Source organism: Hypomesus transpacificus, chromosome 23, assembly GCF_021917145.1.
Source record: "Hypomesus transpacificus isolate Combined female chromosome 23, fHypTra1, whole genome shotgun sequence".
In the NCBI taxonomy this organism is placed as follows: domain Eukaryota; kingdom Metazoa; phylum Chordata; class Actinopteri; order Osmeriformes; family Osmeridae; genus Hypomesus; species Hypomesus transpacificus.
In genome coordinates, this window is record NC_061082.1 from 8,700,600 (window position 1) to 8,988,957 (window position 288,358).

General features: G+C 41.8%; 5 protein-coding genes across 6 annotated transcripts; 3 read left to right on the plus strand and 2 right to left on the minus strand.

Annotated features, from left to right (window-relative positions):
- The first annotated feature begins 34,946 nt into the window (after positions 1 to 34,946).
- Positions 34,947 to 57,597, plus strand: LOC124485966. Its single transcript, XM_047047887.1, has 2 exons — positions 34,947 to 34,988; positions 55,787 to 57,597. Exon 2 carries the CDS (start codon positions 56,278 to 56,280, stop codon positions 57,325 to 57,327), a length of 1,050 nt encoding a protein of 349 aa, XP_046903843.1. The 5' UTR covers positions 34,947 to 34,988; positions 55,787 to 56,277; the 3' UTR covers positions 57,328 to 57,597.
- LOC124485965 lies at positions 51,222 to 53,727 on the minus strand. Its single transcript, XM_047047885.1, has 2 exons — positions 52,389 to 53,727; positions 51,222 to 52,286 (listed from the first exon to the last, which is right to left on the minus strand). The coding sequence occupies exon 1, from the start codon at positions 53,485 to 53,487 to the stop codon at positions 52,390 to 52,392; it is 1,098 nt and encodes a 365-aa protein (XP_046903841.1). The 5' UTR covers positions 53,488 to 53,727; the 3' UTR covers positions 51,222 to 52,286; position 52,389.
- Positions 57,598 to 63,948: 6,351 nt separating the features above from the next.
- chpfa (chondroitin polymerizing factor a) lies at positions 63,949 to 103,209 on the plus strand. Of its 2 annotated transcripts, XM_047046460.1 has the most exons (5): positions 63,949 to 64,425; positions 66,141 to 66,705; positions 98,450 to 98,632; positions 98,808 to 99,982; positions 101,240 to 103,209. In XM_047046460.1, exons 1-5 carry the CDS (start codon positions 64,139 to 64,141, stop codon positions 101,289 to 101,291), a joined length of 2,262 nt encoding a protein of 753 aa, XP_046902416.1. In that variant the 5' UTR covers positions 63,949 to 64,138; the 3' UTR covers positions 101,292 to 103,209. The 2 variants fall into 2 exon arrangements, with proteins under 2 accessions (XP_046902416.1, XP_046902415.1); XM_047046459.1 differs by lacking the exon at positions 101,240 to 103,209 and having other exon boundaries at positions 63,950 to 64,425; positions 98,808 to 100,192.
- Positions 103,210 to 104,110: 901 nt separating this feature from the next.
- Positions 104,111 to 233,497, minus strand: asic4a (acid-sensing (proton-gated) ion channel family member 4a). Its single transcript, XM_047047819.1, has 10 exons — positions 232,567 to 233,497; positions 117,128 to 117,272; positions 116,397 to 116,524; positions 113,743 to 113,896; positions 112,927 to 112,980; positions 110,334 to 110,487; positions 108,554 to 108,645; positions 108,028 to 108,107; positions 107,313 to 107,414; positions 104,111 to 106,832 (listed from the first exon to the last, which is right to left on the minus strand). Exons 1-10 carry the CDS (start codon positions 233,140 to 233,142, stop codon positions 106,710 to 106,712), a joined length of 1,608 nt encoding a protein of 535 aa, XP_046903775.1. The 5' UTR covers positions 233,143 to 233,497; the 3' UTR covers positions 104,111 to 106,709.
- A 40,680-nt stretch (positions 233,498 to 274,177) lies between these two features.
- LOC124485710 (piggyBac transposable element-derived protein 4-like) lies at positions 274,178 to 276,047 on the plus strand. The gene is made up of 2 exons (XM_047047465.1): positions 274,178 to 275,573; positions 275,758 to 276,047. Exons 1-2 carry the CDS (start codon positions 274,178 to 274,180, stop codon positions 276,045 to 276,047), a joined length of 1,686 nt encoding a protein of 561 aa, XP_046903421.1.
- Positions 276,048 to 288,358: the final 12,311 nt, after the last annotated feature.

Here is a 288,358-nt window from a genome sequence, read left to right on the forward strand (position 1 = left end):
CATCTGTCCAATCATCAGAAATGACATGGCAGATATTTTATTTCCTCACAAACACCAAGGGGACTGCCAGATAAATAAAAGGTAGGGAAGGTTAATTTCCTGTCCTGATTACTTCTGACTATCATTATGTGGCTTTTCTTTGCATTATATTTTATATCATGATCTAAGCCATACTGAGAGCACACCCATAGCATCTGTTGCAACAGGCTGAGTGGAACCAGATAATCTGCGTACATCAGATGATTGACAATAGATTCACCAACAAGACAGCCTGTATTTGTCTTATTCAGCTGGCTTGATAAGTCGTCCATATCCATATTAAACAAAAAGGGAAATCAAATTCCTCCTTGTCGAACTCCGTTACCAACATGGAAAGCAGCTGATACAACATTGTCCCATTTAACATGAAAAGTTTGATTTGCATACCAGAACACCAAAATCCTCACAAGAGGTTTAGGGAAACCTCTCGCTATTAGCTTCATAAACAGTTTTTCATGACAAATTCGATCGAAAGCTTTGTAAGCATCAATAAAGCATAAAAATACAGATGAATTAAGACTTGTGTACCTGAGACAATCTCCTTCAGAGCATAGATACAGAGATCAGTACCATGTTTTCTTTTAAAACCAAACTGATTTTCTGCAGTCAGAATATACATTTCCAATTTCAATCAAATAATTCTCTCAAACACTTTAGACAAGATACTGGCCAATGCAATGGGTCGATAGTTGTGTAGCCCGGGTGGTAAACATTTCTGTTGAAACAATCCTATTACATAAATATAAAAGTTTGAATACATAATACTTAAGTTCATAGTTTAATAAATAGACTTTAAGGTTTGAGAGTATGATTTTGATTTGATGAGAAATGCATATTGTTCATGTTTTACTGAATACAGCATTTGGAAATGTATATCTGTTGTTTAAAAAACGCATGTTAAAATGTACCGGTTACAAATATGAAGAGAGTAAGATGAATGTTTTGTGAATCTATGTTGTTGCTTTAATTTTGATTATGATGTTAAGCCAATCCGGTTTGAGGTCAAAGGGCAGGGTAACACGGGAAGTTGGGGTAGATGAGGTTGGAGTAGAAAAAGACAGAGCGAGCGGAGGAGTTGGAGGGAGAAGAAAATTGTAGCGTACGGTAAAATACCAAGAGTGAAGATTTTATATTATCATTAGTGGTGTTATGTTTATATTGTTGGGTGAATATCTCAACCAACAACAATAACCCAGAAAGAGGAGTTTGGCTGTTGGCGGTTTTGGATTAAGCACGGGCTTTGCCGCCAGACTAGCGACAGCGAGTGCCAGGTTGGAGCCGGTGGAGGTCGGGATTGTCGTCGTCCTCAGTCTTCTTCCTGAGTTGGTTCGTCTCGTAAATCCACGAGAGTATTTGGTCGGTCTCTCCTTCACCTGCTGCCGCCCTTCTGCCGCAGTGCGTGTGCTACCGCACTGCTGATCCGAGGTACCAGCTCCTTGTTATTTTGTGCCATCCTGGCGAAACAGCCATTTTGTTTACGGCTACAACGCACACGAGCTACACTCAGGCCTGCACCGTAGAACTGTACTGAATTAAGGTATTCGTGTAGTTAGCATTGCCGGCTAGTTTGTATTGTGTGTCCATGTGCATTACGATGTCATGTAAATGTTGAACCAATAACTGAAGAACTGATTTTTTGTCTGAAGTAAATCTTTCCTGTTTTTGTTTAACAGTTGGTTGTATTGTTTTTTTCATATGTTAAATTGGTTTAAGTTAGTAACAATTACTAACGAACTCAGGTTAGCCACCTCTCATTACAAATCCACCAAACTAGAGAGGCGCTACAGTTGTCTATGCTGTTCAGTTTACCAGCCTTATCTTTAACAACAGGCACTAACAGTACTGACATAATAGAGTTCGGTAGAACACCATGAACCATAATTCCAGTGAGACACATGGCTAGAAATGGACTGAGTCTATAACTGGCATTTTTTAGATGCTCTGCAGAAATGGAATCCATACCACAAGCTTTGTTGTTGTCTAGCATGTGGATGGCATCATAAATATCTACTGATCTAACTATCAAGTCTGCAGAGATACCTTTATATTGATTATCAATTCTCACTGTGTTACTTTGAACACAATTAAATAGTTTACTGTAGTGCTCATGCCATAGATCAGCAATCTTCTCTGGACAACTAACCCCTTTGATATCAGAAGGGAGGGGAGTTCTGTTATTATTTATGATCTTGACCTCCTTCCAGAAGTCAGTAAGATTGTTATTCTGCATCTTTCTGGCCAGCGAGTCTACTCTCATTGTGTTTTCATTTCTCTTAATGAAACGAGTGCATATTTAAATCTAGCATTTGTGAGGTTTTTGTTATCAAGCAGCACTCCCTGTCTGGGTCTGCCTGCCTCTGACCAGACTCTAAAGGCTTCTCTAGCAGCAGCATGTTGCTCAGACACAAACTCATTCCAGACAGGCCGTGCGTTAGGGACCTTACTCTTGTGATTAATAAAAGGTTCACTGGAAGCATAAAGACATTTGACAATATCATCATACATGGCACAGAGCTTTTCAGCATGATGTTTATCCTTGCAGTTCATATCCGTGCACATTAGGGCATCCCTAGAAAATGCAACATCACTATGTAAGCTGTCAGTTAATAGAGAATATCTGTGCCGAACCTCTTTGGTCAATTTTGACCAGTCCAGTTTTCTTGGGGGGCCAGCAACAAGGGTACAATCTCAACATTTAGCAGCATAGCAACTGGTATGTGATCAGTGGTGGCCAGCCCATAACACATCTCTATACTTTCCAGTGAGTCATGAGCATCGGCTGTGGTTACAATATGGTCTAGCCAGGAAGTTGTGTGCCACGTTTCACTTATATAGGTAAAACTTGTATCAGGCAATAACGCTTGATATAATTAATTTAGTTTCATTACAGAACTGCTGCAGATGTTGTGCGAATAAACGCTTATCTGACATTTCAGCATTAAAATCACCCATGACATAGACACAACATGAACTATTGTCCTCTATGAAGGACTGAATAAAAGCTAACCTGTTCTGAAATTCATCCTCATGGTCATAGGATTCATATGGTGTGTACACATTTACAATAGTAAATTTATTTTCATTGTGATTAAACTCCAACCCAATAGCCCAGTCAACGTTAAGCCACACCACCTTTACCGTTGGGTCATATTTTATGTTCCACAGTATAGCTACACCACCAGCTATCCTCCCACAAACCATTCTCATGCTGAGATTGGTAGTGGACTCTCCAGCACTATGAAACATCTTGTGTAGGGAGTTCAATTTGTCCAGATCTTGCTTGGCCATCCAGGTTTCTTGAAGGCAGACAATGTCACTCTCGTCCAGCAATGTGTCCACCACCAAACGTCTTGATCTATCAGCAGCAGTATGTCCTACTCGGAGGCCACGAGCGTTGTAGGATACAACCCGCATTAATGATCTACCACGGACCCATCAGGGCAGCTGGCCGGTGTGTCTGTCTCCCTGGTCTCTACATATAGGCCTACATTCATCCCAGCATCATGACTGAGCTGAAGCTCGGTACCCTGAGAGTGGGGGGTATGCTCTGGTCGAGCTTTTTTGAAAGTATAGACCAAGGGTAATTACCACACCACAACTGTCCCACCATTACCCATAGGTGGCGCTACATTCCACGCCCTAAAGCACAAAGGCTTTCTGGAATGGATAGGCTAACCAAGCCCCCTCCCTTCACTCCTTGGGTTGAAATAAAGGCCCTTGTGGATCTTGATGGTATTATATTTCAGATTTGGTATCCCATTGGTAATTCTGCAGCATAGATTTTTCTATACAGTTCCAATTTGTCAAGAATATACATTTTTCAATGGTTCGCAATGTTTGGAGGAATCCGCCATTACTGCTTGCAGTTATATTTATTATTATTATTCTTGTTCCATGGAAGTCAATGGCAGCCCCTAGAACCCTTCGACAACTTTTTGTGAAATTTGGCACACTCATTAAGGACAGTTGATTCTATACCTACACCAAGTTTCATGTCTCCCATTAGACCACTCCAGCGCCACCAACGGGTCAAAGTTGGACTTGTGTTTACACACGCAACTTTTGAACCGTATGACCGATTTTCAAAAATGAGGTACCATTGGATTCCCTGGATCAAGCCGAGTTCAATGCACCCCATGGCGTCAATTTCCGGTTATATAGATTTTCCGCTATTTCCGGTTTTATCAAAAACCTTTGAAAGCCTACTCCTCCTACAATTTTTGTCATATCTTTTTCAAAGTTACCAGAGATGATCTTCAGACCAAGCCTCACAAAAGTTATCGAAAAGAATTTTGATCCTCACAACCGTTTGTCCGTTACAGCCAATCAAATTCATCAGAAAAGCCGCCAAACAGGATGTGAAGTCATGTCTCAGCAAATCTTTGAGATATCAACACGAAACTTGGTATATCGATGGAAGACACTACAACATGTTACCGTGTGCAAAGGCAACTTCATATCTCCAAAAATGATTGATATAAAGCAAATTGAACTTATCGCTAACGCTAAAATAATGCTTTACACATCAGCCAGTCAAAAACTGATACTCTGATTCAATCACAAGTTCATATGAAGACTCTTGAGAATGTTTATAACACAAATCTGTGAAAAAGTTGACTGTAAGATCAAAGGTCGATTTTTGGTGAATATTTGAAACATGCTTGCTTGGCTAATTTCTAGACAAATTTCCAATGAATGTCTCCCCTCCTCCTGCCCGCGCGTGCTCCACATCCTCACACACTCAGCCTTAACTTACACACGCGCGGGCTTGGCAAGACGCACACGCAACATTTCAGGAGAGTGTGGGCTGACCAAGCCCCCACTCATTCCTTGGTTTCTAGCAAAGGCCTTGTGGATCTTGTAATCTTGGATCTCTTAACAAAAGCTGATCTTTTTAGTATTGCATTTCCGATTTTGTATGCAATGGTAAAAGGTTATACAAATCCTGAAACATTGATATATATATATAAGTATTTATATATATAAATCTTTATTTCAGACGCCAAGTTCCACATAAAATAACAGACATAGAGCTATAAAAAAGAGAGTAAAACAAAAACATAAAACATAGACAATACAGTGCATAAAAAGTATGAAGACTTTTGTGCCAATGTAGTCTTAAGTTCCAAGTAATCGATAGCAGCTCTTTAGAGGGTTGACCAGAGCCTCTACTATTCAGTTCTCAGACTTGTCCAGTCGACACATGAAACCATACATCAGTTGTGTCAGGAGTGCCTTACAGGTTGGTACGTGCTTAGACAGAAACAACTGACCAGCACTATGCCACCTAGGCACATTAAGTAGCAATCTAAAAGCATCATTGAAACCATACATCAGTTGTCTCAGGATTGCCTTACAGGTTGGTACGTGCTTAGACACAAACAACTGACTAGCACTATGCCACCTTGGCACATTAAGTAGCAATCTAAAAGCATCATTGTAGGCTACTTTCAGTATCTGTATACTCCTTTTCCTGTACATAGACCACAAATGAGCAGTGTACAATGGTGTTATGTAGGTTCTAAACAGGGAACATTTAACTGAATCTGAGCACATAGAAAACGTCCTTAATAACATACTGGCCTGAGAATATATTTTACAGCGCCGTTGATACATATCGTTGTCATCTGTCCAATCATCAGAAATGACATGGCCCAGATATTTTATTTCCTCACAAACACCAAGGGAACTGCCAGATAAATAAAAGGTATGGAAGGTTAATTTCCTGTCCTGATTACTTCTGACTATCATTATGTGGCTTTTCTTTGCATTATATTTTATATCATGATCTAAGCCATACTGAGAGCACACCCATAGCATCTGTTGCAACAGGCTGAGTGGAACCAGATCATTTGCGTACATCAGATGATTGACAATAGATTCACCAACAAGACAGCCTGTATTTGTCTTATTCAGCTGGCTTGATAAGTCGTCCATATCCATATTAAACAAAAAGGGAAATCAAATTCCTCCTTGTCGAACTCCGTTACCAACATGGAAAGGAGCTGATACAACATTGTCCCATTTAACATGAAAAGTTTGATTGGCATACCAGAACACCAAAATCCTCACAAGAGGTTTAGGGACACCTCTCGCTATTAGCTTCATAAACAGTTTTTCATGACAAATTCGATCGAAAGCTTTGTAAGCATCAATAAAGCATAAAAATACAGATGAATTAAGACTTGTGTACCTGAGACAATCTCCTTCAGAGCATAGATACAGAGATCAGTACCATGTTTTCTTTTAAAACCAAACTGATTTTCTGCAGTCAGAATATACATTTCCAATTTCAATCAAATAATTCTCTCAAACACTTTAGACAAGATACTGGCCAATGCAATGGGTCGATAGTTGTCTATGCTGTTCAGTTTACCAGCCTTATCTTTAACAACAGGCACTAACAGTACTGACATAATAGAGTTCGGTAGAACACCATGAACCATAATTCCAGTGAGACACATGGCTAGAAATGGACTGAGTCTATAACTGGCATTTTTTAGATGCTCTGCAGAAATGCAATCCATACCACAAGCTTTGTTGTTGTCTAGCATGTGGATGGCATCATAAATATCTACTGATCTAACTATCAAGTCTGCAGAGATACCTTTATATTCATTATCAATTCTCACTGTGTTACTTTTAACACAATTAAATAGTTGACTGTAGTGCTCATGCCATAGATCAGCAATCTTCTCTGGACAACTAACCCCTTTGATATCAGAAGGGAGGGGAGTTCTGTTATTATTTATGATCTTGACCTCCTTCCAGAAGTCAGTAAGATTGTTATTCTGCATCTTTCTGGCCAGCGAGTCTGCTCTCATTGTGTTTTCATTTCTCTTAATGAAACAAGTGCATATTTAAATCTAGCATTTGTGAGGTTTTTGTTATCAAGCAGCACTCCCTGTCTGGGTCTGCCTGCCTCTGACCAGACTCTAAAGGCTTCTCTAGCAGCAGCATGTTGCTCAGACACAAACTCATTCCAGACAGGCCGTGCGTTAGGGACCTTACTCTTGTGATTAATAAAAGGTTCACTGGAAGCATAAAGACATTTGACAATATCATCATACATGGCACAGAGCTTTTCAGCATGATGTTTATCCTTGCAGTTCATATCCGTGCACATTAGGGCATCCCTAGAAAATGCAACATCACTATGTAAGCTGTCAGTTAATAGAGAATATCTGTGCATAACCTCTTTGGTCAATTTTGACCAGTCCAGTTTTCTTGGGGGGCCAGCAACAAGGGTACACTCTCAACATTTAGCAGCATAGCAACTGGTATGTGATCAGTGGTGGCCAGCCCATAACACATCTCTATACTTTCCAGTGAGTCATGAGCATCGGCTGTGGTTACAATATGGTCTAGCCAGGAAGTTGTGTGCCACGTTTCACTTATATAGGTAAAACTTGTATCAGGCAATAACGCTTGATATAATTAATTTAGTTTCATTACAGAACTGCTGCAGATGTTGTGCGAATAAACGCTTATCTGACATGTCAGCATTAAAATCACCCATGACATAGACACAACATGAACTATTGTCCTCTATGAAGGACTGAATAAAAGCTAACCTGTTCTGAAATTCATCCTCATGGTCATAGGATTCATATGGTGTGTACACATTTACAATAGTACATTTATTTTCATTGTGATTAAACTCCAACCCAATAGCCCAGTCAACGTTAAGCCACACCACCTTTACCGTTGGGTCATATTTAATGTTCCACAGTATAGCTACACCACCAGCTATCCTCCCACAAACCATTCTCATGCTGAGATCGGTAGTGGACTCTCCAGCACCATGAAAGTTCTTGTGTAGGGAGTTCAATTTGTCCAGATCTTGCTTGGCCATCCAGGTTTCTTGAAGGCAGACAATGTCACTCTCGTCCAGCAATGTGTCCACCACCAAACGTCTTGATCTATCAGCAGCAGTATGTCCTACTCGGAGGCCACGAGCGTTGTAGGATACAACCCGCATTAATGATCTACCACGGACCCATCAGGGCAGCTGGCCGGTGTGTCTGTCTCCCTGGTCTCTACATATAGGCCTACATTCATCCCAGCATCATGACTGAGCTGAAGCTCGGTACCCTGAGAGCGGGGGGTATGCTCTGGTCGAGCTTTTTTGAAAGTATAGACCAAGGGTAATTACCAAACCACAACTGTCCCACCATTACCCATAGGTGGCGCTACATTCCACGCCCTAAAGCACAAAGGCTTTCTGGAATGGATAGGCTAACCAAGCCCCCTTTATTTCACTCCTTGGGTTGAAATAAAGGCCCTTGTGGATCTTGATGGTATTATATTTCAGATTTGGTATCCCATTGGTAATTCTGCAGCATAGATTTTTCTATACAGTTCCAATTTGTCAAGAATATACATTTTTCAATGGTTCGCAATGTTTGGAGGAATCCGCCATTACTGCTTGCAGTTATATTTATTATTATTCTTGTTCCATGGAAGTCAATGGCAGCCCCTAGAACACTTCGACAACTTTTTGTGAAATTTGGCACACTCATTAAGGACAGTTGATTCTATACCTACACCAAGTTTCATGTCTCCCATTAGACCACTCCAGCGCCACCAATGGGTCAAAGTTGGACTTGTGTTTACACACGCAACTTTTGAACCGTATGACCCATTTTCAAAAATGAGGTACCATTGGATTCCCTGGTTCAAGCCGAGTTCAACGCACCCCATGGCGTCAATTTCCGGTTATATAGATTTTCCGCTACTTCCGGTTTTATCAAAAACCTTTGAAAGCCTACTCCTCCTACAATTTTTGTCATATCTTCTTCAAAGTTACCAGAGATGATCTTCAGACCAAGCGTCACAAAAGTTATCGAAAAGAATTTTGATCCTCACAACCGTTTGTCCGGTACAGCCAATCAAATTCATCAGAAAAGCCGCCAAACAGGATGTGAAGTCCTGTCTCAGCAAATCTTTGAGATATCAACACGAAACTTGGTATATCGATGGAAGACACTACAACATGTTACCGTGTGCAAAGGCAACTTCATATCTCCAAAAATGATTGATATAAAGCAAATTGAACTTATCGCTAACGCTAAAATAATGCTTTACACATCAGCCAGTCAAAAACTGATACTCTGATTCAATCACAAGTTCATATGAAGACTCTTGAGAATGTTTATAACACAAATCTGTGAAAAAGTTGACTGTAAGATCAAAGGTCGATTTTTGGTGAATATTTGAAACATGCTTGCTTGGCTAATTTCTAGCCAAATTTCCAATGAATGTCTCCCCTCCTCCTGCCCGCGCGTGCTCCACATCCTCACACACTCAGCCTTAACTTACACACGCGCGGGCTTGGCAAGACGCACACGCAACATTTCAGGAGAGTGTGGGCTGACCAAGCCCCCACTCATTCCTTGGTTTCTAGCCAAGGCCTTGTGGATCTTGTAATCTTGGATCTCTTAACAAAAGCTGATCTTTTTAGTATTGCATTTCCGATTTTGTATGCAATGGTAAAAAGTTATACAAATCCTGAAACATTGATATATATATATGTATTTATATATATATAAATCTTTATTTCAGACGCCAAGTTCCACATAAAATAACAGACATAGAGCTATAAAAAAGAGAGTAAAACGAAAACATAAAACATAGATAATACAGTGCATAAAAAGTATGAAGACTTTTGTGCCAATGTAGTCTTAAGTTCCAAGTAATCGATAGCAGCTCTTTAGAGGGTTGACCAGGGCCTCTACTATTCAGTTCTCAGACTCGTCCAGTCGACACATGAAACCATACATCAGTTGTCTCAGGAGTGCCTTACAGGTTGGTACGTGCTTAGACAGAAACAACTGACCAGCACTATGCCACCTAGGCACATTAAGTAGCAATCTAAAAGCATCATTGAAACCATACATCAGTTGTCTCAGGATTGCCTTACAGGTTGGTACGTGCTTAGACACAAACAACTGACTAGCACTATGCCACCTTGGCACATTAAGTAGCAATCTAAAAGCATCATTGTAGGCTACTTTCAGTATCTGTATACTCCTTTACCTGTACATAGACCACAAATGAGCAGTGTACAATGGTGTTATGTAGGTTCTAAACAGGGAACATTTAACTGAATCTGAGCACATAGAAAACGTCCTTAATAACATACTGGCCTGAGAATATATTTGACAGCGCTGTTGATACATATCGTTGTCATCTGTCCAATCATCAGAAATGACATGGCAGATATTTTATTTCCTCACAAACACCAAGGGGACTGCCAGATAAATAAAAGGTAGGGAAGGTTAATTTCCTGTCCTGATTACTTCTGACTATCATTATGTGGCTTTTCTTTGCATTATATTTTATATCATGATCTAAGCCATACTGAGAGCACACCCATAGCATCTGTTGCAACAGGCTGAGTGGAACCAGATAATCTGCGTACATCAGATGATTGACAATAGATTCACCAACAAGACAGCCTGTATTTGTCTTATTCAGCTGGCTTGATAAGTCGTCCATATCCATATTAAACAAAAAGGGAAATCAAATTCCTCCTTGTCGAACTCCGTTACCAACATGGAAAGGAGCTGATACAACATTGTCCCATTTAACATGAAAAGTTTGATTGGCATACCAGAACACCAAAATCCTCACAAGAGGTTTAGGGAAACCTCTCGCTATTAGCTTCATAAACAGTTTTTCATGACAAATTCGATCGAAAGCTTTGTAAGCATCAATAAAGCATAAAAATACAGATGAATTAAGACTTGTGTACCTGAGACAATCTCCTTCAGAGCATAGATACAGAGATCAGTACCATGTTTTCTTTTAAAACCAAACTGATTTTCTGCAGTCAGAATATACATTTCCAATTTCAATCAAATAATTCTCTCAAACACTTTAGACAAGATACTGGCCAATGCAATGGGTCAATAGTTGTGTAGCCCGGGTGGTAAACATTTCTGTTGAAACAATCCTATTACATAAATATAAAAGTTTGAATACATAATACTTAAGTTCATAGTTTAATAAATAGACTTTAAGGTTTGAGAGTATGATTTTGATTTGATGAGAAATGCATATTGTTCATGTTTTACTGAATACAGCATTTGGAAATGTATATCTGTTGTTTAAAAAACGCATGTTAAAATGTACCGGTTACAAATATGAAGAGAGTAAGATGAATGTTTTGTGAATCTATGTTGTTGCTTTAATTTTGATTATGATGTTAAGCCAATCCGGTTTGAGGTCAAAGGGCAGGGTAACACGGGAAGTTGGGGTAGATGAGGTTGGAGTAGAAAAAGACAGAGCGAGCGGAGGAGTTGGAGGGAGAAGAAAATTGTAGCGTACGGTAAAATACCAAGAGTGAAGATTTTATATTATCATTAGTGGTGTTATGTTTATATTGTTGGGTGAATATCTCAACCAACAACAATAACCCAGAAAGAGGAGTTTGGCTGTTGGCGGTTTTGGATTAAGCACGGGCTTTGCCGCCAGACTAGCGACAGCGAGTGCCAGGTTGGAGCCGGTGGAGGTCGGGATTGTCGTCGTCCTCAGTCTTCTTCCTGAGTTGGTTCGTCTCGTAAATCCACGAGAGTATTTGGTCGGTCTCTCCTTCACCTGCTGCCGCCCTTCTGCCGCAGTGCGTGTGCTACCGCACTGCTGATCCGAGGTACCAGCTCCTTGTTATTTTGTGCCATCCTGGCGAAACAGCCATTTTGTTTACGGCTACAACGCACACGAGCTACACTCAGGCCTGCACCGTAGAACTGTACTGAATTAAGGTATTCGTGTAGTTAGCATTGCCGGCTAGTTTGTATTGTGTGTCCATGTGCATTACGATGTCATGTAAATGTTGAACCAATAACTGAAGAACTGATTTTTTGTCTGAAGTAAATCTTTCCTGTTTTTGTTTAACAGTTGGTTGTATTGTTTTTTTCATATGTTAAATTGGTTTAAGTTAGTAACAATTACTAACGAACTCAGGTTAGCCACCTCTCATTAAAAATCCACCAAACTAGAGAGGCGCTACAGTTGTCTATGCTGTTCAGTTTACCAGCCTTATCTTTAACAACAGGCACTAACAGTACTGACATAATAGAGTTCGGTAGAACACCATGAACCATAATTCCAGTGAGACACATGGCTAGAAATGGACTGAGTCTATAACTGGCATTTTTTAGATGCTCTGCAGAAATGGAATCCATACCACAAGCTTTGTTGTTGTCTAGCATGTGGATGGCATCATAAATATCTACTGATCTAACTATCAAGTCTGCAGAGATACCTTTATATTGATTATCAATTCTCACTGTGTTACTTTGAACACAATTAAATAGTTTACTGTAGTGCTCATGCCATAGATCAGCAATCTTCTCTGGACAACTAACCCCTTTGATATCAGAAGGGAGGGGAGTTCTGTTATTATTTATGATCTTGACCTCCTTCCAGAAGTCAGTAAGATTGTTATTCTGCATCTTTCTGGCCAGCGAGTCTGCTCTCATTGTGTTTTCATTTCTCTTAATGAAACGAGTGCATATTTAAATCTAGCATTTGTGAGGTTTTTGTTATCAAGCAGCACTCTCTGTCTGGGTCTGCCTGCCTCTGACCAGACTCTAAAGGCTTCTCTAGCAGCAGCATGTTGCTCAGACACAAACTCATTCCAGACAGGCCGTGCGTTAGGGACCTTACTCTTGTGATTAATAAAAGGTTCACTGGAAGCATAAAGACATTTGACAATATCATCATACATGGCACAGAGCTTTTCAGCATTATGTTTATCCTTGCAGTTCATATCCGAGAATTAGTTAATAGAGAATATCTGTGCCGAACCTCTTTGGTCAATTTTGACCAGTCCAGTTTTCTTGGGGGGCCAGCAACAAGGGTACACTCTCAACATTTAGCAGCATAGCAACTGGTATGTGATCAGTGGTGGCCAGCCCATAACACATCTCTATACTTTCCAGTGAGTCATGAGAATCGGCTGTGGTTACAATATGGTCTAGCCAGGAAGTTGTGTGCCACGTTTCACTTATATAGGTAAAACTTGTATCAGGCAATAACGCTTGATATAATTAATTTAGTTTCATTACAGAACTGCTGCAGATGTTGTGCGAATAAACACTTATCTGACATGTCAGCATTAAAATCACCCATGACATAGACACAACATGAACTATTGTCCTCTATGAAGGACTGAATAAAAGCTAACCTGTTCTGAAATTCATCCTCATGGTCATAGGATTCATATGGTGTGTACACATTTACAATAGTACATTTATTTTCATTGTGATTAAACTCCAACCCAATAGCCCAGTCAACGTTAAGCCACACCACCTTTACCGTTGGGTCATATTTTATGTTCCACAGTATAGCTACACCACCAGCTATCCTCCCACAAACCATTCTCATGCTGAGATCGGTAGTGGACTCTCCAGCACCATGAAAGTTCTTGTGTAGGGAGTTCAATTTGTCCAGATCTTGCTTGGTCATCCAGGTTTCTTGAAGGCAGACAATGTCACTCTCGTCCAGCAATGTGTCCACCACCAAACGTCTTGATCTATCAGCAGCAGTATGTCCTACTCGGAGGCCACGAGCGTTGTAGGATACAACCCGCATTAATGATCTACCACGGACCCATCAGGGCAGCTGGCCGGTGTGTCTGTCTCCCTGGTCTCTACATATAGGCCTACATTCATCCCAGCATCATGACTGAGCTGAAGCTCGGTACCCTGAGAGCGGGGGGTATTCTCTGGTCGAGCTTTTTTGAAAGTATAGACCAAGGGTAATTACCAAACCACAACTGTCCCACCATTACCCATATGTGGCGCTACATTCCACGCCCTAAAGCACAAAGGCTTTCTGGAATGGATAGGCTAACCAAGCCCCCTCCCTTCACTCCTTGAGTTGAAATAAAGGCCCTTGTGGATCCTGGTGGTATTATATTTCAGATTTGGTATCCCATTGGTAATTCTGCAGCATAGATTTTTCTATACAGTTCCAATTTGTCAAGAATATACATTTTTCAATGGTTCGCAATGTTTGGAGGAATCCGCCATTACTGCTTGCAGTTATATTTATTATTAGGATTCCTCCGTCAGGAGGAAACCTATTGTTATTGTTAGTTTTATTATTAGGATTCCTCCGTCAGGAGGAAACCTATTGTTATTGTTAGTTTTATTATTAGGATTCCTCCGTCAGGAGGAAACCTATTGTTATTGTTAGTTTTATTATTATTATTATTCTTGTTCCATGGAAGTCAAGGGCAGCCCCTAGAACCCTTCGACAACTTTTTGTGAAATTTGGCACACTCATTAAGGACAGTTGATTCTATACCTACACCAAGTTTCATGTCTCCCATTAGACCACTCCAGCGCCACCAACGGGTCAAAGTTGGACTTGTGTTTACACACGCAACTTTTGAACCGTATGACCCATTTTCGAAAATGAGGTACCATTGGATTCCCTGGATCAAGCCGAGTTCAACGCACCCCATGGCGTCAATTTCCGGTTATGTAGATTTTCCGCTATTTCCGGTTTTATCAAAAACCTTTGAAAGCCTACTCCTCCTACAATTTTTGTCATATCTTCTTCAAAGTTACCAGAGATGATCTTCAGACCAAGCCTCACAAAAGTTATCGAAAATAATTTTGATCCTCGCAACCGTTTGTCCGGTACAGCCAATCAAATTCATCAGAAAAGCCGCCAAACAGGATGTGAAGTCATGTCTCAGCAAATCTTTGAGATATCAACACGAAACTTGGTATATCGATGGAAGACACTACAACATGTTACCGTGTGCAAAGGCAACTTCATATCTCCAAAAATGATTGATATAAAGCAAATTGAACTTATCGCTAACGCTAAAATAATGCTTTACACATCAGCCAGTCAAAAACTGATACTCTGATTCAATCACAAGTTCATATGAAGACTCTTGAGAATGTTTATAACACAAATCTGTGAAAAAGTTGACTGTAAGATCAAAGGTCGATTTTTGGTGAATATTTGAAACATGCTTGCTTGGCTAATTTCTAGCCAAATTTCCAATGAATGTCTCCCCTCCTCCTGCCCGCGCGTGCTCCACATCCTCACACACTCAGCCTTAACTTACACACGCGCGGGCTTGGCAAGACGCACACGCAACATTTCAGGAGAGTGTGGGCTGACCAAGCCCCCACTCATTCCTTGGTTTCTAGCAAAGGCCTTGTGGATCTTGTAATCTTGGATCTCTTAACAAAAGCTGATCTTTTTAGTATTGCATTTCCGATTTTGTATGCAATGGTAAAAAGTTATACAAATCCTGAAACATTGATATATATATATATGTATTTATATATATATAAATCTTTATTTCAGACGCCAAGTTCCACATAAAATAACAGACATAGAGCTATAAAAAAGAGAGTAAAACGAAAACATAAAACATAGATAATACAGTGCATAAAAAGTATTAGGACTTTTGTGCCAATGTAGTCTTAAGTTCCAAGTAATCGATAGCAGCTCTTTAGAGGGTTGACCAGAGCCTCTACTATTCAGTTCTCAGACTTGTCCAGTCGACACATGAAACCATACATCAGTTGTCTCAGGAGTGCCTTACAGGTTGGTACGTGCTTAGACAGAAACAACTGACCAGCACTATGCCACCTAGGCACATTAAGTAGCAAGCTAAAAGCATCATTGAAACCATACATCAGTTGTCTCAGGATTGCCTTACAGGTTGGTACGTGCTTAGACACAAACAACTGACTAGCACTATGCCACCTTGGCACATTAAGTAGCAATCTAAAAGCACCATTGTAGGCTACTTTCAGTATCTGTATACTCCTTTACCTGTACATAGACCACAAATGAGCAGTGTACAATGGTGTTATGTAGGTTCTAAACAGGGAACATTTAACTGAATCTGAGCACATAGAAAACGTCCTTAATAACATACTGGCCTGAGAATATATTTGACAGCGCTGTTGATACATATCGTTGTCATCTGTCCAATCATCAGAAATGACATGGCAGATATTTTATTTCCTCAAAAACACCAAGGGGACTGCCAGATAAATAAAAGGTAGGGAAGGTTAATTTCCTGTCCTGATTACTTCTGACTATCATTATGTGGCTTTTCTTTGCATTATATTTTATATCATGATCTAAGCCATACTGAGAGCACACCCATAGCATCTGTTGCAACAGGCTGAGTGGAACCAGATAATCTGCGTACATCAGATGATTGACAATAGATTCACCAACAAGACAGCCTGTATTTGTCTTATTCAGCTGGCTTGATAAGTCGTTCATATCCATATTAAACAAAAAGGGAAATCAAATTCCTCCTTGTCGAACTCCGTTACCAACATGGAAAGCAGCTGATACAACATTGTCCCATTTAACATGAAAAGTTTGATTGGCATACCAGAACACCAAAATCCTCACAAGAGGTTTAGGGACACCTCTCGCTATTAGCTTCATAAACAGTTTTTCATGACAAATTCGATCGAAAGCTTTGTAAGCATCAATAAAGCATAAAAATACAGATGAATTAAGACTTGTGTACCTGAGACAATCTCCTTCAGAGCATAGATACAGAGATCAGTACCATGTTTTCTTTTAAAACCAAACTGATTTTCTGCAGTCAGAATATACATTTCCAATTTCAATCAAATAATTCTCTCAAACACTTTAGACAAGATACTGGCCAATGCAATGGGTCGATAGTTGTCTATGCTGTTCAGTTTACCAGCCTTATCTTTAACAACAGGCACTAACAGTACTGACATAATAGAGTTCGGTAGAACACCATGAACCATAATTCCAGTGAGACACATGGCTAGAAATGGACTGAGTCTATAACTGGCATTTTTTAGATGCTCTGCAGAAATGCAATCCATACCACAAGCTTTGTTGTTGTCTAGCATGTGGATGGCATCATAAATATCTACTGATCTAACTATCAAGTCTGCAGAGATACCTTTATATTCATTATCAATTTTCACTGTGTTACTTTTAACACAATTAAATAGTTTACTGTAGTGCTCATGCCATAGATCAGCAATCTTCTCTGGACAACTAACCCCTTTGATATCAGAAGGGAGGGGAGTTCTGTTATTATTTATGATCTTGACCTCCTTCCAGAAGTCAGTAAGATTGTTATTCTGCATCTTTCTGGCCAGCGAGTCTGCTCTCATTGTGTTTTCATTTCTCTTAATGAAACGAGTGCATATTTAAATCTAGCATTTGTGAGTTTTTGTTATCAAGCAGCACTCTCTGTCTGGGTCTGCCTGCCTCTGACCAGACTCTAAAGGCTTCTCTAGCAGCAGCATGTTGCTCAGACACAAACTCATTCCAGACAGGCCGTGCGTTAGGGACCTTACTCTTGTGATTAATAAAACCTTCACTGAAAGCATAAAGACATTTGACAATATCATCATACATGGCACAGAGCTTTTCAGCATGATGTTTATCCTTGCAGTTCATATCCGTGCACATTAGGGCATCCCTAGAAAATGCAACATCATTATGTAAGCCATTCTCATGCTGAGATCGGTAGTGGACTCTCCAGCACCATGAAACTTCTTGTGTAGGGAGTTCAATTTGTCCAGATCTTGCTTGGTCATCCAGGTTTCTTGAAGGCAGACAATGTCACTCTCGTCCAGCAATGTGTCCACCACCAAACGTCTTGATCTATCAGCAGCAGTATGTCCTACTCGGAGGCCACGAGCGTTGTAGGATACAACCCGCATTAATGATCTACCACGGACCCATCAGGGCAGCTGGCCGGTGTGTCTGTCTCCCTGGTCTCTACATATAGGCCTACATTCATCCCAGCATCATGACTGAGCTGAAGCTCGGTACCCTGAGAGCGGGGGGTATTCTCTGGTCGAGCTTTTTTGAAAGTATAGACCAAGGGTAATTACCAAACCACAACTGTCCCACCATTACCCATATGTGGCGCTACATTCCACGCCCTAAAGCACAAAGGCTTTCTGGAATGGATAGGCTAACCAAGCCCCCTCCCTTCACTCCTTGAGTTGAAATAAAGGCCCTTGTGGATCCTGGTGGTATTATATTTCAGATTTGGTATCCCATTGGTAATTCTGCAGCATAGATTTTTCTATACAGTTCCAATTTGTCAAGAATATACATTTTTCAATGGTTCGCAATGTTTGGAGGAATCCGCCATTACTGCTTGCAGTTATATTTATTATTATTCTTGTTCCATTGAAGTCAATGGCAGCCCCTAGAACCCTTCGACAACTTTTTGTGAAATTTGGCACACTCATTAAGGACAGTTGATTCTATACCTACACCAAGTTTCATGTCTCCCATTAGACCACTCCAGCGCCACCAACGGGTCAAAGTTGGACTTGTGTTTACACACGCAACTTTTGAACCGTATGACCCATTTTCAAAAATGAGGTACCATTGGATTCCCTGGATCAAGCCGAGTTCAACGCACCCCATGGCGTCAATTTCCGGTTATGTAGATTTTCCGCTATTTCCGGTTTTATCAAAAACCTTTGAAAGCCTACTCCTCCTACAATTGTTGTCATATCTTCTTCAAAGTTACCAGAGATGATCTTCAGACCAAGCCTCACAAAAGTTATCGAAAAGAATTTTGATCCTCACAACCGTTTGTCCGGTACAGCCAATCAAATTCATCAGAAAAGCCGCCAAACAGGATGTGAAGTCATGTCTCAGCAAATCTTTGAGATATCAACACGAAACTTGGTATATCGATGGAAGACACTACAACATGTTACCGTGTGCAAAGGCAACCTCATATCTCCAAAAATGATTGATATAAAGCAAATTGAACTTATCGCTAACGCTAAAATAATGCTTTACACATCAGCCAGTCAAAAACTGATACTCTGATTCAATCACAAGTTCATATGAAGACTCTTGAGAATGTTTATAACACAAATCTGTGAAAAGGTTGACTGTAAGATCAAAGGTCGATTTTTGGTGAATATTTGAAACATGCTTGCTTGGCTAATTTCTAGCCAAATTTCCAATGAATGTCTCCCCTCCTCCTGCCCGCGCGTGCTCCACATCCTCACACACTCAGCCTTAACTTACACACGCGCGGGCTTGGCAAGACGCACACGCAACATTTCAGGAGAGTGTGGGCTGACCAAGCCCCCACTCATTCCTTAGTTTCTAGCAAAGGCCTTGTGGATCTTGTAATCTTGGATCTCTTAACAAAAGCTGATCTTTTTGGTATTGCATTTCCGATTTTGTATGCAATGGTAAAAAGTTATGCAAATCCTGAAACATTAATATATATATATATATGTGTATTTATATATAGATAAATCTTTATTTCAGACGCCAAGTTCCACATAAAATAACAGACATAGAGCTATAAAAAAGAGAGTAAAACAAAAACATAAAACATAGATAATACAGAGCATAAAAAGTATGAAGACTTTTGTGCCAATGTAGTCTTAAGTTCCAAGTAATCGATAGCAGCTCTTTAGAGGGTTGACCAGAGCCTCTACTATTCAGTTCTCAGACTTGTCCAGTCGACACATGAAACCATACATCAGTTGTCTCAGGAGTGCCTTACAGGTTGGTACGTGCTTAGACAGAAACAACTGACCAGCACTATGCCACCTAGGCACATTAAGTAGCAATCTAAAAGCATAATTGAAACCATACATCAGTTGTCTCAGGATTGCCTTACAGGTTGGTACGCGCTTAGACACAAACAACTGACTAGCACTATGCCACCTTGGCACATTAAGTAGCAATCTAAAAGCATCATTGTAGGCTACTTTCAGTATCTGTATACTCCTTTTCCTGTACATAGACCACAAGTGAGCAGTGTACAATGGTGTTATGTAGGTTCTAAACAGGGAACATTTAACTGAATCTGAGCACATAGAAAACGTCCTTAATAACATACTGGCCTGAGAATATATTTGACAGCGCTGTTGATACATATCGTTGTCATCTTTCCAATCATCAGAAATGACATGGCCCAGATATTTTATTTCCTCACAAACACCAAGGGGACTGCCAGATAAATAAAAGGTAGGGAAGGTTAATTTCCTGTCCTGATTACTTTTGACTATCATTATGTGGCTTTTCTTTGCATTATATTTTATATCATGATCTAAGCCATACTGAGAGCACACCCATAGCATCTGTTGCAACAGGCTGAGTGGAACCAGATTATTTGCGTACATCAGATAATTGACAATAGATTCACCAACAAGACAGCCTGTATTTGTCTTATTCAGCTGGCTTGATAAGTCGTCCATATCCATATTAAACAAAAAGGGAAATCAAATTCCTCCTTGTCGAACTCCGTTACCAACATGGAAAGGAGCTGATACAACATTGTCCCATTTAACATGAAAAGTTTGATTGGCATACCAGAACACCAAAATCCTCACAAGAGGTTTAGGGACACCTCTCGCTATTAGCTTCATAAACAGTTTTTCATGACAAATTCGATCGAAAGCTTTGTAAGCATCAATAAAGCATAAAAATACAGATGAATTAAGACTTGTGTACCTGAGACAATCTCCTTCAGAGCATAGATACAGAGATCAGTACCATGTTTTCTTTTAAAACCAAACTGAATGTCTGCAGTCAGAATATACATTTCCAATTTCAATCAAATAATGCTCTCAAACACTTTAGACAAGATACTGGCCAATGCAATGGGTCGATAGTTGTCTATGCTGTTCAGTTTACCAGCCTTATCTTTAACAACAGGCACTAACAGTACTGACATAATAAAGTTCGGTAGAACACCATGAACCATAATTCCAGTGAGACACATGGCTAGAAATGGACTGAGTCTATAACTGGCATTTTTTAGATGCTCTGCAGAAATGCAATCCATACCACAAGCTTTGTTGTTGTCTAGCATGTGGATGGCATCATAAATATCTACTGATCTAACTATCAAGTCTGCAGAGATACCTTTATATTCATTATCAATTCTCACTGTGTTACTTTTAACACAATTAAATAGTTGACTGTAGTGCTCATGCCATAGATCAGCAATCTTCTCTGGACAACTAACCCCTTTGATATCAGAAGGGAGGGGACTTCTGTTATTATTTATGATCTTGACCTCCTTCCAGAAGTCAATAAGATTGTTATTCTGCATCTTTCTGGCCAGCGAGTCTGCTCTCATTGTGTTTTCATTTCTCTTAATGAAACGAGTGCATATTTAAATCTAGCATTTGTGAGGTTTTTGTTATCAAGGAGCACTCCCTGTCTGGGTCTGCCTGCCTCTGACCAGACTCTAAAGGCTTCTCTAGCAGCAGCATGTTGCTCAGACACAAACTCATTCCAGACAGGCCGTGCGTTAGGGACCTTACTCTTGTGATTAATAAAAGGTTCACTGGAAGCATAAAGACATTTGACAATATCATCATACATGGCACAGAGCTTTTCAGCATGATGTTTATCCTTGCAGTTCATATCCGTGCACATTAGGGCATCCCTAGAAAATGCAACATCACTATGTAAGCTGTCAGTTAATAGAGAATATCTGTGCATAACCTCTTTGGTCAATTTTGACCAGTCCAGTTTTCTTGGGGGGCCAGCAACAAGGGTACACTCTCAACATTTAGCAGCATAGCAACTGGTATGTGATCAGTGGTGGCCAGCCCATAACACATCTCTATACTTTCCAGTGAGTCATGAGCATCGGCTGTGGTTACAATATGGTCTAGCCAGGAAGTTGTGTGCCACGTTTCACTTACATAGGTAAAACTTGTATCAGGCAATAACGCTTGATATCATTAATTTAGTTTAATTACAGAACTGCTGCAGATGTTGTGCGAATAAACGCTTATCTGACATGTCAGCATTAAAATCACCCATGACATAGACACTACATGAACTATTGTCCTCTATGAAGGACTGAATAAAAGCTAACCTGTTCTGAAATTCATCCTCATGGTCATAGGATTCATATGGTGTGTACATATTTTACAATAGTAAATTTATTTTCATTGTGATTAAACTCCAACCCAATAGCCCAGTCAACGTTAAGCCACACCACCTTTACCGTTGGGTCATATTTTATGTTCCACAGTATAGCTATACCACCAGCTATCCTCCCACAAACCATTCTCATGCTGAGATCGGTAGTGGACTCTCCAGCACCATGAAAGTTCTTGTGTAGGGAGTTCAATTTGTCCAGATCTTGCTTGGCCATCCAGGTTTCTTGAAGGCAGACAATGTCACTCTCGTCCAGCAATGTGTCCACCACCAAACGTCTTGATCTATCAGCAGCAGTATGTCCTACTCGGAGGCCACGAGCGTTGTAGGATACAACCCGCATTAATGATCTACCACGGACCCATCAGGGCAGCTGGCCGGTGTGTCTGTCTCCCTGGTCTCTACATATAGGCCTACATTCATCCCAGCATCATGACTGAGCTGAAGCTCGGTACCCTGAGAGCGGGGGGTGTGCTCTGGTCGAGCTTTTTTGAAAGTATAGACCAAGGGTAATTACCACACCACAACTGTCCCACCATTACCCATAGGTGGCGCTACATTCCACGCCTTAAAGCACAAAGGCTTTCTGGAATGGATAGGCTAACCAAGCCCCCTCCCTTCACTCCTTGGGTTGAAATAAAGGCCCTTGTGGATCTTGATGGTATTATATTTCAGATTTGGTATCCCATTGGTAATTCTGCAGCATAGATTTTTCTATACAATTCCAATTTGTCAAGAATATACATTTTTCAATGGTTCGCAATGTTTGGAGGAATCCGCCATTACTGCTTGCAGTTATATTTATTATTATTCTTGTTCCATGGAAGTCAATGGCAGCCCCTAGAACCCTTCGACAACTTTTTGTGAAATTTGGCACACTCATTAAGGACAGTTGATTCTATACCTACACCAAGTTTCATGTCTCCCATTAGACCACTCCAGCGCCACCAACGGGTCAAAGTTGGACTTGTGTTTACACACGCAACTTTTGAACCGTATAACCCATTTTCAAAAATGAGGTACCATTGGATTCCCTGGATCAAGCCGAGTTCAACGCACCCCATGGCGTCAATTTCCGGTTATGTAGATTTTCCGCTATTTCCGGTTTTATCAAAAACCTTTGAAAGCCTACTCCTCCTACAATTTTTGTCATATCTTCTTCAAAGTTACCAGAGATGATCTTCAGACCAAGCCTCACAAAAGTTATCGAAAATAATTTTGATCCTCACAACCGTTTGTCCGGTACAGCCAATCAAATTCATCAGAAAAGCCGCCAAACAGGATGTGAAGTCATGTCTCAGCAAATCTTTGAGATATCAACACGAAACTTGGTATATCGATGGAAGACACTACAACATGTTACCGTGTGCAAATGCAACTTCATATCTCCAAAAATGATTGATATAAAGCGAATTGAACTTATCGCTAACGCTAAAATAATGCTTTACACATCAGCCAGTCAAAAACTGATACTCTGATTCAATCACAAGTTCATATGAAGACTCTTGAGAATGTTTATAACACAAATCTGTGAAAAAGTTGACTGTAAGATCAAAGGTCGATTTTTGGTGAATATTTGAAACATGCTTGCTTGGCTAATTTCTAGCCAAATTTCCAATGAATGTCTCCCCTCCTCCTGCCCGCGCATGCTCCACATCCTCACACACTCAGCCTTAACTTACACACGCGCGGCTTGGCAAGACGCACACGCAACATTTCAGGAGAGTGTGGGCTGACCAAGCCCCCACTCATTCCTTGGTTTCTAGCAAAGGCCTTGTGGATCTTGTAATCTTGGATCTCTTAACAAAAGCTGATCTTTTTAGTATTGCATTTCCGATTTTGTATCCAATGGTAAAAAGTTATACAAATCCTGAAACATTGATATATATATATATGTATTTATATATATATAAATCTTTATTTCAGACGCCAAGTTCCACATAAAATAACAGACATAGAGCTATAAAAAAGAGAGTAAAACGAAAACATAAAACATAGATAATACAGTGCATAAAAAGTATGAAGACTTTTGTGCCAATGTAGTCTTAAGTTCCAAGTAATCGATAGTAGCTCTTTAGAGGGTTGACCAGAGCCTCTACTATTCAGTTCTCAGACTTGTCCAGTCGACACATGAAACCATACATCAGTTGTCTCAGGAGTGCCTTACAGGTTGGTACGTGCTTAGACAGAAACAACTGACCAGCACTATGCCACCTAGGCACATTAAGTAGCAATCTAAAAGCATCATTGAAACCATACATCAGTTGTCTCAGGATTGCCTTACAGGTTGGTACGTGCTTAGACACAAACAACTGACTAGCACTATGCCACCTTGGCACATTAAGTAGCAATCTAAAAGCATCATTGTAGGCTACTTTCAGTATCTGTATACTCCTTTACCTGTACATAGACCACAAATAAGCAGTGTACAATGGTGTTATGTAGGTTCTAAACAGGGAACATTTAACTGAATCTGAGCACATAGAAAAAGTCCTTAATAACATACTGGCCTGAGAATATATTTTACAGCGCTGTTGATACATATCGTTGTCATCTGTCCAATCATCAGAAATGACATGGCAGATATTTTATTTCCTCACAAACACCAAGGGGACTGCCAGATAAATAAAAGGTAGGGAAGGTTAATTTCCTGTCCTGATTACTTCTGACTATCATTATGTGGCTTTTCTTTGCATTATATTTTATATCATGATCTAAGCCATACTGAGAGCACACCCATAGCATCTGTTGCAACAGGCTGAGTGGAACCAGATAATCTGCGTACATCAGATGATTGACAATAGATTCACCAACAAGACAGCCTGTATTTGTCTTATTCAGCTGGCTTGATAAGTCGTCCATATCCATATTAAACAAAAAGGGAAATCAAATTCCTCCTTGTCAAACTTTGTTACCAACATGGAAATGAGCTGATACAACATTGTCCCATTTAACATGAAAAGTTTGATTGGCATACGAGAACACCAAAATCCTCACAAGAGGTTTAGGGACACCTCTCGCTATTAGCTTCATAAACAGTTTTTCATGACAAATTCGATCGAAAGCTTTGTAAGCATCAATAAAGCATAAAAATACAGATAAATTAAGACTTGTGTACCTGAGACAATCTCCTTCAGAGCATAGATACAGAGATCAGTACCATGTTTTCTTTTAAAACCAAACTGATTTTCTGCAGTCAGAATATACATTTCCAATTTCAATCAAATAATTCTCTCAAACACTTTAGACAAGATACTGGCCAATGCAATGGGTCGATAGTTGTCTATGCTGTTCAGTTTACCAGCCTTATCTTTAACAACAGGCACTAACAGTACTGACATAATAGAGTTCGGTAGAACACCATGAACCATAATTCCAGTGAGACACATGGCTAGAAATGGACTGAGTCTATAACTGGCATTTTTTAGATGCTCTGCAGAAATGCAATCCATACCACAAGCTTTGTTGTTGTCTAGCATGTGGATGGCATCATAAATATCTACTGATCTAACTATCAAGTCTGCAGAGATACCTTTATATTCATTATCAATTCTCACTGTGTTACTTTTAACACAATTAAATAGTTTACTGTAGTGCTCATGCCATAGATCAGCAATCTTCTCTGGACAACTAACCCCTTTGATATCAGAAGGGAGGGGAGTTCTGTTATTATTTATGATCTTGACCTCCTTCCAGAAGTCAGTAAGATTGTTATTCTGCATCTTTCTGGCCAGCGAGTCTGCTCTCATTGTGTTTTCATTTCTCTTAATGAAACAAGTGCATATTTAAATCTAGCATTTGTGAGGTTTTTGTTATCAAGCAGCACTCCCTGTCTGGGTCTGCCTGCCTCTGACCAGACTCTAAAGGCTTCTCTAGCAGCAGCATGTTGCTCAGACACAAACTCATGCCAGACAGGCCGTGCGTTAGGGACCTTACTCTTGTGATTAATAAAAGGTTCACTGGAAGCATAAAGACATTTGACAATATCATCATACATGGCACAGAGCTTTTCAGCATGATGTTTATCCTTGCAGTTCATATCCGTGCACATTAGGGCATGCCTACAAAATGCAACATCACTATGTAAGCTGTCAGTTAATAGAGAATATCTGTGCCGAACCTCTTTGGTCAATTTTGACCAGTCCAGTTTTCTTGGGGGGCCAGCAACAAGGGTACACTCTCAACATTTAGCAGCATAGCAACTGGTATGTGATCAGTGGTGGCCAGCCCATAACACATCTCTATACTTTCCAGTGAGTCATGAGCATCGGCTGTGGTTACAATATGGTCTAGCCAGGAAGTTGTGTGCCACGTTTCACTTATATAGGTAAAACTTGTATCAGGCAATAACGCTTGATATAATTAATTTAGTTTCATTACAGAACTGCTGCAGATGTTGTGCGAATAAACACTTATCTGACATGTCAGCATTAAAATCACCCATGACATAGACACAACATGAACTATTGTCCTCTATGAAGGACTGAATAAAAGCTAACCTGTTCTGAAATTCATCCTCATGGTCATAGGATTCATATGGTGTGTACACATTTACAATAGTACATTTATTTTCATTGTGATTAAACTCCAACCCAATAGCCCAGTCAACGTTAAGCCACACCACCTTTACCGTTGGGTCATATTTTATGTTCCACAGTATAGCTACACCACCAGCTATCCTCCCACAAACCATTCTCATGCTGAGATCGGTAGTGGACTCTCCAGCACCATGAAAGTTCTTGTGTAGGGAGTTCAATTTGTCCAGATCTTGCTTGGTCATCCAGGTTTCTTGAAGGCAGACAATGTCACTCTCGTCCAGCAATGTGTCCACCACCAAACGTCTTGATCTATCAGCAGCAGTATGTCCTACTCGGAGGCCACGAGCGTTGTAGGATACAACCCGCATTAATGATCTACCACGGACCCATCAGGGCAGCTGGCCGGTGTGTCTGTCTCCCTGGTCTCTACATATAGGCCTACATTCATCCCAGCATCATGACTGAGCTGAAGCTCGGTACCCTGAGAGCGGGGGGTATTCTCTGGTCGAGCTTTTTTGAAAGTATAGACCAAGGGTAATTACCAAACCACAACTGTCCCACCATTACCCATATGTGGCGCTACATTCCACGCCCTAAAGCACAAAGGCTTTCTGGAATGGATAGGCTAACCAAGCCCCCTCCCTTCACTCCTTGGGTTGAAATAAAGGCCCTTGTGGATCTTGATGGTATTATATTTCAGATTTGGTATCCCATTGGTAATTCTGCAGCATAGATTTTTCTATACAGTTCCAATTTGTCAAGAATATACATTTTTCAATGGTTCGCAATGTTTGGAGGAATCCGCCATTACTGCTTGCAGTTATATTTATTATTATTCTTGTTCCATGGAAGTCAATGGCAGCCCCTAGAACCCTTCGACAACTTTTTGTGAAATTTGGCACACTCATTAAGGACAGTTGATTCTATACCTACACCAAGTTTCATGTCTCCCATTAGACCACTCCAGCGCCACCAACGGGTCAAAGTTGGACTTGTGTTTACACACGCAACTTTTGAACCGTATGACCCATTTTCAAAAATGAGGTACCATTGGATTCCCTGGTTCAAGCCGAGTTCAACGCACCCCATGGCGTCAATTTCCGGTTATATGGATTTTCCGCTACTTCCGGTTTTATCAAAAACCTTTGAAAGCCTACTCCTCCTACAATTTTTGTCATATCTTCTTCAAAGTTACCAGAGATGATCTTCAGACCAAGCCTCACAAAAGTTATCGAAAATAATTTTGATCCTCACAACCATTTGTCCGTTACAACCAATCAAATTCATCAGAAAAGCCGCCAAACAGGATGTGAAGTCATGTCTCAGCAAATCTTTGAGATATCAACACGAAACTTGGTATATCGATGGAAGACACTACAACATGTTACCGTGTGCAAAGGCAACTTCATATCTCCAAAAATGATTGATATAAAGCAAATTGAACTTATCGATAACGCTAAAATAATGCTTTACACATCAGCCAGTCAAAAACTGATACTCTGATTCAATCACAAGTTCATATGAAGACTCTTGAGAATGTTTATAACACAAATCTGTGAAAAAGTTGACTGTAAGATCAAAGGTCGATTTTTGGTGAATATTTGAAACATGCTTGCTTGGCTAATTTCTAGCCAAATTTCCAATGAATGTCTCCCCTCCTCCTGCCCGCGCGTGCTCCACATCCTCACACACTCAGCCTTAACTTACACACGCGCGGGCTTGGCAAGACGCACACGCAACATTTCAGGAGAGTGTGGGCTGACCAAGCCCCCACTCATTCCTTGGTTTCTAGCCAAGGCCTTGTGGATCTTGTAATCTTGGATCTCTTAACAAAAGCTGATCTTTTTAGTATTGCATTTCCGATTTTGTATGCAATGGTAAAAAGTTATACAAATCCTGAAACATTGATATATATATATGTATTTATATATATATAAATCTTTATTTCAGACGCCAAGTTCCACATAAAATAACAGACATAGAGCTATAAAAAAGAGAGTAAAACGAAAACATAAAACATAGATAATACAGTGCATAAAAAGTATGAAGACTTTTGTGCCAATGTAGTCTTAAGTTCCAAGTAATCAATAGCAGCTCTTTAGAGGGTTGACCAGGGCCTCTACTATTCAGTTCTCAGACTTGTCCAGTCGACACATGAAACCATACATCAGTTGTCTCAGGAGTGCGTTACAGGTTGGTACGTGCTTAGACATAAACAACTGACCAGCATTATGCCACCTAGGCACATTAAGTAGCAATCTAAAAGCATCATTGAAACCATACATCAGTTGTCTCAGGATTGCCTTACAGGTTGGTACGTGCTTAGACACAAACAACTGACTAGCACTATGCCACCTTGGCACATTAAGTAGCAATCTAAAAGCATCATTGTAGGCTACTTTCAGTATCTGTATACTCCTTTACCTGTACATAGACCACAAATGAGCAGTGTACAATGGTGTTATGTAGGTTCTAAACAGGGAACATTTAACTGAATCTGAGCACATAGAAAACGTCCTTAATAACATACTGGCCTGAGAATATATTTGACAGCGCTGTTGATACATATCGTTGTCATCTGTCCAATCATCAGAAATGACATGGCAGATATTTTATTTCCTCACAAACACCAAGGGGACTGCCAGATAAATAAAAGGTAGGGAAGGTTAATTTCCTGTCCTGATTACTTCTGACTATCATTATGTGGCTTTTCTTTGCATTATATTTTATATCATGATCTAAGCCATACTGAGAGCACACCCATAGCATCTGTTGCAACAGGCTGAGTGGAACCAGATAATCTGCGTACATCAGATGATTGACAATAGATTCACCAACAAGACAGCCTGTATTTGTCTTATTCAGCTGGCTTGATAAGTCGTCCATATCCATATTAAACAAAAAGGGAAATCAAATTCCTCCTTGTCGAACTCCGTTACCAACATGGAAAGCAGCTGATACAACATTGTCCCATTTAACATGAAAAGTTTGATTGGCATACCAGAACACCAAAATCCTCACAAGAGGTTTAGGGACACCTCTCGCTATTAGCTTCATAAACAGTTTTTCATGACAAATTCGATCGAAAGCTTTGTAAGCATCAATAAAGCATAAAAATACAGATGAATTAAGACTTGTGTACCTGAGACAATCTCCTTCAGAGCATAGATACAGAGATCAGTACCATGTTTTCTTTTAAAACCAAACTGATTTTCTGCAGTCAGAATATACATTTCCAATTTCAATCAAATAATTCTCTCAAACACTTTAGACAAGATACTGGCCAATGCAATGGGTCGATAGTTGTCTATGCTGTTCAGTTTACCAGCATTATCTTTAACAACAGGCACTAACAGTACTGACATAATAGAGTTCGGTAGAACACCATGAACCATAATTCCAGTGAGACACATGGCTAGAAATGGACTGAGTCTATAACTGGCATTTTTTAGATGCTCTGCAGAAATGGAATCCATACCACAAGCTTTGTTGTTGTCTAGCATGTGGATGGCATCATAAATATCTACTGATCTAACTATCAAGTCTGCAGAGATACCTTTACATTGATTATCAATTCTCACTGTGTTACTTTGAACACAATTAAATAGTTTACTGTAGTGCTCATGCCATAGATCAGCAATCTTCTCTGGACAACTAACCCCTTTGATATCAGAAGGGAGGGGAGTTCTGTTATTATTTATGATCTTGACCTCCTTCCAGAAGTCAGTAAGATTGTTATTCTGCATCTTTCTGGCCAGCGAGTCTGCTCTCATTGTGTTTTCATTTCTCTTAATGAAACGAGTGCATATTTAAATCTAGCATTTGTGAGGTTTTTGTTATCAAGCAGCACTCTCTGTCTGGGTCTGCCTGCCTCTGACCAGACTCTAAAGGCTTCTCTAGCAGCAGCATGTTGCTCAGACACAAACTCATTCCAGACAGGCCGTGCGTTAGGGACCTTACTCTTGTGATTAATAAAAGGTTCACTGGAAGCATAAAGACATTTGACAATATCATCATACATGGCACAGAGCTTTTCAGCATTATGTTTATCCTTGCAGTTCATATCCGAGAATTAGTTAATAGAGAATATCTGTGCCGAACCTCTTTGGTCAATTTTGACCAGTCCAGTTTTCTTGGGGGGCCAGCAACAAGGGTACACTCTCAACATTTAGCAGCATAGCAACTGGTATGTGATCAGTGGTGGCCAGCCCATAACACATCTCTATACTTTCCAGTGAGTCATGAGAATCGGCTGTGGTTACAATATGGTCTAGCCAGGAAGTTGTGTGCCACGTTTCACTTATATAGGTAAAACTTGTATCAGGCAATAACGCTTGATATAATTAATTTAGTTTCATTACAGAACTGCTGCAGATGTTGTGCGAATAAACACTTATCTGACATGTCAGCATTAAAATCACCCATGACATAGACACAACATGAACTATTGTCCTCTATGAAGGACTGAATAAAAGCTAACCTGTTCTGAAATTCATCCTCATGGTCATAGGATTCATATGGTGTGTACACATTTACAATAGTACATTTATTTTCATTGTGATTAAACTCCAACCCAATAGCCCAGTCAACGTTAAGCCACACCACCTTTACCGTTGGGTCATATTTTATGTTCCACAGTATAGCTACACCACCAGCTATCCTCCCACAAACCATTCTCATGCTGAGATCGGTAGTGGACTCTCCAGCACCATGAAAGTTCTTGTGTAGGGAGTTCAATTTGTCCAGATCTTGCTTGGTCATCCAGGTTTCTTGAAGGCAGACAATGTCACTCTCGTCCAGCAATGTGTCCACCACCAAACGTCTTGATCTATCAGCAGCAGTATGTCCTACTCGGAGGCCACGAGCGTTGTAGGATACAACCCGCATTAATGATCTACCACGGACCCATCAGGGCAGCTGGCCGGTGTGTCTGTCTCCCTGGTCTCTACATATAGGCCTACATTCATCCCAGCATCATGACTGAGCTGAAGCTCGGTACCCTGAGAGCGGGGGGTATTCTCTGGTCGAGCTTTTTTGAAAGTATAGACCAAGGGTAATTGCCAAACCACAACTGTCCCACCATTACCCATATGTGGCGCTACATTCCACGCCCTAAAGCACAAAGGCTTTCTGGAATGGATAGGCTAACCAAGCCCCCTCCCTTCACTCCTTGAGTTGAAATAAAGGCCCTTGTGGATCCTGGTGGTATTATATTTCAGATTTGGTATCCCATTGGTAATTCTGCAGCATAGATTTTTCTATACAGTTCCAATTTGTCAAGAATATACATTTTTCAATGGTTCGCAATGTTTGGAGGAATCCGCCATTACTGCTTGCAGTTATATTTATTATTATTCTTGTTCCATGGAAGTCAATGGCAGCCCCTAGAACACTTTGACAACTTTTTGTGAAATTTGGCACACTCATTAAGGACAGTTGATTCTATACCTACACCAAGTTTCATGTCTCCCATAAGACCACTCCAGCGCCACCAACGGGTCAAAGTTGGACTTGTGTTTACACACGCAACTTTTGAACCGTATGACCCATTTTCAAAAATGAGGTACCATTGGATTCCCTGGTTCAAGCCGAGTTCAACGCACCCCATGGCGTCAATTTCCGGTTATATAGATTTTCCGCTACTTCCGGTTTTATCAAAAACCTTTGAAAGCCTACTCCTCCTACAATTTTTGTCATATCTTCTTCAAAGTTACCAGAGATGATCTTCAGACCAAGCGTCACAAAAGTTATCGAAAAGAATTTTGATCCTCACAACCCTTTGTCCGGTACAGCCAATCAAATTCATCAGAAAAGCCGCCAAACAGGATGTGAAGTCATGTCTCAGCAAATCTTTGAGATATCAACACGAAACTTGGTATATCGATGGAAGACACTACAACATGTTACCGTGTGCAAAGGCAACTTCATATCTCCAAAAATGATTGATATAAAGCAAATTGAACTTATCGCTAACGCTAAAATAATGCTTTACACATCAGCCAGTCAAAAACTGATACTCTGATTCAATCACAAGTTCATATGAAGACTCTTGAGAATGTTTATAACACAAATCTGTGAAAAAGTTGACTGTAAGATCAAAGGTCGATTTTTGGTGAATATTTGAAACATGCTTGCTTGGCTAATTTCTAGCCAAATTTCCAATGAATGTCTCCCCTCCTCCTGCCCGCGCGTGCTCCACATCCTCACACACTCAGCCTTAACTTACACACGCGCGGGCTTGGCAAGACGCACACGCAACATTTCAGGAGAGTGTGGGCTGACCAAGCCCCCACTCATTCCTTGGTTTCTAGCCAAGGCCTTGTGGATCTTGTAATCTTGGATCTCTTAACAAAAGCTGATCTTTTTAGTATTGCATTTCCGATTTTGTATGCAATGGTAAAAAGTTATACAAATCCTGAAACATTGATATATAAATGTATTTATATATATATAAATCTTTATTTCAGACGCCAAGTTCCACATAAAATAACAGACATAGAGCTATAAAAAAGAGAGTAAAACGAAAACATAAAACATAGATAATACAGTGCATAAAAAGTATGAAGACTTTTGTGCCAATGTAGTCTTAAGTTCCAAGTAATCGATAGCAGCTCTTTAGAGGGTTGACCAGGGCCTCTACTATTCAGTTCTCAGACTTGTCCAGTCGACACATGAAACCATACATCAGTTGTCTCAGGAGTGCCTTACAGGTTGGTACGTGCTTAGACAGAAACAACTGACCAGCACTATGCCACCTAGGCACATTAAGTAGCAATCTAAAAGCATCATTGAAACCATACATCAGTTGTCTCAGGATTGCCTTACAGGTTGGTACGTGCTTAGACACAAACAACTGACTAGCACTATGCCACCTTGGCACATTAAGTAGCAATCTAAAAGCATCATTGTAGGCTACTTTCAGTATCTGTATACTCCTTTACCTGTACATAGACCACAAATGAGCAGTGTACAATGGTGTTATGTAGGTTCTAAACAGGGAACATTTAACTGAATCTGAGCACATAGAAAACGTCCTTAATAACATACTGGCCTGAGAATATATTTGACAGCGCTGTTGATACATATCGTTGTCATCTGTCCAATCATCAGAAATGACATGGCAGATATTTTATTTCCTCACAAACACCAAGGGGACTGCCAGATAAATAAAAGGTAGGGAAGGTTAATTTCCTGTCCTGCTCACTTCTGACTATCATTATGTGGCTTTTCTTTGCATTATATTTTATATCATGATCTAAGCCATACTGAGAGCACACCCATAGCATCTGTTGCAACAGGCTGAGTGGAACCAGATAATCTGCGTACATCAGATGATTGACAATAGATTCACCAACAAGACAGCCTGTATTTGTCTTATTCAGCTGGCTTGATAAGTCGTCCATATCCATATTAAACAAAAAGGGAAATCAAATTCCTCCTTGTCGAACTCCGTTACCAACATGGATAGCAGCTGATACAACATTGTCCCATTTAACATGAAAAGTTTGATTGGCATACCAGAACACCAAAATCCTCACAAGAGGTTTAGGGACACCTCTCGCTATTAGCTTCATAAACAGTTTTTCATGACAAATTCGATCGAAGGCTTTGTAAGCATCAATAAAGCATAAAAATACAGATGAATTAAGACTTGTGTACCTGAGACAATCTCCTTCAGAGCATAGATACAGAGATCAGTACCATGTTTTCTTTTAAAACCAAACTGATTTTCTGCAGTCAGAATATACATTTCCAATTTCAATCAAATAATTCTCTCAAACACTTTAGACAAGATACTGGCCAATGCAATGGGTCGATAGTTGTGTAGCCCGGGTGGTAAACATTTCTGTTGAAACAATTTGATGAGAACTGCATATTGTTCATGTTTTACTGAATACAGCATTTGGAAATGTATATCTGTTGTTTAAAAAACGCATGTTAAAATGTACCGGTTACAAATATGAAGAGAGCAAGATGAATGTTTTGTGAATCTATGTTGTTGCTTTAATTTTGATTATGACGTTAAGCCAATCCGGTTTGAGGTCAAAGGGCAGGGTAACACGGGAAGTTGGGGTAGATGAGGTTGGAGTAGAAAAAGACAGAGCGAGCGGAGGAGTTGGAGGGAGAAGAAAATTGTAGCGTACGGTAAAATACCAAGAGTGAAGATTTTATATTATCATTAGTGGTGTTATGTTTATATTGTTGGGTGAATATCTCAACCAACAACAATAACCCAGAAAGAGGAGTTTGGCTGTTGGCGGTTTTGGATTAAGCACGGGCTTTGCCGCCAGACTAGCGACAGCGAGTGCCAGGTTGGAGCCGGTGGAGGTCGGGATTGTCGTCGTCCTCAGTCGTCTTCCTGAGTTGGTTCGTCTCGTAAATCCACGAGAGTATTTGGTCGGTCTCTCCTTCACCTGCTGCCGCCCTTCTGCCGCAGTGCGTGTGCTACCGCACTGCTGATCCGAGGTACCAGCTCCTTGTTATTTTGTGCCATCCTGGCGAAACAGCCATTTTGTTTACGGCTACAACGCACACGAGCTACACTCAGGCCTGCACCGTAGAACTGTACTGAATTAAGGTATTCGTGTAGTTAGCATTGCCGGCTAGTTTGTATTGTGTGTCCATGTGCATTACGATGTCATGTAAATGTTGAACCAATAACTGAAGAACTGATTTTTTGTCTGAAGTAAATCTTTCCTGTTTTTGTTTAACAGTTGGTTGTATTGTTTTTTTCATATGTTAAATTGGTTTAAGTTAGTAACAATTACTAACGAACTCAGGTTAGCCACCTCTCATTACAAATCCACCAAACTAGAGAGGCGCTACAGTTGTCTATGCTGTTCAGTTTACCAGCCTTATCTTTAACAACAGGCACTAACAGTACTGACATAATAGAGTTCGGTAGAACACCATGAACCATAATTCCAGTGAGACACATGGCTAGAAATGGACTGAGTCTATAACTGGCATTTTTTAGATGCTCTGCAGAAATGGAATCCATACCACAAGCTTTGTTGTTGTCTAGCATGTGGATGGCATCATAAATATCTACTGATCTAACTATCAAGTCTGCAGAGATACCTTTATATTGATTATCAATTCTCACTGTGTTACTTTGAACACAATTAAATAGTTTACTGTAGTGCTCATGCCATAGATCAGCAATCTTCTCTGGACAACTAACCCCTTTGATATCAGAAGGGAGGGGAGTTCTGTTATTATTTATGATCTTGACCTCCTTCCAGAAGTCAGTAAGATTGTTATTCTGCATCTTTCTGGCCAGCGAGTCTGCTCTCATTGTGTTTTCATTTCTCTTAATGAAACGAGTGCATATTTAAATCTAGCATTTGTGAGGTTTTTGTTATCAAGCAGCACTCTCTGTCTGGGTCTGCCTGCCTCTGACCAGACTCTAAAGGCTTCTCTAGCAGCAGCATGTTGCTCAGACACAAACTCATTCCAGACAGGCCGTGCGTTAGGGACCTTACTCTTGTGATTAATAAAAGGTTCACTGGAAGCATAAAGACATTTGACAATATCATCATACATGGCACAGAGCTTTTCAGCATTATGTTTATCCTTGCAGTTCATATCCGAGAATTAGTTAATAGAGAATATCTGTGCCGAACCTCTTTGGTCAATTTTGACCAGTCCAGTTTTTTTGGGGGGCCAGCAACAAGGGTACACTCTCAACATTTAGCAGCATAGCAACTGGTATGTGATCAGTGGTGGCCAGCCCATAACACATCTCTATACTTTCCAGTGAGTCATGAGCATCGGCTGTGGTTACAATATGGTCTAGCCAGGAAGTTGTGTGCCACGTTTCACTTATATAGGTAAAACTTGTATCAGGCAATAACGCTTTATATAATTAATTTAGTTTCATTACAGAACTGCTGCAGATGTTGTGCGAATAAACACTTATCTGACATGTCAGCATTAAAATCACCCATGACATAGACACAACATGAACTATTGTCCTCTATGAAGGACTGAATAAAAGCTAACCTGTTCTGAAATTCATCCTCATGGTCATAGGATTCATATGGTGTGTACACATTTACAATAGTAAATTTATTTTCATTGTGATTAAACTCCAACCCAATAGCCCAGTCAACGTTAAGCCACACCACCTTTACCGTTGGGTCATATTTTATGTTCCACAGTATAGCTACACCACCAGCTATCCTCCCACAAACCATTCTCATGCTGAGATCGGTAGTGGACTCTCCAGCACCATGAAAGTTCTTGTGTAGGGAGTTCAATTTGTCCAGATCTTGCTTGGTCATCCAGGTTTCTTGAAGGCAGACAATGTCACTCTCGTCCAGCAATGTGTCCACCACCAAACGTCTTGATCTATCAGCAGCAGTATGTCCTACTCGGAGGCCACGAGCGTTGTAGGATACAACCCGCATTAATGATCTACCACGGACCCATCAGGGCAGCTGGCCGGTGTGTCTGTCTCCCTGGTCTCTACATATAGGCCTACATTCATCCCAGCATCATGACTGAGCTGAAGCTCGGTACCCTGAGAGCGGGGGGTATTCTCTGGTCGAGCTTTTTTGAAAGTATAGACCAAGGGTAATTACCAAACCACAACTGTCCCACCATTACCCATATGTGGCGCTACATTCCACGCCCTAAAGCACAAAGGCTTTCTGGAATGGATAGGCTAACCAAGCCCCCTCCCTTCACTCCTTGAGTTGAAATAAAGGCCCTTGTGGATCCTGGTGGTATTATATTTCAGATTTGGTATCCCATTGGTAATTCTGCAGCATAGATTTTTCTATACAGTTCCAATTTGTCAAGAATATACATTTTTCAATGGTTCGCAATGTTTGGAGGAATCCGCCATTACTGCTTGCAGTTATATTTATTATTATTATTACACTTCTTCTGTCATTGGAGTCTATGGCAGCCCCTAGAACCGTATGGTAAAAAGTTGTGAAATTTGGCACACTCATTAAGCACAGTCCCTTCTTTATATTCACCAAGTTTTATGTCTCCCATTGAAGCACTCTAGCGCCACCAACTGGTCAAAGTTGGACTTGTGTTTACACACGTAACTTTTGAACCGTATGACCGATATTCAAAAATGAGGTACCATTGGATTCCCTGGATCGAGACGAGTTCAACGCACACCATGGCGTCAATTTCCGGTTATATAGATTTTCTGCCATTTTGAATTTTGTGAAAAAACGTTTTTTTGCTTCTCCTCCCTCAATTTTTGTCAAATCTTCCCCAGAATTGGCACACATCATCATCAGACCAACCCTCACAGAAGTTATCAAAGGATATTTGATTTTCAAAACCGTTTGTCCAGTACAGCCAATCAAAATTGGCAACAAAGCAACCAAACAGGAAGTTGGATCATATCTCGGCTAATCTTTAAGAAATCAACCCCAAACCTGGTGTGATGACTCGGAACCCTCTTCTGAGGCTGTCCAATGAATTTGGTGTCATGTCATTACTGGGCGTGGCCGCGGGAAGCAAAAATGTGTTTTGGCCAATAACTGTTGATTTGTTTGCCTTTATTAAGGGATTCCTTTGTTTCATGATATCTTGGGACGTCCCGTGTGTGACCCATCATCATTTGTGATAATAGCCGAATTGAAGCGGCCGCCATTTTGAATTCATTGAAAAATGTTTTTTCTCTACTCCTCCTACACATGTTGTCCAATCTTCACCAAATTTCGCAGTGATTATCTTCAGACCAAGCCTCACAAAGGCCATCACATGATTGTTTGATTTTCACAACCGTTTTGCCCGGTACAGGCAATCAAAATGTGCAATTAAGCCATCAAACAGGAAGTTGGGTCGTATCTCAGCAAATCTTTGATGGATTCACACCAAACTTGCTGCATGCACTCGGAACCCTGTTCTGAGGATTTCTAAAGTGTTTTATGGGTCATTTGACTGCTTGGCCACCACATCGCTGCTTGCAGCTATATTTGGTGGCCAAGCCGCGAAGCGGCGAAGCCACATAAGTGATTCTACCTTTTCTTATTATTATTATTATTACACTTCTTCTGTCATTGGAGTCTATGGCAGCCCCTAGAACCGTATGGTAAAAAGTTGTGAAATTTGGCACACTCATTAAGCACAGTCCCTTCTTTATATTCACCAAGTTTCATGTCTCCCATTGGAGCACTCTAGCGCCACCAACTGGTCAAAGTTGGACTTGTGTTTACACACGTAACTTTTGAACCGTATGACCGATATTCAAAAATGAGGTACCATTGGATTCCCTGGATCGAGACGAGTTCAACGCACACCATGGCGTCAATTTCCGGTTATATAGATTTTCTGCCATTTTGAATTTTGTGAAAAAACGTTTTTTTGCTTCTCCTCCCTCAATTTTTGTCAAATCTTCCCCAGAATTGGCACACATCATCATCAGACCAACCCTCACAGAAGTTATCAAAGGATATTTGATTTTCAAAACCGTTTGTCCAGTACAGCCAATCAAAATTGGCAACAAAGCAACCAAACAGGAAGTTGGATCATATCTCGGCTAATCTTTAAGAAATCAACCCCAAACCTGGTGTGATGACTCGGAACCCTCTTCTGAGGCTGTCCAATGAATTTGGTGTCATGTCATTACTGGGCGTGGCCGCGGGAAGCAAAAATGTGTTTTGGCCAATAACTGTTGATTTGTTTGCCTTTATTAAGGGATTCCTTTGTTTCATGATATCTTGGGACGTCCCGTGTGTGACCCATCATCATTTGTGATAATAGCCGAATTGAAGCGGCCGCCATTTTGAATTCATTGAAAAATGTTTTTTCTCTACTCCTCCTACACATGTTGTCCAATCTTCACCAAATTTCGCAGTGATTATCTTCAGACCAAGCCTCACAAAGGCCATCACATGATTGTTTGATTTTCACAACCGTTTTGCCCGGTACAGGCAATCAAAATGTGCAATTAAGCCATCAAACAGGAAGTTGGGTCGTATCTCAGCAAATCTTTGATGGATTCACACCAAACTTGCTGCATGCACTCGGAACCCTGTTCTGAGGATTTCTAAAGTGTTTTATGGGTCATTTGACTGCTTGGCCACCACATCGCTGCTTGCAGCTATATTTGGTGGCCAAGCCGCGAAGCGGCGAAGCCACATAAGTGATTCTACCTTTTCTTATTATTATTATTATTACACTTCTTCTGTCATTGGAGTCTATGGCAGCCCCTAGAACCGTATGGTAAAAAGTTGTGAAATTTGGCACACTCATTAAGCACAGTCCCTTCTTTATATTCACCAAGTTTCATGTCTCCCATTGGAGCACTCTAGCGCCACCAACTGGTCAAAGTTGGACTTGTGTTTACACACGTAACTTTTGAACCGTATGACCGATATTCAAAAATGAGGTACCATTGGATTCCCTGGATCGAGACGAGTTCAACGCACACCATGGCGTCAATTTCCGGTTATATAGATTTTCTGCCATTTTGAATTTTGTGAAAAAACGTTTTTTTGCTTCTCCTCCCTCAATTTTTGTCAAATCTTCCCCAGAATTGGCACACATCATCATCAGACCAACCCTCACAGAAGTTATCAAAGGATATTTGATTTTCAAAACCGTTTGTCCAGTACAGCCAATCAAAATTGGCAACAAAGCAACCAAACAGGAAGTTGGATCATATCTCGGCTAATCTTTAAGAAATCAACACCAAACTTGGTATGATGACTCGGAACCCTCTTCTGAGGCTGTCCAATGAATTTGGTGTCATGTCATTACTGGGCGTGGCCGCAGGAAGCAGAAATGTGTTTTGGCCAATAACTGTTGATTTGTTTGCCTTTATTAAGTGATTCCTTTGTCTCATGGTATCTTGGGACGTCCCATGTGTGACCCATCATCATTTGTGATAATAGCCGAATTGATGCGGCCGCCATTTTGAATTCATTGAAAAATGTTTTTTCTCTACTCCTCCTACACATGTTGTCCAATCTTCACCAAATTTCGCAGAGATTATCTTCAGACCAAGCCTCACAAAGGCCATCACATGATTGTTTGATTTTCACAACCGTTTGCCCGGTACAGGCAATCAAAATGTGCAATTAAGCCATCAAACAGGAAGTTGCGTCGTATCTCAGCAAATCTTTGATGGATTCACACCAAACTTGCTGCATGCACTCGGAACCCTGTTCTGAGGATTTCCAAAGTGTTTTATGGGTCATTTAACTGCTTGGCCACCTCATTGCTGCTTGCAGCTATATTTATTATTATTACGCTTCTTCTGTCATTGGAGTCTATGGCAGCCCCTAGAACCGTATGGTAAAAAGTTGAGAAATTTGGCACACTCATTAAGCACAGTCCCTTCTTTATATTCACCAAGTTTCATGTCTCCCATTGGAGCACTCTAGCGCCACCAACTGGTCAAAGTTGGACTTGTGTTTACACACGTAACTTTTGAACCGTATGACCGATTTTCAAAAATGAGGTACTGTTGGATTCCCTGGATCGAGATGAGTTCAACGCACACCATGGCGTCAATTTCCGGTTATATAGATTTTCAGCCATTTTGAATTTTGTGAAAAAACGTTTTTTTGCTTCTCCTCCCTCAATTTTTGTCAAATCTTCCCCAGAATTCGCACACATCATCATCAGACCAACCCTCACAGAAGTTATCAAAGGATTTTTGATTTTCAAAACCGTTTGTCCGGTACAGCCAATCAAAATTGGCAACAAAGCAACCAAACAGGAAGTTGGATCATATCTCAGCTAATCTTTAAGAAATCAACCCCAAACCTGGTGTGATGACTCGGAACCCTCTTTTGAGGCTGTCCAATGAATTTGGTGTCATGTCATTACTGGGCGTGGCCGCAGGAAGCAAAAATGTGTTTTGGCCAATAACTGTTGATTTGTTTGCCTTTATTAAGTGATTCCTTTGTTTCATGATATCTTGGGACGTCCCGTGTGTGACCCATCATCATTTGTGATAATAGCCGAATTGATGCGGCCGCCATTTTGAATTCATTGAAAAATGTTTTTTCTCTACTCCTCCTACACATGTTGTCCAATCTTCACCAAATTTCGCAGAGATTATCTTCAGACCAAGCCTCACCTCACAAAGGCCATCACATGATTGTTTGATTTTCACAACCGTTTGCCCGGTACAGGCAATCAAAATGTGCAATTAAGCCATCAAACAGGAAGTTGGGTCGTATCTCAGCAAATCTTTGATGGATTCACACCAAACTTGCTGCATGCACTCAAGACCCTGTTCTGAGGATTTCTTGTGTTTTATGGGTCATTTGACTGCTTGGCCACCTCATTGCTGCTTGCAGCTATATTTATTAGGATTCCTCCGTCAGGAGGAAACCTATTGTTATTGTTAGTTTTATTAGGATTCCTCCGTCAGGAGGAAACCTATTGTTATTGTTAGTTTTATTATTATTATTATTATTATTATTATTCTTGTTCCATGGAAGTCAATGGCAGCCCCTAGAACACTTCGACAACTTTTTGTGAAATTTGGCACACTCATTAAGGACAGTTGATTCTATACCTACACCAAGTTTCATGTCTCCCATTAGACCACTCCAGCGCCACCAACGGGTCAAAGTTGGACTTGTGTTTACACACGCAACTTTTGAACCGTATGACCCATTTTCAAAAATGAGGTACCATTGGATTCCCTGGTTCAAGCCGAGTTCAACGCACCCCATGGCGTCAATTTCCGGTTATATAGATTTTCCGCTACTTCCGGTTTTATCAAAAACCTTTGAAAGCCTACTCCTCCTACAATTTTTGTCTTTTTACCAAGCTTCACAATACCTTACAACCGTTTGTCCGGTACAGCCAATCAAATTCATCAGAAAAGCCGCCAAACAGGATGTGAAGTCATGTCTCAGCAAATCTTTGAGATATCAACACGAAACTTGGTATATCGATGGAAGACACTACAACATGTTACCGTGTGCAAAGGCAACTTCATATCTCCAAAAATGATTAATATAAAGCAAATTGAACTTATCGCTAACGCTAAAATACTGCTTTACACATCAGCCAGTCAAAAACTAATACTCTGATTCAATCACAAGTTCACATGAAGACTCTTGAGAATGTTTATAACACAAATCTGTGAAAAGGTTGACTGTAAGATCAAAGGTCGATTTTTGGTGAATATTTGAAACATGCTTGCTTGGCTAATTTCTAGACAAATTTCCAATGAATGTCTCCCCTCCTCCTGCCCGCGCGTGCTCCACATCCTCACACACTCAGCCTTAACTTACACACGCGCGGGCTTGGCAAGACGCACACGCAACATTTCAGGAGAGTGTGGGCTGACCAAGCCCCCACTCATTCCTTGGTTTCTAGCCAAGGCCTTGTGGATCTTGTAATCTTGGATCTCTTAACAAAAGCTGATCTTTTTAGTATTGCATTTCCGATTTTGTATGCAATGGTAAAAAGTTATACAAATCCTGAAACATTGATATATATATATGTATTTATATATATATATAAATCTTTATTTCAGACGCCAAGTTCCACATAAAATAACAGACATAGAGCTATAAAAAAGAGAGTAAAACGAAAACATAAAACATAGATAATACAGTGCATAAAAAGTATGAAGACTTTTGTGCCAATGTAGTCTTAAGTTCCAAGTAATCGATAGCAGCTCTTTAGAGGGTTGACCAGGGCCTCTACTATTCAGTTCTCAGACTTGTCCAGTCGACACATGAAACCATACATCAGTTGTCTCAGGAGTGCCTTACAGGTTGGTACGTGCTTAGACAGAAACAACTGACCAGCACTATGCCACCTAGGCACATTAAGTAGCAATCTAAAAGCATCATTGAAACCATACATCAGTTGTCTCAGGATTGCCTTACAGGTTGGTACGTGCTTAGACACAAACAACTGACTGGCACTATGCCACCTTGGCACATTAAGTAGCAATCTAAAAGCATCATTGTAGGCTACTTTCAGTATCTGTATACTCCTTTACCTGTACATAGACCACAAATGAGCAGTGTACAATGGTGTTATGTAGGTTCTAAACAGGGAACATTTAACTGAATCTGAGCACATAGAAAACGTCCTTAATAACATACTGGCCTGAGAATATATTTGACAGCGCTGTTGATACATATCGTTGTCATCTGTCCAATCATCAGAAATGACATGGCAGATATTTTATTTCCTCACAAACACCAAGGGGACTGCCAGATAAATAAAAGGTAGGGAAGGTTAATTTCCTGTCCTGATTACTTCTGACTATCATTATGTGACTTTTCGTTCCATTATATTTTATATCATGATCTAAGCCATACTGAGAGCACACCCATAGCATCTGTTGCAACAGGCTGAGTGGAACCAGATAATCTGCGTACATCAGATGATTGACAATAGATTCACCAACAAGACAGCCTGTATTTGTCTTATTCAGCTGGCTTGATAAGTCGTCCATATCCATATTAAACAAAAAGGGAAATCAAATTCCTCCTTGTCGAACTCCGTTACCAACATGGAAAGCAGCTGATACAACATTGTCCCATTTAACATGAAAAGTTTGATTGGCATACCAGAACACCAAAATCCTCACAAGAGGTTTAGGGACACCTCTCGCTATTAGCTTCATAAACAGTTTTTCATGACAAATTCGATCGAAAGCTTTGTAAGCATCAATAAAGCATAAAAATACAGATGAATTAAGACTTGTGTACCTGAGACAATCTCCTTCAGAGCATAGATACAGAGATCAGTACCATGTTTTCTTTTAAAACCAAACTGATTTTCTGCAGTCAGAATATACATTTCCAATTTCAATCAAATAATTCTCTCAAACACTTTAGACAAGATACTGGCCAATGCAATGGGTCGATAGTTGTCTATGCTGTTCAGTTTACCAGCCTTATCTTTAACAACAGGCACTAACAGTACTGACATAATAGAGTTCGGTAGAACACCATGAACCATAATTCCAGTGAGACACATGGCCAGAAATGGACTGAGTCTATAACTGGCATTTTTTTAGATGCTCTGCGGAAATGGAATCCATACCACAAGCTTTGTTGTTGTCTAGCATGTGGATGGCATCATAAATATCTACTGATCTAACTATCAAGTCTGCAGAGATACCTTTATATTGATTATCAATTCTCACTGTGTTACTTTGAACACAATTAAATAGTTTACTGTAGTGCTCATGCCATAGATCAGCAATCTTCTCTGGACAACTAACCCCTTTGATATCAGAAGGGAGGGGAGTTCTGTTATTATTTATGATCTTGACCTCCTTCCAGAAGTCAGTAAGATTGTTATTCTGCATCTTTCTGGCCAGCGAGTCTGCTCTCATTGTGTTTTCATTCTCTTAATGAAACGAGTGCCTATTTAAATCTAGCATTTGTGAGGTTTTTGTTATCAAGCAGCACTCTCTGTCTGGGTCTGCCTGCCTCTGACCAGACTCTAAAGGCTTCTCTAGCAGCAGCATGTTGCTCAGACACAAACTCATTCCAGACAGGCCGTGCGTTAGGGACCTTACTCTTGTGATTAATAAAACCTTCACTGAAAGCATAAAGACATTTGACAATATCATCATACATGGCACAGAGCTTTTCAGCATGATGTTTATCCTTGCAGTTCATATCCGTGCACATTAGGGCATCCCTAGAAAATGCAACATCACTATGTAAGCTGTCAGTTAATAGAGAATATCTGTGCATAACCTCTTTGGTCAATTTTGACCAGTCCAGTTTTCTTGGGGGGCCAGCAACAAGGGTACACTCTCAACATTTAGCAGCATAGCAACTGGTATGTGATCAGTGGTGGCCAGCCCATAACACATCTCTATACTTTCCAGTGAGTCATGAGCATCGGCTGTGGTTACAATATGGTCTAGCCAGGAAGTTGTGTGCCACGTTTCACTTATATAGGTAAAACTTGTATCAGGCAATAACGCTTGATATCATTAATTTAGTTTCATTACAGAACTGCTGCAGATGTTGTGCGAATAAACACTTATCTGACATGTCAGCATTAAAATCACCCATGACATAGACACAACATGAACTATTGTCCTCTATGAAGGACTGAATAAAAGCTAACCTGTTCTGAAATTCATCCTCATGGTCATAGGATTCATATGGTGTGTACACATTTACAATAGTACATTTATTTTCATTGTGATTAAACTCCAACCCAATAGCCCAGTCAACGTTAAGCCACACCACCTTTACCGTTGGGTCATATTTTATGTTCCACAGTATAGCTACACCACCAGCTATCCTCCCACAAACCATTCTCATGCTGAGATCGGTAGTGGACTCTCCAGCACCATGAAAGTTCTTGTGTAGGGAGTTCAATTTGTCCAGATCTTGCTTGGTCATCCAGGTTTCTTGAAGGCAGACAATGTCACTCTCGTCCAGCAATGTGTCCACCACCAAACGTCTTGATCTATCAGCAGCAGTATGTCCTACTCGGAGGCCACGAGCGTTGTAGGATACAACCCGCATTAATGATCTACCACGGACCCATCAGGGCAGCTGGCCGGTGTGTCTGTCTCCCTGGTCTCTACATATAGGCCTACATTCATCCCAGCATCATGACTGAGCTGAAGCTCGGTACCCTGAGAGCGGGGGGTATGCTCTGGTCGAGCTTTTTTGAAAGTATACACCAAGGGTAATTACCACACCACAACTGTCCCACCATTACCCATAGGTGGCGCTACATTCCACGCCCTAAAGCACAAAGGCTTTCTGGAATGGATAGGCTAACCAAGCCCCCTCCCTTCAATCCTTGGGTTGAAATAAAGGCCCTTGTGGATCTTGATGGTATTATATTTCAGATTTGGTATCCCATTGGTAATTCTGCAGCTTAGATTTTTCTATACAGTTCCAATTTGTCAAGAATATACATTTTTCAATGGTTCGCAATGTTTGGAGGAATCCGCCATTACTGCTTGGAGTTATATTTAGGATTCCTCCGTCAGGAGGAAACCTATTGTTATTGTTAGTTTTATTATTATTATTCTTGTTCCATGGAAGTCAATGGCAGCCCCTAGAACCCTTCGACAACTTTTTGTGAAATTTGGCACACTCATTAAGGACAGTTGATTCTATACCTACACCAAGTTTCATGTCTCCCATTAGACCACTCCAGCGCCACCAACGGGTCAAAGTTGGACTTGTGTTTACACACGCAACTTTTGAACCGTATGACCCATTTTCAAAAATGAGGTACAATTGGATTCCCTGGATCAAGCCGAGTTCAACGCACACCATGGCATTTCCAGTTGTATAGATTTTCTGCTATTCCCGGTTTTATTAAAAACCTTTGAAAGCCTACTCCTCCTACAATTCTTGTCGAATCTTCTTCAAAATTTCCACAGATGATCTTCAGACCAAGTCTCACAAAATTTTTTGAAGGATATTTGATTTTCAAAACCGTTTGTCCGGTACAGCCAATCAAATTCTGCAGAAAAGCCGCCAAACAGGAAGTGAAGCCATATCTCAGCAGTTCTTTGAGGCAGTGACACCAAATTTGGTATGCCTACTCGGAACCTTATTCTGAGTATGTCCTCAAAAAATTGTGTCATGTGAGTAAAAGGGGGCGTGGCCGGAAGCATAAGCGTGTTTTGGCTAATAACCGTTGAAGTGTTCACCTTAATAAAGTAATTTCTTTGTCTGTTGATGTCTTGTGAGATATCAAGCTTGACCATCGATAATATTTCATAACAACCGAATTGACGCGGCCGCCATTTTGGATTTCATGGAAAAGTGTAAAAACCTTTACACGCCCCAAATTTTGTGCAATGTTTACTAAATTTGGTACAGATGATCTTCAGACCAAGTTTCACAAAGGTGTCAGATGGATTTTCCATTTTCAAAACCTTTTGTTCGGTAGAGACAATCAAAGGCGGCGGCGAAACCGCAAAAGACACGTGAGAGCGTAACTCAGCAACCATTTGTGCGATTGTCACCAAACTTGGGTTCCATCGCTCCCATGAGGAGTAGAGGAGGCCTGTGCTGTTATACCAGAAAAAAATCACTTCGAACACTCAGTTCTCTTGAACGCAAACAGATACTTCAACCAAACTTGGTGTGTTAAAGGAGTGCAACAGGTTGTTGTGACTTAATTGTTGCAAAAGTGCTATGGAGGCCATGTCCTGCTATGGACTGCTTGGCCCCTCCATTGCTGCTTGCAGCTATATTTATTATTATTATTATACATCTTCTTCTGCCATGGGAGTCTATGGCAGCCCCTTAAACCAAATGGTCAGAAGTTGTGAATTTTGGCACACTATTTGGGACCAGTCCCCTCATCAATTTCACCAACTTTCATGTCTCCCATTCCAACCATCTAGCGCCAACAATGGGTCAAAGTTGAAGGTGTGTTAACACATGTTACTTTTGAACCATATGCCCCATTGTACAAAATGAGGTATCGTTGGATTCCCTGGATCAAGACGAGTTCAACGCACTCTATGACATCATATCCAGTTCATAGATTCTCCGCCATTTTGAAAGTAAAGAAAAAGCGTTTTTTCGCTACTCCTCCTACAATTCTTGTCGAATCTTCTTCATAATCGCCACAGATGATCTTCAGATCAAGCCTCACAGAAATTATCCCCTGGAGCTTTAATTTTCGCAACCGTTTGTTAGTTACAGCCACATCAAATTTATGTGGCTGAATTGATGTGGCCGCCATTTTGAATATAACGTTTTTTCGCTACCTCTCCTATAAGGTTTGTCCAATATTCACCAAATTTGGCACAGATCATCTTCAGACCAAGCCACACAAAAGACATCACATGTTTTTTTGATTTTCTACACTTTTTGACTGGAACAGCCAATCAAAGTCATCAGCCAATCAAAGTTGTCAACCAAGCCACCATAAAAGAAGTGAGGTCATATCTCAGCACCTCTTTACTGCATTGACAACAACTATGGTATAGGGACGAGGGACCCTGTTCCAAAGAAGTCCAAAATAGGTCATGCTATTTCACCTCTAGGTGGCGCTGCAATAGGCAAATATTTGGCACCATTTATCTTCAGACCAAGCCTCACAAAAGACATCACATAGCGTTTTGATTTCTGCAACCGTTTGTTAGTTACAGCCAATCAAATTGAGCAACTGATCCGGAAAAAGGGAAGTGAGGTAATATCTTAGCCAAGCTTTGATGCATTTACTCCAAACTTGGTGTATGGACTCAAGGCCCTTTTATTAAGAGGTTTGAGACAGGTAGTGTAATTTGACCTCTAGGGGGCATTACAATAGGTAGGATTGTGTTTTGACCAATAACTGTTGATTTGTTTGGCGTATTTAAGTCATTCCTATGTCTCGTGATATCTTAGGAGATCCCGCGTCTGATGCATGTTAACGCGTGATACCAGACGAATTGATGAGGCCGCCATTTTGAATGAATGAATAAAACTTTTTTCCTTACTTCTACACAATGTATCCAATATTCACCAGATTTGGCACAGATTATCTTCAGACCACAATCACCTTGCCATGTAAAAATATGACTGAATTACAGCTGTTTAAACTTTGGCCAAATCTGACCATGCGTGCCACAGGAGTAACGGCTTCCTTTTTGTATTCAGTAACTGTACACAGCAATTCCCAGCGCTGACAATGGCTCACTGGGATAAGACGGGCTCCGTTGAAGTGCAAGGTCGTAGGTTTGAATCCAGCCAAAGTCTCAGGCATGTCATGATACTGGTTTATGTGTTTAGTGAAGCCAGGTATGCGACGGTAGCTGTCGAGCAGTATAATCATAATGGCCACGATAATGTTTAATTCTCAGGGGATTTATACTCATGAAGAGTCCGATTTATTGTGCTTTGTAGATATAGTGAATCTACATCTAGCCAGTGCATCGGATTTCTTGCATCATAACTTCTGAACAGATTTGTCATAAATCACAAGATTGGTCTCTTCTGATTCTACGTGGCATACCAAGTCGAAATATATCACATTGTCCCGTGTCCACCATTTTGGGCGTCGGCCATTTGGAATTTTCATAAAAACATACTTTTTTGAACTCCTCGTTCGCCGTTGCTCCTATTTTCATGGACATGTAATTGAATAATTTTCAGATTACTATCACCTTGATTTGTCAAAATATGACTGAAATACAGCTTTTTATACTTGGGTCAAATCTGACAACGCTTCCCACAGGAAAAACGGCTTACTTTTTTTTGGACAGTAACTGAACACAGTAATTCCTAGCACTGAGAATAGCTCACTGGAATAAGACGGGTTCAGACGTTGACTCTGAAGTGCAAGGTCATAGGTTCGAATCCAGCCACAGTCATCACGTATATCATGATACTTGTTTATCTGTTTAGTGAAGCCAGGTATGCCACAGTAGCTGTCTAACAGTATAATCATAATGGTAATGATAATGTTTCAATCTCAGGGGATCTATACTCAAGAAGAGTCAGATTTATTGTGCTTTACAGATATGTGTCCTCTAACCTCTACGGGGGCGATCCCATGTCTGACACATGTTAACTTGTGATAACAGCCAAATTGATGCCGCCATTTTGAATTAACTAATAAAACGTTTTTGTCCTACTCCTGCTACAAAATGTATCAAATATTCACCAACTCTAACACAGATTATCTTCAGACCACAATCACATTAACATATCAAAATAGGACTGAATTACAGCTGTTTAAACTTGGGACAAGTCTGACAACCGCTTGCCACAGGAAAAATTCCGTATATTTTTACGCAGTCACTGAAATATGATTTCCAGCACTGAGAATAGCTCACTAGGATAAATTGGTGTCCTGTCAACATCAGAGGTTCAAATCCAGCCAAAGCTGACAGGCTTGTCATGTCTCTGATTCTCTATTTAGCGAGACTATAAGCCACTGCAAAGAAAGCCGGGTAAACCGCAATCACTAGATCGAAAGTCGAAAGTTTCTTCTGGGTCATCTGACCTGCTTGGCCACCACATTGCTGCTTGCAGCTATATTGTATTATAAATTCTTTATTGCCAAGCTGCCTGTCTTGCTCTGGCAGCGGTGGCGGTGTTTGACTTAGCCATGAAAATATGCTTATTGTCTTCGTAGAGAATCATTATAATAGTTTGCTCAGATGGCGAGAATATCACCGCTCTCTCTTTCGTCTTCTCCGCCATCATACGGTTTTGGTGATCGACCTTTCCTGCCTTTTGAAGTAGGACCTGCTCGTGCACTTGCCCTGATAAGTTTAGCCTGATTGAAATTAACCACATGATTTGGATGCGGATCAGCCATCCACAAACCGATATTTGCGGTTCAGTTACCTCGCTAATGTTAACGGGCTAAAGGGACAATTGATTAACTTAGCTTCAACCCTTACGACAAACGAGCCCCAGGGGGCTGTTGCACAAAAGTAGAATAAAGAAATCCAGGCTAACTGAAAAAGCGCAGCTGGACTTAGTGTGATCCGCTCATCACGGCTTATTCGGTTGCACGTTTGCCAAACCAGGATGAGAAGGTGAAGCTATGTCAATCCAGATGTACATAGTTGGGATAAGTGCACCTTCACGGATTTCTTAAATAGACCATGGTATTGATCACAGATTGACTGATGCAGAAATAGAGAAGACGCGTGCAGCATATTTTTCACCCGATATAAGCAGCAACTAATTACGGAAATTGAAGCATAGTGAAGCATATAAAATGTAGGGGAGAGTGGGGGCAAAAGTAACACGGGACGAAAGTAACAAAGCGATTTTCTCAGAGCCCTGACTTCTAGGGTGACCGGATCCCAATTCACCAGATGTGGGACAAAGACAACGTTTGTGTGGGACAATGTGGGACAATGTGGGACAATGTGAGATATCAATGCATCGAGGCAGTCTAAAATAAAATTAAATTTAAATAAACATTTCTATTCTTCCCCTTTGCTATAACGTTACTATGATTTGCCATTTGGTTGATTCAGGAGCACATAACAGCCTGCAAACAAAAAAGTAACACATGTATTTAAATGCAACTTTCCCAATGGAGTTTTCATGCTGTTTCACAGTGCCCCTCAAGTTAACACTCCTGACTGTGTACAATCAAACAGAAAGACAAGGCTACAATTGTTCTTTCAAATATTGTCCTTTAATGTGCCTTTTCTCCAACAACAGAGAGCAACAACAACACAACCACATTTAAGTGTTTGCTCTAGTGAAACAATAAACTGAAGTACATACATTCAAGTAGAACATACACTGGATACATGGAGCACATAGGCTGATTATCTGAACATAACAAAACTTAATCAGTTCAGAATCACATAGAGATAAACTACACAAAATAAATGCATTTGAAAATGCTCTGCAGTTACTGGACCAAGTAATGCTACAAAAACGCACAAATTGGTATAGGCACTACATAAAATAATAAATAAAACCTGAAGTGCAAATCAATACTGGTCAGGAGGTAACACAAACTTAAATAAAATAATGTTTTCATTTTTCAATAAAGTGTTTGCTCTAGAAAAAAATAAACTGAAGCACATACAGTATTCAAGTAGAACATGGAGCACATAGGCTGATTATCTGAACATAACTAAACTCACTCAGCTCAGAATCACATAGAGATAAACTACACAAAATAAATGTTCTACTTGAATACTGTATGTGCTTGAGTATATTTAACTAGAGCAAACACTTTAATGAAATATGTTTAGTTAATCATAGAAAAATACACAATTAATGCTATTCCAGCACCAAGGAGAGCACCTGGCTGAATTTTGTTTTCAGTTCTCTACATCACAGCAACAACTGCAGGCCCACACAGACGATGCACTCTCAGCACCACGGAAAGCACCTGCCAGCAAAACACAAGAATAGAGCATTGTTTTAAAATCTAGCACCACACTGGCTCAGTGCTCACAATATTCTAAATTTATATAGACAATGTTTATCTTACCTTAGATGATCTTCTTGGCTTTATACTTCTTGCTTGAGCTTGCAGCTTCTAATAAGGCTTTCTGCTTAAGTGCATAACTGTAGAATTCCTTACAACTGTATTCAAAGTTGGTCTTGACTTGAATTTCACTCTTGATGAGCTCCACAGAGCAACGGTTCCTCTGGTCGGTCCAGGCTGCAGTCATCAGGGAAAACACTCTCTCTACAGATGCGTTGGTTATTGGGATGCTGAAGACAAAGGAGGCAACTGCAGTCAGGTTTGGTGTCTTCGTGCTTTTGAGAAAGGTCGACCACTTCTCCACAACAGGAGCTCTTCTCTGCACAATTTCCGGCTGGCGTGGCAGAGTCACACAGTACTCCTCGTAGAGTTCGTCCATGTCCAGTTTCCCCCCTATATGTAGGGCCTCCACGGCATCACTGAGCTGGGTGAATGTAAAGCTGTTCTTCAGTGACAAGCAGGCAACTTTCTTCTGATAGTTGGTGTCGTTGAAGTCATACCATTTTTCCAGGTAGTTGAGTGCTGTCTGGTAGAAGTTGGACATATCCTCTTTGATTGATGCTGCCTTTTGGTCCGGAAACTGTTGGACAATCGCACTGGTCTCCATTCCAAAGAAGGAATCGATCTGTCGCTGATTGAGCTTGGTCTTGAGGGTCTGCATGATGTCATAGAGCTCACAGATGGTCCCATCCTGTCCCTCCAACAGCAGCACAACGTCATGGAACACCTTGAGTATGTTGTTGAGGAAAGCCAGGTAGGCCTGCAGCTCAATGGGATGCCCCTCACCATCCTGATCTGATTTTAAGAGCTTCCACAGTACTTTTGGGCACTCACACTCTCCCAGCGACAAGAAGTAGCTCTTGATAGCTGCCCAGCTGTTATGTAGCCTCTGGACAGCAGGCCACAGACTTAACCACCTTGTTGGTACATGTCGCCGTACAGCATGATAGTCTTCCTCCACAAAGGCGAACACTGCTTTTAATTCCTCTGTGCGCTTTGCTGAGACTGAAAAGTGGCTGAATATTTTGTTGACTACAGATTCAATGTCAATGTTCAGCATGTCTCCAGCATGCTTTGCACAGTTGTGCACTATGTGGGCCATACAGTTTGCCTTGATGATGCCACTATTTTCTGCCTTTAGCTTTTGGTAAACCGAGTTGTTTTTCCCATAGTTCACACTAGCATTGTCTGCAGTGTAAGATAAAAATCATTTCCAGTTGCAGACCATTTTCCTCTAACTTGCTCTTTATCTGGTGGTGTATGGCAGCAGCTGACTCTTGGCTATCTTCATAAAAGTCCAGTATCTTAGTTTTCAAACCCAGCTCTGGTGTCCAATATCGTAACGACAGTGGGAAGAGTTTTGTAGTGCCATGATTAGATGCATCTGAAGCCACTGAAAAAAATGGCGTGTGGACTTTTCTATCACTTGGGAGCTCTTGAACCACTGGCATTTTTAATTCTCTCAAACAACTCTCTACAGAGGCAGGTGCAAGCACATCTGTTACTATGGATGCTGCCTTTGTACGACCACATGACATTTTCTTTGCAATCTCAGAGTCTGGAAACATGGTAGATGCTAGCTTATTACCACAGTCTTCTGACCTGTATGATAGTGAGTGTTTTACAGTGTGGTAAACACTAGTTAGTTCAGCTGCAGTTACCTTGTTGGCGTTTGACTCTTGTTTGGGTTTTAGCAGGAACGTATCCATAGACTGGCAAGACTCTTTTTGAGCAACACGTTTTTTATGTGCCTCGCACTGTTTGTGTCGTATTCACCTCCGTGTGAAATGGAAAATTGACTTGAGCAAATTTCACACGACACTTTGCTAGAATCACTAGGCACTGGTTTCACCCAGGGATAGATAGTTTCCCAGTCTTTGTTAAAACTGCACTTCCAGTTCCTCTTCTTACCCGTGAGTGTCGTGTTTTCCTCCATGTCTGCTGCTTGCCGTTCTGACCTGATTTCTATTGTTTCGATTGGCGCGCTTAACTTCTTCCGCGTCATAGGTCCGCGTCCCAGACATGATGAAATAGCAAATAGCCATAGCCCATCTATGAAATAGCCTAGCCGAGTCTAGGCGCCCTCTGATGACAGCCCTCACGGCTGTCTACACACACAAACAACTGTTTGATAAAACACGCATTTCAAAATTTGGAGTCTGACTATCGGTAAGAATGCGGGATAACGTCTCAATTTGCGGGACGGGTGAAAAATGATAGAAATGCGGGACTGTCCCGCACAAAGCGGGACATCTGGTCACCCTACTGACTTCATTTGCATTTGAAACTATGGAGTCAGATGGAAACAGAGGAGTCAGATGGCTGAGCGGTGAGAGCGTCGGGCAAGTAATCAGAAGGTTGCCGGATCGATTCCCCGCCGTCCCAAAATGACGTTGTGTCCTTGGGCAAGGCACTTCGCCCTACTTGCCTCGGGGGGAATGTCCCTGTACTTACTGTAAGTCGTTCTGGATAAGAGCGTCTGCTAAATGACTAAATGTAAATGTAACTATGACAGTACGTTCAGCACGCGACCATTGACGAGTCGTCGTTTCCCGGGGCTAGGTGGAGAAATCGGTTTTTGAGTGCTAAAAGTAAATTACAGAGGCTGCCCTTTTTTTCTATTGACAAGTTGTGTTTCCTGTTTCATGTGTCACAGTAATGATCAATCTACAGTTTATTTAGTGCTGTAACGCATCCTGAAGTTTGCCTTGTCAGATCTTTTCAGTATAAAAGTAAATCTGGTTTAAATGTTGGGAGTTCCACCCACTTGTTACTTTCGTCCCACCGCTAATGTGGTGAGTTTCTGATTGTGAAAATCATTTATTAAAACATTTATGTCATATTATACAAACAGAATATGCCAAGAGTGAGGGTCAGAAAGACAGACAGAGGTCTGATTCATCCAGATCTTTATGAGAGGGCGTTTCTGGACATATCTGTCAGGAAGATTAGTCTCAGGGCAGCTGCTAGGTCGCATGGTATATGCCATGTCACTTTGCTGAGATACTGCAGGAGAAGGGCAGTGACCAGTAGGGAGAAGACTAGACCACCAGGGTACAGATCACATTCAAAAGTCTTCTCTGAGGACCAAGAAAGGAAGCTGCAGGCGTATATTAAGAGGGCAGCTGATATTTATTTTGGCCTGTCTCCTAAAGAGGTAAGTGTAGGCTAGTAGCTCAGGTAAAAAAAACACTCAACATGCAGCTCTTACTAAAACTATTTTAAATACTTATCAAAATGTGAGATTTGTAGCTATATAGATTTTTCTTTTTTTAATCTTAATTATTTTTTTTCTGAAGCTGCTGCAACATGTAAACTGGATCAGTAAAGTCTAGTTAAATCTTAATCATGTAATAAATGTTTTCCCTCTGAACATTTTCTTTTGATTTTAACTGTTTTAGGTGCGGAAATGTGCCTATAAATTGGCCATCAGACGTGGATGCAAATACCCAAACGGATGGGATGACACCAAGATGGCGGGAAAAGACTGGCTCACCCACTTCCTTAAACGCAACACTACGTTGTCGATTCGCCGACCTCAAGCCACCAGCATGTCCCGTTCCACCAGCTTCAACAAAACAAATGTGTCTGCTTTTTTTAACAACCTGCAGACAGTTCTTGCCCGTCACCTTTTTGAAGCTAAGGACATTTGGAACATGGACGAAACGGGTACAACAAAGTGCCCTGTAAAATAATAGCCACCAAGGGGAAGCGCCAGGTCGGTGCAGTGACCTCTGGGGAGAGGGGGACATTGGTCACCACTGCCCTAGCTGTAAATGCACAAGGCAATAGTATTCCCCCGTACTTCATCTTTCCCAGGAAGAAGTTCCAGGACCACTTTGTGAGTCGTGGTCCCATCGGCTCTGCTGGTTCTGCAAATAGCTCAGGATGAATGCAGGATGTCAACTTTCTGGCCTTTCTCCAGCACTTTGCCAGACACACCCGTGTGAATCTGGAGTCAAAGGTACTGCTGCTCCTTGACAACCACTGGTCACACCTTTCTCTGGCAGCAATTGACTTTTGTCGGTCAAATGGCATAGTGTTACTATCTTTCCCACCCCACTGCTCACATCGTCTCCAGCCACTCAACAGGAGCGTCTTCGGTCCACTGAAGAGATATGTTAACACAGCAGCAGATCACTGGATGAGAACACACCCTGGAAAAACGTTGTCCATCTATGACGTTCCAGGCCTAGTGGCCACAGCTCTGCCACGAGCAGCGACACCAAGCAACGTAACACCAAGCAACGTAAGATCTGGCTTTGTGTGCACTGGCATCTGCCCCTACAACTCAGATATTTTTGATGAGCAAGACTTCTCACCTGCCTACGTCACCGACCGCCCTGTTCCTTCACTGGTACCATGTGGTCCTACACCACATTGCCACATACAACCACTCAGCCTGAGCCTGTTTGAGGGAGGGCTGCTGCCAGAGTATCCTGGTGGTTCAAAGTCTGCCATCCCTGACCAGTGTGACCACCCAGCTGTCTGTTCAGCTGTCCCACCTGAAGAAGAGGGAAGAGGTCTGCTTGCTGTCCCAGGAGGGACCGACAGGCACGCTAGTTCTGTCCAGACATTCATTCCTGAGAATGTACGTCCCTTTCCAAAGGCTGGTCCCAGAAAAGACACAAAACAAAGAGGCAAAAGGAGGTCAACAGTGATCCTCACAGACTCTCCGGTGAGGGCAGCTCTGGAGGAGGAGCAACAAAAAAGGGTCCAGAAGAAGCCGTCTGCACCAAAGAAAAGGCTCCTTGGTCGCGGAGGCACTGCACCCACAGTTTCCCAGGACAAGGATGAGGAATGTCTTGTGTGTGGGGAAACATTCAGTTCGTCTTTGCCTGGGGAAGTGTGGGTGAAGTGTCTCTTTTGCCAACTCTGGTCACATGAGGCATGCACTGAGGGTGCAGAGCATTATATCTGTCACAACTGTGACGATGAGTAGTCTTATGCCTTTTGTTATTTTCTTGTTTGTTTGTAGGCTACTGTTTATTTGTTAACGCCATTAACATTAGTCAGGTTTCTGCAGCGACTATTAAAATATGAATTATATGAAACATGTTTTATAAAATGTATTGACATGAAATAAATTAAATGAAAATAAATATTCTAACAATTCAAGTTTGTACTGTCGGGTTACTTTTGAAATATTTGATGAAACTGAAATTTAAATAAATGTAGGCATTAATATTTTGGCAAAAATAAAGGACAAAATATGTTTGCAGTTACATATTAACAAGGTCATAGTCAGAGTAACACAGAAAATCTAGTTTGTATTGTTGTGTTACTTTTGACCCACCCATGTGTTACTTTCGTCCCAACTGACGGGGTCAAAAGTAACAATGTGCCACTTGTGTTCAAAGCCAAATTATACTGAAGCCGTTCGACATTTGTTCAAAATACCACATGGTATTGATAGACCACACTTGTGAGTTATGGGCCCAAGCAAAAATATATCTATGTCTAAAACATTCTCTTTTAAAATTACGTTTTTCTGAAAAATTGTACTTTCGACCCCGCTCTCCCCTAAAAAAGGAAATACGGCTGCTGTTATTAGACAGAAAGAAAAGCCTGGCAGACAATCGCGAACCGACTGAAAGCGTAATGATTGAAAAATATCTACTTACTAAGAAAGTTGTACACTGTAATTGCTTTTAATATGCTTGTTTTTTGTATTGGTTGTATTGCTGTATCTGTGTTTATGTGCTAAATGTGCTGGTTTTACTGAAAGTGTCTTTGAGTAGCCTACCATGTAAAGCACTATGTAAATAAAATGTATTATTATTTATCCCGCTTTGCCTTAAAAGTGAGCAGAAGGAATTAATTTTCCTTGGGAAATTTCCCCTAAAGACGAGGCCTAATTTCAAACCCTTATTCACAATGTAAGAATATGTTTTACAACCATACACAAATCTCTATAAGAGGTGTCTGATTCTAAATGTATTTCTACAATTAATGTTCATACAGAACAAACATGACTGGATAAAAAAGATCCTGGTAACAAGTCAAGATAAAATATAAAAACATTTAGCAGGCTGGTAAGTGCCTTAACAGTTTGTAAATGGTGTGTAGAAATTACTTACAAGATGCCTGCTACAGTCTGGTGGCAGGAGAGTAACTGTGTCGCTGGACACACAAGGCCTGCAAGTACCTTGTATGAAGAGGGCAGTTTTTGCAGGTGGTCAGTAGCTGTCCCACCTTGAATCCCTTCCATCACAGGCCTTCCTTGGTTTAAAACACAGTTACTCTCCTGCCACCAACAAAGATCCAGTGAGTATTATTCATTAAAAGCACATGGCTTGGTACATCCTGTCAACACAAATTATATTCAATATGGCAGGGGGAAGGAACTTCTGCAGTATAGGAAGGGGCTTCTGCAGCTGATGATGAGGAGACTGTGTCACTGTACTCCAGAAGGCCTGAGGTATCATGTAAATCGTATGGAAATGCATATTTAGCCCATAATGGATGAGAAGTCATTTCAGATCAGTTTATTCTTTGCTCCAGAAGGGCAATTTGTATCACATGAGAATATACAACTCAAACCACACAACAATTTATACAATAAAATTCAGTTATGTAGCACTCATAATATATATTTGTAACAGGATCCAGACGCAGTAGGCTACAGCCTGACAGCCAGCCTGGCAACATGGTAAGTATGGGCTTAAGGAAATCTAAATCATGCAATATTCCTGCTGTGCTAATCAATGGGTGGTTTATAGAATTCACAAACTGTCAGATGTCTCTACTCAACATCTGAAAAAGCTAATTGAGCTGGCAGATGCACAGATTGCTGTCAGTAAAAGTCTCTAGGGTCTAGACCTTGGTACTGATATCAAGAAGAAAACACTGAGGAAACTGTATCTGGAGATAAAGAAACTAGAAGAATACGTGACTTCAATCCACACTTAAGCATATCTGTAAAACAATGTATTAACCTCTCATGTCTGAAAGCACTCCTCAATATCAATGCTTCTTCATCCAAAACTTAGTTCAGAAATGGGCATGCCATGGTGCAGTAAGAAACACAGGTGAATGGGACTTTATACACTGCTCAAAAAAATAAAGGGAACACTAACACATCCTAAATCTGAATGAATGAAATAATTTCATTAAATAGGCTACTTTTTTCGTTACATAGTTGAATGTGCTGACAACAAAATCACACAAAAATGATCAATTATCAATGGAATCAAAGAAAAAGTATTTTATTAGATTATTTTATTTATTCAGATCTAGGATGTGTTAATTTAGTCTTCCCTTTATTTTTTTGAGCAGTGTAGGCTATTTCGCCTTCATTACTGACTTCATTGAAATCACAGTTGCAACTTCATCAACCATTTCTAAACGACTGCAATAGTAGAGTTTAAATTAAACTTGTGACAGCAATAGTGACAAGTATAAAAAATAAATAAGATAACATTCAGAAGATAGCGGAATAACTGTTAAAAACGTTTATTTCGGATATGAGTGGCAGCTGATTTAACACGAGACTCCAGAATTAATCTTAGCCTGGCTGTTAGCCTGCTCGGGAGCAGGCTAGCTGCAAATAATAAATCTCCATGGTTACTTGGCTGGGTTTAATTCAACCTGCTTTCGTTCAACCAACTCAAAGCTAAATTCATCCAGAATAACTTGAATATCCCGACTTAATCCCTTATCCTGGTTTCGTGCAATAGCCCTCTGGAAAACCCTAACCATCTCAATTCATTCTCCGTCCTTGCGTCCTTGCAAGACCATTCTCGCAAGGAGGCTTGCCAGAACGTTCTTCAAAAGAATGTACTTGCATTCTCAGCGTTCTTCGGATTGATAAACAGCCACACAGTTAATATAACTAGAGTAAGCTACTTTTGTCTTCTAAGATGGCGTCCCCATTCATTTCTATGAAAAGTGCTGAGTGGCGCAGTGAGGCAAGCGAGAGCGCGAGACCGGGCGCGGCCATATTTCCACTTCCGTGTCTTCCGGTCTAGCTTTAAACATACCCCCTTTCCACCAAAGTGAACCGGGAGCTAGTTCGGAGCTGGTGCTAGAGCCAGTTCGGAGCTGGCTCAAGAACGGAGCTTACTAAGAACCGGTTTGCTTTTCCACGGGCGAGAGCCACCACAGAGCCACGTCATTACGTCACTGTATACGTCTCATATTTTTTACGTCTTATATTTTGTTTGTTCAACTCGCCATTTGTATAGACCAATTATCACCCTACGTCACACAACTGTCAAGCAGTCTCAACTGCTTATGACGAACTTCTCCCCGGTCTATTACACTTGGAGTGTCGATCAGGTCATCATACATCTCTGGCCACTGGATTGCAGGGCTTGATATTAACTTTTTGAGGCTCTTGGCCTTTGGACAAATACATTTACGTTTCACTTGTCTATGCACAAAATTCACTTGACCCCGATACCCTTAAATAGCCTGACCAAGTGATCGGCCAAAACTAGCCTGGCTAACGGAGGTCGCTTTCTCAGGCAAATGACTAATTACCTCGTTGGGTACCTCGTCGGGACTACCTCGTTATGATCAGTGACCTATGCTCTTTTTGTAAAGCTCTCTCTTGGAAGTCGCTTTGGATAAAAGCGTCTGCTAAATGCATAAATGTAAATGTAATTAAACAGGCTTGGTAAAGAAATCCGAGATGCTGGCTATCTTCATCAGGCTCGTATCTACATTAGGCAGTCCTCCCTGACGTTTCTGGTGTAAAATGTAGTGAATCACAACATTGTGCACACTGCCAGTGAGCGAGTCTGACTGAGGCAAACAGTGTCATGTGTCACGTCAAAACAGTGTAATGGCGACGCAGTCTCACTCAGATTGCCAGTTTGAACAAATCAGAAAAACAATCGGAGCAGCTGGCTAAAAGCAGAATTCCCATATCTCTTGAAAGCTGTCCTTCTCGACTTTTAAAATGTAAAATTTACTGTAAAACTGTAAAATTAAGAACTTTGTGACATGACGAAGACATGGTTGCCGCTCGACTATGCGGTCTGTACCGGGCGACATTCTCACTCAAATTTCAAGACTTTCGTGACCCAAATCAAAATTCTGATGCGACAGATCAATGGGTAATCGCTTTCTCTCTTACAGGCTGTCCTCGACCTTTTTGATCTTTTTAAATCTAACTATTTGTATTATCCGTGTGGTCCTTTTACCATTTAAAATGCTATCCTTTCCCGGTTTTCTGCAACCACGTTGCGCGCGCATCCCAAATGTTTACAAACAAAAAATTGGTCTATAGCATGCTTTATTTACCCATTACAAGTGGAACAGCATTTGTTGATTTCTTAATCTGGGTCTGAAATATGTTGTGCTTTTGGCCGTGTTCAGACCTAGGCGTCTGTTTCAGGCAGATAGAGATAACAAGGATGTTTTTTCCAAGTAGCTACAAAAGAAATTGCTGTTTTTTTTTTATTGCCATAACAACCGTGAGCTAAGATAATCTATTTGAAAGAACTGGAGAAAGGCAGGTGCTAGATACAGGATACGTTAGCATTGCTAGTAACTGTTACCAGTAACACCCAGACTGTAGGCATGTAAACTAGTTTAGCTTGCTAACGCAAGAGCATAGGTAGAATGTGTGATAATTTAGCCTAGTTTATTGGCAATGGGGCTAACGTTGATTCATGTTCCTGACTGTGTTTCATTCAAATAAATAACCTGTGTAATGAAAATCTACAATTCACGATGCATGTTTGTCCAGATCTTTGTCATGTTATTTTTCAGCAAGATATCTAGAGCTAGCTAACTGAAGCCGAGTAGAATCACAATATGGTTTGGTTGCTAAACTGTAGCCTAACGTTTTACCCACCTAAATCAATCCAGTTTGCTTCAACAACAGAAGTGGAAACAAGTAATGTTATCATTTCAAATGATATGTAGTCAATCTGTTGAAAACAGTGTTGTGTAGACACAATAGATTTATTTGCGCGTTTTTATTTCAAGTCTCCACCTTCGGTGTTTCAGTGAGTTCTGCTGTTGGCCGTGTTGCGTTTTTGCTCCCCAGCTTCACTCGTTGAAAACCAACCAATCAGCACGTAGATTATCTAAATATTAATGAGCATACCATAACAGGAGAAAAGCTAGTGTTTTTTCCCGGGAACATTTCAGAGGATCTATCAGGGGGCATAGAACAGCACCCGGGCCATTTTCAACCCAACCAATGTTACATACCCTATTCGGAGACCTTAAGGAACAGTGTGAAATACCCCCCAAAAAACAGTCAATTGCCCCTTTAATGTCCAGCCCCTCAGTATGTGTATAACAATTATGGTTGTAATAGTTGTGGTAAATGCACCAGAATGCGGGAAATTGCATCTACATCTTTTTTTTTATCGGGGGGAGAAACCCCCAGACCCCCCGGCAAAATGTGTGTCCCCACTTTCAAAATGCTGCTGACGCCCATGCCAACGCATAACTCAATCCAGCTATACTAATTATAAACAACATGGGTGTTCAAAGAACCAAATTAGCCAGATCATGATTAGCAAGATTATGTCATCTTGGATGTGTCATTTGATCTCGGATGAAATAAGCGATGTACAGAGAACGGGCCCCTGTTCTTTACTTGGCTAGCCTACTACATTGGCCTACATTGTTATGTCCCATTTAAAACACTGGGAATCAAAATGTGGTCATCTTGAAAAGTTTGTATCTGGATCAGGGTGATCCAATCCAATGTTGCGTTGAAAAACTAGTACAATGTAAAATGGATTACCTGATTCTGGATAGCAAAATATGGATTTCAAAATCCAGATAATAATGATCCAGATTTGTTTTTTGTTTTTTACAACTGGCCCATGGTAGTCATCGCATCCTGTTGTTTTATGGTTACACATTTTTGATTGAACCAATAGCGCCTCTTAGTGGACTAGATTCTGATGCGACAGATCAATGGGTAATCGCTTTCTCTCTTACAGGCTGTCCTCGACCTTTTTGATCTTTTTAAATCTAATCTAAATCTCAATACTGCACTTTGTCCCCTCAATACCCTGCAATTTATCATGTAGCCTACGCATGCTCCACAGTTATGTTGGAGGTAAAGGTAGAGATTGAAAATATAGCACTATATATTTGAAACACCTGTTTTGGGTCGTAGTTGAGTATTATGACGATGGGGGCTTATTTTCAACGTCATCGATAAGACATCGATGCAAAACAGGGATGTTTTGTGTGCTATGTAGGTATATGATTGTGCTATATGTATATAAATTATTGGTGAACGTGTCATTGGTGAAGTTGTGTACATAGCTACTGAGATAACACAACTACCCGTCTTGGGGTCGTAAGGGTCTTTTCTTCAATCCCCTTTCAATTCCTTTTTCTATCCGTAGAATTTAGCCTGTCATAATACTCATTTCATAACTGATTCAGCATATTGATTATGACCGGTCAAAGATCATGATAAATGCGGAATTTCCAATTCATTAAGGTCACGTTCTAATTAGTATTAGTATTATTGGATGGAGCTGCATGCTAAATAATTATTGGTTGTGTGTGAGTTCCAGAACGAGTAGCAGGATCTTTGACTCGCGCTGCGCACTGCTGCAATGTAGGCGTAATCTATTTTTGACGTCCATTTCGTTTGGGCGGAGCTAGTTAGAGAGACTACTGACACGTAAGAATCTTGCATTAATTTTAAGGAAGAAGCAACATCTTTTAAGTTTATTTACGTATCTGGCTTGATGTATTGGCCGTAAGACATCCATACCTTTGGTCAGTTGTAGGCGACTCAGGACTGACAACAACCGACCAGTAAAATGAGATTTTCAATGTTTATATCTCTGTTGAGGCCCATCGGCCCAGTCATCGTCGGTATCTCTTTGGGATTTACCTTGAGTTTACTGAGTGTGAATTGGGTAGAAGAATCTTGCGTTCTCGATGGTAAATCAAGTGGTGAACATTTATCCCAAGATGGTAATCTTAAAGGTGCCAGAAAACCGAACTCGATCTCTACGGCCAACGATTGGGAACACGAGGAAGACTTCGAGCCAAGAATTGTTCCATATAAACCAGTTCAACAAAGCCAACCAAAGAAACTTTTTAGGTAAACATGCACCTACATGGGCAAGGCTATTGAATCGTAATGCGAAATTTCCTTTTCTTTTAATTAGGCATAGCCAAATAACCTTTTTATCGCTACTGATTTTTTAACTGTGTTCAGATCATCTTGTTACATATGAAACATTGTTTTTGGCCAGCAATGTTTTTCAAAACCACACGAGACCCCACGAGGGTGCCTTCAGTCCAGCACCAAGCTCAAGGCTCCTAGGCCAATGGACCATAGCACAAACACAATAATAAATCAACTATGATTTGATAGTTTAAATGTGACTGGCACCAACTTGTATCCCTCAGCAGCAGGGCCAGTTATCAGAATCAGAAGGGATTTTATTCGCCATGAATGTTTGCACAAACAAGGAATTTACTTTGGCAGGGAGGTGCATACATTAAACAAATAGGAATATTTAAACTTAAATATGTGGACTAACTATACAATTGACAACCAGGCCTACAATACATTGTTACAATTTATCTTCTTGTGTAGTCCCTTTTTTTTCTTGGCTTATGTTACAATTGTTTATATTTAATATGGTGGTGGAATGTGAAGTCCTCTGAAATGGCAACACTGTCAGGCTTAACTGGATTGCTAAAATGCCTTGGATAAGTTAAACATTTCTCCTCTAAGGCTACATGAATAGAAACAGCATCCCCAAGGAATGCCATACATTATTTGCTCTATTTGTACATACTTCATAGTTTTAACCCTGGAAATCAAAGGCTAGTCTTTTCCTAATACATTTCTGAAGCTTCCTAAGTAGGTCTATGTCTTGACATGATGACCTGCATGTCTTTACTGCAACTTGTGTAGACATGTTTTGAATAGTGGTGCCTGGTTAAGTAGAAAAAATGGCAGACGTTTGCTACAGTCCTTTACTTACAGGCAACCACATTCTTCTTTTTGTTAGTATTTTCAAACGTGTGTCATTACAGTGTTAATGCCCAATGGTTTATCTACACTTCAATCTTGTCAGCCTGGTCTGCAAAATGCAACTATCTGAGGTCAGTGTAGTTGTTTGGTTGATGTCAGGGGGTATTTTCAAGTCGGTCTATATTTGGATATGTACTGGAGGCAGTTTTAAGGAACTTGGCCCCTGCTTTCGCCCAATAAGTTTATTAAAATACCTGAACAGACAGGCATATAAAGAAATTTACAGGGTAACTACTATGTTTTCCCACTCACCTTGTCACTTTGATGGGTATCACCGTTGGCTCAGACACAGCTTTATACTGAGCTACGGAGTCAGATGGCTGAGCGGTGAGGGAGTCGGGCTAGTAATCAGAAGGTTGCTGGATCGATTCCCCGTCGTGCCAAAATGATGTTGTGTCCTTGGGCAAGGCACTTCACCCTACTTACCTCGGGGGGAATGTCCCTGTACTTGCTGTAAGTCGCTCTGGATAAGAGCGTCTGCTAAATGACTAAATGTAAATACTGCTGGGCCCTTTTCAGGCTTGAGACTAACCCCTAAATCCTGGACACGGCCCAAGGACAGATTTAAAAGACTACTGCGTACTCTTAATCATATCCCAGAAGGACACTCTTGTAGACAAAACCTCCACAGGCCAGTGAATAGAATTAACATATTAATGTATTAACCAGGTGTTGACCTATGTTTAAATAACCTACTGTGTGTTGCTTGTTTCTTAGTTTGCACTTTCTTAGTTTGTGTAAAAATAGTTAGTACTATGTGTGTGTTCCAGGGCCAAGTACATTAGCACAGAGCTGGGTATCCGCGAGCGTCTGTTCGTCGGGGTCTTGACATCCAAGAACACCATCAACACCCTGGGTGTGGCTGTAAACCGCACCATTAGCCACCACCTGGACACAGTGGTCTTCTTTACGGGCACACGCAACCGCAAAGTTCCCCATGGAATGTTCGTTGTCACCCACGGTGACGAGAGGCTTATATGGAACATGTTCCAGACCATCAAGTACATCCTAGAGCACTACATCAACGAGTACGACTGGTTCTACCTTGTCCAGGACGACACCTACACTGAGGCAGACCGGGTCAAAGCCCTGGTGGGGCACCTGAGCATGGACCGGGAGCTATACATGGGGAGCCCAGAAGAGTTCATCGGCGGGGAGATGGAGGGGAGGTATTGCTATGGGGGGTTTGGATACCTCCTCTCCCGAACCCTGTTGCTCCGGCTCAAGCCCTTCCTGGAGAACTGTCGTAACGACATCCAGAGCTCCAGGCCTGACGAGTGGCTAGGGAGATGCCTCATTGACTACGCCAACACCAACTGTGTTGATGAACACGAGGTAGGTGGACATCTCATCTGCTATCACCATCGTTTTTCCTTTTGTTTGAAGTATGCAGCCACCCAGACTTAATCATACTGACAAGAAAGGAAACAGATTTAAAAAAAGATGTTTTAAGATATAATGTGACAGGTTTCTGCAGGGACCTTAACTGTCAGAGGAAAGAAGAGCTGCCACAGCAGAGAGCTATCTCTACTTCAGGAACCCATCCGAGGACAGACAGCCAGACAGCTGGCTAGCTCCACAGAGAAAGTGGTGCTTAAACACTTTCAGAGATTACAAGTACACTGATGCAAAATTGCGGTGCAACATGTAAGCCTGTCGCTCAAAATCCTATAGTTACCGTTAGTAAGAGATTGTGTATTAATTTGCCTATGCAAGACCTGTGCTCATGCTTGGTTGGAGTATGACTGACATGCAGTAGTACCTCCTTTACGCATAGATATTTGACATATTTTTGTTATTCTAATGTCCACCACAATACATCTATTAAAAGCCCATGTGGTTTTTAATACAGTTTGGAGCATTAGGTGTGCCTCTGGACTACATGTGGTTTAATTTACTGTCTCGTCCCCCCAGGCAGCAGGATACCATCTTGTTAAACACAGTTCTGTGCTCATCTTAGCGATCCAGGTTAGGGGGTTAGAAGGCTTGAAAGCTAGGAAGCTAGAAAAGCTAGAGGGCTAGGTATCTAGAGGTCTAAAGGTTAGGAGGCTTGGGTGTTAGGAGGCACAGAGGGTAAGGAAGCTAGGGGACAAGGCCAGTATACAAGGAGGTGAAGAAAATTCATGCTGAGCTCCATGCATGGAGATGGGGGTAAAAATCAAAAGCCAAGTCAAGCCCAACTTTATCTGTAACACTCATTAGGACACATAACCACACATTCCCAGACAGTAGGGCACAGATGGTGCCGATAACATGTCAGTGGCGTTCAGGACAGAAAGGGTGCACTTTTGAAGAGCAGTAATAAGATGCTAAGCTGTTGGGGAAACACTCCTAGTCTGTGGGTGACCTCTGTGGCCATTGGAGCAGCGATTTAATTCTTAGTTCTTTTAAAAGCTTGATAAGATTGGATTCACTTTCGCCCCCACCAGACCCTGGCCAAGCTGCTTAACCCCTTCACTCCCTCGATACTAAATGGTTCTGTCTTTAAAGATCCTGTAAAGTGGAATTGAAAATTAGTTATAAGTTAATCACACCACAGAAAAATGTGTTGTTTACTACCCATCCAAATTCTAATGAGAAAAAAAACACAGACAAGTATGTTAAAGTAGGCTTTGAAATCGTGAAAAAATCAGCAGTCTTCTCTGTTTGAGACTGGGGCGGTGTGTCACCTGAAGGAGCCCCCTCAAATCCGCCCCCTCAAATGTATTGAATTTTGCAACAACAGCAACACTATCCAAATCAATTGCAGATATCAGAACAGCCATACCTGCAGTCTCTGAGTGTTTTATGTGTTAATTATTTGTATTTGCATCGTACCAGCTGAGTAACAGAATGCTACCATCTGTGATGTGACGTTGATCGGTCGCTGTGATGTAGATCAGTCGGGTTTTTGCCCCGCCTATACAAAACCTGAGCTGACAACGGAAGAGAAACTGTTCAACGGTCTAACTCACATTTCAGTGCGACAAAGTTTACGCGCTTTGCACATGCTTTCAGGAACTAATTTCACACGTATATAATGTACTGCAAATCATGTAATTTTCTTTACAGGATCTTTAAGTGGGATCTTATTGCACTTTTCTTTTAAGGCGGCCGCCTAAGCAACACACGCTTGCCGCCTTAACTACGTTGTCCAGTGTTTTTTATTTTTTATAGCCATATCTGCCGTTGTCCTGTTTTCTCCCTTCCATTCCAAACCGTGACCAACGCCAGTCTCCCTTCTCTGCAGAACACATTAGTCTATCGCACAAACAAGCCTCCCCCCCCCCCCCCCCCCGATCATTGGGTCGCGAACCAGACTTTGAAAAACACTGCTTTAGACCCTATCACACAAGTATTTGTGTGTGCAAAATGCAAAGCATGCACAACAATTCTGTGTAAAAGGAAAATATAGTTTGCATGCCCGTACAATAATTTACTCATCATGCATGCAGAATAATGGAGCCTTATCCTATTGGATCAGTGTGTAATTATGGGAATCCAAGCATCTACTGAGATAATTTTGACTATAGTATTCTAGTTTATGGGCTCCAGACTAACTTTTTTCTACTAGGAGCACTGTAGCCCCTAACTGAAAATGTAAGGGGCACAAGCAGAACATTTAGGGACGCACACCTTAAAGTGGTCATATACTGATTTTATAGGGTATTTCACACTGTTCCTTAAGGTCTCCGAATAGACCAATTATCACCTACGTCACATGATGTCAAGCAGGCTCAACTGCGCATGTCGGTGGCAAAAGACAAACTTCTCCTGGGTATATACACTTGGAGTGTCGATCAGGTAGCTAATTATATATCTCTGGCCACTGGATTGCAGGGCCATTACATTAACTTTTTGAGGCACTTGTCCTTTGGACAAGTACATTTACGTTTCACTTGTCCATGCACAAAAGTCACTTGTCCCCAAAGACCTTTAAACAGCCTGACCGAGTGAAACGGGCAAAACTAGCCTGGCTAACGGATGTCGCTTTCTCAGGCAAATGACGTATGAAACAGGCTAGGTTAAAGAAATGCTGGCTATCTTCAGCAGGCTCGTATCTACAAAAGGGAGTCTTCCCTGACTTTTTTGGTGTAGAATGGAGTGAAATACAACATTGTGAATACACTGCCAGTGAGCGACCAGAGTCTGACTCTGAGGCTAACGTGAAAACAGTGTAACGGGGGACGCAGTCTCACTCAGATTGCCAGTTTTACACAAATCCCAAAAATAATTGGACCAGCTGGCTAAAAGCATAATTCCCAAATCTCTTGAAAGCTACCCTGCTCGACTTTTTTGATGTACACTTTTTTGATGTACAATTGACCAAACTGTAAAATTATGAACTTTGTGACATGACGCCACAAGGCTGCCGCCTAAGACTATGCGGTCTACCGGGCAACATTTTCACTCAAATGTCAAGACTTTCGTGACCCAAATCAAAATTCTGATGTGACAGATCAATGGGGAATCGCTTTCTCTCTTAAAGGCTGTCCTCCTCGACCTTTTTGGTCTTTTTAAATTGAACTATTTGTATTATCCATGTAATCCTCTAGCAGTTATAAAGGCTATCTTTTCCCGGTTTTCTGCCACCATGTTGCGTGCGCATCCCGAATGTTTACAAACAAAAAATTGGTCTAAAGAGTATGTAACATTGGTTGGCCAGAACTTGGCCCGGGTGCTGTTCTATGCGCCCTAATGCAACCCTGTGAAATAGCCCTAGAATGAAAACAGTTTTTATAATCCCTTTTATGGTATGCTCATGAATATTTAGATGAGATTCGCGCTGATTGGTTGGTTTACAACGAGCAAAGCTGCAGAGAAAAGACGCAACATAGCTAAACATGCATCGTGAATTGTATATTTACATGACAACACAGGTTATTTATTCGAATGAAACAGTCAGGAAAATGAAATAATGTTAGCCCCATTGCCAATAAACAGCAAATGTTTACTCCTCGACAGGTCTGCAAACGCCTTTGTAAACCAGGATTTGTTAAAACGTTTGTTAACCGAGACCGTAGGTCAAGGTTTACAAACAAATCGTTTCAAGAAATCAAGGCGACAAAGCGTTTGCTGACCTGTCGAAGCGTAAACGTTTCTTATATACTACAACAATACGTGGGAAGATCCCAACCAAACACGTCAAATCTGGAACAGATGCCATGTTGTCAGAGCAATCAGCTGCACTTGCACTGGTGACGTCACTACATCTCCAAGGCAACATATTAACAACTGTGGATAACAAAAATACTTTATTTTGTGAACAGAACAACTCTCTGGTTGGTTAAAAACGTTTATTTACCTCTGCGAACATTCGGGAGGTCAATAAACGGATTTATTAACTTTTGAGAACGTTTTCTGGACCAATAGGAACAGCGTATTGGTCCAATTATTACACTAGTATAGAAAAAACTAAATTATCACACATTCTCAAAACAGTGGACCAGTGAGGATATTGAGGATCTGCGGGCGTGCTTGGACTGTACTGACTGGGATATGTTCACGACTGCTTCCAACAGTCTGGATGACCTCACAGAGACTGTGACGTCGTACATCAGCATATGTGAGGACTGCTGTATTCCAACATGCACCAGGGTGAATTTCAACAACAACAAGCCCTGGTTCTCCGCAAAGCTCAGAAAGTTGTGGCTGGAGAAGGAGGAAGCTTTCAGGAGTGGGGAGGTTCAAGGATTCAAAGTACAGGGTTAGCAAAGCGGTGAGAGAGGCTAAACGACTGTACTCAGAGAGACTAAAACAACGGTTCCCTGCTAACGACTCTGCTTCTGTCTGGAGAGGGCTCAGGCAGATTACCAACTACAAGGTAGGGGGTAGGGGCAAAAATGGCTGAGCGGTTAGGGAATTGGGCTAGTAATCCAAAGGTTGCTGGTTCAATTCCCAGCTGTGCCACAAATGACGTTGTGTCCTTGGGCAAGGCACTTCACCCTACTTGTCTCGGGGAGAATGTCCCTGTACTTACTGTAAATCACTCTGGATAATAGCGTCTGCTAAAATGACTACATGTAAATGTAACTACAATCCCAGAGCCCCTCCACACCACTAACGACTCCCGCCTGGCCAACGACCTGAACGAGTTCTACTGCAGATTTGAATAGAGATTTGCTGACCAGCTGTCTCTGGTGTTCACCAACATCTTCAACACTTCCCTGGAGACATGACATGTGCCAGCCTGTCTCAAGTCCTCCATCATCATCCCTGTGCCCAAAAAGCCAAGGCCAACAGGACTAAATGACTACAGATCCGTCGCCCTGACCTCTGTGGTAATGAAGTCTTTTGAGCGCCTGCTGCTGGCCCACCTCAAATCCATCACAGACTCCCTCCTGGACCCTAGGGCTGGGCGATATGGGTAAATAAATTCGATAACGATAATTAAATGATAGACCATAGATCTGTAGTAGTAGCCAAATAAGTCTCCTTCTCAACTTTTTCCCTACGCTCGGCATAAGGTTTAGGCAGAGCGGTGTGAGAGAAATGTTTGCGGCCAGGGAGCACGCACCTGGGGTCAAGTAACTTCGCTTTTTAAAACCTTGCTTTTTATAAATAGCCTACTTATCAATACCTTGGCGCAAACTCACACTTTCTTTATGTTCCAACGAGTGTTCCAACGATTTACGGACTTAGCAAGCGGTTGCCTTGAAGATGTTGACAACATGGCGTCTGCTCCAGATTCGTCGTGTTTGTTTGGGGATTTTCCTAACTGTTGTTATATTATATAAAAAAACAAATATGGACTTTCGACAGATCTACCAACACCTTTGTAAGCAGAGATTTGTTAAAACGCTTGTTAACCGAGACAGTAGGTGGAGGTCAACAAGAAGTCCATATTTGCAGTTTGTCGTATTACCAGACTTGGCCACCACCTGTTTGTTAACTACACTAATTTGCACAGAACTTTGCTCTGTTCTTTGTCGGATTTCAAAAAGCCAAACAGCTTCCAAATAACTGAAGACAAACCCTTTTATCAATAATTTCTTACGCTACAGCACCTGGACTCCCCAGCATCCTACGCCAGGATCCTGTTTGTGGACTTCAGCTCTGCCTTCAACACCATCATCCCGACATCGTGCCCGACTCTATCTGCAGGTGGATCACATACTTCCTGTCTGACAGGAAGCAGTGCGTTAAGCTGGGAACACAAGTCTCTGACTCCCAGTCCATCAGCACAATATCTCCTCAGGGCTGCATCCTTTCCCCTCTTCTCTTCTCCCTGTACACCAACAGCAGCATCTCCAGTCATCCACCCTCATTGGGCTTATCTCTGGTGGGGATGAGTCTGACTATAGGTGGGAAGCTGACAACCTGGTGACCTGGTGCAGCCAGAACAACTTAGATGCTCTTAAGACAGTGGAGATGTTGTGGACTTTAAAAAGAACACAGCCCCACTCACCCCCACCACCCTGTGCGACTCCCCAGTCAACACTGTGGAGTCCTTCCACTTCCTGGGTACTATCCTCTCCCAGGACCTCAAGTGGGAACTGAACATCAGCTCACTCATCAAGAAAGCACAACAGGAGATGAACTTCCTGTGGCAGTTGAAGAAATTCAATCTGCCAAGGACAATGAAGGTGCACTTCTACACAGCCATCGAGTCCATCCTCAACTCCTCCATCACCACCTGGTACGCTGCTGCCTCTGCCAAGGACAAGTGCAGACTGCAGCGTATCATTCGTACTAGTGAGAAGGTGATTGGCTGCAATCTGCCTTTCCTCGAGGACCTGCACACCTCGAGGACCCTGAGGCTTGCGAGGAAGATTGTGGCCGACGACTCCCACCCTACACACACTCTGTTTCACTCACTCCCCTCTGGCAGAAGGTTGCGGTCCATCAGGTCCAACACCACACACCACAAAAACAGTTTCTTCCCATCCGCTGTTGGCCTCTCCAACAAGGCCAAGAGCTCGCACTGACTTAATTCACAGTCTGCTCAATGACACCTTAGCACATTGCAATTGCACTATATTACATTATTTGTATCTATTGCACTATTTGTATCTCTTCTACTATTTGTTATTTTATATTTTATTAATTATATGGCTACTTTATATTTAAACATTTTTTGTGCAGTCCCTGACAAAAGTCTTGTCACTTATCCATTTTGTAGAAACAACTATTTATAACCTGACTTTTAATTAATCAATTGGTTTTAGAAATGGCTCATATGAAAGCTAAAACCCTCCCAAATTATGTTTAATATACTAAAATACATTTGCTTCACTGAAAGATTTATAATTTAATGAACAAAGAAAGGTCAGATTTTGGCAAGACAAAAGTCTTGTCGCCTTGTCATATGATGCACCCAATCCTAGATTACAGCCTCACCTGTGATCAATAATTGATCAATCAATTAGTGGGTGTGTATAAAAAGAACCCCAGCACAACAGACCTTCACTTGAGGTGACCAGGCCTGTGTCAACCAGGACAGTTTGTAGAATTCTGTCTCGAAATGGTCTCCATGGTCAAATCAGTGCCCAGAAACCAGCACTAAACAAAAGGCAATTAAAAAAACGTGCCAGCCCAGTCACCAGACATGAACATCATTGAGCATGTCTGGGGTAAATGAAAGAGGAAGCATGGAAGACGCAACCAAAGAATCTTGATGAACTCTGGGAGGCATGTAAGACTGCTTTCTTTGCTATTCCTGATGACTTCATCAATAAATTGTATGAATCACTGTCGAACCGCATGGATGCAGTCCTTCAAGCTCATGGAAGTCATACAAGATACTAAATATGGATCTCAAAGCACCACTACTTCATTCACATATGTTATGCAACATATTTTTGTATTTGAAGTAAATTATTTCTTTAATTTTCACATTACTTTCTGTAGGCGACAAAACTTTTGTCTTGCCAATTTCTGACCTTTCTGTGTTCATTAAATGATCAATATTTCTTCAGTGAAGCAAATTTATTTTAGTATATTTAACATAATTTGGGGGGGGTTTAGCTTTCATATGAGCCATTTCTAAAACCAATTGATTAATTAAAAGTCAGGTTATAAATAGTTGTTTCTACAAAATGGATAAGTGACAAGACTTTTGTCAGGGACTGTATTAGGTAGACTTGTACTTTTAGTATAGTTAAACCACATATTTAAGTTTTAGGATTCCTATATGTTTAATGGATGGACCTTCCTGTCAAAGTAAATTCCTTGTCTGTGCAAACTTTCATGGCGAATAAAACCCATTCTGATTCTACCTATGCTAGATATAGGATATGTTGGCATTGCTACTAACTGTTAGCGACTAAATCATACTTCCAGCTTGCGGTTGTGATGAGCATACGGTCGGATGTGTATGTAAATGCTGGGGCGTGACAAAGGTACAGACCAGAGCCAAATAAGGTGGAGCAACTTGGTGGCTTTTTGGAAACTGCCCGTTTTGCAGTGGCAGTTTTAAATTGTGAGATTTGCATAGGAAAGAGGTGGAACGTCGTGTTATGTATGGAACGCTGTGTATGGAACACCGTCTTAGTCAAAATTAAATAAGTAAATAGATAAATACTAGGGATGTCAAGCAATTACAATATTGAATCACATTATTTCATATAGTTAATCGCGATTAAGTTTACATTTATCCAAAGCGACTTTCAAGAGAGAGTTTTACAAAAGTGCATAGGTCACTGATCATAACAACGATAGCCCCAATCATTGCGGGTAGCCAAACATGAAGCATACATTGTGAAACCAAAAAAGTCCCAAAGGGAAGAATAATAAGATAATGTAGTTAGACAAGTTACAATTACACAGCAAAAACCTCAAAAGTGCAAGAGTGTACCTGTGGAAAAAGCAAGCAACAATAATACATTTCACAGCAAGTACAATAATTTTAAGACAGTTACAACAAACCAACAAGAGCAACAAGTCTCTCAATAAGAGTCTCAATTGTGATCCTGGGGGAAACTAACATCCGGTCTAGCCAATCATTCACAAGTGCCGTTGTACTCCCGTTGTACTCCCGGAACAAGTGCGTATTGAGCCTTTTCTTGAAGGTGGGGAGACACTCAGTATCCTTGATGGAGGTGGGGAGTTGATTCCACCATGCGGGGGCCAGACAGGAGAAGAGCTTGTGTTGGGACCGGGCACTCTTGAGCAGTGGGATCACCAGATGGTTGTCAGAAGAAGACCGTAGGTGGCAGATGGGGGTGTAAGGCTGGAGGAGAGACTTGATGTTGTCGGGTGCAGTCCCGTTCACAAATGCGTCCGGCAGGGATTCCAAAATCATCTGGGATTTTGCCTCGTCGTATATTTGTGTTTCTCTGGGTCTTACACAAACTAGTTATTACGCCCTTACAAGTTTTGGAAATGGTATCTCCCTTACGTTCCACCTTCTTGTGCGATATGACTGTAGAGAGGACTGTCATTGGTCGACCGCCTTCTCACTGTTGCCAGATGCACAATAATTATCCTCCAAATACAACAATTTTGAGCCTTTGGTAAGATACTTCGTAATTTCCAATATGGCAACACTGAGCACTTTGCTGACTCCACTAGTTGCATTGTTTACAACAGCATGACATCTGCAACCATGTCCAAACGTAAATGTAATTTCACGGACGAACAAAAAAAAAAACATGTTTTCGCCTAGGCCGTTATCCTTCGGAAGCTGAGTGCATGACATGCAGAGCAGGCACTTATCAGTATTGCTTCAATATATGGACAAGACACAAAATACATGAAACAACCACTGAAAGCCACAGAAGCACTGGACTAAATGCCACAAAAAAAGGTTTTACATTTGCACTTTGCAATTTTGTTAAGGTTCAATAAATAAATGATCATGTAAGGTATTTTATTAGGATTCCTCCGTCAGGAGGAAACCTATTATTATTGGTGGTCTTATTATTGGGGTGTGCTTGCCTTCGGAGAGCACAAACCGTTGTTATCTCACATATATATTATTAATATTATAATTATTTCTTTTTGCCCCCTAAAACTTTGTTAATATTTGTACTACATAGACAACTTCGGTGTCAAACATTTCGTTTTGGTAGGAATTGAGTTGCTTGTATTGGGATTTACGTTCCGTTGCACGGTTTAAGTAGAAATTGCGTTTTTGTGGCGAAAAGTGAAGCTAACGGTGGCTAACTTGCTAGCCACAGTCACTGACGCCACTAACGTCACCAACGTCACGAAAACTCGCGTGACTATCTCTAGCAGAACATTAGTTTAGCAGCTCGTTAACTTCTGGGAGATGGCTAGGCTAACTGCTTTACTGCAAGGCAGCTGCAGAAATGCCACAAGCAAAGAGGCCTGGGTGATAACTATTTTCTCATTTTACTTCGTGATATGACACACAATTGTAATGTGTATTGTACAATACAATCTACTTTCGGAAACAGTAGTCTACTATTTCACTGAAGCATTAATGCTAATTAGAATCATGACATTAGCCTCTGTTGCCCGGGCAACACATACTACAGCGGTCTATGATGCATCTGTTTTCAATCGTTAAAATAAACATTCCTCACAAATACATTTTCGTTGTAGGATTTATTATGACATTAGATTACAAGTGAACGATTTGTGGGTGACATTATCATTACTTGTGGTTTCAAACCAGTGTAGCTGACTGCATTGCTGTAGCCTATTCTAGTAGCTAACAAAAACATCTCCACAGCTGTTTACAGTACTAGGAAGTCAAACGGCGGCACATGTTCGGCACTACTGTACCCTTACTTAAATAAAAAGTATTTCAATAGGTGAAACTATCTGACTAGTGACTACTAACCTGAACTCCATTGCCACAGCCTAAACTTTGTCAATCTGTTCATGAAAATAATTCATTTCAGCCTACAACGGAAGAAATGTTCAATCGAATTCAACCAACGCAATCGCTACCAAGACAGTCTGTAGTAGTAGTAGCCTACAATTTACCGGGCCAGCTTCTCTACACAGCAGGGCTATATAGCATTTGCCTTGTTACTGACAATGATCGCTACCACTGCCATTTTTGTGAATGAGTGATTTCCCCCTAAATAAATGTCAATCTTATTTACGTTTTTGGGGGCATATTTTCAGTTAGCCTATGGTAGCCTATTTGAATCGCGATTCCATCTGAGATAGCTACTGCTGGTAACGTTGTTGTTAAAATAGGCTTCAAAGGGGGTTCTTTTTTAATGAATGAATGCAATACGAGTAAGCTAAATGCCTGAAAATATCACGAGAAGGGCAAAACTTACAATGACGTTTAAGTCATAGAGATTAGATCCATTTTTACACCGGTCTGCCAAATGTATTCGTTTTGATTCAACTATGAGGTTGCTGATCACTATTCCCTCTTGCAGGGGAAGTAACAACTTTGTTGCACGAGCATTCTTTGTTAGCTACAAACTTCTGCTGGGCGTCTAGCATATGGTCTAGCTCAGAGCCATAGAATTTTTTTTTTCTATGGCTCTGGTCTAGCTGGCTATTTGTTACTAAGTAACAACTTTGTTGCAGGAGCATTCTTTGTGCATTGCGAGCTAACAGTGTAGGCTTCTTCGCTATGAATGATGATGTTGCTATAAATAATGATGTAAACCGAGACCAATAAGCCCTTAAAGAAAATGTTAGGTGAAAGAAACAAAAGAGGTTTGAGGTTACTCTGAAAATTATGAATAAAATAGGCCAATGTAATAATAAAACTGCTAAATCCTTCTCTAACTAGGCTCCTCTATCTTGCATAATGAAACAAAACGTTTTTTAAGTAATCAATAAGCCTGTGCTTGCCCTCATTACTCAAATGATGCTGATCAGGGTGGTAAAATTACAAAATAGGACACAAGTGTCTCAGAAATAATATAGAGCTATTTGTCTTCTAGGCCAACCAATGAGAATATTGTGAATAAAAACAACACAGACACAGGCGGCAAATGAACAGGCAGATGTTAGCCTTGCATTGTTTGAAAAGCGGGAAGCCAGCTAGAGGCAGATGTTAGATGTTGGATCATATCACACAACCACAACCAAAGTCGTCCCCACGTCTGGATCGTTGGCAGCTCGTTGGCACACTGGCTTGAGCAACACGCGGAGGAAGTCGGACTGTACCCCGACCTTGCACTGGAGTGCCATATTGAATGGGTAGGGGTGAGGGGCATGAGGTGGGCAGACCTTGTGCCTAAGCTCCGTGAGAAGCGTGGCATGCTTGTCAGCCCGGACATGATGGTGCTCCACGTCGGGGGAAACGACCTCAGCCAAGTGACTGGGCTACACCTGACGAGGCGGATGAAGCGAGACCTGGGGGCCATCATGGAGATGTTCCCAAACACTCTGCTGGTGTTTTCGGATATCCTGGAACGCTGCGTCTGGAGGTATCAGATGAGCACCAGCGCTTCTGGTATTGACAGGGCAAGACGTCGAGTCAACGCAGCGGTGTCTAGCTTCCTTGCCAACCGTGGGATGGGGAGCATTCAACACCCCCAAATACGACACGGTTTCGTGTGGATGTACCGACCCGACGGTGTCCACCTTGATCACGTTGGAAACAATGTGTTCTTGGGAAACATCCAAGACGGTCTCCGACGACTCCTGTGCTAGCCACAGCACACACAACAACGACTCTTTTAAGAGCCACCCAAAATGTAAAAAAATTAACAATTAGACCGTTCAAAGTGCCATTGTAATTTTACAACCATGGGGTCTTACAGGGTTAAATGGTACCATCTTTACATATTTGAAGTGTGTCATAAAAAGCGGTGTCACATAGGCTACATTGTGAGCTCAGCTCACGGTGTCCTACTCTATATAGCGAGCAACTCCACATTCATACGTGTCTTGCTTTAAAATAACAGAAAACATTAATATATTGACGTTGATACATTAAGATGCTTTTATGAATCAATATGTCCTACCACTTGAGAAACACTGTCCTACACATAATTAGACAAATGCAATATTAGACGTCCCATGGCCTACAACCTCATGACCAGGTGCAACAGGTGCCTCGAAAGGATTAAGGAGTTGAAGAAGCAGATGCTGTGTGTTCCTCTTGTTGGGCAACCAACAAGTTGTTTATATCTGATTACAATTTACTAAGTTACCTACTGAGCGCTACATCTTCATGAGCTACATTTGGCCTCCTTCTCTTCCAACCAACTAGTATCACCTCTCCTCCATCTGAGTGATACATGTAATTCTTACAAAATTATTATCACGGGAACACAATGGTCAGAACTGCATTCATACACTTAAATGCTTTTTTAAATATGTAAACACCAGGAGACTATGGGCAGCTGGGGCAGCCGCTAGCACACCCTCACAATTTCCCCAGAAATTGAATGCTCTCTAGTTGGGGTGTGCTTGCCTCGGCGAGCACAAACCATTGTTATCTCACATATATATTTATTATTCTTTTTTTAATTTTTGCCCCCCTAAGGCTCAGTCAATATTTGGACTACATAGACAATGTCGATGTCAAAAGGTTCGTCTTTGTCTCGATTGCGTTGCTTGTATTTGGATTTACATTCCGTTGCACAGTTTAGGAGGTTACAACGTTTTTGTGGCAACAAAGTGCCTTTAGTCGACAAAGGGTAATCTGTGCTAGCTACGTCACCACGTCAACAGACTTCAGCAACGACGCATGGCTACAACGTGATAGAGACGTTCTAGCACGCAAATTGGAGCTTGGATTACGAGTGAAAAATCCCACCCCAAAAAAATCCCAACCATTTGGCTTTGTTGAGAAAGCGATTTCGAGTGGAACTGCCATCTCGGATTTTTGATTTAGGTTGTTAAAGTTTTTGTATATTGAGCGAGTGCGGGTCGCCCGTGAGACCGACTAGTCTTTTAGGCGGCAGCCATGCTAGAGAACGTCATAGTAGTATTTTCGTAGCTAATTTTGTAGTTCAATTTTACACAAAAAAACTGAAAGAGGGAAATGTTATGACGATATGACTATTGTGAAGACATCCAGGTGGTGAGATTTTAATGTAGGTTGCTGTAAACACTTTGATTTGTTTGCTACGTGAGAGCCCCGTCAGCCTCCATTGACGATTGCGGCAGCAACAACAGTGTCGTCGACAACAGTGTTGTCGATCTGCGTCTGATGAGTCTTTTCTTAATTTCGTACCAGGGTCAATTCTACATCCAAATGGAGAGCAGTGTTTTAAAGATATGGCAATTGTGAAGACGGCCAGCGGGTCAGCATATTTTAGTTATTTGTGTAAAACTTGTGTGTAGTAGTAGACTACAGTCATGGGCCTCGCCGCAATGTAACTTTGTGGGGTCCCCCCAAAAAAGTTGTATGGACCCCTCCACATTTGCAATGAAAATATTAGTGCATGACTGTCTACTAGTCCAGCGATCTTTCCATTGCTTCACAATCAAATCCGTTCCACTTTATCAGTAGGGAGAATACCAATAGCAATAGAATTCCACTCCATGTTTTCTAGAAAAACAGCAACACGCACATAGATTCAACTCCCATACTCTGATCGACGCATCGCGCTTGTAGCTAGCACCTCAGACATGACTGTTCCACAGACGAGATGGACATAAGGAGGGTTTTTTCGAGGAAGAGGAAAGTAAGTCAAAGTTGCCCAGTTTTCCATTCAGTGGCCAAAGCACCCTTATGAGACATTCTCTGACTATAATAGCATTAGTTAAGTCACAAAGATCCTTCTGCAAACATTATGATTATTGCTAGCTAGATAAGCAAGCTTTTTACCTACATCTAGCACTAGGCAATACCATACTTTATTTACCCATTACAAGTGGAACAGCATTTGTTGATTTCTTAATCTGGGTCTGAAATATGTCGTGTTTTTGGCCGTGTTCAGACCTAGGCGTCTGTTTCAGGCAGAAAGAGATGACAAGGATGTTTTTTCCAAGTAGCTACAAAATAAATTGCTGGTGTTTTTTTTATTTCCATAACAACCGTGAGCTAATCTGGAGTTAACCTTAGCTAACATGCTAGTTTGTCTAGTTTGTCTAACATTGTCTTCCAATTTAAATAAGGTTGCTCAACTTGTAATTTTGGCAATTCGCAGAATTGTATTGCTACATGTTAGTCTGTAACATGAAGGCAAAACTGATTCAACCATTAAAACCATCCCAGCTAACACATTTACGTTGCCCTGACGTTGTCGCAACGTCACGCGATGACCAAACATACGTTGCCGCAACGTCTTTGGCGACGTTGCGGGACCGTGCATCTGTGGGGCGCCAGTAGGTTGCCGCAACGTAATCTTGTGACGTTGCCAGTCCGTAACCGCGATGTCGTGGCAACGTTAATTTTCCGACGTTGCCAGTCCGTAACCGCGACGTCGTGGCAACGTTATTTTCCGATGTTGCCAGTCTGTAACCGCAACCTCCTAGCAACGTAATTTTCTGACGTTGCCAGTCCGTAACCGCGACGGCATCGCAACGTTATTTTCCGACGTTGCCAGTCGGTAACCGCAACCTCCTAGCAACGTTGTTTTGGGACGTTGCCAATCCGTAACCGCGACGTCGTGGCAACGTTATTTTCCGACGTTGCCAGTCGGTAACCGCGACCTCCTAGCAACGTTGTTTTGTGAGGTTGCCAGTCCGTAACCGCGACCTCCTAGCAACGTAATTTTGTGACGTTGCTAGCCCGTAACTGCGACGTCAACAATTTACTTAATTATGAAGTAACCTATATTTCATATGCAGACCTCATTTGCCCAGAAGGCTACTTGTTTTGGTATAATAGATAGCCAACGTTAGGAGGAATATGTTTGTGTGATGTGTAGCCTGACTCAAGCTAAATCATAAATGAGGCAGCATTTCAGAATCAGAAAGTGTTTTAATCGCCATGAAAGTTTGCACAGACAAGGAATTTACTTTGGCAGGAAGGTATATACATTCATCATATAGGAATCCTAAATATGTGGTCTACCTATACTAAAGGGGAGTCAGATGGCTGATCGGTTAGGGAATCAGGCTATTAAATCAGAAGGTTGCCAAATGATGTGTCCTTGGGCAAGGCACTTCACCTTACTTTCCTCCAGGGAATATCCCTGTACTTACTGTAAATAAGAGCGTATGCTAAAATGACAATGCACAAAGTATGCATGTAACATTTACAATCAAAACTAAAATGGCCAAAATATATACATACGTGATAAAAAGTGCCACTGCAAAACAAACACTGCAAAACAAACACTGCAAAGAAAAAAACACTGCAAAACAAACACTGCAAAACAAAAGTGCCAAACAAACAAAGTGCAAAAAATGAATTAAAATCTTCTTCCAGTCCCTGCTACGAGTCCTGTCTGTTGGCCCTGACAAGGAAGCACAAAATAAGTTAGTGTTCGATTAACATAATCGCACGTGTGAAAAGGGGCTATACAAGTCTTAAAAAAATCACATCTAAAATAATATACATCATCAATTAAAATATTATGTGATTGTAGATTTGTGTCATAGCCATGTGAAAGATTGGATATGGAAGTTGCAAACATGATTCATTCACCTGGCTGGTTTTGAATGGGCTGCCGGGGTGTGTTTGAGTGTTTCCTCTAGGCGGAGCTCCACAGCTTTCTCTCCCAGTCCCGTCTTCTACTTCATCACAGCTTCTGGAATTAGAAGTCATGAACTTATTGTCAGCACCAATGTGAATGTTGAATGCGTGTAAGCCATAGTTTGTGGGATCTCCAAACACTTACCGCTCTCCTTCGCAACTCCAGCACCTTAAGGCGCTCCTCAAGGTCTTGAAGTTCAGCCTGTGTTTGGGCCACCTGTAGGTCCATCACTGGCACCTCTTCAGTGTGTCTGCCCTGTGGTCGCCTGAACAGGAGAGCCTCTCGCTGGTTCTCTTCCAATGTCTCCATCTTCCGGAGCATAACCTGTAATGTGTCTGTAATTAAAGACAAGTAAAACAAGTTTACAAGAGTTTGCATGATTGGCATACACTGTGGTTCTTCTAGATTAGCTGTAACATTGATGTACATAACAAATGTTACCTTGATTGGTCTTTGCCCAAGATGGTACAGCTGAATGGGGTATACAAAGCATTAGTAAGACAACATTTGTTGTTTTGACAAATATGTTTCCCCCCACGATCAGAACAACTTAAGTATGCCTTACAATTAGGTATGCCTTACGATGGCAATGGTATGAGTATTTTTTTGAGTGTCTTATATTTGCACTTGCCTGGCTGCCAGCTGTTTTCCGGGGCGCCCTATGGGTTCTCCTCCACCAGACCAGAGTTGACACCTAGAGGTATGGCATCTGGTGATGCAAACGTTTTAAGTCATACTTTTGCTTCAAAGCATAGCCTTTAAGGTTGCCATGGCTCATACAATTATTGTCACTGTTATAAACGGTCATTCATTACTTTACCATAATTTCCAAGGGACACAGTACTTGTGATGGTGGTCGGATCACCTGTACAGAAATGAAAGTGGAATGTAGTTTACGTACATAGTAGCCTATTAGTATATTGATATTGAAGAAGCATCGCACATATGTGATCGTTCGAAAGCAGGGCCCCACAGCGTAGCGTCGCACATGTGTGATCCTGAACATTCCAACCAACTATTTTCCGATGGGCAGAAACTATATGATAAACACTACAGTATGGCTTCAAAATGTACAATTAGTAGGCTAACAAGTAACACTAGCAAGTAGTAGCATTGGTACGAGTATTATCTTAGGTTGCTAGGTAACGGAAGCTAATTAAAGCTACATAGCTTCCTTTTTGGAAAAATAACTCACGTACTCTGGTGAAAGTGTCTGAAATATTTAGAACTCACGCATCTAAAGGTTAAAACGAATAAACTTATCCAAAAACAAATGTCATGGACAAATTGGAAGAGTTAGTGACATGATACTTTTACAGACGCCATTGCTGTACATGCCATGACCGACTGTGAACGTGATCAGCCACGCGCTAGCGTCTTTGAAAATTCAGGGCTAGCTAGCTAAATAAACTATTTTGGGACAAGGTTTTCAACAGTTCTGAACGTTTATTTTCACTGATTCTTTTGAGGGTGATTTTTGAGACGCTAAACTTTGATAACATGTATGCATTTTCAGTATTTCAAAATAACTTTCTGGAGGGTTTAACCTAGCTAGCGAAATCCTAACGTAAACAATGTGAATCTGATATAACGCTATAAACAACTCAATTTCAAACCTATATGCCCCATCCAATTTCAAAAAATATGTTTATATATTTAAAACTATGTCTGTAAAGAAACTCACCTTTGAAGTAACTTATTTCCAGGTAAAATCCATTGTGTGAAAGACGGTAGGACCCCGGCAAAAACTGTTTAGGAAGCCCAGTTTCAGCTATGCGTTGAAATGGGCATGCGCAAAGTTGTTGCTTAGGGGCAGACTGAGGGGCAGGTTTGCTAAGGAAGAATTGTAATATTCTGTGATGACTTGTCTTTGAAAATGAAACTCTTAAGAGTCGCTTACCTTTTGGTCACATTTAACAATTTTGTATTACAAAACTATTGGAGCACAAATTTGCATTGTGTGTCATACAGCTTTGGTGTGCTATAGCCTACAAATAATGTTTGCTTAATCATGTTACTCATCACACATTGATTGCTTTTGTACATGTTTATAGTAAAGAATGAAAGACTAAATTATATTCCACATTCTGTCTTTTTTTAAATTAAAGCTATGTGTCTGCATATGAGAAAATTGATGACCAATGACCTGCTGGGGCTGAGCAGCACATGAATTACATGCATTGTCTACATTTATATATATAAACCACTATATTGCACTCAAGATCTGTTGTCCTGCGACAAAAATAAGGTAACCAGCCGACCAAGGGACGACGTCGCAGCAATGTTGTCCACGGGTCTAAAAATAAGGTAACCAGCCGACCAAGGTACAACGTCGCGGCAACGTTGTCCACGGGACCAAAATTAACGTAACCAGCCGACCAAGGTACAACGTCGCGGCAACGTTGTCCATGGGACCAAAAAATAACGTAACCAGCCGACCAAGGTACAACGTCGCGGCAACGTTGTCCATGGGACCAAAAAATAACGTAACCAGCCGACCAAGGTACGACGTCGCGGCAACGTTGTCCATGGGACCAAAAAATAACGTAACCAGCCGACCAAGGTACGACGTCGCGGCAACGTTGCCCACGGACTAAAAGATGACGTTACCAGCCGACCAAGGTACGACGTCGCGGCAACGTCGTCCATGGGACCAAAAAATAACGTAACCAGCCGACCAAGGTGCGACGTCGCGGCAACGTTGCCCACTGGTCTAAAAATAACGTAACCAGCGGACCTAGGTACGACGTCGCGGCAACGTTGCCCACTGGTCTAAAAATAACGTAACCAGCCGACCAAGGTGCGACGTCGTGGCAACGTTGCCCATGGGACCAACTGGCAACATTCCCTTTATAACGTTGCTACGATGTTGCCACGACGTTGCCAGAAGGTAACGTCGCGGGTTACCAACTGAGCACTTACTGGCAACGTTGCCGCAACGTCATGTGTTAGCTGGGATATATCCTCTGAAAGCTTATACCCTGTAGGATGTTATCTAATGAGACGAGACACGTCCATCTCTCCATATTAGTATGCTGCCCATGCATAATAAATTCGGTATTGGTAAATGGAGTAGGCTATATGGCTGATACTTTTTTGGGCTGTGCCATTTAGGGAAACTGATTCAACCACCTAAACCATGTATTTTCTGGAAGCTTACATCCTAAGGATGTGATCTGTGGAAAAGACTACAGGTTTGAACACAAATTTGATCATTTCTGAACTGTCCAGTCATGCTTTAGGGAGATGCTTTTTTTTAATGTAGCCTACATAATTATTAGGCTACTAAACCTATACCAATTCTGAATTTTATATGCTAATAACACGATTTACATCTCAGAAATCTTCATATAAAAAATCTACATTAAGCTTATTATTATCAATATGAAAGAATGCTCAATGCATCTCCATGTCTCCTGATATAGGTGGTAGAGATTGAGAGTGAGTCAGAGGCAGGGGCAACATGCAAGGTCAGTGGAGACAGCTCTGTTGCTGAGGTGAGTGCTGAAAGATGTCCCATTGCTTATTGGGAAGTTTAGTTTTCAAAATATTTTAATGTCCAGCCCCTCAGTATATGTATAACAACTATGGTAAATAGTTGTTGTAAATGCACCAGAATGCGGGAAATTGCATCTACATCTCAAAAAATTCAAGGGGAGAAACCCCCAGACCCCCCCGCATAATGTCTCCCCCCCACTCTCAAAATGCTGTTGACGCCCATGGCTACAGTACTGTCTTCAATGCCACAGCTATGGCTAAACTTTATTATGTCTTATTACACGGCTGTTCTTTAATGCTGTAGAATGCTCCATTCACTTGAATGGGGCTTCCCAACGTTCTGCCGTGAACAATTTTCTCATATTTGACCGTTGCTATGCACATTTGACCGCTTTAGAGGGAAGTGGCCTTTTTGCCTCGGATTCACGTCTTTCGTAGCACTCCGCAAGTAGTCCGGTAACTTCAACCCCAGCGTACTCTGTTGCTTAGCGACGTCAGCTGATTAGAAGCCTAAAGAATGTTCAAAGTCTATGAAGTTCAACGTCTTTGGTGAACTATTTCTCTGCTGATCAACAATACGAATGGTAACAAATACATTGTAAAAAGACACTCTGTGTTAAGTTATTTTTGTTGGCAAGTAGCCGTGTAATAAGCGGGATAATGCATAGAACGCCGGTCATTATTGGGAAAATAAGCCCCTTCAGGGGGCTTATTTCGGGGTGCTGTTTGCCCTGTCGGGGCTTATTTTCCAGATAATGACCGGCGTTCTATACATTATCCCTTACAAAAGAAACACTCATTTCCGGCGCTTTCAAACAATCAGTGAAGTGTGGATAGCAACGGCAGCTAGCTTGCCTCTAGCACACTGCTTTTGAATTAGCCATGTCCCCCTAAATTAATATCGAACTTATTTACGTTTCGGGGGGCTTATTTTCAGTTAACAGACGGTACTATTTGAATCGCAATTCCATATGAAATACTGCCAGTGACAACGTTGTTACAGTAGCTTGTTTCAAGGGGGGTTTCTTGTTTCAAAGGGTGTTCTTAATGAATTATGCAATATGAGTAGGCTAAATACTTGAAAATTTCACCAGAAGAGAAAACGGACCCACCTGCAACCGATGCAAGAAAGCACACCCTACAATTTCTCCAGAAATTGTACCCTCTCTAGTTTGTAATTCTTGTACCATGGGAGTCTATGGCAGCCCCTAGACCCCATCGACAACTTTTTGTGAAATTTGGCACACTCATTAAGGACAGTCCCTTTTATACTTACACCAAGTTTCATGTCTCCCATTAGACCACTCTAGCGCCACCAATGGGTCAAAGTTGGACTTGTGTTTACACACGCAACTTTTGAACCGTATGACCGATTTTCACAAATGAGGTACCATTGGATTCCCTGGATCAAGACGAGTTTAACACACCCTATGGCGTCAATTTCCGGTTGTATAGATTTTCCACCATTTCCGGTTTTATCAAAAACCTTTGAAAGCCTACTCCTCCTACAATTTTTTTCAAATCTTCTTCAAAATAACCAAAGATGATCTTCAGACCGAGCCTAACAAAAGTTATCGAAAATAATTTTGATCGTCACAACCGTTTGTCCGGTACAGCCAATAAAAATTGGCAAAAAAGCAACCAAACAGGAAATTGGATCAAATCTTATCAAATTTTTGAGATATCAACACCAAAGTTGGTATATCGGTGGAAGACATTACATCATGTTACAATGTGCAAAGGCAACTTCATATCTTCTATAATGATTGATATACAGCAAATCAAATGTATCGCTAATGCTAAAATTATGCTGTACACATCCGCCGGTCAAAAAGTGATACATTGATTCAATCACAAGTTCATAGACTCTTGAGAATGTTTAGTACTCAATCTGAAAAAAAAGTTGAATGTAAGATGAAAAGTAGATTTTTAATGAATATTTTAAATATACATGCTTGGCTCATTTCAGAACTTTTTGGCTAAATCCTCTCTCCCCTCCTCCAAATCCTCACACACTCAGCCTTCCCTTACACATGTGCGGGCTTGGCAAGACGCACACGCAACATTTCAGGAGAGTGTGGGCTGACCAAGCCCCCACTCCTTCCTTAGTCTCTAGGAAAGGCCTCGTGGATCTTGATGGTATTGCATTTCAGATTTTGTATGCAATGGTAAAAAGTTCTCCAAATCCTGAAACGTTGATAGTTAAGGCCAAGAGTTACAACCACACTTAAACAAAAGCCCATGTGGACATTGTTGGTATTGCATTTCCGATTTTGTATATATTGGTAAAAAGTTCTATAAATCCTGAAAAATTGATAGTATGGGCCAAGAGTAATGACCACACCACAAATGGCCCACCATTACCCATAGGTGGCGCTACGGCTATGCCCACATAGTCAATTTTCAGTTTTGTACTCAAATCTGAAAAAAAGTTGAATGTAAGATGAAAAGTAGATTTTTAGTGAATATTTTAAATATACATGCTTGGCTTATTTCTATAGCTTATTTGCCAAATCCGCTCTCCCTCTCCTCCTCAGCGCGCGCGCTCCAAATTCACACACACTCAGCCTTCCCTTCACACACGCGCGGGCTTGGCAAGACGCACATGCAACATTTCAGTAGAGTGTGGGCTGACCAAGCCCTCACTCATTCCTTGGTCTTTAGCAAAAGCCCATGTAGATCTTGTTGGTATTGCATTTCCGATTTTGTATGCAATGGTAAAAAGTTCTAAAAATCCTGAAACATTGATAGTATAGGCCAAGAGTAATTACCACACCACAACTGGCCCACCATTACCCATAGGTGGCGCTACATGCCACGCCCTAAGCACAAAGATACAAGGCTTTCGGGAATGGATAGGCCCACCAAGCTTGCTCCCTTCACTTCTTGGCTTGAAATAAAGAGCCTTGTGGATCTTGATGGTATTGCATTTCAGATTTGGTATCCTATTGGTAATTCTGCAGCATTGAGTTTTCTAAACAGTTACAATTTGTCAAGAATATACATTTTTCAATGGTTCGCAATGCTTTACACATCAGCCAGTCAAACAAGTTCATATGAAGACTCTTGAGAATGTTTAGTACACAAATCTGAGAAAAAGTTGACAGTAAGATGAAAGGTCGATTTTTTTGTGAATATTTGAAACATGCATCCTTGGCTAATTTCTAGGCAAATTTCCAATGAAATGTGTCCCCTGCTCCTCCCCGTGCGTGCTCCAAATTCTCACACACTCATTCTTCCCATGACACACGCACGGGCTTGGCAAGACGCACACTCAACATTTCAGGAGAGTGTGGGCTGACCAAGCCCCCACTCATTCCTTGAATGTCTGCATAGGCCCTTGAGGACCTTGGTGTCATTGCAGTTCCGATTTGGTATGCAATGGTAAAAAGGTCTCCAAATCTTGAAACATTGATAGTAAAGGCCAAGAGTAACAACCACACTTTAACCAAAGCCCATGTGGATCTTGTTGGTATTGCATTTCCGATTTTGTATGCAATGGTAAAAAGTTAAACAAATTCTGAAACATTGATAGTATAGGCCAAGAGTAATTACCACACCACAAATGGCCCACCATTACCCATAGGTGGCGTTACAGGCCACACCCTAAAGCACAAAGATACAAGACTTTCTGGAATGGATAGGCTAAACAAGCCCGCTCCCTTCACTTCTTGGCTTGAAATAAAGGCCCTTGTGGATCTTGATGGTATTGCATTTCAGATTTGGTATCCCATTGGTAATTCTGCAGCATAGATTTTTCTATACAGTTACAATTTGTCAAGAATATACATTTTTCAATGGTTCGCAGTGTTTGGAGGAATCCGCCATTACTGCTTGCAGTTATATTTTTGTTGATATCTATACTGATATTGGCCGGGTTTCCCAGATTTGTTAAGAAGCTCTTAATGCTCAGAGCTTCCTAGAAGCGTTCTAAGAACGCTCTAGAACGCTCTTAGAACGTTCTTAAGAAGCTCTTAGCATTAAGAGCTTCTTAACAAATCTGGGAAACCCGGCCATTGACAGTTGAATGTCTTAGGAGCGAAAGGATGCCACATCTGTGATAGAAATAAAAGTTTTCAGCCTAGAGAGGACTTATTATAGACACCCCAAAAATCTAAGTGAAAAAATGATGTAGCAGGCTAGTCCATTTTGCCAAAATTCAATTTCTGCAACTCTAAATGCTTCTCAATATCTTGTGTATCCCCCACGTGCTTGTATGCATGCTTGACAACGTTGCGGCATGCTCCTAATGAGACGACGGATGGTGTCTTGTGGGATGTCCTCCCAGATCTGTCAAAGGGCATCAGTGAGCTCCTGTAAAGTCTGATGAGCAATCTGGCAGCGTCTGATGGACCAAAACATAATGTCCCAGAGGTGTTCTATCGGGTTTAGGTCAGGTGATCATGAGGGACATCTAATTGTATTGATTCCTTCATCCTCCAGGTACTGCCTGCATACTCTTGCTACATGAGGCCGGGCATTGTCGTGCATCAGGAGGAACCCAGGACCTACTGCACCAGCATAGGGTCTGACCATGGGTCCAAGGATTTCATCCCGATACCTAATGGCAGTCAGACTGCCGTTCTCTAGCCTGTAGAGGCCTGTGCGTCCCTCCATGGATATGCCTCCCCAGACCATCACTGACCCACCACTAGGGGTGGAACGGTACACTGAAGTCAAGGTTCGGTTCGTACCGCGGTTCAGACATCACGGTTCGGTACGAGTTCGGTACAATGGGGGGAAAAGCAAAACAAAAATGTTGTTGGTTAGTGGTAGCTGATTTAAACTGTTGTATTCTTCTTTTTTTGTTAATCCTATTTTTATTGCTTTCCTACAGGTACACCTGCACTTAGAGATTAATGTTGTGTAATTTTAACTTGTTTAACTACATGCTCTTATGGTTTCTTCCCTTTAGCACTATTTTTTGGTTGTTCACAATATGTACTTCTTGTTTTTTGACTACCCGCAATGCTGTGGGGCTATCTTGTTGTTATTATCAGTGACCTATGCACTTTGTGAAGCTCTCTCTTGGAAGTCGCTTTGGATAAAAGCGTCTGCTAAATGAATAAATGTAAATGTAAATGTAAAAATGCAGAAGCAGGGCTCCAGACTAACTACTGTACATGCAAGTCTTAGCTAAATGTATGATGCGCTTGTCGATCAGTCCTCCTACACCACGACACAATAGGCTACTAGCTGAGCAACAGCGCAAACACAGGCAGGGATACAGTAGCAGCAACGCCGGCCCTGGTCCCTTACATATACAACAAAACACAGACGTTGATGGAGCGCGAGTTGTCAGCTGCACCCTCCTTTTCACTAACGACTGATGGTTGGACTTCTCGTGCTACCGAAAGCTACCTCACGGTGACTGCTCATTTTATTGACTGAGTGGGAAATGAAAGCGTCAGTTCTACAAACACGGCCCCTGTATGAGCAGCACACAAGCACTCACCTAGCTGAGAAGCTACAGAAGGTTGTGGCAGAGTAGAAACTAGAGAGGCCTGGAAATTTGGAATTTATTGGGTGTGTACAACATCAGCACACGTTAGCAACAACTCATAGATACTACGCTCTGGATAAAAGCGTCTGCTAGACTAAATGCACGTTGTAGTAAGACAGCAAAATCAGCGAGCCCTCAGCATTAGTACCGCAGCTAAAAGTCTAGGAAAGTTTAGGCTATTTTTCGCTATACTTGTAATACAAAAATCATAAAAGCCATTGAAGATAGCCTAAGACCTGCACCGCAGACTTGTCCCCTCTGGTTGTGGGGAATTGGATGTGGTCTGGGATGTGGCAAAGTAATGCAGTTGTGACAGCCTGCACAGATCTTGACACTGGGGCCTTGGAGAGCCCATGTCCATCTCCAATGATTCCATGTTGAAGACATGGGGTATTCATTACTTATGTGTTTGTCATTTGTCACAATGTCATTTGTGGCCAATATGTGAGAATTATGAGATTGCAAACATGGTCTTGGAAAGCTGTTGGCCTATGCAAGATTGCAGATATGGTCAGCACTAGAAAATAAGACAGTAAATATGTTGGACTGAGATGCTTGTATTTGTACATTGAATTGTTTAGGCTGCTAGCTGGGACATGCCATGTGTGATACCATTTATAGGCATGGTTTTTAACCTTGTAGTTCAATCAAGTAGTAAATATAGCACTCTATATATATATATATATATATATATATATATATATATATATATATATATTTGCCTATGGAAAGTGGAGTACCATGAAGTTAAAAACCAAGGCACAAGTAATTTGAGAAATAGTTGTTTTATGGGAGTTTGTTCTCCCCGCTCCTGCTCACATGGATCTATAAGGTGAAACACATGTAGGATTGGACAGGCAACACTGAATATATGATACAATACACAATTCAGCCTTTACTTAATTTAAATAAGCATTGTATGCTTAGGCTATAAGGTAACCTAAATTTGACACTACCTTTTTGAATGGGCAGAAGAATAGGCACAGAAATGGAGGGCCTTGTGAACTTCATTTCTTCAAACAAGAGCTTCCTCACCTCAATTTGGAGACAAGCCCACTTAAATTCCAAGACCTCCTATTGGTATTTAGCATCCTGTGTTGCTGATTGCAGGGTCCTAACACCGGTGTAAAACTCAGATGCAGCATAGTTTGCACGTTCACCTTATTGTCTTTGCCTTCATGTAGCATCATACAATTGTAGTCGGTGAATCGAAAGGCCAGAGACACTTGGTGTTCGTCCCTGGCTTGGGAACCACAATTCACCTTAGGTTAGATTCTCAGGGAGATAATTGACTCGTTAATATCTGACTCCAATTTTAAGACACGTGCACAAGTGCGTTACCTGTAACCTCGAGCGCTAAACAGTTAATGACATGAAACTCTGACGTAGGTAAAAATCGTCTGCTTGATCAGAGCACCAACCCTAAAGTATGCGTGTTCACTAAACAGTCGTTTATCTCTACTATAATATAGATTTAACCATAGTCGACCTAGTAGGATATGTAATCGATCACTCAGAGGCCCCGGTAAATTCCTTCGGAGCGTGGAGATCCACTGTAAGTGACTCAGAGGCCTTAAGTTAAAACCTACTCAAAAGTCTATGTTTATAATCAGTTAGCCGCATCAACCAGACTAGATCTAAGTTTTCACCGCCGTAGCCTGATAGATAAGTTTCAAAGAGAACAAGTAACGTCAAAATGCACAATAATAGTTTATTATCTAAATAGTAAGATAATCAATACAATGATAATGAAATATCATCAAATACAAAACATACCTTCAGAGCAATGGTTAACAAAGGTATGTCACAATGAAGACTAGGCGCCTAACGCACCGGAGCTGTATCGTAAACAAAACTCGAAGTGTTTGGTAAAACTTCTTCCTATATACACCCAAACCTGACTAAAATGGGGACACCGGTCACATGATTGAAAAGTTGTCTAACGCATACAAATTCAAATTGGATCATTAATCAAGGATGCAGTAGACCAAGTGGTGCCCTTGCAAGACAAGGGAATATGTTAAACACATGTTGGTCTGCTGTAAGCACAAACTCTGTAAACCCTGTACATGTACATGTTACAGTATTACAATTATTACTAGCATGTAATACATAAAATAAGAAACAAAAGCACATCAAACATGACATTAAAAGCTGTTTAGAACCTTATTTTCAAGAACACAACTTTTAATGATAATTTCAGAGTCTTCCTCTGTCCGCCTTCCTCTTCAACTGTTGAGACCACCTCTCCAGAGGTGTGTCATTAAGGTGTGATTTGTCATTTTAGCATTCATGCAAATCAACAACTGTCCCAGACGAGTGTCTGGGTGAACAGTGACAAAGGGGCTGCCAAAACGGCCCTACACAATGTACATTGAAAAGTATTCAAATAAGTAGCCTATAGTAAATGTGAAGTTTTCTGTCGCTACAGAAAACTTCACATTTATTATAGGCTACTTATTTGATACACAATACACATTTTTTGTGTACCGTAATTTGTCAAATATTTTGGTTAAAGTTGCGTCAGAAGAATCACATTTCAGTACAATGGACAGCGTCTTGTTAAGTGCAACTTAAGAGACACGTACGATGGTTATCCTTACGAGCATGTTCGGTAAACGCAAGCAAGAAATAACGATGGATCGTTATTTTGATCGTAGAGAACCCTCGTAACAGCTACGATCCATCGTTAACGGGAAACGCAGCCCAGATCATTATCAGAGAAGAGCAATTTCATTCATGCAATACCCTGATAAAAAACTGTTCCTTAAATTTTTTGGAGCAGTGTATTTAAGACTTTGTGGTCAATGTCTATGTTCTGTAGAGCACTTATCCGCCCAGTGATTGTCTTCTTTGTTAGGCTTAACGACGGTTGCTAGCTTTGTTTGCTAACATTACCTGGCACTAATCACACATGAACACAATGCTCAATAAGTCTCAAACTATTTAAGACTTCAATGTCTATGTTCTGTAGAGCACTTATCCGCCCAAGTACTTCTACAAAATCCCCAATGTGTGCCAAAATGATATCCCCAGACAAGCCATGCTGATAAATTTGATCTACTAAGGCCAGCATGCCATCTCTAACACCACTTTATGACTTCCATATTCTCTTGAATCTAGGTCTCCCTGTCTGCCTTCAATCTTGTACAGCTGCTTTGGTCTGAAGATAACCACGCCCCTCTCGTTTGCATGTTGGATTGGAAATATATGCAGCACATAAATAATTGTGGTGTTTGGAAATAAAAGTCTCAAAAATGAATAAATGTGGCATTCGGAAATAAAAGTCCCATGAAATAAATAAATGTTGTCTTTACAAAAACATCATTTTGAAATAAGTAAATGTATTTATTTATTGATGTAGGTAAATGGATTCAGCTATATAATTATATGATGCTATATTTATATATTTATTGCCATCTTTTTTAATTTCAGAATTTATTTCATAGCCATATTTATTTATTTAATCTTGACTAACACAGCGTTCCATATCAATGGACTTCGAGGTTCACTGTATGTCCATTTTACCCACAGAACTGTCGTTATTCAGCTATGACAAGGTAAACTCGGTTTTGCATTCAATGACCCCTTTAAATTGACCTGGAACTAGGGTTGGGTATTGTTTCAATTTAATCAATTCCGATTCTGTTTTTTTTTCTTCTGGTTCACCTTAACCCTAATCTACGTTTACATTTATTCATTTAGCAGACGCTTTTATCCAAAGCGACTTCCAAGAGAGAGCTTTACAAAGTGCATAAGTCAATGATCATAAACAACGAGAGAGCCCAAATAATATTGCGGGTAGCCAAAACATGAAGCATACATTGTGAAAAGCAAATAAGTGCCAATGGGAAGAACCAGAAGAGCATGTAGTTAAACAAATTACAATTAAACAACATGATTGTCAAAAGTGTGAGTGTACCTGGAGGGAAGCAAGCAACAATAATATAATTCACAGCGAGCACAAGTACTTCAATCAGTTACAGCTAACCAACAAGTGCAACAATTCCCTCAATAAGTGTCATTGTGTTCCTGGAGGAAATAAACGAACATCTGATCCAACAAATTTAAGTACCGTTGTACTCACATACTCTATCATAGAAAAACTGGTCACCAGGGCCCAATTGTCCAAAAAGTTTAATCTGGATCAGAATTTTGAAATCCCATCTTTTGCTATCCAGGATCAAGTAATCAATCTTACTTTTGTGCAGTTTTTTTAAAGCGATTTGTTCGCTTTGTGATTTGTTCCTCTGCCAGAAGAATCTGTACTTCTGCTCTTTCATATAAATAAATGTATATGCACTACATGATACAAATACATTTTATTTGACCAATTTAAAGTTTTATTACATTTTGATCCTGAAATCCACCTTGAATCCACCCTTCTGCTGGGATCAGAATGATCTTGATTTTTTTGATCAAAGGTATCACAGTCCTACTAAAAAGTTTTTAACAACACATATTAAAGGTTTGATCCAGATCAAAACCAAGACTGGATTACGTGATTTCATCCAATTTCAGAATCCTTATTTTTATTTTGAACAACCCATTTTTAAGATTTGATCCAATCCGATCAGATCACTTCTGAACAACTGGCCCCAGAAAATTGTCTGTGGCAATGCTCTAATCCTCAACATCCATCCATTAATTTCTATTGGCTATATTTCGCCACAAAATAGCTTATCTGTGAGCTGTCTGACGAATTAGTCTGAGCAATTTTTGCCTTTTTTGTGCCCCTCACATTTTAATTTCATTTTGGTTGGGCGATCATTTGATGTAGAGGCAGTAAGATAGAAACTTTATGGCTTTATATTTGAACTGTAAAGTCAACCAATCAGCCTGTAGCCATGTGAAAGGCTCAACCGGGGGAGTTAGGAACCGAAATTAGGAATAGAAATGTGCGCGTCTTATCGAATCCACGGTTCTTGGAAATTTGGAACCGGTTCTAAAATGGAACCGGTTCTTGATACATAAGGCCAAATCCCAATTCTCTGCCTTACCCCTAGCCATTAGTTTTGCGCGTTCACGTGAGAGTAAGGGCTGTCCCAATACTCGTTTTGATCAAGGGGTATATTCGTTTTGATCAAGGGGTAGGGTTAAGGGCTAGGGGTACATACCCCTTAAAACCAAGTGTTTTTGGGAGCTTACTTGAAACCAAGGGGTATGTGAAGACTGCGCCACCGGCAACGATGGCGGCCAGATCATCCAGAGAGTCCGATAAATGTAATATTTTTGTCTTAAATAACTGATTTAAAACTTGTTTTGTGCTTTACACAGTCCTGTACATATATATTTGCAACCATGGTCTTAATTGAAACGTTTTAATTGAAATCGCTAGTTTGACAACAGTCCCGCATTTCTCTCACTAGCCTTGAATGGACTCCATGCATGTCTACAGTTTTAACTAAACTCCATTCGCATTGAATTTAGTTTGATATCAGTGCATAACACTACTTGCATTGGAGACATCGATACATGCTAGATGACCTAACCGTAACCAAGTGGCGTCCCATTTCATAGGGGTATCTAACCCCTCAGACTCAGTTTCAAGGGCTAGGGGTAAACTAAGGGATAGGGGTAAGAGGTAGGGGTCAGACAGAGTGTTGGGATTCGGCCCTAACCCTCCCTGCAATGCAATTGTCCCCCATTTTAAATGTATTACTGATCATTTGCTTTTTTATTTTAGTTCGCTGTAGGGTTGTGCGATATGACCAAAATCTCATATCCTGATATAGATCTTTTCATATCCCGATAAGACACATAGCACAATATGGCAAATGTTCTTAAAGTTCAATTAATAAATAGTTATTTAAAATGACTACATGGAGAGGCCAATATTTTATTTAAAAAAATTATTAGACAAATAAAAAGAACTTACTCATATTTGATTTCAAATGTTTAAGTCAAAGAATTGCAACCATTTTGGTCGCATATGCTCCTGAAATGTTATCTGTGCAACCTCAAAATAGATTTGGGAGAGTAGCAGACTACTTCTAGGCTTCATAATTCACTGGACAGGTTTAAGTGGACACTGCACCTTTGAAGGGCGCAGTGAGGTGTGGGCTACGTTGTGGGTAGCTAGCTACGTTTTCTGTTAAAGTATTGTCTTTGTTGGCCTGCTTGAATAAACGACACACAAAGCTGTCTGTGTGCCAAAAGGGAAAAGTTTGCCGACCTTCCGTTTTTCCTACTCCTTACAGAAGCATGTGTGCGAGTGCAAATAACTATTGTGGTGCGTCATGTTTTAATTTCTCTACAAAATGCTTGCTAATTGCACAGTAGTATGTGCCTGCTGTGAGCTCATACAGTGACCGGTCCACCGTTCTATACAATGTTACATAACCAATTAAACTTAATCTTCAGACAAAATGCAACCATTTGGTCGCAGTCTAGAGACCTCGCTCATAATTGTTTTTGGCACTCATGTACAGTGGTTTAAATCGTCTCACATATCCATCAGTAACACCAAGTCTGTGTTCTGTTCCATGTGAAATGTGTTGGGTCTCTAAGGTCAGAGAAAACAATACCTTTTAAGAAAGTCATGTTTTGACATTTTACCTGTGTGTTTTCTCCCACTGCATGTTTACGACTGGCCAACATTCCGTTGTTTTGATTTCAGGGTCTGCAGTATGACCATTACAAACTGGGCAAGAATGCTGATCCAAGTACAGAGGAGAACGTGCAGTTCAAGAATGCCTTAACCGTTCACCCAGTGTCTGACCCGGAGCAGATGTACCGGCTGCACAGACACTTCACTAAGATAGAACTTCGGAGGACTTACGACGAGATCACCAAGCTGCAGGTAAACCATGCCCTTAAAGCCCTCTCTTTGCTATCATTAGGTCTTCACAGATTCAGCTGAAGATTATTTTGACTAGCTCAAAGAGTCTGAGTGTGTTGTATTGTGTCATCACTATTCCAGGACATTCATAGACCATTCTGTCCATGTATTGTAAAATGTCTTCCTGTCTCCACAGGCCGAGATCAAGAATGTCAGTAAGGTTGCATTCGATGGAAACCGGAGTTCCCAGTGGCCAGTGGGGATCAGCCCTCCCTTTGAGCCCAAGTCTCGGTTTGAGGTTCTCAGGTGGGACTACTTTACAGAGGAGCAGATCTACTCCTGCATCGACGGTTCCCCCAAGTGCGAGCTGCGTGGGGTTGACCGCCTAGATGTGGCGGATGTCATTGATGTGGCAATGGGGGAGCTGAACAAGAAGTACAAGCCGGTCCTCCATCTGAAGAAGCAGCATCTCGTCAATGGCTACAGGCGCTTCGATCCGACCCGAGGAATGGAGTACACTCTGGACCTGCAGCTGGAGGTGGTCAACCAGAAAGGCCGTAGCAGATCCATCACCAAAAGGGTCCATCTGGTGCGTCCCCTGAGCCGTATTGAAATCATCCCCATGCCCTATGTCACGGAGGCCACTAGGATCCACATCATCTTACCTTTGAACCTTCAGGACCAAAACGACGTCAACCATTTCTTGGAAGTGTTTGCCTCGAATGCCTTCGAGACCAGCGAAAACACCATCCTAACGTTCTTGTTTATCTATGACCCACTAGAGGCCCAACAGGTCAACCAGAACGACATATTTGCAGGCGTGAAGGCCCAGATCAATGCCTATGAACACAAGTACCCCACGGTGAAGATCCCATGGATCAGTGTGAAGACGGAAACCCCTTCCCAGATCAAGTTCATGGACATAATCTCCAAGAAGCACCCATTGGACACTCTGTTCTTCATCGCGAACGTCAACACCAATGTCAATGCTGAGTTCCTCAACCGTTGCCGAATGAACTCCATCAACAACTGGCAGGTGTTCTTCCCCATTCACTTCCAGGACTACAACCCGGACCTGGCCTACCACAACATGCAGCCCCCAGCCACCATTGACCTGGTGAAGGACGCAGGCCTCTTCGACCGCAGCTCCTTTGAGGAAGCCTGCTTCTACAACTCTGACTACATGACAACGCGGACACACATGGCCGCCGATGTGCAGGAGAACGAGGAGATCCTGGAAACCCTGGATATCTATGACATGTTCGTCAAGTACTCAGTCCTGCACGTGTTCAGGGCGGTGGAACCCGCCTTGCACCAGCAGTACCGATACCAGGCCTGCAACCCGAGGCTCAGTGAAGACATCTACCACAGGTGTGTCCAAAGCAACCTGGTCAGCATGGGGTCACGCTCACAACTTGCCATGCTGTTGTTTGAACAAGAGCAAGGGAATAGCACTTGAGCCTATCCCTGAAACTCTTAATAAACTCCCAAGTGTACATGTGTGATAGGGGTGGAACGGTACATGTATTCGTACCGAACCGTACGGTACGGGCGTCACGGTTCGGCTCGGCTCGTGAAATTGCACGGAGAATACACGGTATAAAAATTTATAAAACTTGCGTGCAAATTAATTAATGTAATGCGGAACTACTGTAAGATATTTGTGTTCTTTAGGGACAATCTGTAGCCCCGCCTTAGCTCTGAAACTGATTGGTGCCGCCACCTGTGTAGCGAGCTGTGCCTGAGTGAGTCAGAGATAGCTAGCAGCAGCAGCACTAAAGACATAGCCTATGCAACGCTAGTGCGTAATATGAATGTTCGTAGTGTAAGTATAGCGAAAAATAGACTAAACTTTCCTAGACTTTTAGCTGCGGTACTAATGCTGAGGGCTCGCTGATATTGCGGTCTTACTAGAACGTGCATTTAGTCTAGCAGACGCTTTTATCCAGAGCGTAGTATCTATGAGTTGTTGCTAACGTGTGCTGATGTTGTACACACCCAATAAATTCCAAATTTCCAGGCCTCTCTAGTTTCTACTCTGCCACAACCTTCTGTAGCTTCTCAGCTAGGTGAGTAATTGTGTGCTACTCATACAGGGACCGTGTTTGTAGAACTGACGCTTTCATTTCCCACTCAGTCAATAAAATGAGCAGTCACCGTGAGGTAGCTTTCGGTAGCACGAGAAGTCCAACCATCAGTCGTTAGTGAAAAGGAGGGTGCAGCTGACAACTCGCGCTCCATCAACGTCGGTGTTTTGTTGTATATGTAAGGGACCAGGGCCGGCGTTGCTGCTACTGTATCCCTGCCTGTGTTTGCGCTGTTGCTCAGCTAGTAGCCTATTGTGTCGTGGTGTAGGAGGACTGATCGACAAGCGCATCATACATTTAGCTAAGACTTGCATGTACAGTAGTTAGTCTGGAGCCCTGCTTCTGCATTTTTGTTTTGCTTTTCCCCCCATAGTACCGAACTCGTACCGAACCGTGATGTCTGAACCGCGGTACGAACCGAACTGTGACTTCAGTGTACCGTTCCACCCCTAATGTGTGAGTGTATATGTGCAAATTAAAGTGTGTATACAATCAGATGCAGTACATTCCTAAAGAAAGCTTTTTTGCTAAATGTTTACAGGGCAAATGTGCTGTCCATATCAGAGAGATGTTGGAACCAAATGTGTGGATGATTCCACATTATCAAGCGAGGAGCATAAGCTTTGTCATGACAGGTCACCTTTGACATGGTTGTTTTACACTACAAAGATTCCTTACGGGTATGGCTTTAAGATTTACAGCTTTCGATACTTGCCTGTTTGCATTTAAGTCATCTCTGACCATAGCACATTTCTGTAGATGTGCCTTCAATATGATCCCTCTGCCACTCCTTCATATTGTTAGTTATATTGTCATAATTAAACATTTCATAATTGATACATATGTCAATAGTTGCACAGAACATTAAAAGTTAAAACACATGTTATCATATTTTCCCTTACATTTCCCACACTATATGCAGTTTTACTTTTCAATCAGACATTATTTAACATCAAACCCTTTTTTATTATGCAGTAAGAGATCAATCATATTTTGAAATGGTACTATGTTGGTAACATGTTGTTATTTTAGCACTGACATGTTTAAGAGATTATTATATTATACGAAAAGTTGTTACCATAGCAATGTCCAGATATGATCTTCATGCTTTGAAAGACTTAGAATAGACTGTCTGGACAAGTCTTGTATGTCGCAGAAGGTCAAGTTTGTTGTGGTAATCGAGCACATGGATGTGGTCATGGATATTCTACCAGTATAGTCCTAGTGATGAAGCAAAAGACAGGACTTTTTGACGATAAACCATAATAAATATTTATTTAAATAAATATTTGAACATGGTTGAAATTTAGTATGTAGGCTAGTTTAGTAATGTATACTTGACATGAATGTTACCTGTCCAGAACAACCAAAGGAATAGGATATTCCTAATGTCCTATGTCATAAATGTCTTTGCCATGGCCACTTTTCATCCAATTTACATTTTAACCCATAAAATGTTAACATATGTTACATAGAATGGGTTGTGGGCACGTATGTCTAAATGTATTCCATGCAACCAACAGCTCTGCATTCTTTCAGTGTTGTCCAGACAGATGCCTTCAGGGAAGTGGATGTAGCTGGTAATAGATGTTTTAAGCAAGTATGTGCAATATTGTATAGATGATGATGATTGATGATGATGGTGAAATCGGATGATTGTCCAATTGAGGACGGCTAATTTCAAAATGTGCTGCAAGTATAGTAACATGATAAATATTTATCAAATTATTACAAAAGCAGTGTACTCTGTCACTCCACGCTGACTGTGACATGGCCTACATTAAAACTTAACTCGCAATGACAGTTTTGTTTTGTGTTAATTGATACACTTGAATACACTGTAAATGTATTTGATTTAAACAATATTGTATTTTTTTGAGAAAAACACTAAATACTTTTAATCTTTCATGAAATTAATGCAAATATAAAATATATAAGCCTATATTTGTGTGTAATTGCATACAGATTTCTGTATGTTTATGTTCATAATTTCACTAAAACCGAATGAGATTACATTACGCAAATGTAATGCAGAAACTCAAATAGATTGCCACAGTATTCCCAGTGTGTATGTAGAATATATATCTATATATGTTTCTAAGTGTACTACGCTCTGGATTTTACTTTTGTCTGTTGAGTTTGACGGGTAGTATTTTACTACCAGTAGAATTCCAATATGGGATTCATTTATGAATCATCCATTTGAAATGTGCCGCGTATCACAATGCATTTCCAATTATTGTGTTAATGATGACCATTACTCGTCGACCTTGACAGTTCGTAAGTTAAATGTGTATCTTTCTTTTTTAAAGCAGCCAAACTAAGACTGTACAGGCTGAATAGGTCCTGTTTCTTGTATCAACGAGAAACATTTACTGGTTCCTTTTGTGCTTCAAAAGTTATTAGGCATGAAGAGTAACATGTATAATCTTTAACATACATATAAATTATAAATGAAACATTTACTGTGACTTAACTGTAAATATAAAATAAACCAAATTTAATTATGAACATGTCTTGATTTTCTTCTGTATTGTTTGATGTTGAGGCAGGAGTAAGTGGCTATATGTAGCGTTCTGTGAAGTTGACGACACTGTCCTTTAGGTGTCACCAAATGAGCTCTTTCATCCACAGTGCCCTTACCAGTGTGGTTAAATCGTCAACCCTCTGGACTGGCTGGACAATAGTTAAGAAAGGCAAAATGTCCCTAATTCTTATGAGTTTCTTCTAAATATTATACTAGTCAATTCTAACAAGATTTGGTTGAGAGCAGTACCGTTGGTGAATGCCTTTAACAGAGTCAGAGGTATTTTGGACTTGAGAGGGAAATTGCCTTGAGTAATTATAGTATTTTAAGGACCTAAACACACCTCCCTGAGGTATGCTGTAAAACCACCTAACTATACGGCAGTGGGTTGTAAATGGTATGTAATTTTTTTGTGCTCCATTTTGCACACAATCCAGGACTTTCTCCACTCACAAGGGCACAATGTCAGCACAAGAAGTCATCAGAAAAAAGAAAAGCTCAGAGGACTGACATTTAATGTCTTAAAAATGTATCCCTCAACATTGAATGTATTATAATAGTTAGTGCTGTTGGCTACTTTGGGTCAGTTCGTCAGTCAGTGTAAACCATTGACAACTGACTAGTTTTTAGGAATTCTTTCTCTCATTCAATCTAGTTTTTCAATGTATCCCAATGACTGAATGTACTCGAATGTGAATCTAAGTGTTGTATGAACAGCAATTTCTGATATGAGTGCACAACATAAATCCTCATATCCTTCGATCTGCTGAAATCCATGTTAAAGGACATGAAGGAGATTGTCTGGAGATTAAAACTCTACACAGGAGATAATATAGGAGGCATTTAATTTTACTAATCTAAACTTCAATATTTATTGTACTTACCATTACATTTATAAAATGTGTTCTAACAGAGGAAACTCACAATTTCAGACTTCTGTACAAAATACCAAAACACATAGGCGTTCCTTAGTAACTGAATGAACTATCCAATTTCCACATGTCATACAGCTGTTTCTTTGAATTTCGTGGATTCATTCCTGGTTTGAAAAATGTCAGCAGTCAGGAGGTCATCCCTTGCTGTCTTTATGTGGAACATTCATTGGAAATGAGACAAATTAGCAATACACAAATAGACCTCATAGACTGATTAACGTACATGTTGTGAATATACAGTATGCTAACAGGATCACAGAAGATTTAAAAATTGATTTGAACTGGTATAATTTGGTGGAACGAAAGAGAAAAAAGGAGGAGAATCAGATTCAGACTGATTGAAAGATATTTTGAAATATGTGTCGGTTACAGCTTGTTAAGAGGGGAAATCCCAGTCTAGTCAGCAGCTTCACCACTTTGTCACATAGTGCTGTGTGCACATGTACATGCTACAAAGTACAACGTTTCCTTAACGATTATTATGAGGAGAATCATCCTTATCCATTCTAGATATTTTATCTTCAGACAACTGTCAAAGCATTACATTGACACAGGGCTTTCACAGTTGCACAGCACTGCCTATGAATGTGTCAGAAGATAGTATTATTGATGACAGAAGGGAAGATTGCTATGCACAACCAGTGCAGCTTGCCATCAGGGACTGTGATTGGGAACCTTTGAAAATGTCATAGTGACACATGATTGTGAATATTAAATAGTGATGTAAGGTTTAGATTGCTGACATGGAGGGGAGGTCCTCTCAAAGGCTAATGGATGTAGAATTTCATTTGTGAACTTGGTGGTCTAACAAATCTATATTCAGACTGCGGACCCAGTTCATCTGCAAGGTCGTTATCAACCAAAGAAATGGGATGAAACACAAAAATATTCAGAGAAAATTAGGTTCAAAAGTTTGATTATTACGTAACTGTATGCTACTACTACTACTACTACTACTGTGAGGCATCATCAGTTAATCACTTTGTGGACTTCCCTCCACATGGTCTAGGTCCTGGACCCCCACTGTGGATTGTCAGAAAAAGAGCCGTCAAAGTGATGGGTCTTTCAACAAAGCTCAGCATCTCTCTTCGGAGAGTTGACAGCTGTTTGGCTCCTGGCTCAGAAACCGCCATCACAACCTCAGCAAGAACAGGGGGCATAAATATTAATTATAGAAGTCACTTAACTTCCTCACTTTCAGTTTGGAAAGGACTCTCTTTTGGGCTTTGTCTTATAAGAAAGCACGTCTTTTTACAAGGACACTGTCCAGTGTGCTCACCAATGTGTGCTAGAGTGCACACTCACAAAATCATGTACCTATCTCTGATCTGTCACCTTTCCTTACTTAGTTTTTCCTTTCTGTGCCTGCTTACGATCACAGTGGGCTGAACAGTATTCTACCTAGGATGGTTTGTATTGAACTGTGAAAGACTTGAAGAATGCTTAAGTAATGTCATTACATTTTTGAGGGGCATATTTCAAGTAGCATTCTGTTACTTGCTTTAGCTTGGGTCCAAAGAAAAAATCGAAATAGTTTTTTTATAGTATCAGCATCTTTTTTTGTTTCATTTGGGGTTTTGAGTCGATCCAGGTGAATAAAAATAAAACTAAAAAAACACTTAATATGCATTATGCCTATACATATTGGTCAGAGAAAAAGTCTGCTTCTTCCTCATTAATTCATTGACAAGTAGTTGTCAGTGTTTTATATCCTACAACCATCTCTTCCAAAAAAAAAAATATATACCAAATAAGAATCACAGAGGGTTATACGTATATATATATATACATACATACATATTAGCTCAACAAAGTCATCAATTGTTAAAAACAGTACTTTCTCTCTGCTGTGAGAGGTATGTACAGACATAATGTCCCTACCCCCTTCACAACACTTCTGTCCCTGTTAGGATATAGTAGCTAATCGTGATATTGGTCATTTGAAACATGGTCTTTCAGGTTACAGGACATTTCCTCTGTTTAAAGCACCTAATGCATTGGTCAGATGGTGAAATGGTGTTGTGTATTACTCTGGTCTCTCATCTTGTACACAGTATAGAGGGGTCCTTATCGTATTTCCTTAATACATACATAATTACAATGATAGAAATGTTCTTTATGGGATAGTGTGTTAAGAGAGAGAGACAGAGAAATCATTTGAGGGCGGTGTGGGTGGGAAACAATTACGAGAAGTGATCAATGAAATTATTCATATAAACCAGTTTAAGATAACATGCAGTCCTCTTATTTTTCCCATGTGGTGACCTCATACCAAAACGATCAGCCTAGAATTCACAGTCGCTGGCTCAGAGCGTGAGGGGTGAAAAATAGGTGCGGTCCTCCTACTGAACTGCAATATTGGTGCCTATTCTGTGCCTACATACGAATAGTCTGTAAGCAGCACAGGCTGAGTGTTCGACTTTGGCTGTAGCTTTCACTGGTGACAGCAAAAAGGGGTCAAACTGGGATCAGAAGGGTCTGCTATTGTGAACCGTCGTAGCACAGAAGGCACCCCATCTTTTGTTGTCATCAGAGTCAGACGGTCTGTTTTAGCAGGCAAAATCTTCAAACACCCCATGGCGACCATGGTGGGCGTGGTGGTTCGGTAGGATGGTGTTGGCGTAGGCCCCTTCCGGATGATTCCTTGTCAATGATGACATGTCGCTGGATTCCTGTTGGCCCAAAAATGTATATAATAATTTGTTTTGCAGGCATTTTTCATCCAAAGCAACATATAAATAGATAACGGATTATAAAGGACTTCAAGTGCAAAGATCTACCAGTACTTCAGTGGTTAGAGCCAAGGAACGATCTGGATTTCTACCAGGCAAGTGCAACAATGCAATGACATTTACAGTATAGCAAGACGAACAATCAGACAGTCTATACTTGGCTCAATAAACCTAAACCTGGTGTGCTTTATAGCTAAAGACTGCTCTGTAATCCTGTTCAATAACAGAAACTGTGATCTGGCCCACTACAGATTTTCAAATCTTGGGATCAAATAAGTGCAGTATTATTGCTATGAGTATGTTGACAAACCCTCTGAAATCTCAACCAACTAATTTCCCTTCATCTTTATCTCTTGGCATAGATAACAACATACATGTATTGCACACTCTGACCTGTGTTCTACCTGCTATCAGCCTCACCTTGGGCTTCTCCAGGCCCACCGTTGCCATGGCGCTGGTCTGCTGCTGGTTGCTGTCTTCCTTCCGAGGCCTCAGTAGACGCTGCAGCCTGTGCTTTATTACCTGGGGTAACATGAAATGCCAGTCATGTTAATGCAATATGTGTGCACGGTGAATGTGTAAGAGTGTGTGTGTGAATGCAGGTGAACGTGTGTGTGTGGAAGGGAGCAGGGTGACAGAGAACAAGTTAGAGGCTGACTCCATCATAACAGAAGCTAACGTGTCTGCAGAGTTCCGGGGAGGATTTCCATATAATTTGCCTAGTACACGCAAGCCGTGCCCCTCAAACTTTACAGGTTTGTATCACACTTTAAGGTGGAGATGGAAGACCTGAGATGGAAAGAAGCTGAACCGTAAGAGACTCAAATTGCCACTCATAGTGATGCTTACAGGGAGTTCACAATGTAAAAACAAAATGCTGAAACACTTGTTACTAGGATCAAAAGAATTAATTGAATTGCTTGACGTATTTCCACATAGTTAAATAATTCCTACAGATGAATGGGCTCCGGTGGTAGAAAATGCAAGTGGAAATATTTGGTTTAAATTGGGTGGTTCATGTTCATTCCAATGGTTCATTCCAGTCTAAATGTGTTACCTATAAAATAGTTTTTTTTGTACAGCATTTTATATTTGGGCCTTTATGTTTGGGACACATAGTAGAATAACAGTGCACCTCATATATGTAGTCCAATATTTCTATGATGGTCAGGATACTGGCTCCGATGAACAAGCCCATCTGGCCACCAATATCACCTGTAAATAAGTCACAATGTCAGGACCCTTTCATGCAGAAGGGGGTCAACATCCTCCCACTCGGTTCATTCAAAGCTCATAAACCATTGTCTAGACAATTTTCATTGTTTATTGTGTTAAAAAACAAAAGATCGGTTTGAACTGATATGAGTCCATTGTAAAAATAGAAAGGAGGAGGAGAAAGGTGTGCAGCTTCAGACAATCCAAAGACAGTTAAATGTTTCATGTGTTAACTGTTTTAATTGTTGTGGCCCTGCACGTTTCAACAAATAAATACATTATGTTATCTGGTCATTATCTGGAAATTTCGCTCAGACCAAAAGAACCTGTCGCATACACAGCTTTCCAATTATTAAACCTTATCTCCAACAACATGAAACACAAATTATTACTCTCAAATAAGGAGAGAATTTAAAAGAGTAAATGGCCATGGGAAAAAAACTCACCCAGCAAACCAGCCACGTCGTAGGCTTTCTTTTGTTCAATCGTTTCATAGTTGAGAGCTTCAAAGAAAATATCCAAAACAAGGAAGTTGTCTCTGGAAACATTTTGAAAAGTAAGAAAGAAGGTTCATAAAAGACAGAAGAATGTATTGGTCTGCGTCTTAACCATAGACTGTAAAAACAATGGACGGTACTACAGCTCTGAAAACTGAAGCCCAAAAATCTAAATCGCTCCCAAATCTAAACGTACGTCCAAAAAAAATTCTCCCAAAGATGGTTTCTGTCATTTTAGGTCACGCTGATGTCTGTTCAGGTGCTAATTTTTCTGATCAGTTTGTTTTTAGTTAAAAAGGGGTTATTGTGTGCTTGTAAAATTTCGACCGATCCGGGGATCTCAGCTAGGATTGAGGCCTGCCTCGCAGACATCTCCGCCTAGATGACCAAGCACCACCTCCATCCGAACCTCGCCAAAACAGAACTTCTCATCATCCTGGCCAAACCCTCAATTCCCACGACCTTTCAATCACCCTGGGATCTGCGACGGTGACCCCTTCATCCTCTACCAGAAACCTTGGGGTTACCATGGATGACGAGCTCTCCCTCACGGCCCAAATTGCTGCGGTCTTCCGGTCGTGTAGATTCACCCTCTACAACATCCGGAAGATCAGGAGATACCTGTCTGAGGAATCCACCCAGCTGCTTATCCAAGCACTTGTCCTCTCAAGTTGGACTACTGCAACTCGCTGCTCACCGGTCTCCGAGCATGCGCATCCCTGTCGCTCCTACGTTACCCCGCTCCTCATCTCCCTCCACTGGCTACCCATCACGGCCCGCTTCAGATTCAAGACCCTGGTACTGACCGTCCGAGCAGTGAACGGGACGGCACCCGACTACATCAAGTCTCTCCTGCAGCCTTACACCCCCACCCGCCACCTACAGTCTTCTTCAGACAACCGCCTGGTGGTCCCACCGCTCAAGACCGCCTGGTCCCAACACAAGCTCTTCTCCTGCCTAGCCCCCCAGTGGTGGAATCAACTCCCCACCTCAATCAGAGACACAGACTGTCTCTCCATCTTCAAGAGAAGGCTCAAGACGCACTTGTTCCGGGAGTACAACGGTACTTAGGAATGGTTTGCTGAACCCAATGCTAGTTTCAAGGATCACAATGACTCTTACTCAGAGACTTGTTGCTCTTGTTAGCATGGACGGATTAAGAAACCATGGGCCCCTGGGCCTGGATCTCTTGGAAGTTGCTTTGGATAAAAGCGTTTGCCAAATGATTAAATGTAAATGTTGTAATTGGTCAGACGAGTGTATGGGTGGGACCTTGATACCGCGGCTCCACCACCCAATCACTATTGTGCAGACTCTGGCTCCAAATGACATCACCAGCGCAAGATGGCAGCACCCCTATCCGGGATATTTTGGCTTCATTTTCGTACAGTGGGAGGAAGTGGAGACGCGTTGTCCATTCTTTTTACAGTCAATGGACATACGACTGATTCACTTACATGCCTGGATACCATCATAGAGAACAACTAATGATTACAGTTTCTCCCCTATACCACAAAGCACATATTGTAAAATGTCATTTAAATGTCTGCCATAAATAACCAGAGTAGCACTTTCATGTTAAATTAAATTAATTAAAACAAATCAAGTTAAGTTACATTGTCAGATTACAGGGTGTTTTCGTGTTAGCGGCACATACATGGGAACAGTGGTTCCTGAGGCAGTCATCTCCCCTCAGCTTCACAGAGCTGCCGGGCAGACAACATCCTACCTAATGTAGTCCTGGGACTTGTCGTACTTCCTGGAGAGGTAACGAGCGGATCCCTTGCTGGGGATCTTGACCATGGACAGTTCCTTGCCGTAGCGGGTCAGGTTACAGGGAGTCTCACAGAAGCAGGTGTCTCCTGTGCTCTTCTGGAGCAATGCTGGAATACAAGTGCCCAACAGAGAGCCAGGTCTGGGTCAATGAGCCTGGTTGAATGGACCAGTGTAGCGTCAGGGTTATGGGGTTAGATTAGTTTCATAATTCAAACAAACAAACGCAACACGATTCAAACAAACTTAACACGATCCAAACAAACGTAACACGATTCATATAAACATAACACGATTCAAACAAACAAACGTAACACGATTCAAACAAACGTAACACGATTCACAAATGTATTTCGTGATTCACGAATGTAACGCGATTCACAAATAAATGACCCTATTACATTCGTTTGCAACCTGACAAACACAAGTTACAAATCCCTGCATTTGTTGCTGTGAATCCCTGCATTCGTTGCTGTGAATCCCTGCATTCGTTGGTGTGGATTTTTGGAACTTTCCTGACGCGCTTAGATTCACAAATGCATTTTTTCTAAAAGATATCCTCTGCAGCCTATCAGATCGTCTCTTCCAATTTTAGCCAATCACATTAACGTGTCTATGTGGACTTCAACAACCTGCCATAATGACGGACATCGTCTCCTTCAGATCACGAGCAATGTCGTCTGGTAGCATGTAGGTGAAATATTGCTTGTTAATCTTATTAAACCGATGATCATACGTGATTGAATATTGCTGAGAATGGCAGGATTCATGTTTAGTCATTTTCCGTGTTTCCTAGGCTAACGCAGAGCCCGTCTACCCATATTAGACATTCTCCGGTGATTGGCTAAAATTGGAAGAGACGATCTGATAGGCTGCAGAGGATATCTTTTAGAAAAAATGCATTTGTGAATCTAAGCGCGTCAGGAAAGTTCCAAAATCCACACCAACGAATGCAGGGATTCACACCAACGAATGCAGGGATTTGTAACTTGTGTTTGTCAGGTTGCAAACAAATGTAATAGGGTCATTTATTTGTGAATCGCGTTACATTTGTGAATCACGAAATACATTTGTGAATTGTGTTATGTTTGTTTGAATCGTGTTACGTTTGTTTGTTTGAATCGTGTTATGTTTGTATGAATCGTGTTACGTTTGTTTGGATCGTGTTAAGTTTGTTTGAATCGTGTTGGGTTTGTTTGTTAGAATTATGAAACAAATCTAACTCCATACAGGGTAAGGTACAAGAACTATATACTCAGGTGATTACAAAACAGCTGAACAATGTGAGGTCCCTGTTTTCCTTGGTGCTGGTCCCACATCTGTACTGCAGGTGTTTGGTTATGATTGTATCCCTCAATAGGCTTTGTGTATATTTCTTACTCAGACAGATAGTACAGTTAAACATTTGAGTAGTTTTAACCGTTTAAGGTTAATGTTCCTCACCATACTTCATGGGAAATTACAATCACTTTTCTGTACCTGACATGCATAAATGTTACAGACTGTCAATACAGCACATGCATAAAAATATTCAGGAATTCAGGAATGCCAAATACATTAAAACAGACCACAATAGATTACTTCAAATCGTCCCTCTTTTCAATACAACCCAGAACAAATAGAAAACTGATAACAGCAATTTAAATGCGGTGAGTTGTGTTTTATAAGTCTTATAATGAGGTTATATGTATGCAGGACCAGCATAGCATCTATTTTCGGACAGAAGGATGAAAGAATTTACCTATATAATATAAATATATAAATTATCTTTTAAGTTATTACCTTTCACAAGGAGTGAATGTATTCATATTATTTGAGTAGAGGAGTGCGGCAGATATAAATATAGACCATTCATGTAAGATATAACTCACATTTAGCTCACCCACCCATTAAATGGGGTCGGATTCCATTGAAGAGAGAGATAATTACGTTTCTGGCTTATTTGGCTTGGAGATCATAATTGTACTGATACATCTCCCATCACCTAATAAACCCTATCTTTTTTACTGCCGTCATAATGTCTTTGAAACACGCCACCTCCACATACTGATAACGACTGTGGGTGAGTGAGGGAAAGGAAACGAATAGAGGGACAGAGACAGAGAGAAGGGAGGGGAGATACAATAAGGGGGAGGAAGGGAAGAATGGGAGAGGGAGTTGGCTGAGAGAGGTAGAGAAAAGTCAGGGAGAGAGGAGAGAAGGTGAGGGAGAGAAAGGAGGCAGAGAGGAGGATGGGGATAGAAGGGATGACAGAAATGGAGGTGAGGCAGGAGCTGTAGGATTCAGGCCAGTGACAGAACAGCAATGTCCGGAGAAGACAAAAGAGACTGCAGTGAGTGGCCCTGGCATTTGTGTCAAATTAACCTTCAGTAAAACATCAATAAGGACGCTATTACATTACAAAAATCTCTTCCTGCAATCTCCAATTCAAAACATCGAACCCCCAAATGACTTAATTATGTAACAAAATAACATGCACACACACAGAAAACGTTACTGATCACAGGGCATCTGCAACAATGAGCGGAACATAAACAAACATGTCTTACCTAGCGCTTTGTCAACACACTTTATTTTACTGGGAGTGCAGATATCGGCGTTTCCTGCAGAGGAAAAACTGAAAATGAGTCAGATCAATCACATCCATAATGATAGCCTCCCTGCATCTCTGATGACACAGAGACGTCCCATTGAGAACAGCACTAATTTCCTCTGATCATTTGTCTCCTGATGAAAGTCAGGGGTTGGAGGGCGTAGAGAGGTGGGGGGAGATGAGTGTCTTCTACACCACCTCGGCCATGTTGGATGTCTAGTCCTGATTGCACAGCAGTGCGAAATGCAACAGCCCCACCCCAAAGGCACATTTAGAAAGCTTTTAAAATCCAATCAGGGTTCACCTCCTTACCCAACCAACACTGAGAGGGAGCTCCCAATGACAAGAACTCATCAGAAACGCAATTAATTGTGGGAAATATGGGAACATTTTTGTCAGTTGCTCAAGGAGCCCTCAGAGTTAATGTTTTGGGAGCATTCTTCTTTTCAATTTGCATTAGGAGAGGTGAATTTGCGAATATTATATCCAGGGTTCAGAGGAACAGAGGTTCCATTACGATGATGTGTGTGTACTTTTTGATTGTGTGTGTGTGTGTGTGCAAAGCTGTGTCTACAGCCTTTCAGCTGGATCACAATAAGGGAGGCGAAGGAGTCAACATTCAATCCACTTATGTACCAGAACAAACAACACTTTAAGACGTATGTTTCTTTATGCTATTTAGAGGTAGAACAATGAAGAGAGAGAGAAATAAGTGAGACAGAAAAAGAGAGGCAGAGAGAGAGAAAGAGAGACAGAAAAAAAACCTCCATACCAGGCATGTGCACCATCCTGCAGTTGCACTCGCGGACCACCTCGCTAGTCTCACAAAGCAGGCGACAGGCACTGATGCTGTATGTGTCGTAGCCCTGGATCACCTGCTCACTGGTGGAACGGCAATTTCCCCAGGGCTGGGGCAGGTAGGTCAACTGAGCACAGAGACATTGATTAGAGCCTTGGGTTAGGGCCCGATGCAGGGGCACTGAGGACAGGGGGATGGCTGGTGTGGTGAGGATGATAGGGGGTGGAGGGGTGAGGAGGGGAGGTTGGAGAGGTAAAGAGGAGAGGGGGTGGAGGGGTGAAGAGAGGAAGGGTTGCAGAGGTGAGGAGGGGGGCTGAAGAAATTAGATGGGAAAAAAGGTGAAAAGGTAAAAAGGGGATGGAGGTGAAGAGGACAGGAGGGGAGGGACTGGAGGGGTGATGAGGGGAAGGATGTGGAAAAGTGATGAGGGGATGGAGGTGAAGGGGTGAGGAGGGGGAAAGGGTGGAGAGGAGGGATGTACAAAGGTGAAGAGGGGAGTGTAGTTGGGTTATCAGAGGGTGGGAGTTAGATAAGAAGAGGGCTGGAGGTGAGGCAAATAGAGGGGATGGCTAGGCATGAGTTACAGTTGCGCCCCCATATATTTTTCATAGGGGTGGCCAGATGGGGCAAGCGAAAATCTTGGGGTGGCACACCAAAATCAAAACACATAACAATGATTTAGAAAAGCGTCTGCCTCAAAAACGCCTAGACAAAAAGCGCATATGGTATTTAACAGGGCTGTACTGACGTACCATAGCAAACAATGGAGTTTTAAGTGCAATGTTTAAAGGGGTCATTCAGTAAGTTTCCATGATGTTATCAATTCGAATTTAGCTTTATTCAGACAATGCTATTTTTGGGGGCAACTGCTATTATTAAGGGGATTCAGGTGGCTGAGCGGGTAGAGCATCGGGCTAGTAATCTGAAGGTTGCCAGTTCGATTCCCGGTGGGTATACATGATGTTGTGTCCTTGGGCAAGGCACTTCACCCTACTTGCCTCGGGGAGAATGTCCCTATACTTACTGTAAGTCGCTCTGGATAAGAGCGTCTGCTTAATGACTAAATGTAAATGTAATGTATTATCCTGATATATTTTATTAGCAGTAAATAAAGCGAATCATTGGCCGAAAGCATGTCATATCCCAGTATGATACGTGGCGCTGTTTTTATTACAACTAGTGGTGATACAGCCATTTCCGCCTGACCTCTTCACCACTCAGATATAGTGCAAAAAAACGTTACACTTTATTACGTTTCTAACTAGCTTTCATCCTAAATTGAATTCCTTGCAAGTTAGGGGGAAGGTCTACACGTTTCTCAAAGACAAAGGGCCAGCTAGCAAGTGTCAGCCATGTCAGTAAAGTAAGGGTTACCAAGTGGGACCCAGGTTAGCCTTAAGTTTTATGATTGTACCTTGTTTTCATCATCGGGGGGAGGGCGGCGGGATCTCAAGTATGCGCAAAGATACAGAGTCCAGTTCATAGCCCAATTCAACGTTTACAAGCAAGCGATGTCCGAATTATCAACCGACTCATCTCGGGGTGTCAATTGGATCGTAGTCGGACCGCACTTATTTGAACAAAGATGTTTACAAGAAAGGAATAATTGTATTTCAGTACAAGAAAGGGATAATTGTATTTCAGTCCAGTAATTCGAATACATGTAACCACGGTGATTGACTGGGTTTTTGGGGTATTTCACACTGTTCCTTACGGTCTCTGAATAGGGTATGTAACATTGGTTGGGCTGAAAATGGCCTGGGTGGTGTTCTATGCCCCCTGATGCATCCTGTAAAATAGCCCTAGAATTAAACGCTGGGTTTTCTCCTTTTATCGTATGCTAATGAATATATAGATGAGCTGCGCGCTGATTGGTTGGTTTACAACGAGCGAAGCTGCGGAGCAAAGACTCAACACGGCCAACAGCACTCACTGAAACATTGGAGGTGGAGACTTGAAATAAAAACGTAAAAATAAATCTATTGTGTCTACACAAAACTGTTTTCAACAGGTTGACTAGATATCATTTGAAATTACAACGTTAGTTGTTTCCATTTCTGTTTTCGAAGCAAAGAGGATCGACTTCGATGGGTAACGTTAGCACTACAGCTTAGCAAACATGAAAGAAACTATCGTTATTCAACTCAGCTTCAGTTAGCTCTTAGCCTGGCTGCCAGTCCAACTTAGCCCCGCCCACAAAAACATTTGGTTGGGAAGTTGGGTCTGGGGAAGCTCGGTTGGGGAAAAACTATGTCCTAACAGGAGCTGTTCGGACCAATGAAATTGTCAGGGCGGGCTTTATACGATGATGGACATATGATCAACAGTTACGTAATCAACCATGTCACCAAAGAGCGCTTGGGCTGAATTAGTTTTCAACATACAACACATTACGTTGTTCTGATTGGTTGTAGGTCTATCCAATTGAGCGAAGAGGCATTTGTTTTACGAGTTTGGTTGAAACACTGACAATATGCGACTCGCCCCCCTTGACGGCGCTACTGATGAGTTAAAGGGAGGGGAGGGCTAGGGGAGAAGTAAAGAGAGAGGAAGGGCTGGGTGAGGTGAAAGAAGGCTGGGGTTGATTAGAAGGGAAGGGATTGTTGAGGAGAAGGGTGGTTACCTACCCTCTGCTCCTGACATGAAACAAAGGTCTGGAACCCTGGGGAGACTCCAAAGCCCAACTGGTGGATGTAGGGAGGCTCATCCTGACTGTGGATTTGTACTCGGATCCCAGCCTCCAGCGAAGTCTCGTCTGAGAGCAACACACAGAGGGATCAGAGGAGGGGGGGGGGGAGGCGGGGTGAGAGAGTGAGAGATCAGAGGAAGATAGAGGAAGACCCAGAGAGATAGAGTAAGAGAGAGAGAGAAAGCGTAAAGGAGGGAAAGATAGAGGGAGAGAGTGGAAGAAAGAGTAAGGGAGGGAAATATAGAAGGAGAGAGAGGAAGAAAGAGAGAGAGAGAAGGGGAGATAGCAGGAATGAGATAGAGGGGATGAGAGATGGACAGAGCATGGAGGGCAGTCAGACATCCTCTCCAGATGGATGCTTATTGTAATTTCTGTTTCAGTCATTTTCTATTAAGCTGGCTTTGACCATCACATCTGACAAAACCATGCTTCCTTTAAATCAAAATTCTGATATGTTTTTCACAGACAGACAGAGAGAGAGAGAGAGAGAGAGAGAGAGAGAGAGAGAGAGAGAGAGAGAGAGAAAAAAAGAGATAGAGATAGAGAGAAGGGGGGGGAGCATGCATGTTGTTGACTGATTGAAGACATCTTCCATTCCACAGGACATTTTCTTCAATACAGGTTTAAGTGTGATCTACCGATTTATTTATGTATCCATATGTGTCGTACTTGTTTCTCTCCAGATGGGTAGATACTCATCTTGTTGTATATCCAGCATGATCTCCAGCCCGTTCCCCATTCCGCCCTGCTTGGTTTTCTTAGACGTTGTTTTGTTCCCATTGAAAGTGTAGCATTTTCCATATCTGGTGTATACCTTGAGGAGAAACGATTCTCTATCAGAGATGTCACAATAAACATGATCGCATCCATCACATTGCTGATGCACAGGGATATGAACCAGAGGGTAAGTAAGTCAGTAAATAAGTAAGATTTTATTTATATAGCACATTTCATACAAGAATTGCAGCTCAAGGTGCTTTACATAAAATCAACAAAAACAATAATACAAGTGATAAAAGTAATAGATCTAAAACATATAACAAATCCGTCTTAGATCCGAGCTGCCACTTGCAGTTTCCACACATATAACAACCCAGACAAGCCGCACTCTATCTGCGGTCTCTCGAATCAGTCTTAGATCCGAGCTGCACTTGCAGTTTCCATACATATACCAAACCAGACTAGCCGCACTCTATCTGCGGTCTCTTGAATCCGTCTTAGATCTGAGCTGCCACTTGCAGTTTCCATACATATACCAAACCAGACTAGCCGCACTCTATCTGCGGTCTCTTGAATCTGTCTTAAATCCGAGCTGCTTAGTGCAGTTTCCAAAACATATAACACAACAAAACACACTCTCAACAAACCACAAGTCGCAGTCTTTGCGGTCTCTCGATACAGTCTTTGTGGTTTCCCAATAAAATAAAATAAAAAACAAAAATCAAGTAAAATAATAATAAAAACTACAACAAACAAACAAAATGAACACGCTATAATAATAATACAAATAAAAGAAGAATATAACTCAACAAAATACAATCTGCAGTCTTTGCGGGAATCTCGCGGTATCTCAAGCCACAGTCTTGTGGTTTCCCAATATAAATAAAATGTAACTCAACAAAATAAATAAAATGTAACACATAAGCAATAGTGCAACCCAAAAGACAAGCCGCAATCTTTGCGGGAATCCAAAGCAAATCAATAAAACGATAATATAACTATTAAAAGTTGTACAACCCTTCTGAGATAAAATTAGTTAAATGCTTTGGTAAAAAGGTAGGTTTTATGCTGTCTTTTAAAAATGTCTGCGTGTTTGCTTCCCTAATATTTATGGGTAATTTGTTCCATAGTTTTGGGGCGTAATTGACAAAGGCTGCATCACCAATCTTCTTATGACTGCTTCTGGTGACCTCTAATAGGCTTGCATTTGATGATCACAGTGTTCTAGCTGTTGTGTAGTTTATAAGAGAGTTAGCCATATAGCTAGGTCCTTGTCCATGTAGAGCTTTGTATGTGAGGAAAAGGACCTTAGAGTCAATTCTGAAGGTAACAGGGAGCCAGTGTAAAGTAGCTAGGACAGGACTAATGTGTTCTCTCCTTTTAGTTTTGGTTAATAATCTAGCTGCAGAATTTTGAATGAGCTGTAGTCTTTCAGTGGTTTTCTTGGGAACACCAGCGAAAAGTGCAAGACCAGCGATAAGTCCGTTACAGTAGTCCAGCCGGCTGGATATAAAAGTAGGAATTAACTTCTCTGAATCATTTTGGTTTATGAATGGTTGTACCTTCGCTATATTCCTCAGGTGAAAGAAAGCAGTTTTGGTCACTTTATTAATGTGAGAGTTGAAATTCAAGTCTGAGTCCAGGATTACACCGAAACTTGTCACCTCTGGTTTAAGCCAGGGGGCTCCAAGATTATCAGTAGTATAAACAAGATGTCATGTCTATTTGAGTAGTAGTATAAACCAGATGGTGTCTATTTGAATTTGGGACTACCTCGTTGTTTTGATCAGTGACCTATGCTCTTTTGTAAAGCTCTCTCTTGGAAGTTGCTTTGGATAAAAGCTTCTGCTAAATGCATAAATGTAAATTTAGTAAGCATCTCTCTTTTGGATTTCGGGCCACATACTGTAGTAGGACTTCAGTTTTGTCTGCATTTAATTTAAGAAAGTTATCATTCATCCATATGTTTATTGCCGACAGGCAGCTGGTAATGGAATTGATGGCCGTTGCATCGTTGGGTTCAGTGGATATATATAGTTGTGTGTCATGCGCATAGATATGGAAATTCATGTTGTTCTCTGATTATGTCGCCGAGTGGTAACATATAAAGATAAAAAAGTAATGGACCTAGGCAGCTTCCTTGAGCAACCCCGTAGCAGTTCTCACATTTCTTGGATCTAGGGTCTCCTAAACTAACATAAAACTTCCTTCCTGTGATATATGATTTCATCCAGTTCAGTAGACTATCCGTGACCCCAATAAGCTTTTCCACTCTATTGATTAGGATGTCGTGATCAATGGTATCAAATGCTGCTCTGAGATCTAACAGGATAAGGATAGAGACTTTATTTGCATCAGAGTTTAGTCTGCGGTCGCTAATTATTTTGGTGAGAGCAGTTTCAGTACTGTGATATTTCCTGAAACCTGACTGCGAGACTTCCAAGATGTTATTTTCTTCAAGAAAATAATTTAATTGGACTAATACTATCTTTTCCAGTACTTTACTAATAAATGGAAGGTTTGATATAGGTCTGTAATTTGCAAGTATACTGTTATCTAGGGCTGCAACTAACGTTTATTTTAGTAATCGATTAATATGTCAATTCTTTTTTCGAATAATTGAATAATCGGAGAAAAAAACTAAAAAGCATACATTTCCAACCTTTTATTCAAAAACTGAACTGGCAGTGCAAATTCACAGTGTATAAAATCTTCAGAATGTGCACAAACGGGCACACCATTTTGAAAAAGTTCAAATGAGCGTGGATTAAATGCCATTTTCAGAGATGAACAATTTATTTGAGTTTGAATCATTTTTTGAAATTGATAACGTGATGTAACAAGACGTGTTAATAATGTAATAAATAAAAGCTCGAGAAGTGTGTCTAAAATATACTTTATTGAACATTTGCCTTTGAAAGGGGCATATTCATAGAACCATATAGGCTACAAGACGTTACCATCAGATGTAAGTGGGGGTGAAACATAGTCACTGAGGACCTTCATTGTCCCACAAAAGAAGTCTGGCACGATCAAAAAAAGAATAATGGGTGTGTTTAACAAAAGCTTCTGAAGGCAAGACTAATATTATTTAAATATATGTCATCTCCTATTGTGGTTAACAGTTACAGTATTAATCTTCGTCTTTGCTCCAGATAGACATGTCAACAATCTATGCTCGCGCTTAACATATTATATTTGCCATCATGTCATGAACGTTTTTACGAAAAATCCAATCAGTTTTAAAATAACGGGAATAAACTATATTAACAACATTTCATGTATGTGTGAAAACGATGTGCTGAACTTGCCACAACAAGGCAGGCAACTTAAGCCATTTCTCCCTATGCTCATTCAATATAAGTCTATGGCTCATTCAGCTCAATGTAAATCGGCTATCGGCCAATGTGAACTTTGGTGCTCGTGCCGTTAGTATCCGCGAGAACATTTGCACTTTTATTGACGTAAGCAAATAAATGGGGTACTAGTTTACCCATTTCGGATTGGTCTCAAACTTAGCAAAAATCGGGAAAAATTATTCAATGAAAAAGCTAGTAGTATGAGCCAGGTTCGAGAATCGAACAAAAATTCTTGGGGGAGATAGTTTTGTAAATGTTGACTGGAGTTAATAGAATAAAAACGACCGGAAGAGTCGGAAACCTAACCGTAATGCAATACCACCTACATCCACCGGGGCAGTTGCTTCAAGCCGAGGGGCGAGGGTTGGGGGCTTGGTTGTACTCCGTTCAGTTGTTTACACCGAGTGCCTCCAATATGGCCGCGCATCCGGTACCACCCAGAACGTGACGTTGGTGAAAACCTTCTATAGCCCACACTTTTCTTACAGCAACGCATGCTGCGCCTTTGCCAATGTTTTCTGCATTGCCTATACATCGTAGGCTATATATACTGTATAAATATTTACCTGACGCAAAAAAAACTCAAGGCTATGCATGGAATCTGAAGCACAGTAAAAGTTTCAAGTAGCTTATTGACAATAAATGTATTGTCAATTTCTTCACGTCAAGACATAAGCAGGAATCGATATGACGTTTCCCACTCTCCCACAGTGAAACATAAAAAGCACAGGCAAACAGATAAGACAATACATTTCTTAAAACATAGCGTTACATATTCACATACAGCAGCATAAGCTCATAAAGCATAAAGCTTGCTGCGGCGTGTGATATTTGCAATGTACGGCCCGAGAAGGTCTTGCAAATAAATGAGTCCTTGTCGGCTGAATCGATATCGCTCAAACAAGAACTCATCCGTGTGAAATAAAGGATCTTGGCGATCGCGAAAAACTCATATTGGTATGGAAAGCTAATCGAACTAGAATATACAGTGCCCTCCAAAAGTATTGGAACAGTGAGGCCAATTCCTTTATTTTTGCTGTACACTGAAAACATTTGGGCTTGACATCAAATAATGAACGTGAGACCAGAGATCAAAATTTCAGCTTTTATTTCCAGGTATTTACATCAAGATCTGATGCACAACTAAGAAAATAGCACCTTTTGTTTAAATCCACCCATTTGTCATGTGAACAAAAGTATTGGAACAGATATACTTAAAATATATTTCAGTGAATAAGACTTAATATTTAGTTGCAAATCCTTTGCTTTCAATAACTGCAGCAAGTCTGTGACCCATTGACGTCACCAAACTTTTGCATTCTTCCTTTGTGATGCTTTCCCAGGCTTTCACTGCAGCCTCTTTCAATTGTTGTTTGTTTTGTGGTGTTCCTCCCTTCAGTCTCCTCTTAAGCAGATAAAAAGCATGCTCTATAGGGTTTAAGTCTGGAGATTGACTTGGCCAGTCTAATACCTTCCATTTCTTGTCCCTGATGAACTCCTTTGTTGTTTTGGCAGTGTGTTTTGGGTCGTTATCTTGCTGCATGATGAAGGCTTTGCCAATCAGTTTGGTTGCATCTTTCCTTAAATTGCCAGACAAAATGTTTCTGTAGACTTCCAAGTTCATTTTGCTGCTGCCATCATGTGTTACATCATCAATGAAGATTAATGAGCCCGTCCCAGAAGAAGCCATGCAAGCCCAAGCCATGCCATTACCTCCACCGTGTTTCACAGATGAGCTTGTGTGTTTGGGATCATGAGCAGTTCCTTTCCTTCTCCAAACTTTAGCCTTTCCATCACCTTGGTAAAAGTTAATCTTTGTCTCATCAGTCCATAAAACTTTGTCCCAGAATTTTTGAGGTTCATCTCTGTACTTTTTGGCAAATTCCAGCCTGGCCTTGCTATTCTTCTTGCTAATGAGTGGTCTGCATCTTCTGGTGTAGCCCTTGTACTTTTGTTCATGACGTGTTCTGCGATCAGTAGATAGTGATACCTTCACTCCAGCACTCTGGAGGTTGTTGCTGATCTCACCAACAGGTTTTAGGGTCTTTCTTTACAGCTCTCACAATGTTTCTGTCATCAATGTTTTCACATCTGAATACAGTCTGTATAGGCAAAACCTATCCTACCCAATCTGAACCTGAGCATAGACATTCAGTGGTATTTATTGATAATGTATGTAATAGGGCACACCTGGGCAACAAAACACACCTGTCAGTCACATGTTCCAATACTTTTGCTCACATGACAAATGGATGGGTTCGAACAAAAGGTGATATTTTCTAAGTTGTGCATCAGATCCAGATGTAAATACCTGGAAATAAAAGCTGAAACGTTGATCTCTGGTCTCACATTAATCGTTTGATGTCAAGCCCAAATGTTTTCAGTGTACAGCAAAAATAAAGGAATTGGCCTCACTGTTCCAACACTTTTGGAGGGCACTGTATCTCCTTGGTCAGCTGGGTCTCTCAAAAAGGGAGCTGCCAATTATTTTCCGGCGGTGTGGCAAGCTTATCTAGCTACACTTACGTTAGCCTGCTCAGGAGCAGGTTAGTGCTAATTGATATGTTATAGGCCTATGGTGATTTATCGAAAGTTGCTTCCACAAACCAAAAAGAGGGGCGTTTTTTATCTTAGCCTGAAAATTAGCTCGCTAAACCGCTTAGCGAGCTACGACGAATACCCCCCTGGTGATTGGATGTTTTGCACATATTAAATCATCAAAATGCATAACCACTTTACCTGATGTCCCACATTACCTGGGGACTGTTCCATAAAGGCCGCTCAAATAAATTGGACTAAAGTCCCAAAACAGACTTGAATTAGCTTAACAAGTCAAGCGGGGCTAAAGCGGTTCCATAAAGGCCAATTTCAGCTCACGCACTCCTACTAATTCAAGTCAGATTTAAGTAGTCAAGCTAATTGCGCGAGAGGTAGCCTAAAACATGGATCATACAATCCAACACGGCAAAAGAAATCCACACGGCCACGTGACTTCTTGCAAAAGAACGTTCTCTTTAAAGGGGCGTTTTACTGGGTTTTTGGGGTATTTCACACTGTTCTTTAAGGTCTCCGAATAGGGTATGTAACGTTGGTTGGGTTGAAAATAGCCCGGGTGCTGTTCTATGCCCCCTGATAGATCCTCTGAAATGTTCCCAGGAAAAAAACACTAGCTTTTCTCCTTTTATGGTATGCTCATTAATATTTAGATAATCTGCTTGCTGATTGGTTGGTTTTCAACGAGTGAAGCCGGGGAGCAAAAACGCAACACGGCCAACAGCAGAACTCACTGAAACACCGAAGGTGGAGACTTGAAATGAAAACGTGCAAATAAATCTATTGTGTCTACACAACACTGTTTTCAACAGATTGACTACATATCATTTGAAATGATAACATTACTTGTTTCCACTTCTGTTGTTGAAGCAAACTGGATTGACTTAGGTGGGTAGAACGTTAGGTTACAGTTTAGCAACCAAACCATATAGTGATTCTACTCGGCTTCAGTTGGCTAGCTCTAGAAATCTTGCTGAAAAATAACATGACAAAGATCTGGACAAACATGCATCGTAAATTGCAGATTTACATTACACAGGTTATTTATTTGAATGAAACACAGTCAGGAACATGAATCAACGTTAGCCCCATTGCCAATAAACTAGGCTAAATTATCACACATTCTACCTATGCTCTTGCGTTAGCAAGCTAAACTTGTTTACATGCCTACAGTTACTAGCAATACTAACGTATCCTGTATCTAGCACCTTCCTTGCTCCAGTTCTTTCAAATAGATTATCTAGACAGGCGTTAGCAATAGGCCAGACTGCTCTTCGTTTTCTGGCTATTTCTTCGGAAGCTTCCCTTCTAATGCCGACTAGAGCCAGTCTAGCTAGAGTCATTTGATGTGTGTAGAAACGTATTTAGCATTCTTCCTGGTATGCTATATACAGGAAACGTTAGCATTGCTAATAACTGTTAGCACATCATCATACTGTCCTTATAGCTTGCGGTTGCAATGAGCATACGGTTGGAACAGCACCTCTTTCCAGGTTCAGCTTCCTAGCAAATCCTACTTGAAATTGTCCAAGGTTGTCAAAACTGTCTTGGGTGAAATGTTTAGAGCAAATGAATGATTGAGTGTCGAACTTCGCCGGGATCTTCTCATAGACAACAGCAGCCATGCCTGTTGAATGTTTGGCTCCTTGGGAAGACTGTAAGTGTTAGCCTTCCCTGTACAGCCTGGAACACGGCATTTACGACCGTGGTCCATAATCAATATCCTTGTTATAATTCAAAACGTTCTTCTTTGTAATTCCTTATAAGTAGCCTACACAGAGCAGCGCGCAGCTAAACTAGTATCGGAGATAGACGCTACCTCTGGCTGGTCTAGATGTAAATTCTGGGGCGTGACAAAGATACAGACCAGAGCCAATAAGAGGGCGATCACCGGTCCTACGTAGGACCGGTGGCTTTGTTGAAAAGCTAGCGTTTTACAGCCAAATGTTTTCTTTTTGAGATTTGAATAGGAAAGAGGTGTCAATAGACTTTGATATTCACGGTATGTTCAGTTTACCCTCCGAACTGTCGTTTTTCAACAATGACAAGGTAAAATCGGTTTTGCAGTCAATCGCCCCTTTAATAGACGTTTGGTTTTCTAGGTTGAACATATAAAACACAGGTCGCATTTCGACACTGATGTGAAATTGAAGGCAGTGTGAATTTCGTGGCATTTCGTTTGAATATAAAGTTGACAGTAAGCTTTGGTAAGTATGCATTATGGAAGATTTCGGTTATCAAAATAACTAAGCTTTCTTTGCCTGGCGAGAACAACGACGGAGCTGTTCATGTTAACAGTTTATTTCATCTGATACAATGCGTTGGAAATCATACTCATATCACTGCGCCACTGAGCACTTTTCATAGAAATGAATGGGGACGCCATCTTGGAAGACAAAAGTAGCTTACTCTAGTTATATTAACTCTGTGGAGGAACCCCACAAAACAAACAACTGAAAGAGGCTGCAGTGAAAGCCTGGGAAAGCATCACAAAGGAAGAATGGAAGCCAAAACAAAGTGCTAACCCTATTTTTTGGAGCAGGTTCATGTAATAGTCTAATAGCTAATGTAATGTTGCACATATTTTCGTCCCATTTCCCCTAAAGAAATAAAGTTAGGCTACTTAAAGACACCTTACACTCAAAGTATGTTCTAAATTGCAGTAACCCATTTAATCCCAAATTTTTTCCAGACATAAAAATATCAAAATCATGTGTCATTAGTAACCCTTTGAAACAATTAATCATTATTTTTGTTTTTTTTCAAGGAAAAGTAGGTGTAAAAGTATGTTTCATGGTCGGTCACAATTGTGACCGATGGGATAGTGTGTTGTATATTGATGTAACATATTCCTCCTCGAATGTTTGGCTCCTTGGGAAGACTGTGAGTGTTAGCCTTCCCTGTACAGCCTGGACCACAGCATTTAGGACTGTGGGCCATTTTCAATATCCTTGTTATAATTACATTACATTTACATTTACATTACATTTATGCATTTAGCAGACGCTTTTATCCAAAGCGACTTCCAAGAGAGCTTTACAAAAGAGCATAGGTCACTGATCATAACAACGAGGTAGTCCCAAACATTGCAAGCAGCCAAAACATGAAGCATACATTGTGAAAAAACTAAACAAGTGCCAAAAGGGAAGACCTATAAGAGCATGCAGTTATACAAGTTTACAAATTAAAACAACATGAACCACAAAAAGTGCAGGACTGTACCTGTGAAGAACAATCAATAGTAAAATATTGCAGAGTACAAGACTTAACTTCGTTATAACTAACCTACAAGAGCAACAAGCCACTCAATAAGAGTCATTGTGATCCTGGAGGAAACTAACAACAGGTCTAGCCAAGCATTCCTAAGTGCCGTTGTACTCCCGGAACAAGTGCGTCTTGAGCCTTTTCTTGAAGGTGGGGAGACAGTCGGTGTCCCTGATGGAGGTGGGGAGCTGGTTCCACCATTGGGGGGCCAGGCAGGAGAAGAGCTTGTGTTGGGACCTGGCAGTCTTGAGCGGTGGGACCACCAGGCGGTTGTCTGAGGAAGACCGTAGGTGACGGGTGGGGGTGTAAGGTTGCAGGAGAGACTTGATGTAGTCGGGTGCAGTCCCGTTCACCGCTCGGAAGGTCAGTACCAGGGTGTTGAATCTGATACGGGCGTAATTCAAAACGTTCTTCTTTGTAATTCCTTATAAGTAGCCTACACAGAGCAGCGCGCAGCTAAACTAGTACCGGAGATATTCGCTACCTCGGGCTGGTCTGGATGTAAATTTTGGGGCGTGACAAAGATACAGACCAGATCCAAAAAGGGCGGTCCCCCATCCTACGTCACACCGGTGGCTTTGTTGAAAAGCTAGCGTTTTACAGCCAAATTTTTTCTTTCTGAGATTTGCATAGGAAAGAGGTGTCAATGGACTTTGATATTCACTGTATGTTCATTTTACCCACCGAACTGTCGTTATTCAACTATGACAAGTTAAATCGGTTTTGCATACAATCGCCCCTTTAAGCTTTGTACTATGTCAGCTCCCTCATCCACGGCTTCATCAAAATGAAACGACATGCCATGATTGATGTGAACGAAAGGCAATGTAGTTCGAGGTCCTTTTTTAGATCTTTACTTCGTTGATAAAAAAACAGACACCCTCTAAACACGTGTACATTTACTTTATTGACATTGTTTTAAATAAATAGCCTACTATTAATCAATACATTACCCAGTAGCCTAACTTTATAACATGGTTGTTGTGTCGGGAAAATGGAGGATATAGATGTAGCTTATGGATTTAGGTTAGTTTTGCAATTGTAGACCACTGTTAACAACTAGGCCTATATAGCCATAATAATTATACTCTGATAATTTAGATTGAGATAGGCCTATGCATGATGTCTAAACATTTGAAATCAATAATTAGGCTATATCCCCATACGTTTAACGTGGCGTGTATCAAATCATTGTTCATCATCGTTTATCGCAGACGACTTCTCCTCCTTCTTTGAGAAAAAAGTCGCCGACATTAGCAGACGGTTCCCTAAACCCACCTTTCCTACCCTCTCACCCTCCACGACTGACCCAACTAAATGTCTAAACTCTTTCTCTCCTCTTTCCGATGCAGAGATCTCTGACCTCATTCTCTCTCATCGCCCCACCTCCTGTCCCCTTGATCCTATCCCCTCCCCTCTCTTTCAAACCATCTCCCCCACCATCATAACTTTTCTTCTCCATGTCCTAAACTCCTCCCTTACCTCCGGCACCTTTCCCTCTGCCTTCAAACAGGCCAAAGTTACCCCTCTACTCAAAAAACCCTCCCTTAACCCTTCCGTCCTCCAGAACTACAGACTGGTATCACTGCTACCCTTCTTCTCAAAAACAATTGAAGGTGCTGTATCTAACCAACTGTCTAACTTTCTCTCTCAGAACAACCTGCTTGACCCCAACCAATCGGGCTTTAAGACTGGCCACTCCACAGAGACTGCCCTTCTTTCAGTCACCACTGCCCTCCAGTCTGCCAGAGCGGCTTCTAGGTCATCCGCCATCATTCTGCTGGACCTTTCTGCAGCGTTTGACCCGGTTAACCACCAGATCCTGCTCTCCAGACTTTCTGAGATGGGCATCACTGGCACTGCACTCCAGTGGATCTCATCCTACCTGTCGGGAAGATCCTACCAGGGAGGATCTCCTGGGGAGGCAAACTGTCAGGCCCTCGCCAGCTCTCCACTGGTGTCCCACAGGGCTCCGTCCTTGGCCCCCTCCTCTTCTCTCTGTACACCACCTCACTTGGACCAATCATCACCCCCCATGGCTTCTCCTACCACTGCTACGCTGACGACACGCAGCTGTACCTGTCGTTCCCCCCGACTGATCCGGGGATCTCAGCTAGGATTGAGGCCTGCCTCGCAGACATCTCTGCCTGGATGACCGAGCACCACCTCCAGCTGAACCTCGCCAAAACAGAACTTCTCATCATCCCGGCTAAACCCTCCATCTCCCATAATCTGTCAATCACCCTGGGATCTGCGACGGTGACCCCTTCATCCTCTGCCAGGAACCTTGGGGTTACCATGGATGACGAGCTCTCCCTCACGGCCCACATTGCCGCAGTCTCCCGGTCTTGTAGATTCACCCTCTACAACATCAGGAAGATCAGGAGATACCTGTCTGAGCACTCCACCCAGCTGCTAGTCCAAGCAATGGTCCTCTCCAAGTTGGACTACTGCAACTCGCTGCTCGCTGGTCTCCCAGCATGTGCAACCCGCCCTCTTCAGAGGATTCAGAACGCAGCGGCCCGCCTGGTCTACAATCTACCCAGACGCTCCCATAATACCCCGCTCCTCATCTCTCTCCACTGGCTACCCATCAAAGCCCGTATCAGATTCAAGACCCTGGTACTGACCTTCTGAGCAGTGAACGGGACTGCACCCGACTACATCAAGTCTCTCCTGCAACCTTACACCCCCACCCGTCACCTACGGTCTTCCTCAGACAACCGCCTGGTGGTCCCACCGCTCAAGACTGCCAGGTCCCAACACAAGCTCTTTTCCTGCCTGGCCCCCCAATGGTGGAACCAGCTCCCCACCTCCATCAGGGACACCAACTGTCTCCCCACCTTCAAGAAAAGGCTCAAGACGCACTTGTTCCGGGAGTACAACGGCACTTAGGAATGCTTGGCTAGACCTGTTGTTAGTTTCCTCCAGGATCACAATGACTCTTATCGAGTGATTTGTTGCTCTTGTAGGTTAGTTACAACGAAGTTAAGTCTTGTACTCGCTGTGAAATATTTTAATATTGATTGTTCTTCCACAAGTACAGTCCTGCACTTTTTTGTGGTTCATGTTGTTTTAATTTGTAAACTTGTATAACTGCATGCTCTTATGGGTCTTCCCTTTTGGCACTTGTTTAGTTTTTTCACAATGTATGCTTCATGTTTTGGCTGCTTGCAATGTTTGGGACTACCTCGTTGTTATGATCAGTGACCTATGCTCTTTTGTAAAGCTCTCTCTTGGAAGTCGCTTTGGATAAAAGCGTCTGCTAAATGCATAAATGTAAATGTGTAAATGTTTAATGCATTAGGCAAAATGTTTAGCCTATGTAGTCTATTTAAGTTGATTTTCTACCAATGTTCAACATATTGAACTGATGAGCATAAGAAAATGAAAATATACGTGGTAAATCATCGTTTTCCCGTTGGGTCAGTGTTACAGGAAGGTCTGGTTAAGCACCAAGTCACGCTATGCCTGACAGTTAGCCTGACACTGACCAGACTAGTTTCGCAGCCTAAGTTGCCATAGTAGCTGAGTTCGAACTACATTGAGCTAGCTTCATGGAACCGAATGAACTAGAAATGAGTCCGACTAACTGACATAAGTCTGGCTTATTCAATAAACTGGCTTTATGGAACAGGCCTCTTAACTCACCCTATCTTCTTTTATTTTCGCTGGAAATGCGCCGACACAACTTCCCAAAGTTTTGTGTGTCTGCGCCAAACATTTCAGCCACTACTGTTTCCTCAACTTGAGCCAATACAAAGCTGGCCTTGCTGAAATTAAATTCTGGATCATTACTAACTCTCCTTGGTTAAGCTACAAACCTTGGACAAGTAAGTTAACTAACGCTATATCATTTTGTTGCTTCACTGTATATGGTTACCCTTACAAAAAAGAAGTATACTTCAAGTTTATTTTGTAAGTATACTTAGTATAAAAAGTATACTATTATCATGTTACTTAAAGTATACTAGCAATGTACTTATTGATATACTTTTTTTGTACTAAGTAAACTGAATTGGCCCACTTTTTAGGTCATTTAGTACACTTTAAAGTACACTTATAGTGTATTTCAAGGTTTACTTTTGAATTCTGCAAAGTAGCCTGTGTAGTGCACTTTCAGTTCATTAAGTATACTTCCTCAAGTACTTCAAAGTATACTTTGGAATACTCTAAAGTAGCCTGTGTAGTGAACTTTCAGTTCATCAAGTATACTTCCTAAAGTACTTCAAAGTATACTTTAAAAATTATCTAAAGTAACCTGTGTAGTGCACTTTCATTTCATGAAGTATACTTCCTAAAGAGCCTCAAAGTATACTTTGCAATACTTTCAAGTGCACTTTCAATTAATGTAAGTACTTCAAGAGGTAAACATAATAAATTAAATATTACTATGACTTACTAATAAATAAAAATATTTAGGGGCCCCTCAGACGAAAGCCACACACTGCAAAGACGACAGCATTTGAGAATCCACCTCTCCTATGAAACGTAACAGTCATTTAACTCATGGTTACAATGGTAAACCAGCACAACAATGACAATTACCACGCAACAAAACACTACATTCTAAGCAGACACATTTAAAAACGAAATTCATGAAGTTACATTTGTATTTCGAACAAACGGCAAACTTATCAGCACATTTTTACACTATTTACCGCCTTGCATCATGGGAATTGACTAGCCAATGAGCCACACAAGCCCCCACCCCTCGCCCCTCGGCTTGAAGCAACGGCCTCGGTGGATGTAGGTGGTATTGCATTACGGTTAGGTTTCCGACTCTTCCGGTCGTTTTTATTCTATTAACTCCAGTCAACATTTACAAAACTATCTCCCCCAATCATTTTGGTTGGATTCTCGAACCTGGCTCATACTACTAGCTTTTTAATAGAATAATTTTTCCCGATTTTTGCTAAGTTTGAGACCAATCCGAAATGGGTAAACTAGCACCCCATTTATTTGCTTACGTCAATAAAAGTTGCCTGCAAATGTGCTGGCGGATACTAACAGGGCACGAGCACAAAAGTTCACATTGGCCGATAGCCGATTTACATTGAGCTGAATGAGCCATAGACTTATATTGAATGAGCACAGGGAGAAATGGCTTGAGTTGCCTGCCTTGTTGTAGCAAGTTTAGCAAATCGTTGTCACACATACATGAAATGTTGTTAAAATAGTTTATTCCCGTTATTTTAAAACGTATTGGATTTTTCGTAAAAACTTTCATGACATGATGGCAAATATATTATGTTAAGCGCAAACATAAATTGTTGACATGTCTATCTGGAGCAAAGACGAAGTTGAATACTTTAACTGTTAACCACAATAGGAAATTATATATATTTAAATAATATTAGTCTTGCCTTCAGAAGCTTGTGTTAAACACACCCATTATTATTTTTTTGATTGTGCCAGACTGCTTTTGTGGGATATTGAAGGTCCTCAGTGACTATGTTTCACCCCCACTTACATCTGATGGTAACGTCTTGTAGCCTATATGGTTCTATGAATATGCCCCTTTCAAAGGCAAATGTTCAATGAAGTATATTTTAGACACACTTCTCGAGCTTTTATTTATTACATTATTAACATGTCTTTTTAGATCACGTTATATCCATTAATAGACGTTTGGTTTTCTAGGTTGAACATATAAAACACAGGCCACATTTCTACACTGATAAATTGAAGGCAGTGTGAATTTGTGGCATTTTGTTTGAATATAAAGTTGACAGTAAGCTATGGTAAGTCTGCATTATGGAAGATTTCGGTTACCTAAATAACTATTAAGCTTTCTTTGCCTGGCGAGAACAACAACGGAGCTGTTCATGTTAACAGTTTATTTCATCCGATACAATGCATTGGAAATCATACTCATATCACGAAGAAAAAAAGCAACATATGTGATGAGTTCCATCTAGAATAGCCCTATATTTAGCCCTATAGCCTATTTCTAAAAAAACAAGTAGAAGGAATACTATACAGTGACAGAATACATTTCCGTTAAGTTTGCATCATGTCTCTGATTCTTATTGGACTTTCTGCCCATAGATTCTGCCTTAGCTCACACGCTCGGAACCATGTACATCTATGCTCGCGACTGGTTGTCGCAAAGTATGACGTGTACAGCAAGTTGCAAGCGTGCCCGAGGTCTCGGAGCTAGGGAAAAAAAGAGCCACTGTTTAAAGCTAGACCGGAAGACACGGAAGTGGAAATATGGCCGCGCCCTGTCTCGCGCTCTCGCTTGCCTCACTGCGCCACTGAGCACTTTTCATAGAAATGAATGGGGACGCCATCTTGGAAGACAATTGTATCTTACTCTAGTTATATTAACTCTATGGAGCCACACTATCTTTATTATTTCACGTCGTTTTTTCGTTCTTCAGTCAGTTTGACAGAATAACCTTCAAATTCTAAAGTAGCTTTTTTAAAAAAAATTTTATTAACACTCCAATTGATAATATATATAAGAGTATAAGAGTATAGGGCTTCAGAATCTTTTGGCAGTAATAAAGGTTACAGCTTCAGTAACAAAAAAAGATTCAAGGTGCAATGCATAATAGATTTTCATAGACATGAATAATTAGAATGAGATGGATCTAAAAAATGTAACCTGTAATGTACTTTAAAATTATTTTGACTGCTTTTGCTGTATAATAATAGAAAACGTACATCATACTCCAGAAGAAATGTATACCATTTTCTGTTTCTAAGCATACTGCTTAAAAGTATATCAAAAGGGAACTATTTTCAAAGCATACTTAAAATTATATCAAAAGTGACCTATTTTCTAAGCATTCTCCTTAAAAGTAAATCAAAAGTGAACTATTTTCAAAGCACACTTCTTAAAAGTATATTAAAAGTGAACAATTGTCTAAGTATACTTCTTAAAAGTATATAAAAAGTGAACTAAAAGTGTACTATCCATATTTTAGTATACATATAGCAGTGGGGAACCGTCAGGACCCTCTAGGCCCTCAGAGAGGGCCTAATATATTCTAAAAATATATATTTTAAAAGTAATCTGTTATAATGTTGTGTTGTTAATCCATAATTTTACAATGCTTCTGAAATAAACCCTTCAATCCTGCCCTATTCAGTTTATGTTGTAATGGGAAGAGTAAAATGAAAAAATCTTGTTTGGTCACCCTATCAGAATTTTGCTGCCTCCGTTGTTGGGAGGAAAATGCTATGCAGCTAGCTCTGTGATTGGTGGTCCAGCTATGAATTTTACAGGGCCGCTTGATAGAAATTCAATGAAAGACTAATTTACATTGACAGTCAAATTGACCAATCATATCTTCCCTCTAAATGGGTGGGCCTTGTTATCGCTAACTTTATGACAAGTTCCGCCCGCTGTGGGAATGGGGAAACATATGGGAGAACCCATAGAGTTAATATAACTAGAGTAAGCTACTTTTGTCTTCCAAGATGGCGTCCCCATTAATTTCTATGAAAAGTGCTCAGTGGCGCAGTGAGGCAAACGAGAGCGCGAAACTGGACGCGGCCATCTTTCCACTTCCGTGTCTTCCTGTCTAGCTTTAAACAGTGGCTCTTTTTTTCCCTAGCTCCGAGAGCTCATGTAAATCGGCTATCGGCCAATGTGAACTTTTGTGCTCGTGCCCTGTTAGTATCCGTGAGCACATTTGCAGGCAACTTTCATTGACTAAGCAAATAAATGGGTTGCTAGTTTACCCATTTCGGATTGGTTTCAAACTTAGTAACTAATAAACTAGCTAGCCTGTTCGTTCACTTCACAAGTGAAGCTGCGAGTAACGTTCCCGCTAGTGAGGTGGACATAGTTTCACATTTATTATGCGCCGTTTTCTAGGTTAACTTTTAATGAGAAGTTGGAGTTAATCGGCAAAGGAAGACCTACACCAGAACGTAATTTTGTGCAGAAAACCAAAGACTTTGAGAGCCTATATGTTATAGTGTTATGCAGAATGACCGGTCAATCTGTAGGCTAACTATATGTACCAACCCAACGTCATTATGCACAATTACCTTATGCACAATTACCGTGAATAGTGCCTTAAGGGCTGGCTCAAATAATGCTTATGACCAACACAATTTCATGTAGGACTTAATGTTGTGTTGTGTTTTTTCCCCACGAGTAAATTAGGTCAGAGGGCCATGGTTTAAGAGTCACGGTTCGCTAATGACTTATGGTATACTTTAATGTACTTCTTTTTTGTAAGGGTACCTAAGTTTGCTACCCTTAGAATGTAGCTGTAACATTAGCTCTGCAGCTAACAGCTGTGTTACTTTTGCTAATGTAAAGATAGATGGCATCAAGTGTGTGTGTGTGTGTGAACGCCAGTGTTGTACACTTCTTTGTTATTTGGATAACCGTTATGCTGTTGGTGTTATGGCGCACACGATATCCGCCTTCCCCTCATTGAAATTATTATGAGTGTGCACCTCTGCAAACCAGGGTGACCAGATGAGAATGGGCAAATTCGAGGCATCTTACAGCAACGAGACTACGAGCCAGCTGAGTTACTGTAGCTAATGTAAAGATGGCATCAAGTGTGTGTGTGTGAATACAAACAATGTAACGCAAATGTTGTACACTTCTTTGTTATTTGGATAACCGTTCTGCTGTTGGTGTTATGGCACGCGATATCCGCCTTTCTCCTCATTGAAATGACTGAGTGTGCACCTCTGCAAACCAGGGTGATCAGATAAGAATGGCTAAATTCGAGGCATCTTACAGCAACGGGGTCTACGAGCCATTGCGATACATCCGTTGTAAACATTAGCGCATGTTGCTGCCCCTCTCCTCCTAATAGACCAATTATTTGTTTGTAAACATTCGGGATGCGCGCGCAACGTGGTTGCAGAAAACCGGGAAAGGATAGCATTTTAAATGGCAAAAGGACCACACGGATAATACAAATAGTTAGATTTAAAAAGACCAAAAAGGTCGAGGAGGACAGCCTTTAAGAGAGAAAGCGATTACCCATTGATCTGTCGCATAAGAATTTTGATCTGGGTCACGAAAGTCTTGAAATTTGAGTGAGAATGACGCCCGGTACAGACCACATAGTCGAGCGGCAACTATCTCTTCACGTAATCTCACAAAGTTCATAATTTTACAGTTTTACAGTAAATTTTACATCTAAAAAGTTGAGCAAGGCAGCTTTCAAGAGATATGCGAATTCTGCTTTAAGCCAACGGGTCCAATTATTTTTCTGATTTGTTTAAACTGGCAATCTGAGTGAGACTGCGTCCCCGTTACACTGTTTTGACCTTAGCCTCAGTCAGACTCGCTCACTGGCAGTGTGCACAATGTTGTATTTCACTCCATTATACACCAGAAACGTCAGGGAGGACTGCCTAATGTAGATACAAGCCTGATGAAGATAGCCAGCATCTGGGATTTCTTTAACCGAAGCCTGTTTCATTTGTCATTTACCTGAGAAAGAGACCTCTGTTAGCCAGGCTAGTTTTGCCCGATCGCTTGGTGAGATACAGTTGAGCCTGCTTGACAGTTGTGTGACGTAGGGTGATAATTGATCTATTAGCATTTAAAGCTACAGACACAGAAACAGCGCGTTTTGAGGAAAGCTCATTGTGGGACTGCTCGTAGTGGCTGTAATTATGCACCAAGGCTGAATTTCGGGAAAAATACTTCAGATACAGTCATAGGGAACCACTAAGGCCTATATAAAAGCATTCAAAAACAGCATATTATGTGACCTTTAAAATATGAAAGAAAAAAATTATGAAAAAGCTTTCTTTATTTTTTTTGTAAAATGTTTTTGGGGGGCTAATGAAACTTTTGGGGGGGCTCCGGCGTGATAATTGCGCGACACAACGAATCGATAATGAAATTTGTTGCCAACGCTTTTAATAATCGATTTTAATCGATTTAATCCATTAATTGTTGCAGCCCTACTGTTATCCAATTTGGGTTTCTTTAATAGGGCCTTTACAACAGCTGTTTTGAAGCGTCTGGGAAGATGCCAGTTCTAAGGGATGTGTTTATAATCTCTAGCACCGGACCTGAGACACCATCAAACACAGTTTAACATGTGCTGTCATGGCATCTCCAATCAAGATAGTAGCCATATGTGGTGTTGTGTTTGCATTTCTAACGTTTACCTTATCAGTAGCTGCGGAGCCAGTTCTTAGCTTAATGGGTTAGCAATGATAGGACCCTGTGCTAGACCAAGGTTAGCCACTGTGTCAGTGCCAGAAGTAGATTTTATAGTGCTAGCAGCGCTAGCTCCTCCAATTGCTAATGGGCTGAGGGTAGTCTTAGCATACCTTGGATCTTGATAATCCTGTGGTATTGTTGTCTGATTAGGCTTGATAAGAGGACAAACAGCGCCCCGGGTGGTCCGAGAGGGGCTTGGAGTGAAATGGGGGACTCCCGGTCGCAGCAGACGATGATGTGTTGGATTTGCATGTGTGTAGTACCTACCATCATGGTGTGTCGGCGATCTGGGCCCTTCATGTTTGTTAGCTGCGTGGCTAGCACTCCTGTGCCTCTCCGCCTTGGATTCCACACACAAGGGAGAGAGAGTTCCCAGTGGTTCGAATCTGTTTCTGAGTGGGATAGTAGGAGAGGTGATGCGGGAAGAGTCTCTGCATCGCTTTTTTAGCTTTTTGTCCTTAGTACCAGTCCCATCTCCGATGAAGGTAGAAGCAGCGCTAGGCCTCTTTGGTTTAGCGCCGAGAGGAGACCATGAGTCAACTGGTCCACTGGCCAGTGGAGAGAAAGCTGGTTCCAAGGGTGGCTCATTAGCCGGTAGCTTAGCCCCCGGGCAAGGTAGCATGGAATCTATAAAGTCTTCGGTCTCTCTGATATCTAAGAGGGTTCTGATTCTTAGCCCCAGTTCGACTATCCTCTGAGTAAGTTGTTTGCAGCCTGTGATCAGTCTGGGAGAGCAGCCCAAAATACTTCTGTTCTCCTTTGGCTTCAGTCCCTCAGGTTGTTCCTTTTTGTGGTTGTAGTCGATCCACTTTGCCCCTATCAGAAGTACTTTTTTTTGAGTAATATCATCAAAAACTATCCTAATTATTGAAACTTCAGAACATTTCAACATTTACACTAACTAGACAATCTGACTAAGGTCTTCTGCGCTCCCCTGTTACAGACATACCTGTATTGATTATTACAGTATCCAATTATGTTGGATACAGTTTGATCTTGGATGGTTGAGCCATAAGTTTACAAAAAAGTGGGACATGGACACCCACAAACTGAAATGTAGCCTCAGTGTTGAACAGAGTAATCCAACGTAGCCTATACGTGTTTTATGCAGAAAGTTTGCAAACAATTACGCAAGGCACTTCTGAACAAGTAACTATATTTGTACAGCCCATGAGAAGAGTGTTTTCAGAAGGCATGTAGCCTAATTTTTGTGTGTCTGGGTCTCATCTGCGCACAAACCTAAACAACACACTTGATTTGGTCAAAAAATTGCGAGTTCAGACAACTGCGGGATTACATGACAAGGTAAATCAGACGAAAAGGAACGAGAGGAACTACAGCGAAATATCAATAGAAGTTATGAGTAGGCCTACTTCAACAGCGGCTATAGGCTACTTTCAGTATTAATAACAAGCCACTTTTATCCTCGACATGGATTTGAGCCGTCAGATGGATAAATGAGACCCGCCTACGACACACACCATCATTAGCAGTCCGCAAGAGTTCTCTGATCTCTGTTGCTGTTACAGATATCAAAGCGACGGCGGCTGCGGAGTTCAACGGAGAGGGCTTAGCCTATGTTGTAATTTTCCATAGAGCAAAGTTGTTCTACACTCTTAGTAACTGTAATTCGGGCAGAACCCTATAATGTTTGAGACTTGCCCATGAACTTAGACATTTACACAAAGATGTATCCTATGTGGCTCATCAGTTAGGTGTTCAAATCTAATTGGACTTTATCACAGCATTTTTGACATTTTGTTTTAATCGTTTATTATATTACAAAGGCCTTCACGGGATCCCATATTCAATGTGTAAAGCCCCCAAGAAAACATAAAACCATCACAGGCTGGGGGTCTCAACAGAAAGAGGACTTCAGTGACAGTGGCCGTCACTTTAAAAGAGGGCGTCCGTGTGTATGGAACATATGTCGATAAGGCATTAGTCAGCTACTTGAAAGCCAAGTATACAATAATTCTTGGATTTAAGAACATAATGACAGTGGCACATCTTTTAAAATAGGTTTTAGGCATGACATTTACATTCAGGCCCAGATCAGTAGGACCTTGCAGGGCTCCAGACTAACTTTTTTTACTAGGAGCACAGTAGCCCCTGACTGAAAATTTTAGGAGCGCAAGCAGAAAATGTAGGGGCACACCTTATATTGACCTGCAATGCATTTATTAATGTAACTACAGAGGGTACAATTCAGTGGCAATTTTAGACCCTTTTTAGGAGTGCTCAAGCACCCCTAAATTTATTCTCAGCACCCCTAAAAATAATATATTTTAAATATATTGTTTATTATCATTTGATGCTGGTAGTTCATAAAGAACGGGACATCCTTAGTTCTTTCATTAAATATTTTGCATAATAATAAATAAATGTATTAATTGTTATCCAGTGAAATTAGAGATTTATATTAGCAAGGGGGTTTACGTTTAGCACTTTTGCAAGGCACTGTATTCATGTCCCCTAAAGGTCTGATCCTAGAATCGCCCCTGGGACAATTTCTGGGGAAATTGTGGGGTGTGCCTGTGTCGGTTGCAGATGGGTCCGTTTTTTTTACTGTCATTTTTACAACTGATATACAGCGACGCACCATATAAGCTTGAGTTTAAATACATTATTTAATGTGATATTACGTACTGTACATGCAAGTCTTAGCTAAATTACTTAAATGTATGATGCACTTTTCGATCAGTCCTCCGACACTACAACACAATACTTGCTGAGGATAACAGTGCAACAGCTCAAACAGGTAAGGATGGAGTAGCAACGCTAGTGCTAAAAAAGTATTTAGCTGCTAGGCTCCATGACGCCGGGTAAGAAGGGCTTGTGAAACTGCTCATCAAAAGAACGAAGGGGAACCCATTTGTCTGGCAGATTAAGACGTTCGTAGGAGCCTAGTGAAAAATAGCCTAAACTTTCCAAGACTTTTAGCTAGGTTTATAGGTACTTAGCGAAAAATTGCCTCAACTTTCCTAGACTTTTAGCTAAGGTACTAATGCAGAAGGAACACTGATATCGTTGTCATACTAAAACGTCCTATCTGTGTCGTTGCTAACATGTGCTGACATTGTGCACATTCGATTAATTCAAAATGTGTCGGTCACACATGCACGAGTGTTTGTAAAAATTGCTTGCATTGTCTAAAAAACTGGTCGCAAAATGGTCGCAGTCTGGAGCCCTGCCTTGTGAAACGGCCATCTCGGCCATTTTGAGACTTGACAGTAGAAAAACAACCCATCCATTATATATAGGTCTGACATTAAAGGCAAAGGGTCGAGAAATTGTACAATATTTTTGGCTGTATGCACATGAGGGTGTAAATAAGACATTTTCACCTCTGACCAAGAGGTTCGACAGTCATGTGAGGACAGAGGTATGTTGAGGAACCTCTCTGACTGATGTGTACTAATAGTAAGGGTTGGTTTAATCTCTTCACAGCTGACACTTTGAGGCTGAGGAGGTAAGCCGCACCTATCAATGACTTAGCCCAGTTCATTGACATACTTAAGCCTCTTCTGCCTCCTTTCTATCTGATGCTGAAGCCAAGATAAAGAGGGATTCAACTTTAGAAATGCAAAGGGAGAGAGAAAGAAGGAGAGAGATAAAGAGAGCAGCAGTGAGTCTCAGAGTTATGGCTCATGGGAACGCCAAGGTGTTCACAAACCATGTCCCCAGAGACAAAACCAAGTCTCCCATCATCTCACAAGGATATTGTTGGCAGAGCCTCAATTGATTCATTTCTTAGCTTCAGAGACACACTCTCTCTCTACCTCTATTCCTCCACTATTTTTGTATCTCTATCTCTGACTCTCTTACTCTCTCTCCCCTCCCTCATTCTTTCTCTCTCACTGTATCTAACTCTTTTTATTTCTACTTCTTTCTTCCTTTAAAAGTTAGCAAAGTGATCGTGTTTTTTTTCATTACATCTTGCACCAAATTCAGATAAAAGTGAGCTGGCTTTTTCTTTCCACAAGGAGCTTTTTCTTTCCCCAGGGAGGGACTTGAAACCAGGGTTGAGAAACAGAGCAGTATCATGGCACCGCAACAAAATAGCTTTATTGTGTTGGTACCTGTAACCTGCAGACCTATTCTCCCGTTGGTACAGATTTGCCCTCAATACAAAAAGTTATTTGCTGCATGATATTTGTTAAGATTCCAAGGCTCAAATTATCAACAGTTAAACTATCATTTGTGCAGCTGCACAGTAACATGCTCTCCATATTAACATGCAGCACTGGTCGGTGGCAGTAACTTTGCTTTGGAATTATGCCTAACTACCTCTCATTTCCATAAATCTCTCCTTTTATAGCACCAAACTTAATTGGGCTTAATGTCAAACCATTAACCGTCTTTTGGCAGTGTTCTTTCTTGTTTTCCTCCCGCTGCCGCAATTTTAAATACATTAGGTCCACCACTTGCTGGCTATAATTCGGCAGTCGTCATGTGATAAACCTTATACTCAGTCATGTGCCAGTTCCTCTGTGCTTTTTACTTTTGAATAACCCCACAATCTCTCGTGTTCCTACAGCACACATTCATTTGCAGCCATGTGCCTGTCACTGTCATGACATGCAGCATACACAAAGAAGAAACGGTTAGAAGTCATTTTTCCCCGATGGTAGCGTAACATTGTTGTTTGCTCTGATTGGCAGGTGAGAGCCATTAAGGCTGGTTCCTGCAAGTTGAGGACTGGATATTCCCGGATTTAATAGGATCATTACACCTGGCAGTACCACTGACAGAATGATCGAATATTTACATGAACGCGCCTACATGCAGGCTCATATTGTAAACCATCCGACATGTTTGAGGGACATACAATGCTGCCAATCCCTTACCTGTTAAAGCCTACTTTGATTTAAAATGGTACCACAAAAACAGAGGACTTGTATTGGCGTGTTCAAAACAACGCCATTGGCCCTGAAAACTTTTAACATTGCATTATGTAGGTCTAAAGGTGAACAGTGCACCTACTCTGGTGGGACAACAGTATAGGCTACACCGTTGATCCAGATAGACCAACAATGTTCCCAGTCTGGTACAACTCTATTTAACAGTTTATCAGGTATGGTTCCAGGTCACTGCGCAAAGTGCTCTCTCTGGCCAACAGCCACTTTCGTAACTTAATCCTCGAATAATCCTGTATCAAAGTATGTAGTTAGTATGAGACACATGAAAAATATTTAATTTGTCACAGGTCAATGCTTTTAAGATGTCAACATACCGGTGGGAAACCATTCTCCCTGTGAGACCTGACATTTTGTTAATTCTCTTCTTCCTTTAAACAAGGGGACAGCAGCTCCAGTGTGAAAAGAAAGTAGTCATGCAAGGTTTTGCACTATTAACCGCTATCTTCTATGAAGGCACTCTGCATATTACCTAGTTTTAATGCATCTGTCATTGCATTGCATCAAAAGACAGGCTTCAATTTATTTAATATAAATTCTCAACATCATTAAAAATCTAAGTGGGGGTCTCTCCTAAGTGACTTGCATCACTCTCATAGGGTTTGCAGTGGCTACAGTACTATAAGTCATACCTTGGCTCCCATGACAAATTGTCAACCACGTCTTACCAGCTGTAACAAAATTGGAGTTGGAGTTATAAAACCTAAAATAGGATGAATAAACCAACAGACTCGAGGCCGATGCAGTTCACTGCCTCACTAATTTAGTCGCTAATGACTGTAGAGCAATGACTAAACCCAAAGGAAAATTCTGTCCACATTTGCATAACCTCTTTTGATCAGTGTGGGTTAAATCAAGAACCTGTAACATATCAAGGAAACTGATTATGTGGATAATATTCTGCACTCATAAAAATTATTTGTCATCAGATCAAGAATGTAGGCTATTTTCGATTTTTCCTTTCCCACTGTAAAGGTCAGGACTGTGCACTGAACCTATAATAATGAATCAAACATTTAGTGGTGCAACATCTGTCATAGGATATCCGGCTACTGTAGACCAGCAATGGACTGGGAGTAAAAATAGGCCCGGACTTTGATCCAGACTGGCCCACCAGAACCGGCCACCGTCTACGCCACCACAGCTGCCCTGCCAATGCATGCACTTTCTTTGTTTGATGTGATGCTAGTTACGGACTTCCAGACTTGATGCTTCATGGACGTTAATTTGGAATAGACTAACCGGTCTGGGGGAAATGGGGGCCGGACGACCGTGTTGCTCAATCTTCTGACGACATTTTTATAAGTAATAAAAAAAAGTATAAGGCAAGCAGCCCAGAAGTGTCTTCATATTTGCGTTTTGCTGGGCATTTTTCCCTGCCATTTTCAGAGCGAACTTGACCCAAATTGTTTACTCAACAACAAGGTTTTCCCTCCCTCCAAGCTCAGCGTGGAGTTTTATGTTGGTCCACACCAAACACGTTTTGCTTGTCTATTTTAGATACAAAGTGAATGTATACAGACGCGAAAATTCACATCAGACGTGCATTTGCTTGGGATGAAAATATTGAACTCAACATGAACATTGAACACACATACATAAAAAAAACACAAACACAAAATTCGATATGAATGTAAGAGACTGGGCAAAGAGCCGCATGCGGCTCGGGTGCCGCGGGTTGGCCAGGCCTGACCTATGGGCTCTGTTGCAAACACCCAGGCCTAGGACCAGTGGCGTCACAAGACCCTTTTTACCAGGGCATGTGCCCCAGTGTAAATCTGCTGTGCCCCAGGAATTGATAATTACTGATTGATAATCCCAGAAAAATAAATGCAGTATCCCTATCAACACTGTCGGCACAGTCATAATTGAGGTAGGCTAAGAAAACATGACGAAACTAAAGAAAGTTTCGAAATAATAGGCCAACCGATCATCTTATTTTGACTCAAACATAATAACAGCAGGAGTCCAACGAATTTTGAATGAAGCTCAAAAAACGATTGTTGTCCCTACCATGTATGATATCAGTTACGTCCCTGAATTGTATGTATAATGACTATGGGCCTGTACCCCATAGAGCTTTATGTCTAGCAATGCACATGCCTAGGACATTTGTCCTCTTGGTTGTCTTGGTTGTCTTTCATCTACTGTTTAGATATTCTACTTTAATTATGTATCATTCTTATTCACGCACACCTTCTTTTCCTCACCTCTTAATCCTCCGGTTCTCTCTGAGTGCATTTTACATTTACATTTAGTCATTTAGCAGACGCTCTTATCCAGAGCGACTTACAATAAGTACAGGGACATTCCCCCGAGGCAAGTAGGGTGAAGTGCCTTGCCCAAGGACACAACATAATTTGGTGAGGCCGGGAATCAAACTGGTGACCTTTAGATTACTAGCCCAATTCCCTGACCGCTCAGCCACCTGACTCACGGCTGAGGGGTCGGTGATTTTCCCGACCCATGCTTAACCCATTTCTCCAGGCCGCTCTTATATGCAGTGTTCATCATAACCAAGAAAACTGTGCTGCTGTTTTTCTTTCTCCTGGAGCTCGGGGGAAACAGTGTTTGTTGGAGCTACGCCAGATGGAGGGAAGAACGTGATTTCCTCAGGGGCAGAACCGAGAGCATTATTGTCTGACAGAAATCATCAGTATACAGTCTTGTGTGTGAATGTGTGTCCTCCTTACATCTGAGCTCTATAACTGGCAGTTATCAAAACACCAAGAAACACCCACATGAACAAGTAAAGATAAGAGCCCAACATCCGTATTCCTGATTGGGTTTCCTGTATACATCCCTGTGGTGTGGAACATTGCTGTTTCTCCAGTGAGACACTGCAACACTTGCTTTTTTCACAAGGTGGTGCCACAAGAGCAACAGATGCGAGACTCAATTCAGTTTGGGGAATAGAACTATAAAACAATACTATGCTTACAAGCATGTAATATTTAAGAGCAAAAGGACCACAGTGTTCCATGGTTTATAAATCATTCAGCTGCGTGTGTTTAAACACAGGCAAGGATGACTGTTGTAGCGACTTGTTCAGTGTGGAAAAACACTATAGAACAAATGTTTTTCAAACATATGTATATAAAAAAATGCCCCTGCAGACCCAAATATGTATGTTTTGGTTCCTGCTCTCAACTAATATCATATCATTGACCAACCGTGGTCCTTCTTTGATTACTGAAGCTTTGTCAGTGTTGACCTCAAGTGTGAACAATAAGTGTTTAATTTGGGGTTGGACCAATACAACCACAAAACTAAATGACAGCATGCATTATTCCTCTTTGTGTTCACTGTTAAAATGATAACACACCGGAACAGTTCGAGTATGACTGACGTTCCCTGGATGAGAACATCAGTGGGATCACTATATCCCTACCGAAGCGATCCCTGTTAGCACATCAAATGAGAGAAGCGGGAAGACACCCGCGCCAGATCTTTGCCCAGCTATTAGGGCTGTGGCGCGTTGCCACCCTCACAGATGTTGGGCATGTGGAAACCGCAGTTGCCAAATGGGGATTAGTGGACAACGGAATGTCCTCCTGGATGCGACCAAACATCAAGGGTGAGACCAAGCTCAATAATGTCCCGAGTTGATGTCCTACTTAGAAGGTCACCCGGTCAACTATCGAAGTTTCGTAGAGTGGGCCTCCCCAGCTAATGGACTTTGTTTGCAAATGTTCTGGGCGAACAAGGATGCGTTTAACCAATGCTATTTTTGGTGTACTGCGTGAAACATCACAGGTAACAGAAGACTTGGGATGTTGACATGTGCTGCAATGACAACCCCCCTGTGGTGGTGTCTATGTAGCCACAGGTGACTTTTCCGCTGTCCGTCGAGGAACTTGCCTTCCGTGCTACGGGAAAACACATATGGGCTGGTTCATTTGCTCCAAGCCCTAACTGTCAATGTAGATCTGATCTCTCTGGCTGTTTCCCAATGGTGCTTTGTTTGTTTGTTTGTTGTTATTTACAGTGCAGCCTACCCCTCAGAGCTGTCTCTGTGTTGACCTCTGTTGATGAACAGTCACAGAGGTCAACAAGATCTTTAGGACAGTTGAAGTCAAGTTACCTGTCCAGTATGTGATACCTAATCAGGTCCTTTATAGCATGTTTGAATACACATAGTGTACTGTGTTACATACTGTGTTCATAGTGCTGATCCACATGTTGCATGTGGATCTGTTTCTCTGTCTTCTTAAAGTATATATTTATATCAAATGGAATCGGACTATATATATATACTACATTTTATGTACTTTATATGGTATCACATACAGTAGATACCAAGACCAGTCATGTCTCACCTTGTCTTCTCAGCAAGGTAACTGTGTGGCACACAAAGATGATCCAATGCACTCTTTACATGTCTGTCAGTGATGTGAGATGGAATATTGAGGTTTTGTATAATCAGATTTAATATTGGGATTTTCAAGGATTAATAGATTTTTGGACCGTAAATGGAGATGTCATTAGTCATCTAGGCTCTTTATTTTGATATGGGGCCATTTACCTTACTTGATTATTTCTCTTGTAAACCACAAGGTAATTCAGAAAAAGATGGAGAGAACACAGACAGAGAGAGGGAGAGAGGAAGAAATGGGAGGGAGATAAAGAGGGGGACATAGACAATAAAGGACACAATTCCGGTGAGAGGCATCTGTGATATATTTACGTTTCAGCCTAAGTCTAATACTAATATGAAACCAGTCGTGCAATGTGAACAGTGATTTCAAACATCTCATCTGAGAAGCAATTAAGTCAGAAAAAAGCGCTCAAATGGCTTATTCATTTGGGCAGATGTAAAATCATGCAGTAGGTTCACGAGAGATCAGATCCCAAAGCAATCCTCACACATATTGACACGAAGACATGAAGAATTCAGGACAAGTCAGACTTGTTCCAATCAAAATGATTTCCACTGAATGGAGATGCATGGAGACAGGGCCGGCCCAAGCCTTTATGGGGCCTTAAGCAGAATTGATTTGGGGGCCCCTCAGCGTCACCAATTATTTGTTTTTTTTTCGTAATCGTAACCTTATTTATTCGATTAAACTTCGATTTATTACACATTTTTAATTTGGTGCGCCGTTTATTTGAGGGCGGCGTTTATTTGAGGGTGACGTTTAATCTAAGAAATATGGTAATCTAGGCTGTCTGCGCTAGAATGCTAACGTGTTAGTTTGCTACATTAAATGTTCGTAAAGATAGTTTGAACAGTACGGTCTTCTAAGCAACAATCAAATGTCAATGTTAGTAAGACTAACTTGCTCTATCTCATCTGCTTTTTGTTAACGCTGACGCAAGGAATGCAAGAACAGCTGAATAAAACACCTAGACTACCTACTGTAGTCATGTAAACTAGTTTAGCATGCTAACGCAAGAGCACCTGCTTCTCTCCAGTTCTTTCAATAGATAATCTAGACAGGCGTTAGCAATAGGCTAGCTAGACTGCTATTAGTTTTCTGGCATTTTTTTCGTAAGCTTCCCTTCTAATGTCTATTCCCTTCTAGCTAGAGTCATTTGCTAAGTAAGGTAGCTAGCTATGTTTAGATATTTGAAACGCATAGCTACCAGTGGACGCCGAGTGCAACACAACAGAATGTTTATAAAAATGACATGCTGCTACTAGGTAATTCAGGACACACTGCTCCTACCATATTTTTGGGGCGGCGTTTATTACACAATGTTCATTTTTGGTGCGGCGTTTAATCGAGGGCAGCCTTTAATCGAAGAAACACGGTACATTATACTGTAATTTAATGTGCTCTTGGGGGCCCTCTGGTGGCCAGGGGGGCCCTAAGCAGCCGCTTAGTTCGCTTATGCCTTGGGCCGGCCCTGCATGGAGAGAAACTCCATGTTTCTCTGTTGAGTCTACAGCCCCCGTGTCTCACCCCCCTGCCTCGATCCCGTTTGTGGAATTCTAGTCTCAAGTGAAGAGAGAACATCCAGGAGCGAGTACAGGCCCAGTAATCCCAACATAAAGTATTCTGACTGGGACCCTGTCCACATGAGAGTGCCTCTAACAGTTTGAGCATGTATATAAGAGACTGCAGCTAAGTGACAGCTACTCTAACAGACAACAGCAGATCCTGGGATTCTGTACGAGGGGAAAACCTACCGTTCATGCCCTTCACACATTATCCAGCATGGTGACATGGGTAGTCATCCTAGCTTGATCTGCTAAGCTATGAAATGTCATGTGATGTAATAAAATACTTAGTTAACTAATTGAACTAATTGCTCTTGGTCCAGTCCACTAATACCAGTGATCAGTGTCCAAAGTTTTACAGTCGGCTTTCAACAAGGGGGAATGAAACACCTCCAAGTTATTGCATTTCTTCAAGGTGTCGGTGTGTGCATTGGGATGAAGAAATCAATGTCAGTGGATTCCCATAACGCCCCCATGCCAGCCACCAGGCCTCATGTGGGGACAGAAAGTCATACACTGAAGTCACCCAAGGGGAATAGCAAATATTGATATTCGAAGGGTCGTCTGTGTTGAGTCAGACTCCTTCTAAAAGCCTTGGTAAAGGATTACCCAAGCAGCCATGGACTTCCTCCGCCCGGGGAGGAGCACAAGCATCCTCCCGCCGACTGGTTTGAAGGGTCATTTTTAAACACAGTCAAGGATCAAAAAACATCCACAAGAGTAAGAGTTGTTTAAGAGAATCAATCAAACCCCCAGTCACATACACACACACTTTCATCCTGCTGTTATGTTGGTGCTGGAAATAAAGTTAGGTTTATCTCTAATCAAGCACTTGATACTTTGAGAGTATCATTGACAAAATATAGCTGCAAGCAGCAATGAAGGGGCCAGCAGCATTCGATATGGAAATTCAGTAGCTAAAAAAGCACGGCAAAACTTTTAATAAATATTATTCGCTTTAAAAAAATTGCAATATACTTTTCGGCAACGCGGTGGCGCTTCCCAGAATCTTTTGATTACCTTCACGGCGTTGCGCAAAAGATGTATACCGAGTTTTGAAACGATAAGCCGATGCGTTTGGTAAATATGTCATTTTGAGACAAAATGACATATTTTTTAGATTCAACGCTGCTAGATGTAGTAGTGTTGTATCTACAAAGCACAATAAATCTGCTTCTTCTTGACTACAAATCCCCTGACAATAAAACGTTATCGTTACCAAAATGATTATACTGCTAGACAGCTACTGTGGCGTATATGGCTTCGCTTAACAGAAAATCCGGTATCAAGACATGCTTGATGACTGTGGCTGGATTCGATCCTACAACCTCATGTTTCAAAGGAGCCCATCATATCCCTGTGAGCTATTCTCACTGCTGAGAGACGCTTTTTTCGGTTACTTTATTAAAAAAACTGAAGCCTTTTCTTCTGTGGCAAGCTTTGTCAGATTTGACCCAAGTATAAACAGCTGTAATTCAGTCATATTTTGACATATCAAGGTGATTGTGGTAGGAAGATGATTGGATGACATGCTCGCGATGACATAGGGTTCAGTCGAATTGTCTGCGTCTAAGGAATCCGACGATACCTCACTTAAGAAAAACGGTCTCATGGTTCAAAAGTAATGGGCATAAACACACCTCCAACTTTGACACCTTGGTGGCACTATAGTGCTTCAGGGATCGACATGAAAGTTGGCGACAATAATCAGAAGACCGTTCCAGTGTGCCAAATTTCAAAACTTCGCACCAATTGCTATGCATAATAATAATAAAACTAACAAAAACAATATAGCTGCAAGCAGCGATGCGGGTTCCTCCGCAAAATGGCAAAATATTATAAAAATGTACATTGTAGAAGGTCAAGAGTTGGACAACAAGAGAGCAAAACCACTTAATGTTTGGCCAACAACAAAAGGCTGAATGGGGATTTGAACTCATGAGCATAAGGTTACAAGTCAGTGTCTTTAGCCTCTCTGCTACACACCAATTGTTGAAATGTTTTGAATAGACAGGGGCGAGTATTAGCTTTTTATAGGATATTGAAAATCTTCTTGAGTTGCTCTCTTTCCAAAATCTCAGTCAATGCACATCTAACATTAGTCATGTGGGTAATGGGGCTGGGCTGGGCAGAGCTCATTTTTAGCTGCTTGTGAGAATAAATTGTGAGGGTACGGCAGCCGACTCTCTGGTCCGATTAAAATACACGACATGCATAATCAGGGTGACCAACAAGATTATATTAACTAACAAACGATAACATTACAAACATCTAACTGAACGAACACAACAACTGTAATCCCTCGCAAGGCTGTTGTAACCAAACTATTTTCCACAAGTCTTTGCGTTTTTGGACATGCCGCACTGCATGCTGGGTGCCCAAGGGTGCTGACGCTGATTATCTAGCTGTGCTCCGACTGCGTGATATGAGTATTAGTTTTTGGTCAGCTTTGGGACAAAGGTTAAGAAACGGTTGACGTTTCAAGGTGAAATTGCATGAAATTGCGCATGGTATTTCAGAATGATGTCTGCCTGTTTAACTAAACGAGTAATCAAACCGATTACTCGATAAGTCACCGATTCTCACCACCTGCGGCCTCCCCGTCAGGAAGTGGAAGATCCACTTGCAGAAGGAGGTGCTCAGTCCCAGGTCCACAAGCTTGGAGACCAGTCTGGAGGGGATGATGGTGTTGAATGCAGAGCTGTAGTCAATGAACAGCATCCTCACATATGTATTCCCCTTGTCCAGGTGGGAGAGAGCGGTGTGCATAGTTAGAGCGATGGCATCGTCTGTAGACCTGTTGGACCGGTATGCAAACTGCATAGGGTCCAGTGTGGGGGGCAGCGAGGAGCAGATGAATAATTTGACTAGCCGCTCAAAGCACTTCATGATGACAGAGGTCAGTGCTATTGGGCGATAGTCGTTCAGACATGTGACCTTGGTGTTCTTGGGCACAGGGATAATGGTGGTCCTCTTGAAGCAGGTGGGGAGTACAGACAGGTTAAGGGAGAGGTTGAAGATGTCACTGAAGACCCCTGCCAGCTGGTCAGCGCAGCCCCTGAGGGCCCTACCTGATATGCCGTCTGGGCCAGGTGCCTTGTGAGGGTTGATCTTCTTAAAGCACAGCCTCACCTCAGCTACAGTTAGTGTAGGCACACCACTGGCTTGGCCTTCAGGTAGCTCCACTGCAGGGGGGTCACTGTCTCTCTCAAAGCGAGCGTAGAAGGAGTTCAGCTCGTCTAGCAGTAGGACAGAAGACTGGGTCTCATTGTAGCCTCTCCCTTTGTAGTCTGTAATGGCTTTAAGTCCACTCCACATGCGCCTGGGGTCAGAGCCATTGTAGCTGGACTCCACCTTGGTCCTGTAAGCCCTTTTCACTGCTTTGATGGCCTTCAGAAGGTCTGGCCTTCCTGTACTCATCAGGGTCCCCAGAGTTAAAGGCGACAGTGCGGGCTCTAAGCTTGGCCCGGACCGCGGCATCAACCCAGGGCTTCTGATTTGGGAAAGACCGGACAACCTTCTTGGGGACAACGTCGTCAATGCAGTGCTGGATGTAGCTGGAGACAGTGTCTGAGTATTCATTAATGTCCCCATCAGCTGCCTCCCTGAACATTAGCCAGTCAGTGGTGTCAAAGCAGTCCTGGAGGGTCGTCACACACTCGTCACTCCATAGGTGAACTGACCTCTCAACCGGTCTGACCAATAGATAATCTGGTATCAAGACTTGCTTGATGACTCTGGCTGGATTCGATCCCACAACCTTGCGTTTCAAAGGAGGCCGTCTTATCCCAGTGAGCTATTTTCGCTGCTGGAAAATGGTGTGTTCGGTTACTAGATTTAAAAAAAGGTAGCCGTTTCTTCTGTGGTGAGCTTTGTCAGATTTGACCCAAGTATAAACAACTGTAAGTCAGTCATATTTTGATGTATCAAGGTTATTGTGGGAAGAAAATGCTTAGATGACATGCTCGTGTTGACATTTCCAAAGTTTCGTCTCCATATGGTAAACCGTCGCAGAGTCAAGGCCTCACGTCTGCTTTGGCGTGCTCTTTGTCGAAATTGTTTGCGCGTTATTCGTGAACGGTTTGATTTATCGATAAAATTCGAAAGATTTTTTGACGGCATGGTCTGAAGATGATCTTTTACGATTTTCATGAAAATTGGAGTAACCGCCTAGGAGGAGTTCGAAAAAGTTAGCTTTTCGTACAATACAAATGACGGAAGAACCATCATGACGACAATGACTTCACAGGGTTTAGTTGAATCGTCTGCATCCAAGGAATCCAATGATACCTCAATTAAGAAAAACGGTCTTACGGTTCAAAAGTTGTGGGTGTAGACGCACCTCCAACTTTGACGCCTCGGTGGCGCTACAGTGCTTCAGGGATCGACATGAAACTTGGTGACAATAATCAGGAGAACATTTCAAATCAATGTGCCAAATTTCAAAATTTCGCTCCAATCGGTTCTAGGGGCAGCTATAGACTCCTAGTCCTAAGTATAAATATAAATCCCCTGACAATGAAACTTTCTCGTTACTATTATGATTATGCTGCTAGACAGCTACTGTGGCATACCTGGCTTCGCTAAACCGATAATCCAGTGTCACAACATGCTTGATGACTGGCTGGATTCGATAATGCGACCTTGCATCTCAAAGGAGCACGTCTTATCCCAATGAGCTATTCTGGCTGCTGGGAAATGCTGTGTTTGGTTACTTTATTTAAAAAAAGGAAGCCGTTTCTCCCGTGGCGAGCTTTGTCAGATTTGACCCAAGAATAAACATCTGTAATTCAGTCATATTTTGACATATCAAGGTGATTGTGGTAGGAAGATGAGCTTCAGGGATCGACATGAAACTTGGTGACGATAATCAGGAGACCCTTCCCAATCAGGGTGCCAAAATTCAAAACTTTTCACCAATCGGTTCTATGGGCTGCTATAGACTCCTAAGTATAAAACTATAAATGTCCTGAGAAAGAAACGTTATCTTTACTATTATGATTATACTGCTAGACAGCTACTGTGGCATACCTGGCTTCGCTAAATACATAAGGCAGTGTCACGACATGCTATACGACTGTGGCTGGATTCGATCCTAGGACCTTATGTTTCACAGGAGCCCGTCTTATCCCAGTGAGCTATTCTCACTGCTGGGAAATGCTGTGTCGGTTACTTTATTAAAAAAAGCAACCGTTTCACCCGTGGCACACTTTGTCAGATTTGACCCAAGTATAAACAGCTGTAATTCAGTAATATTTTGATGTATCAAGGTGATTGTGGGAGGAAGATGTTTGACATGCTCGTGTTGACATTTCCAAAGTCTCGTCTCCATATGGTAAACCATCGCAGAGTCAAGGTCTCACGTCTGCTTTGGCGTGCTCTTTGTCAAAATTGTTTGCGCGTTATTCGTGAACGGTTTGACTTATCGATAACATTTGAAAGATTTTTTGACGGCATGGTCTGAAGATGATCTTTTACGATTTTCTTGAAAATCGGAGCAACCGCCTAGGAGGAGTTAGAAAAAGTTAGCTTTTCGTACAATACAAATGACGGAAAAACCATCATCATCAGCCCCTTGGTGGCGCTATAGAGCTTCAGGGATCGACATGAAACTTTGCTGACGATAATCAGGAGACCTTTACAAATCACTGTGCCAAATTTCAAAACTTCGCACCAATCGCTATGCATAATAATAATAATAAAACGGACAAAAACAGCTTCGCTGCTGCTTGGCCCCTAAATATTGCTGCAAGCAGCGATGCAGGTTCCTCCGCAAACTGGCAAAATGTTATTAAAAAAATTACATTGTAGAAGGTCAAGAGTTGGACAACAAGAGATTAAAACTACTTAATGTAGGAGCAACTACAATAGGCTGAATGGGGATTTGAAATCATGAGCATAAGGTTACAAGGCAGTCTCTATCCTCTCTGCTACAAACCAACAGTTGAGATTGTATGAATAGAAAGGGCAGAGTATTAGTTTTGGTCAGCTTTGGGACAAAGGTTAGGAAATGGTTGACATGACAGGTCAGCATCCCAGCCCATTGAGCTATTATCAGAGTTGAATAGTGTCATGTTCAGTAACTTTATAAAAAAGTAAGCTGTTTCTCCTGTGATTAGCGTTGTTAGATTCAGCCAACGTTGAAACTGCTCTAATTCAATCATATTTTGACAAACCAAGGTGAAATTGTTTGTGGTACTTCAGAATGATGTCATCCTATTGTACTAAAAATAAATGTTCCGGGAGTACAACGGCACTTAAGAATGCTTGGCTGGACTTGTAAGTTAGTTTCCTCCAGGATCACAATGACTCTTATTGAGTGACTTGTTGCTCTTTTAGGTTAGATATAACAAAGTTAAGTCTTGTACTCGCTGTGAAATATTTTACTGTTGATTGTTCTTCTACAGGTACAGTCCTGCACTTTTGTGGTTCATGTTGTTTAATTTGTAACTTGTATAACTGCATGCTGTTATGGGTCTTCCCTTTGGCACTTGTTTAGCTTTTCACAATGTATGCTTCATGTTTTGGCTACTTGCAATGTTTGGGACTATCACGTTGTTATGATCAGTGACCTATGCTCTTTTGTAAGCTCTCTCTTGGAAGTCGCTTTGGATAAAAGCGTCTGCTAAATGAATAAATGTAAATGTAATCAGATAATCAAAATGATGACAGGCCAAAAGATTATGGCTTGATTCCAACCTACGACCTTATACTTTACAGGTCACCATCCCAGCCCATTAAGCTATTCTCAGTGTGTCATGTTCAGTTACTGTATACAAAAGTAAACTGTTTCTCCTGTGGTAAGCGTTGTTAGATTCAGCCAAAGTTGAAACTGCTTGTACATTTCCTATAAAACTGGGACAACGGGATGACTGGGTTGCTGTTGTAAAGAATAACTTACTTATAGTTTTTTTTAAGGTTGTTTGGAGTGCCATAACTTGTCATGGAAGGGAATTTCAAATCATGCCTAGCATCAGTGGGGATGTGTCCTGGCTTAGGTTACTGAAATGAATTTGTGCAACAGACAAGGGATCCACCTGAACAATCAATTTACTTCATTAGAGATAACCATTAAAGTTATCTCTACCATGCATAGACTGCTGCGGTCTCCCGGTCGTGTAGATTCACCCTCTACAACATCCGGAAGATCAGGAGATACCTGTCTGAGCACTCCACCCAGCTGCTTGTCCAAGCACTTGTCCTCTCCAAGTTGGACTACTGCAACTCGCTGCTCGCCGGTCTCCCATCATGCGCAACCCGCCCTCTTCAGAGGATTCAGAACGCAGCGGCCCGTCTGGTCTACAATCTACCCAGACGCTCCCACGTTACCCCGCTCCTCATCTCCCTCCACTGGCTACCCATAACGGCCCGCATCAGATTCAAGACCCTGGTACTGACCTTCCGAGCAGTGAACGGGACTGCGCCCGACTACATCAAGTCTCTCCTGCAGCCTTACACCCCCACCCGCCACCTACGGTCTTCTTCAGACAACCGCCTGGTGGTCCCACCTCTCAAGACCGCCCGGTCCCAGCACAAGCTCTTCTCCTGCCTGGCACCCCAGTGGTGGAATCAACTCCCCACCTCCATCAGAGACACAGACTGTCTCTCCACCTTCAAGAGAAGGCTCAAGACACACTCCGGGAGTACAATGGTACTTAGGAATGGTTTGCTGAACCCAACGCTAGTTTCCTCAAGGTTCACAATGACTCTTGCTTAGACTGTTGCTCTTGTTGGTTAGTGGTAGCTGATTTAAACTGTTGTATTCTTTTTTAGTTAATCCTATTTTTATTGCTTTCCTACAGGTACACCTGCACTTAGAGATTAATGTTGTGTAATTTTTAACTTGTTTAACTACATGCTCTTATGGTTTCTTCCCTTTAGCACTATTTTTTGGTTGTTCACAATATGTACTTCTTGTTTTTGACTTCCCGCAATGCTGTGGGGCTATCTTGTTGTTATTATCAGTGACCTATGCACTTTGTGAAGCTCTCTCTTGGAAGTCGCTTTGGATAAAAGCGTCTGCTAAATGAATAAATGTAAATAGACTACAAGTACATCTAGTCATTTTAGCAGACACTCTTATCCAGAGCGACTTGCAGTAAGTACAGGGATATTCTCCCCGAGGCAAGTAAGATGAAGTGCCTTGCCCAAGGACACAACGTCATATTGCACGGGCGGGAATCGAACCAACAACCTCCTGATTATTAGCCCGACTCCCTAACGGCTCAGCCATCTGACCTCCAGTAGCTAGCTACTGTGGTGAACCTGGCTTGTTTTGAAGTGGTTTACACAGTCTTGCTAAACAGATGATTGGAGTGTTGTGATGGGCTCAAATAAACACGCCTTGCTATGTTTTACAACCGGAGGATTGATCGGAAGACTCGAAACCGTTTTGTCAGAATAAAAAATAAAATATTATGCCTGGTTTTGAACCTACAACCCTTTGCTTACCAGCAAAACATCTCAGCCAATTGAGCAATTCCCAGGCATGGAATACACAAAGTTCAATAACTGGATAATAAAGCTGTTTCTCCAATGGCGAGCATTTTCAGATTTGGTCCAAGTTCAAACAGCTGTAATTCAGTCATATTTTGACATATCAAGGTAAAACTTTGCATGGTACTTCAGAGGCATGTCACCTTAAAGCCTATTCAGGGCTCGCATATGCGACCAAAATTTGAACGGGTGCGACTAAAAATGTTCCTAGGTCGCACCGGTGCACCTAACCTCCTCGCATCCACTGCCTTTCCAGGAACCAAGCGTTTGTTTCTTCTTTGATGGAACCCATGGTTGGATTATATCGTGGTCTTAACTAATCAGAGACAGAGATGGGGCGGGTCTTTGCCTCTGATTGGCTGTGGTTCAGATATTCCTGTAGGCCTACACTGCTCCGTGCTGTGTGATTGAAATTACGACCTGAGCACCACAGAATCAGTTATGGCAGACCTGAACATTGTACGGCCCGCGGGCCACAACCGGCCCACACGCTGTCCCAATCTGGCCCGTGTGAGGTAAATCAAAAATTAAAAATAAATAAATGTGTTGAGAACTTGTAAATATGTAGTCCTGAAAGACTAGTGATCAGGCGATTTACATATGTGCGCTTGAGCAACCTCACCGACAGGAGAGTTAGCTGTTGGTTAGCCTTCGAAAATGAAAAACGAAAGGTTGATACAGAATGTAGAGTTTTTAACAAGACATGGACTTCTAAGTATATGTTTACTGAGGTCAAAGTCTTAGCTGTGTCCTTAGTTCGCTAAGGTCGCTGTGTTGAAGGATTATAATTTGAATCGGCACTAAGGGACTAAAGAAAATAACTAATGCGGACATAATAGGAACTTGACTGATTCAGTGGGGGCGGGCTGATGGTTTGCTAGTTAAATTGCATGATCATCACCTGTCAGCTGTCCTTCGCATATCCACCTCAGACTTTCAGCCAGATTTCGATGCACTTGTTCAAACCCACTGGATTCCTCTCACAGAACAAAATGAACTGAAAAAAAGTATTGCTTTTTGTATAAAGTTGATCAATTGCATATCGTTAACATGCTGCAAAACAACTTTTCAGTGTTTGTGAAGATTAACTATTTACAAATAAAATGAAACAATGATGTAATGATTATTTTTGTTTTACTGTTACTTCGATAGTCTTTTCCTAGTTGACCAACATGTAAAATATTTATATAACTATTTACAGAATATCCTTATTCTTCTGATAACCAGTAGCAGCTAATCAAAATATATACTTTACTGCTTTTTACAATGGGGGAAAATGAATAGTGAGCAGAATTAAATTCAAGTTATTGTTGATGCGGCCCTCCAACACATTTCAAGTTTCTCATGTGGCACCTTGTCAAAATTAATTGTCCACCCCTGAGTTATGGAGCTGGGCCATGGAGCTAACCCATGGAGCTAGGATTTTGATGGTAAGGAAGAGTGTGGCAAGCTGGTTTAGCCAAGGCCAAAGGGCAAGAGAACCAAATTACAGGTGTTGGCCATCTGAAGGGTATGCTACAGCAAGGGGGGGACCCGCTATAAGACTTTGAGCCATGAAATGTTAGGTCAGTAGCACTTTCTATTTTGAAATGTTTTATTTTGCTTGCAATGTTTTAGTTTGGCAGCTCAGTGAAGCACTTAAAATATTTATATTTTTATTGTGCTTCAAATAAAACCAATATTTACCTACACCTTATTCTTGTTTAAGATCATTTACATAATATGTATATGAATGTACATGCAGCGTGATAAAAAGGTGACCTTGAAATTGTGGCGACGCAAGGAAAAATGTGGGTGCACCTAAATGTTGTGCTGGTGCACCTAAATAAAAAATTTAGGCGCACCAGTGCAACCAAGGGAAAAAGTTAGTCTGGAGCCCTTCTATTAGGCTTGAACCATCCTTCAAAAATAAATTTTATTTAGTGACACAAACATATTGAGGCAATGTGGACATTTACATAAATACACCCCTTTCAGCCATTTTGTACTTGATTCAATTGCCTTAAGTAACATTTTGAAATACGTCAATGATACATATCTGTACCAAATTTCAAGTCAATAAGACCTTTGGTTCAAGAGCAGAGGAATTTAGAATGTTTCCAAAATTATCACTATACAGGAAAATCCATCATGGCGGACCTTATGGGTTCTTGAGGCTTTTTTGTTCCTCATGAAAAATGAGGCATGCACACCACGTTTCAGAAGAATTGGAGAAATAAGGTGGAAATGCCATCACTTTGAAAATTGGGCGACTTTTGGGCGTGGCCTGTGGCGCCCCCTATAGTCCAATGTGGCCCATATTTGGAGTGGGGGTACACACTCAGATGTAGTATCACTGTGCCAAATTAGAAAATTAGTTACCAATACCAAGTTGAGTTATTGTGGCCAAGGAGAATAATAATAATAATAAATATAACCGCAAGCAGTAATGGCGGATTCCTCCAAACACTGCGAACCATTGAAAAATGTATATTCTTGACAAATTGTAACTGTATAGAAAAATCTATGCTGCAGAATTACCAATGGGATACCAAATCTGAAATGCAATACCATCAAGATCCACAAGGCTCTTTATTTCAAGCCAAGAAGTGAAGGGAGCAAGCTTGGTTGGCCTATCCATTCCCGAAAGCCTTGTATCTTTGTGCTTTAGGGCATGGCCTGTAGCGCCACCTATGGGTAATGGTTGGCCAGTTGTGGTGTGGTAATTACTCTTGGCCTATACTATCAATGTTTCAGGATTTTTAGAACTTTTTACCATTGCATACAAAATCGGAAATGCAATACCAACAAGATCCACATGGGCTTTTGTTTAAGTGTGGTTGTTACTCTTGGCCTTTACTATCAATGTTTCAGGATTTGGAGAACTTTTTACCATTGCATACAAAATCTGAAATGTAATACCATCAAGATCCACATGGGCCTTTGCTAAAGACCAAGGAATGAGTGGGGGCTTGGTCAGCCCACACTCTCCTGAAATGTTGCGTGTGCGTCTTGCCAAGCCAGTGCGTGTGTGAAGGGAAGGCTGAGTGTGTGTGAATGTGGAGCGCGCACGCTGAGGAGGAGAGGGAGAGAGGATTTGGCAAATAAGCTATAGAAATTAGCCAAGCATGCATATTTAAAATATTCACAAAAAATCTACTTTTCATCTTACATTCAACTTTTTTTCAGATTTGAGTACAAAACTGAAAATTGATTATGTGGGCATAGCCGTAGCGCCACCTATGGGTAATGGTGGGCCATTTGTGGTGTGGTCATTACTCTTGGCCCATACTATCAATGTTTCAGGATTTTTAGAAGTTTTTACCATTATATACAAAATTGGAAATGCAATACCAACAAGATCCACATGGGCTTTTGTTTAAGTGTGGTTGTATCTCTTGGCCTTTACTATCAATGTTTCAGGATTTGGAGAACTTTTTACCATTGCATACAAAATCGGAAATGCAATCCCATCAAGATCCACAAGGCCTTTGCTAGAGACTAAGGCCGAATCCCAATACTCCCCCTTACCCCTTCCCCTTACCCCTTCCCCTTAATTTACCCCTAGCCCTTGGCCCTTGAAAGTAAGGGGTAAGGGCTACATAGCCCTAGGAAATGGGACGCCACTTGGTTACAGGTACGTCATCTAGCACGTATCAATATCTCCAAAGCAAGTAGTGTTATGCACTGATATTAAAAGAAATTCGCTGCTAATGGAGTTTACGTAGAACTGTAGACATGCTAGTCAAAGAAATGCGGGACTGTTATGCAATTCAGAACTGTAACATTAGCGTACCAAACTAGCGATTTTTAGAAACGTTTCAATTAGGAAAATGGTTGCAAATATATATGTTCATGACTGTATATAACACAAAACAAGACGTTCATAATTTTTTTATCAGTTAATTAAGCCGATAATATAACATTTATCGGACTCTCTGGATGATTTGGTCGCCATTGTTGCCGGTCGCTCAGTTTTCACATAGCCCTAGGTTTCAAGTAAGCTCCCAAACTTACTTGGTTTTAAGGGGTGTATAGCCCTTAGTCTTAGCCCTTCTTAGCCCCCTAGCTTCAAAAGAGTATTGGGACACCACTAGCTCTCACGGCAACGCGCAAAACTAAGGGGAAGGGTTAAGGGGGAGTATTGGGATTCGGCCTAAGGAATGAGTTTGGGCTTGGTCAGCCAACACTCTCCTGAAATGTTGCGTGTGCGTCTTGCCAAGCCCGCGCGTGTGTCAAGGGAAGGGTGAGTGTGTGACAATTTGGAGCGCGCGCGTTGAGGAAGAGTGGGAGAGAGGATTTGGCAAAAAAGCTCTAGAAATTAGCCAAGCATGTATATTTAAAATATTCACAAAAAATCTACTTTTCATCTTACATTCAACTTTTTTTCAGATTTGAGTACTAAACTGAAAATTGACAATGTGGGCATAGCCTTAGCGCCACCTATGGGTAATGGTGGGCCATTTGTGGTGTGGTCATTACTTTTGGTCTATACCAGGGGTGTCAAACATACGGCCCACGGGCCGGAACCGGCCCCCAAGGATGTTCGATCAGGCCCGCAGGACAATTTGAAAGTGGAAAAAATGCATAAAAGACATGGAATTAATATTTTTAATTCGCTGCAATTCATGGATTATCCGCTAAGGGGCGCACTCTTTCCATCAGAGTAGAAGACAAGCCGCATCACTGAGACAGACTGAAAACAGCAGACGGTATCAATGCGCCATCTGCTGCTTGTTACGACGTTGTTAATACCTTGGTCTCTACTAGGGATGGGCGAACGATGCCTTGTGAAGCTTTGGTGGTTTCTTCCGGATATTGCCGGCCCAAAGAGCCGAACTATCGGCGCTTTGAAAATGAACAGCGTCATCTAGCAGCCGTTTAAACTGGCTGAATGAGGCGTAGTGGTTGTCTCCGACGGTAGACTACCCTACGTTATTCAATATTTAATTAAGGCTACATGTGTTCATTTTGATCTGATATTAGTGCTCACACATTAAAATGTTGTGATACATCCGTAGGCCTTTAGAATTATGTCATTTTCTCACAGTAAAAGTTAAAGAATATCGTACGAGATTCACTGGACTGGGGCGCGAAGTTGGGATCCCAGATTCGCATTAACAATATGTAGTCGTACAACGCTTTAACCAACTACACCACCGAAGAGATCATTACTTGTTAAAGCGGTTGGACGGACTTTATACGATATGGTCTTTATATCAATTAAACTAGATAACACAGAAGAAAGACATGATATTTTGGTTATTTATAGCAGAGTATGGTATAATTTTAATGGTCCGGCCCACTTGACATCTCCCTAGGCCGTATGTGGCCCACGATGCGAAATGAGTTTGACACCCCTGGTCTATACTATCAATTTTCAGGATTTTTAGAACTTTTTACCATTGCATACAAAATCGGAAATGCAATACCATCAAGATCCACAAGGCCTTTGCTAGAGACTAAGGAAGGAGTGGGGGCTTGGTCAGCCCACACTCTTCTGAAATGTTGCGTGTGCGTCTTGCCAAGCCCGCGCGTGTGTAAGGGAAGGCTGAGTGTGTGAGGATTTAGAGCACGCGCGGGCAGGAGGAGGGGAGAGAGGATTTAGCCTAAAAGCTCTGAAATTAGCCAAGCATGTATATTTAAAATATTCATTAAAAATCTACTTTTCATCTTACATTCAACTTTTTTTCAGATTGAGTACTAAACATTCTCTAGAGTCTTCATATGAACTTGTGATTGAATCAATGTATCACTTTTTGACCGGCGGATGTGTACAGCATAATTTTAGCATTAGCGATACATTTGATTTGCTGTATATCAATCATTATTGGAGATATGAAGTTGCCTTTGCACATTGTAACATGATGTAATGTCTTCCACCGATATACCAACTTTGGTGTTGATATCTCAAAAATTTGATAAGATTTGATCCAATTTCCTGTTTTTTTGCTTTTTTGCCAATTTTAATTGGCTGTACCGGACAAACGGTTGTGACGATCAAAATTATTTTCGACAACTTTTGTTAGGCTTGGTCTGAAGATTATATTTGGTCATTTTGAAGAAGATTTGACAAAATTTGTAGGAGAAGTAGGCTTTCAAAGGTTTTTGATAAAACCGGAAATGGCGGGAAATCTATATAACCGGAAATTGACGCCGTAGGGTGTGTTAAACTCGTCTTGATCCAGGGAATCCAATTGTACCTCATTTGTGAAAATCGGTCATACGGTTCAAAAGTTGCGTGTGTAAACACAAGTCCAACTTTGAAAGAATTACAAATAATAAAACCACCAATAACAATAGGTTTCCTCCTGACGGAGGAATCCTAATAATACCAACAATTATGTCGCGTGTGGGGACTGAGGGGGAGGACGGGATGGAGAAACGCTAATGAGGGAATAGGCGCAGCTGCCGTCCTGTGCTAATTGATTCCTCAGCGGCGTGGGAATGCGGCCACGGAGAGTAGAAAAGGGCCGACATGTCGGCAAGAGAGAACGCAATACGGAGAGGAGACCGGACACCACCGGTCGAGCAGGTGCGACAGCGAAGGACGTTTGGGGCTACAAAAGACGTCGATCAGAGAGAGCCGGGACGGAAGACGTTCATTAACTGCTCTGCACGACCAGGACAACCGATGGGCAATGGATTACGAATTTGGGATAGACCGTTCGGACTTTTGAGTGGGTGAGCGCTGATAGCGGCCCGTAGACAGTAAGACTTTTATTTCGGTCGGGCCACTGCCGACCGAACGGACCGCCTATTTTTTGTTGTTTGTCTGCCAGCTAGCCTGCTTCAACCCTGGTCATTGCTAGCACGGTGTGGGCGAGCCACTTGCACTCGGGGCCAGCCCTGCATCCCTGACTTCAGACCCCGGAGTACCATAGACTTTGCTTTTCGTGCTCCCTGTGTTGGAGGTGTGGCTGGTTGATTTTAACGTGCGGTGTGCCACAAGTTGGGTGCCTTTACAAACAATTTGATGTGACGTGTTTTTATGTGCCGAGGACTTCACCCTTACAGTACAGACGGGGCAGGGAGGAGGGGGCTGCTTGGGCCTGGCTGGGCCGTTTCGGTGGGGAGTGCGCACAGCAGCAATGGACCGTGACAGTGGGGCAGTGCATTATGAAATTAAATAAAGTTTTGTATATGATAAACCCTCTTGTGTGTGCGTGCTTTGGGGATCTACATTGGTGCCGCCACAGTCATTCAGGACTATATTGGTAGTGGCGACAATTACAATAGGGATATTGTACCGGAGGAACCCTAAATAGGTGCCATAGCAGCTTTGCTGCTACTTAGCCCCTAATTAATGAGCAATGACTTGTGTTTTGTAAATGTAAGATTTTGTTTTAAGTGTGAAATTAGTCTTTTGGTTTGAGGCATACTGTCTCATTGCTCATTTGTATGACCTACTCAAAGTCACGGGCCTTGAAAATGGAAATCCCTCTTCATGCACGCTGTGTATCTGAATGATCCTCATAACAATCCATTTGATTAACTTTGAATGTTCAAAACACATTTTCCAAAGCAGAGAGAATGATGCAGCAACATGTCATAGAGGATACAGGTTTACTATCTGGTTCCACTAAATAAATAGCTAACTAGCTAGGTAGATATGGGACGTCTTCACAAACAGGACATCTTCACAAACATCTTCACTCTAGAACAGATCTGAAGTGGATCTTCAAAGAACACAAGAACCTTTCTGAACAACCAGCTTACTGTCTCACTGGTGCTGAAGAGCTTTTAAACTGAGGAACAGGATGAGGAGGGGCCTGTGAGATGTGATGAAATTCCTCTTTGATTTGCCAAAGAGCAAAATATCCAATTGTCTGGCCATCCTTTGTTGGACATTCCTATTTTAAAAATCAAAGAATGACAAAAAAATGATTTTGGTCAAACCTTTGTCTGCTTTCTCCCTTCTTTCTCCACATTTCATCATCCTGTGGGATTTTATTATAACACATAAATCGCTTTAATACTATTCTTTCTGACAGTAAAATTGCTATGATGTTGTACCTGGGAGATATAACCTTGACACTCAAAATATGCTTTATAAGGTTGACCCATGAACATAAATAAATATGAAACTTGACCCCATTTGATCCATAGTTTAATTAAAGACAGTCCATCCATAGTTTAATTAAAGACAGTCCCCATTTTGTAATTTGAAGTCTCCTTTATTAGAAAATGTAAAAAGTTGGCTCTCTTGGGATTCTACAACTGTGGCACAATATGTTTTTAATTTCCCCAGGGTCCAGGGCATGGCAACTATTTAACAACGGGAGCAAGGCTGCACTGCTCAATGCAACAAAAGGTAAAGCATGTTTCTCTCCTGTGTCCTTCATGAACTGTTTTCCTGATTTAGCTGACACTTGTAATAAAAATCGCTTTAATTTTACCATAATATAAACAAAGCAAAACACAGATGAGGTAATGAGGTCTTCTAAGAATCAATGAAGATCCTGAAGTTTACTAAGATGGTTCACTACTTCAACTGAATTGAAAATTATGTTTGCATAACATAACATTCCAAAACTGTCAAAAGTTGTATTAAAAGCATAAAAAGCAATTTAGCTGTTAGTAAGCTGTCAGTAACTTTGAGCTTGAGTAAAAGATCATTAGCCTTTTAATATAAAAATAATTGTTTGAATAACTATATGGTGAGAGTGGTACGTACCCTGATTACTCATTAATTTATTTGTGGTTTAACAAAGCAATCTTAAGGACGTGTATTCTTGTTCATCACCCTTGACTTTTGTTTGGAAGTTGACAGATACTGTCCTCTAATCCACCTGTAATTTACTGCATGTTCATTGTGATGACTCTTATCAATTGGCTCTCGAAGGACTGTGTAATCCTAGTGTATCTGGAAGGGCACTCTTTTATCCTTAAGGACTTTTGTTATGTTGGACCAACTGGCTACTGGGGTGTGGACCCAAATGCACGACTTCACTGAAGGTCAAGTTGACTGGTTTATTGAATTGAGGTGAAGGAGAGCGAAGGAGATCCGGTGGGGCAGGCAGGTGTGGCAGGCAGGCTGATGAACCGGAGGATGTGGTCTGTAGCAGGCAGAGAGGAAACAAGGTTTTAGGACGGACTAGATATAGTACCATGTACTGGGAGCCGATACTACCTTCTGGACGAAGCGTTGAACTGGCGATGAGTGACAGGAAAACTGGGGTTGAAATACTGTGGTGCTGATGAGGGGATGGGTTGCAGGTGTGTCAATTACACAGGAGGAATGGAGTATGGCATGAAACCTGGAGCCGGCACAGAAATCCAGAAAACAGAAATCCCGGCCCGGATTAGGCCGGGGACATAACAGTACCCCCCCCCCCCAACGGGCGCCCCCTGGCGCCCGGCGCCCCTCCAGCAGCTCCGGGATGGGCACGGCGAAAGTCCCGGATCAGGGCAGGGTCCAGGATCCGGGAACGAGGAACCCAGCAGCGTTCCTCAGGACCGTAGCCCTTCCAGTCCACCAGGTATTGAAAACCCCGGCCGCGGCGGCGCACATCCAGCAGCCGACGCACAGTGTAGACGGGATGACCGTCCACCATTCGGGGGGGTGGAGGGGCAGGGTCGGGAGGGCAGAGGACTGGAGGACACAGGTTTAAGATGGGAGACATGGAACACCGGGTGGACCCGGAGAGAGGAGGGGAGCTTCAGCCGGATAGCGCAGGGGTTGATGACAGACTCCACCTCAAAAGGACCCACGTATCGGGGTGCAAGCTTACGGGAGTCCACTTTGAGGGGCAGGTTCTTGGCCTGAAGCCAAACCTTTTGTCCAGGGGTGTATGTCGGAGCAGGGGAACGGCGACGATCGGCCAGGCGCTTGGATGAGGCAGAAGCGCGCAGGAGCGCAGACCAGGCCGAACTCCAAACTCGATGGCATCGGCGCATATGGTCCTGCACCGAGGGCACAGCGGCCTCGTTCTCCTGTGCAGGGAACAGGGGTGGTTGGTAGCCCAAAGAGCACATGAAGGGGGACATCCCCGAAGAGGCGTTGACCAGGGTGTTATGGGCATATTCCACCCATGGCAGGTAGGTGCTCCAGGTGGATGGCCTAGCAGAGGCAACGCTGCGGAGTGCTGCTTCCATCTCCTGGTTTACGCGCTCCGTTTGGCCATTGGTCTGGGGATGGAACCCCGAAGATAGGCTGACCGTTGCACCAACAGCCTTGCAAAAGGCCCTCCACACCTGGGACGTAAACTGGGGGCCTCGGTCAGACACGATGTCCAGAGGGATTCCATGGAGGCGGAAAACGTGACTGACCAGGAGATCAGAGGTCTCTCTGGACGACGGCAGCTTGGGTAGGGCAGCAAAGTGAGCGGCCTTGGAAAACCTGTCAACTATGGTGAGAACAGTGGTCATGCCATTGGATGGAGGAAGGCCGGTGACAAAATCAAGGGCAATGTGGGACCAAGGGCGGCTTGGTACCGGCAGCGGGCGCAGGTGTCCAGCTTGTGGATGAGAGGAGGTCTTGTTCCGTGCACAAGTGGTGCACGCTGAGACAAATGAACGGGTGTCAGACGTCATTGTGGGCCACCAGAAGTGCTGTCGGAGGAAGGCCAGGGTGCGGGTAATGCCTGGATGGCAGGTGAGGCGGGTGGAGTGGGCCCACTGGAGCACTTGAGTGCGAACGGAGTCGGGAACAAACAGACGGTTTTGGGGTCCCGTACCTGGGTCTGGCTGTTGCTGCTGTGCCTGGGTGACCAATGACTCAATCTCCCATGACACAGTGGCAAAAAGGCAGGTGGGAGGCAAGATGGGCTCAGGAGGGGAGTCCCTTTCGTCTGGAGCATGCAAGCGGGAGAGGGCATCCGGTTTAGTGTTGCGGGACCCCGGACGGTAGGTCAGGTGGAAATTGAATCTGCCAAAAAACAGGGCCCACCGAGCTTGGCGAGGGTTGAGGCGTTTTGCTGACTGAAGGTAGGAGAGGTTCTTGTGGTCTGTCCAAACTACAAAGGGCTGGTCAGAACCCTCCAGCCAGTGGCGCCACTCCTCCAACGCCAGCTTCATCGCCAGCAGCTCCTTGTTCCCGACATCGTAGATCTTCTCGGCGGATGTGAGCTTGCGGGAGAAGTAAGCACAGGGGTGCAGCTTCTGGTCTGGGGGGAATCGTTGTGACAGGATGGCTCCCACTCCAGTGTCTGAGGCATCAACCTCAACCACGAATTGTAGCGTGGGATCAGGCTGGGTGAGGATTGGGGTGGAAACGAATCGTCGCTTGAGCTCCTGGAAGGCGGCCTCTGCCTCCGGGGTCCACCTGAAGGGTGTGGATGTGGACGTGAGGGCTGCGAGTGGAGCAGCGACCTGGCTGTAGTTCCTGATGAAGCGGCGATAGAAATTGGCGAACCCCAGGAAGCGTTGGAGCTGCTTCAGGTTGCTCGGCGAAGGCCATTCTGTTACGGCCATCACCTTGGCTGTATCCATCTCCATCCGCCCCTTGGAAATTACATGGCCCAGGAAGGATATGGAGGATGCATGGAACTCACATTTCTCTTGTTTGACGAATAACCGGTTCTGGAGGAGGCGCTCAAGGACTTGACGGACATGTTGAGTATGTTCATTGAGGGACCGGGAGAAAATGAGGATGTCGTCGAGGTAGACAAAGACAAACCGGTTGAGCATATCACGGAGGACGTCATTTACCAGGGCCTGGAACACTGCAGGTGCATTGGAGAGTCCGAAGGGGACCACAAGGTATTCGAAGTGGCCCAGCGGAGTGTTGAAGGCTGTCTTCCACTCATCCCCCTCCCGGACGCGCACCAAATGGTAGGCGTTTCGCAGGTCCAACTTGGTGAAGATGGAGGCATCACGGAGGGGAACGAATGCAGAGCTGAGGAGTGGCAGGGGGTATGTATTCCGGGTGGTGATGGCGTTCAAGCCCCGGTAGTCCATGCAGGGTCGCAGCCCTCCATCCTTCTTCCCTACAAAGAAAAATCCCGCCCCCAGTGGGGAAGAGGACGGACGGATGAGGCCTGCTGCCAGCATATCCCGAACGTAAGATTCCATGGCCTCAGTTTCAGGATGGGAGAGGTTATAAAGACGCCCGCTAGGGAGGGGCGCGCCTGGGAGCAGATCGATGGCAAGGTCATATGGGCGGTGGGGTGGCAGGGACAGGGCATCTTGTTTACTGAATACTGGCGCAAGGTCGTGGTACTCCTGTGGTACTGTGGACATGTCTGGAGGAGCCACAGAGGTGGGGGAATCGGCAAAGTCCGGGGTGGCAGCCGACCCGAGACAGCGCTGGAAGCAGTGACTGCCCCAGGAAGTAATCTCCCCGGTAACCCAGTTGATGTGGGGATTGTGGAGCTGCAACCAGGGGTATCCCAGCACCAGAGGTGACAGTGGGCAGTCGATGACATGGAGTCGGATCGTTTCATGGTGGTTGCCAGCAAGGAGCTTGAGAGGTGCCGTCTGTTGCTCAATGTGGGCAATCCTTTGGCCGCTTAGCCCTCTGACTACCACAGGTGGACTGACGGGTTCACAGTCCAATCCCAGTTGCCTGGCCATCTCCCGGTCAATGAAGTTGCTGTCAGCTCCCGAGTCGATGAGGGCTTGGACCAACGTAGAGACTGTGCGCCATGTGAGTGTGACGCCAAGGGTTGAACGCGGAGGGGATGAGCAGGCTCGACCCGTCAGTACCTCCCCTACTACTGGCGGGCCCGTTCTTTTCCCGGGCGAGTAGGGCAGGTGGCCACCAGGTGTCCAGGTTGACCGCAGTACAGACAGGCACCCTCGGCTCTTCTGCGTGCCCGCTCCTCAGGAGTCAACCTTGCACGCCCGAGCTGCATGGGCTCAGGCTCGCTGTTCAGATGGGTACCAGGGGATGCCGGTGTTCGAGGTGGGGGTGACTGGGCGTCGAAGGGGGGACAAGGGACGTGGCTGGGAGCGAGGAACCCTTTCACGGCGGCGCTCACGGAGCCGGTTGTCCAACCGAATAGACAAAGAGATGAGCTGTTCCAGGTCGGTTGGTTCGTCCCGGGAGGCCAACTCATCCTTCATGGTCTCAGTCAGTCCCTGGTGGAAAACAGCCCGCAGCGCGGCATCGTTCCAGCCGCTCTCAGCCGAAAGTGTCCGTAACTCTATGGTGTAATCGGCCACACTACGGAGACCCTGACGGAGTGACGTGAGGCGCTTACCAGGATCCGGCCCCCCTTCAGGGTGATCAAACACTTTCAGCAGCTCTCCAGTGAAGGACCCATATGAGGAGCTCAGCGAGCCCCCGGTGGTCCAGACCGCGGTGGCCCAGGAAAGCGCCCTTCCAGACAGAGCACCGATCACATAGGCTATCCTTGCCCCGTCTGTGGGATAGGATGACGGTTGCTGTTCGAATACCAGGGAGCACTGAAGCAGGAATGGACGACAGCGTCCTGGCTCACCGGTGAAGCGCTCTGGGGCTGTGACATGGGGTTATCGGTTGTAAGGAGCAGCGACAGGCGGGGACTCTGCCGGAGGAGCAGGAGGGCCCTGGGGAGGCTGTAAGGACCCCAGGGCAGCCAGGACTTCAGCGAGGGTGCGGGAGAGGTTCTGCATGGTTTCCTCATGACGTGCCAGTACTGCACCTTGGTGGCCGATTGCCCTGCGAACAGGATCGACGTCCGAGCCGGCTGGGTCGCTCATGGCCAGTTCAAACTGTTATGTTGGACCAACTGGCTACTGGGGTGTGGACCCAAATGCACGACTTCACTGAAGGTCAAGTTGACTGGTTTATTGAATTGAGGTGAAGGAGAGCGAAGGAGATCCGGTGGGGCAGGCAGGTGTGGCAGGCAGGCTGATGAACCGGAGGATGTGGTCTGTAGCAGGCAGAGAGGAAACAAGGTTTTAGGACGGACTAGATATAGTACCATGTACTGGGAGCCGATACTACCTTCTGGACGAAGCGTTGAACTGGCGATGAGTGACAGGAAAACCGGGGTTGAAATACTGTGGTGCTGATGAGGGGATGGGTTGCAGGTGTGTCAATTACACAGGAGGAATGGAGTATGGCATGAAACCTGGAGCCGGCACAGAAATCCAGAAAACAGAAATCCCGGCCCGGATTAGGCCGGGGACATAACACTTTGACACGCTAACGTATCTGGAAGGGCAATCTTTTATCCTTAAGGATTTTTCACCCAATATAACATTTAGTTGAGTGGTGTTTTGGGACAGTTTGGTATTCCTGTCAGCAAAGAGGATAAACATCATTTCTGAGGTTTTAAGCCTCTTTCCCCCCTAACATTTGCCAGGAAAGGTGAAAATGAAAAACGTTTTAATGTTTTTGACTGCTGATATCCCATTGGATGACATCAAACTGACAGATAAAAAGCCATCTATTATTCTTTATTACCAAAGTATTTCAACATCACTGGAAAAATGTTGAAACTGCTCTCCATGGAGAAGAAACCATTCTCCTAGATTGAAATTCACGACAACCCACGGGTAGCAAAACATTAATTGAAAAAGGAGGGGAAAAAAATGCTTCAACCTGTCTCTGTCCCAAGATTCAATTGAGCCAACATCTGTACCTTGGGTTGTGCCAGAGCAATCTTGTGGGTCTTTTGCTCTTAAACCATCAATTATTCCCCTCTTCAAGCACACCTGGCAAGGTTTGGTCAGGTAACGAGGCGTAATGGATTTAGACCTGTATCTCCCTTCTTAATTTGCACAATTACAGCATGCACACCACAGGAGTAGGCTATCTTGGACACCATTGGTGTGGGATTCCATATTGAGAAAATAATAACAATCAATTACAATGCTATAATTACTTTAGCTGTGTGACGCAGTGTGTGTGGTCAGCGTTCACGTTAATATTATTCATTTCAATTTAAAGTGGGAAACCAAAATGTATGATTTTAAATATCTTAAATATATTTGTTCTCTGCACTCCAGTGAAATTTCCTCAGTTCTCTAATGGAATAATAATCGTCATTATTACAGAACATGTTGACTTTAATCCACTGCTGTGTGTGCTTCAGTGATCCTCTTAGAGGCACTTATTCTACATTAGAGTCGTTTCCGTTGGCATATTCCTGCCTGCTCCTCCCTCACATCAGTTTGGAGAGCTAACACTGTAGTTGTTGCTATTTCTAGAGCACCAGATAAATTAAGAAACATGATTGACGTAAAATCATTCACCAGTCCTTGAACTGTGTAGAAAAGGCTACAAGTTATGACTCGACTCACAACTTAGAGGAGGCTAGAGGGATTGGAGATTGCCACAGTGTAAAGTGTTGGCATGTTATTGAATCGAAAAAGTACAAAACCATCCTGTAGATCACATTAGAAATTTCTCATGCCCACCGATTAAAAACCAAGTCACGACCCTGTAATCATAAGTGCCATCCAAGTCAAATCCCAGTTGCTTGCATGTGTCTCTCTCTGTCAGACGGAAGCCAAATTCCCCCATCAATTGAGGCGAAGTGAGACACGATCCCTGACAACTTCTCACATCAGACAGGGGATTAGAGGCAGAAGGGTTTACGCTGGCCTTGCCAGAATCGAGGATAACATTTTTTGGATTCAGCAATTTAAACTAATTTCAAGGCTGGCTCTGCAACAATTTTCTGGATCAATGGTACGTCATAGCTCACTTGGTCACCAGGTCCCTTATCGCAGGTACCTACAGCAAAGAGGGCCTATGCTAATTACCCAGACTGAAGGGAATAATACTCAGAGGACAGACGTTTTCAAAATGGCGACTTTGGCCTCTTTCCTGGTGGCCAAAAACTAAAAAAGTCAAAATTCAGAAAATGTATTCTTGGGCTTTAAGTTTGTTTTTCTGATTTGTCCTTGTTTCTTTTTTGCTCTGTTCCATTCTCCCTCTGTGTCAGTTAAGTCTAACCTGTCACACCCATACTGGTCAAAATCTCAATTAAAACTCTAAATCTGAGGGGAAAAAACTAACTGTTTGAGTTAACTTTCAACTTTGAATAATATGCCTTGGATTAGACACATGGACAAGGCATTTGAACCGCACTGGGTCAGGAATGGATATTGACTAAAACTCCCTGAGGCAGTAGCAAAAAACGAATTATGTAAATACAAAACATTCCATTTTAGTCGGCTCATTCAAAATATAATTTCTGATTGCCATCCTATAGCCTTAAAATGAAATGCACATATTCAGGACAGAGACATTGGTGCAGAGTGGTTACAGCCCTGGACCTTAGGGTGTAAAATAAATAAATAAATACAAAACATTTCTGTAGTATGGCTTTGGGGTGGCACAGCTGCTGGCACCCTTTTTTCCCTTTGAATAGGAATAACTCAAAACGTTGGTACTGAACAAAGTTAAATCTGGTAAGATGTAAAGAAATAAACCAACAATGATGAATCTATTCATTGTGGATCACTCTGAGTTTCCCCCACTTTGTGCTGTTCCACCTCCATTTTGTGACAAGAGAAAGGAAGAGAGGAAACACCAAGCTAAATACTTTGAGCTCTGTTCACAGACATTGCAAAATAAACATTCCTCTCTCTTTCTCCTCCCTGCGACATTTTCAGCCATTTGTTCTTATGTTTCAATTACAAGAAGAAAGACAGACCAAGAAAGGGTTAAAAAGCAATTTCCTACATGACAACTGTACAAATGTACGGTGGCAAATGTTGGAGGAAAAAAAAGGGGGGGCTTTGGGTGTATATGGGGGGGGGGGGGGAGATAAGGGAGTGAATGAAGAAGTGGTGGTGGTGTTGGAGGAGGGAGTTTAATCCTGCTGTTTAATCTGTGGAGGTATGGTGGTGGGGGCCTTATCTCTCTCTCCTGCTGTTCGCAGCACTCTCCTCCAGCAACCCGTCTTGACTGTCTGAGATCACTCAGCACTGTGGCGGGGTGGCAGCAAGTAGGTGGCAGAGTCTGGGTGTTTGTGGTGTGTATGATGGGGGGGGGGTTACAGTCCAGTGACCATGGTGATAGATGCTTATCCTTAGACCTGCCCTAAACACACACACACACACCATTTCGCTGTCAGTGCCACTGCTGGCATGCAGTATTGTAGGGAGCAGGGAGAGTTACTGATGCTATTGGCCACCCTGTGGATGTGAGCATCTTCCACACTCCCACTTTGTTTAAAGGTGGGGTACACAGGCGTAGATTTAGGAGCAGACAGTAGGGACATGTCCCTACCAGTTTCAAGAGATTACTGAAACGTTACCACCAATACTAACCAGCAGAGCAGAGGTAGAGTTAACATTATACAGTGGTAATAAAAACAAAATCTATGTTCAAACCAAACGTACATGTATGTCCTTCGGTGGGGATGATGATGCTAAACTGTGCCAGAAAAGACCACCGTAGGACACTGAAGCCCCAATGACCTGGTTCAGATGTTCAGGTCAAAAGGGCAAACAGCGTTCTTCAAAACAACAGCTGTCAACAAACCACCTGACACAGAGGTAAACAGCTCACTGGAACTTAATACACATCAATTCCCAGCAAGCTGCAAGGATTGCCTGTTCATCTGGAATGCACACTGGGTCGTGCAGTTCTCTCGATGACTCTGATTAGTCGATGGATGTGAAATATGATGGAGGGGGGGCTTGCTGTGTGTGGTGTGGCAGACCCAACTCATCGTTCATTAAGAATATTCTAGTCTGAGATGTGCACCAGTGATTCACTAAGAAAAGACCTTGCACTGTCGACCGGACAGTGGATTATCGACCTGGCACCAGACAAAATGACGAAATGATTTCAGAAACCTTCTTTTGTGGATGTCTCTCATTTGACCTTCTGATCAGCATTCACCCTGGCCTCAGATCGAAAAGGGCTCTCTTTTGAATATATATATTTTTTTTAAGTGTCACCTACATGTCTTCCGCATAATATGAGCGTGTCTGGCTGCCTTGGTGTGAAATGGACTGACTTCACTTAGCAGGTGTCAACACAGCAGGGGGTGCAGTCAATAAGTGTCAAACAAAAGGTCAACATCTAAATGCTTCTCTCTGGACAGTATGTTTTGAAAGTACTCTGTAGGCCTTGACAATGGGATTTTACAAAGACATCTGTTGCAGATAATGGAATTCAGTAGTTAAACTAACTTTAAACTATAGTTTCCATTGATGTAAAAATAACTCTTCAGTGTTTCAGTGTGTTGTACAAATGTTAATAATTACTCTTTGAATTCCGTACACCACTAATATAAGATTGTACACACAAATAAAACAATATCTAGTAATTCTACATGACACAAGACAGGGTTGAGCTGTCTTTCAGTCTTCTAAATCAAAGAGGAAAAATGTGTTTTCGATGGTTGAGTTTGTTAGCTCTTTGTCAGCAGAGCAGTGAAGACACCAGGTAGGAGCACAGTTTCTCCCTCTTCCAAAGAATGACTTCACCCTTCAGCCTAATTAAATATAGCTGGAAACCAGTCTGTTCAAACACTACATTAATGTGGGAAATGGCCTACCCTCAGCTTTGATATTCAGAGAAATAAACAGGCCTGCTAAACGAATCCACATCCCTAGCCCCCAGCTACAAAAACAATTACTCGAAAATCAATTTCTACACATACAGCTAGTTTCATTTTAATGAGTCTGTTAATGATAACATTCTACTGACTCACCAAAGTCTTGACACAGACCGTTGCTTTGTTTGTTTTTCCCCAAATAAAATGAAAAACAGTCATACTGGTTGTAGGGAAAGTCGTTTTTTTGAGATGTCTCTTCCTTTCGAACAAGTCAATATTTTCTTATTCTCCATCTGTAACACGCTGTTATCCCTTCCTTGAGCCCATAGCGCTGTCCATGGTGCCTCGCTGTGTTAATGCACAGCTGATGGCTAATGACAGGTAGATTAAGTGATCATGGGATTTTAATGACCACTTATCACCGACCCTCAAAGAGAGTTAGCATGGCAGTGCTGAGAACTGCTGTCTCCCTGCCAGGCACACAGGCTAGCTCTTGACTCTCCTCATCCCCCCACAGAATCACTGGATAATTCTTAGAATTCTGCTCTGAGAGGAATCACTGATCAATCATACAGCACTATTTCACTACCTTGCCATGCAACACGTTTGCGGCGTGCCATCTGCAGTTTTATTCAGAATCTGCAAAGTCAGAGCTATTTCTTTTTGGGCATACTGCCAGTTGGAAAGTACAAATAATCATTCTGACAAACACTGTCAATCCTCCGGCTTCATTAGATCTATGTCTGTCTGTCAACATGTCTGTCTGTCAACATAATATTGAAATAGGCAGATCTGCAGTTTCTATCTTTCACTTTCATAACAGTGTTATGGATGTGTTATCTGATGCAGACATTGCAGCTGCAGTTCCAAAGTGATAACAGATATGCAGCCTTTCAGGATTCTAGGTAAGCCCTTGATTTATTTTTATTATTATTATTATTTTTTTTGCAAAATCTGAATTAAACTGTCATGTCTCTCAGGGATTGATTCATTATAAAAACATGTTATCCAGAGTAGGTGAAACTGAACGTAAAATGCCTTTCTTTAGGATTTTTAGTTGTTGAAATATATATTCAAGATAAGGAAGTATTTAGAGTAAGCATAATTTGCTCTTCTTATTGACCTCCATATCGGCATTGAACTATGGCAATGAATATATATCCCAGACATCACTGCCAGCAGACAATGTAAGTTACCTGGGACTTTTTAGTGTTGATACAAATGCCAATAACAGAGATAAACCACAGTCAACATTAAATCAACATTACATTTCGTCAAGCCCCTAAGAGTATCAACAAAGGAAAAACAGGGAAAAAGCTCAAGTGCAGCAACTATTACACATAATGACAAATATGACTAGAGAGATTTGAATAACGATAAACCAGCAAAACTCTGCATCATCAGGTGGGTAAGAATAGCTACAAACCAAAACAAGAGTTTGGTTCAACATCTGTACATAATTCCCTCACTTTTATCTCTTTTCGCCCCATCTGTCTCTCTCACTCTTTCTTCCCCCTTTATTTCTGTCTCTCTCTTCAAAAACTGTGGTAAAGAGAAATAAATTATCTCTATCTCACCGGGACTCTCAGAAGTATCTTCTAAAACACCTCCCACACCCACACAGTCTAAGCCCTGTACCCCAACAAAGGATGTCACAGGGTGATATTCCACTGAAGCACCCTTACTAGCTGCCTGCTATGACAGCTTGAAAAGCTTGGCTGGCAGTGTTGTATCTGCTATTAGCCCAGGAGCACCAGCACGGTGCTAGGTCTTGTCCAGAGACCCACTCATTGGTCACCAGCAAAAGAGGTGACAGCAGGTCAGAGAATCAAGTATTCAGGTCTGTCCTTTTCTCTCTCTTTCTCCATCTCTCTGTAAATTGTATGTGTTTCTTTCTCTATCTCTCTTTATCAAGGAGAAACCGATAACCAGGGGCACATTGTGTCTTTCAGTCATCAATGTTCCTGCTCCCTGGATCAATTTATTTCCTTTTTTTCTCAGCCCACTTCACACATTTCATCAAGCCACATTTAAAATGCCAATGGTTTCATTGATTTCCATTAGAGCAGATCACGTCTCCAGGCAGGGATATTTTAGTATTTGAGTTGAACACTGCCTTAGAATGCCAGGACCACCGGCATCTGTCGACCACACTGCGCTGGGGAGTTCCATTTGTGTTTAATTGAACAGCTGAAATGGGTCCGAGTTACATAATGGAGGGTAAGGAGTGGAAAATGTGTATACAACTATGTGGTGACCTGTGGCATTTCTTTCACCAGCTTTTCTTTGCTCCTCTCAAACCGACTTGATGCCTCAGTCTAGGTTCTGGCTGGTCTTGGCTCCTCGGCAGAACACCTGGAGGGGTCCGGAGACCAATTCCCTGACATGTTGATGTAGGATCTAGGGGAACCGCTTATTCCACCCCCCCCCCCCCCCCCACCCCCAACACACATGAAGGAAGTGGGGGAACCATTTAACATTTTGTATTTATCTGTTTCCATGTAATACAACTGTGGGCCTCCTGCTGTCCAATGCACACACTTGAATGTCACATAGATCACATCGCAATATTTTAGGGATAAGGTCAGCCTCCCAGAGCCTGTTGGAATCCCTGAGCCATGTGAGTAGAGCCCAGCTGACACAGGGGTGCAATAGGAACGCAGCACCCCCACCCCCAGAGAGACCGCACGCTTTGAAGGAAATGTCTGTGGCTCACATCTGAGGTCAGCGAAGACGCCACAGGACACCACATAGTTGTATTCACCTGGATTAGTCTAGATGTCGACATCAGGGTGTCAGGACTTTGGGTACTTCTGCCACATCATAATTAACACGAATGACAAAACCGAAGAATATACACATGGACAGATAAGGTGATTAATACATTTTGGATGAAGTTTCACCATCACAAACAATGGGAATGTTCTAATCTCTCTCTCTCTCTCTCTCTGATGCTATCTCCATGGTAACAGACTAACAGAGGCTTAGCCTGCATTCTGAATCTGGGATCAATACACTGGGAGGTGCTGGTGATTCAACAGGTTTAGCAACAGCTTGCAGCATTTCCAGATTGTCATTCAATTATATCACTGTGCATGAGCACATCAAGGAGATTAGTTACACTAATAAGCTATGTTTCGATAGGCTATGCAGGAAGATGATGATTAAATGTATTTTTTTACTGAAATTTTTAATAGTTGACAATTTCATTGTATTTTTCAGGTTTGTTCAACTTAAAGATTCTGAAAAAACGGCAGAATAAATTGTATATGCCAACACAAGCTGGAAAAAAGTAAGCATTGACATTTAACACTACAGGCTTCAACCGTTGTGTCAATAAACGCTATCAAAGTGATTCGAGAGACGAAGAGACGTGCTGTGTCTCCACAAAAGCTCTTGGCATGAGGCCTTTATCTCACCTGCTGGTTCCCTCTGCTGGACAACTCAGGTGACAGGGAGGAGGTGTCAAAGTTGCTTAGATCAAGAAAACCCTTCCCCCCTGGTCTTGTCTGGTCCAGCAAACATATTACAGCACACTAACGCTTTTGTCAGCAACCTCCGAATGCCTTCACAAAATGTCAGCTAACATAACTGTTTTGTCCAGATATGCAAAGAGCAGAAAACACTCATTAAAGGCCCCTGATAGGTCCTTATCCCGTGAGATGGACGGTAGAGGACTAGACATGCATTCCAAAGGCCGGAAAGCACTGGAAAGACCGGTAGATATTTCGACAAAAAAAAATTGTACAAATCTCTTCAGGAAAGACCAGTAGATATCACTTCAGGAAAATTGGCTGTTGGAGAAGGTCAATGAAGTGATGATGAAAACGAAGATCTCTGCTACAGCTGATGAACCACTATTGATTTTATTGTGAAATATGGTGGGCAGAAGAGAAGAGGGGTGTGTGTGTGTGTGTTGTGGTGGTGGTGGTGGTGGGGGGGTACTGATGTAGGAGTGTGTGTGTGGGGAGGAGTCTTATTGGTCCGGTATTCTTAAGTGTGGCTAACTCAGTATTACTACATCTAACTTTGAAATGTCATGTCTGGATTTAATCCATAGATAAACGGCAATGGCTGTTATGGATGGTAGAGTAGAAAATTGTCCATAACACTGAAAAGTGAAGGGTTTGAATGAATAACAGAACATAAAGGGGAGAGAGTAAGAGGGGTAGAGACAGAGAGAAACAGAGAGAAAAGAAGAAGACTGCTATACCATATTTAGAAATATTAATGAGCAGCTGGGCAGCTTGTTGTCCCCCAGAGTGGAGGAGAGGAAGAGAGGGAAGGATGATAGAGAGAATGGGGATGGAGAGAAGGGCTCAGGGCAGGATGTGAACAAGCGAACCGATGGCCTTTATGGTGTTTTACAGGACGACAGCCTCAGCCAGCATTGTTCACCGCACTTCCCAGAAGACACCAGTCAGCTGCTGGAGGCTAATGTTAATTAAGGCTTGTCAGCAGAGCACCCCTTAACACAGGGTCACAGAGAAGGTCAACTTGCTACATTATAATTACTTTACATGTTGAAACGAGATCTTCCCTTTGAAACGTATCTCGCTGAGCTGATCTGATTACCACAGCAATTTTTTTTTCCCCTACCATTTTGTCTTGGCACTGCTGCGTGATAAAGACCCTACTTCATGTCTTTAACTGCACAAGCGTACAACATTTTCCAGGGAGTTCACTGTATAAAACAGTTCCCAGTGTGTGGAGTAAATTGGTATGATTAAACCTCAGAAGACACTCCAGGGTGTCTGTTCTTTGTTAAGACAGGACAATGGATGCCCGTCCACTCACACAACAGCACCAGCTCCCAGCAGTGTGTCCCCCTATTGACCCTCTCCATGTGTTCTCACCTCCATGTAGTCCATCTTTCCCCGTCGTGTCCAACACAACTCCCCAAAGGCCACACACTACCCCCCACACTTTCCCTCACCCTCCCCTCCCCCATCGCAGGGGCGTCCCGAAGACCAAGGGCTCCAGGGGGGTGTTAGATCAACGTACTTTTAGGAAAAGCCACGTTTACTTTGGGATTAACCAAGGTAACTTGGTTGAACTAGCCTGCCAGGCTAAAAGTTGAGCTAAATTAAGATGTGTTGCAAATAATTTAAAAAAGGCGGAAACAGAATGTCAAAAGACAGTTCTGTTGAGTGAATTGTAGCCCGCAAAGCGGGCTTGTTTTCAACTGGTAATTAACCAATATACTTATTTTCTCACAATATGACCCAGCATGAATTAATTTATTTGTTTACTTCATCTCCAAAAAATGTATTAATTTAAATAAACAAGTTAACAAATAATGTCACTTTCACTGTTTTCAAAAGCCATTAAGTTCATTGCTTAATTGACATAAAATAAGGCCTAAACTAAGCAGTGCGTCTTGACAAGTTTTGTCAATTGTGTCAATTAGGGCGTATCCGTTCTTTAACCCTGTGAATGAAGGTGCTCAGCTTTTACAAAGAGTGTTTATCCCACCAGCCCTAAGGGTTTTCAGAGACCCTTCCCTGACCAGTATCTGTGGAAGAGGTATAGGTTCAGCAGGCCCAGCATAGTTTATTTAGATACATTTTATTGTAATTCTTTAAAAAAATATGGTAACACTTTAGAATAATGGTCCGTTGTTAACAAGTAGCTATGCAGGAAGTAATAGGTAGTACTACATTAACCCCTGAATTTAATACTATTAACTAATATGGAACCAAGATTAATTAAGCAGTAAGTCATTGCTAATTTACTACAAAGGTAGTTCCTTGGTAGGTATTTGATTATTACTAGATAAATATATCCTCATTGAGAACTACTTGTGAACTATGACCAATTAAGAAAGAATAACCAATGAATTACTAATCACAAAAGTAATGTCTAAAAAGTGAACAATTGTGGGGTTTTTTCTCTTAACATGGTCATAACATTTCAGAAGCTTATGCCTCAAATGGGTTCTTTGTGGAAAGCAGTTTATGAATATTATATCCGGTAACACTATATTTTGATGGTCCGTCTGTTGACACACTATAGGTTATCAGTAACTACTCAGTAGCATGTCAACAGATATGTAGTTATGCATTCAACTAACTGTCTGTAAAAAATCAGGTGCATTTCAAGTGTTGATCTACAGGTTTTACTGAAAGTGTCTGCTGTCTTTCAAAGCTTGTTTTCAACTGGTAATTAACCAATATTCAACTAAATGTCTGTAGATAATTGATAATGCATTGATTCTCAACTAACGATAATGTGCTTCTCTTCTTGATTATTTACAAACTATTAGAAGGCATTCTCCACTAAATGTTTGAAGGTGTGTTTTAGGACCATCCAATTAAAGTAAAAAACCGTTGGGTGTAGTAGAATGCCTATAAACTATCAACAGAACACAAGTTAACCATTTGTACATAAAAAGGAAAGTTTTGCTAAACTGATCACTAACACTGGTTAACTAAAGTCAATACCAGGCTATAAAGTACAGTAAAAACAAAAATTATAGGCAACAAATGAAAGGGAAAAAAGCTATTTTATTTTTACAACTTTTGGTCAGGTGGTCAATACCAGACCAAAAATAAAACAAACATACAATCACCACACAGGCAACGTTTCTTTTTTGTACAGTTACATTAACAATTTACAGAAGAAGAACAAGACATCCTGCCCAATACTGAGGCTGACATCAACTGTTAGAAACACTATAGCGTTACATCACCCCCTAAGCTTGTCAATGAACTTGAAGCTTGTTACAAGCATTTAGTATTTTACAGTAAAGGGGATGAGCTCTTTGTTGCTTTTCAGGTTGATTACCTTTTCTGCAAATTCTGCTGTTGTGTTTGGCAGTAGTGGCCAATGCTAGACACATTATAGAATGAGTAGGCCTTAGGGTTAGCCGTGTACTTACTTAATACTTATTTAGCCATTATGTTTGACTCAGTTTCTCATCAGTTTGTTGAATGTGTTGAATGTTTCATTCCAAAATACAGAATTTGTGTTTAAATGCTAGGTTTCATCATTGTGCCAACCAAAGAATGTTTCATTAAGACATATTTTAAGTGCTTTATTCTTGCATGCCCGTGTGCATTTTTGCATTATATAGGATTTTCTTTTACAATTTTATGGAAATCTTCCAGTGCATATAATTTTTTTTTTACCCAATTGCTGCAGTTGTTATGTTGTAGATCTTGCGGGGTGACATGTTAGTGTGCCGTTAACATGTTTTTCGCTTTGAAATAATGGTCCAGATTACAGTTACTGCGGGATGACAAGGTCATTTTTGAGTATTTAACATGTTTGTCACTTTGCCACTTTAAAATCATGGTCCACATCACTAGTAGTTCCTGCAGGATGACAAGGTAACGCTTGAGTAATTAGTGGGGAGTTATACTGGTTTTCACAAGTAATATAATAAGTCAAATTTTATATTTGACACATAAGGTACAGGCATACATTTCTGTGAGGCACTAGTAATATTCTAACAAACAACGTAATTTGGAAGATGTGGTTTTGCGCTTATCGCTACATAAATGCAGCCAATGTCTTCATTAAGGATGCAAATTGTTTTTGACAAGAGAACATCAATGTTTATATTCATATCCTAAAGAGAAGTCCTTCTCAGGAGGCTAGTGTAACATAAAGGTAGGTCTTTGGAGTCTGAGACATATTGAACTGACACTCAAGAGCTCATAATAGTGAACCAATCCAATCATAAACATGTCAGCATCACTTCCTAATTATAAAAAAATGTAAACAGAGAACATACGTCCATCCTTTGGTAAGAGTAGTCATAATCTCAACCTGTAGCTAACGTATTTGGGGGGATATAATATTCATAAACTGGTTTCCACAAATAACCCATTTGAGGCACAAGCTTCTGAAATGTTATGACCATGTTAAGAGTAAAAGAAACATTTTAGACGTGTTACTTTTTAGACATGTTACTTTTGTGATTAGTAATTAATTGGTTATTCTTTCTTAATTGGTCATAGTTCACAAGTAATTATCAATGAAGATATATTTATTTAGTAATAATCAAATACCTACCAAGGAACTACCTTTGTAGTAAATTAGCTATTACTTACTGCTTAGTTAATCTTGGTTCCATATTAGTTAAATAGTGTAAGAGGGTTTAAAGAAGGTTTGTTCATAATCCAGTCTTCAACGTAGGTTAGAAAAATGATGCAGGCACACAAAATAAAGCTGTACGGACTTAATTTGTTAGTCGAGCCACATTCGTTAACATTCGACCCCGACACGTTTCTACTCGCGCTCTCTACCGCGCATGTCTCTCATCAACCTCAACTTAATGCGTCACTTCCACATATGTGTAAAATAAAATACAATATTTAAAACTCTAAATGTACAAAATATTAAACTGAAAAGTAAATCTCACACTTTTTCCCCCCTGAGAAAAAAAAGATAATAGATAGTAGAAGAAAAAAAAGTAGACAAATATATACAGTGGGGCAAAAAAGTATTTAGTCAGCCACCAATTGTGCAAGTTCTCCCACTTAAAAAGAGGCCTGTAATTTTCATCATAGGTATACCTCAACTATGAGAGACAAAATTAGGAAAAAAAATCCAGAAAATCACATTGTCTGATTTTTAAAGAATGTATTTGCAAATTATGATGGAAAATAAGTATTTGGTCAATAACAAAAGTTAATCTCAATACTTTGTTATATACCCTTTGTTGGCAATGACAGAGGTCAAACGTTTTCTGTAAGTCAAGCTTTTCATACACTGTTGCTGGTATTTTGGCCCATTCCTCCATAAAGAACTTCTCTAGAGCAATGATGTTTTGGGGCTGTCGCTGTCCAACACAGATTTTCAACTCCCTCCACAGATTTTCTATGGGGTTGAGATCTGGAGATTGGCTGGGCCACTCCAGGACCTTGAAATGCTTCTTACGAAGCCACTCCTTCGTTGCCCGGGCGGTGTGTTTGGGATCATTGTCATGCTGAAAGACCCAGCCACGTTTCATCTTCAAATGCCCTTGCTGATGGAAGGAGGTTTTCACTCAAAATCTCATGATACATGGCCCCATTCATTCTTTCCTTTACACGGATCAGTCGTCCTGGTCCCCTTGCAGAAAAACAGCCCCAAAGCATGATGTTTCCACCCCCATGCTTCACAGTAGGTATGGTGTTCTTTGGCTGCAATTCGGCATTCTTTCTCCTCCAAACACGACGAGTTGAGTTTTTACCAAAAAGTTCTATTTTGGTTTCATCTGACCATATGACATTCTCCCAATCCTCTTCTGGATCATCCAAATGCTCTCTAGCAAACTTCAGACGGGCCGGGACATGTACTGGCTTAAGCAGGGGGACACGTCTGGCACTGCAGGATTTGAGTCCCTGGCGGCGTAGTGTGTTACTGATGGTAGCCTTTGTTACGTTGGTCCCAGCTCTCTGCAGGTCATTCACTAGGTCCCCCCGTGTGGTTCTGGGATTTTTGTTCACCGTTCTTGTGATCATTTTGACCCCACGGGGTGAGATCTTGTGTGGAGCACCAGATCGAGGGAGACTATCAGTGGTCTTGTATGTCTTCCATTTTCTAATAATTGCTCCTACAGTTGATTTCTTCACACCAAGCTTCTTACCTATTGCAGATTCAGTCTTCCCAGCCTGGTGCAGGTCTACAATTTTGTTCCTGGTGTCCTTTGACAGCTCTTTGGTCTTGGCCATAGTAGAGTTTGGAGTGTGACTGTTTGAGGTTGTGGATAGGTGTCTTTTATACTGATAACGAGTTTTTACAGAATTACAGGCCTGTGAGATTCAGAAATCCCATGCTCGGGTACAAACTGTTCGCAGAACAGCTGTGCTACTGTGCTGGCCTTCCGATCAACCATGGAATATGCATTAACATATTTAGAGAAACGATGTTGTACCACCAACACCCTATTTCCTCCTAGATTCACAAGCTTCACATGACTCACAATATTGTTCAATTGCACTTCTCATTCCTGGCCAAAAACACCAACACCGAGCGCGTTTAAGTGTGCGCTCAGCACTATAGTGTCCGGCACAAGGATCACCATGTAAGCAATGTAAAGTGTCTTGGACAAAAGCCTCAGGAATTACTACTTGGTACATTTCAGGTTGACCTGGAGCCAGGTGAGCAGTACGACATAGTACGTCACCACGTAACACCAGGTGGGGAAACTGCCACCAGACTTGTCTTAATTTCCCTGTAACCTGTCTGAGATTAGGTCTCTTTTTGTTCTGAAGCCACTTATAAATCTGTGAGAGATGAGGATCTGTTTTCTAAGACTGTGAAATGTACTTTCCCTCACTTCTCAGAGAAACCTGCAAAGGGTTTACAGTAGACTCAATGTTTGCGTTATCATTACCCCCCGGAGTCAAGCAACTTAGAGGCTGCAAACTAGTATGACTGTCCAAACGACAGATTCCAGAAACAACGCCTGTCCGAGAGATGTCAGTTAACTCTTCAGTTTGTATAGCCACTGTCTTTGTTAGAGCGTCCCGTGGTTTAGATAGATCCACAGAAATTCTAGACATAGCGTCTGCATTAGTGTGTTTCCGTCCTTCCTTATGTAGAATGACCCATTCATACGGGTCTAGGTCCATAGCCACTGACCTCTACGTCCTGTGGGATCAATGTAAAACTTACATTTTCTAAGACCAACAAGAGGTTTGTGATCCGTTATGATTGTAAAAGGGCAATTGCTCAAGTATTGACGAAAATGCCGAAACGACCAAACTATTGCCCATAATTCTTTATCGTAAGTGGACCAATTTCTTTCTGTAGGAGAGAGTACATGGATAGCATATGCCACAACACATTCGTTGCCATTTCGGATTTGGGACAAAACAGCAACAATAGCCAGATTAGATGCATCTGTGCTAAAGGTAAATGGCTGATCAAAGTTTGGAAACGCCATGACAGGGGGCGAAGTCAGGGCATCTTTCAGCTGCTGAAATGCCACTGAGCAGTCATCTGTCCATTCAAAGAGGACATCCTTATGAGTCAGTCTGTGTAAGGGTTGAGCTTTAACAGCATAGTTTGGAACAAATCGCTGATAAAAACGACACAATCCCAGAAAAGCTTGTACCTCAATGGGAGACCTAGGTGTTGGCCAATCTCTAACGCGCTGACTATGAGCTGGGTCAAGAGCCAAACCCTCCTTTGACACAATGTGAACCATGTATTTCACAGATGCTTGACAAAACTGACATTTTTGGGGGCTAAGCTTGAGACCTGCTTCTCTAAACCTGGTCAAAATCTCTGTGAGATTTGCCATGTGGTCCTCAAAGTCTTTTCCCATGCAGATTATGTCATCTAAATAAACGACACACTTCGTCCACTGCAGTCCTCTGAGGGCCAGTTCCGTCAGTCTTTGGAACGTTGGTAGACTACTCTTAAGACCCATAGGAATAACCTTAAACTGATATACGGTAAAACTTCAAATAATAGCCCGGGCTTCTATTTACCCAAATCGCTGAAATGCACCGGCTTGTATTTGAGACAGGCGTCTATAAAAGACAGGCCTTTAATTGACAATAGGAGGTTACCACATTATATTAATTTTTTTAAACTCGTATTATTCGTATTTAATTAATATTTATAATTAATTTGAATGTGTTTAACAAATCATTTAATGTAAGAATTGTCTTTGGCTATTGGCAGCATAATAAAAACACAAAAAACTAAACGATGTGACAGCAATGGGCAGAACAATATAAATTACTGCTAAACGAATATGTTTAAAAATCTTTTAATGTAAGAAATGTCATAGATTACCGGTATTGGCAACATAAAAAGAAACAATGTGACAGCAATGGGCAGAACAATATCTACCGCTAAAATCCATCATATATGAACTTGTTGCCCGAAACACATCAACAAGAAAGAACGCTACCCTGTAAAACAACTGCAATCATGTGATAGAAAATTACTCTATTCATCACTATCATCATCCCCACGATCCTAAATGACAAGTTCATTGGCAAATTCCTCCTCCACGTCGCTCTCCTCCACTTCTCCCTCTCCAGCCTCCGCTAACTCTGCCTGCCTTGCTTGTAGTAACAGCTCCCGCCCAGATGCGCACGGTTCTCCCTCTTTGAAACAATGGATAAGGTGATCCTCGCTTCCATCAGAAGCTACTGTCAGGCCACATACCTAAGGATAACATCCTGAAGTTAATGAAATACATTATCTCCTCTTTCTCCCTTACACACACACACAGCGCGTGCTGCGTACAAGCATACCTTAAAGGAATTTCTCAGCTGCTCCGTATCTAGCTTTTCCCACGCTTGAAGTACCCAGGACACCAACAAGCGGCGAGCTGGGGCCCTCATATTTCCTCCAGCGGTGTACTCCTTGTCCACATCCCCTGCCATCCAGTTGACATAGGACTCGTGCAGGCTGGTTTTGAACGGTTGGTTCCATACAACGTCAGGGGCCTGTATGTACTTTGTACAGCCACTGGGTATAACAGCCGTGGTTATGTTGTAGCCCCTTTTGAGCTCAGCTTTGGTCGCTGCGCTGATATGACAGCGATATGAATCCCAGGCTAGGAGACGAGGGGCGAAGTTAAGCTTTCCCACCACTCTCAGAAGTCTGCAGTCAGCTCCTCATTCATCCATCCATTTTTGGATGGGGCCACCACCACCCCACTGATATTTTGCATTGCTTTCACCTCCTCGATCCCCCCTTTGAAGACAACGTACGGTTTCATTTTGGTCCCGTCTGCTTTCGCAGCCAACACCACAGTTAAGTGGCTCTTCTCATGACCTATGGTTTTCAGTGGGACACTGCGCGCACCTCTTGCATCCACCGTTGTAGAGCCCACCATATCAAACCACACCGCTGTTTCGTCCATGGCTATAATGTTTTTCGGCTGTATTTTCTTTGACTTAATAATCCGCGTTGTATATGTAAAAAATTCACTAGTTTCTCAGTGAAGTGCTTGGCGTCTTTCTGGGCTACAGTTGTGCGTCTTCTGACTGAAAAGTCGTTGCACTTCAGGAATTTGTCCAGCCAGCGCTCGCAGTAAATCTTTCCTCATCCCTGCCGTCACTCACTGTTGCATACATTTATTTTGCCTTGGCCCTGATCATTTTACGTGAGACTCTGAGATGCTTTGCCCGCATGCTGTGGATCCACTCACACATGCTCACCTCCAGCTCTTCACTGACCTTCTTCCTCCCTCCAACTCGCAGTCTGGTACTTTTGTTGTCTTCCTCGGACAGACGTTGCAGTTCTGCTTTATGTTTACGCCATTCTCGCACTCTCTTAGGATCAATCGAGAAATGTCTTGCCGCTGCTTCTCCAGAATTTTGTTCGGCAAATTTGACAACTGTCAGCTTAAATGTCAACCATACTTTTTTCTTTTTGTCTCCATGGTGGTATTGAGAGAATTAAGAAAAACTGAAGACTAAAAGAAAGTTTGTTAATCTGTTTGTTATGTTGCGATAGTGATGAGTCGTTTATGAACGGTTGCGTCTGTCACGTGAAATCAAATCAAAACATAGAGCAAACAATCTGACAGGTTTTAAAAGATCAAATACAACCCGACACGAAAAAAAAACAGACCAGGCCTCCATTTGAGACCGGCCTTTATTTACCCAATCCTGTTGTCACACCAGGCGTTCAAAAGAGACAGGCGTCTATTTGGGACTCGGCTATTATTTGACGTTTTACGGTAAGCTATCACCTGTTGTAAAGGCAGTTTTCTGTCTGTCCTTTGCATCTAGTTCTACCTGCCAATAACTAGAAGACATGTCCATTGTAGAAAAGTACTGAGACCCTGACAAAGCATCCAGACTATCATCCACCAGAGGTAATGGGTGTGCATCAGTGATAGTGACTGAATTTAACCTACGATAGTCTACACAAAATCTATAAGTGTTGTCTTTTTTCTTCACCATCACTACGGGACTAGCCCACGGGCTATCACTATCTCCAACCACATCTTGTGCTTTGACTTGTTCTATTTGACGATTAATTTCTGCCTTTAGAGCAGAAGTCCGGTACGCTCGCTGAGAAATGGGAACGTCATCGGTTGTCCTGATTTTATGGGTGACCTTGCTCGTCCTACCATAGTCATGGGCATGCTGACTAAAAACATCCCAAAAGGAAGTCACCAACTCTGTCAAACTCTGCTGTTGTGCCATAGACAACTCAGCACCAGAGGGATCTGGCAGTACAGGTGATTTGGGTATTGACACTGAGTTAAGCCCACAAGCATCTTGCAAGTTGACATTATACACACTAACTGCATAATCATCCTGTTCACTCTCAGAGATGGAATGAAAAGTACCAATCTGTGCACCACTGTGCAGAGAAACGTCATCATAAGAAGGATTAACAACTTTCAGATAAATTGAACCCTTATCGGATTTGGTCACGGTCCATATAAATCCAATTGTGGAGTCCTCACGATAGTGAGGCTCAAACTGTAGTGGAAATGTTGGTCATATGCATAGATGTATGTGTATGAAATCTATAATCTTCTATGTTCATTGGTAAGAGACAGGAAGGGAAGATAATTAAATTGAGTTCAAAGGAATGTGAGGTGCTGATAGCTCTGTGGGCAGCTTGCCCTGGGGGATGGGTGAAGCATCTTATATGGCCTTCTGTCCTCTGGTCACTGTAAGGGGTCAATGAGACAGTTGCTCTGAACTTTGGCTAGAAGGACTGTGTCCTGTTTCATTGTTTGTGTTAATTAAAAGTATTGTTTGAAGATGGTCACACAAAGGACAGTTGACCATTTGACTGGTCAACCCCTGTGGCTTTATTATCTACTGCTCTGGAGAGAGCTGTGACATCAAAGAACTTTGGGACACACCGGAGATGTATTGTTTCAAACTGTCACTAAGTTGAGTTAGCCAATCACAGAGTTTGCTACATTGATTGATTGACCTTATAGAATGCCATTTGATCTTAAGTTTATATAAGGCAGTGCATGTGTGATGGTTCGCCATCACTCTCACGAACGATCTGTGTGGATGGCACCTCCTTCGTTGAGACTGATCAGCAAAGCTTTGTTTAATCATGTAATTGTATAGTCTAAATGAATTGTTTTAAAACCATATCCCTTGACTATTCAGATCTACACAGTGACACTCGAATTCTTCCATAGCAGAACACACCTGTATAGCCATTATGCTGCAAACCCTTATGAGGCGATGCAAGCTTGGCCAAAATGACCGTCTCTGAAAAAGCAGGTATAGTCATGTTGGTAGACAACGTAACATCCACCAGTTTGGGAACTTGTTGATTTAAACTCAAAAAATGTATGGAGTCTCCACCTAGTTCTAGAGTCATGTCCCGCACATTTACCACCATCCTGTGAGTAGCTAAGAAGTCCCAACCTAAGATGATTGGTTTAGAGCAGTTCCTGATCACCTGGAATGAATGAGACACAGTATGCTTCCCCAAAGTTACATTAGCCAATAATGTACCCACTAAATCTAAAGTATCTCCAGAAACAGATGTCAAGGGTATGAACTGTTTCACTAATGGTCTTTGACGTAATGTAGCAGTCGACATTCTAAACTCCTCATTAATAAGAGATACATCAGCCCCACTATAAACAAATGCATGAACTAAGGTGCTTTTAATGATTAGTGGCACATAACATCAGCATTCGAAATTACTTGTTTTACGTCGCTGTTTCCATGGGGCCTATCATTGGCAGTTGGCAAGTGGCCCTCCTTGTCAATTACTTGTTTTCCTGGGTCTGGTAAGCACGTGAAGGGGACTGAAAGCGTACGTGGCCCGGGCTTGGCGAGCGGCGACTCTGCCGTTTCATTGAGTAGCCCTCAAACGACTTGTCACCCTTACCAGGATCCATACGGGATGACCGATCTCGATAGTCTCTCTCTTCTCTATATTGTCTACGTTCTTGGGATCCCCTTGGACTCTGAGCATGATAATTCTCACGTTGGTGTGAAGCACTATAGGTCCTATCACCACTACTGTCCCGGTGATCAGATCCACGATGGTCATGCACATCATATGCATGTCTGTCATACTTATATCGCTCGAATGTGCAGCCTCTTGCGCTTTCCGGAGTAAAATTACACCCCCGGCGTTCTGGAAAAGGACGGCTGTTAGCATATCTCTGCCTACTGACCTCGAGCTGAATCTGATCCACTCTGTCCGAAAAACTCTCCAAGGTCCACTGCAGTACACTGACATCCCCGGATGTCGCTAAGTTAACCGCCGAAGGAATTGCAGCTACCGGAGCACAGGAGGAGGCAAGTGAAGTTTGTGGAGGAACCCTAACAGTGGATCCAGGGAAAAGGCCTGCTGTTGGTGATGACCACAGTTGCGTGTGTGAAGGCATCAGAATTTTGCTGGCCTGATGCGCCTGTTCAATCTGTAGAGCCATTGTAAGATCAGCATCCAATGTGTTTACGCCTCGTTCATGTATGCAAAGTTGAAGGTAAGGTTCTATTCCCGCTATAAAGCGCCTGAATTTTTCTCCATTCCTTGCATTCACCTGATATACGGGAAAAGCGTCATCCACTAAGTGGCTAATGTCAGCAGCAAAAACTTGGAGAGCCTCCCCAGGCTAACGTGTATGAGCGTTCACATTGCTCTGAAAAGTAGAGAGGTAGATTGTTTGGCCAATAGCTCCTTTCAGCTATCTTTCACCAGCCTGTAGTCTTTCTTCGTATCACTAGGCAAGCTGTCCCAATAACTAAAAGCCGTACCACCAAGGCAAGTGGACAGAATTTTAGCTAGTTTATCATTATCAAAATCTGTACTAGCCTCCACAGTAACTTCAAACTGTCTGCACCAGTGAAGAAAATCTTCTTTCCCATTCCCCATAAAGACAGGCGGGAAATGTCCAATAAACCACGGCATGGCCTGTGAAGCATTATGACACAATTGAACCCCGTCCGCATCTTCTGCATCCATATCTTCCACTCTTTGTATGCACCAATGCACAAAACAAAAACTGCAAAACTCAAAACTGCACGCACACAAAACTTTACTCGTGCAATACAAACGAGGCGACGGTGGCACCCAACTGAAAAAAAGTGTCTTTCTCTGACAGGGCTGAGCAAACCACCAATCAGAGGCTGTATATCGTCCCTCTCTGTGTGACGTCTGAAATTGACATTTTTAATCTGCGGCATTGGCCGGACACTTTATGTGATCTACAGTCTGACGTCATACGTAGACTGTGTTCCAAACGGAATGTGGCTCTTTCACCATTGCTGTTGTCACACCTTACCTAAGGACGACGTAACCTATTAGGGATTGGGGCATGGAGATTAGGGGCCTGGTGCAGGGTAAATTTAATTAAGAAGCTGTCAGAGCTATAAGACTAGGTGTATGCAGTGCCGGTGACCTATAGCTCCCATCAGTTTGAGCACACCTCTGACGGAGGGTCGTGTCTTCACATAAGGTGGGTGAACACATCCTTTACTCCACAAAGCAGCTGGCAGCGCAACTTGATCCAACCATAATCATAGCTCATTTAGCTCATTTAGCTAAAAATAAATTGCCACAATTTATTTTAAGCATAACATCCTGTAAACTTGTGTAATGACTTGTGTGGCTGTGTGACCTGTGACCTGTGTTTATATAAATCACATACATGGAAGTCATGAATCCACTTGTATTAGAGTGATTGTATTAACTTGCTTTTTCTTTTTCTTTGTGCTGTAGGAAGATGCATAGACTACATCAGCCTGGACAATCATTCCATAACGATTACAGTAGACATGCTTCATTTGAGAGATTGATGGTTGACTGATGGACTTTCAAGTTAAACCCTGAATGGATTTTTTTCTCATCCATGGCCAGGCATTCTCACCTTTGAATGTGAGACCATGAGGTCCTGTCATCCTGGCTGCATACATATTCTAAGAAAAGGCTCAAAGCGTCTAAGCCTGGGTGTCCAAAGGCTCTTTTTAGTTGTCCCCATGCTGGTTAGACTTAGTTACAGAGGTGTTTTCCTCCACATGGAAAATATTCCATAATATTAGGACCAATGGTAACCTGTAATCTACCTGTCATCTGATTGAACCTACTCCCAGTACGACCCTGGCTTTAATATGATGCCCACAACGAGGATCTGGATGCTCTGGATTTTCAGCAAAAGTGGCCCCACAAATAGCATCATGAAATTCTGTATGACAAAACTAAAATGGACCATGATTTAATTTGATCATTTTATATTGTTTTGAAGTATTTTGCTCCTCTCTGTGCCAGGGAGAAGCATTCTGTTTTATTTTCCATGGTTATTTTTGCCCATTCAGGCAGATCCGTAATTATTTAATTAAGCTCTGCATGGATGACTGAACAATTTGGAGGTGAAATACACTTTGAAATATTTCAGAGGAATGAGGGGAAAATGTAATTTGTCTCTTTTTTCAGATCATTAATGCAAGTGATAGCATATTTGCACAACTTTATAGGTACTTTACAATTAGTCTTTGCATCAATGTTGTCACATTTCAGTGACATTCACATACCTATATTACATGTTACTAATAACATACAGTAGTGCATCTGGAGAGTATTCACAGCGCTTCACTTTTTCCACATTGTTATGGTTACAGCCTTATTCCAAAATTGATTCAATTAATTTCCTCAATTATACACACAGTCGCCATAATGACAAAGTGAAAACCGTTTCATGGAGTTAGATTAACCAACGTTCGGGAGGAAGAAAGTGCACCAAGACACCTCCTTCACTCCAATCAAACTAATACGCATCATCCCAGTGAAAGCACGGAAGAATGCGACCGAACTCCCCGTTGTCAATTACGAGTTCTGTACAAAGTCTCTTCAGTTACTCTGGCCCTCGTGTTAGCATGTTGTTGTCACCCTCACAACCTTTCCTTTCTTCTCTGCTTCTCCCTGTCGTCTATCCAGGCTTCCCGGGAGATCTGCTCGAGCTGCTGCTCGGCCGTGACCCACTAGGACTCTCTGCCACACCCCTAGTCCATGCCCGGTAACTATGCACTCACCATTCATATCACCACCATCACTTATTCTGTGCATCCCGTAATCACACTCTCGTCCTCCCAGGCCTTCAGGCCCGGCTCTGCTACTGGCCTCCTCCATCAGCACCAGGCTTGGCTCTGCTACCAGCCTCTACAAAGCACATCAGGCTTGGCTCTGCTACCAGCCTCCTCCGCCAATCGGGCTTGGCTCTGTTACCAACCCTGCTTCAATAAAAGCTATATATTCAATTTCTGGTGTGATTACTGAACTTGTGAAATATTTATTGATGAAAAAATTAAAGAGGTCATTGACTGCAAAACCGAGTTTACCTTGTCATAGTTGAATAACGACAGTTATTCAACTAAAATGTACATACAGTGAACCATACAGTGAAGTCCGTTGACACATCTTTCCTATGCAAATCTCACAATTTGAAACTGCTGCTGTAAATCGGGCTGGACCACCCAAGTACATTCACATTCCCAAAGCCACTCCTATGTTATCTTGGCTGTGTGCTTAGGGTTGTTGTCCTGTTGGAATTTGAACCTTCGCCCCAGTCTAAGGTCCAGAGTGCTCTGGATCCTTCATTAAGGATGTCTCTGTACATTGCTGCATTCATCTTACCCTCAATCCTGACTAGTCTTACAGTTTTCCAATTCACACAGTGTGTGCCTTTTCCCCAGCATTCTGGGGTCTCATTTATAAAGCTTGCGTACGCACAAAACGGGGCTGAAAATGTACGTACGCCACTTTCCACGCAAAGGTTGTGATTTATAGAAAACAAACTTGACGGGAGAATGTGCGGTCCTCCACACAAACTCTGACCCTCCCATAGGCCTATGCATATTTTGAAAACTGTTGGAATTGGCAACGCAGATGACCGTATGTAGTCAGACTGCAGAAATTGAATGTGGGAAGAACATTACTCGTAATATTTATATATTTTGTTTTCCTCGCTTTCCTTTTTTTTTTCATTCAATTTCATGATTTTCATGAAGATGACATCCAGCAGTGTTATTTGCGCTTGTACTGAGTGATGATGCTTGTTACCTTGTACAATCCAACTTTCAAAAATTCAGCGCTGACTCACCATCAGATTGTCCGGGGAGATTCCCCGACTGCATGGAATACAGGATAACATCACAAATCCTACCTTTAGATAACTGCAGAACACAGTGTAGCTATAACTAAATATATTTCTTTAATACTGTACAAATATCCTCATATTTCAAAAACTGGAAATACAGTTGTTAAGCTCCCGTGCAATCGCTACACTCCACGTCCTCGTTATCAGTCCAGACTTTAATAGACTACTGTTCATAACAAAAAGCTTTCGGTTTCAAATTGTATCTCGACTCCGGGTATTGTCTGGCACAGTAGACGCCACTTGCACAGTTTTTTTTATTGGTGATCCACCGGCCACCATATAATGTCGTTTTCGGGCCTTCACCAATACACTAAGTGTCTGAGAATGAGAACTTTCGCTTTTTTGTTTTTTTTGGTTCACCGTGAAGAACAATCGCATGCCAGGGTCATGAGATACTAGATTAGCATTCTTGAGGTGCTTTGTATTGACCATTTATGGTTAAAAATGGGCGTGTTCAGGGAGGGGTAACATGCTGATTCACGTACGCACACTTGGGTGTGATTACGTGGGTAATCTGTGATTTATAAAGGGAACATAGCGTTCAGGTGTAGGTACGCACGGTTTAATAAATCAGAATTTTTGTGTGCATACACCATTTTAGGCGTTTGGGCGTAAGTACACTTTTAGTAAGAATCCTACGCACAGTTTTATAAATGAGACCCCTGGTGGTTCGAAACTTCTTCCATTTACGGATGATGGAGGCCACTGTGCTCATTGGGACCTTCAATGCTGCAGACATTCTTCTGTACCTTTCCCCAGATCTGTTCCTTGATACAATACTGTCTCAGAGGTCTACAGACAATTCCTTGGACTTCATGGCTTGGTTTGTACTCTGACATGTACTGTCAACTGTGGGAGCTTATATAGACAGTTGGGCGCCTTTCCAAATCATGTCCAATCAACTGCATTTACCACAGGTGGACTCCAATGAAGTTGTAGAAACATCTCAAGGATGATCCGTGGAAACAGGATGCACCTTTTTGAGTGTCATGGCCAAGGCTGTGAATACTTATACATGTGATTCTTTTATAGATTAGCAAAAATAAAGCTTTTTTCAAGTTATCATTATGGGGTATTGTGTGTCAAATTTTGCGGGGTAAAATGAATTTAATCAATTTTGTAATACGGCTGTAATATAACAACATGTGGAAAAAGTGAAGCGCTGTGAATACTTTCCGGATGTACTGTAGGTTTATCCTTGTGAGAGTGGATATATAGAAACAACACTGTTAAATTTCACACTTTGACATTTTCGTTGCTATGTCATTTCCATGCATTTCTGCAACTGAAATGCTCATTTCAGATCCAGGAGGTGTTAGTGGTGTTGGTGATGCGTTCAGTAGCATGGTGAGTACCAGGGAGGAACACGCTTCACTTCTTTGAAAGGGGTTACAGCCATACTAGACTTCTCTCAATATGCTGCTTTAAAAGAACACGCAACAAAGCAAATGTTTTCCTACTGGACATGAAAGTGGCCACCCAAGGTCATATTGATTACAGGATAACAAAAGATCAAAAAAAAAAAACACTTTACTGACTGAAAACCACTGCACCAAAAGCTGGCATTTACTTTTATGCTTGAAAGAAAAAAACATCTAAAGAGATAGAATATGCCAGTGATAGTCCTCTAACCCTGATGTGTGCCAGGGTAGGAACAACACAATGTTTGTCTCAGGCAAAGCCTATGAATATAATGACTATCCGGCCAGTTTATGTACTGACTAAAGACTCCTCAAACTGATGAAACAAAAACTGACTTTCATTCTTTTTGTTTATCCAATATCTATAAAAATTGTGTTTGCTTGTTGTGTTAGCACTTTTAAAGGTCAAGGGGGTGTTCCATCAACGTCGCTAACGCAAGTTGTGCTAACACGAATAAGTCTCACTTGGGTAAACGTCAACTTAGACTTAAGCCTCAAGCCGTTCCACTAACGTTCCATTCCACTAACAGGCAACGGTAATTCAAGCTAGACCTCAATAAGCTTAGACTGGGCAGCCCACATCAGGCGATCGTCAAAAAGAGGAGTTATGTCGCAAATAGTAAAGTGTAAAGCAGCAGAGGGGTGTTGTTTCAGCAGCGTAAATAGATTTTTTGAGTTTTTTGGGAGTTGTCCCCAAAAAGGGCAATGTTGCCGCAATTAACATGGCAAGGGAGACAACTTGTCAAACCATTACGACCGTTAACATGCGTAAATTGTAGACCTACCAAATCAACTTTATATATATATATATATATATATGCATTTAGGCCTACTGATAATTAGCGTAATTTGATGAGCTGTCTGAAACCGTTCTGACAGTAGGCTAGCCCAGTGGTTCTCAATCCTGGTCCTCGGGACCCCCTGCCCTGCATGTTTTAGATATTTCTCTGCTCCAACACACCTGATTCAAATAAATGGGCCTGATAACGACCCATTAATTTGAATCAGGTGTGTTTGAGGAGGGAAACGTCTAAAACATGCAGGGCAGGGGGTCCCGAGGACCAGGATTGAGAACCACTGGGCTAGCCTATGGCCGATATTCTCAACAGGAGATTGAGAATAATATTAGCCCAAAAGAGAACGTGGCAGCAATTGAAAATTGTAGGATAAAATTCAAAACACTGAAGAAAGCCATGGTTAATTGCACTTGATGTGGGCTAATAATGTTTTTAATTACTTCAAAATAACTTTGCCACACGCATTTATTAACTGATAGGCTAAATGCTGAGATTTATGATAAAAGGGAAAGATAACCATGACTAAAATAGGGATTCACTGAAATGACTAGTAGGTATTGCAAAGATCCAGCACTGACTTTTTAGATCAGAAGGTGACCCAAACTGCACACTTTGTTTGGAAGAACAGTCATTTAAAATTGCTCAGCATGACTATCATTATTATATCATGAGTATTTTCAATTAACATAGTCTTTCTCCACAGATCCAGAGGGGGCTTGGACAGTGACAGACTCACTTTGGAAAAGCATGCCCTACTGGGAACATTAGGGGAGACTGTTGGGCACAGCATCTAATTGTCTTCTTTGGAAAGAAGTAGGGGCAGCATAAAGGGCACTTCATAACAGCACCCTTTTCCATTGGAAGTAAGGGCATGGGAACAGTCCAATTTAGGCGATTATAAGGGCACCTTATAGGGTACTGCATCACATTTTCTATACTTAAAAGGAACTCATTATTATTATTAGGAACTCATGTTTTTAAACTTATAGAGGACACACTGTCATTTATTGCGTGGGGCATCCTGGGCACTCAAGCATATTTCACAATGTGAATGCTAAACAGTAGGGCACTTGGTCTAATTTTTGCCACTCCAAGGCATTTTAGAAACACTTTCAACCATGGGGGCACCAGGCAGTCACCCCCTGAGTCTTCCACTGGGCCTGGATACACCCATGGGGACAGTATATTGCACCTATAATATTGGGGAAGCCAGAGGAGAGGTAATATAGAGGCTTGTCAACATATAGGCTACTTTAAACAATGAAAATACTTTATACAATTGAATAAAAAGTCTCCTTGATTCTTTGTGTTTCAAGATTACCTGAAAAACTGATGATAATATTCAGGTACTGCTTGGAGCAAAGTATACCCTTCATATTTCCTGGCATAGTTCAAGAACGTCCCACATGCAAAGACATTCAGATGCAGACAGACTTAACAGAGTCAAGGCTTGGCTACAGTGGGTAATTTGCTTCCTTGTGTGTGATTCCAGCAGACTACATTGTCTAGGCCTACCTACATAAACTGCAGTCTACTACCCTCCTCCGAAGGATGGTAGGCTGCTCTTATGTGTTCATTGCCATCCTTACGAGTTGCTTAAGTGTTATTTTATATATATATATATATGTGATTTTTTTATTTTTAAGAATGACAATTAAATCTATCAAGATAAACTATGCTGGGCCTGCTGAACCAATACTTCTTCCACAGATACTGGTCAAGGAAGCATTACTTCTGTCTCTGAAGACCCTTGTGGCTGGTGGGATAAACGCTCTTTGTATAGACCAATTATTTGTTTGTAAACATTCGGGATGCGCGAGCAACATGGTTGCAGAAAACCGGGAAAGGATAGCATTTTAAATGGCAAAAGGACCACACGGATCATGCAAATAGTTCGATTTAAAAAGACCAAAAAGGTCGAGGAGGACAGCTTTTAAGAGAAAAAGCGATTACCCATTGATCTGTCGCATCAGAATTTTGATTTGGGTCACGAAAGTCTTGAAATTTGAGTGAGAATTCGCCCGGTACAGACCGCATAGTCGAGCGGCATCCATGTCTTCACGTCATGTCACAAAGTTCATAATTTTACAGTTTTACAGTCAATTTTACATCTAAAAAGTCGAGCAGTGCAGCTTTCAAGAGATATGCGAATTCTGCTTTTAGCCAGCTGATCCGATTATTTTTCTGATTTGTTTTAACTGGCAATCTGAGTGAGACTGCGTCCCCGTTACACTGACGTTGGCCTCAGTCAGACTCGCTCACTGGCAGTGTGCACAATGTTGTATTTCACTCCATTATACACCAGAAACGTCAGGGAGGACTGCCTAATGTAGATACGAGCCTGATGAAGATAGCCAGCATCTCGGATTTCGTTAACCAAGCCTGTTTCATTCGTCATTTGCCTGAGAAAGCGACCTCCTTTAGCCAGGCTAGTTTTGCCCGATCACTTGGTCAGGCTATTTAAGGGTATAGGGGTCAAGTGACTTTTGTGCATAGACAAGTGAAACGTAAATGTATTTGTCCAAAGGCCAAGAGCCTCAAAAAGTTAATATCAAGCCCTGCAATCCAGTGGCCAGAGATATATGATGACCTGATCGACACTCCAAGTGTAATAGACAGGGGAGAAGTTCGTCTTTTGCAACTGACATGCGCAGTTGAGCCTGCTTGACAGTTGTGTGATGTAGGGTGATAATTGGTCTATAATCTGAGCACCTTCATCCACCACAGGCTTGTCAAAGAACGGATACACCATAATTGATTGTAACTTGTCTTGAGGCTCTGCTTAGTTTCTTAAGGCCTTATTTTATGTCAATTAACCAATGGTTTTTGAAAACAAAAATAAAGTGACATTATTTCTTAACTTGTTAATTTAAATTAATATATATTTTGGAGATGAAGTAGGCCTAAACACGTGAATCATTCCTTTCTGCACTTCAAAAAGTCTGAATTTACTTTTCCGAACACGGACTAAAGTGCTTTGCGCGCAGGAATTTACTCGACGGAACTGTCTTCTGTTTCCACCTGTTTGAAATTATTTGCAACACATTTTTGTTTAGCTTGACTTCTAGCCTGACACGGATCAGAATAATCCACTTTAATGGAACGGAACTCTCGCTAAAGTAAGTGAGACTTGGCGAAATAAGTCTTGCTTTCCCTTAATCAACGTTGATGGAACACCCCCCAGATGTAGTTCAGTTGCAGTAAACACTCAGGGCCTCATTTATCAAGCCGTTTGCGCCTGTTTCCAGGCGTTAATTGTTCGCAAAGACTGACTTAACGATGCGGGCTATTTACAAACAGGGCGTACTTGGGTAAAATTGCAGATTGCCTGCCACATGAACGAGAACAGGCAAGTTGCGCTTTCAATATGCGTTGGTGGGAGGGTCATGGGGAAAGTGGGAGGGTCATGAAGAAAGTGGGAGGGTCGTGGGGAAAATGGGAGTTCCACCCAAAAAGGTGGGAGGATACTGCCAGTAAGAGTGCGCCTCTATTCGCCGCTTAAAAGCAGGTCTTAACCAGGAGCGCATTTTCCTGTGTGTACAAATGTACGTACCTTCAATGGCAGCAGTGACCCGAGCAAGGCGAAGCCAGGCCAATTTTTTCCGAGGGTGTGGATGTTCTTCATGTTCGTATGCTTCATGTTTTGGTTACCCGCAATGTTTTTGGGACTATCGCATTGTTTAAGATCATTGACCTATGCACTTTTGTAAATTAAACCAGACACCAATTGGTCTTGTTTCATTACGTGTTCGTTTTCATTTCGCTCATATCTTACACCAATATATAGATTAAAAATCAGATAACAATACTAATGCAGTGGAGGAGATAGCCTTGCCAAAATCCTTCACATTGAACTATCTCTAACATTGTAGGTAGGCTATTGCAACACATTTCGCTGATCTTACGTTAGTTGACAAGCTGATAGCCGACAAGCTGACTACTGTAACCTTTTCAAAGAAGATGCTGCAGTTCACCTCATTCTGATTGGCCAAATGATTCGCCTGACGTGTCACCAAAGATGCTTTATTGTGAATACAACCGCAGTAGGTTTTTGAAACTCCCGTTTATGGGAAATTGTACCCCCCCCAATAAAAACTCTGTGGATTTGCATGATTTACATGGATGACATGTTTTTTCATTGAAAACTGCTATTTTCACTGAAAAGTTACAAGTTTGTAGGTATGTAAATACATGTAAATGTAAATGTTCTGCCCTGCTGTATGTTCAGGTTTGCTGTTACTTCATGCAGGTCACTACATTTAAACGGAACTTCTCATCATCCCGGCCAAACCCTCCATCTCCCATGACTTCTCAATCACCCTGGGATCTGCGACGGTGACCCCCTCATCCTCTGCCAGGAACCTTGGGGTTACCATGGATGACGAGCTCTCCCTCACGGCCCACATTGCTGCGGTCTCCCGGTCGTGTAGATTCACCCTCTACAACATCCGGAAGATCAGGAGATACCTGTCTGAGCACTCCACCCAGCTGCTTGTCCAAGCACTTGTCCTCTCCAAGTTGGACTACTGCAACTCGCTGCTCGCCGGTCTCCCATCATGCGCAACCCGCCCTCTTCAGAGGATTCAGAACGCAGCGGCCCGCCTGGTCTACAATCTACCCAGACGCTCCCACGTTACCCCGCTCCTCATCTCCCTCCACTGGCTACCCATAACGGCCCGCATCAGATTCAAGACCCTGGTACTGACCTTCCGAGCAGTGAACGGGACTGCGCCCGACTACATCAAGTCTCTCCTGCAGCCTTACACCCCCACCCGCCACCTACGGTCTTCTTCAGACAACCGCCTGGTGGTCCCACCTCTCAAGACCGCCCGGTCCCAGCACAAGCTCTTCTCCTGCCCGGCACCCCAGTGGTGGAATCAACTCCCCACCTCCATCAGAGACACGGACTGTCTCTCCACCTTCAAGAGAAGGCTCAAGACGCACTTGTTCCGGGAGTACAAGGGTACTTAGGAATGGTTTGCTGAACCCAACGCTAGTTTCCTCAAGGATCACAATGACTCTTGCTTAGACTGTTGCTCTTGTTGGTTAGTGGTAGCTGATTTAAACTGTTGTATTCTATTTTAGTTAATCCTATTTTTATTGCTTTCCTACAGGTACACCTGCACTTAGAGATTAATGTGTAATTTTAACTTGTTTAACTACATGCTCTTATGGTTTCTTCCCTTTAGCACTATTTTTTGGTTGTTCACAATATGTACTTCTTGTTTTTGACTACCCGTAATGCTGTGGGGCTATCTTGTTGTTATTATCAGTGACCTATGCACTTTGTAAAGCTCTCTCTTCGAAGTCGCTTTGGATAAAAGCGTCTGCTAAATGAATAAATGTAAATGTACATTTATCCTTTTTCCTGTAGGAAGATCCATGATAGAAATATGCGAGCCCATTGTTCTTTTAGAGGCGCGAGAAGTACGCTTGAGGGCGGAGTATGCGCCAATTGCCTGATGGGTGTCAGGTTTGATAAATACTACGCAAAAGGAAAAAGCATAGCGGGCGCTATTACCAAACTCTGCGTGCGTGATGCTGTTTGTCTAGAAAACGCGGAGTGGAATTCTATTGCTATGGGTATTCCCTCTACTGATAAAGTGGAACGGATTTGATTGTGAAGCAATGGAAAGATCGCTGGACTAGTAGACCAGTCATGCACTAATATTTAGATCGCAAATGTGGGGGGGTCCAAATAACTTTTTTTTTTAAGTGGGGGGGACGTGACCCCCCCAAGTTACATTGCGGCAACGCCCATGGGCCCTCAGACACTGTGGGTCTCATGTACTACGCAATTTACGCGTAAAAGCATAGCGAGGTATGTACAAAAACGCCACACTGAGGTAAAAGCGCAGGCTGCCTGTCGCGGGAACTGAAAATGTCATATTGCACTTTTCCGTGTCATGCATATGCATTCACGGGAGGCTCAAGGGGAAAGTGTTAGTTTCCCATAAAGAGATGGGAGGGGATGCGTGAGTGCGCCTAATTATGTATTCCGCCGCATGTACAAAAACCGCCCGTGAAAGTGCACCTCTATTTTGCGGTGAAAATTCTGCACCTCTTAAAAGCAGGTGTAAACCTGGATGCACGCAGTAATCCGAGCAAGACAAAGACATAGGCCGAGGAGACAATCTGAAAGGATTTTTGCCTCAAAGATTACACTTTTCCAGTTGAGTGAACACAAAATCATTACGCGTTAAAGATCAAGCAGCCATGAAATATTAGCCTACTTGCTGGAATTTGTAATTTCGGTCCAGATCAAAAAATGTTGTGTCGGTGTGGAATTCCGGCCTTGTACCATATTAAAATTTGCTGTTACCTCATGAACAAGCATATCAATTTCGTTATCACTAAATCTTTGTTTTTGCTGTTTTGACATTGGTGGCTGATCCTTGATAGAAAGAGAGAAGGAGGCCCATTCAATTGCACGATTAAATGCTCGCAATTTACGGTATAGTGGGCGGAGAAAGGCGCTGATTACCCGATGAACTGCAGGTTTCTTAAATACAACGTAAATTTAAGTATCACAGCGTGCGCAATCTGGGGGTTGGCCATGGCGCTAATAAGGTTACGTTTGCAAATGTACGCACATAAGGCCAAGAGGGTTTGAGTCAGAATGGAAGTGCAAGTCAGACTTTGACATTTGACCATAAATATAGAAAAATGACTAAACATGACACCCGGTAAACAGACCACAGCAAGCAGCTAATCACATGCACTGTGTACAACTGCTAATTACACACAGCAATACAGAAGCCAAACCCAATGAGAGCTTGTGAAAGTTATCAGTGTATGGTGATGACCAGCCAGACAATTCAAACCATCATTAACCTCTCACTGACCCTAATTCAGTTTCACAATCCCCAGGATTCTAAGGATTAACTGCACATTTGCATAATTAGGGTCAGGAATGGACAAACACCACATAAATAACAACGAAACTGACAGACACGATCACCACTGGACTTAATAGGACTCACTCAGACGCAACAAGCAGCCATTATAGCAAAGCTGGTGCAGAACAAATGGGATCGGCAACACAACATTCAGCAGACATTGTTTTTATGCTGCCATCATGGACCAGCTTTATCTGCTCTATAGCTCACACAATTACTCAGCATTATAAATGTTGCACGACTTTCATACAGACAAAATTATTCCTTTTGTCATTTCAGTTAGAAGAACGTTTGGAAATCTTCCTAAAACATTCATAGAAAAACAACTGAATACATTTGATACAAGTTTATGTTTTTAGACTACATCACAAACACAAATTCTTAGCAAATACGATGGAAAATAAACAAGAAAAACACTCATTCAGTTGCCTCTTTTCATTGCGTAAGATGCTAATGTCTAAGCTTCACCCGACAAGTAACATTTAGCACCCACGTCTTCTAAATGTGCTATCACACCACTTGCATGGTACAAGGCTTCGTACTGTCTGCATTTCCCTATCAGCGTTCCTTGCACAGAATAACACTTATCACTATTGTGCGTTAGGACAGAATAATGTAAAGCATAAATCATAGGTATGCCTAATGTTTTTATTGTTTACCCATGGTTAAAACGTTTATGTAATGTGACTTTGGTTGTTCAAGAAAAAACACTTATCTATCCCTCTTATGAAATAATTCCATATAAAAGAAAATATTAGTGTGAGACTGGATCACACCTACATAATATTTACTTGCCCCATAAAATGAGTCCTGTGTGAGGAGAGTATAGGTCTTGCAAACAAAAGGACAAGTTCTCAAGCTTCTATTTGAGGTGCCCTCTGACAGGGAAAAGGGAGATCTTCATGAACCAACCCATGTCCCACAGAGACCACAGTCATCATTAGCAAGTTTCAGGCAAAGTAATTACTGTAGCATGGCTAAGAAGACACTTCAAACAACCAATTGATCGTTGAGGTTGAAAATATAATCTGATGATTACTTTAGGGTGTTTTAGAAGTGCTAATTAGATGTATCGATCTCATATCATGACGTTTAAGATAGAAGACACACTCTTAACACATAATCTACTGTGAGAGTAAGGGTGCAACTTCACCACTTTTGATAAGGGCACTTCCATACTAGCTCCTGCTTTGATGGTGTCAGACCACTGGGAAAGGGAACCAGAAGAAAGAAAATTACTCTTGAGTTCAAAAACCTGAATACATCTCTTTTGTCTCCCTCCCTCTCTCCCTCCCTCCCCCCCTCTCTCTCTCTCTCCCTAGTTGTCTGCAAAAGCCTGCAATAAAGATCTTCAGTGTTTGAGTTTTAAAGGAGAGCTGAATGCTACTCCTGTTGTGACTTGAGTGACAGTCCAGTGACAGGATACAAATGTGATCCTTCATCACACTAGGCATTGTCATAAACACTGCCAACCCCCGGGCCAAGCTTTGAATTGCAAATGTGTTTGTGATGAGGGTGATGAAAAAGTGTTTTCAACGAGTTTAAAGAGTGAGGGGCGTTAAAGAGTGTGTTTGCCCCTCACTCCCACACTTCCCAAAGTCATCAATTCCGTGTGTTTTTCACTTCCCCATGGCTCCCAGACTAAATGGACAGTCCGCTATTTTCAACAACATTGATCAGCCACTGCGCTGCCTCAACCGGGATGTCAGGAAGGAAATGGTCAGTTGAGGCCAGTGGACTGGCTCACTGCTGGGAGTTGCTGATTGACTTACCTCAGGGGGCTGAACAACAGAACACAGAGACCCGCCCCTACATTGTTTAAAAGCGAGAGGGAGAGTGAATGTTATTTAGGATATTATGTTGAAAAGTATTATTATAATCCAGAGGGAAACTGGAGAGGAACGGCAGGAAATGTTAGCAGCTTTCTGTAAAAAGGGACAAATGTATAGTTTGTGGGCTGGTCTGCATCTCTCCATATTGGTTAGGTTTTGTTTAGGCAAACATGGCTTCTCTGTAGTGCAGGATGGGAGCCAGTGGATATGTGGTGCATTAAACTGTCTGACATTTTTTTCAAAGCGAGCATTACGCAAAACCACATGTCACATGGCCTTTAAAGGGCATCTTGTTGAACTACAAGATGTGCTGCATTCTCATAATGGTCAGTATTCATAATGAACTTGCGTGCTTACTTGATCTGTGTTACTACATTAATCTCTTTAAGAAGGCTTCCATAATCAATGCTGTGGAGTTCACTGCACAAAATGGTGCAGATGAGGTATGTGGGGGATGTGTTGGCCGACTGAGAAACTCCCCTTATGTTCTCTACACATCAATTCTGAAATATGAACCTGATGTGCACTCGAGAACAGAGAAAATAGTGTTAACAAGTTGCCCATTTGTACAGACACACCTCTATGATTTTGACAAATACACTTCCTCAGAATAAATGAAGCTCTCGTTTCACATCACCACGCCTGAGAGCCATCCAGCTTCCATGCCACCTCTTTCTCATTCCAGGATAAGGTCGGGGGATCCCTCGAGGAGAAATATCTTAAATCTATGTTTTCTATCTCACTGCCAATTGTGTAGCAGACTTTTTGGGCTCTCACACTGCCTCTTCTAAGGGATGTGGACATTGTACCCAATATGTAATTACTGTATATACTGTATATATTATTCATATATAGGGAGTCAGGTGCCGGTTGCCGGTTCGATTCCTGGCCGTGCAATATGACTGTCTTTGGACAAGGCACTTCAACCTACTGGCCTCGGGGGAATGTCCCTGTACTTACTGTGAGTTGCTCTGGATAAGAGTGTCTGCTAAATGACTAAATGTAAATATATATAATAAAATATAATGTAAAGTCAATGCATATTAAGGCAGGGTATTTACAATGTGAGTTTATGTACCAATTGGGTTTTGCGATTAGTTGTTACCAGTGTTGGGAACGTTACCGAAAATGTGTAATTAGTTACAGTTACTTATTTCAGAAGTAACTGCATTACTTTACTAGTTACTGCATAAAAAAAGTAATTAGTTACAAGAGAAAGTAACGTTTGCGTTACTTTTAATTCCCTGCTTCTATTATCAAATTAACGCACACAGATAGTTATACTATTTTAGTTTTGCAGTGGCACAGTGTGGGATACGATAACTGTCGAATGTTATATAATTGTATGTTACATTTACATTTTACATTTACAATTTTATAATTGTATGTTGCTCATTAGTTGCCTGAAAGGCAACGGACTCAACTGTTGACATAGGTCGCATGTCTTGACAACATACCTGGCAATCAGTCTGTTTAGTTCTGCCTGGCTTAGAGACTGGAAATACTTCTGTTTAAAATCAAGCCCGGGCTGTATTCATGAAGTGGCTCCGACTGCTTGATCAGCCGAGCTAGCACTGGGTTCTTTCACGATTAGCTTTGTAGAAGCGTGTTGTTTTACTAGGTGCTTGTGATGATTATAATTACTATTCTTCGTAGTTGATAAAGTTCTCGCACCTGCACACAAACTACAACTAACCAGTATATTTATATCCTTGATCTGGACAAGGGAAAAATAATGTTGATATTTCCATGACACAAAGCTTGCGCGGTCCGAACTGTCGGCCATTGTGTGGGCTGTGGGCTGGTCTAAAATGTAGAGTGATTCATTCATACACTGCGTTGTTTAAGTTAGATTAAAAACAGGAAATTGGGGAATTCATGCAAGAAAAAAGTAACGAGTAACAAGACGATTCAAATTTCAGTAATGTAACTGCGTTATTTAATTGAAAAAAGTAATGAGTTACATTACTAGTTACCGCCAAAAGTAGTGGAGTTACAGTAACGCGTTATTCCCAACACTGGTTGTTACACGACGGAGAAACCAAAACCACAGACTATGGGTCTTCATAAAAGTCTCATTACACAGAAAATCAGTCATACCTTTGCATGAAGACTTGGCATGTGAACAGCCGATTCATGGTGTGGTCGGTAGCTGATAAAAAACTGTTGAGGAAAGCCCCTGACCACAACCAGTGACTCTGTAGGCTAGTCATAAATTAACCTTTCACAACTTTGTCAGGGAGGATACTGGACACATTCTGTTGAACACAGCAGTAATTTCATGCATCATTATCATTCATTCTTTTTTGTAAGTATCTTGACTTGTCTTCTACAAGTTTCTAAATACAGTCTGTGAGAGTTCCTCGCAAGAAGTGGAGGTGTTGTCCACCTAGCCCTCACTTGTAGCTGGAGACACATACCTGACTCTCTCAGATATTGTCAGTGGAGATTAGGGGGCTGTGCCAGAAACAGAGGTACCCTCAGAGGAAGTAGAATGCTACATCATAAAGAAATCGACAGGCATTTAAAGTATTCTAAGCATCTCCATGCACGGTGGAAGTAACCAAACATAATGCAAAAATAATCAATTACCAACTCTCGCTATCTTTTTCCCTCTGTCTTTGTTTCTCTCTTCCTCACTCTCCCTCCGTCTCTCTAATCTCCATGACTCGCCACAGCAAAGCTGGTAGACTGAACTTAATACACTGAGACTGACACAGGAAGCTTCTGAAGGTATTTCCAGTGAGGTGACAAGAGGAGCCAACAAACTTGCAGGGAAACACAAACGTCTTATATTCGTGATGCACAAACACAAATCAACAAAAATATGTAGAAGACTAACAAAGTGCCTTTATACAAATGGTGAAACGTGTCAGCTCATCTGTTAATACTTACATCATAATTGTTGTTAAATTACATCAAGATATTTCCAAAATTATGAACAGAAATAACAAGAATCTATCTTTACATTCAAACACAATTATGTACGTTGTATCACATGCAAAGCAAAGTAAGGTTATACCTTAGTCAGACTGGATCCTGGTTAACATTCAAATCATGAGCCTCTTGGCTAGTTTTTTAAAAGAAATGTCAGGTCATTATAGATTGCAATTTTTGCCAGAAAAAAATGAATACATGAAATCTTTATTACCCACAAGACACTGCTGATGCGGAGGAAAGACGCCGTCAGAATAATTCAGACTCTTCTTTTCCAGGTTTACCTGTCAGATCAGACACAGTTTTTTTTTTTTCTTCTCTTTTATTTTATCCTTTGTTTCTTTTGCAAGTTCTCAAGCCTGTCATGTCAGGGTCAGTGTCTAATTACACAAGGGTTTGATCAAAGTAACGAGGGAGAATGGAGAACACAGAACCATGGTTCTCACAGTACGGAAATAAATACTACCCTTCCCTCCCACACCCACCCATCTACCAACCCCCCCACCAACACCCATGCCACCTCAACTAGCACGCACCACAACCGTGCTCCAGTGTCTTTCCTTGTGTTTCTATTGGCTTCCCTCTCCTTTTGTGCCTCAGGGTCTCTTTGTGATTGTGTTCCTGTCCTGCTGTTTACTAGCCTGGATCCTGCACACCATGCTTTAGACCTCCATAGATAATGTTTAGTTCATGTTTTAATTTCAAGTTTGTATTATCTTTCCTTGTGCTCAGGATAATTCCTCATCTTCCTGCTTACCTGCCAATCTGACCACAACCTGCCACCTCCGCCCTGAGCACTCTATTCACCTATATTCACAGCTAATCTTCTTAAATCTCACTTCATTTCCCATGTTTGGGTTCTGTTTTTGGGTTTGCTCTGAACTCCACAACAGTATGAAAACAAAACCATCATCATCATACACTCTACCCCCCATCTCCATACCCAGCTCTACATACCCCCTAAACTAACAGAGAAACACCACAACCTCACCCATGTACCACAGTCACCCAAAACCATCTCCCCAACCCACCTTCCACAGACACACTACATATCACACGTCGCCCTGCCTACAAAACCATATAAATGGATGAAGCAGGACAGCCAGCTCCCAAACCTGTTGTAATTGGACAATAGACTATACAGAGGGAGGCTTCCAGACTGTGTGTCTGCTGGCATCAGACAGATGATAAGACAGATGGAGTGTAAATCATTGCTCTGGAAGGATCCTAGGTGGCTGATAAAAATATCTTCAAGTAGAGAGCGTGGGGAGAATCCTTGAGGAAGATTTTGAAAATCTCTTCATCAATATTTTAGAGGAGCAGTAGCTTGTCCTTTAGGTGTTCATTGGATGTTCTTCAGACCGGAAATCTTCATCCTTTGTCTCCAAATCCAAAGTCCCTGTCTAAACCATACATGACTTTGATCTCCTGACATCAGAAAGTACATACGTTATTGATTCTTATTCACGGCTGCGTTTCCCGAAAGCGTTGTAAGCCTAAATTGATCGTAGAATCCATCGTACAACAAATCTTAGTTTTACGGGCCGTTCCCAAAGACATCATAGCTAAAGTGGCCCTTGAAAATTCTTAGCTCTTGAAAGCGCATAGATTAACCTACTCCGTACGAGCATGTTTGGGAAATGCACGTAAGAAATGTGTTTTGTTTTTTGCTCGGTCGTTCCTTCGATCCATCGTTATCGGGAAACGCAGCCCAGGTCGGTTATCCAAACAACACCCTACAATGATGGAGACCGTTTTTTCTGTATTATCCAAATGTACAACACCTGTTTCCACCATATCTGCCAAGGTCATATTGGGTTGATTCCTGATAATGCTCCATACATCCACTTGTAATCCTGAAAACTAAATGTGCTGGAATTGTGAGACTGTAGAGGGATTAGCGTACTATCAGCTTCTGCAGATAAACACTGGCTGGTAAAATGTTGGGACTGGAGAGCGACTGTGAATATACAATACATGTCAGCAGATCAACTGAGTGTGAAGATGTCTCTGGGATGAAATACAGTAGTTGACCTATGGCCCTGATTCTGTAGGCAATGCAGCTATTGGAAATGCATCAACACTGTTTCCCTTGACAGTGAAAATATGGTGAACAAATTGTTATATTGCCATTTTGACAGAAGTATGGTCAGGTGCTTTTTGTGCTTCGAGCCATGCAAGTTCCAGCCACAACCTTCACACGATAACCCAATATTACAGAGAGTGAAATGCCTGTTTGTGAAGGTAAATTGAAGTGGTGGTATGGGACATGGGCTGTCACTGAGGCTATCTCAGATTAAAGCGTTTCCCCTCGTTTTCATCCAGCACAGCGCCTGAGGGCTCAGAAATCAGCTAAGGATGTATACAGTTTAACCCGAGTGTGGGGAGCCACAGAGCAGGAAAACTAATTTAAACTTACTTTCAATTGAATGTCTGATGATAAAAGAAACCTGAGAGGAAAACAGACTGGAAGTTTTACATTACATGACTCAACCCTTAAGGCCAGGGCAAAATGAGACACAAAGCTTTGAGGTGTAGGTATTAGTGTATACAAAAGTTGAGTTTTCAACTTATCTCAGAGGGTGTTTAGATATTCTTTACACTGAGCACAGACTGTCAATCAGGCTCTTTTCTCCTGCGGTTGGTGCTCTACTGAGCACATTTCAGGGTCGGGTGGTGGGAAGCTGAGTCAAGGCAAATTTCATGTTCATGCCGCAGATAACGCAGGATGACCATCAGTGGGTGACATACTGCTTTGGTCAATTTATTTCTGTGGCAAACTGTCGCAAGCAGTCACCTTAAGTACTCGCTCGATGGTAGTCAGTCTTGAGTCTGAATCTAAACATTAATCTCTCTTTCATGTCGGTCAAGCGCATGGCTCATTCCAGGCCCACCCACGTGTATACCCACGAAATAGCGATAAAAAGGTTTTGGTGTAGTCTTTGTTATAAATAGGGCTGTAATCCATTTGATGTCCAATGGCTAGCCAGCACAGGATGGAGGTTGAATGAGGCAGTTCCATCCATAGTCAATGCATGTTTATCAAACCAACTCAAGGGAGGCTCCCAGGAACCTCAGCCTTGTTCATATTCAGACAGGGGTCTCACTGAGTCCCTCGTCTGCTCTCACTTTCACACCCCTTTGTCCACAAACCCGACAGCCCCCTTTTGTAATAAGATGCACATTTTTGGAAATGTATTCCAGTGTTTGGACAAGGAAAGTTTTTATTCATTAGGCATTTATACATGTTCCGTCTACTGAGATCTGTTCTACCACCTACCCTACCCGCATCTGAAATAGCAGTGGTTAAAGGTGACTTTTTCTGAGCATTATTAAATCAGGTTTGTTATCATCGTTTATCTTATCTTAACTTGATTCTTTCAGCAGGAAGATTAATTATTCAAACTTACGTAGGTTATGCAAGAGGTGATAGCCTTTTCATCAGCGGCATGTGCCTCAGAATAGGTAGCAGAATGCTTGAATTTTAAACTTGTTATTCAGCGTTACTATATATCAAATGGTTATATTTAATACACACACTGATGTATCCATCTTATGATCTGTCTTCTAACTTGTTTGCGGACTGTATCTCCCACGAAGCAGCGAACATGCATCCACCTCCACACAGGCATGGAAGTCAGCAGTCACACGATGGGTGGGTATTCGCTGATCCTGTCTTGATGTCAATCCAGCGCTTCGCAGCGTTCCTCCATGTGGGAGAGCTGCATTACTTTATTTCTATCTGAGTCAGGGCCACAGGAAATGAGGCAGATAACGCCTGGCATTTGGAACCCTCCAGTAGCAAGAGCATGCCCGGTAGAACGGTAGGTGTGGCACCTCCGCTCAAACTGGTCTCTCTCTCTCTCTCTCTCTACTTAATGCTACCCTTTGTAGTGTATTATCATATCATAATACACTGAGCTTTTATTGATCCCTTTCATCCTGCACTTCCTCGACAGGAGCCAATTAATATTACAGTCCTAGGCCTCTTGTCAAGAACTATGATAATAACTATTCAACTATTCAAGAGTGAAATAGATTTAATGCTGTACAGGTTGTTGTGGCACAAGGGATTGACTAGTTAGCACAACAGAGGATGTACTACCTTCTTTGGCAGGTTAAAGAACATTCAACTTGATGGTACACGTTTCTTCCCTTCCGCTGTTGGCCTCTTCAATAAGGCCAAGGGTCCACACTGACTTTTATGACTAAATGTCCTTAAACACATTGCTTTTTGCACTGCATCACATGTTGTATCTTGTACCACTTGTATTTTTTGTAATATTTGTATTTTTATATTGTAAAAACCTTTTATTGTACATTTTACTTAATTATATTCCACTTAGTTACTGCCAGTTATGTACCCGTAGAAATAGTTAGTCCTCAAATTTAAATGTAAGATTTCCTATATGTTTAATGTATGCACCTTCCTACTAAAGCAAATTCCTTGTCTGTGCAAACTTTCATGGCGAATAAAACCCTTTCTGATATATTTCACATTTCAACCACCCTATTGCTGTGTGTCATGGAATCAATTATTTATCATTGCTTAAATGCGCAATTAATTCTAACTTTAGGCATATGCCTTTATGGTTGAAATATGTATTAAATATATCGGGTCTCACAGGGTCCCTTTCACTATGGTATACATACTAATTAAATGTTAACATCCCATTTATTCTCTTTAGAGTGGAGACTGTGAAGGTCAAAGAGAGAGAAAAAAGCCTGGTGATTTGTGAATGAGTCCCGTTGACATTTTCTCCAGGACTGGACTTTCAAGATTGGTTTAGGAGCATGCTTTTACCCTGTTCCTTATCCTCAGAGATAATGTCAATGGCACACGTAAACACAAACACATGCCAGTCCTCATTACCCACCGCATGCATTCTACATGATGCCTTCATCACAGTGTATCTTATGAAATTGATGAATTTGCAGATTTGCCATCATCTTTTTAATCCATGGTGGCTGGCAGATTGTCCAGGAGGCCATTTCCATTCTTTGGAACATTTTCATACAAATGTCAAACTTCTAACATTATCCTATCATAAAACGAACATCAAAGTGTAACGTGTGACAAAAAAAACCTTCGAACAAACAACATACATGTGGGGCCTGTAAACACGAATGTTTTATATGATTGCTTGGGCAAATCTAGGACAGTGTACTATTATACTATCAATGCCCCTCCACCCTCCCCCTCCCTCCCCCCTCGGGGCCAGTGTTAATCGGACCAATAGGCCCTCTTCTCCACTGGATCAATGTCAGCACAAATTTCAGATTGCTTTCCTGATGCAGGCCAAGTTATCTGTGATTCAACTTTAATAGGTTATTGAACACAACCAGCATTTAGAGAGCATGGCCGTATTTCAGGTTATTGACAACCAAACGCACACAACTTTCTCATTAGCATACATTAGGACAACAGAATGAATCTTGACACCTTTTAGGTGGAGGGCAGCACAGATAGAGGTTCAAGCACACCACTTACCACTAAAGAGCAAAGTGTGCAAGACAAACTGCGCAGACACCAAAGCACTGCCAACTGGAGTTACTGTAGGGAATGAAATACATTTACATTTATTCATTTAGCAGACACTCTTATTCAGAGCGACTTACAGTAAGTAAAGGGACATTCCCCCCGAGGCAAGTCGGGTGAAGTCAAGGACACAACATCATGTGGCACGGCGGGGAATCGATCCGGCAACCTTCTGATTACTAGCCCGACTCCCTCACCGCTCAGCCATCTGACTCCCCATGACATGAATTTGAGTGGCCTTAGTTGGGAGGGAGCAGAAAAGTCTAACTGGTTAGGGCCTATGTGGGCACCACTAATAAAAACTAATATTCCATGTCCCATACCTTTTATGAATATTCCTTCAAAGACCTGTCAAACAGCCCCGTCTGCTTGTTGAGTAACGTAGGACATGACATCATCATGGTGCCAAACGTCAAGTCATCCAGGAACTGAGAATTTTAAACGTTTCTCAGAGTTTATTTTGCATAATACATATTGAGCAAATCAGTGTGTATTCCTGTATACACATTCATATTTAACAGCATGGGTGCTCAACACTGATTAGATAAACAAATACAAGATGCTGTACTCATCTCATATTAAAATCAAATGTGCGAGTAATTTGGTTCTTCTTTCGTCAGCTTATTACATTTCTTCCTCAGAACTCCTCCTTACTCACTTGGAGGGTCTTGATTTGAGAGCTGGCAAATAAAGACGGCAAGAAAAATCAGGTGACATTCTACTACACCTGAAGGTTGAGTGGTTTGTCAGTATTGAAACAGTCTGAGAGCTGTCTGCTTCATATCCTGCTGTCATCGTTTTACCCTGACAAGTTTTCTATCACTTAGTACTTGAGAAAAATGTCACCTGTATGAACAAATTATTAGATTTATTTTTATAAACAATTCTGAGAATGAATAATGGGATAATTGGCCAATTTATTAGTTTTCTTAGTATAGATTTGTGTCAATATATTTCACACAGCAGATAATGGCAGTTATGCTATTGTTGAGTAATTTTGACCTTGTAACATTTAGTATTCAATGCTACAGTCACGTATGTATTTTACTTTGCCTAATTGCAATAATGGCAACTGGGACACTGGAGAGTATAGAGACCACTGAAGCACATAACTACATTATTTACCACATGACTCAATCCTCCTCTGTGTGGCACAGGAATACAGACTGCAGAGCGTGTCGTGATATAGACCTACCAGGAAGCAATATGAGTGGTTGGTGTGGAGGGTCAGCCAGAGGCAGTCTTTGCTGTGGCTTCAACACTCAGACACCATTTGACAATTAATCTCAGGCGATTCCTAAAGGACCAACCAGGCAATGCCACAAAGGCTGCACCTTGTGACGGACATGCTGGAGAGCTGCTTACCAAGACCCAGGACTTGCTCGGTTATTACTGGTTCAGACAGATTCTCACACCTGTCATTATACTTTTATGTTTCTGTGAAGTTGGCATAAATATTTCTCAAGCTAAGGGTAAATAACGTGCAAAAAAGAAGAAATGGCTTCACGCGTTTTCCTGAGTAGGCCTACTAAGAAAAACTATGTATTCAGATTTTGCAGACATTGGGGGAAGCTGTTGGGTAATGTATTCAACTATGGGAGCACACACTTTAAAGATCAGAGTCCAAACCATATCTGTGACATTCAACATAATTCAGAACACGGGTCAGTTGTCCAGAAAAGCAAATACCTGTGCGTCAGCGCAGACTGAGCTGCAGTGACATTTGTGATGCTATTTCATTTCTCATTTCTATTTCTATTCTCTGTTTCCAACGCTAGCCCAAGCGATCACTGACATTTTCATCTAAATCACTGCGCAACGATTTTTGTATTTGAAATGTCTTTTAAACATATGCTGTCTCTCAAAGTAATTAAGCGATATGGGTAAAAGGCATCCGGAGCCACACATCCATTAGGCCTATCTGAGTGGTCTAAGAGCTGGCTTGATTAATTTTTCACTACCATTTCCACTAATGTATTCAGGGACAAAAATAAAAGCTTGCCCGGGATTCTTAAAGGATGGAAAGTGTACCCGGGTAACCTTGGTCAAAAGGCTTTTATAATCCCAGCATGTACACTGCAAACATCAAGATTGTAAACACTGTACATCAACCCGTATAACTGCAGAAAGAACAAAAAACGTTTCCAAACAATGGGAGGAGAAGAAAGGAGAGCTGTCTGTTCTGAGCATTACGGCGACTGGAATGGCGTTTATATTGTGATATAACCCTGACTGTTGTATTTTTGACTGCCTTGGTCGACTCTAATGTTTATGTTGCTCTGGAACCAAACTCTTACCCAACTCTGACGGCATTAACAAATGCAGCTGAGAGTCAGCCTAAGACAAAGGCACAAGATATTTAGTCACACCAGGCTTAAGGGTTGGGAAGCAATCTGACTGAAGGATGAATTGATTTGGGTGGGGTTGGGGGAATGGGGGGGGCACAGTTGGGTGCTTTCATCAATCTTGTGAACCAAGTCTTACTCCATGTGTAAGAACAAATACTGGTACGTGTGAGTGCACCGAAATGCACACATTAACACCACCAATGACTTGGTGCTCTACTTGTCAAAGATAGACAAATGTCTGTGCTGGTAAAGGAGTCCCAGGGGTTGGAGAGGGGGTGAGCTGCATCAGAGCATAGGAGGAAGATATTGTTGGGTTAAAAGCCATCCCTAAGATGTAAATTCCCTTCATCTAGAACAGAGGTCGGCAACCTGCCGATGTCGTTGCTGTTGATATTGTTAGCGAATAACGGTAATATTGTAACGGTGTATTAAACTCATAGTGACTGAGATCGCTAGCTAGCTAGCTACTGCTGTACTGTAGCTACAATATCCAACTTATCGATTAAAATTTTCTGGACTGCGTGAGCTTTCTAGCTATCTGTCTGCCTGGACACAATAATTTGCGTTCGGGGATTAATAACGTACCTATCTATTTGATCAACTATGGACACTTTATCATATAGCTCCAAATTTTACAATGAGGAGGCTAACAAGTAACACTAGCAGGAAGTAGCATTGCTACGAGTGTTATGATAGGTTGCTAGGTAACGGAAGCTAGCTAGCTTTTTTAATGAATGCTCATTATGTATTTGTAGCCTACTTATAATTTTTATAGTAGGCTAATATAGCTAATATAGACACTTGGTGCATGTGTTGCCTTCATTATAAGGCTTATATAAGGCTTTTATTTTTTTGCGGCTCCAGACAAAATTGTTTCTTGTTTTTTTGGTCCAATATGGCTCTTTTAACATTTTGGGTTGCCTACCCCTGATCTAGAATATGCCCACAAACCAAGCAGTAAAAGTTTTAAATCAGCTCCACCAAAATCAACTTTCTTTCTCTATCACCTTTCTCCAGTCCTTGGCTTCCCTGACATCCTCAGGTCACAGGTGGGGGTTATCTGATTGGGTGTTGAAGATGCACATCTGGCGGGTATTCCAGGTAGCGGGTTTAACAAACTCTGAGATTAACCCTGAACTCTGAGTTGAGTTTCCGTAACATGCGAAACTCCAAAAATTCAGTTCCAAAAAAGCCGATATGAATTTGTTAACTCAACTCGGAGTAAGGCAACTCTGAGTCTAGCGCGTGCATGAATGCTACCAAAAGCCAACATCTATGGAGCTCCGATACTTGGATTCACCATGGCAACCGACGACAAAAAACTTTGTCATACTTCACCACACTTTAGATATAAATTTTATTTCGTGTTCATGGTCAATCTGAGCACATATTCCGGAAAAAAGCAGCACGGCTGTAGCAGCATAGCCTATAGCTACAATTGGCGTGGAAGACAATTGCTGCCGAGTCAATGCATTTACTATTTGAATGCAATAGCCAGTGCATACATTGAACATTTAACCCCACTGTCCGTTAATATTACAGGAGAAAATAATAGGAGACTTAATAAATAAAATAGCATGTTCAATGTTATATTACATATAAAAACATACTACGAACAGCTAATGTATATTTTGCTTATAGGCTACGCTTGTGATTGTAGCCTCGACGTCACCATGGTTTTAATCATATTCGACATGATACAAAGTTTAAATATCAATTGGTGCCTATTTCAACTTGTAGTAGCAGTTTCCCTCAACAGAATGCTTTTGATCAAATTATGATGATGATTACGTGAGATGACGAAGAGACAATAATGACTGCTGCCGCAGAAATGGATGCAGAGAATTATGTATGGAAGCTACGTATGTATGGGAGAATTATGTATGGAAGCTACGTATGTATGGGAGAGTACATCTCTCCATGTACTTTTATTTACAGGCTTTTTTTGTAATTGTCAGTTACACTGACATTATGAGAATAATGAATATAAAAACGATTTGCACATTCTGACAACGGGGAATGCTGTATACAGTGAGATTTTTTGCATGTGGAACAGTGAAATGTAGCTAATGTAATCTCATGTATACCCAGTTACAAGTAAATTAGTTGTACAAACTGCACCTCGTGAAGAAAGTGCCAAAAACTGATCAAGAGATTGTGTAGGCCTACTTAGGGTAGAAGAATAAAGGCTAATCTCAAAAAAGATTGACTGGAACACGTGAGGATGCATGGTCACAGGTGATGTTAATTGTAGGAACAATAACCTATATGAATATTAATAGTTGAATTTTCGGAATTTCTATTTTGACCAAGAGATGGTGTACTTAGGGCAGAAGAATAAAGGCTGATCTTGTAACGCTATCAACCTGCCCCCACCTCTCATATTGTAAAATATGGAGTTACTGGATGGAGTCTCAACTTGATGGCTCTCACATCTCATTGTGTAATTTACTGTAGCATTGCTAGTCATGTTGATAAGTAAGGGTCAAGATTCTGGTGTGATTGTAGTTGTTCTTAAGGAATTGTGAAGCATTGTTCTGTGGATTATTGATCTCCTGAAACGTTCTCCTCAGCTCTAGCTTGTCCTACTCCTTCTTCCTCTTGCTTTCTATCTCTGGTTTACAATAATCATGGTGGAGTAGGCATAAGAGTTAACCTTCATTGATATCATTTATTTGCAATATGATAAAAATGATTTAACCTTAATTTGACCATTCTTGCTCTGATTTAACCCAAAAATCAAAATAGTCAAATAACTGTAATTCCATTGGTATTGGCATTATTTGGTTAATGTTAATACACTCTTCAGTTTCCCACCTTCCTTCAAACCATAGGGGAATTAGTTTCGGTTGTTTGGCCAATATTGACCCCCTACAATGTTGAAATAGATTTGCTGAAACACCAGTTTCAGGATGGTAGGCTACATCATGTAAATTGTAGGAATCATATGAATCCTGTAAATTGTAGGAACAATAGCCGATAGAAATAGGCTAGGCTACTCATTGGGATTTCTATTTGTAGGCAATGAAGAAGACCAAATACAATTTCAATTATTTGTATTTATTTCAGTGCCCAAAAGCATTTGGTCAATTCTGAGTGCATGTCCACGGCATGTAACACTAGCGACGAAGGCCCAAGGGCTGAAAATGTTGCTAAAATAAATTACAGATGGTGACGGGAAACGGTAACGTTAACTTAGGTATTCATCAGGGAATTAAAGCACATAAAATCGCAATCTTAAAATCGTCTCCCAGCGTATAACTAAGCAAATAAAATTTTGTTCGAGATCGCTCGGCTGAACCAGGAAATGATATGCCGTGTCTGCCAAAGCTATCGGGCTCATAAAGTGGGAGGGGATCGGTAGAAAGTTTACGCAGAGTTTGTTATGGAAAACCTGCTAGCGAGCATGTTAGTTTCACAGAGTAAGTTACCATGGAAACTTACCAAAAGGTTTTGTTACCTCTCTTTCTGGAACATGGAACTCGGAGTATGCCTCTTTTCAGGGTTAAACAACTCAAAGTTTTCGCTAAACCCGCTACTTGGAATACCCCCCTGGTAAATGAGGCACTAGGATTCATTTCCGAGGCTGGCCCAGAGGAGAGGAAGAGTGGGAGAGAAGGAGAAGAGGAACAGGAGCAGAAGAGGAAGGGGAGGAGAAGAGAAGAAGGAACAAGAGTAGGAGTGGAAGAGAGAAGGAGGAGGAAAGAAGGAAATTTAGCAGGAGGATAGCGAGTGGGTCCTTGCTCATACATAACCCCATCAGAGGAGCAGCATCAGGGATTGCCATGGGTGTAGTTTACATCTGTAGGAGCAAGGGGTGGTGGTGAGGAGGGGTAGTAACTGGTGGACCTCTGGGCTGCAGTTCTGAGGGATGAGGCTTTGAGAATGGATCGGAAATGGAACCTAGCTGGCCAGGTTGTGGGAGGGGGGTGGGGGAGATGGGGGGAAAGCTTTACACAACCTAATTGACAGGCTGTTTGGGATAGAGCACTCTAGAAAAGCAGTCACTTTCACGGTCCCCTGTTCTCTGCTGTGGAGGGTTGTGTGTGTGTGTGTGTGTGTGGGGGGGGGGGGGGTTGCAGACGTTGAGTCCACCAGGGGACCTCCTGTCCCTCTCAAACTCATCTGCTCATGTGCAGCAGTCTCTCTCCTCCCACAGACTTGTCGCCATGGAGAGACAGGCAGGGGGGGACAAGGGTGCCAACTCAACCCAGCACACACAAAACCCTACACACACATGCATACACACAAACACATACACACACACAACTACACCACACAACCACACCAACAAACAAACCCACACACACACAGCCTCAAACAGCCACCCACACACATATGACTACAGACAACCACATACACACACACACAACCACATGACCATAGACAAGTAATCACACATACAACCTAATATACAAACACACACAAAAAACCTGTGCAGAGGAAATGTTTCACAAACGAGACAGGCAGATCTAAGAGACAGAAGGATAAAAACATACGGCCTTATTTATTTTCACATCTTAAAGCCTTGTGTGCTGTTAGCTAGGAAAACCTAAATTGACCATATGGCAAGAAATGTTAAAACCATGCCCAAATCAACAAGAAACAGGGTTTCAGTCCTTTCCCAAAACATAACTATGTGAAATCGCTCAGTATGACATCTATTGATCGACCACAGTCTTCTTCCAGCACACATGATTTATTCAAACTGGATGAATGTCTGATCTCAATCAACTCATCACCAAATTTCATAGCAGCAAAATATAATATAATCTCACCGAGGCCTTAAGCAGGACCATTAATGGTGCCACTATCAAGCAAGATTGCATAGCGATAACCACATATCCACACTCTCATAGACACATATACCAACCAACAAATAGCCACTTTGTTAACCCCATGAGCACATGCAGAAAATATAAGTTTTATCTGAGAGGGAAATCAGATAACGCAGGTGCAAATAGAGCTGAGAGTCAGAGCAAACACAGGGGGCGCGACAGTTTACAGAGTCAGAGGGCTTCCTACCACAGAGAAGTGGAAGTCAGATCAGCCCAGACAAAACTCAACCATTATTATGAGAGAGAACACAGAGAAGAAAAACAAATCTGTTAATTCAGTTGCCTGTTGAATCGGATTTTTCTGGATTGTGATGATTCGGTCAATAACATAATATTTAATTGTACACCATGGCATTATATGGTGGAGTAAAACAAGGTTTCACAATGTTGTGTTTTGAGGAAAGCAAATTTAGGAGAGGTGACTATATCAGACCTGTCAGATGTTCTTGTCTTTCTTACAGAGATTTTTTGTATTTGAACGTCACAACTTTAATATTAATAGGTGAATCTATAAGAACTAGAGAGGTTACAATTTCTGTGGAAATTGTAGGGTGTGCTTGCTTGCGTTGGTTGCAGATGGGTCCATTTAATAACACATTTTTACAACTGATATTTCTGTATATTTTATATAAAAATGGCTACTTATTGTTTATGAAGATTGCATAGATTTAAAAGCATACATGTGTTGATGCTCATTTACAATTCAAAAAAGCAAATTTTAGAATAGATTTTATGCGTATTTTGATCGTATTGTCTGGGATAAGAGCAACGTTCTTAGTATTAATTTTTTATATGTGGTGTCAGAAGGAGCTTTGATGTCGGGGTAAATACGGCTATTGCCTCGGAACAAACCCCAAATACACACATAGTAGCCTACATTCGGGTAGTGTCTATAGTAACCACTTGTTCCAGAAGAAGCCAAATCAAGATGTTACCTGAAGGCCAAGGTGGTTATTAAGTACATAACTGATTTGAAGATTTCCAGGGAATGGCTCGCGGTGTAAAGCAATGGCCTTTGGTAAATGACCTGTTTTGCTCTAGTGCGATCGAATCCCACTTCATGCGAGCCTGCAAATGTTTTATTTTGTCTCCATTTATTTTGTCGTGAATGGCAATGTAGTGAGCGCACGTTGCCTATACTGCCATATTCGCCGCAGCAAATATGAGATCCGACTTGAAAATCGCCAGTAATATGTTTGTGAATTTGTGACAAATCTGGTGATAGAGGCAGACTGATAAATACATGCACCGCTGGGAAACCAGTTAGTTTGGAAACCAGTAGGGACACAACACCGGCAGTAGTAGCTGGAATTGCGATTGAAACAGTACCATCTGCTAACTGAAAATATGCCCCACAAAAAATGTAAATAAGCTTGACATTTATTTAGGGAAATGGCTAATTCAAAAGAAGTTTGCTGGAAGCAATCATTGTCAGTAACAATGCCAAATACGACCATTTGATCTCAGTCTAGAGCCCTGCACGGTGGAAAAGCTGACGTCTGTAAATTGTGCTACAAGCAAGCTAGCCTTGCTGCTGTTGCTAGCCAAAATTCACTGAGGGGATTGTGTGAATGCGCCGGAAATTTTAAAAAGTTTCTTTTGACAAAGTTTAGATTGTGGCATTGAAAACAGCGTCACACCAAACAAGCTTGAGTTTAAATACATTATTTAATGTGACGTTACTTACTGTACATGCAAGTCTTGAATTACTTATGTATGATGCTGCCAGTACTGTGGGCAGCAGTCTTTCTAGTACGTCTATGCACGTAGTTGATAACGTGTGTTGACGTTATGACGTTAGGCTTGCACTGATTCCCTTTGCCGACAAAAGGCACTTTTTGCCACAAAAACTTAATTCAAACCTAAACAGTGCAACGTAATGTAAATCCCAATAGAAGCAACACAGCCGTGACCAAGACGAACCTTTTGACACAGGCGTTGTCTATGTAGCGCAAATATTGAGGGATCCTTAGGGGTAGGAAAATAAGAAAAGGATATGTGAGAGAACAAAGGTTGTGCCCTTGCCGAAAGCACAAGACACCCAACTAGAGAGAGTACAATTTCTGGGGAAATTGTAGGATGTGTTTGCTTTGCAGGTGGGTCCTTCCCCTTAAGTTTTTCCCTTCTAGTGATATTTTAAAGCATTAGCCTACTCGTATTGCATAATTCATTAAGAACCCCCTTTGAAACAAGCTACTAACAAGGTAACAACGTTGTCACCGGCAGTATCTCAGATGGAATCGCGATTCAAACAGTACCGTCTGCTAACTGAAAATATGCCCCCAAAAACGTAAACAAAATTGACATTAATTTAGGGGGACATTGCTTATTCAAAAGAAGTTTGCTACGAGCAAGCTAACTGCTGTTGCTAGCCAAACATCACTGAGGGGATTGTTTGAAAGCGCCAAAAAAGAGAATGTTTCTTTTGACAAAGTTTAGGCTGTGTGGCATTGAAGACAGTGTAGGCCTACTACACACTGCGAGCCGAGTCTGACTCTGAGGCTAAAGTAAAAACAAGACGCGGCTCACTCAAATTCCAAAGTTTTACACAAATCCCAAAATTACAAAGACTTTCACGACCTAAATCAAAAATCCGAGATTGCAGTTCCACTCGAAATCGCTTTCTCAACAAAGTCCAATGGTTGGGAATTTTTGGGGGTGGTATTTTTCACTCTTAATCCAAGCTCCAATTTACGTGCTAGAACATCTCTATCACGTTGTATCCATGCGTCGTTGCTAACGTGTGCTGACGTAGTGACGTAGGCTAGCACTGAGTACCCTTTGTTGACAGAAGGCACTTTTTACCACAAATACTTTAAGCCTAAACCGTCAAACGGAACGTGATAACAAATACAAGCAACTCAATCGGGATCACGACGAACATTTCGACACCGACATGTAGTGCAAATATTCATCATTTTTTAGGGGTGGGATAATAATATTAAATATATATGTGAGAGAACAATGGCGTGAGCCGAAGGCGTGAGCACACCCATTAATGTAAATTATATCTTCATACCACAAAATTAAACACATATGGATGGATTTTAAAGTACAATGACACAGAAAGTGAACACAACTGAAGAATTGTTATAATTCTTGTTCTTTTTCAAAAAAAAATATATAAATGTCATTGAATTCTACCTCCTCAACTAAATTTTCTCTCAGCATTCAGTGATTCAAATGGTCTGGAAATAAATCCAAACAAAATATTTTTTCTGAGATCAATAGCCACGCAGTAACACAAGTAAACCACAACATCAATGACAATGGAATTCAATTTGGTATCATTTTCAGGATGAAATCTAAAATACAATGCGTTTACAAGTGCCTAAATTACAAGAAGCCTCGCAATGACACTTCATAATTGAGAACCCAAAGGGTATCTTTGCACTCGTTACCTAAAGAAAACATCTGGAGTTAGTGGTTCGATACATGGTAATTCACTATTGTGAGAAAACGATGATGGTGGTTGTGTGTTCGTGTGTGTGCATAAGTCCGTGCAAATGTGTGTAAATGCATTCACATGGATGTGATTAATATCACATCACCTGTAATAAGGGGTTTGTTTAATTAGGCAGCCTTCCATACACAATAATCCGTCTCCACAATCCCTCCGAGACTCACGCTCATGTAAACTGGAGGAAGCTGCGTGTGAGCCCGCGTGTTCTCACTGCTGTGTGTGGTAGCGTTTCAACAGCACACTTCCATCTCTGTCTTCTCTGTCTATCTCTCTCCGGCGTTCTCTACCTTGTCTCCACACGCCTCCCCAGTTGCCCTGCCCTTGGGACTGGAGTAAATGATTTGTCATGCGTGGAGGCAGCAAGAAGCCTGTAACAAATCTAACTGACAGCATGTCCCCCCAATACATCCCATCCCACTCCACCCCACATGCAAATAGCCAAAAGAGATGAAACGGCATCTTGGGACACTTCAGAAAGATTTTAATGTGTGATGAGGTGCTCCACTGTCAAAGGAGACCTGCCGAGGTTTCAGGAGTTGAAGAGAGACAGATGATTCCTAGATGTCACAATTGTCACGTAATTTGTGTACTTACAGGAAGAGAGACTGTCATCCTGTCAGAGAACATTCTCGCTAACCGGTTGCAAAGGAACCTTCAAAACATTCAGTCATGCCTGCATGACAGACCAACTTCATGCCGCATTCTCCCCAATGCTTTTAAAACTTTGTAATGCTACACTCTGCTGAATGATAAAAAAGACCTTTCCTAGACAATAATATTATGAAGTTACAGATAATCTGGTGTGAACTAGAATGATATAAAATAGAATACTATAAAGAGACAATAAATGTTAATCTATTGTTACCGCAGTGACAAAAGTCAAAGGGGTTTTCATCATTATGTCTCTGTGATGTGGATTTTGAAAGGTTATACTGTGCTCTCACTCTGATAGGAAGGCATGCTTGGGTCCCAGAAAGGTGTGCCTATCAATGTTTAACAAACCTAATTAGGACTTGACACCACCAATCCATCATCACCAGAGCAATTCTAGCTGGGGAGAGAGAGAAAAATCCATCTACTACCGAACTGTGGCTTTAATACATAATTTACACACTCATACTCTGTCACTCTCGCACACACACAAACAGGCATTAACACCCCCACACAGTAGGGATGGATATCGAGAACCGGTTCATGTTTAGAACTGGTTCAAGTGAACCGATTCCTTGGAATCGTCAGCCAAATTCTTTAAAAATTCTGCTAACGGTTCTCTGTGCCGTTGCACATGCACAAACTTTAATAGTTTATTCAGACTGCAGCAAATATGGCAACTAGGCAGAAACGTTCTACAGTTTGGTTGTATTTCACGTGACAAAATGACAAAAACGCCACTCGTAATGCGTGTAAAAACTATATTTCGTCGAAGGGAGGAAATACAACAACTATGAAGAAGCATTTGAACCAGTGGCGGTTCTAGACTAATTTTACTGGGGGGGCCAAGGGGGGGCCAGTGTCTAATCAGAGTGGCACATAAAAAAACGGAAACAACGGATATGTAAACATTAAATACTTTAATTTTGCTTTACAATAAAGTTATACAAAATACTCTGGCTCTCCCTCCTCCAGCTCCTCAACTCTCTCAATACCTTGATATGTTTCTCTAACTTTTTAATTTACTGGGGCAAAAAAGCTGCAATGTCCCTTCCTCGGTTCATGATGACTACTAGAAGAAGAAAAACGTGTAAAACTAATTATTTTCTTTTTTTTTCAGTCAGCTCAGGGGGGGCCAGGGACATTTTTACAGGGGCACTGGCCTCTGGAGGTCCCCATGTAGAAACGCCCGGCGGAGTGAGTTTCAGAGGGGTGAGTGTAACGGAGTTAGAACCGTGAAACTCGCTCCTCAGGTATGTAACAGGCCACCCGCGTCAACGAAGAGCTAGCTTTTCTTGGGCATAGTTGGTAGTGGTCACACTTGGCAAGACGGAGGTTGTGTGTTTGAGCCCAGTGAGTGGCGAGCGAGCCTTGTCGTGACGGAGCGTGGCTACAGCTGTTACATACCCGTCACATTAGCGGACGAGGGGCCAAAAGTCCATAGCCCAGGGGCCTCAAGACACGCCCCATACTCACAGCCCAACGGAGCGGTTTCAGACTCATATTCTGACTAGAATTATGAGTATGACAACATCAGGCTGTCTCAGGGATTTAGAGAGGGCTAAATGCATGTAAACGCTGTTTATGCACCTGCCGAAATTCGGAAATCCACCTCAAAATTGCGGAAATGGCGTTTATCCACCTCTAAATAGCATTTACGTACGTTTACGCACATCTAAGTTCCCTGCGCCTCGTATTCTGCCGTTGGAATAATCCGAAATAAATTTGGTGTAATGCACCAAAGACTCATTCATATTGATTAACAAGTAAACGCTATCTGAATCATTTCATCTGTGACCCTCCAATCAATGCGTTGCGGCTGCGGCGGCGACACCATTCAGGATCCACGAAGTATGTACACATACATGTTGTGGATTAGTCTACCTGTTCGGAATGGATTAATTAGCCATGGATATCAGGCGACCCCCCCCCCCCTCTCCCCCCCTGAATATGCCTATTATAAGAATCACATCCAAATCGAATGACATTATTTTCTCCGGCCAAGACAACAACATCTTTCTCTGTTGCACCGTTCCCCACTCGGCTTCTACGTAAGTTCGCTTGCTGCAAGTTCAGGCAGTGATAAGCGCGCTCTGATGATTTGCATGTTAAACAAACAATATTTTTAATTTGTAGTACATTGTAAGAGATGCTAAATACCATCGGCATTCGGTTACAACAAGACTGGTGATACGAGCGCTCTAGAACGCTCTTAGAACGCTCTTAGAACGCTCTTAGAACGCTCTTAGAACGCTCTTAGAACGCTCTTAGAACGCTCTTAAGAAGCTCTAACGGTGCGTTCACACTGCAGCGGGGCGGGCAGAGCGGGGCGTCGGCTTCCAATTCATTTTCAATGTAACCAGGCGTTGACGCCCGCGTAGGGCATTGTGGGAAGGCGAGCGGGGCGTCGACGCTCGCGTAGGGTATTGTGGGAAGGCGAGCGGGGCGGCGAAAGTTGGATTTTCTGAACTTTATGTAAATGACGAGCGTGAAAACGCCAGCGATGGCCAATCGGGTTGGTTTCTTGTTTCTTGTAACGTAGCAACTGTTGGTCATGGTAAACATTTCTAGGTTTGACAATTTCAAGATGGAAGATCAACTCATCGTATGTGTGTCTTCATACCCAGTATTGTATGATACGTATATGTTCGATTACAGAGACATAAACAAAAAAAATTATGCCTGGCGCAGGGTTGCTGAGGTTGTCGGCGTCCCTGGTGTGTTGTATTTTGTACTTTAATTCAGTTTCTTCACATTACGTAACTTTCTTCTGTGCTAGCTGCATTGTCTAGCTAGCTCACCCGGCATACGATTGACATTCAACGCTGAAATGCTGGCTGGCAGCCACTCGCTATCCATACAGTGAATGTGTAGTGGCAAGTCATAATCTAGCGATTGATTTGCAGACATTTCGAGTAATATAATAAAAGGTTACACATGTCAACGTTTATGTCTGATGCATCTTTTTTCCAGCCGGAACAAGACCCGTTCCATAGAGTGCAGGTGGGATTTAATCTTTCACTCGGCCTAAAAAAAGTGTGGAAAAAGATAACCTATTGTGTGCTGTAGATAAGATCATGTCAGATCTAGAATGCGTGTCGGATTTTTGCTTAATGTGTGTAAAAGTTGTATTTTGTCCGCACATTTGCCATGACATTATACGAACTACAACAGTGATTTAAGAGAACTACAGCTCTGAATGAATCTGTCTGACACGCCCCCCAGCGTGGTGCACTTTGGGAAGGCCGGTAGGAGGAGCGGTAAAAAAGTCTGCAGTGTGAACGCACCGTTAGCGTTAAGAGCTTCTTAACGAATCTGGGAAACCCGGCCATTGCTAGTTAGACTAGCTAGCTCTCTCATCTGCTTTTTATTAACGCTGATTTGCAAGGAATGCAATAACAGCTAGATAGCGAAAACACCTAGACTACCTACTGTAGCCTGTAAACTAGTGATGTGTCGTCCGTGATCGATTTGTTCATTTTGAACGAATCCTTATAAGGACTCGGGAGTAACGAGTCCTCTCAACGAGTGATTCGTTAATTTCCCGACTCGGTCTTTCTACGAGTCTTTGGATAATTTTTCACGTGAACTGCATAGGCTCTGTACTGGTAGCTAGAGGAAACGAACGATTCGTTCATTTCCCGACTCGGTCTTTCTACGAGTCTTTGGATCATTTTTCACGTGACCTGCATAGGTTCTATAGCTAAAGGAAACGAACGATTCGTTCATTTCCCGACTCGGTCTTTCTACGAGTCTATGGATCATTTTTCACATGACCTGCATAGGCTCTGTAGCTAGAGGAAACGAACGATTCGTTCATTTCCCGACTCGGTCTTTCTACGAGTCTTTGGATCATTTTTCACATGACCTGCATAGGCTCTCTAGTTAGAGGAAACCCGACTCGGTCTTTCTACGAGTCTTTGGCCGAATCCCAATACTCCCCCTTATCCCTTCCCCTTACCCCTTCCCCTTAATTGACTCCTAGCCCTTGGCCCTCGAAAGTAAGGGGTAAGGGCTACATAGCCCTAGGAAATGGGACGCCACTTGGTTACAGGTACGTCATCTAGCACGTATCGATATCTCCAAAGCAAGTAGTGTTATGCACTGATATTAAACGAAATTCGCTGCTAATGGAGTTAACTTAGAACTGTAGACATGCAAGTCAAAGAAATGCGGGACTGTTGTGCAATTCAGAACTGTAACATTAGCGTACCAAACTAGCGATTTTTAGAAACGTTTCAATTAGGAAAATGGTTGCAAATATATATGTTCATGACTGTATATAACACAAAACAAGAATGTCATAATTTTTTTATCAATTAATTAAGCCGAAAATGTATCGAACTCTCTGGATGATCTGATGATTGTTGCCGGTCGTGCAGTTTTCACATAGCCCTAGGTTTCAAGTAAGCTCCCGATCTTACTTGGTTTTAAGGGGTGTATACCCCTTAGATTTAGCCCTTCCCCTAGCTCCAAAAGAGTATTGGGACACCACTAGCTCTCACGGGAACACGCAAAACAAAGGGGAAGGGGGAAGGGGAAGGGGGAGTATTGGGATTCGGCCTTTGGATCCTTTTTTCACGTGACCCGCATTGTATTTTTTTGTAGAGGAAACAGTTTCCTTATTCCCTTTCGCATGGCCGCTGTTTTAGTAAGACGTGAATGATATTCGCTCAAGTCATCATACTGACTGGTTTTGTTATTTTCACTTTACATTTACACTTACAGGTTAGTGCAGTGTAATTGTTTGACGTGATAATTAAATGCTACTGTGATAATACATGACCAAATCATACAAACTCATGATACATTATTTTAATGCAGGAATTTCTTTTGAAATAGTATCTGCTGGTGCACATGTCATGCACTAACCAACATGAGAATATCATACGTGTTTGCAGTGGACGTATAGCCCCCCCACCCCCCACCCCCACCCCGTTGAAATGAAAGAATGACTCGAAAAAAGATTTGGTCATTTTACTGAACGACATTCATAGAACCGAATCAGTAAAATGAACCGAACTTCCCATCACTACTGTAAACTAGTTTAGCTTGCTAACGCAAGAGCACCTGCTTCTCCAGTTCTTTCAATAGATAATTTAGACAGGCGTTAGCAATAGGCTAGAGTCTAGACTGCTATTCGTTTTCTGGCTATTTTTTCGTAATCTTCCCTTCTAATGCAGCCTAACAGCTAGTCTCTAACTAGCTAGCTAGAGTAATTTGCTAAGTAAGGTACTGTATTGAAGCGCGCAGGGAAAACAGACAGGACTCAGGACACAAGAGGCAGAGAGCACGTTGTCAAGTTGATAGCTCAAAAGCCCTAAAAGATATATTTCCAAACACGACAGCTACCCGGTCAGACCCATTCAAAACCATAACCCCCCCCTGCTTACCCGGTCAGGTAAAAAAAAAAAACCTGTACGGTAACCCTCCCCTTTCAACCTTTCTACCAATACCCAAACCAGGCTAGACATCTCCCCCAATGAACCAATAACACTCGAACTTGTGTATACCAGTGTTACAGTATGTTGATGTGATATTTGAAACGTATTTAGCTAACAGTGGACCCCTAGTGCAACACAAGAGAATGTTGATTAAAATGACGTGTTGCTACTAGGTAGCTATTTCAGGACATGCTACTCCTAACTTATTTCTGGGGTGGCGTTTATTACACAATGTTCATTTTTGGTGCGGAGTTTAATTGAGAGCAGCGTTTAATTGAAGAAACACGGTACATTAAACTGTAATTTCATATGCACTTGGGGGCCCTCTAGTGGCCACAAGAGCCCTAAGCAGCGGCCTAGTTCGCTTATGCCTTGGGCCAGCCCTGAGTAAGCTATTAGCGACTGAATCTGCAATGTCCAGCAGACATTGAGTCAGATCGTGAAAATGTTTGTATGTTTTTTAATTTTTTAAGAGCGTTTCAAATTTCCATCAGTCGATTTTCAGACGTTTTAGTCGAGTCTTGGTCGACCAAAGAAAATCTTAGTTGGGGACAGCCCTAGAAAATACCCATACACTTAACATTATTTTGGATGATTACAAAAAAATTACATATGTTTCATTTCTTACGTTGAACTTCCGAAGTCCGTAAGAACACATTTCAGAAGACACTTCAGAATGTTTTTGAAAAATAGGCATCATGAGTGTTAAATACAAATAGCGAGAAGGAGTATAAAGTTCAGTCAGCGATTGTGTACTATTAAGGTCTTAGAGCAATTTATATGTGTTCAAGCTGTGTAATATGGAAAGTAGTTGGAGGTGCTGGCGATGTCAGAGGGAGGGCCAGTTAGTGATGGCAGTGGGCTGGTATTTTGGACCATCCCAACCCCGTCGGCCCTTCAGGGATTCTCCCAGTATCCCCGATGGCCAGTCCGCCCCTGACCACTGTACATACTGTATATGGTGTGCAGCATTATAGAAAATTATATAAAAGAAAAATAATGTAAATAAACCCGTTTGTGCTCTTTTTCCTCCTCTTGCCCAATAAAAATCGATAAGAAAATCGATAAGCAGGAATTGATAAGGAATCGGAATTGTTAAAATCTTATCGATACTCATGCCTACCACACAGTCAAACAAAAACACACAACAAAACACAGTCTTAAATACACACACACAAACAACAACCGTCTTAAACACACACAAATACAGTTTGACCGGATGTGAAAAGCGTATGGAAATTGTTTCATTCCTTTTAGTCAATCTAGCTAATGCAAAAATCATGTCTGTCTGTCTCTAAATTTTTTATCTTAACAGCAGTGAGATTGAAATACAACATTGGTGGAACATTACTCCTCACTCCCTGAAAGGTACAAGAGCTCTGAAAGAGGTTGGTGTTCTGTAATGCCAGAGAGAGAGAAAGAGAGAGACATGAAGAGAGAGCAAAACAGAGGAGCAGTGAGAGAGACAGGCAGTGTGAGACAGAGCAGCGAGAGAGTAAAAGAGAAAAAAGAAGAGTAAGAGGCATGGAAAAGCTAGTGAGAGGGAGACGGAAAAAACGAGACAGAGTTGCCTGTTTAAAAAGATGATTTTGTTGCCATGGACTCTGCGCTTCTGATATTTGAGGCAGTATAAACCCCCAGTAAGTCAGTCAAAAGAGAACAGGCAGATCAAGCCTTTTCTATTTCCTTTCAGGGAAAGTGCTGAAGTAGTTGTTCCATGAAAATTCACAAAGTAGGAGAAAACTGGTGCTTCTCAGAACGAAAAGCTGCTGTGACAACACTCCTGAATTGTATTTATGGAAAATACATTGACTTCTGGAAATAACACACAACTCTTAGATTTACCACAACACGAAGAATGGGATTTCAATTATCTTTAGGACAACAAGTTGTCTTTATTTAATTTGTTTACACCAGAGGAAAGGTTCAAATCAACACAGGAAAGGTGCCCTAAGAGGCACAAAAGGTAACAGCGTGTTTAGTACAGTATACTGTACTGACCTCCCTGTCCTTTTCTTACTGAGAAACCTCAGTCTAGCTAAACACAGTGGAGGCAAAACAAGTGAGCTCTATGAGAAACTTTCTAACTCACCACAGAGAAGTCCTCCGCCGAGCAGTTCTGCCCGCTGAAGTTACAGCTCTTCAGCATCTCATCCAGCTGATGCCCCGTCCTGTTGAAGATGTCCTGCATGTCAGGGGCTGGGTACTCCAGATCAGTGGGCTTGTGGCCATCCTTGTTTTTAGGGGGCAGCCCTGTCAGGTTTGCCAGGTGATAGATGTCGGCGTCGGTGAGAGCAGAGAACCGGAAGCGGTTGATGTTGCAGATGGTCACGGCGGGGAACACCATCTCTGGCGTGGCTTCCTCGTTCAGAGCTGTGACGTGGGGGTGCTCCAAGTACGAGATGGCACACTTCGCCGCTTGGTAGATGAAGAGGGCAAGGGACGCCAGGAAGGCCAGCGCCCACAGGGTCTGCCGGATGCCCAGGCGCCCAGAGACGAGGATGTGGTTAATCCCGTGGAGAGAACAGGAGTTGGCGAAGCCAACCAAGTCCTTGGCCGGAGGTGTGCAGCTTTCCTCAATCAGGCTCTCCCTGTCCCCCTCCTGCTTGGCTTTCTGCTTCTCATCCTCCTCTGCAAATTTGATTTTGCAAACAAATTCGATCGGCATGTGGGTAGCCAGGTCTGCGTTTTTTTTTGGTTACAGCTACAAGTTCTGGGTCCACTTGTCTCTCTGCTCGTTCCTCGGTGTTGCTCGTCAGTGCAGACAACTACTCCGAAAGAAAAAGAAGAAGAGGGGAGGCGAGAAGGAAAAGGCTGGAGAGTTTTTGCTGTTGCTGCTTCTGTCTGTGATCCCAGTGTTGCTGCTTCCTCCACTGCCACTCTGATACGAGAGAGGAGACTGCTGCTATCTGCTCTTCTCTGCTCACTCTACTCTGGGTGCTTGTCTAAGTACTTGATCAGCTTGCGCAGTCTTGCCTATCAGCAGTTACACAGCTGTCCAAAAAAAGGAAACACACAGGCACCCGGGCTACAGACCCACACATGAAAATGCAGCATTTGGAGCAAAAAGCGATAGGGGGCTGCTTCATATTTCATGAGCAGGCAACATTGTGATTATTTCCTCCTCACTGGCGAGCATCGCGACTCCTCCCCCAACACTCCGTCCTTCCCTCCCTTTCTCACACACTCGTCCCTGCCGGCGTAATCCTCTCGCTTCAAATGCTGTCTTACGCCTTGACTGTAATAAAGTTGGAGCCAAGGTTGTTCTGACCAGCATACAGAACTTGATGTGAAGCTGGGTGAGGGGGGGGGGGGGTCAATATATTTGTATGTCTCCCCCCTCTTAAAATCCTTAGAGAAGGCTTAATTGGAGGAATAATGAGAAGTTGGAGAGAAGTGGAGTTGAACACCGGGCTACTCCCGGCAATCAATCTTTTCTTTGGAACAACAACAAAAAAGTGAAAGGCTATTGATCGATGCTGAAGGATCTGTCAGAGATTAAAGAAGGCAGTACAACGGTCCTTTCTTATCGGGAATTAATGATAGCATCAGAGGTTCCAGCACGAATTTGAATTAGTGGACGCCTCCTGCTCTTAACTCAGGTGACGCTAAATATGTTGAAATAAAGTATCGATCTGTGCTCCCTGCGACCTACATCCCCCTCCCGTTAAACACTATGCTTTTGTTCTGTTAATGGCCCTGTTCCAGATTGCCAAACAAAATTATGCAAATTGGAGGCGCAAAAATACATGTTATTTCTCTTTAAATGGGATTAGTCATGCAGGTCACATCGCGAGGGGCTGGGACCTTTAGAGAATAGGCACATTTAAAGGTGATTTGAGCCGCTTCAAAAACACGTGCTAAGCGCCCTCAAGTCAGGAATGAGGGAGCTGAGTAAAAGGTAGATTACCACGACACATAGCATCGGTGACAACCAGGCCTTTTTAAAAACGTTTCTCTCCCCTCTTTCATTCTCTCTCTTTTTTGGGGGGGATCGGTGTAAAGTAGTCTACTTCGACGGAAAACAACAAGATACATTTTGTGTTCTAATGTAATCAAATGTAAAAAAGATATCATTTAATAATTAATCCTTTGATAAAAACCACATAAAAAATATATATTTTAGGCATAGTACCTTCTCGGCTCCCCTAAACCAACTCCCACAGCTGTATCTGAGCTCATTAGTGTTCTTATCGTGGCTTACAGTACGTCTCATTGATCAATGTGATCTGAGTCCGCTGCAAGCTTCGAACAGGGCAGAGTGATGGTATGAGTGCGCCATGGATGTTCTCATGTCTTGGAGAGATTCTGCCATGCTCCAGCCAGCAGCCTGGACTGCAGGGCACGGGGTGCTTCATCTGAGCAAGGTTCTGAGCATGGCTGTTTACAGCCTTATAGAGGGTGCTTATCCTAGGGGAGGGAGGGGGGGGGAAAGGACAGGATAAGCGGGGGGAGGCAGAAAGAAGAGGAGGGAGGGTTGTTTCAGGCCACAAACAAATGTAAATTGAGGGTGAAATCTGTGTGTGTGAGGGGGGGGACATCTGGTGCATGGGAAATTTCACATATTGGATGATATTATATTTGGCTCAACCAAGATGTTTCCTCCCCTCTTTAGATTTTTCCATCTGTAAGTGTCTCATAGCCTCACTGAGGGTTATTCGTTTAGTTCACTACAATATTGGATGAATGGCAAATACAAAAGATTGTCACCCCTAATTATTAGGTACAGTACACTGGCTATGTTAAGTATGTGTTTTTCAGACAAATCTAATCAAAGAAGAGTGTCACTGTTGTAATTGTATGTTGAAATTCAGCCACTTGATTTACAGAGTCCCTGTACTGTACTGCAATATGTCAAATAAAGGTTTTTAAAACCCAGTCTGAGCTAAACCCCAGTGTCTTCGGAACATTTCATATTTAACTTTTTTTTCTTCCATGGCCCAGCGTAGTAAATTTCACTCACTTGCCAGAGGCAACACAACATCTCTTTAATAATGCCAGGAATCTGTGTGTGTGTGAGTATGTACAAATTAGAATGGGTTTAGTTTACCATGATCATATTAGAACTGGGCACTCTGCAAAATTCATATTCTGGCCTCCTCTCTATAATCCAACAGAGTGAAGGTGTTAGGATAAGCATTACAACATCAAATAATGAAAAGATAAAAACTATTTGCCTCCAGTATGGATTGCTTTGTTCAAGTCCCAGCCCCTTCACTCTGATTGGTCCTCTGGTCTTAATTAGTGGCGTTCCGTAAATTGTGGTTTACATCCACAGTACAAAAACCAACAGCATATGCCCGCATCAGTTCCCTTCTGTCTGCTGATTTGAACTGGGGTCTCTCGTGTGTCCCCCAGAAAATAATAAATATCAGCATTCCCTCAACCTTTTGTCCTCAAATGAGGAGCTATGAGGAGGAATATGAAGTAAATAAAACACAGAACTTGGAAGAGAAAAGGTGGGCATTGATCCGCAGCTATGTCACTCTGCTTTGATCTGTAATTAAAGCTTACGTGTTTGAAACTGTTACGAACTTTGTGTTATTTAATTTGGAGAGCCAGGAGAAATTGAACTTGAATTTAGAATTTGACTGAATATTGGACAAAAATATAATACACACCAACTGCTTAGCTGCCTTCTAAATGATGTCAAATAAATGATGTCTGCCTGTGATTACACTCACACTTAGGCAGATATTAAGCTCAAAGTCAAAGTATCAATGTTTATTTGCTGGTACTCCCAAGTCTGTGTGTCTCAAACTCATGCTTGAGGTCTTGGGATTCAACTGAAAATACCTGGGTGGAAACATGCCTATGTTTTCTTCTCAGAGATTGAAGGGAAACATATTTTCTTTCAGAAAAATTAAATACATTGAAAACCCCTCTTAACAGTGAAGTTGCAAAGGGAAGTGCTGGGAGGGCTTAATCACGCCCCAGGGTTGGTTTCTCCTGGCGGTGTCACAGGCAGTTTGAGCAGGAAACAACATACCTAAGTAAATTGGCAAATCGTGTCCCATTTTCGTAAGACTGTCTTTTTTTTGCTACCAGAACCCACAGGCATTGAAGAACTGATCAACAAGTACTACCTTGACTGAGTACTAAAAATGATGAAATGAAAAGAACAACTATGGTTTGCCTATGGTGCAGCACCGCCTATATGGGTAAGTTTGATTAAATACATGGTGTTTGTATGAAAGTATGGAAGCAAATCGTGACCAAAATTCAAATGAAAATGCATTTCCAGAAATGCATTTTCATTTTAAGAATGTGGCTGCATTATTTGACTCATAAATCAAATTAGTATTCAATCATCCTATTTGCATTTTCATTTTCTTCCTTAAGACTGCTCATTCTTTCCCTTAATTAAAATGAAAACGAAAAAGACATTTGAAATTTAATTTTCAAAATATGCCCCAGCAAATAGATACCAAAATTCTATTTGAAATGTAAAATTTGAAAATGAAAATGCATTTCCAGAAATGCATTTTCATTTTAAGAACGTGGCTGCAAAATCGTGACCACAATTCAAATTCAAATGCATTTCCAGAATTGCATTTTCATTTTCAAGAACGTGGCTGCAAAATCGTGACCACAATTCAAATTCAAATGCATTTCCAGAAATGCATTTTCATTTTAAGAACGTGGCTGCAAAATCGTGACCACAATTCAAATTCAAATGTATTTCCAGAAATGCATTTTCATTTTAAGAATGTGGCTGCATTATTTGACTCATAAATCAAATTAGTACTGATTAGTACTGAGCGGACATTGCATTTTCATTTTCATGTTCTGCCCGCAAAGAACTGCCCATAATTCGAAAACGAAAATGCATTCTGAGCGGCGCAGTAGAGTGACGTCAGTAGCCGCTCTTCTTCAACTCCCTGCTGACCGAGCTACCCATCTTGTTCGGTAGGGGGCGGTGTGCACATACGCATTGCATTACATGACAAATGTGCCGGGAAATTGATTGAATTGCCGGGTCTTTAGAGGACGCATCACAGATCATGGCGCTCCCTCAAATTGTGCAGACACTGATAGAATTAGCTGAGCTGGTAGAAACTAATAATATATCTGAGTCTGATGCCCGTGACCGAGTAGAACAAGTCACAGAGAGCTTGGCTGCATACTCTGCCGTCACAGACGTACACATTAATGAGGTTGCCATAGTAAACCTCTCTTCAGTCCTGGAACGGCTGGATGCTGTGGAGCCTCAAATGGGACGGGGACGACCAACCATCCACATCCCGTTCCAGTCCATCGAAAACTATTTATTAAATGGTTTAAAAATAAAGGACATAGCGGAGCTGTTGTCGGCCACCAGACCATCCGTCGGAGGATGCAAAGCAACGGATTTACGGAGCTAGAAAGCTGACAAAAGTATCTGAATTTGAATATGAAAGATCTGAAATATTTGTGTCTCAAATTTCATAAAACTGAAATATATTGCTGTTGAATATATAATATCTGAATTATTTGTATGCCAAATTTAATACAACTGAATTATTTTGATCCAAAAATAAAACATTCTAAAATTCAGATTGCAGGAATTCAGATTCTTGAAATTCAGATTGCGGAAATTCAAATTCAGATTGCGGAAATTCAGATTTTGTCTGAACCAGGCCAAAGGTGAAACAGCTTGCTTTCACAGGAAAAAGTAGACCATTTAATACATAGTTTTCGATGGACTGGAACAGGATGTGGATGGTTCCAGCATCCAGCCGTTCCAGGACTGAAGAGAGGTTTACTATGGCAACCTCATTAATGTGTACGTCTGTGACGGCAGAGTATGCAGCCAAGCTCTCTGTGACTTGTTCTACTCGGTCACGGGCATCAGACTCAGATATATTATTAGTTTCTACCAGCTCAGCTAATTCTATCAGTGTCTGCACAATTTGAGGGAGCGCCATGATCTGTGATGCGTCCTCTAAAGACCCGGCAATTCAATCAATTTCCCGGCACATTTGTCATGTAATGCAATGCGTATGTGCACACCGCCCCCTACCGAACAAGATGGGTAGCTCGGTCAGCAGGGAGCTGAAGAAGAGCGGCTACTGACGTCACTCTACTGCGCCGCTCAGAATGCATTTTCGTTTTCGAATTATGGGCAGTTCTTTGCGGGCAGAACATGAAAATGAAAATGCAATGTCCGCTCAGTACTAATCAGTACTAATTTGATTTATGAGTCAAATATGCAGCCACATTCTTAAAATGAAAATGCATTTCTGGAAATACATTTGAATTTGAATTGTGGTCACGATTTTGCAGCCACGTTCTTAAAATGAAAATGCATTTCTGGAAATGCATTTGAATTTGAATTGTGGTCACGATTTTCCAGCCACGTTCTTGAAAATGAAAATGCAATTCTGGAAATGCATTTGAATTTGAATTGTGGTCACGATTTTGCAGCCACGTTCTTAAAATGAAAATGCATTTCTGGAAATGCATTTTCATTTTCAAATTTTACATTTCAAATAGAATTTTGGTATCTATTTGCTGGGGCATATTTTGAAAATTAAATTTCAAATGTCTTTTTCGTTTTCATTTTAATTAAGGGAAAGAATGAGCAGTCTTAAGGAAGAAAATGAAAATGCAAATAGGATGATTGAATACTAATTTGATTTATGAGTCAAATAATGCAGCCACATTCTTAAAATGAAAATGCATTTCTGGAAATGCATTTTCATTTGAATTTTGGTCACGATTTGCTTCCATATGAAAGTATGCAATGGTGTTTAGAAGACTAGTTGCACAGTGCCTGTGATGTGTCGGTGATTAAGATGTCAGTGAAACACAAATACAGATTCTTTGAACTATAGACAGTACAGAGTGCCCGCAGTGTTTCCCACACAGACCAATTTGTGGAGGTGCGCCACAGAATCAACACCGGCCGCCACATATTGCGTTTCGTAATTTTTTTGTTAAAACACGCAGCGTATTCGTTCAGCTGCATTTCCTTTCCCTGCTCTCCCTCAACGTCAGCACACGTTAGCAACGATGCATACATACGCCGTTCTTGTAAGACCGACAGCTAGGACAGCTAAATGTCTAGGAAAGTTGAGGCTACTTTTCACTAGGTACCTACAAACATGTTTTAATCGAAGGTTCCCCTTCGTTCTTTTGGTGAGAAGTCTCAGGAGCTAGCTATTTACCCGGCGTCATGGAGCCGACCAGTTAAATAGTTATTTAGCACTGGCGTTACTACCTGCATATGCAGAAATGTTTTGTTGTTGTTAATTTTGTGAAGGTGTGAATCATTTTGGATTAATATTTAATATATTAATAATTTGTTGCACGGGAACTTTAACGAAGGAATTATTACGACCCCGCCACCACCACAAATAGATTTTTAATCTGTGGGAAATCTGTGGGCCCGTGATAAAATGGGTGGCACACATACAGATTCCTGGAATTACTGAAAGGGACACTTCCAACATGGCGCAAAACAATCAATACTTCTCAAAAAACAATACTTCTCCAGCCAAGTCGCTCTTGTTATTACAAAAAAAACGTCAGAAGGTGCCTCTTTATAATTGAACAATTACAGGACCAGGAAGTAAGCAAGGCGGGACGTTTGATAGATGTTCCTCAATGGCTTTTACTCAGCTGGGAGACTGAATCATAGGAGCTCTGTAAACTCCAAGCTGATGTTTCATCCGGACTCACAACCCCCCGATGTTTCAACTCTGTGAATAGCAAACTGGAAAGAACACGGTAGCATTGAGGATGGTGGGGAATCTCTCTCTAGTAATGCCGAGAATGGACATGGTATGGTCCACTAGCTTAGCCTGTTCTGGGCTTGCACAAATTCTGCTTCTAAGCTACAACAGCACATTGAAAGCAGAGGCTACAATGCTTAATGTGAGTTCTCAAGCTACTCAAGCTGATCTGCAGTGGTTCGGACCAAACACACCAATTGATAGGCAAATAACATGTGATGATGTTTATCCGGATCACAGAAAGGTGAAATCAAGTGACCCTATTTATCTGTGGTAACTGTAATCTCCACCCCACCCATATCCCTGTCCTTGCTGCACACCAATAAACTCCAGTCAGCAGCAGTTTGGATTAGTGTTGTCAAGGTCATTTCAGTTTTTTTTACAGATTGTGAACGTGCAGATTGTAAGCTTTCAAATGATATGTTATACATTGAAATCTGCAAATAGTTGAAGAAGATACGGGTAAATGTATCTTTAGAATAGAATGTAAGCTTTCAAATGATATGTTATACATTGAAATCTGCAAATAGTTGAAGAAGATACGGGTAAATGTATCTTTAGAAAAGAATGTTGGTAAACCTGGAAAGGTCTAGCCCAGATATTCGGCAGTAAAGATTTTAGACCTGTTCACGAATCACAAGGTTTTGTTTTAATCATTAGAAGCGTTGAGCACCGGTTATTTCACCGATGTGAAGAAAAGAAAACAATAGTCTATTTGCACTCAATTAAATTCCAGGAATCCGGCTTTCTTGACTTATCCTAGATATGTGTGTTATAACACACAGTATTTTTGTACTGACTAAATTGCACTGTACCTGGCCCGATTATGGTTCAAGGTGTTAAGGATGCTGTAAAGCTGAATTTAAAATTAGTGTAAGGTTTACAAGTCAGTCGTATATTTAGGGTCTATCTATTAAAGATATATTTACAATGTTTACACAGTTAACTACTTACATATTTGTGTTAGACAGTTATTATATGGTTACGATAATCTACCTATGTGGTTTCCTGACATTTACCTTAGTTTAAGTTCTGCTAACGTTTGATGGTTGATGAGCAACATGTGAGCGAGAGAGGAGGAAGTGTTGTGGCGGTGAACTGATGAGGTGTGGAAAAGAAAGTAAAGTGCTGTTATAAGACGGCAATCTGTCTCCGTCTGGCTGTCTCTTCTTATTACGAGTGATCCAACCACCATATACTGAACCCCACGTTACATTAGTTTTAAGTTCATCACACCACAGACAAATGTGTTGTTAACTACACATCCAAAATCGAATGAAAAAAAACACTGACAAGTATGTTAAAGATCCTGTAAAGCAAATTCAATGATTTGCTTCTCAGTACATTATATACGTGTGAAATTAGTTCCTGAAATTATGTGCAAAGCGTGAAAACTTTGTCGCACTGAAATGTGGAGTTAGACCGTTGAACCGTTTGTCTTACGTTTTCAGCTCAGGTTTTGTAAAGGCGGAGCCAAAACCCGACCGATCTACGTCACAGCGACCAATCTACGTCACAGCGACCAATCTACGTCACAGCGACCAATCTACGTCAGATAATAGACAGTTGTATTCTGTTACTTAGCTCAGCTGGTACGATGCCAAGACAAAGTAATTAACACATAAAACACTCAAAGACTGCAGATATGGCTGTTCTGACATCTGCAATTGATTTAGCTAGTGTTGCTGTTGTTGCTAAATTCAATAAATTCGAGGGGGTGGAGCTTCATCTCTTTCAGGCGACACGCCCCCCGAGTCTCAAGCAGAGAAGACAGCTGATTTTCTCACGATTTCAAAGCCTAATTTAACACACTTGCCTGTGTTTTTTTTCTCATTTAAATTTGAATGGGTAGTAAACAACACATTCTTCTGTGGTGTGATGAACTTAAAACTCATTTTCAATTCCACTTACAGGATCTTTAAATTAGGCTTTGAAATCGTAAAAAAATCAGCCAAATCATGTCACCTGAAGTAGCTGAAGCTCCGCCCCCTCAAATTTATTGAATTTAGCAACAACTGCAACACTAGCTAAGTCAATTGGAGATATCAGAACAGGCCTACCTGGGGGGTATTCCAGGTACCGGGTTTAACAAACTCTGAGATTAACCCTGAACTCTGAGTTGAGTTACTCTAACATGGGAAAATTCGGTTCCAGAAAAGCTGATATGAGTTTGTTAACTCAACTCGGAGTACGGCAACTCTGAGTTTAGCGCGTGCATGAATACTACCAAAAGCCAACATCTATGGAGCTCCGATACTAGGATTCACCATGGCAACCGACGACAAAAAACGTTGTCATACTTCACCACACTTTAGATATAAGTTTTATTTTGTGTTCATGGTCAATCTGAGCACATGTTCCGGAAAAAAGCAACACGGCTGTAGCAGCGTAGCCTATAGCTACAATTGGCGTGGGAGACAATTGCTGCCGAGTCAATGCATTACTATTTGAATGCAATAGCCAGTGCATACATTGAACATTTAACCCCACTGTACGTTAATATTACATGAGAAAAAGTGGTGGACTTAGAAAATAGCAATGTTATATTACATATAAAAACATACTACGAACAGGTAATGCATATTTTGCTTATAGGCTACGCTTGTGATTTTAGCGTTGACGTCACCATGGTTTTAATCATATTCGACATGATACAAAGTTTAAATATCAGTTGGTGCCTATTTCAACTTGTAGTAGCAGTTCCCCTCAACAGAATGCTTTTTATCAAAGGATGATGATGATGATTAAGATGACGAAGAGACAGTAATGACTGCTGCCACAGAAATGGATGCAGAGAATTATGTATGGTAGCAACTGGTAGTTATCTCTCCATGTACTTTTATTTACAGGCTTTTTTTGTAATTGTCAGTTACACTGACATTATGAGAATCATTTAAATAATAACAATTTGCACATTCTGACAACAGGGCATGCTGTATACAGTGAGATGTTCATTTAATGGCAGGTGAATTTTGCATGTGGAACAGTGAAATGTAGCTCATGTAATCTCATGTATACCCAGTTACAAGTAAATTATTTGTAAGCCTACAAACTGCACCTTGTGAAGAAAGTGCCAAAAACTAACCAAGAGATGGTGTAGGCCTACTTAGGGTAGAAGAATAAAGGCTAATCTCGAAAAAGATTTACTGGAACACCAGTTACGAGAGGATGCATGCACAGGTGATGTTAATTGTAGGAACAATAACCTATATGAATGTTAATAGTTGAATGATCTGATTTTCTATTTTGACCAAGAGATGGTGTAGGCCTACTTAGGGCAGAAGAATAAAGGCTGATCTTGTAACGCTATCAACCTGCCCCCACCTCTCATATGGTAAAATATGGAGTTACTGGATGGAGTCTCAACTTGATGGCTCTCACATCTCATTGTGTAACTTACTGTAGCATTGCTAGTCATGTTGATAAGTAAGGGTCAAGATTCTGGTGTGATTGTAATTGTTCTTAAGGAATTGTGAAGCATTGTTCTGTGGATTATTGATCTCCTGAGACCTTCTCCTCAGCTCTAGGTTGTTCTACTCCTTTTTTCTCACTCTTGCTTTCTATCTCTGGTTTACAATAATCATGGTAGAGTAGGCATAAGAGTTAACCTTCATTGATATAATTCATTTGCAATATGATAAAAATGATTTAACCTTAATTTGACCATTCTTGCTCTGATTTAACCCAAAAATCAAAATAGTCAAATAACTGTAATTCCATTGGTATTGGCATTATTTGGTTAATGTTAATACACTGTTCAGTTTCCCATATTTCTTCAAACCATAGGGGAATTAGTTTCGGTTGTTTGGCCAATATTGACCCCCTACAATGTTGAAATAGATTTGCTGAAACATCAGTTTCAGGATGGTAGGCCTACATCATGTAAATTGTAGAAATCATATGAATCATGTAAATTGTAGAAACAATAGCCGATAGAAATAGGCTAGGCTACCCATTGTGATTTTTTATTTGTAGGCAACGAATGGCAAACTGATGTTTCAGCAAATCTATTTCAACATTGTAGGACGTCCATATGGACGTCCATAGACTGACGGCGATGGCTGCTGATCTTTGCATGGATGGACGGACGGCGATGCTGTTCAGAGTGCCGTCCATAGAGGGAGCATATATTTTGGACGGCGTCATAGCCGTCCATATGGACGGCGATGCTGTTCAGAGTGCCGTCCATAGAGGGAGCAAATATTTTGGACGGCGATGGATTAGCAGGGACGTCCGTCGTTAGGGGGAGCATAGATCATGGCCGTCCATATGGACGTCCATAGAATGACGGCGATGGCTACTGATCTTACGGACGGCGATGCTGTTCAAAGTGCCGTCCATAGAGGGAGCTTATATTTTGGACGGCAATGGATTGCATGTTTAGCAGGCTGTTGAGCTAACAGAACTGCCGAAGGCTACCATAGCATGTAGCTAGCTACATTAACTTTGGATGACTCAATCTTTTGTCAAGTTAATTTGTATGAATTGCATGTTAGTGTAGGCCATATATTTACACCTTTATTTTTTTTTTTACATAATCAGCAGTATAATCTCATGACAATATAGACTTGAAAAACAATATGTTATGGTTTGGGTTTGCCTAGATATAGGCTACATATATTTTAATTATTTCGAGAATTGTTAATAAAGACTCATTTAAAATGTTTACATTGTGTTATGACCCTATGAAATACATTGCCATTTAGGTCTTTTAAACCGTCAGTTTAAAGTGTTTTATGGGTGGATTTGGAGCCACCAGTCAGTAGCTCCAATGTTGCGCACGAACTTTGTGCACGGAGACAAATGCAAAACAACAAACACTCGCTTGGAGCGGAGACCGATGCAAAACACAATACGATGTGTTGAGCCAAACCAAAGCCGTCAAAGGCTACCATGAATGTAGCTACAGCAACCGTGGATGACTCAATAAATTTTGTCACGTTATTTTGTATGAATTGCATTTAAGTGAAGGCTATATATTTACGCCTTTATTTTATTTTTAACATACAAAAGTAGGCCAATCAACAATAGAATCTCATAAACAATATGTTATGGTTAGGGTTTGCCTATATAGGCTACACATATTTTAATTATTTCGAGAATTGTTAATTAAGACTCAATTAAGATTTTAACATTGTGTTATGACCCTATGAAATACATTGCCCTTTAGGTCTTTTAAGCCGTCAGTTTAAAGTGTTTTATGGGTGGATTTGGAGCCACCAGTCAGTAGCTCCAATGTTGCGCACGAACCACTTTGAGCGGAGACAAATGCAAAACGTAATAGCCTATAGGCCTAACACTCCAAATTTTATGAGTCTTTATTAACAATTCTCGAAATAATTAAAATATATGTAGCCTATATCTAGGCAAACCCAAACCATAACATATTGTTTTTCAAGTCTATATTGTCATGAGATTATACTGCTGATTATGTAAAAAAAATAATAAAGGCGTAAATATATGGCCTACACTAACATGCAATTCATACAAATTAACTTGACAAAAGATTGAGTCATCCAAAGTTAATTTAGCTAGCTACATGCTATGGTAGCCTTCGGCAGTTCTGTTAGCTCAACAGCCTGCTAAACATGCAATCCATCGCCGTCCAAAACATAAGCTCCCTCTGTGGACGGCACTTTGAACAGCATCGCCGTCCGTAAGATCAGTAGCCATCGCCGTCATTCTATGGACGTCCATATGGACGGCCATGATCTATGCTCCCCCTAACGACGGACGTCCCTGCTAATCCATCGCCGTCCAAAATATATGCTCCCTCTATGGACGGCACTCTAAACAGCTTAGCCGTCCATATGGACGGCTATGACGCCGTCCAAAATATATGCTCCTTCTATGGACGGCACTCTGAACAGCATCGCCGTCCATATGGACGGCTATGACGCCGTCCAAAATGTATGCTCCCTCTATGGACGGCACTCTGAACAGCATCGCTGTCCGTCCATCCATGCAAAGATCAGCAGCCATCGCGTCAGTGGACGTCCATGACGCAAAAAAAGATTTAGCTGCCTCTCGGAACTCGGAGTATGCCTCTTTTCATCGCAAACTCCGCCCTCAAGCATAATTTGCGCGCCTCTAAAAGAACAATGGGCTTGCATAATTCTATCATGGATCTTCCTATGGGAAAAAGAAAGCACAAGCTTAAGTGTAGTGACGTGCATGAAGTAACAGCAAACCTGAACATATTACAGGGCAGAACATTTACATTTACATTTATTCATTTAGCAGACACTTTTATCCAAAGCGACTTCCAAGAGAAAGCTTTACAAAAGTGCATAGGTCAGTGCAAGGCCGTAATCATAATATATATTGGGGGGGACCAATATTCAAATCTGGTCAAAATGTCCCCCCCAAGATATTGCACACTGTCCGAAATTAACATAAAAACACACACTGTCCGAAATTAACGCACTGTCAAAAATTTACATTAAAACAATTGTCCCCCCCAATGTTGACTCCATGGCTACGGCTTTATTGAAAGTACAACTTGCCTGTTCTCGCCCATGTGGCAGGCAATCTGCAGTTTTTAAGTGTGCCCTGTTTGAAAATAGCCTACATCGTTAAGTCAGTCTTTGTGAACAATTAATGCCTGGAAACAGGCGCATACGGCTTGATAAATGAGGCCCTGAGTGTTTTATGTGTTCATTAGTATTGTCTTTGCATTGTACAAGCTGAGTAACAGAATGCAACGGTCTGTGATCTGATGTAGATAGGTCACTGACGTAGATACTTTGGAGTTTTGCCCCGCCTATACAAAACCTGTAATAACCAATGTATACTTGTTAACAATTTGTTCTTCCACAATCTCAACAAACAGCCCAACACAGCAACATGAGCGTCTGCTAAATGAATAAATGTATGATTTATCATGTCAAACAAAGACAAATTCATTGTATGCACAATGCAATGTCTGAGATTAGCCTATTCCTTCTCTTTAGTCCATGGATGTAGGCTAAAACGAACATATGACAAAAATGTATGCCGAAACACTTAGCTTGAAGCAACTATGCTTGAAAGTTGACACAACTAGCTACTTTTAAAACATTCTATTTAGGGTACTTGACTTGAGACCAATTCACTGCCGATTCACTACTTGATTAGGAGGGGGGACGCAGGCAGAGTGCGAATTATACAATGACAATCGAGGGGGTCAACTTCTTCTCCAGGTTATAAAGTAATATTTATGATTACAGGTAAGAACAACGTATAAATATATCGACCCCCCCCGACCTTTTGTTTTGACCTCTTTTGGCGGGTCCAAGTCTTAAATAGGGGGGTCAAACGCCCCCAAGCCCCCCCATAATTATAACCCTGGATGCAGGGCTGGATTACCGTATGGGCAACCGGGGAAGTTGCCCAGGGGCCCCCGGCCACCAATAGTGTTTAACATAACGGAAATTAGTATTGCGGCTAGCATTTTTAGCGTTGTTTTAAAATTAAATTAGCTGGCTAGAACCACATTTATATCATGAACATACAGTACCAGTCAAAAGTTTGGACACAATGGTAAAATGTGTCCAAACTTTTGACTGGTACTGTACAAGTAAAGGGGAGTGAATTTTTCGGTTTCATTTAGCAGACTTTTGGAGACGTTTAAGCAGATTTCAACTTCCAGCTGCAGGCAAGGATAGTATGACTGATCCAAACACAGGTAGGCCAATAGTCGCAAACAACTTTATTGTACCATAAGAAAAAAAATATATAGCTGCAGCAATGATGATTCCTCCTCAAAATAACAAAACATTGTAACATTTACATAAAGAAGATTACACTTAATGTTACGTGCATGCCTCGTGGCAGGGTAAGAGGGAGGTTTAGATTCCTCTCAGGAGTAACTATAACACTTTAGGCGCGGCGGCCTTGCACATGGTGATGATTGAAAAGGGGAGTGGAACGGTGTCCTGATTGGGGCCCGGGTAATTAAGGGGAGGAGTTTATTGTTTTTAAACTCCCGAATGGCAGAAAGAAGGGGGGGGGGGAACCTTCAGAGTGATTTTGTGAGAGAACGTCACGATCAATGCGACCGGTTGTCCCTCTGGGTTTTCTGTTCCCCACTCCTGCTGATCTGTTTGGCTGTTGCACCCGCCGTGCTTAATGTACAGAACAATTCAAATCTGAAAACGGCGAAACTGTGGCTTGGGCTATCCTGGAGCTCGGGGTGGGAGTCTGCATGGCTGGGGTGAGTGTTCCAGTCTTCTCCTTTTCACTTTCCACCTGTCATGGCCTGCCACTGTGTAGTTTAGCCTCTGTTTTAGCCTTCATATTTCCCCCTAGGCAACGACGACCGTAACACTTAACAACTGACAATGGAGTTTAAAAATGTATTCTCTGTCATGGAGATTTGAACACGTACCTTTGGAATTGTTGATGCAATGTTTTAAACAACTGAGCCACAGGAACTTGATTGAGTGAAAAATGTCTTTTGGATAAATTTATTGAAAAGGAATACACTGTTCAATGCAGTCACAATATGGATTAAAAATAAAATTTCCACACATGATGCAAGAAATCCGATAATCTTATCCAAAAAACACCAAAACTAATAGTTCTGGCTCTTTATGTAGCGTAGATAGTAATCCCTGTCATGCCCTCTGCCCCCTAGTGGCGGGTCGTTTGTGTTCCCCGGTTGTGGGTGTGGCCATGGTCTCCGGTCCCAATTACCCACTCACTCTGCCTCAGTCTTCACACCTGTCTCCCATCAACTCATCAGCCCTGCAGTTTATCAACCCTGGTTTTCACATCATTCATCGCCGGATAATAGTTTCGTCTACCCTCGGTAGTATGCTCCCAGTTCCTGTTAAGACTATTTTTTGTGTTATTTCTGAACTAACTTTTTGCCTGTGCCTCCAGGATCACCAACCTTGCCTCCCAGCCAGACCCCGTACAGCCTACCCTGCCGTCCTGTCTGTTTTTGTCATCACCGTCAGTCCCCTCTGCACTTACCCCAACATTAAACCCCTCTGGACCATCCCTCTGTTTTTTGCGTGTCTGTGTTGTGCACTTGGGTCCACCACCACCACCACCCCGTAACAAATCCCCTCAGAGTAAAACATTAAAGTTATGACTATATGGGTTATGTTTATGGCATAGCCTAAATGTGGTTCTAGCCAGCCACTTTAATCCTTTATCACAAAATATTGTGTTTTTAATGTTCGCCGTAACGCTAGCCACAATACAAATTGTCTCTATGTTAAATACTATTGACTGAAGCTAAAACCGAAGTAATAGTAAGTCATAAGTGCTAACATGGATGCAGCTATGAAGCCGCCGGGTTTGCTTCAGGGAAAATTTATTATTAAGAAGCTTCCCAATGGAAACCTCGACAAGACTAAGGTTGTTTGCACCTTGTGTGATGCGGAATTAGTTTACTGTAGGAGTTCTTCCAGTTTCAAATACCACCTAAACGCAAAGCATCCCTTAGCTAATGCGGAAGATGCCGGGTCAAGCACTCATGTAGCGCCGGGTGAAGGCTACCTGCTGCGCTGTTCGCGGCTTTACTACAGTAACAACCAGATTTAGCTAAATCTGTGGCTTCAACGACAGCCCAGCTAACACATTAACGTTGCCCTGACGTTGTCGCAACGTCACGCGATGACCAAACATACGTTGCCGCAACGTCTTTGGCGACGTTGCGGGACCGTGCATCTGTGGGGCGCCAGTAGGTTGCCGCAACGTCATCTTGTGACGTTGCCAGTCCGTAACCGCGACGTCGTGGCAACGTTAATTTTCCGACGTTGCCAGTCCGTAACCGCAACGTCGTGGCAACGTTATTTTCCGACGTTGCCAGTCCGTAACCGCAACCTCCTAGCAACGTAATTTTCTGACGTTGCCAGTCCGTAACCGCGACGTCGTCGCAACGTTATTTTCCGACGTTGCCAGTCGGTAACCGCAACCTCCTAGCAACGTTGTTTTGGGACGTTGCCAATCCGTAACCGCGACGTCGTGGCAACGTTATTTTCCGACGTTGCCAGTCGGTAACCGCGACCTCCTAGCAACGTTGTTTTGTGACGTTGCCAGTCCGTAACGGCGACCTCCTAGCAACGTCATTTTGTGACGTTGCTAGTCCGTAACTGCAACGTCAACAATTTACTTAATTATGAAGTAACCTATATTTCATATGCAGACCTCATTTGCCCAGAAGGCTACTTGTTTTGGTATAATAGATAGCCAACGTTAGGAGGAATATGTTTGTGTGATGTGTAGCCTGACTCAAGCTAAATCATAAACGAGGCAGCATTTCAGAATCATAAAGTGTTTTAATCGCCATGAAAGTTTGCACAGACAAGGAATTTACTTTGGCAGGAAGGTATATACATTCACCATATAGGAATCCTAAATATGTGGTCTACCTATACTAAAGGGGAGTCAGATGGCTGATCGGTTGGGAAATCAGGCTATTAAATCAGAAGGTTGCCAAATGATGTGTCCTTGGGCAAGGCACTTCACCTTACTTTCCTCCAGGGAATATCCCTGTACTTACTGTAAATAAGAGCGTCTGCTAAAATGACAATGCACAAAGTATGCATGTAACATTTACAATTAAAAAACTAAAATGGCCAAAATATATACATACGTGATAAAAAGTGCCACTGCAAAACAAACACTGCAAAACAAACACTGCAAAGAAAAAAACACTGCAAAACAAACACTGCAAAACAAAAGTGCCAAACAAACAAAGTGCAAAAAATGAATTAAAATCTTCTTCCAGTCCCCGCTATGAGTTCTGTCTGTTGGCCTTGACAAGGAAGCACAAAATAAGTTAGTGTTCGATTAACATAATCGCACGTGTGAAAAGGGGCTATACAAGTCATTAAAAAAATCACATCTAAAATAATATACGTCATCAATTAAAATATTATGTGATTCTAGATTTGTGTCATAGCCATGTGAAAGATTGGATATGGAAGTTGCAAACATGATTCATTCACCTGGCTGGTTTTGAATGGGCTGCCGGGGTGTGTTTGAGTGTTTCCTCTATGCGGAGCTCCACAGCTTTCTCTCCCAGTCCCGTCTTCTACTTCATCACAGCGTCTGGAATTAGAAGTCATGAACTTATTGTCAGCACCAATGTGAACGTTGAATGCGTGTAAGCCATAGTTTGTGGGATCTCCAAACACTTACCGCTCCCTTTCGCAACTCCAGCACCTTAAGGCGCTCCTCAAGGTCTTGAAGTTCAGCCTGTGTTTGGGCCACCTGTAGGTCCATCACTGGCACCTCTTCAGTGTGTCTGCCCTGTGGTCGCCTGAACAGGAGAGCCTCTCGCTGGTTCTCTTCCAATGTCTCCATCTTCCGGAGCATAACCTGTAATGTGTCTGTAATTAAAGACAAGTAAAACAAGTTTACAAGAGTTTTCATGATTGGCATACACTGTGGTTCTTCTAGATTAGCTGTAACATTGATGTACATAACAAATGTTACCTTGATTGGTCTTTGCCCAAGATGGTACAGCTGAATGGGGTATACAAAGCATTAGTAAGACAACATTTGTTGTTTTGACAAATATGTTTCCCCCCACGATCAGAACAACTTAAGTATGCCTTACAATTAGGTATGCCTTACAATGGCAATGGTATGAGTATTTTTTTGAGTGTCTTATATTTGCACTTGCCTGGCTGCCAGCTGTTTTCCGGGGCACCCTATGGGTTCTCCTCCACCAGACCAGAGTTGACACCTAGAGGTATGGCATCTGGTGATGCAAACGTTTTAAGTCATACTTTTGCTTCAAAGCATAGCCTTTAAGGTTGCCATGGCTCATACAATTATTGTCACTGTTATAAACGGTCATTCATTACTTTACCATAATTTCCAAGGGACACAGTACTTGTGATGGTGGTCGGATCACCTGTACAGAAATGAAAGTGGAATGTAGTTTACGTACATAGTAGCCTATTAGTATATTGATATTGAAGAAGCATCGCACATATGTGATCGTTCGAAAGCAGGGCCCCACAGCGTAGCGTCGCACATGTGTGATCCTGAACATTCCAACCAACTATTTTCCGATGGGCAGAAACTATATGATAAACACTACAGTATGGCTTCAAAATGTACAATTAGTAGGCTAACAAGTAACACTAGCAAGTAGTAGCATTGGTACGAGTATTATCTTAGGTTGCTAGGTAACGGAAGCTAATTAAAGCTACATACCTTCCGTTTTGGAAAAATAACTCACGTACTCTGGTGAAAGTGTCTGAAATATTTAGAACTCACGCATCTAAAGGTTAAAACGAATAAACTTATCCAAAAACAAATGTCATGTACAAATTGGAAGAATTAGTGACATGATACTTTTACAGACGCCATTGCTGTGCATGCCATGACCGACTGTGAACGTGATCAGCCACGCGCTAGCGTCTTTGAAAATTCAGGGCTAGCTAACTAAATAAACTATTTTGGGACAAGGTTTTCTAACAGTTCTGAACTTTTATTTTCACTGATTCTTTTGAGGGTGATTTTTGAGACTCTTAACTTTGATAACATGTATGCATTTTCAGTATTTCAAAACAACTTTCTGGAGGGTTTAACCTAGCTAGCGAAATTCTAACGTAAACAATGTGAATCTGATATAACGCTATAAACAACTCAATTTCAAACCTATATGCCCCATCCAATTTCTAAAAATATGTTTATATATTTAAAACTATGTCTGTAAAGAAACTCACCTTTGAAGTAACTTATTTCCAGGTAAAATCCATTGTGTGAAAGACGGTAGGACCCCGGCAAAAACTGTTTAGGAAGCCCAGTTTCAGCTATGCCTTGAAATGGGCATGCGCAAAGTTGTTGCTCAGGGGCAGGTTTGCTAAGGAAGAATTGTAATATTCTGTGATGACTTGTCTTTGAAAATGAAACTCTTAAGAGTCGCTTACCTTTTGGTCACATTTAACAATTTTGTAGGCCTATTACAAAACTATTGGAGCACAAATTTGCATTGTGTGTCATACAGCTTTGGTGTGCTATAGCCTACAAATAATGTTTGCTTAATCATGTTACTCATCACACATTGATTGCTTTTGTACATGTTTATAGTAAAGAATGAAAGACTAAATTATATTCCACATTCTGTCTTTTTTAATTTACGATGTGTCTGCATATGAGAACATTGATGACCAATGACCTGCTGGGGCTGAGCAGCACATTAATTACATGCAGTGTCTACATTTATATATATAAACCACTATATTGCACTCAAGATCCGTTGTCCTGCGACAAAAATAAGGTAACCAGCCGACCAAGGGACGACGTCGCGGCAACGTTGTCCACGGGTCTAAAAATAAGGTAACCAGCCGACCAAGGTACAACGTCGCGGCAACGTTGTCCACGGGACCAAAATTAACGTAACCAGACGACCAAGGTACAACGTCGCGGCAACGTTGTCCATGGGACCAAAAAATAACGTAACCAGCCGACCAAGGTACAACGTCGCGGCAACGTTGTCCATGGGACCAAAAAATAACGTAACCAGCCGACCAAGGTACAACGTCGCGGCAACGTTGCCCACGGACCTAGAAATGACGTTACCAGCGGACCAAGGTATGACGTCGCGGCAACGTCGCCCACTGGTCTAAAAATAACGTAACCAGCGGACCAAGGTACGACGTCGCGGCAACGTTGCCCACTGGTCTAAAAATAATGTAACCAGCCGACCAAGGAACGACGTCGTGGCAACGTTGCCAATGGGACCAACTGGCAACATTCCCTTTATAACGTTGCTACGACGTTGCCACGACGTTGCCAGAAGGTAACGTCGCGGGTTACCAACTGAGCACTTACTGGCAACGTTGCCGCAACGTCATGTGTTAGCTGGGAGTGCGTTGAACACACACCCACGACAGAAAGGGATTGTTCCTGTGACAAACGGTACAGTTTCCATCGCCTGCCAACAGATGAGGACTACAAAAGAATGTAGCTGAAAAACCTAGCCTTGAAGAGACCACCCAAAACACTATCAAAATAACTCATTTCATTTTGTGGACAAAAAGCCGACGGAGGAAATCCGCATCCTACTTTGTGTTTGGACTACGAAAGACCTCCACATATTTAATTGCAGTACTGCCAGTAAAGGTGGGATGCAAGTGTTCATATAGGAATTGTTGTTGGTTAGTAGTGCCCTGGTCCAGCAACACATGAGCACCCAGCCGTTTGTATTTCACCTGACGATGAAACTAAAACCCAGGACCTATGATGTGGGATTTTGAGGCTCTGACTAGGCTCTGTCTGCACAACAAGGTTGTGCCCCACCTCCTTTATTAAAACGCGATCAACTTTATCAAAACGCAGACAACGTTATTGCTGTGGAGGTAGCTACAGTACTGATGAGACTCAGAGCTTTTCAGGTTATTCATCGATTCACCGTCCATAGCAACAGAGTTAATAAAGTAGCTAAATATGCTAGTGTACGTTATTTGAGGCCACCTTTTCAGGTCGTCCTCCATCCCTCGATAGTAGAAGGCAGAGGTATTATCAAATTGTCCCGTTTCAGGTTTAACAGGCTGTTTTCCCACAGTCCGTTTATGAGCGTTACCATGACAATCGCCGGCTCCGGAAGTCACGCCCATAATCCAGGAAATGGATCATGGGAGCTAGGAATAAGGTGGATAGCCTATGCAAGAAAATGAAAACTGCACAAAAAAATCGGCTTCTAGCGGACAATACAAAAAGCAGACAAGAGCCCCTTTTCACTGGGCCGTGTCACCAGCTCAAGTCTTATAAGGATGAATAAGAAGCTTTGAGAATGTAAGGTTTCTCTATATCCTGAAGGCATTTCAGTATATCCGGAAGTCAGTTCAGTATATTCGGATGGCAGTTCAGTACTACGGCTGCAACGATTAGTCGACGTTATCGACAATGTCGATGATACAAAATTGTCTACAAATATTTCTGTTGTCGACAAATCGTTTGATCTCATAGGACTTATTTTAAGTGCCTGCAATAACGTGATTTGACCAGTGCGGCGCTGTAGCGCTAGACTAATGCAGCCCCTTCGTATGCTATCCAATAGAAGAAAACAGCGGTTAACATTATAGGGTGCAAACGGGCCTGAAAGTCTTGTGTGGGAAAGTTTCACCAAAGATCCAATAAAAAATACTGTAACATGTAATGTGTGCAAAGCGGAACTTGTTTTCCATGGTAGGACAACGTGCATGCATGAACATTTAAAACGAAAGCATCTCTGCACAAGAGGAGATGGAAACGGCAGGAGGTGAGTGTGCTCAAGCTGGATGGCTAGTTAGCTACACCAGTTGATAATAACGAATTACACAGTATTTCACTTATACTAACACCGTAGCAACATGTCCACAGATAGCAGTCAGACAGTTCAGTGTATACGACCATTGTAATGAGACAAACAAAAAGCCAGTCCAGAAATGATACTGTTGCTCACTGTTTTTCATTGAACAGAACCCTGAGGCCTGTTCCATAAAGCGAGTTTACCAAATAGGCCAGACTTATGTCAGTTAGTCGGACTCATTTCTTGTTCATTCGGTTCCATAAAGCTAGCTCAACGTAATTCGAACTCGGTTACTATGGCAACTTAGGCTGCGAAACTAGTCTGGTCAGGGTCAGACTAACTGTCAGGCTTAGCGTGACTTGGTGCTTAACCAGACGTTCCTGTAACACTGACCCAACGGGAAGATGATTTACCACGTATATTCTCATTTTCTTAGTCTCATCAGTTCAATATGTTCAACAATTGATAGAAAATCAACGTAAATTGCCTACATAGGCTACAACATTTAGCCTCATGTAGTAAACAATGATGAACAATGCTTTGATAGTGGGGAGGACAATAGAACGCCTCATTTTTGGCCTAGGCTAACCAACTGTCAAATACTGTGGAACGCCGGTAGCAAACGCATTAAATCGAATGCTAAGTTAGCCTGAATGTAGCTAAGAACGCCACTGAGAAATCTGGCACCGAAATTTTAAGGTCCACGTCCTTTTCTTAGCTCTATAACTAGCGACTACTATCGAGATATTAAAAACAAACATGCCAGTTAACATGTAGACACTTACCCCTTAATGCTATCAAATGTTGGTTGCAATACATATTGAGGAAGTGTGTGAAAATAATGTTTATAGTTTTTGCTGCTTTGGCTACCTTTCATAGAAGGTCGGCACCACCGGGAGACATATCTTAAATGAAAGAGTAGGTTGTTTTCTTCAAAATAAGGTATATTTAGTCAATTTTAAAACGTACACATTTTGAGAAAAATCAAGTTGAAGACATGTTGCTGAAAATCCCATAGGAATGCATTGAAATCTGAACGTTCTATTGAGAAAAAGGTTGGTTTTTCCCTTGTAACTTTTTCCCGCATGTCGGCACCACCCTGATACTTCCTGGAAAGCAAGGTTACGTATGAAGACGTCATCAATCAAATTTGAAAGAAAATCAAAAGACATACATTTTGTGTTTTGGCTCCCTGAATGAGTCTTTCAGAAACCTGTGACGTCAGACGTGTTGAACCTCTGTAACTCCCGCGCTTGACTCATGCTAGGCTGCTTCCAATGCTCACATTAACTGATTGACATCATGGGAGTGCTACTAGCCTTACCATATATACCCGTATGTGGATGCAAGTATCGGTCATGGTTACTGGTTTAAAAGATAAATATTTTTGACACTTTACATGTATCTTTACAGTGTGCAGAACAAAAAACAAAGGTTGGTAATAGGTTGGTAAAGGTTGGTAAAACCCACTCTCTTGGTGACTTTTAAATAAATGTTTCTACCGAAATGATTCATGGTAGTGATATGCAAATGTTCTTGTCACGTAGCACAAATCGGAACCAATCATAACCTTTTTTGTCTGTCAGGAAATGCAAAACTTCAAAAAAAGCGCGAATATTCTTTCTTTCTGGCAATCAATTTTGCAAGAAAATAAATTCTATGGCAGATAAAAAAACAAGAACTACTGAAATTGCATTCATAGGTGAGGGGGAGCAACACATAGCCACTTGCAAAAGTTTAGGTATCATTTTAGATCCAAATAGTCTTAGGGTTTGTGGTAAATTACCATTAGAAACCTTAACAAATGGGATCATGATCGACATTATCACGCGTAGTCACAAATTAGTATTTCAAATGCCAGCGCACCTTGTAACGTTTAATATAATTAAAAATAACTTTAAACTCCACGAACATGACTTTGATGATAAAATATGGAACAGAGTACATACTGTTGTAAGTAAACTGATGAAACGATTTGATAATTTAGTCAGAGTTAGTGATAAAGAATCGTGTCTCGGTGTGGTGTTTGAGCTACTGCCTCCATAATATGGACGTGAAGTTGTAGAAACTCCGCCCAAGCGTCTCATGATGCCAATGAGACAAGTCAAAATGACATTTTTGATGTTAGAGAAGCTAATGATTTAGTAATTGGTTTACAGGAACACGTTAGCATTGTTAACGCCACTAATATAGAGTACCAAATAGTAGAAGTAGATAAAACAACTAAGGAACGTAAATATATGTGGCTTTAAATATACCAGGCTGAGAAAGAAAGAAAAGTCTGGTCAACGGAGCCTACGTATCATACATAGAAAAATTAAGAGGAAAGACAATCACATAGATCACCTTGAAGTTCGATGTAAAGGGAATTTGCAATTGTTCGAGCAGGTAAATGCAGAGCTCAAAACAGAGAGAGATTAGAGCAGAATATTGACAGCTTGCAATTCCAAATGTTTGTTTTAGGGTAAAAGATAAAAGCAAAACCCACAAGAGGAAAGATGTAACTTTACCGGACAAAATGACCAATTTAAATGACCAAATACTGTAGGCCTACTGGCAGGGCCGCCCATAGAAATGGCTGGGCCCCTGAAAAAGTCCAGTGAATGGGCTCCCCCCTAATAGGTCTTTAGGCTACTTATATTAACGCATGTACGTGTGCTCTCTCTCTCTACATAAGACATATGTAAACTCCCATTACTGAGACTTACTCAGTAATGGGAGCTACATAATAGAAAAACAAATTCAAAAACAAATATAAACATCTTTATACATAAAACTTAAACATAAAGTTTAATAAATATAACTGAGGCCTTAACAACTTGTGTGGCACCGCGCCAGACACACACACACATAAAAATAACAATTTGACACACTGAGATCTGCTACACTCACACCACATTTTCTAGTATAAAATGCAATTTACCTGCCTTCATCTTTGCCTGTTATACAGCTGTCTTCCTTGTCTTTCTGGATGCAAAGTCTTTTATAATGTATTTGAAGTCAATTTGTTTAGCCATTTCACACACAATGGCAAGTATTGTGATTGAGCCTCTCCTGGCTCATTGTGGAGCGCAAGTCATTTTTATGATTTTGAGTTTACTTAAGGACCTTTCTCCTCCTGCCACAGTTAAGTGGTTAAGGTAAAGTGCAGAATATCCTCAGAGCAATGAGCAATGCAGAACATGCGCTTTCTCAGTGTCAGCTTTGCTCAAACTAGCTTCCTCTTGGCTAACATCGTGGCTACTGCTACAACCCTGCGTTCGCACCACTCGTTACAAAGGGTGAGGTCTTCACCGGTTAAGCCAACAATACAATGTTTATGTTTGCTTTTTTTAAGTAGGCCCTAATCGTGAGTACTTCAGTTCAAAATAAAATTAGTTATCATTTCTTAAAATATTTAGGAAGAAACATGATTATTGCTGGCATCGCGGCTGGGCCCCACCAAGGACCCAGAAAGTTTTCCCATATATGGGCGCCTACTGAACATATATTAGCAATAAATGATAGGTATAGAACGCTTGTTATAAAGCTTAGAGAGTGGCAGGCAGACAGCAGGCAGTTTATGAAGGGTGAAGTCACTCTGTTTGAGGATGTAGACATCCACAGAGGACCCATCTTAGATAGGTTGTTGGAGTCAACATCAGAAGAGTTTGATGCTATGACTCAACAAGTTCTAGAACTTGTATCTGCTAGTTTAGTGAAAGTTTGCTGTAGGTTGGTAGCGGACCACTTGGGACATGGACGGTATGATGATGTGTCTGAAGATCAGTATCATGTCCTCAGATCAGTGCCCAAAACAAATGTTTCATGCGAGAGGGATTTTGGGATATTTGATTAAATCAAAGTTCAGGGCAAGTAAAATAGCATTAGAGGGTATGGTCATGTTTAAGCAGAATAGGTCCTGGGAATGGTTGTCAGGGTTAGATCCAGATAGAAAAGCTGAAGTTCTCGCCTCAGCTCGGACATCTGTGAAAGGATTTATAAATAGGTTTGTAGTCTTGCAATTGGTATGTAATATTCAGACTGTATTGGGTAAATACTCATTTGTTTGGTTTTAGCATTGGGTTGTCTGATCAAGTGGGCCTGTGCGGCACTGACAGACTTAGCTTTGCAGTGTGTCATTTAGCTCTTGGTTTGTAATATTCAGGCTTTGTGGTAGCTTGAGGATATTCATGATGGACCATTTTGTGATATGAGACAGGGTGCCCCAGTAGGGGGTGACTCCCTGTTAAGCCAAATGGTCTGCCATAATATCTGATAGCTGCATTGGGTAAGTAGTAGGAGTATTTGTTTGGTTTTAGCATTGGGTTGTCTGATCAAGTGGGCCTTTGCGGACACAGACAGACTTAGCTTTGCAATATTAAAACGGACTATGTCTATAAAAGTAGATACAGGTAGGACTAAAAGTAGTAGCTGATTTAAACTGTTGTATTCTATTTTAGTTAATTAAGCAATAAGCCCCAAGAGGCCGTGGTTTATGCTGATTTTAGAACAGGTAAGGGGAGTTGTTAGGCACGACGCGAAGCGGAGTGCCGAAAACCCCCTTACCTTTCTTGGAAGTCGCTTTGGATAAAAGCGTCTGCTAAATGAATAAATGTAAATGTAAGTAGTACAGTTTGGTGATATGAGACAGGGGGCCCTGTAATGGGGTGACTCCCTGTTAAGCCAAACTGTCATAGCTAGTATAGAAGTAATAGATAAAAGTTGCTCCCCTGAACCTTCACCATGGATGCAGAGGTGCCCAATTGTCCTCTGAGAGCTATCAACCTGTAGTTTTTTTCACAGGCAATGACTAAATTTTGGACCATAAGTTTCATATCCCTATAAATAAAGTATATTATTTATAATACGATTAGTGTATACTTTTTATCCATCATAAACAAACAGACGTGTTCAAATCAAGGTATTTGAAAATAATGGGCAATGTCACAACAAGGACACACAAACACCCTGTTCAACGTTAAATACACCCTCAAGTGGCCAAAAATTTACATTACAGCAGTAATGCTAAACGGGACAAACATTTGCATATTTGTGGTCTCGATTTAACATAATTAATTATAGCGAAGTACTGGACACCGCATTAGCTCGCAATGTACAAAGAATGTAAGTCTGGATAAGAGCAGAGAATCTGATAAGAGCATCTGCTAAATGACAAATGTAAGTCATATTTCCCGCCCTGGCTAGAAGCAGAGCTCTGTGACGTAGAACAATGGCGTTCTTAAAGGGAGCTTGACAGCTTCTCGGTGCCACAAAACTCAAGGCTTAAAGCGGTGGAACGTTTCAAAAAATTACCTAAAATCACGCCTAAAAACGGGATTTGTGAGAAAACTAATAGAGATAACTGAAATCTGACTTCGGATAAGTTTAAGTTACGTTAGGTTACATAAGGATTGAAAGAAAAACGGAGCAAAACTGATAGGAAATTTTGGTCTGTCCTCCCTATTGATAGGCTACGCACCATAGCCGTTAAATGTATGGATGTTAGTTTGTGATTTCAAATGTTTAGGCATCAGGCATAGGCCTATATCTCAATTTAAATTATCATAGCAATATAATTGTTAACAGTAGCCTACAACTGCAAAACAAACCTAAATCCGCCCTCCATTTCCCCGACACAAAACCCATGTTAAAAAGTTAGGCTACTGGATAATGTTTTAATTAATAGTAGGCTATTTATTTTAAACGATGTCAAAAAAGTCCATTTAGATTAGTTTAGAGGGTATTTTTTTTTATCAACGAAGGTCTAAAAAGGCCCTCAACCTAGCCTATCGTTCACAACGTCAATCATGGCATGTCATTTTTCTTTGATTGAAGCGGTGGATGGGGGAGCTGTCATTGTACACGATTTAAAGGGGACGTTCTTTCTGGAAGAAGTCATGTGGCCGTGTGCATTCCTTTTGCCGTGGTGGATTGTATAATCCATGTTTTACCTCTCGGGATGTTAAAAATAGGGTGCACGCGCAATTAGCTTGACTAAGTAAATCTGACTTGAAAAAGTAGGACTGCGTGAGCTGAAATTGGCCTTTATGGAACCGCTTAAGCCCCGCTTGACTAATTAAACTTATTCAAGTCTGGTTTAGGACTTTAAGTCTAGCTTTTTTGAGCGGCCTTTATGGAATAGGCCCCTGTTGTCTTACAAGAGATTTGTTTACATTCCTACTTTTTTTGTTTGCAATACAACTGACTTATTTTTGTTTAATTCTCTTTTATATACTTTAACGCAACATGATAACATGAAACAATACTCAGAGAGCATTTTATTTAGGTTGGACATAATTGGACAAAAAGAGATGTATTAGCCCAGTGGTTCCCAACCCTGGTCCTCTGGACCCCCTGTCCTGCATGTTTTATATGTTTCCCTGCTCGAACACACCTGATTCAAATGAATGGGTCGTTATCTGGCTCTGCAGAAGCCTGTTAACGACCATTCATTTGAATCAGGTGTGTTGACACCTCTCAACTGTACCTCTTGGACTGTACCTCTCATCCGGCCCACGGGTAATAAGGGGAGAATTCATTTTTTAAATTGTATTTTTATCTCATAAAAAATAAATAAAAACATATTTTTTGGTCGAATCTGTTGACTGTACGTCACATCTGACCCGTGGGTGATAAGGGGAGAATATCTTTTTAAATGTTATTTTTATTTAAATTTTCGGTGGAATCCGTCAGTTGGTCTGTTGCTGCTTCCCGCCTCAGCTGAAGCAGCGCCGGTAGTGCTGATCCGATCAGTGATCGAGATGTTATCAAAAAAGAGGAAGGTTAACACTGAAGGTCCCATCTTTCAGGATAAATGGAAAGAAAAGTATTTATTTTGGGAAGTAGGAAGCAAACCCATGTGTCTAATTTGTTCTCAACAAGTGGCTGTAGCAAAAGAGTACGACATCAAACGACACTACAAGACCCACACCGAGAAATACGGCGAGTACAAAGGGCAACTTTGGACTCAAAAGCTAAACGAGCTAGCATCATCGCTACAGAAACAGCAAGCCGAATGCTCCAAATGTCAAGATACACACGAAGGTTCGTTTAATTTTTATACATGATATCTTGTTCAAGTCTTAGTTATTTTTTACTGCACCTTTTCTGAAAGATAAGTGTCTCAATTTCGTTATACCTATAATGACGATACATTTTCATTTTAAGTGGCAGTGTAAGCAAGCTACATCATCGCTGGTGAAATTGCTAAGGCATCCAAGCCTTTGTCAGAGGGTGCATTTGTCAAGACCTGCATGCTAAAGGCAGCCGAGCTAGTGTGTCCTGACAAGCGACAAGCTTTAGCTAACATAAGCTTATCGAGGCCTACAGTGACGGAGATAGTTGAAGTACTTTCTGGTGATTTGAAGAGTCAACTAAAAGACAAGGTTAAGTCCTTCATCGCATTCTCTATTGCTCTCGACGAGAGCACTGACGTGACTGATGTAGCCCAATTACCAATTAGTGTTTATTCACGGAGTGGATGCTTCCCTGACTGTCACTGAGGAGTTTGTGTCAGTCATGCCAATGACAGACACCACCACAGCTAACAACTTGTTTGTTAGCTTTGTCGGGGCGCTGGACAAACTGGAGGTGGACTGGAGTCGCGCTGTCAGTGTGGCTACCGACAGTGCGCCTTCTATGATAGGAAGAAAGGTAGGAGTAGTTGTGAAGTTGAGAGAAAAGGTAAATGCGGCTAATCCAGAGCAAGTATTCTGGAACTTTCACTGTATACTGCACCAAGAGGCTTTGTGCTGCAAGAGTCTGAAAATGGACCATGTTATGCATGTTGTTATTGACACTGTGAATTTAATCAGAGCCAGAGGACTTAACCATAGGCAATTCGACGCTTTTTTAGTGGAAGACGACATTCATCATGGCCTTCTCTATCACACCGATGTGCATTGGTTGAGCCAAGGCGCAGTGCTCAAACAGTTCTACAAATTACACACAGAGATAGCCGAGTTCATGCAGGGGAAAGGGAAGCCTGTGGTGGAATTGGACGACCTAGATTGAACCAGAGATCTTGCCTTTTTAGTGGACATTACGGAACACTTAAATGTGTTGAATGTTACTATGCAGGGCCGCAACAAACTCGTCACTGAGTATTATGATAGTGTTCGTGCTTTTCAAAGTAAACTCGGTTATGGAAGACGCAGCTCTCCAAGCGCAATGCAGCCCACTTCCCCTGTCTAAAATCTCAGCCTGTCAATCATCAGAGTATGGACAAGTACACAAACTTGCTTTCCGGACTCAGGCATGAGTTTAACAATCGATTCGCGGTTTTTACTGAACTGGAAAAGGAGTTCACCATTCACCATTGACGCTTCCGAGGTCCCAGAGGTGATCCAAATGGAACTGATAAAACTTCAGTGTTGGCACCTTTGAAGGATAACTACGCATCTCTTGCAATCAAATCATTCTATCAATCCTTGCCACCACAGTACCCAATGCTCACGGCCTTTGCAGGTAAAATACTTTGTATGTTTAGGACAACATATTTATGTGAGCAGGCCTTTTCCGTTATGAATATGAATAAGTCGAAAGTGCGCAATCGCCTGACTCACGGACATCTGAATGATGTCATGAAAATAGCCACTGCCCAGAAACTGTCGCCCGATATGGACAAGCTGGTGAAACTTGAAAGTTGTCTGGCTTAGACAAGTAGCTGAAGTGTTTTCATGTGCAGGCCTTCGATAAATATAATAAAAGCAATTGACAGTTTACGTTTGTATTATTTACAGGAAATGTGCTTTTCTAATTTATAAATGTAGGCTACTTGCGTGGATAGAAAAGTTAAGTTTTTAGAGGGTAACTGTCTCCTGCTTTAGGCTATGTAATTGTAGGCCTCATTGTGAGAATGTTTTGGTGCCAATACAATTTCTTATTGATGTGTAGGTCTTCATGAATAGTTTCAAATAGCCTACCTATCCATGTGTTGAGTCAGTGTTTGGCCAAAAGTGTAGACCAGCCCCCTGAGGTCTCACTTGAAAAAAATATGTCCCCCTGTCCAATTTTACCCTGGCATCCCTGGCTTACATGAAGCTCAAAAAAAGGTGTTTGAGCTCAAGTTATTGCGAAAAATATTGGTGCACGCTCGCATTAACTATTAATGTCCCCACCAAATCTGATATCAAACTTGCGTCCCTAAACTGTACGTGTAATGAGTAGAGGCCTGTGCCCCAGTAGAGTTTTGTCTACCAACGCACCTATAGTTTAGCGAGGTCCTACTGTAATGCTGTTTTCCAAAATCGGACAATAACCACGAAGTTGGCAGCCAGATGTGCTATGATGCAGTTATAGATGACTTTACTTCTAGAAAGACAAGTAAGCAGAGGTTCTGAGGTCCAGGCAACCCATGGTTATGACTGAAGCCTAGGCCATTGTCCTGGCTATGAAAAGCCATATCGAGTTTTGATCTCTTGTTGAACCTTTATTGCACTTTTGTATTTGAACTTTGTCAAAGAAAATTCTTGCTGGACTGTGTAGATTTGAATATAGTCAAAGATGGCGGTTTCAATACAATTTATTTAGACTATACAATTACATATGATTAAACAAAGCTTTGCTGATCAGTCTCAACGAAGGAGGTACCATCCACACAGATCGTTCGTAAAGTGATAGCGAACTATCACACATGCACTGCCTTATATAAACATTAGATCAAATGGCATTCTATAAGGTCAATTAATCAATGTAGCAAACTCTGTGATTGGCTAACTCAACTTAGTGACAGCTTGAAACAATACATCTCCAGTGTGTCCCAAAGTTCTTTGATGTCACAGCTCTCTCCAGAGCAGTAGATAATAAAGCCACAGGGGTTGACCAGTCAAATGGTCAACTGTCCTTTGTGTGACCATCTTCAAACAATACTTTTAATTAGCACAAACAATGAAACAGGACACAGTCCTTCTAGCCAAAGTTCAGAGCAACTGTCTCATTGACCCCTTACAGTAACCAGAGGACAGAAGGCCATATAAGATGCTTCACCCATCCCCCAGGGCAAGCTGCCCACAGAGCCATCAGCACCTCACATTCCTTTGAACTCAACTTAATTATCTTCCCTTCCTGTCTCTTACCAATGAACATAGAAGATTATAGATTTCATACACATACATCTATGCATATGACCAAAATTTCCACAACAACTTAATAATTTTACTTAGTCTGTTGTTCTTTGCACTTGGTTAAATCTGCTGTTTTAATTGGTTACATCTGCTCTAAAGGCTTTTGCACTCTCATTTTAAATCTAAATCAGTTTTAATATATAAAAAAATAATAATAATTGTGTTCCCTCAAATAATGTTTTTTTTTCTTTCATCTAGTGCTGATATATTATTTTCATTGGCAATGTGGGCAGGGGGTAAATTTGCACCCCCTACTGTTGGGATAAAAATATTTAAAAAGTATTTTTCAAATCAATGTCAGAAAACATTTTAAAATATAGCTGCAAACAGCGAAGCGGGTTCCTCCGCAAAATTGCAAAATATTATAAAAATGCACATTGTAGAAGATCAAGAGTTGGACAACAGGAGCAAAATTACTTAATGTTTAACCAACAACAACAGGCTGAATGGAGATTTAAACTCAAGAGCATGAGGTTGCAAGTCAGCCTCTCTGCTATACATCAACTGTTGAGAGTTTATGAATACCCATATTGTCTTGTACTTTTCCCCAAAAAATGCGACAACGGGATGTAAAATATAGGTTGTTTGGGGTGCTAGGGGTGGGCGATATGGCCAAAATCTCCTATCACGGTATGAGTAATTTTATATCACGGTTACGGTATATCACGGTATAGTAATTGATATAGTAAATATAGTCAATTTAATCAAGAAATTGTACTATATAACCATACCGTACTTCATCATCACACTTGATTTTTTATTACAAACAAAAACAACTGCTTCACATGAGACAACACTTGAGTTAAAAACAAGACTCAAAGTTACTAGTACGAGCCTTCCGATTGGCTGATGCGCAGTCATGCCATCCGCGTGGTGACCTAGTACTCACAGCGCAATACGGATCAGTAATGCCCTCAGACAAATGGGGGGGGGGTAAAAATAATTCCTTCTTTAATAATTTGTTTCACAGAACTTTATTTTATTAAATATTCATCCAAAATTATTCACACCTTCACAAAATCAACCACAAACAAAGAATTTCTGCATACGCAAGTAGAAACGCTAGTTCTAAATAACTATTTAACTGGTCGGGTCAATGACGCCGGGTAAGTAGCTAGCTCCTGAGACTTCTCACCAAAAGAACGAAGGGGAACCTTCGACATGTTAAGACATGTTCGTAGGTACCTGGCCAAAAAGTAGCCTGAACTTTCCTAGATCTTAAGCTAATGCTGAATACTCGCTGATATAGCTGTCTGTCTTACTAGAACGGCGAATGTATGCATCGTTGCTAACGTGTGCTGACGTTGTGACTATGTATGTGAGAAAGACGCGTAAGTGACAGAGAGACGGAGGGAGAGCAGGGAAAGGAAATGCAGCTGAAAGAATTCGCTGCATGTTTAACCTAAATAGTGTTAAAAAAAAAAGTTTACGAAGCGCAATATGTGGCGGCCGGTGTTGATTCTGTGGCGCATTGCCACAAATAAGTCTGTGTGGGAAACACTGAAAAGTATACCGCGGTTGAAACGGTATAGCCAAATCTCTCCCGGTAGACACATTACTACCGTTGCACGGTATATACCGTCATACCGCCCAGCCCAATGGGGTGCCATAACTTGTCAAGGAAGGGAATTTTAAATTATGCCTAGCATCAGTGGGGATGTGTCCTGGCTTAGGTTACTGAAATGAATTTGCACAACAGGCAAGGGATTCACCTGAACAATCAATTTACTTAATTAGAGGTAACTCTAATGGTTATCTCTACCATGCGTAGACTACAAGTAGCTAGCTACTGTGGTGAACCTGGCTTGTTTTGCAGTGGTTTACTCAGTCACACTAAACAGATGATCGGAGTGTTGTGATGGGCTTAAATAAACACTTATTGCTATGTTTTACAACCGGAGGATTGATCAGAAGACTAGAAACCGTTACACAAGAAAACTACTAGAAAAAATTAAATACAAATATAGCTGCAAGCAGCGATGCGGGTTCCTCCTCAAAATGGCAAAATATTATAAAAATGTACAATGTAGAAGCAAAACGATTTCATGTTTGGCCAACAACAATAGGCTGAATGGGGATTTGATCTCATGAGCGTACAAGTCAGTCTCTCTATCCTCTCTGCTATACACCAACTGTTGGGAACCATGAGTGATGTCTGAGAAGTCTTGTGCAGTTGTCCCACGTTGGCAACAAATCAAACTAAACCTACTATATTCAACCGTGTTGGTTAAAGAGTAGGCCTACTAACTAGTTCATTCACTGTGTTAATGAAATGCACTCCACGGCTACAAGCTAGCTAAAGCTATACACGAGTCATTAACTTAATCATGCCCGGGTAACGAAACAATTGAGACCCATTCCCTTTCGACTACAATACCTCTGCTGTTAAGACAGTTTAAGAAAGTCTGAATCACGGATATAACTCTATGACATAAGTTACAATCAGGGGGTAAATTGGTGTTTGATATATCGGGGGGCTCTGTGGTTTCTGGGTTTTGATGGCACATGTGTATGCAAAGCCTACTAAACAGGTATCCTACTCAGTTTAATGACTAACGCAGACTACCTAACTCACTACTCTTCGAATACATTTGTATAGTACTACTATATGCCTCTTTCAATTATATCTTTAACATATGAAACGTTGAGATTGTATCATCTTGCGGAAAAAACATGAAAAACTGAACCTAACAACAGCTAGGCTAGGCTAGCTCATAACATTCAGTTCTCGTTTGGCCAAACAACGGTTAGGGTCTACTGAAATTATTACCAAACTTAACTTTACGCTAGTAGCCTAACAAACTCATTCACTGTTGACTATATACAGTGCCCTCCAAAAGTATTGGAACAGTGAGGCGAATTCCTTTATTTTTGCTGTAGACTGAAAACATTTGGGCTTGACATCAAATAATGAACGTGAGACCAGAGATCAACGTTTCAGCTTTTATTTCCAGGTATTTACATCAGGATCTGATGCACAACTAAGAAAATATCACATTTTGTTTGAATCCACCCATTTGTCATGTGAGCAAAAGTATTGGAACAGATATACTTAAAACATATTTAAGTGAATAAGACTTAATATTTAGTTGCAAATCCTTTGCTTTCAATAACTGCAGCAAGTCTGTGACCCATTGACGTCACCAAACTTTTGCATTCTTCCTTTTTGATGCTTTCCCAGGCTTTCACTGCAGCCTCTTTCAGTTGTTGTTTGTTTTGTGGGGTTCCTCCCTTCAGTCTCCTCTTAAGCAGGTAAAATGCATGCTCTATAGGGTTTAAGTCTGGAGATTGACTTGGCCAGTCTAATACCTTCCATTTCTTGCCCCTGATGAACTCCTTTGTTGTTTTGGCAGTGTGTTTTGGGTCGTTATCTTGCTGCATGATGAAGGCTCTGCCAATCAGTTTGGTTGCATCTTTCCTTAAATTGGCAGACAAAATGTTTCTGTAGACTTCCGAGTTCATTTTGCTGCTGCCATCATGTGTTACATCCTCAATGAAGATTAATGAGCCCGTCCTAGAAGAAGCCATGCAAGCCCAAGCCATGACATTACCTCCACCGTGTTTCACAGATGAGCTTGTGTGTTTGGGATCATGAGCAGTTCCTTTCTTTCTCCAAACTTTAGCCTTTCCATCACTTTGGTAAAAGTTAATCTTTGTCTCATCAGTCCATAAAACTTTGTCCCAGAATTTTTGAGGTTCATCTCTGTACTTTTTGGCAAATTCCAGCCTGGCCTTCCTATTCTTCTTGCTAATGAGTGGTTTGCATCTTCTGGTGTAGCCCTTGTACTTTTGTTCATGAAGTCTTCTGCGAACAGTAGATAGTGATACCTTCACTCCTGCCATCTGGAGGTTGTTGCTGATCTCACTAACAGTTGTTTTAGGGTCTTTCTTTACAGCTCTCACAATGTTTCTGTCATCAACTGCTGATGTTTTCCTTGGTCTACCTGTTCGACGTCTGTTACTTAGTACACCAGTAGTTTTCTTCTTCTTCAGGACATTCCAAATGGTTGTACTGGCTATGGCCAATGTTTCTGCAATGGCTCTGATTGATTTTCCATCTTCTCTAAGACTCACAATTGCTTGTTTTTCACCCAAAGACAGCGCTCTGGTTTTCATGTTGTTTTCACCTCTGAATACAGTCTGCATAGACAAAACCTATCTTACCCAATCTGAACCTGAGTGTAGACATTCAGTGGTATTTATTGATTGAATAATGTATGTAATAGGACACACCTGGGCAACAAAACACACCTGTCAGTCATATGTTCCAATACTTTTGCTCACGTGACAAATGGGTGGGTTCGAACAAAAAGGTGATATTTTCTAATTTGTGCATCAGATCCTGATGTAAATACCTGGAAATAAAAGCTGAAACGTTGATCTCTGGTTTCACATTCATCGTTTGATGTCAAGCCCAAATGTTTTCAGTCTACAGCAAAAATAAAGGAATTGGCCTCACTGTTCCAATACTTTTGGAGGGCACTGTATATAATATATTTAAGTTGTATGCATAATTTGTGATGACTTACTTTGATAGAAGCAACTTTAGTAGTTGCTTCTATTAGATGCTTGTTTGCCTTCGTACCTACTGGCAGAAAATAACCGGAAATGACCAGGTTTCACACCTGTTTTTAGGTCACTTAATAATTTAATCATAAACATTCTTTATTATGTCTATGGATTTAATGGCCAGACATAGTAAAACAACAAAACTTTATTATTCATCAAATGCATACATTACATTTTTCTTTGGCATGTGGCAGCACAGTAAGAAAAAAGGCAGTAAACACATAACTGACAGCACACAAGCCTATAATACCAACAGTAGACTACATAGTAAATGGCAAACCAAAAGTGTAGACAAGCAACAAGTGAAACCAACGATCAAATGTGTTGACTTTCTATAGAGCAAGCAAATCATGACTTTTATAGTGGTTAATTACGAAAGGCAATTCACCTTTATATTAACTATAAAATAAACAATTAAACTAAACATTTAAGTAAATTGCATACCTTTGAAAAGACTGACTTATTGTATGTTCTAAACAAGAAATGTTAATCTTTCCATCAATCAAGCTGTTGTAGTGAATATATATAATTTAGTGACTTTCTAGAAAGTTTCTGAGAAAACTGTAGCCTTGTGTTTTGATACTTTGTGCTAATAATATGAACAAGACACTGATGTCTGATTGGTAGTCAGATGGCTGAGCGGTGAGGGAGTTGGGCTAGTAATCAGTAGGTTGCTGGATTGATTCCCCGCCCCGCCAATATGACGTTGTGTCCTTGGGCAAGGCACTTTACCCTACTTGCCTTGGGGGGAATGTCCCTGTACTTACTGTAAGTCACTCTGGACAAGGGCGTCTGCTAAATGACTAAATGTAAATGTGTGCGGGTGGCTACAGCTGTATCTCCACTATTATAATGCTCTAATGCCTATACACAAAAGCCTGTCTCTGGAGAATGTTTCATCAGATGCCGAAAGACTACTCAATGTACGCTGTGTGTGTCAGGTCCTTTCTGCAAAAAACTATATTTAATAAATACTTACTACATTCTAGCAGCTTTGGGTGTATTCATTCTCAAATGTCCACCGCAATGTCAATACCCCTGAGCCATAGCAACTACCATGTAAAAGGAAAACTTGCCAGTTAAATGAAAAAAGAGCCAGATTTAGCTATTGTGTAGGAATCCCCTCAAAATGAAACATTACCGTTACTATTTTGTCTATACAACTAGTCATACTGTGGAGTACATGGACACCTGTTTAACTAAATAAATAATCAGTATCACAAAGATTTGAGGCAATGTGGACATTTACATAAATACACCCCTTTCAGCCATTTTGTATTGTACTGTCTGTCTCTGGAGGGCTGGCAGGCAGTGGCAAGCAGAGCCTACAGGCAGGCAGAGCAGGCCAGCTGGATGAAGCCATCCTGGGGTCAGGGCTGAAGAGAAGCTGTCTAGCTAGAGAGGGGTAGTCCAGCAAGGGGTCTGTGTTGCTCACAGCATCCTCTGTTGCATCCTGATAGATAGATCTTTGTCATTGTCACAGGTACAACGAAATTAAAGTGCTTCCAGTCAGTGCAACATTCCTTGGCCTAAAAATCAATAAAAGGATAAAATTACTAAAGTACTAAAATTACTAAAATAAACAACAATAACTAATAAATCTGAATAAATATACCTGAGACAGTACCATAAACAACACACCCATGTCATTCATCCACAGTCATCACATAAAACATAACATGACATTGTGCACATTATTTTTTGGCAGCATTGACAGTGGTTATTGCAGTTGGATAAAAACTGTGTTTGAGTCTGTTTGTCCTTACCTTGATTGATCTGTACCGTCTGCCTGACGGCAACATTTCAAAAAGGATGTGAAGTGTCTTATGATGTTCTGGGCTCTTTTGAGACAGCCCGTCTCAGGCCGACTAAAATATTGTGTAGGTCGAAACGATCTAGGTCTTCTGGCGACGATGAAGCGGGATCTTCACAGAAACCCCCTGATTTTCCACAAGTTTATTCCGACATCATCCAGCGTCGAAAATGCCGTGCTGATGTCCCGGTAATCAATGCATACGGCATTGGAAGGGCGCGGCGACTTGTGAGCCAGCGTTACGGGGTTGATAGGCACGGTTGGCATCTCATACGCCCGTTGGTAGTTCTTCTTTGCCCATGATGCTTGGTGAATGCACGCCAATGACCGATTTGACGGCGAATAAAGGGTTGGATATGCAAATTAGGAAGCTTGTGTCCCATTTTTTGAAAGGGGCATAGGCGGGAGAAATGCTACTGTACATTTGACCCCTCCCACCTGTCCCTCGCTAAAACATGGCCGCCTAACTGATCTCTATTAGCCATTAGCTTTCAGTAGCCTATATCCTCTATATAGCCTATCTAGCCTATATATTCATGCAACCAACGTATACATCATAACCACATGTTAAAACCACTTTATGGGTGAATACCTGATAATCGGAATAGCAATATATCCCAAATTTGCAACAACCTGTTCAAATAAATAAATACACGTTTCATTTTTACCACAGTAACTTTTTTTTACTAGTATCGATCACGTCACGTCAGACTCATCGGTTCAGATGATTTCGTGCTCACCCAGAGGAAAACAGACTAAACTATTTGGCATTAAAAACCTTTATTTCATAAAGTGTAAAGTATTGGTTCAACTCGAGGCAAGCGTCGATCCTGTCTTGCCGACTGGATTCCTCTGTCTGCGTGTATGAGTCCTGACCGTTGGTACAGTCCCGCACCAGACTTGCAGTTGTGAATACACACTAACCAGTAGCAGACAGCCCACAACCCACCGTTCTGCTCGACTATTTGGGTGACCCTCACGTGTAATACTCATTTTACTGGGACATCCACAGTTACCCCACAACTTTCCACTAATGTGAGCGCGAGTGAATGAGCATTAGGGGACTGATTACTCTGCGCATCAGTGCAGGTTTATATTGGGGGATTGACCACATGAGTATATTTGCACATTTTATGGGTATTTGGTTGGCTCTGAAAAGAACCTTTGGTTTGCTTGCTTGAAGACCAAACTAAACAACGCGTCTCAGGCCGACAAGAACGTTATCTAAGAACAGGTCGTTCCCCAAGTGGTTGAGGTGAACTCTGTCCCTCTGATAACAGTCCATCGTATGCCTGAGGTTAGTGTTTGAGATGCCAACCGTGCCCATGAACCCTGCAACGCCGGCGTTCACAAGTCGCCGCGCCCTTTCAATGCCGTATGCATTGATTCCCGGGACACGAGTACGGTATTCTCGACGCTGGATGATGTCGGAATAAACTATGGTCGTAATGGGGAAAATCAGGTGGATCTTGTGAAGGTCCCGCCTCATGGTCGCCAGAAGCGAGCATCCGGACAGAAGCCCCAACTCGTTCCCGCCGAGGTGTATGACGATAACCGCTGGATCTAGATAAGGCGTTGTGCACAGCAGAGGCACAAGCTCCTCCCATCGCATCCCTCTCTGGCCCATCCACCGGACCCGGCAATGCAACCCGAGGCTGCTCGCAAATTGCTGTTGCCGTGTGGCGTGAAGATGGCGCTGCAGCCAGTAAACATGGCAACTCCCGACGATCCAGACAGTTGACTCTTCTCGATGCATGATGCTTGATGAATGTACGCCAATGATCGATTTGACGGCAAATAAAGGGTTGGATATGCAAATTAGGAAGCTTGTGTCCCATTCATTGAAAGGGGCATAGGCGGGAAAAATGCTACTGCACATTCGACCCCTCCCACCTGTCACTTGCTAAAACATGGCCGCCTACCTGATCTCTATTAGCCATTAGCTTTCAGTAGCCTATTCATGCAACCAACGTATACATCATAACCACATGTTAAAACCACTTTATGGGTGAATATTTGAAAATCGGAAAAGTAATATATCCCAAATTTGCACCAACCTGTTCAAATAAATGAATACACGTTTTATTTTTACCACAGTAACTTTTTTTTATTAGTATTGATCACGTCACGTCAGATGACACATCAGCTCAGATGATTTTGCGCCTTATGATTCGCGCTCTATGATTCAAACTCATATATGATTTGCGCACACCCAGCACAGTCATACACACATTCAGACACTCAATTCAGAAGCAATGGCGAGAAAGCAATTATCCGAGCAAGACATCAGAGACCTGTTTTTTCAATCGGATGATGAAGGGGATTTTGCCGAGGAAGTCAATGGCAGTAGTAGCGACAGTGAGGATGGAGATCTTCCTGTCAATCTTGTGGCTATTGCTAACCCTGAGCCTGAGGGCGATGGAGGCAGGGATGAACTGGAGGCGGTTAGCTCTACCGGCTGGAGAGCTGCTAGCAACTTCAGTCCCCCTGGACCTGCTGTTTTTTTTGATAGCAGTCATTCTTGTGTCCAAACCCCACCTGCATCTGTTTCTGAGGCAAGTTGCTTCAAACTTTTTTTAACAGAGGACCTGGTTAGGGATATCGTCGAGGAAACTAATAGATATGCCTCTCAGCTGCAGGAGCAGAGCGCGCCAGGAGTGGGTAAGCTGGCTAAGTGGCTACCCACAAACATAGATGAGATGTACTCATTTCTCATGGCAATGCTACTCATGGGTGTTGTGAAGAAGTCCTCTCTGAGAGAGTACTGGAGCACAGACCCCATGCTTGCCACTCCTTTTTTTGCTTCCCTGTTCTCACAGGACCGCTTCCTCCTCCTTCTCCGCTGTCTTCATTTCCAAGACAACGAAATGGCAGATGCAAGTGACCCTCTAAACAAGATCAGGAACATTTTCCATGGTATTACCTCTGCCTTTGGTCGGGTCTTTGTTCCTTTCAAGGATCTCTGTATAGACAAGTCCTTGATGCTGTGGAAGGGTAGGCTGCGCTTCCGTCAATTCATACCGGCAAAAAGGCACAGGTTTGGAGTCAAGTTCTTTGTGTTGTGTGATGTACGTACTGGCTATGTTCAGGACATGCTCATATACACAGGATCCACAACAGACATCCAGCATCATGATCTGCTTGGGATCTCAGGGTCTGTGGTCATGACTTTGCTTGCTCCACACCTGAGGAAAGGCCATGTACTGTACGTGGACAACTGGTACAGCAGTCCAACCCTCTTTCAACATCTCCTGTCTCTTGGAACAGGTGCCTGTGGGACTGTGCGGTCCAACAGGAAGGGGATGCCACCTTTCACCTGTAAAATGAGAAAGGGAGATGTTGAGTTCAAGGAGAATGGACAACAGCTGGCAGTGAAGTGGCATGACAAGAGGGATGTGCATGTCATCTCCACTGTGCATGCATCTGGAATGGCTGCCACTGGAAAAGTGGACCGTGTCACCGGAGAGGGAATTGTAAAGCCATGCTGTGTCCTGGATTACAATAGGAAGATGGGAGCCGTGGATAAGGGTGATATGCTCAATAGCTACGTACCCTGTGCACGAAAGACCACCAAGTGGTACAAGAAGGTATTTTTTCATCTTCTTGACAATGCAGTCCTCAATGGCTTCATTGTCCATCGCCAACTGTCAGGTGAGAGAATTCAACAATACATTTCAATTCATTATATTTATCAGACTCCTGCTTTCACATTTAGCATTAAATTATATAAAACAATGACAACTGTATTAGAATGACACATGTCACAAAGTTTTTCACAATAACATGTAGTCTTACTCAAACCTCCCCCCCCCCCCCCTCCTTCTCTTTCATGCAGGGAAGACCATACCTTACCAGGAGTACAGGATGAACCTGATACGGCAGGTCCTTGAAGTGCACCACACAGCTCGGCGTCCCTCAGCTGGTGGCCGTCCTGCTGCAGACAATCCTCTCCGACTGACAGGCAGGCACTTCCCCTCTGAGATTCCTCAGACCGACGTTCAAGGAAACAAGACCCGGCGGCAGTGCAAAGTCTGCAAATCAAGCACACGTCGGTCAAAGCAGAGGCAGCTCACAAAATACGTGTGCGCCTTGCAACACCCCCCTGTGTTCTGCTCCGTGTTTTGAGGAGTACCACACTCTAAAACATTATTGATTTTACTTGATCGCTGAGTGGGATTTAAAAGCCAACGGTTCATACAGCAAGTTTTCAGCTGTCACTATTTTACATGGCCGCTGAGCGGGATTTAAAAGCCAGCGGTTCATACAGCAAGTTTTCAGCTGTATCACTATCTTCCTTGGCCTTTTTTTTTTTTACACAAAAAAATCCCCCTTGTCTATTGTTGTCGTTCCTGTCCCCCCCCTAAAAAAAAGCAAAAAACAAAAAAAATAAATGTTATTTCTGTGTAGACATTGTTCAGTATGTCTTTTGTTGTTGCTGTTGTCGTTCCTGTCAGAAAATGACAAATGAAATAGGCTTGTTTTGAAAGATACCATATACTGGCTATCTTCAGCAGACTCTTGTCTACAAAAAGCAGCCCTCCCTGACGTTTTAGGACTAGAATTTAGTGAATTACGATATCGTTTACACACTGCCAGTGAGTGAGCGAGCCGAGTCTGTCACTGAGGCTTTGTCAAAACAAATGTATCCCCGGGACGCAGTCTCACTCCACTTGCAAGTTTTCCACAAATCACAAAAATAATCAGAGCATCTGACTAAAAGCACAGTTCCTACATCTCCTAAAGGCTTCCCGCCTCGAGGTTTGGTAACAAACACATTTTTGGTGTCGACCGAACTGTGAAATGGTGAACTTATGAACATGACGCGACCAAAACATGGCTGCCGCCTAAGCCTATGTGGTCTCCCTGGCGCATAGTCTTGTTACAAAGACTTTCGACCCAAATCAAAATTCTGAGCCGACAGGTCTGTGGGGAATCGCTTGTTCTCCTAAAAGCTGCACTCCTCTACCTTTTTGAGGAATTCGCCGAGATGCTACATGATTCACTAATAACACAGAGAGAAAAGCTAGCTACTTTTCGAGTTCGGTTTTCCGTCACTTCAAACTCACGATCTAAAGGTCTCAAAGTGCTCAAACCTTCACCATAATTCAAGAGTAGTGTACTTTCACGAACCCAATCATTGATTCTAGCTTAAAATGTGTGAAAATAGGACTTACCGAATGTGGCTGCCTCCAGCACGGCTATAAGTCAATTCCAGTTGAAAACAACAATGGCCGCCGAAAAAGAATTTATATTCGTAACGGCGAGCTGCGATTGGAAGCGAAATGAGGGTGAGGGTGGGGCTTGGTCAGCACACCATTTCCAGAAAGGATGTGTGTGCGCAGTGTTTCCCACAGATTAGAAATCTAGTTGTGGCGGGGAGGGGGCTGGGGGGTCCGACCAGGGGGGGGGGGTCGTAATAATTCCTTCGTTAATAATTCGTTACACAGTTAATTTGTTAATAATTTGTTAAATTAAATATGAATCCAAAATGATTCACAGCTTCACAAAATTAACAACAACTAACATATCATTTCTGTATTATGCATGTAGCAACGCTAGTGCTAAACAGCTATTTAACTGGTCGGCTCCATGACACCGGGTAAGTAGCTAGCTCCTGAGACTTCTCACCAAAAGAACGAAGGGGAACCTTCGAGTAAGGTACCTAGCGAAAAGTAGCCTCAACTTTCCTCGACTTTTATCTACGGCACTAATGCTGAAGGCTCGCTGATATAGCTGTCGGTCTTACTAGAACGGCGTATGTATGCATTGTTGCTAACGTGTGTTGACTTTGTGACTGTGCATAAGTGAGAAAGACGCATGAGTGAGAGAGACGGAGGGAGAGCAGGGGAAAGGAGATGCATCTGAACAAATACGCTGCGTGTTTTAACCTAAATAGCGATAAAAAAAATGTTTTACGAAGCGCAATATGTGGCGGCCGGTGTTGATTGTGTGGCGCACCGCCACAAATTAGTCTATGTGTGGGAAACACTGGTGTGCGTCTCGCCAAGCTCGCGCGTGTCAGTAGGTTGACCACCTGTTCCTCTTTGCGCTGTATAGCACAGCATTTTCAATATGTGACCTGCGGAACAAGGGGTGAAAATGCTGTGCGACAACGCAAAGCGGGACAGGTGGTCACCCTAGTGTCAAGGGGCAGGATGAGTCTGTGAGAATTTGGAGCGCGCGCACTGTGGAGCAATTCAATTGAATTCAATCATATATTGACATACCAAGGTGAAATTGTTTATGGTACTAGAGATTGATGTCGTCTTGAACTTTATTAGGTTTGAAAAACAATCAGTCAAAATTATATTTGATTTATTAACAAAAATAAAAATTGAGGCAATTTGGACATTTACATAAATACACTTCTTTCAGCCATTTTGTATTGCATTTCTTATTCCATGTCATCCTATGTAAAGACATGTATTCTACATGTTCTACAATTTCAAGTCGCTTGGGTCTATGGTTTATGAGTAGAAGGGTTTTGAAGGTTGTACCAAATTTGGACAGTACAGCATAATCTATCATGGCGGACCTTATGGGTTATTGGGGCTTTTTTGTTCCCCATGAGAAATAAAGGCATATGAACCAATTTTCAGGCATTTTGGAGTAATGGGGCGCTGGGGAAATCACGTAGACTTTGCACGTGTTTTATTGCGCCACCTATGGGCGCACATGGGCCACTAGCCGTCTGGGAGTAATGAGTGACCTGTTGTATCATTGGGCCAAATTGGAAAAAATCGGGTCCAGGACTTTTTGAGCTATTGGGCCATTTAGCGGAGAAATATAATAATAATAATAATAACAAAAACAATAGGTTTCCTCCTACCGGAGGAACCCTAATAAGAATACTAACAAAAACAATAGGTTTCCTCCTACCCGAGGAACCCTAAATAGCTATGCCTCTGACCGGTTTTGGATCTACAACCCTTCACTTAACTGCACAACGTCTCAGCCTATTAAACCATTCACAAACCTGGACTTTTATGTTCAGTAACTGGATACTAAAATAAGACATTTCTCCTAAGGCAAGCATTGTCAGATTTGGTCCAAGCTCATAGCTCTTGAGTCTTTGCTACAAACCAACAGAACGCTACCCTCAGAACGTTGGTTCGGTGTGTTGCAGTTCTTTCTGGGGGATATTGGTGTTGGTACATATGCAGTGATAAAACTACAAATCCTGTGATAAATGCAATACCTGCCCACAAAATATGTCAGTGTCTCAGAGTTAAAGTTCGGAAAATGGGAAAGTGTACCTTCAACGAGACATGGCTATATCACAGCGATTTCCGCTGTTGGTTACAAGCGGTACCCAGCTCCAGGTACGAAGCTCGCTGCAAACCTTTCCCCAAAAATATTCAATTAGGGACTCTTGGTGTGAAAGCGCTGGAGTCACACGCCAGAGCGGAGAAACACAAGCTACACACTCAATTTTCTGTCTCTCTATTTAAGGGAAAGTTTGTTTTAGCCTATTTTCATTTTGGGGGTAAGGTTTTGGGTATTTGGCACGTTGTGTGTGGAAGGTTACTAATGTGATTGCTTTATCTGTAAATTAAATTCATGGTTTTTCAATTACTGAATTCTGAGAAATAAGGATTTTTTCAGAAGTATTTTTTTTTTTTTTTTTGGTAATGCATGTCATATAGGTCTTAAATGGTCTTTGGTCTTAAAATGTCTTAAAAAGGTCTTAAATTAGACTTACTGAAAGCAGCAGAAACCCTGATAAATACACCCCTATTAGCCATGCTGTATTTGATTAAATTTTCCCATGTAACGTTTTTAAATACATCAATTCTACTTATCTGTACGAAACTTAAAGTCAATCGGACCTTTGGTTCAAAAGAAGAGGAATTTTGAAGGTTTTCCCAAATTATCAGGTCCTTGATGCTTTTTTGTTCCTCATGAAAAATGAAGGTTGAACTCTAGGGCTTAATTGTGCCATATCGTCCCACCATTGTGGGCATGATTCATGCTTCGTGCACATCCTTTGAGTGGTTCAGAAACCTCTAGGGCCCCATACAGTATTTTTGTTTAGGGCCCCAAAAATCCAGGGCCGGCCCTGGCTACCTATTTTTGTGACAACACTAGGCTGGATGAAGGACGGCTACCCCCTAGAGAAGGAGTTACACCAAGGCTTACAGATGCTAAATTATTGACAAGACGAAGGAAACATTGATCAAGCTTAGGGAACAGGTGGCAGCTGACAGCGGGTAGGTCTTTCCAAATATTGACAATCAGAAAATGACAACATACTGTATCTGCTGTTACAGTTAAGAAACTGATCGGTGATCCCGAAGTAAGGCTGGAGACAGACTCCACCCATCCACTCTCCTAGAGAAGGGGGCTTATCTCTGTCCCACCCCTCCCGGACCCTTTCTCTTCTACGAACAAGAACCAAATGAATACATCACAGTCTGAATGTCCCCTCCCAAAAAAATCACCAATGTGCAATTCTATAACACATATTCCTTTATAAATTCAGAGTCAGATGGCTGAACGGTTAGGGAATCGGGGAAAAAAGAAAGTAAAGGAAAAAGCTGAAAGCCAAGATGCTTAGCACAAAATCGCCCAGGCTCCATGAGCAGGTCCAGAAAGCATACAAGGAAAAGGATAGAGGAGTGTGAGGAGTGACAAGAGGGCCTTTGTTGAGGACTTGGCAGAGAAAGCTGAACGTGCAGCGGCGCAGGGCGAGTTGAGTACAATTTATAAGATCACAAAGCAACTCACAGGCAAGTACGCCAGCCGGCCCCTGTCAAAGACAAGCAAGGCAACATCCTCACCACTGAGAGTGACCAGATCGCGAGATGGGTTGAGCATTTCCGTGAGGTACTCAACTGCCCAGAGCCAGACGACCCTGCCAACCCTCCACCAGCAGAAACTGTCCTTGACATCAATACCAGCCCCCCAAGTAAGGAAGAGGTCAACTCGCCATCAAAGCCTTGAAGAATCTCTTCCTGATTGCCATAGACTGGGTCATGCGGAATACAATTGACGGACCCAGGGGTATCCAGTGGACTTTGTTCTCCCAATTCGAAGACCTAGGTTTTGCCGATGATCTTGCTGTCCTTGCACCAAAACACATTCACCTGCAGGAGAAAACTGACAGACTGAACAAATTTGCCCAACAGGTAGGGCTGAACATAAATGCACCCAAAACCCAAGTGATGTGCATCAATGCCACCCCAGATACACCAATCAGAGTGAACGGGCGGGAACTCTTGAATATGCTGAGGAATTTACATACTTGGGAAGCCTCGTCAGCAAAGACAACTCTGCACAAAAATGTATTAAAGCAAGACTCGGAAAGGCACAGGGTGCTTTTGCTAGGCTACACTCCATCTGGAAGTCTAAGCAATACAGCTTAAGAACAAAGGTCCGACTCTACAACAGTGACGTAAAATCTGTGTTGTTGTACGGCTCGGAGTGCTGGAGAGTAGCATCTTACGACATGAAAAAAGTCGAAGCCTTCCATAATGGATGCCTCAGGAAACTCTGTCGAATCTTCGGGCCTGAGAAAATAACCAATGCACATCTATACAAGAAGACTAAGTGCAACAGTGTGGTGCTAGAGATCAAACGCCGCCGACTGAAATGGCTCGGGCACGTTCTCAGGATGGACCAGGACCGCATCCCCAAGATCGCCCTACAATGGACTCCACCTGGGAAAAGGAAGCGAGGCCGGCCCAAGAACACCTGGCGGCGAACGGTGATAGCGGAGCTGAAGGAGATTAACCTAACCTGGGGCGAGGCACAGCATGCGGCACAAGACAGGTCCAGATGGAGGCAGATCGTCGAAGCCCTATGTCCCACTAGGGATGAAGCGGATTAGTAGAAGAGAGCCGTCGGAGTAGTATAAATTCAACCAATCCGTCCGACTCCGTGTGTGCGTCTGTCCGTAACAGAGTCGGATGGGGCAAAAATCGGCCTTGAGGCTTTGCTTGAGTTGTTGCAGAAGAGTCCTGCAGAAGAAACCGAGTTGTTGCAGCTCAGCTGCGATCACACTGACGCTATGGATCTGTGACCTTATCATTCTAGATAAGCATTTCGTCAGAATATCCTGTCCTCAGTAGGGCCAGTAGTTCTATGCTCATTCCTTTCACTACCACGTACATGTGCGAATTGGGATTTTCTGTGCTCACAAAAATGAAGACAAAGCACAGAAACCGACTGAATGCCGCGCCTGACATGCGTGTTGCGCTCTCCTCCTGCACCACGGACTGAAACTTACTACTAAAACGCAGACAGGCCCACCTATCCCATTAGCAATGTTGAAATAGTACAACATGTTTTGTATAATTTGTAATCTTTTTGTAATTATTACATATTTTGTTCCAATATTTCTGGTTCAATTGAATGTTGAAAATAAGAAGAAATGGGCTATATATATATTTTTTTGTAGCCTACATTTAATGTCCAATTAGGCACTTATTGGATACCTTCTTTAAATATTGCTGGTTCAATTGTTCAGCGAGAAGTGATCACTCACTGAGATAAGATGGCTCATTAACAATGGCAGTAGGCCTACAAGTTCTGAAATAACGATAAAATAATGAAATATCCTCATTATTGTTCAATAATGGTCAAATCCACCTTAATTTTGTGATTTACAAATAATTTCTATTGGCTTGGGTTGCGAAGGCTTGTGACTTTTAAAATATGGGTCCCCAGAAAAGAGTTTGGGAAACACTGGGTTAGGGTGCCCAGGTTGAACCATTTAGGAAGGAAGTTGTGCCTTTGTCACTAGAGACAACAGAGGAGAAGATGGTAACAGGTAAGGGATGAGAAATACAACCACCATATAGATTTATAAAGCCTGTAGTTTATAAAGCACAGTTTAACACATACCCACCCAGTTGGTCCTGTGCACTGTATAATTGTTAACTTTAGCTGAGAGTGATTTGGCAATTATTGCTCACTATACTTTGTAGGGGGAGTCATGATGATTAAGTGGATTGAGAAGGCTATATTTCAGCCGGGCTGCACTCCCCTCACCGCCTTGATTATATACCTGTTGGCGTTTGATGTCTTGATGCAGAGCGGGAGGCTTCATTACAAGACAGATGCTGACTTGGTATTCAGCTCACAGTCTGGATGGCCAGGACAGATGGGATGCAGGGAGGAAGAGAGGTATGTAGGGATGGAGGGGAGAGTAAGGGGGGACAAAGAGAAAGAGGAATGAATTATGGGAGAGAGGCAGTGAGAGAGGAGGAGAGAGAAAGGGATTATGGGAGCGAGGGACCAAGAAGGGAAAGAGGGAGGGACTGTGACAGAGAGGGAGGATACACAGGACAGTAGAAGGGGAAAAGGGCTGAAGGAAAGGAAGAAGATGGAAGGAAATTGGAAAGATAGACAGGGATAAAAAAAGAGGGAGGAGGGGAGAGAGTGGGGAGTAAAAAAGTGAGGAAGGAAGGGGAAGCCCTTGAGGGAGTGCTGACCTGCTTCCCCTACCCGTCAGCAGCACCAACACCAGGCGCATCACAGTCCAGAACCTTCCGCCGCTCTGGCAGAGACCCACCTGCCCTCCGGCCTCCACAACATCAGGGCATCCACCCCCGCCAACTCACTACATCATCACCAGCACTTCGCCTTCATGATGTCCGGACCAACACACACCCCAGCTCAAGCCTGTGTATGTGTGCGTGCGTAGACGTGTTTGTGTCTGAATTGGTGTGTGTTGGTGTGTGGGCGTGGGGGGGGGAGTAGGATGAGGATGTTGTCAACAAGTAACATGCTCTGTGTATGTAAGGGTGGGTAATAATGGTAAGAATTTATTGCAGTCTTAACGACTTGATCTGATCTAGTTGTTATTTAGCTGCTCAATATGTGCAGTCTGGTTTTTGAGAAGAAAAAATAAAAACAAACACCCAGCTTATTATATTTCCTTAGCTTGGCAACTAGGGAACCCAAATCAAATGGTTGTTTGGTGTTAAGCCAACATGACGGACTAAGACAGACAGTGTGCAGATGGAAACCTAGGACAATAAGGCATTAAATATAAATGATAACGGTCTGGAGTCAGTGTTGGAATTAATCAAAACAGCCATGCTTCCTGGTAAATCCAGAGTACCACTTCCAGCTAGAAAAGTTGAACTAGCTTTTGTAAAGCAATGCTTCCAGTGACACAGTAAGACCAGGTTGAGGAGAACCCAGCAGCCCCTGCGGGGAACCCTGACGCAGGATATTAGAACCGGAATAAATCATGCGACGTTGCTGTATCATCTGTGTCCTAATCAATCTCCAGCGATCAATAGAGCCGTCTCTCCAGCCGTGAGAGTCGAGGATGAGCCGGGCAACCAGACACCTGAGCAGCTCATTAGCATCCAGAGAATGATTATCATCCAGAGAGGGGGGGGGGAGCAAGGGATAGAGAATGGGTGGGGGGCAATAAGGGGGTAGGGAGGAAGATGGGATAGAAGATTGGACAGGCTGGGGGCTTGGGGCAGGGACGGCGGCTGGGGGTAAGGAGGGGGACTGGAGGCCGAGGGCAGGATGGGGGTCTGGGGACATAGAGGGTCAGCCAAAAATAGGATTCTGACACCAGTATTGAAAAAACCAGAGATACATTTCACACAATTTTGCTAGTTCCTTTCATCAAACATCTGTTGTGTACAAACCATGTGATGTAGTTGTGTGCTGTTTCTGTTTATTACTTTCAAAGAACAATACACCACTCTTTTTCAAACAGTCGGTTCTTAGAAAACCGAATCCAGCCAGAGAGCATGCTGTTTGGCTATCTGACATGACATTTTGTTTTGAGAGACAAAGGGAGATATAGAAGGTGATAACCAGCTACGAAAGTATTAAGTGCACGGCTCTTTGAATAAGGGTTGTGGTAATTGGTTGATTATTTCATGGTGTGTCTGTCGGTGGAGTGTGTCTTTAGACAGCAAGCTATTGAGCCAGCGAGGCCTCCTGTCTCCACAGTGGATCCCGTTAGAAGCGCTTCTACCCATTAAACAATATTTAAATGAAAAGAAAAGCTGTGATTTACAACATACATCAGAGTAAACAAGAAAGATGTATTCTATGTCTGTGGAAATATCAAAACATTTGATGAAAGTGTCCTGGCTAGGTAGATGTCCAGCACAAAGTTTTAATGTAACATAACTACAAAAGTCCCAATAATCACATAACTACATTTAGGGAGCAAATAGCTACCCAACTTACACAACAACAACAAAATCCACCCCTGCAAAATTGGATTTCATATGAGCAATGAAAAAAAGGGGCTTGAAATATTACAGAAATATTTTTGAATGTGAATTCATAGTATGCCTTTTGTCGTATTGTGACATTAATTAGATCAGTGGAACACGTAATGATGTGTGACCTGTCCCTGGCTCCTGCCTTCACCCACAAACTGGGGACATTTATCTGTCACTGGACAATTATCTCCCAGGTACTCCCCACTGTGTCCGATAATAATACTTAATTACCAAAGAGCAGGAAACACAGGAGGAGTCCCTCCCCCTTCACTCTCACTTCCTCTCTACCTCTCTCTCCCCTCGTCACTCTCTCTCCTGTTTGGACTGCAGCTCTCAGGCAGGATGTGCAGGGGAGTCAATCATGTCCTCTCTCCTCCCCCACTCAGCGGCACAGTGGGGGCCTGGAGGCTGAGGCAGGTTAGACTAGTTGTAATCAGGCCAGTCATCGGCGTGAAGCTTTCAGGGGACATCGGGGTCAGGTTGTCAGTAGAGAGTGGAGAATGAGGCCCATCTGCCTCCCTAGCCTCTAAACCACTCTCAAGTACAGTAGCATAGCAAAGAGCAGAAGGGGGGTGGGACGGGCTAGCCAGAAGCTGCCAATATGTTCACTACGTTCATACTCTCTCTGAGACAAAACTGTGAAGTCTGAGCTCAAGTAGACATTCAGCACATGCACAACTAGAGGGTTGAGAAAAGAACACCAGAAAAGAAACATGCTAATCCCTTACAATTACATACAACATCATGTATTGTAGGACGTTTATGATGTACATGACGTCGACTGAAGAGGCAAGTGAACACTGCTGAGGGGGAATTGTTATGTTGATTAGTCACCATGACTACCACAAGGAAGAAACAGCTAAACTACCCGCCACAGAGGAAATGAACTCTGCTGGTGGCCAGAGAGAAAAACACATAAGGCATGTTGTTTTTGGGATCTTTTATTTATTTGGCTTCTATCATTTCAACTTATAGAACATAATATCTCCCCCACTCCAACTCTGATCACACATTTACAGGAACAATAGACACAGTGCTAGCTGCAGCTGTGTGTCCCCATGTTGCAGTCAGAGAGATAACATCTCCCCAGAACAACATCTGCAGACAACAGCAGACGTACAGGCAATAAAGGAAGAGGGCCCTCACAGGAATAGACTGGAACATACAGTTCACTGTGGCAATATTCATCTAAGGCCTTTCTAAAGGTCATTCAGTTCACACCTCGGTCCATGGGGTGCCGTTGGTCCTAAGCAATGTGTCATCGACCATGCAACTGAAATGACATTTGTCATCTCCTGCTTTGTTTAATCTCTCTATTTTCTCTGTAAATTCAAGTCTGTACATCAAGATCTGGAATAAAACACATTTTAACTATCTATTCCCAGTTTTTCCCCTTCTGCCTGGACCCTGTCACATTCCTAGGTAAGAAGAGAGAAATGCTGATGGTCTTTGCTCATGATCAATCCATGTGAAATGTCAGACACCAAGGAGCCAGTGCAGAACAATGGCATAGACGCGCACTAAATGACTTGAATCACTCGTCAATTACCCCGAGATTTTGAAGGACGCACAAAAGCTGGTCTAATTACATTTAATCTTCCACTAGATGTAAAACAGGAGGTTAACATAATATCACTTAACCATCTTCACGGTTCAATGCTACCAAATGACTGGGCTAATGAAAGCCAGACTGCTTCACTAACACCCCCTGACTGGTCATTTTTTGTGCGACGAGGCTCTCTGGAAAAATCCAATTTTCCGTGAGCTTGGTTTCTTTTTTTAATGTCTGTTCACTTGTCATGTCACACGTTGAGATTATTTTTGCCATTCCGGCTGCTACCTTCTAACAGGTACAATAGTTGGATAAGGTAACCCCATTCTGCATGAGCTCCCCTTTAGTGCCAGGGACTTGAGGGAAGATAACTAATTGAACTGAATGACTAAATTGTAAGACTTATACTTACACAACCATAATTTCTCAAGTGAACAAAAAACATCAAACTTGACATTTAAGTCTCTGAAATTGCAAACCCTTCTCTAAACCCCCCAAAAATGTCAATAATAATTTATATTCAGACCTTACAAGTACAGATACACTCAATACGAAAGCATTCCATAATGGGTACACAAGCTACCTGTAGCATGGGGTATTTATTATGAGATCTTAGACAGGACTCTAACTCTGGTATAATATGTACACCACACAAGTCTCATTCCCCTGCCAAAAAATCAATAGATATGTACCAGCTTTGGAAATTACAGGAAACACTGGTGACAGCAGATTCAGCTGCTGTTATGTCTTTTACTAATGGCCATATCAAAGTAATGGATTATACGGGAGTTTTCTGGGGCTGTAGGGTGTAATGGAGGACAGGTAATGGGAGTTTGGGCAGTGTGACAGACAAACAGCACCATTCTCTTCCAGATTACATCAGACACAACACTGTCAAATAATGTCAGACTATACGTACACCCCTGCAACACACTGCAGACATACAGCAGAAAACTAATTAGCACATAATATGGAACACATTGAGGTACAGATGACCAATATGAAAGGAGATTTGTCACGTGACAGTGACAAGTAATGTTGTAAAATACAGAGACATACAGTATATGAAGGGGGGGGGGATTATGGTTTTATGTCTTGAGACACTCCAGAGCTGGTGCTGTCAGTGCAGCTTGTTATATTCAGACAATTACCCTGACAATGTTTACAAAGACCTTAGCTGAGAAAGGATATTCAGAGAAACAGGGGCACCGCAGGGCATCCAACACAGATGTTGAAGAAAGCACACAGATATACCATTTTAAAGTTATGCCAGGATGCTTGTGAATACGTGACTTGCCTTAAAGTGATGACACTGACAGCAACCTAGCAGGACACGTCTCAAGAGGGCAACTATTTACTAGAATATAAAACATTTTCTTTCTTTTTTTGCAATAAATTCAGAGCATTATGAAAGCTGTCTATGCCAACAAACTGACAGTTTAATACACATACAACTACTTGGGGCAACAACAAAAAAATATTCTACTAAAGCATCCTATTACAGTAACAGTGGAGTCATGGATCAAATGTAGAAAATATTGTTGAACCAGATCAGTACAGTAATACCCTGCTACCCTGTACTGCCTATTCTATTTAGAAACAAACAATCACCCTGAAGTGACCTCTCTAAAACATGTTTTACTGATCAAAACAAATCTAAACTTCCCCTGATTAACTGC

Excerpts from the sequence above, each read along its gene's own strand:
- LOC124485965 (XM_047047885.1), bottom strand. The coding sequence starts at position 53,487 with ATGGCCCACATAGTGCACAACTGTGCAAAGCATGCTGGAGACATGCTG.
- asic4a (XM_047047819.1), bottom strand. The coding sequence starts at position 233,142 with ATGCCGATCGAATTTGTTTGCAAAATCAAATTTGCAGAGGAGGATGAG. Across the intron at positions 110,488-112,926 it reads GTGTGTTGACAAAGCGCTAG|CATTGCTCCAGAAGAGCACA; the intron begins GTAAGACATGTT and ends CTTGTATTCCAG. Across the intron at positions 106,833-107,312 it reads TGGGCCTGGAGAAGCCCAAG|GAATCCAGCGACATGTCATC; the intron begins GTGAGGCTGATA and ends TTGGGCCAACAG.
- LOC124485966 (XM_047047887.1), top strand. The coding sequence starts at position 56,278 with ATGCAGGATGTCAACTTTCTGGCCTTTCTCCAGCACTTTGCCAGACAC.
- chpfa (XM_047046459.1), top strand. The coding sequence starts at position 64,139 with ATGAGATTTTCAATGTTTATATCTCTGTTGAGGCCCATCGGCCCAGTC. Across the intron at positions 64,426-66,140 it reads CAACCAAAGAAACTTTTTAG|GGCCAAGTACATTAGCACAG; the intron begins GTAAACATGCAC and ends TGTGTGTTCCAG. Across the intron at positions 98,633-98,807 it reads ACGAGATCACCAAGCTGCAG|GCCGAGATCAAGAATGTCAG; the intron begins GTAAACCATGCC and ends CTGTCTCCACAG.
- LOC124485710 (XM_047047465.1), top strand. The coding sequence starts at position 274,178 with ATGGCGAGAAAGCAATTATCCGAGCAAGACATCAGAGACCTGTTTTTT. Across the intron at positions 275,574-275,757 it reads TGTCCATCGCCAACTGTCAG|GGAAGACCATACCTTACCAG; the intron begins GTGAGAGAATTC and ends TCTTTCATGCAG.